The 288,358-nt window shown below is 47.0% G+C and overlaps 3 protein-coding genes across 7 annotated transcripts in view; 1 reads left to right on the forward strand and 2 right to left on the reverse strand.

Moving 5' to 3' along the window:
* The window catches only part of LOC125945647 (uncharacterized), a 26,349-nt gene extending 11,027 nt beyond the window's left edge, over window positions 1–15,322 (reverse strand). Inside the window, exon 1 of the mRNA XM_049667854.1 lies at window positions 14,002–15,322. Coding sequence (XP_049523811.1) covers window positions 14,103–15,095 — 993 coding nt within the window. The 5' untranslated portion in view covers window positions 15,096–15,322 and the 3' untranslated portion in view covers window positions 14,002–14,102. The remainder of the gene's footprint in view (window positions 1–14,001) is intronic.
* A 21,854-nt stretch (window positions 15,323–37,176) lies between these two features.
* Window positions 37,177–163,953, reverse strand: LOC125945648 (uncharacterized). Of its 3 annotated transcripts, none has more exons than XR_007467128.1 (10): window positions 163,911–163,953; window positions 130,583–130,670; window positions 125,149–125,328; window positions 122,604–122,731; window positions 107,715–107,866; window positions 94,558–94,584; window positions 89,248–89,274; window positions 78,246–78,267; window positions 57,280–57,390; window positions 37,177–37,452 (listed from the first exon to the last, which is right to left on the reverse strand). XR_007467128.1 is itself a non-coding variant. In XM_049667855.1 (10 exons), the coding sequence occupies exons 2-10, from the start codon at window positions 130,638–130,640 to the stop codon at window positions 37,244–37,246; spliced, it is 966 nt and encodes a 321-aa protein (XP_049523812.1). In that variant the 5' UTR covers window positions 130,641–130,670; window positions 163,911–163,953; the 3' UTR covers window positions 37,177–37,243. The 3 variants fall into 3 exon arrangements, 1 of the variants encoding a protein (XP_049523812.1); XM_049667855.1 differs by having other exon boundaries at window positions 78,194–78,267; XR_007467129.1 differs by lacking the exon at window positions 122,604–122,731 and having other exon boundaries at window positions 78,194–78,267.
* A 67,272-nt stretch (window positions 163,954–231,225) lies between these two features.
* LOC119453412 (uncharacterized) lies at window positions 231,226–243,007 on the forward strand. Of its 3 annotated transcripts, XR_005192292.2 has the most exons (5): window positions 231,227–231,923; window positions 233,254–233,431; window positions 236,619–236,704; window positions 240,054–240,130; window positions 241,449–243,007. XR_005192292.2 is itself a non-coding variant. In XM_049667856.1 (4 exons), the coding sequence occupies exons 1-4, from the start codon at window positions 233,409–233,411 to the stop codon at window positions 241,668–241,670; spliced, it is 447 nt and encodes a 148-aa protein (XP_049523813.1). In that variant the 5' UTR covers window positions 232,888–233,408; the 3' UTR covers window positions 241,671–243,007. The 3 variants fall into 3 exon arrangements, 1 of the variants encoding a protein (XP_049523813.1); XR_007467130.1 differs by lacking the exon at window positions 240,054–240,130 and having other exon boundaries at window positions 231,226–231,923; XM_049667856.1 differs by lacking the exon at window positions 231,227–231,923 and having other exon boundaries at window positions 232,888–233,431; window positions 240,054–240,169.
* The last annotated feature ends 45,351 nt before the right edge of the window (window positions 243,008–288,358 follow it).

The following is a 288,358-nucleotide window of genomic DNA, read 5'->3' on the forward strand; positions in this document are numbered from 1 at the left end:
GACTTTGTTTGGAATTTCTACTAATAACTCTTTTGATATGTGAGCCATAGATGTGAATTTATTCGGCATTACATCACATGATCGACACCACTGCAGCCGGATATCTTTCATCGGTTTGTTTCTTCTGGCAAAAGTTTGACACGAAAGAGAGTAGCGTGCCAAACTTCATCGTCCAGTGCTCGGGATCTAAGCCAACAACTGAGGTTTACTTCGTATCGTTCAGAGTCGGCCGAAGACGTCTATTGAGAAACTTCATACTCAATGTTGAAATTCAGTACGAAAAATGGTTTTTCTGGTAGATTGCCTGTAGTCAAAACACTTCAATAAAATCTTAACATTACTAGCGACTCTGCGCTGGTAAGTTTTCCCCTTTGATATTCAAGGAAGGCTGGCTATGTCATGGAGCTGCTCCCGCCATGAAGCACCTTTTCCGGGCACTAGACTTTACTTTCACACTCTGCCTTGCCACATAATTATAAAAATAGCCTCAAATGTCGAACAAGGTGTACAGTGACCAGCAACGCCGTAGGTTGCTGAGTGAAAGATTGCTGGCAAGAAAAATAAAGTACAGCATTTTTCTTGCGTTAGCGTGAAGAAGTACAACTGCTACAATTTGTGTTTTACTTTGGTCAAAGGGTTGCTCAAATAGTAACATACACTTTCTATATGCGTAGGGAGAAGCATTTTTCACTATCTGAAAAGCATCAGGCCAACTTGGCAGAAAGCCGCGATAATGTTATCTTCAGAATCCATGACTGCTTTGCCTGCATGAATTAGGTTCTATTTCCATTCCGCAACTTTTCCAATATCGATTTCCAGCAGTTGAGAATCCCCGCGGTATCTTAAAGACGAGAGCAATAATAATTGGCAACGCCTTACCACCTGTTCACATTCACTATAATGTCGGACACAGGCATGAATCGATTCGTCTGCAGCCCCAGCAGGTGTTCTGCACAGCCGCCACCTTTCGAGGAGCGGTTGCATTGCTAGCGACATCTTCTTCCCAAGAAAAACTGCCGCAGATCTTTCGTGACAAGTAAAATGCAATTAAATGATCTCTGTTCGCTAGATGGCACTGCAGGCAATAATAAATTTTGCATGTGACTTTTTTTCATATCTTAATAAAATAGAAACACTCTTTGGTATACAGTATAAAAGCACAGAATTATTGTGTAGCCAGATAATATATGGCTACAGGAACATTGTAGTATAATTCCACAATAACATATTGTGACAGAGCGACGAAGAAGACGTTTGGACATGACTTGAAGAAGACGACGCTCTGGACTTCGCGAGCTATGATCTTGTCAGCCGCTGCCATACTTGTAAATACAGTGTAAATATATTTCTTGCTTATTTTCCCCGTAACATTTTTGGTGGAGGTGCGGGGTATCGATCCCCGTACCTCTCGTGGTGGAGTTCAGCAGGGCAATCCAGAAAATAGTACTCACCACCGTTTCCTTTGTCAAATGCCGTAAGCAGGCAATCACCAAAGCTTGAAGGACCTTGCATTTTCCACGCAGTAGCAATGCTTCCCTATTTACGTGTGTCACGTCAGTCGCTGCAAAATGCAGTCCTAATATTGAATGACGTCATTTTAAACGTTACTAATTCAGAATAGCGCACACGTGACACTAGTTCTAATGCAACGTGCATGCAATATTTTTAACACCACGGCATGCATGTATCTTGCTATAGTGGATTCCACTGGTATTGAATTAATATGGAAGTCCAACAACAATAATTGATATGAGCTGATGGCTTCACTGTGTCTCTTTCTAACGTAATGTGAAGTTATTACCAGCTGCATATCTTTGTACTCGTATGTTATAGCTGAGAAACTTGACAGGAACCTTTAAATACGAGCAACTTATGCATAAAAGCTGCGGTTTTGTACAGGGCAGTTTTCACACCCATCCATGTCCCGAAGTTATGTTTTCTTCTGCTAGAAGTACACAAGGGGCGCCATAACGTAAAATGATTCCAAACGGTTTTGATTCCAGACTCCTGACATCACATTTACGTAACCACCGACGCAATCATCGGGCGTTCACCCGCAGCGTTGTCTGAACAACCCATTCAAACACTCTTTTCGTTTATAGGAGGTCACCTTTGTTCGCTTTCAAAACCAATAACATTGTCCGCACTCAGTGGTTTTTCTTTTTTTAATTGGCTGACAAGAGGCGAGGAGCACGCTCTAGTAAAGAGGGTTTCGATGGGGCCGAGCCACCACAGTGAAAATAGATAACCGCATAAAGAGGGTGGCGCCGGCTTCTCCGATTGGTCCGCTTCGCCTTACTTAGCTTGCGGTGGCTTGTCGAAAATCGCGGCGGTGTGCAACGAAAGGATAAGAATGCCGCTAAAACGCATCCTCAGCAAGGAAGAGTTGACAGAGTGATGCCGTATGCATGCCGAAAGGGCTAGTTAACGTTTTACTGCCACGTAAAAAGGTTTATCACGCGTGAATAAATACATGCTCACCGGCAGGTGCGAGTAGCGAGGGCCTGAGTGATCGGCGGGCAGCCATCTTCTACTCCTTTCGGAACGGGGCAGTCTGTGGGTATTCAGAAACATTTTCAGTTTTGTTCGGCATATTAATGCATTTTTTTCGCGTACACGTCACTTTGACGTGGTGAGTTTTCGCGGTTTTGTGACGTCGCGTGACAGACAGGTGAAGTGGGCGTAGCCGGAAAACATTGGACCAATAGCAGAGGGCTAATGGTGAAAAGGCGTCGAATCAGGAATGATTGTTTTTCTTTTGTGCGGTTTAATCATGCATAATCAGTGTGTACACGTTATATCAGATGGGGAGCTATCGCGGTTTTCGTGACGTCGCGTGACAGACAGGCGAAGTTGGGAGTGGCCCGAAAATGTTTTGACCAATCGTGGAGGCTGACTGCAGAAATTGGAATCAAAACAGTTTGGAATCATTTTAGGTTATAGCGCCCCAGCTTTTCTAATACTGAGTGCAAGTGCGAGTCATTTAAATGGGCGCCCGATCTTCATCAGATCATACACCCATTGCCACACGTGTTTGAAATGTTGGTTCCATAATCATTATCATCAGATCGGACGCTCATTTTCGGAATGGTTGTGGGTAGGAGACGAGGTGAACGACGTTGGCTGTTGTGGCCGCTTCAGGATAGGTGCCGTTCTGTATCAGCGGACTTCTGTGTCCTTTCCTCTCGCGAATACATATACATGGACGACACTTCACTGTAATTACCCACCACCACGCCTTATGCTGGTTATCATCACTGAAAATTTGTCTGGACGCCTTGGCCGCTGTATACACCGTTTGCAAGAGTACACTTTTCACGTTGTGTAAAGTCTGGCAAAAAACATCAAGATGCCGATGCTCTCTCTCGCTGCTCCCTGCCACTTTCATCTTCGTCACCTGATGCTGACGCCGCATGATCGCTTGTGTTATCATCACTGGCTGCCACTGACCGGGTGTGTGTGTGTGTGTGTGAAAACTTATTTACAAAAGTCCTGAGGCTCGAATATTTCAAGCCGAGGCGGGCCGCAACCACGATGACACCGTTTGCACTGACCCGGTATCTTCCAATCATTGCACTCAGTTCGCTTCATGTCAACGCGACGATCCATACTGCAGCCGGATTATTCCACGCCTCTGCGGAGCTTCTCCTCCCCCTAATTCCAGATTACGTCAGTAACTAAGGCAGTTTAAACTCGAAAACACTGTGCTGAACCGTTATGTATATAATACCGATGGACACAAGTGGATTCCCGTTCTACCCCATTTACTGCGTTCGCAAGTCCTCGAAGCCTTTCACGACGACCCGTCTGCTGGCCCCTTGGGTTTTCAGAAAACTTACAGCCGTGTTAGGGGCCGTTTCTTCTGGCCTGGCCTGTCTACCTTCGTGGCGAAGTACTTCGCTTCGTGCACACTTTGTCAACGCCGGAAACGATCCACTTCACCCCCTTCTGGCCTTTTACAGCCGCTACCATGTCCCGAGGCATCTTTTGACGTCGTTGGGATAGACCTAGTCGGTCCTCTTCCCATAACGCGAGCAGGTCATCGATGGATCGTGACAGCTGTCGGCCGTCCTACACGATACGAAGAGACCGCTCCTCTAGACTCGGATTCTGCCTCTGAAGTTGCCGCCTTGTTTCTGCAAGCCATTGTGTTGCGTCATGGTGCATCTCGCGTCCTTCTCAGTAATCGCGGTAAGGCTTTTCTGTCTACAATGCTCAAAGTCGCATTGCGAGCTTCGGCCACGGTGCATAAGACAACATTTGCTTAGCATCCCCAATCAAATGAATTAACAGAGCGATTCCATCGCACACTGACGGACAAGTCCGTGGGCGTCCCCTGTTGTCCTTGTCAAGAAGAATGACGGCAGTTGGCGCTTTTGGGTCGATTACGGGCATCTCAATAAAATCACGCGCAAGAATGTCTACCCCTTGCCGCGTATTGATGTCGCTTTGGACTGCTTCCAGGAAGCCAAGTACTTTCATCCATAGACCATCGATCAGGCTATTCGCAAATCTCGGTAGATGAGATGGACCGTGAGAAACTGACCTTGTCACACCTGCTGGCCTCTACCAATTCAAGTTATGCCGTTCGGCCTTTTTAATGCCCCGGTATCATTCGAAAGAATGATGGACTCCTTACTTGGTGTCTATAAATGGTCCACATGTCTGTGATATTTAGACCATGTGATAGTCGTTTCACCAACTTTTTGCAAGTCACCTTTCGCATATGTCCGCCATTCTGGCGGTTTTCCAACGCGCCGGCCTGCAATTGAGCGCATCCAAGTGCCCCTTTGGACGTCGTCAAATTGCCGTTCTTGGCCGTCTTGTCAGTGCCACTGGTGTTCAACCCGACCCGGAGAAGGTTCGCGCTGTCCTGAACTTTCCTGTTCCGTCTTCTACCACAGACGTAAGAAACTTTGTGGGACTGTGCTTATATTTCCGTCGTTTCTACGAGAATTTCGCCGACACCACTAACCCGCTCAACGAAAGACGTTGTATTTACGTGGCGCCCTGCTCAAACCAAAGCCTTCTCCGCTTTCGTGCGCTTGCTAACGGCCCCCCATTGCTGGCTCATTATCATTTACCTGCCGGCACTGAACTTCATACGGATGCCCATCGACATGTAATTGAGACTGTACTCGTTCAATCGCATCGTAACGCAGAGAGCATAATTGCATACGCCAGCCGCTTCCTGTCACCCGCAGAGAGAAATGTTTCAATCACTGAACAGGAGTGCCCAACATTAGTTTGGGCAGTGGCTAAATTCCGCCCCTACTTGTACGCCGCACATTTTCCGTGGTTGCTCATCACCATGCCTTGTGCTGGCTCTCGTCACTTAAAGACCCCACTGGATGATTGGGTGTGTGGGTGCTACGGCAACAACAATAATAATTTGCCATCTTGAACATCCATTACACAAAAACAAGTTTCTAAAAAAAAAGAAAACTACAACTTTTTGTACTTTTGCAGGCATCTTTGTAAGAAAAAAAAAAGCATAAATTGTTGAACTGATGCACTGCATCTGTAATTTGAAGTCAGATTCAGTTCTAATATAATAAATTTATCTATTATCAAGAGTTTGGACGCTTGAAAACTTGTTATTGATTTTCTGGTTTTCTACGGACTGTATCGAAGAAGTTCTGTGTAACCACCGTGGTGTCCTGTCTACTCTTGTTTTGTGTTTCGCTTACACTATAGTAGTTCCTTTGGAATTAGAACAATTTTCCCAGCAAAAAGTTACGTTTTATAGCTTTTTTCCGTCAGTTTTGAATAGAAAATACAAACACGGCTGTAGGAAAGGACAAATTACTCTGCTCTTTAATGACCATTGATTTCAGAGTAAGTGTAGCCTAGATGGTGGCCTGCGAAATTGTGACTCTCGTTGGTTTTTGGGGCGAAGCTCCTTATAGCGGCACCCGTTCGTCCCCGTCGTCGTAGTAGTAGTGTGTAACCAGTCTGAGAAAAATGAGAAAAAAAATTCCGAAGTTGTGTCCGTAGCGCGGAATCGAACCAGGGAGCCCTCGCTTCCGAGCGCGCGGCGTTAGCCCACTACGCCACGAAGCGGACATGGACACACGCACCACGATGGCAATAAATACCCAACATTAACGAAAGGCCGCGTTTCTAGCGCGTTTCTAACGCGTTTGTGCTAGCGCGTTACGGCCCGTGTAAGAAGCTGGTGTAAGACGCTGTGGCCTCTCCGCCTTACCTTCAACGCGTTTCGAACGCGCTGCCCAAAGCGGTGGCAAGTCAAGTTCAAGTCGAGGAGCGTTTATGAATACGGGGGGTATACTCTCTCAGCAGTCATGTGATGGCGTCGGCAAACGCGGTGCACGTTCCGGCATGTGTAAATGGCTGCGTAAGACGCTGTGGCCACTCCCCCTTACTAGAGAGTACTGCACGTTTCTAACGCGTTTGTGCTAGCGTCCCCTTAAGCGGGAGATCCGATGATTCCCTCCGGAGCTTCGCCCACTCATCATCATTCACCCCGTGGATATGCTGTGATTTTTTACGTCGGTCGGACTTTTGTTTCAGCATATGCTTATCTGGACAATACCGCCCCACTAGGCTTGGCCGTACGGTGCATGCTAAGTTTGATGCACTCTTAAGTTTCCTTAAGAATAACAGTGGGTGATATAATGTTCTGTCAACATTGTACAATTCAGTGCCTCTGCTTTATGTCTTTGGTCATATTTGCTTCTCTACACCCTTTGTTCATCTGGGCAACATCGCTTGCTGATGATATATATTTATAGATTTTTATGTATATTTGCGGTTGTATGTGCCCTTTGTGTGTAAGTATGACAACTCCGTTCATTATAATATTCACTTAACAACAACAAAAGCACAATATCAGGATACTCGGAAATATCTCTATCTTTTTAATATAAATGGCTTATCTCCAATGTATTCTCTGTATTAGGTTATGACTACCCATTTTTATTCGCGGCACTGCTTTTTCGCAGAAGAGAGACGATCATAAAGAACGAAGTTTGCGAATGTAGCCAATTTTACATATTGATGCCACTTAGACAGCAAGATACAACCGTTTTTTTATAGATTTGTATATATTCCTCATTACCATTTTTATCACGCTCTTTATTTGTGAATAGGGTTGTTTTAGAAGTGTATCACACATAATACTATGCATTTACATATTCTTATTGCGAAAGTGCCTGATGATAAGAAAGCAATCAGGTCTTCTCGCAAACTGCCATTTAAGCGCTACCAGCGTGGTAGCTGTAAAAGCGAAAGCTGTTGTAAATACTTCACAAGAATAGATAGTATTGTTCTTGGCACTAGATCTAATAAAAAGTATATATATTTTTTAAATTGAGAACATTGACCGCCCCCATACTTCCCAACGCATTTTTTCAAAAACAAAACCTTTTTAATCTTGACATGTCTATAAGTGTGTGTGTCTTTTAATATGGTATGTGTCCAAGTGTGTTTTCCATATGGTTGGTTTCGTTCTGCCGGATTCATTCTGTCTTTGAGCTTGGTGGAATGTCTACCATTTACTAGCTCATGCTTCTATCGAAACCCTTACAAGTATGTGTGTAATTTATGCGCTTTACAGAAGTACAGTAATAGTGCGCGTACGGCTCTGACTAGCAGAAAACGTTTAAAAAACAGACGAATAGAGCAGGCTGCCTAACACCGTTATTTTAAAAAATCTTACGGAGTGTTGCAGGTTCCACAACAATAGTGGTATCAGATCCCTTATTGCGGACCAGGAAATCAGCAACTTGCTTTCTGTAAACAAAGAAAATGAGTTATAAGTATTTAGCCTGTGTTAGAAAGCGCACACAATGGCACACCGGCAGTAACTACAGGAGCATCAAGCGAAACAAGCCAGTTTTCTTACAAATCACACACATGGACATAAATTTTGCGCAACTAGCCATGGTAACATGCTGGCGTACAAGAGAAATGAGTTTCCTCAAAAAACACAAACAAAAAACAGAAACAGTGGCAGGAGTCATTGCATATGATTGCCAAAGTCAGCGATAGCTTTCTTTTCAGAGCTTCAACTCAACAGTCCCATATTATCTCTTAATAACAAAACCTAGTGATTGATTCTCAGAGGCACAAAATGGAAATATTGCTGCTAACCACAATACCCAATGATACCACCACACATTACATCTCGTAATCGCATCATCCCAGTTGTAACTCCGTAGCAACCATCACGTGGCCCCGCTCAACACGGAGATCTCTTGTGCGAATGGGATGCTCGCCACCCCCTCATCATCTTCTCCTGCAGTGCAAGGCGTCATCCACGCGTGCTTCAAATAATCAGGTACATCCTCTCCCAAACTCTTGCTAACCTACGCTTCCAATGCACGAATTCTTCTCCTGCTTCGTATTGTGTGTTTGGCCGATGTCCACGCAAATGTGGGCGAAGCAGATATTTAGGGCTAAATACCTCTCGTATCAACTCGGTACTTCCATTCTTGGTGATTGCCTATGTATGGGTGCATAGCAATATCACATACACAGTTGCAAATTTTCCTGTTCGGGCACATACCAAGTGACACACACCTTGCGATACAAAGAGAGATATAGACGGAAAGAAATAATTATTTTATAGCATAGATATTTGTATACATGCTACTTTGCAAGGAAAAAGGAGAAGGGAGACAAAGGCCTTAGAAGGAGCAGGGCAGAATAAAATAAATAAAAACAAGCCATCACTTGGTATATTCATTTCTCTTCCGAATCCTGCTTGTCCGAATACATCAGTTTTCTTGACTCCACAACGATGCAGTAAATCGTTATGCCACAAGCAGCGAACATAAAGGTCCTGATAAATATGGTACCACCTGTGCGTATCGCAAGGAACACATGTGTAGGTGTGCGCTTTTCACTTATTTCTAGCTAATTGGTCGCCATTGTTTAAAAATGAGTTTGTTAGAATTAAGGTTGACATATCAGAACTAGTACTCGGCCGCGACGCGAAACGAGGTCAGTTTTGTATGTTCCAACTGCGATGTTATATTTTATCATCTTTACTGTTCTTCAAAAAAAAACGTTTTCAAACTACGCTGCAAGGACGGACCTAATGGGTTTGCCCAGAGATAAGGTCGACAACTGCAGGATATGCTCGGCGCACTTCACGGACGTGGATTTCATGGACCGAGCGACAAGCAGGCCAGGAGAAGCTATTCTTCGCATTGGTCATTAGAGCAATTGCACTAAATGTTTTTTACATATGCGTACACGAAACACCATCTGCGTTTTGTTGCATTCTATGCACACTGTGTTGCACTGCTGTGCTCAAATTCTGGTTTTCTCAAACGAACACAATAAAGTGAGTCCAAGTACTGTTGTGTTGCAAGTGAAATAATTTTTTGTAATATATTTGGGAACATACTTGCTTGATCGTAATAATGAACGGGATTGCGCAGATGAAAACGCAGAAAGAACCCACTGCGCACAAGCACGATAGCACGGTGTAAGGCCTGGCACGGCCAGACAGGAGAGGAGCGCGCCCTTTGGTCCGGCGGTGCGTTTGATAACGCCCGCGACAAAGAAAAAAAAAAGATCGTGCCGCGGACAGCTAGAGAAATAAAACAAAAAACCCTGCGCGAAGCATGAGGGGAGGGGAGACATGCGAGGAGGGATAGGAAAGTCATGAGGGAAAGGAGAAGCGAGCGGAGCAACGTTATCATAAAAAACTAAGAAAAAAAGTGACATAGCAAAAGAAGGAGAGTAAAAAAAAATCACGCCGCTTTTCTTTTTTTTTTTTTTTGTCGCCGTAGTACCGTCATCCGTCCGCTAGGGCCTAACTGAAGTGTGCCTTGGCGCTAGCGTCGACTGAGCGTCTGCTACACGGGAACCAATGGGAAGTATAGGAAGATTCATACCCCTGGCGTGGGCGGCATTCAAAGCAGCCGCGGCCGACAAATCTATAACACGGCGTGCGCTACTCTGGCGCCATCTCGTAGCCATCGTCGCCGCACCCTCCTCTCCGCTTTCCACCTCGCGCCTTTCATCCGCCGCTGCGGTCGCGTTCGCTTTCATTACACTGTACTTTCATCTTTCGCTGTGCCCGACGCTCGCCACAATACGGGCGATTAAGAGCTGCGCTTTAATAGCCACACCCATGAGGCCTAATGAACCACTTCTGGTAAATCTAACTGCGAGCAACGATTGAGCGGTAAGAGGGAGCCGACACGTAGCTAGTTGTAGGGTGTGCGAACTCACCAGCGTCAATAATAGCCCTGAGACTGTCCCAAAACAAACGACCAAAAGAGCATACTAGCTCCTGTGCCCATTGTGGCCGGAATTATATTTCCCTAATGTGCACATCCAGTTTATCCTCCTCAGATAAATGTCCTGTGCAACGTTGTCATGTATGATTCAGTGCCAACACATTAGTTTTCTTATATTTGGAACCGCATCATCTTGTTTTTGAATGAGTTAATTGTGGTTCCCGCAGCTGCTTCGCTTTGAGTCCCAGAAGTCATGCCCAAATTTTATTTCGACGACAGGTATACTTCCAGATGTGAATTATATATATTATGCGAGATATACAGTGTTCTCTAAGCTAGATTACATAGAAGCTCTCAAATATCATCTTAATCATTCATGTTTCTCAACCAAGTATAAGATACAGTGGAATAGTAAATAATGAATATGTTTTAAGTTCTCCACTATAATAGAGAGCAGAAAATATACGCAAACCTAACGGTATATCACTGTACCTATGAACTGTACAGTGTATATTACCTTCTTATAAAAGGCATTGACCGAATTTAAGAATAGTCCATCACCCTTTATTTACGTACCTAGAGATTATGGCCTTATCAGAACTTCTGAAACAGAAAGAAATATGAGCAATGTTAATATCAGGAAAGATAGGTACCCGTTAGGTTTACATGGTGCAAATTGCTTCGGTTACTACTGTTGACCATTTCTCTTTCTCCTAGGTGGATCATATCATTTATATAGTTTTTAATATATTTGACAATTTTAATGCATGCCATTTTAGGCTATTTTAGATTTGTTGGGCGTATCTGTTCTTTCGTTGACTTTTCAACCCGATTTTTATTATATGGTGCTAGGCGGAATCGAACACGTGTCATAAGGGCTTAAAACACACAGCAGCGTGACGCTTTAGCACTAAGTGCATACAATCTGATCACACAATGTTCAGGGAGGGCATACTTACACAGAAACAACAATAACATTTGAGTAAGTTCCTAACCATGCAGATGCGCCTTGCGCTGAGCGATAACTTTTACTGCTGGTGCGTGAACTGTGGTTCCGGGAAAAATGATAAGTAAATACACGGGTTTATATAGAGATAATTTTTTGACGCGGGATGCTCAATACATATATTTCTAGTGAACAGAAGTTCATTCTTGCAGCATTAACTTACTTCCATTTTGTGCATGTCGCTCTAGAATTGAGTCTCGAAACTTGGATCAGACACAAGGGCCTCTGCACCAATCGTAATCGACTGTGTGAGCGTGTTTTCTCGCTTGAGCGGCGGGAATCTGTTTCTCTGGCGTACTAAGGCGTCCACCAGTTTACTGCCATATTTAGAAGTCGGCCTAAACTTTAATCCTGCCCAGTTTCCTATTGTACGTAGATAACCTAGTGAAATATCGACGAAATCATCTCCACTGTTCAATATTTTCAAGTACTGTGAAATGCGCTGTTGAGTAACATATATTTCCTAGGAAAGTAAGGTTGCGACAGAAAGCTGTTTACCTACGCAGTTATTAGCCTGACACGATCAGGCTTTAGTTACAGAGAAATGAACACTTTACCTACGCAGTTATTAGCCTGACACGATCAGGCTTTAATTACAGAGAAATGAACACATCTCATAAATGTAGTTATTTAAGGCCGCATTGTTGAAGCAAAAACAAAAAAAATTCATTGTTTCAATGTGGGGTCGTTCCACGCCTACTTTTTGATTCGTGGCACTCGAGCAACATTTATTTCCCTCACATAGTTGCTAGACATTACACGTATGTATGTTTTAGTTGCAGAGTACTGCTACTTTCCTGGCCTATGTTTAGGTGTAGGTAAGCCACTAAGGTAGTCCATAAAAAATACGCAGAAATGCGAATAATGTACAAGCATAACAACTTCCTCCATGGAAATTTGGACCAAAGTAATTAGTGTTTTCACCCATAAAAACGTTATGAACCTGAATGCCATCATTGCAATCTTTTGATTCGCACTAACACTTCCCCTCAACGCATGTTGGCGAACACAATTAACTGAATTTGATGCCAAAAATGGGTGGTTTATGCGCAGCATATGCGCTTCGGTTCCTCTTAACAGCGGAAGCTGTTATGGGCTCATTCTTATCTCGTTCAGCTCTTCGGTATCTTGTTCAGCAGACGAAATGCACGCGTAAACGTAGAGTTCCGTCCTTTTACAGCGTTAGCTCTTATGCGCTAATTCCAAAAGCTGTTTCGGTTGGTGATGGTGTCCGCCGCCGCTGCTACTGGTGTCCGACGCCGTCGTTGTTTGTTGCAGCTACCACCGGAAATGAGAAAAAAATACCCAGTTCCCGCCAGGATCACACCGGGCCCGCTGCGTGGGAGTCAGCTGCGCTGACACCTAGTCCCGCCGGCACTTTTTTAATTACATGGGACTGTGATGAGCAGGTTCTTTCGTGTTATATTTTCTGGCGGTTCTCTGAGGCGAAGCCTCCCAGAACCCAATCGAGGACAAAGCCCTTTGTCGGGAAACACACACACAAACTTTTAATGAAACTAGAAACGAAAATTAACCCATAAAAGCAAACACACAAAGATAACATGGAAACACGTATCTGTAAGGCTAATGTTATGAGGCAAGTTCGGGCAGGCTGCGGGTGTGCGTATGCACTACAGTCTCGACGCGGCGAAGCGGAGACGAGACGACGAGATAAGCGGTGTTGGTCTCACCAAAAGACGTTGTGTCGGAGCGTCGTACAGGCTGCCAGAGTGTGGCAGCTCTGGCTCGGAGGGAGAAGACAGGCGGCTCGGCAGCACGAGCCGACGGTGGTGGCGTTCTGGTCGGGCAGCTGATCGTGGCACTCGGGCTCGTAGCCCGACAGCTCACGTTCTGCCCACGGACGCAGACGCTCACCGGCCTCGGGCAGCAGCAGTTGATTATCGGGCAGGGTGGCGATGCCCTGGAAGGCAGGCGGCTTGGCAGCAGGGATTGACGGCGGCGGCGTTCTGGCCGGGCAGCTGGTCGTGGAGCTCGGGCCCGTAGCCCGACAGCTCACGTTCTGCCCACGGGCGCAGACGCTTGCCGGCCTCGGTCAGCGGTTGACGATCAGGAAGAGTAGCGGCGCCCAGGAATGGGTTGGCAGGAGGCCCCGGCCGGGTGAAGTCCTGGTGGCTCGGGTCCGGAACCCGACGGCCGTCTTCAACTCCCGATCCGGTGGCCGACCTTGTCCTGGTGCCGCTTCTGGAACTACTCCCCCCTACTGCCAGCGCGGCTCCTTTTTCTGCTGCTCTGGTCGATTCGTCGATTTCTCATTGGCTGCTCGAGGCTCCGTGTTCCTTTGTGATTGGATTGGCTTTCTTTCTTTTGATTTCTTTTCTTGCGCCGCGTGTTCACGCGCCGAACTGTCTTCGGCGTCGTCGTTTTCGGCGCGGCGCAGTAGAGCGCCGCGCGCTCTCCTTGTCGTCTGCTTCTTGTTTGAAATGCAACGCACCTTGTCGCACACCACAAATATAACCGTCGCGCATCACCGCACCGTGTCGCGCACCACAAAAGTCACCGCATTGTGTCGCGCACTACTCATCACAAGAGCCCCTTTTTAGGAAAAGTTTTTCCAGAGGAAAAACTGTGGCTAGTGCGCGGCACAATTCACCCATATGCATAAAACACAACACTCATTGGGCGTTCACTGTTCAGCCGGGAAAGTTCGCTGAGCATACACAGCATAAAATTATTATGCAAATGTTCTGCGCATAGCCAAAGCTATGTCCCTAACAATGTTCACGAGGTGCAGAAAGCATGACACTCACAAAAAAAAACTAGTCAATAGAGCACTTATAGTTGATAACTAAGTTGTCCAACAAATACGTTTCGGTCCAAGGTCTAATCCTGATATGGCAATCGGCTATTCGATCGGCATCTTAAGTTATTCCGTCCCATATGGGACGAACAGCGCGTCTCTTCTGCGTTTGACATGACAGCACCGGAGCCAATTTGCTACACCCCGTGAAATGCATACGTGAGGGCCCCTGAATAATCTGACTGAGGTGCTGAATTGATTCAAAAGTCACCATGCCTAGCCAATGTGCTGACCTTCTCGAGATTACGTTGTGACTCTCACCAGTGGGTTGTTTAGCGGAATCATCGTGCGACGTTGTCAGGGCCTTTCCCAATCTGCATTTACCCAGGCCTAGTATGCGCACGTCATCACTTAGTGCTGACTGGCAATGTGACTCGCACTGTAAGTCACAGATCTCTTCCTTTGATTTCGTGCTAGTCTCTTTAGCAAGTGCATCTGCACTCATCCTTGCATCTTGGCCTATTTGGCCTTCATGGAAGCCGAGAGGCAAGATCACCTCTTGAGGTGAGCTATCTGGATTCGTCTCATTGGTGAGTACATCGGTACTCACGTTCATTGCAATTGGACCTATCGGGTCTTCCGGGATGCAGACAATCAAGCTCACCTTCTCTCGAGGTGAGTTGTCTCGGTGGTCCTCAAACTTCGTGAGGCCACTTGTCACCACTGCAAGGGGCACACCGGAAGAGTGGGTGAGCGTCTCATTGCTCGCCTCATACTCTTCGAGGCCATTGGCAATGCGAACTTTTGCCCAGTCCGTCGGGCTTTGTAGAGGTATCTGTGCCTCTTTATCTGATGTGCTTTTACTAGCACAGGTTCGCATGCGTACCTCCTTGGTGATCTTGTTCTCTTCGAGGTCATTGTCCATGCGCACCGTTGCCCAGCCTGTCGGGCTTTCTGACGGAATTTGTGCCTTTTTATTCAATGTGCTTTTATTAGCACAGATGCGCACGGGTGCCTCGATTACATGAGAAGCTGCCTGCTGTCTGCTCCCTGAGCTATCCTCAGCGTCCCTGAGGTTCATGCCAGGACCTATGCTGGTCCGTGTTTTGCTCATTTCTCTGCTGCCCTCTTGTTTAGTGCCTTTTTCGAATGGAAGGCCGCGACGGCGATCCGGGCAATCGCTAGACAGATTTTTCGAACTGCTGAGTCTGGAGCCCGCGTCAAACGCTTGCTCAATAGAGCTTGCATACGACTCCAGCTCGCAAATCTCTCTCAGTGAGCGTGCCCTTTCAGCCTCCGCGACCCTCAGACGCAACTGTAAAACACGTGCCTCGCGCTCAATCTGTTCTCTTTTCGCTTCTCGCTCCGCAGCGCGTTATTCTCGCGCTCGAGCGGCACGCTTTTAGCTCTGCTCCCTCAAGCCCCATGCGTTCCGCTAAAGCCAATAGCTCTCGCGTGCTACCCATGTTTTTAAACCGAGAATTAGCAATAAAATCCAAACGAACGGCTTTCTCCTGTCGCGGACGCCAATTTGTGATGCAGAGTGACTGCAGACGGTTCTTCAATTGGGGGACAGCCCCATTAAAGGCAAAGCCCAATCGGGGACAAAAACCCAATTGGGGACAAAGCCATTTGTTGGGACACACAAACTTTTAATAAAACTAGAACGAAAAGAAAACCCTAAACCAAACACACAAAGATAACATGAAAACACGTAGCTGGAACGCTAAAGATATGAGGCAAGTTCGGGCAGGCTGCGGGTGTGCGTATGCACTACAGTCTCGACGCGGCGAAGCGGAGACGAGACGACGAGTTAAGCGGTGTTGGTCTCACCAAAAGACGTTGTGTCGGAACGTCATACAGGCTGCCAGAGCGTGGCAGCTCTGGCTCGGAGGGAGAAGACAGGCGGCTCGGCAGCACGAGCCGACGGTAGTGGCGTTCTGGTCGGGCAGCTGATCGTGGCACTCGGGCTCGTAGCCCGACAGCTCACGTTCTGCCCACGGACGCAGACGCTCACCGGCCTCGGGCAGCAGCAGTTTATTATCGGGCAGGGTGGCGATGCCCGGGAAGGCAGGCGGCTTGGCAGCAGGGGTTGACGGCGGCGGCGTTCTGGCCGGGCAGCTGGTCGTGGAGCTCGGGCCCGTAGCCCGACAGCTCACGTTCTGCCCACGGGCGCAGACGCTTGCCGGCCTCGGTCAGCGGTTGACGATCAGGAAGAGTAGCGGCGCCCAGGAATGGGTTGGCAGGAGGCCCCGGCCGGGTGAAGTCCTGGTGGCTCGGGTCCGGAACCCGACGGCCGTCTTCAACTCCCGATCCGGTGGCCGACCTTGTCCTGGTGCCGCTTCTGGAACTCCTCCCCCCTACTGCCAGCGCGGCTCCTTTTTCTGCTGCTCTGATCGATTCGTCGATTTCTCATTGGCTGCTCGAGGCTCCGTGTTCCTTTGTGATTGGATTGGCTTTCTTTCTTTTGATTTCTTTTCTTGCGCCGCGTGTTCACGCGCCGGACGGTCTTCGGCGTCGTCGTTTTCGGCGCGGCGCGGTAGAGCGCCGCGCGCTCTCCTTGTCGTCTGCTTCTTGTTTGAAATGCAACGCACCTTGTCGCACACCACAAATATCACCGTCGCGCATCACCGCACCGTGCCGCGCACCACAAAAGTCACCGCATTGTGTCGCGCACTACTCATCACAGGGACTATATTCTTCAGAAAAAAAGAAAAACCAAAGCACCACACAAATTTAAGGTAACGGAAAACACATTCCAAGGAAGGCAAGCATGTGCAAATGTCCAATAAGGGTTTCCAGTCCGCTGCTGCTTCTTGTGCTGCGTACACACTACGAACGTAGGCAGCAGATTCACGAAAAAAACTACCTAGCGCTTTGCGGTGGTTCAGCACGCCTGTCACATATTGCACTTCACCAACGGCTATGTAGGCTATGTACTGAAGTACTGAAGGAAACGAATTGTATGCTGTGTTATCTAAATTTTATTTAGTCTTCCTTGGAAAATGTCCCAGTAGAACATTGATTTCCTACAATCGACAAACAGTGATCATTCGCTTCAGCATGTGGACACAAACGGCAGTTTGGCGACCATGGTACGAAACAGACCCTTTTTTTCTAGCCAGGTTTTGACAGGAAGGGTTTCCGAATGTATCATAATCAAAAAAGCTTTGATCCCTGGAGGAATGATCATTTGACGGACACGCTTAAGTAATCTAAGTAATACCATTCCAAATAAGGCGCACGATAATGGGGAACAGGAAATATCATCATCATCAGCCTATAATTATGTCCACTGCTGCACGAAGGCCTCTCCCTGTGATCTTCAATTTCCCCTGTCTTGCGCTAGCTGATTCCAACTTGCGCCTGCAAATTTCCTAACTTCATCACCCCACCTAGTTTTCTGCTGTCCTCGACTGCGCTTCCCTTCTCTTGGTATCCATGCTGTAAATATAATGGTCCGCCGGTTATCCATCCTACGCATTACATGGCCTGCCCATATTCACTTTTTCCACTTAATGTCAACTAGAATCTCGGCTATCCCCGTTTGTTCTCTGATCCACACCGCTCTCTTCCTGTCTCTTAACGATAGGCCCAACATTATCGTTCCATCGCTTTTTGTGCGGCCCTTAACTTACTCTCGAGTTCTTTGTTAAGCTGCAAGTTTCTGCCTCACATGTCAGCACCGGTAGAATGCAATGATTGTACACTTTTCGTTTGGACGGCAGCGGTAACCTCGCAGTCAGGATTTGGCAATGCCTGCCGTATGCACTCCAACCCAATGAGATTTTTCTGTAAATTTATTTCTCGTGATCAGAGTACCCTGTGACTAAATTACCTACATAAACGCACTACTTTATCGACTCTAGAGGCTGACTGGCGATCCTGTATTCTTGTTCCCTTTCCACGCTATTGAGCCGCAAGAAGTCTTATACCTGCAGGGGCACCTGACAGGGGCACCTCACCGCAAGGAACTCGGTCACGCAAATGCCCTTTTTCGTGCAGGCTGCCCTTCTTTGGGCCACTGCGGCCTCAGCTTTCGCTGACGCTGCCGGGGTCTTCATCGAGGACGGCATCTACGAGCTGCCACAAGAACTTCAAGTTGGCGAAAGTGTCCACTGCGCAGTTTTCCTGCTACCGCCAACGACAGTCATCAACCCCTCTCTCGCCTGGCCACAAGGAACAATCAGCGCGGGAGCAACCCCGTATCTACAAATACCGCCCTCGCCGGATGCCAGTTTGGGGCACCTCACCGCAAGGAACTCGGTCACGCAAATGCCCTTTTTCGTGCAGGTTAGTTACCGGCCACACGCATCTTGCTGCTGTTCTAGCGATCGCTTTTTGTTTGCGGTGTCGTGCCCCCCCCCCGACATGCTTGACAGTTGGCGTAATGTACTTGGCGAGCTATTGTGTTCAATTGCTATTAACGCTCATGTTGTGTGCTTATTACTTATGTTGTCTGGAGACATTGAGGTAAACCCCGGTCCTGATCACGGTGATGCTAACCCTGCTCCCGCTCTCGAAACAATTTATAACGCTATTTCTCGCCTCGAAATGGCCCAGAGCTCAGTCCTGAGTGAACTCGCGTTAATCCGTGCTGCACAGTCAAATACAGATTCCTTAGTTGGACGCCTTGCCGCCCGCGTCGACAAGTTAGAGCAAACCGTTGAAGCCAATAAAGCTTGCCATCCTATCCAAGGCACTGAGGTTGATTCTGTTATTTAGAAGCTCTCGTCGGACGTGCAGGCGCTAACTGAAAAATGCGACGACTCGGAGAATAGACTTCGGCGTTGCAACTTGGTCTTTTTTGGTCTCCGTGACGTGGTTGGCGAGTCTTGGGAGCAGTCCGAGGTCCAGATTATTACATTCTGCCGCGACAAACTGGACGTATCACTCGATACTAATAACATTGAACGGGCCCATAGACTTGGTCGATTCCAAGGAAACAAGAACCGCCCTATTATCGTGAAGCTTATGCGGTTTAAAGACAAATCCCAGATTCTCTCCTGTGGCGGGAAGTTAAAAGGCACATCGTTTTCGATACGCGAGGATTATTCCGCACGTGTACGCCTGGCTAGGAAAAAACTTTATCTTTACGCGCAGGAAAGAAGGCTTCCTTTCAAGATTAGGTTCGATAAACTTATTATCGGCAATAAGCGTTTTGTTTACGATGCTCAGACTGACTCTGTTATCGAATTCAAATCCTAGCCACCAACGCGTGCCTCCACTCAGCCGTTTTCACCTCTCGCCCTTGACTTTCCCACTCCTGTCTTTGAAGCAACTTATCACCTTATGCAGGGTGTGCTTTCGAACGTCCGTAGTTATTTACCTAAAAAGGAAATTGTGGAAGCTCTTCTTCAGGATAGTGACACTGACTTTGCCATCTTTACCGAATCATGGCTAACTCCAGACATCGAGAGTGATGAACTATTGCAGGATGCCACCTCATTCATTACTTATAGATACGATAGGACTTCACGCAGGGGCGGTGGTGTATTGGTCTTTGTTCGATCTAATATCGCCTCGTGTTCCGTTGCGATTAACTGCAGCCTAGAGATTGTCTGCGTTAAACTGTCCCTCAAAACATGTACGAACATACTTATAGCATGTTATCGCCCTCCGGACTGTGATCACACCTTCACTAATGACCTGCACTCGGTTCTAGTTAATTTGACTTCCCGGTTCCCCAACGCCAATTACATCCTTTGTGGCGATTTCAACTTCCCTGATATTGACTGGAAGAACTTAACCGCATCCTCACGATTATCCAAAGACTTCCTTCAGTTAACCCTATTGTTCAACCTTACTCAGACAGTCCACTCGCCCACTCGGGGCTCTAACATACTCGATCTTGTTCTGGTCTCAAACCCTGACTTAGTTTCATCAGTGTCCCTTGTCATGGAACTAATGATCACAAAGCCATAACATTCCACCTATCTTTTCCCATTAAAAGAAAACAGCCAATAAAAAAATACATCAGGAGCTACAACAAGGCCAACTTTTCCGCAATTAACTTCGAACTAGAATCTTTCTATGAATCTTTTTGTCAATCTGCTTCTTCACGATCAGTTAACAGTAACTGGTTGCTCTTCAAACAGCAAATTGAAAATATAATTGACAAACACGTCCCTCTGATACGCATTCGAGGCGATGCTGGCAAACCCTGGTATTCCAACTCGCTAAAGAAATTATCGCGCAAGAAAAAAAGGTTGTATCGTGCGGCTCAGAAATCGTCCTCAGCATCTAAATGGAAGAAATACTCAGATTGCCTGCGCGAATATGCCGGTCTTTTGAGGCACTCTAAACGCAAATTTCATCATGAGGATCTTAAAAATATTATTACTGTTAACCCAAAAAAATTTTGGAGCATTTTAAAACCAAAGAATCAGTCCCATAACATTGCGCTTGTTTATCCAGATGGCTCTGATGTTCCACTTGACCAGCGCGCTAATGTCATGAATTCCTATTTCTCGTCTGTTTTTACCTCCGAACCTTTTCATGATGTGCCGGCGCTGCCTGGTGCAAATTTTGATGCAATGCCGCCGGTCGTCATCACAGTTGAAGGCATTTTGTGCCTCATTAACAAATTAAAAATTTCGAGTGCCCCGGGACCTGATAATATTCCGGCAAAGTTCCTTAAAAGTACCAAGGACGTGTCGAGTCGCATCTTGCAGATAGTTTTTGCGCAGTCCCTTTTAGAAGGTGAAATTCCGCACGACTGGAGGACTGCGAAAGTAACCCCGGTTTTCAAAAAAGGCAACCGCTCATACCCGTCAAATTATCGGCCCATATCGCTGACATGCGTTGCATGTAAACTAATGGAACACATCATATATTCCCACGTCGCCAGTCATCTCGATAATAATTCCTTCTTTTTCCGCAAGCAGCACGGCTTCCGCCCCGGGTTATCATGTGAAACACAATTATTCGAATTCACTACAGACCTGAACTTGAACTTGGATTCGTCTTTTCAGACCGATGTCATTTACATTGATTTTTCAAAGGCATTTGATCGCGTAGCTCATCGTCGTCTCATGGCCAAACTCAGTTTTCTTAATCTTGACCCGCTTACCTTGTCATGGATCAAAAGCTTTCTAACAGCACGATCTCAGTTCACAGTCATTGGCGGTAAGCTATCAACAGCCGCACAAGTAGTATCCGGCGTCCCTCAGGGATCAGTTCTTGGCCCGCTTCTCTTTCTTATCTTCATAAATGACTTGCCATCTGGAATAACGTCATCTATTCGCCTCTTTGCGGATGATTGCGTTGTATATCGTCGAATCTCAAACAGTAATGATGAATCATTATTACAACGCGACCTGAACCTAATAGAAACGTGGTGCTCGCGCTGGTTGATGGAGCCTAATACCTCGAAGTGCAAATGCATGGTTGTTTCACGCAAAAAAAAACTAATCTGATCTTTCAGTACTCCCTTAATTCTACAGCTCTATCACATGCTAGCTCGTACCGATACCTAGGCGTCCTCATTAACACTAAACTGACATGGTCAGAGCACATCTCGAGTGTTGTAACTGATACCTCAAGGTCACTGGGCTACTTGAAAAGAACACTACGTCTGTCCCCCCCCGGAAATTAGAAAAATAGCCTATGAAACCTTCGTTAGGAGCAAACTCGAGTATGCTTCTCCCATGTGGAGCCCCTACCAAGATTATTTAATTACCTCTCTCGAGTTGGTCCAAAATCGTGCTGCCCGATTTATTTCATCAAACTATAATACACACGCCAGCGTAACCCACATCAAATCATCTCTTGAACTACTCCCTTTAGCAGTAAGACGCAGAATCTCACGACTCAGTCTGTTCCATAAGCTATATCACAACTTTTCTCACCTGCATGGTACACTGTTACTGCCACCCGCTCGAACTTCTCGCCGCCTGTTCAACTCCAACAGCGTCCAACGCCTTCATGGTTCGACTGTTGCATTCAACAAATCATTTCTTCCCGCAGCCATTGAAGACTGGAATTGCCTTCCCGAAGCAGTTGCTCTTGAGAGAAATCCAGAAAAATTCAGGCAGTCCTTAACTACACTCTTTGTTTAATAACTTGAACTACGCATTCTTTGTTTTCTCGCACCATTTATGTTACAGACGTTGTCCAATAGAAGATATTGATTTCCATATTGCTTTGCACACTTTGACTTGTATTTGATTGTCCGGTTTTGTGTCACCCTCTTATTATAAAGTATCTATTCATTTGTTAGTGTGACTGGGAAACGACAACGACAAACTTGCCGGTTTCCAGTTGGGCCCAGGATCCGTTTAATAATGACACGGCAGACGGGAGCTTGCTACACGAAACACAGACTTTATACAGACACGCTAAACGATACAGACTATTTATATGCACATGTACGTGGGCTATAGTTCGGGAGTTGTCCTTCCATATAAACACGTGCCTAACACTCATGCGTCAACACTCGCCCGTATGCATCGTCGATGCGGTGCCCGTGACGGTGGTTGTGACGGTGGAGCGTCGTTGTGGCTACGTCGCTGCTGTCGCGCCGCACCTTGTCGCGACGCGGAAGCAAGAGGAAAACAGGAGGCCGGTAGAATAAAAGGCCACTGCTGTAGCTGGCCAGTAACGCCTGGCCTGTCACGCCTCGGCCGCTATAACGTCGGGCTCGGTCGGCGGACAGGTAGCTCAGGCGCCCCGGTGGCCAGCAGGAAGCACTGCACCAGGCCGCTGTCACAGCAGGCCGCTTGTACACAAGAGAGCAGAGCCACGGGCGGGATCCACGACCAGGTCCGCACGGTAGCAGGACGCCCGGTCGCCAGTCCTCGGGCTCGCTCAGCAGGCTGGTAGCTGGTAGCTCAGGCGTCCCGGTCCAAGCAGGAAGCACTGCACCAGGCCGCTATCACAGCAGGCCGCTGGCGCGCAGGAAAGCCCAGCCACGAGCTGGATCTCCGACCAGGTCCGCACGGTAGCTGGACACCCGGTCGCCGGTACCCGAGCCTAGAGCCACCGTTTTGCGAGCTTGCGTTCGAGGCTGCCGCTCGCTCTCACGCTCTGCGTGCTCTCACGCTTCTTCGTTCGTGGCACGTGTCGTCTTCTTCCATTATGATCATCACCAATGCCCTTCTTGGTGCTGCCATACAATCACCAACACTTCAAGTTGGCTTGTCACGCACTTTGTTTTGGCACCACCACACGCCACTATCCACATCATCACAGTTAGCTTATTCCTAATTACTTGCTCCATCCCATCCTTGTGTTTGATCGTTTATTTCTTGCCTTGTGTTTTTCACTGCTCATTACTGTACTTCATTATAAGTGAACAAAATGAAAAAAAAATTTTTTTTGTGTGTGCGCTCTGTATTTGCAACGTAGTTGGCTCTTTGTTAAATAACATTCGCTCCATTATTTGTCATTTTAATACTGTCCCCCCCTTATGTAATGCCCTGTTAAGGGTCCTTAAGGGTTAATAAATGATGATGATGATGATGAGATACATAAGTCAGTAGGAATACATTGCAAGCTTTAGCTCTGCTAAATATGGAAAACTGCCGCCGCTGCCAGGTGTTAACCTTAAGCTGTACATCTGCAACTTCTGCTGACCAGTGTGGATTACTATTGCGATATTGAAAAGTGGGTAATCCTAAGTACTTATAATCTTGCCTCCACTGCATACCGGTGAAGTGGGCTGACATTGTACACCGTAGACCGAACCAAAAACATGAACTCTGCTCAAAGTTCATTGTTACATCAGAAGCTGAACAAAACTGTTGCGCTACGACAAGGGCAGTCTCTACACTTTTCTTGTCAGCAGAGAACAAGGCTATGTCGTCTGCATAGGCAAGTACACGGACCTCACCGGATAACAATTTGAACCTGTGAAAGGTATGTTCCCTCAAAATTCGTGCGCTAAGCAGATAATTACAAGTAAAAAGCGAATAATAAAGGGTACAAGGAACAACCTTGCCTTACCGATGTCCTGAGGCAGACAGATTTGGATAGACAACCAGTAACTATTAGCCTTGTTGTGCCATGAGCATACGAGATGATGACGTCTTTAAAAAGAACATACCTAATGTTTACGTTCCCTAACACACACAAGAAGTTGTGATTAACATTATCAAATGTTTGCCATATCAACCTGAACTGTTGTGATCTGACCTGCACTTTTTGCTACACGCTCTAGCACAGACTGCGCAACACGGATATTTGTGTGGATTGATCTTTCTCCAATGGCACATGATTGATGGTCTCCCACCACTGATCGAATTACGTCTTGAAGGTGACTAGCTAATATATTCGTAAATGCTTCATACACCACGTTGCAAAGTGATATGGGGCGATATCCCTCAACTTTCTGCAGTTTGGTTGCATCACTGCTTTTTCAAATAAGTAATGTGTGCCCTTGACAGAGCGTGGCGGGTAGGTATCCAATCCTGCAAGCTTCTTCAGAAATGGAGCCAATATAGAGCAAAACCACTGAGAAAAATCTGCATTCAGGCTATCAAGCCCAAGAGTTTTGCCTTTAGCTAGCAAAGCAATGCTTGCTTCAACTTCCGTGATAATGTCTCAATCATCATTAAGACATTCTTCTTGACTGAGCTGTGGCAGCAAGGAAACAATTGTTTCAGTTACGGCTTCACTATTAATTACTTTATGACACTGAAAAATATTGTCACATTGGTCCGTGAGCGCTTTCATTATGTTATCGTGGCCATTAACAATCGCTCCGGCATACTCTATCTTGAGCCTTTGCTTCGACAGACCATGCCGGCGTTCATCATCAAGCGAACGACTACAAGGCTGTTGCTCCGAGTACCGACGAGTACGCACTCTGACTAGTGCACCTCTGTATCTCTCAGTGTCCATTGTCTGCATTTCTGACTTAATGTTGTAAATGTCTGCAACGTACTTGCTAGGATGGGGGCATTCAAGATCGTGTAGCTGGTCTAGCAACTTGCACAAGTCTTTGTATTTTCCTTTTTTTCTCAAAAGTCAATATGGGAGCTATGATATAGATAAGGTATAGATAAGCTTAGCTGGAAGCTAAGCTATGAGCTTTGCAGTGTTGCTACTAATATAAGTAGAGCCATCGATAAGTGCTTTTTTATTTTTTATGAATAATTTTGATTTCGTTCCACCTATGGGACAAGCCGGAAGTCGTTTCCTAACCGGAAGTTGCTGCGCAAGAAACAAGAGTATCCCTCGGTGCTCGGACCACTAATAAACACCTGTACTTAATGGTTTCCTTGGGCTTAGCATCTCAAAGGTCCTTTGCAGCGTGTCGCAACCAAAACTTTGCCTACTACTGTCTATCTGGCCCCAAGTAGCTGGAAGAATAGTAGGAACATATCACGGAACTAGCCAAACATGCTCAATTTAGCTGCCTATCAAGAATATTACCCAAATGTATTCGTCTTTTTTCTGCTGGTTTAACTGTGACTCAACGTGTGTCGTGCAAGTATTGCTCCCTGTTCACGCTCATTAAAGCGATTTGTGGCCCGCTGTAAAGTTTCACGCGTAGGTGGCCGCATATGTATACTTCCACTTGCACGGAAGTGCACGACGTCGATCTACCTTAAGTAGGCATAGCTTCAGCATTTAAATTCCTTCAAACTTCTGGTGATCAAGGCTTTTGTTCCCCTTCACGCACACCATCAGCTCTACCGCCGTGGTTTGTATTTCCCCCCAATATGCTACGAGGTGAAGTCAAAGCACGATCGAAAATATTGAATGGTGTGAATCAAACAAAAATATTCTCGGTTATAACGCAAATTTATTCAATTAAAATTTCCGTGGCGAAAGTAGTTATGCTTCTCAATCATATCCCCTTTTCTGTGTATTCTTTCGTGGATCACCTTAGTGTGCTACCAAGGCCTAAACATAGGCCAAAATAGCAGTTGTGCCAGATTCAGGCTGGTATTTTATAATGTGAGCGAAGCACACAGGCGAAAATAAAATTTTTTAAGGTAGTACGTTTCAACGACAGATTTATGAAAATAAATCCAGGCTTTCTTCCATGACCTTTATTGTGAAAAAAATCGCAAGGAGGCTATTATTTGACTCTTTTACCGGGGTTTTAAGGGTTAAATAACATAAAAGTATTTCGTGAAACTACTTTCTAATAGAACAAAGATTTTGAGACAACACTAAAACGCAAGTTCTGAAAGAGTGCGCGAGACGGTGGATTTTTGACAGACGTTGTTTCGCACCTGCTTTTCTACCTTCTCGTGAAATTGCAGATGGCCCTTAAGTGCACAAAAAGTTTTTTCCGCTCGAAATATATTGGGAAAATACTTTTCAACTAATGCGCAATATACGTGGAATATTGAGTAATTTTTGACAGGAATGGATATTGTACGAGCGCAACGACCCTGTACGAGCGCAATGACCCTGTGACATCTTCCCGTCAGTGGCATTCGAACGTAACAAAAAAATTGTTAAATATTAGAAAGGTGTGAACAATACGTACACCTTCGCCCTAGATCCATGACCAGCTCTTTAAAGAAAAGCAAGATATTTACTTAAACTACAGGTGGCTTGAGGCACAATATACTAAGATAAAGGGTGCCTTTTTTAGACGATACCGAATTTTTATACATCACCTGTGGCAGCTAGCATAATTCTAGTCATTGAGCTGGATAACTAAAAAAGGCGGGCATTAACTGCACATTACCTGCAGGAGAGAGCGAGTGAAACAACTAATTTAAGTGAAAATAAATTTCACTGAGGTATGGTGGTCAGGCGGTTCCTGGCCGCCACCTCCTCGGCTAATTGAATGGCCCGGAGTTGCACATCGAGGCATGTGCTCGTCTCGCAAACCAGAGGCGAGAGTTTGATTGCCACCCATACAAAAATGTGCCAAATTTTCTTTCGAAGACAACTAATTTACGTTGTTTACAAGAACCTTCTTGAGAAATTTGACGTCAAACCGAGACTTTTCACGTGTTTTGTAGCGAAGCTATATACCTCTACCAACCAACGGTTCTTGCGTGTGCCCAGCCAAAAACTTCTGCCCCCCCCCCCCCAAAAAAAAAGAAAAAGTTCAAAACAAGCATCAAAATCACATGGCAGATAATAAGGTCCCTGTTCTCAGCAATTGAAGGCACAAAACAGCATATCTTCGTTGCCACATCTTCGCCACACAGAAACCGGTGTCGCTGCACAACCTAGCGCTTGTTTTCCAAGGAAAAGAAAACACAGCAAAAGCGCCGCACGTCTGGCAAAGTGACCATTTGGCAATCACCCAATGTGTGAGCTATATATAATAAAAGGGTGCCGATAAGGTCGCCACGTTCAAGGGAGCGACGGCGAAATTCAAACGCAAGTTTCTCGACGTGGAATTTCCATTCTCCTGTGCCGTGTGTGATCGCCTTTGGTTCCGCGACGACTTGTCGCGCATCTCCGCCGTACAGAGCACCGCAAAGAAAAGCAGTCCCCTCGATGTTCTCGCTCGTGCATTCCCCGGACAAGCGGTGTGTGCTTTCGAGGTGTGTGGACCTTGGTCAAGAACGTTTCAAGCATCAAAATAGAAAACATAAGCGTATACCACAGTGACCACAAAGCAGTGGTGAATGTCGTTGTGCAATAAAATAAATTTCATACACTGCATTTTACCGCATAATCTTTTCTTTAATAATTTCTTTGGTGAATCTCAACAGCTTCACTAAAATCCACCTTCACAGCGTGGGTGGGACGTAAATTTTTTACACTGCACCGTTGGTCATTTTTCTTACCATCGCTTCGTTTTTTTTTTCTCGTAATTTTCGTATAATGAGGCGTATAATCCTTTCCAATTCAAAATGATAGTTTGCCGTGTGTCAAGGAAAGTCATTTCCAGCAGCTGGAGGAACCTGCCAATAGGTCGCAGGAAGGCCGCTAGTAAATTTCCACATAAGGAATTGCAGCAGATGAAATTAATTGGAATCTATGAACAGCGAAGCTTTGTGTGAGTGCATATAGAGTCGAAACCCGATTGCACGCACGTATGCATGGACTCACGTATACACACACAACACACACACACACACACACACACACACACACACACACACACGCGCGCGCGCACACACATTATACCAAGCCTTTCGTTAAACAGAGTCGCTGACTACTAGCGATTACGACGGACGTCTTGAACGCAGCATAGTTTCAAAGGCAGCGTGCGCGTACGAACGTAGCTTAATTCGAATTCATTCTATCCGTAAGGAAGGTTCATTTCCGCATTACCATGAAGCCGCGGATGCACGAAAGCCAGCTTTCTGGTTTTCCCCCGCATGACCGACGCCGCAGGTTGCGCGCAGGCTACCGCCATCCGTTAGTGCTGCAAGGAAGCTAGCGGCGCGTGCTCCTCTATGATTGGTTGTTTTATTTGGCGAGAAAATAGCCAAGCCACAGCCACGTTCATGAAACCCGGTGAGGTTCGCCAAGAAAAGGCTTTTAAAAGTGCAAGTTTAGCATTCGACAGCTATCTGAGTGATTCAGAATAACTAATTGATAGGACAAAGTGTGACACCAGCCAAGAGATCTTAATTTTATTATAATTGACATTTGAGAGCGGCAACAGCTCGTTCCTTACAGCTAAGCTTATAAGAGGCAGCAGTGCGTCTATTATACTATGTTTATTTCATGGCCGTTCTAGCTCTGCAGGACGCCGCAAAGTATTTCAGCGTGCAGAGAGTGGAGGGTCCCTGAGGACAGGTTGAAGTTCCTTCTTTTGATCCATGTACGCCAAGACTACTGAAAAGAGGGTCTCGTAGGATTTACCTCCACTTTTAAGATTGCTGCAATTCTATACTCTTCAGCACCTGGGTCCATTATGTGGTCCATAGTTTCCAAGTGCTCGGTACCACGCTGCATGCGGGATCAAAGTTCCGAATAATGTTCGTATGCTGGCAGAGGGCTCCAGAACGTTTTTCCTTAGGCCGATGTACGGTCATTCGCAATCAGAAAAAGGGATCTTGTAAGCAATCCCAAATATTTTGCAAGTAGGTAAACGGTATTTTCTGAGCGGAAAGCAGCGACCGTACGTTGAAAGAAGCTTGTGAGAGACGTCTGCCCCTCCTTCCAAAGAATGTATAACCTTCGCGCTTACGCCTTTCAGGTAGAGTCAGCAGACGCGATGGCGCCCTGGGGATTGGGCGCGGCGCTGCGTACGTGCTTTTCATGTTCCGATGACGGATAACAAGACGGATGAAACCCTTGGTTGGATGAAGGGCTAAACCCGGTATTGTTTATGATGAGCAGAACCTTTTAGATCTCTACATTGAAGTTATCTTAATGATTATTCGTGGCCATGTAATAGAGCTTCGAATAAAGCTATGCTCCAGTGTTTGTCGCCTTTCTGTAAACAGAGAATTGAATTTCTGCACTGTTTCGTTTTACAAATGCGTACGTTAACGGAAATCAGCTGGCCACTTTATGCTCCACGCTCAACTGTATAGAAGTTTCAGTAGAATGTAGAGGGGGAAAGGCTGTCTATTTTTGCAGTGTTTAGTCTGCGGAAGCATTCGTCAACTTAGCTGACAGACATCTTTGTTTTTGGTTTAAACTTGCCCAGCCCCTGCTCTTCAATGTGGTCCATTGTCAGTGTGGTGACTGTAAAGAACTTGGAACGCCAATCGTAATCCCGGTATTCTGCTTGAAAAATTTTCCTTTGCAAGAAAAATAGTTGCTTGATAGGCATAGCTTTAATAACTTACATATGCACTCGACCCTTAGTATAGTTCGGTTTTCAGTGATGTGCTTTGTTCGAGACCTTCGCGGGCCACAGCCATCGTCGCCAAGGGCACGGTACGGCGTTGACCAGTGAACAATCCAGAAGGACACAATTGGTATGTCAACGTCGGAGCTAACCTGCGCTACCAGCTTAACAAATTGGGGCCTGAAATGGTCACGAACATTGAAGTTCTGTCCAACATAGGTGCTAGAGGAAGCGGGCCTGGGATGGAAACAGGGAAAGTGAAGGCTCGCTGGCGCACGGGGTCTTGTTGCTATTTACAGGGTGCTCATTTTGAATGTGTTAGCATTCTTTAGGTACCTCACTAACATTACGGGGGATACCTATCTATCTATCTATGTTTGTGTATAACCGTGTTCCTACCCTGGATCTCTGTGCATTTCGTGGTTGGGTGGGTACACGGAGTAAGATAAGACAGGAGCGCCGACTCCGCTCGTCCGGAAGGGACACATTCTGCAACGCCGGCTCCTGCTTCACAGCGTGTTCGGCAGACGGCGCTACGACTTAAGAAAAACTCTGCAGCGGAGAGGAGCAAAGGCGCGGGGGCTCTCTCGCGGCGCCTGCTTGCCTGTCCGTTTTGTCGTCTGCTCCGCGCACGCCCTGACGCCTGTAGTACGCATAGCTCTTGCGGTTCACGGAGTGACGTTAGCAGGAGAAACAAGTCCTGTATCATGTTATTTAATTTATTTTATACAAGCCAAATGCAGGGCATTTGTCAGGTGGCCTACATGAAAATTTACAAGGCACAGGAACAGAAAATAAACAAAGATAGAGAGAAAAACTATAGCAAATGGTAAGGCGATATAACGGCAGTTCGGGTGGTCTCAAGCAATGAAAGACGACAGCGAAAAGAAGTTTTTACGCAAAAGCTGACGTTTATCACTCTTCTTTATCTGAGCACGCATCAAGTTCTAAGATGCTAGCTTCCCTTGCTTCTTTGCTTCTCGCGGTGTTTTTCGTGTCGCCCGGTTCTCTTTTGAGCAGAATCCCCACATTCTCATTAAACATAATAATTGGGAATTCCTGCCAGTGTTTCCTGCTCATTATTTCACAACAGAAGCTCTGACTATGTGTCTGCATAACTAGGGGAATCATCTCGAAGGCGAGGCTGAGAATTTACAGGGTAGCCAGCCGGCATTTACACTGGCTAACCTCCTTGTCTTTCTTTACCTTTCTCTCTCTCTACATTACGGCATGTGTCTGGGCAAGGAAAGGCACCTGCACTGTGTGTAGTTGAAGAGAAATTTAAATTGAGCTCCTCCCGTCCTTCCGCATTGGCGTCTTCTGGTTCCTCCTGGCATTCAGCATCATTGAGCTACGCCAGGCTTCCCTAAAAAATTGAAGGAACTGCTCCGCTTCGAAGTCGAGGCACTTTCTTTAGATCTAGTAGGACATCACCTTTGTCTTTGCTGAAGTAACTATGAAAAATAAGCTGCTTCTCGAAGTGTCGCGCACATATTTTGTCCATTGCTTTAAGCGCTCGCTTATTTGAGGCATTTTTGACGCCACTGGTGGAGTAGTTGAAGATCAGATGGCGAAGCGAAGAGCGAAAACTTCTCGCGTCCTTTGCCATACCCAGATTTACAGCCGGGAACAAAACACTGTCCTGTTGCTCAGTCTCTTCACGCACAAGTATCAAGATACCTTGTTCCGTCAGACATGAATAAACATACTGCAGACATGGTAAACAAATCGAGGAAGACGAAAATTTCCGACCTTCGCTTCCGTGCAGACATAGAGGAGTGAAAAACAAGTACGTCTGTGTTGTGTCTTTTTGTACAGCATCATTTATCGTCTGTTCCCTATAAAGACATCTAAAAATGTTTCGTATGCGTGCATAAAAGCGCTACCGCGTGTTTACTTGCGCTTTATTATTTGTGCGCATATATTTTTTGTGTTTGATTGCTGTCAAATTGAGACGGCCGACGGTCCACGTTTGCAGCAGACGACACGCTCAGCGGGTGCCGCGCTGCCCGTTCTGCGCCGCCGTCGCCGCCGTCGCCGCCGGTCTCCGCCGGTCTCCGCCACTCAGCGCATGCGCACATGGAAGCAAGCTGATGAGTGTTTTCCACGCGCCTCGACAGATGGCGCTACGAGATGTATAATTTGCGTTGCACGTTTTGTCCCGAGCGAATGCGTTGCGCGGCGGCGGAGTCGGCGCTCCTGTCTATCTTACTCCGTGGTGGGTAGCATATCGGGCTGCTCTGGTGAGGTAACAGGCTTTGAAACCAATCGTTGGACCAATTTGCGTCACTCACTATGTGGAAGTGAGTGCATACTTGCCGCGTTTTAACGAACCTCTTACTGACGCACCCCGGCGTCGCCAACGGAGGAACGCCTACCGCGCTTTGTATGTGCTCTGCTGGCATTGGCATTGCCGGGCGCCTAACCTCTGTATTGTTTGCAGTTTTGGAAGAAGGTCCCTATGACGTTATACTCAGCTTAGACTTTTCATCGTCCCACTCAGCTCTCTTTGAGTGTACGTTCAGTGTCGTTCAGTTTGAACTGCCCCAAGGCTTTTTAGTCCACAAGTGACAACACGACATTTATGCAGTACCGCAGACATTTGCCTGTCACCTGAAGCCATGACGTACGTCACTGTAGTTTCGTTTGCGTCAGTTCCGGACGTGCGTTGTGCTATGTCCCACTGCAGACAACTGCTTGAAAAAAATCTGGCTGTTCCCCATACTATGCTCACTATCACAGGCAATCGAACTTCGCTCCCTCTCCTTAATTTTAATTAAACGCATCAAATTGTTGCCAGAGGCATGTGTTTGGGCGACATATTACCTATTAACGATAACGACGTATTGGATTTTGACACCGAAATTCCGTTGCCCTCTACTACCAGAACCTCCGATTCACCTACTCTTGTCACAGACGATCTTAACAAGATGATTGCACCTGACCTTCTTCCTGCACAAGCTGCTCACCTCTGCCGTCTCTTGGAAACTTACCGCGAGATTTTTTACCTTGACGGCTACCCTTTAGCCCAGACATCGGTTGTCACCCATCGTATTTACACCAGAGACGCCAATCTGATACACAGCGGGCCGTATCGTGTTTCATATACTGAACCACAAGTGATACAACGAGAAGTCGATAAGATGTTGACTTCAGGCGTTATTGAGCCATCTTGGAGTCCGTGGGCGTGCCTGTTGTCCTAGTTAAGAAGAAGGACGGCAGTTGGCGCTATACTGTCGATTGCCGACACCTCAACAAAATCCAATGCAAGGATGTCTACCCCTTGCCGCGTATTGATGACGCTTTGGGCTACTTGCACAGAGTCAAGTCCTTTTCATCGATATACAATCTATCAGGCTATTGGCAAATCTCAGTAAATGACATGGACCATGAGAACACTGCCTTCATAACGCCTGACAGCCCCTACCAATTCAAGGTTATGCCGTTCGGAATTTGTAATGCCCCGGCAACCTTCGAAAAAATGATGGACTCCTTGCTTCGCAGCTATAAATGGTCCACAGGTCTGTGTTTTCTAGACAATGTGATAGTGTTTTCACGAACTTTCGTGAGTCATCTAACGGGTCTATCGGCCATTCGTGCTGTTTTCGGACGCGCCGGCCTGTAATTAAATTCATTCAACTGCCACTTTGGACGCCATCAAATTACTGCTCTTGGCAATCTCGTCTGTGCCGCTGGCGTTCAACCAGCATCACCTAGCTTACTGAAGGCCTCCCCCCGCCAGAGTGACGTCACAGAAGTGAGATCACCATGGTAGTTGGCTTCACTGCGCCGAGATGCTTGTATCAAGTTACATAGCTTTCCGTCACGCGCAAATAGCCCGTGAACTTAAATTTAATCCTCGAAATGCCTCTTAGGCTAGAGGTTGTAAGTAAAACCAATTTCTCTCATTTTCTTTCCTCTCTGATGAGTAAAATAAAAAGTACTTCCGCGGAGTCAAGGCTGACCACCTACGAACCACCATCCCATTTTTTTTTCCAGAACGCATGTATTGCTAGTATGACTTTGTGATCGGATGCAGGAAAGTATTCTGAACTTGTCTAATGCTGCAATCTATAATATGATGTTTTCACCTAACTCTAAAATATATAAAAACAAACGATCCACTTTTTCGTGTACACGAATATAGTGTCATTTTATTTCAAAATGAACGTTGTATGCAAATATGCACGAACAAATAATTTTTCATTCTAATATATGACACTGTGAGCTACCAACGAGCACAAATTTAAAATGAGCATTGTATAGTAATATGTATAAACAAATCATTACACATGTAAACTACAGTGCCATGTATTACCAAATACAAAGAACTTAGGCAAATGTTACAAAACAACATATCAGTATAAACATGGCCCGCAAACGCAGCCAAAAAGGCTAGGCATCCAGTGTCTTCAGCTTTCGCTTCTTTTCTTGTTTGCTGGCTGTAAGCTTGTCATTTTTCTGCTTACACAGATTGCTTAATAAAACATTAACTGCACTAAAATGTATTTCAGGACAAGCTGTGGTGAATGTCCATAATCTAACATGTCAAAGTTTTCGTTGCTCTCAATAAGGGACGATGTCAAGGTAACAAGAAGCTCTTTTTGCTTTGGACAATAGTAGAACTTGATGGCATTTTTTTTTTCAGTTACAAGCTGCTCAAGGATGGTGTCAATCGTCAACACTACATGTACAACCACAGGCTGGGAAAACATGAGGCCACCTCTCGTGGCAAAAGCAATAAGTGCGTAATCATTGTTGTCAAAACTCTGGTTTTCTATTAACAGTTTCCCTTTGGAAGATTTACATGCAAGCTTCTTTGTAGCTGCATATGCGCAGTAACCAGTCACATATGTAATGACGGGGACCATTGGCTGCTTCTTTGCAATATTTTGCTCTCTTACTGCAACATGAAAATGCTTCAAATCTTGTAGGTCGTTAACGAAACCACAAGGAGTGAGCACATCTAGCTGAGGGAGTTCGGGGAGCTCGAGCACTTTCTGCAATCTGAACTAGTGCTCAGATTCGCGTATCTGACGTATAGACACGTGGTACGGCGCTCCTGATAATGCCTAATATTTTTCAAATCGGTCTTCAAGGCAATCGATTTGGCATTTCCCCAGTAACACGTCTGAAAATCTCAGTTCTTCAATGCAGTAGCGCGTTACCTCCACAAGTGCATGCAAAGTGTGGCGGAATGCACTTTGTGTTTCGCGTGTCAGGTGACCTGCATCATGCTTTAGACTTTCCCAATAACCTAGTCAGTCAATTACACTGTTCATAACGTCGATCTGAGGGAAAGACAGACATCTGACAGGCTCTTGAAAGGTGCCGCGCAAGCGCTGTCTTTTGTGAGGTGTCTTGACGTTTACAATGTTCCACCATGTCAAGATTATGTGAATAAATACAGATGTGCCTTCGGCCTGTTGAACTTTAGCTAATTTGGAACTGGTCAGTGCTGCAATAGTACAAAAGTTCAAAATCTTCAGGACGAGCTTGACATTTTGGTGCTCCAAGTTGGAAGGATTTATAGCTGTTAATGATAATGTCGGGGCCAACTGCAAGAGTTCAGTGCTTTCCCCTTCATGTGCCTTCCTCAGAGTACCAAATGATGCTGTTAACACCTGCCCATTACTGGAAAGCTCAGTTATATCAGGAAAGAAACTTGCAGGTCCCTGGATTACATTAAGCCAGTTGTTACATATGCACTTCAAAATGTGAACGCTGTCCAAGACAAAGAACAAAGGTCTTGAAGGATCAGAGGGGTGTGCATAGAGAATTCTAAATTTTGGGGATCACAAAAAAGGACATGACGTTCCTGTTTATAGAAATATTATCAGTAATGACTGTGATCACACGATGCCCAGCATCTTCTAGCTCTTTGATGAGGCATCTGAGGAAGCTATGCAAGTCCTTTGCGTCAAGTTTTTCAACAGGTAAAATATGCACAGTGTTTTTGTTGGGCGACAGAAGGCTGTGAATGATGAAGGGGTATACTGTTCCTGCAGAAATGTTACTGTTTGTGGCTATACCTGTGACAAAACGATCTTTATACTCAAAGTAAGACTTAAATGGATTTCGTCTATCATGAGCGTCACAATCCGTTCATGGTCCTTCAGTGCTGCCATTTTATTTTGCATACGACAAGTACAATTCAACTTGTTGCTCCAATGAAGGGCTAATGCTGTATGCAGCACAAACACGCCTAATAGTGTTTGGATGAGGAAGCTTCAACTTTGATGTGCTTCGCATGAACTTGTAAGCGTGAGGCGATATTGTAAACAAAATACTTGCGAGCACAAGCAATTCGGCTGGATACCTCAAAATAAGCTAAACTTGCTGCCTCAGAAACTTTACCACTTCTGCCTGCCAGTCAGATGGAAACTGCAATGACGTCAATTCTTCGAATAGTGCCAGTATACGGCGCAAAAGCAGCTCAACTTTTCCCTCATCATTTTGTGAACATTTCACAATTTCCTCTAGGTGGTTAAGTATGCGTCTAAGTTGTCTGATGTCCGAGATTGAAACAGGGAACACGATGGTGCCTAACTTTTCGATCCGTGTCTCCTCAAAGTACACTTCAGAGAGGTCGGCACTCACTATCACCGCACAACACACTACCGGCGCATCTTGAGGCGCAAGGTTCAAGAAATGCACTTTGTTTGTCATTACCACTTTGCTCGAGAAGTCTCCCACCAAAAACTTGTTTCTGTGACACAAGAATTCTTCGAAAGAAGAAATGGCGTTTCCTTTTCTTTTTCTTGCAATTGTTTGTGAATGATTGTTGCACTGCATACTGCAATGCTTCGGTCTCATAACGAGCATGGTTTTCTATGGGGGCTTCGCGGTCAGAACTTTTGTCTTCAGAAAGGTATGTGGGGCTGCGAAGAAAAATGCTTGGCGTAGTCCCCGGCTTTAGACGCCTCAGCTTGAGTAGAACTTCAACCACCTTTGCGGTGTCCGTGTCCGTGTAGCTCGTTGATGTGACGAAGGCACTCGGGTGAAAGTGCTAGTCGCGGAGCTGAAATCCGGCGGAATTTTACATGTAAATTAATGACAACCAACTCAATTTATGTGTATGACACCAACTCAAAAGCCAACTGGTTGAGCGTTGCCAACGGACGGTATCAGTGTTGAATTTCATATTCTAGCAAGAAGACATTCATATACATAAGAGCGTTATAACACGTGGCTGCAATGCGAACGCTATCTTGGTAAGCGAGCTGCCGGATTGGTTTTAAAAGAAATACCAGTACACGCCAGAAAAGTGAATAATTCAGGTGACGTGGGCCATATTTTTGCATGAATACCACAAGTTAAGGACAGGTCACCTAGATTCAAGACCAAGCCCCTCGCTTCCATGCACTTACTTTAAGTGCATGCAGTGTTTTGTGCCTATTATAGCTGCCTCTGTAACTGCTGCAGATGCAAGACAACATTAGAGACCACAACAAGTTTCGTCATAAAAAGAGACACAAACATTCTAATGAACTAAGTCATGAATTTTCACTAAAATGTTCAGTACTTTTATTTTGACATATTTAGGTAAAAAAATATTCATCGTCAGCAATAATTGAACAAACGAAAAACTACTTCTGAGAGCTCGTACGGTCCAGGAATCCTTGATTTGCTTTCTCGTCTGCTCCCTGCTCCGAAGCATCGTGCTCATTGCATTTGTTAATGTTATTTGTAACATCCTTCATAGGCATTTGGCACAACTGTTGTAAGTCATTCAGACACTTGCTTTGTTCGTTATTTACACTGGAGGCAGATGTCCAGAGTAAGCAGATGCTGCGTCCTGGAAACAATTTGAAATATTGCCCTTAGCGAATGCTTTCACATAGTATTTATTATATATATATATATATGTGTGTGTGTGTGTGTGTGTGTGTGTGTGTGTGTGTGTGTGTGTGTGTGTGTGTGTGTGTGTGTGTGTGTGTGTGTGTGTGTGTGTGTGTGTGACAAAAACGACGCCAGACAGGCTAGGAGCACGTTGCAAAAGACATTTTACGGACATTTCGGCCGCGACATCGTCATCGGATTTAGCATTCGTCAGACTTCACCTTCGTCATTCTTACTACGATGAAGACTGGTGCCGCGGCCGAAATGTCAGTTCAGTGCCGTTGTCTTGCATACATGTATGCATGCCTTTGTCACCTAATCAGTAAACCATCATGCTTCGTGCTCGTGGAGACATGTTTGAAGGCCTCCTTCATTTCTGTACCCTTTATGAGTTGAGCGAATGCAATTGATCATTCATAAATGCGAGCAACCAATCCACGCACGCGACGCCACGAAAGAAAGGCAAAGGAAGCTTTGCTCTCAAACCTCATGTGCCACTCAACGCCCAACGCCGGTATCAACGGTATCGCCATTCTCTCGAGAGACGCCATCTTAAGGAGACGTGCCGACTGGAGGAGCCTTTTCAGCGCAGTAGGAGAAGCGTGCCAAAACAATAAGTTTTTAACAGCGAAGCTGTGTAAGCCAGCCGTAATTTGGAGTGCGTGCCAAGAAACTGTTGCGCCGTCGCCATGGCAACCCGGAGGAGGAGGGGGAGACCGATGCATGTGCACGCGGTCTCTTTCTCGCCAGCTCCCTGCCTTCCCGACCCCCGCCTCTGTTTCTCTCCGCGGCGCGCTGAGCCAGGAGAAAAAAAAAACACCGCATATCCACGAAGTGAATGATGATGAGTGGGAGAAGCACCGGGGGATCATTCGGGCAAAACGCTGGAAGCGTTCTCCGGAAGCCGGAAACTTCAGTGATTGTCACGAAGGGGCTACCACTAAAGTGCCGGCCGCGGAAGGCAACAAAGCGAAGGGTGAGCATGAGACTGGCGGGTAGTGCATTGCGGCCCCAGTTGTAGCTGTCTGCGACGAGGAGCAGGAAAAGCCTCCAGCTGCTCTTGTGGGCCATTCGAACAAGCGAAAAGTAGAACCGCTGATAATACATGGGGTAGGAGAGGGCGACCGAGTGCAAATTAGCGCGCTTCCTTGATAACCGGTTAGAGAGGTGATAGTGAAAGCCAAGGAATGTATGCGGGATACTCGGGATATATGTAGAACTCGGATATATGTACTTTTCGAAAGCTTTTGATCTCCTAAATCACGACCTACTAATACAAACACCCCAACACTATGGAATAAGAGGAAATAGCGTAAGATTATTGGAGTCCTACCTGAAACACCGAAAACAGATGGTTGTTCATAACCGTGTATTTTCCAGACTAGCACTCATCCGATAAAGTGTACCACAAGGAAGTATTTTAGGGCCTCTAGTGTTCCTTCTTTACATTATGACATATTTCTTGCCCCAGTTGCAGTAAATATCAAAGCATACGTCGATGACTTAACCATGTTAATTTCAGGTAAAACAGAACAAGAAGTATTTAATAAAGGCAAATATTTTTTGGAATACTTGCGGCAATGGACACTCAAAAACAGTTTTAGGATTACTACAAATAAAACTAAAGCATTTTGTTTAGACCGAAAAACAGAATACATCACTGTAACTTTGATCTTGTTTTAGGGAACAGTAAAATTGAGATCGTACCAGCTGTAAAAAGCCTAGGCGTGGTTTTTACTGAATCACTTAGTTAAGATGCGCATGTCGACAGCGTAAGGTTAAGAATAAACAGAATAAACGGTATTGTAAATCGCCATAGACACGTACTTCCTCAACAGGCAAAGATCTTGATATATAATGCATATATGCTACCAATTATTTCCTACTGTTTGACTATATGGGGCAAAATGATGAAACAAAATGAACAAAAAGTTCTTGTTGCTCAACAACGAGCAATACGTCTAATCGCGAATGTACCATGGTACACACATACTAACTCGTACTTCACTGCTTTTCATATCCTCAAAGTCATCGAGTTGTATCCCTACAAGTTACTGTTCATACAAAACCGCAGTTCGGGGTAATAATGACTGACTCTTGTCCTTATTCAAACTAAACTGTCCCATACCTGTTTACAATACCCGAAATTCTGTCCGATCGTGCCAACCTTTTTGTCGCACTACATATCGCCAACAGTCTCCATCACATGTCTTACCGAGGTACCTTAATATTCTCAATGCAAATATCAATTTTGTTGAACAAATTTCAAAGGGCATGCTGATTAACCACCTTTTGAAAATGTTCAATAATTATTTCTTTGACCTGTTCTAGCTGATGAGTGTTGTACATGTCATTTCTTTATTTATTTATACAAGTGGTTGAGTATTGGCCTACTGATACCAGTACGTTTCAGAGTGTCTATCTTAGATAGACACTTCATATATATATATATATATATATTATTTGGTGTGCTTGTGTTTTTTGACCGATGCAATTTTAAATAGTAGTCTTAAACAATCGTTGGTGTTGCTGTTTATCCATTTTGTGCGTAAAATGCATCTGTCTGCATGACGTTGACCTACGGGCGCAGGGCGTTTCTCAAGCTGCAAAAAGCAGCTTTTTGCTCAGCATCCGCTCTTTGTGTTCAAACTGCACCACAAAGAGAAATAAACTTGTATTGTATTGCATACAATGGAGGAGAGTCATCTAGTGGTGATAATGGGCGGAGTGATTGACGTACTGCAAGGACGAGGGGCTGGGATAGCGAAGCAAATAGCCAAAGGGGTCACCGACCTGTGGATTGTTTCGAAGGAAGTATAAATCACAGTGTGCATGGTGCCAGAGGTTGATAGGCAGGGTTATGCAATTGAAAGGGCAGTGCTCTCAGTAAACAGGGAACCTTGGGTGCTAGTTAGGGCAATGCATTTTACGGTCATTGACATCAACAGAGAATTGCACCGAGCAGGCCGCGAAGGCGTTTTTTTGCGTGACGGGATACATTCTGGCGATGGTGTAGCAACACCGGTTGGACATTGGTTCGCGGAGCGGGCTGTGGCGTTTTTAGGCGGACTCCAGGCAATCAGGAAGGCAGATTAAGTATTGAATGTAGCGACACACCAGTAAACGGCATAATTAGACCACAAGCATCTTATTAGATCACGAGAATAGAGGATGAAGAATTTGTTACATAAACATGCAAGCTCGTGGCAAGCAGGAAAAATGGCTGTAAATTCAAACGCTGCTGAATGACGGAACGATTAGCGTGTACGCCTTGACCGAAATGCATCTACGAGACTTGGAGTAGCCGCCTGTTATTGACAATTTTGTATGGCAAGTGTGCAAATGAATGACTGGATCAAGGAAATGTACACGTGCAAGCATCCTAATTAGGCGATGTATGCAGTGGCAAAGGCTAAAAGAGACATGTGAAGAGCATTTGTAGATTAGCGGCAAATGGGAAGGCGAAAATACGTAGCTTGGAGTAGCTTACTCATGGACAGGTAGTGTTAGCAGAGATAAAAATAGAGAATTGATTGGTTGTATTAGAAGCGATAGCAATGTGTTCAAGAAATCAGGACAGGTGGTATTACTAAGAGATGTGAATTCGCGCATGCATGACTTAGACGGATATACTAAATACAACTGTCCTCTAGTGCTAGATATGTGTGATAAACAGAGAGAGAAGCAGAAGAAAGGGGAAAGGCAGGGAGGTTAACCACAGGGGAAGATCCGGTTTGCTATCCTACGCTAGGGAGAAGGGAAGGGGGAGGTAAATTTACAGAAAAGTAGAGATAGAGGAAGAAAGGGAGCACACACACACAATCACAGTCGTTCACTGTAACCGCATACAATCACTACATAGCACAGTCGCACTTGTAGCACTGTGAACGTCATTTAAGCTAGAGCCGCTTGTCCAATCCTGTAGTCCTTAAAAATGCAACAGAGCCCTCGTCGCCCTCTGTTGTCATGGCTTGTGTCGGCATTCTGAAATGGTTTCCTCTCTTGAAGGTCTTTGGTCCAAGCGCATTATCGTGATTGCAAGCGATCGTCTCTGTAAATTGTCGAGAGGACAGTCACACAGAAGGTGTTGACGAGTCTCCTCGCTACCAGTCATCAAACGAGGCATTCTTCGCTCATCTGATTCGGAAAGCAAACGACTTCGTAAAGGCTACTCCTAGCCATATTCTACAGAGCAGGGTAGATTCTCGTCGGCAGAGACCAGCTGGGATACGAAGGCGAACAGTAAAGTCAAGGTGGTGCTGCCGGCTGCTTTGAAAACTTAGTTTGTTCCACATAGGAACGTGACACCCGGGTGAGCATTCGAATGTTTCTAGCGGCATCTGTCCTTCATAACCGTATGGACTCTTCTTTGTCGCTTTGAAGAGCCGACCGAGCAACGTTAACGGCGTGCTCGTTGTCTGTGACGCCAGAGTGACTTGGAAGCCACTGAAGTGTCACGTAGCGTCCTTGCTCATCCAAGGTATAGATTAGCTCTCTAATTAAGAATACCAGGTGTTCGTGTGGTCAGCTCCGCAGGGCTTACAGTAAAGACTGCAGTGCTGCCTTCGAGTCACTGAATGTGGACCATCGTCGAGGTTGTTCTTGGCTGACGGGACGAGACGACGTGCAGCGCGAAGAGCTGCAAGTTCCGCAGCCGTCGATACCGTTTGGTGACACGTCTTGAAACTGGTGCTTGTTGTTCTCGCAGGAAAAACCACGGCTCCAGAGGAACTCTCGACAGTTTCTGATCCATCTGTATAAATGGGAACGTGGTCGGCATACCACTCGTCAAGAGCAGTGTTACCAGGTCCGACGAGGCGGCGTAGCCAAAAGCTAGAGAAGTTGTAGCCCAAATGTAGCCAAACACAAAAAACTGCAAAAAAATTTCGTAGCCAAATATAGCCATTATTATTTGCAGTTTTATTTGTGTATACATTTTCACATTCGACTACGGCATTCCTTTTTTTGCACAACCCGGTGTAACAAAATGTCCGTGCCGCCATTACGGTCGGCCCTTGACATCAACATCAGCGACATCATGCTTGCACAGAACACTTTTTTGTTGGGCCCGGAAGCTCTTAAGTTCCAGCGCAGATGGCGAAATCAGTGCTTTTATTTTATGACAGATAGTACTAAGTTATTATTTTTAGTTATTTACAGTAATAATATTACCTACAAACTCGGCTTTTTAGCTGTCGTGAACGCAAAATAATGTTTACCATCATCGATGTCCCACGTCATCTCTGCCTACGGCGTAAAAGTTCAGCTGTCCAGCGATCTGCGACGTGCTCACGGCTTCTTTTTTATGACCTAAAACAAGTCCTTTGCGCTATGATATCTCGTGTTACTTGTCTCATCGTCCTAACTTGTTTTCACTTTCTAAATTAGCTTGGCCCGGGTTACCTGTTACATGATCTATACACTGTTCATTTACATCAAGCTGGCCGCCATCTTAGGTCTCTAGCAAGGCAAGAACATGCGTTAAAATAAAGTGTCAGCCAACAGGTGCCACTCGCTCTCTGAATCGGTATAAGCGAAGCTTTAAAAGATTACTGCGCAAAACGGCACACCAGTGTAAGAAGCGCGCAGTCCTTTGGGCGACGAGCACGTCCCAAACATAACTCGCTCGAAATGGTAAAAGCCGCGACAGCGCGCAAAGAGCAAAGGTAAATAACAAATTGATAACAGTGTTTATGCTGTGAAAACCGGTTACTGTCAAAAAGCAAATGATGTTGATGTGCTAATAAAGTTTCAGAATAGGTGCCCCCAACGTTTGGGGCCCCAAAGAGCTTTGCGGGTGTTAGCGTTGTATCATAAATATTAAAATAAAATATAGCATTTTATGATAAGAGTAATTTATATTTACGTGTTTAATTACAATTTAGAACTAATTCTATTAGCAGCAAGCAACTTGTTGCGGTTAAGTTTGAGTAACCAACTTTACGTACCTTCACGCAGCCAAGTCTATCCGTGTTAGGCCTACGAGCCATGAATTCAGAATCAGCGGTGTCTAATGAATCAATCCTCATTACACATGTTAGTTGAGCGAAAGCGATAACCGCCATCACTTCTCCTAGCTTACGAACTTCACGCGTTACCACGAATTGAGCCCAGTTCGGTGCTAGGTTAGAGCCGACGCTTCGATGGGCGCCGCCATGTTTGTTGACAAAAGCTTTTGGGGCATCTTTTGGGGCTCCTGCTAAATCGCTGAAATAGCGTGCCTGACGCAAAATCCAAGCACAGTTTCCGTCTTGCGCATGCGCAGTGGCTTCGACGCTATTTCTTTGGGGCGCCCAAAAGTTTGAGGCCCCTATTCTAAAACTCTCTAACAATTGCTGGGTTTTTACGTGCCAAAACCACGATATGGCATGACGCAGTGGGGGACTCCGGATTAATTTTGGCCACGCATCGAAATGCGGCCGTCGTGGCCGGGAATCAAACCCGCGTCCACCAGTCCAGCAGCGCGACACCTCACCTGCTAAGCTAACACGGTGGGTGAAGTTCATGTGACGTGGTGCACTGATGTCATCGTGGCAAACATGTTTCAGTATTATCAAAATGAGTATCTGCATCCGTGACATTACGGGCAAACCATCTGGAAGTAAAAGCACCAGAACCCGCCTTTGGCTCGTGGTCTTGCTCCCATTATTTTTTATACGTTATTGCCTACTTGGCCCACTTCCCCATGTTTGGATTCTCCTCTCTGAGGAAGATCCGTTCTTACCTCCAACCTATCGAAATGAATCTCGAATGTAAGCACGAACAAAAATTCATCTAGCAGGTGAGGGAAAATGGATGTAAAGCTTCGCGCGAGATACGTGGAGTAGGTCGAAAGCTGTGCCCGGCGCGGTACTTCATCCAGAATTAAGACATGGCCATGAACACACTGGGCCCCGATCGCCCGACGGCCCCAACCCTATTTTATTGATCTGCCTTCCTGAGCATACCCATGTTAGTACTGTGGCCATTTATTGCGCACTTCTTCATCATCTGTACATTATCATCATCATGCGTGTGCTCCTCATCTTCATCGCGCGTGCGGGCGCATCATCATCAGCGTGGACTGTGTCGAAGGCTGTTCAGGCTGGTTGTGGACGCCGCCCCTCTTCGCCGTGTCGTCTCTCGGGCTCAATAAAGGTCCGCCCTTACTGTGACGTCACAAAAACGTAATATATGGCCGCGATAACAACAGTAATAACAGGTAGGACGAGACGGTCGCCAAGGCGGGTAGTAAGGGGCGCTCAGTGCGCTGTGAGATAGTGCGGTCAGATGGGGCGATGACGGCTCAAGTGGTAATGAGGGGACATTGGCCGGAGGAGCGACACCAACCTGCGTGTATGTGGGTAGAGGCAACGTTGGACGTCCACTAGTTGGAGGCGCGGCAACAACCTGCGCGTATGTTGGTACGGTGCGAGGGGCCGTAGGTTCCACATTCGCAGAGCAAGTCATTGACGCAAGTTCCTCTCTGATGACGTCGCGCAATGCTGCACCAGAAGGCTGAGCAGGAATCATCAGCGGAGATGAGAAGCCAAGTGGCTGCAGTTCTTCGCGTATGATCGCCCGGATCATCATGCGCAAGTCGGGGTCTGCCAGCAGAACGGTGTTCGCTGAAGTCCGGCTGCAAGCGTACGGACTGGAGCTCGTCGAGGCGCTGGCACGTCAAGACGATGTCAGCGACGGTAGCCGGGTTCTTGACGGCGAGCGCGTTGAAGGCCACAGTCCCAATACCTTTAAGAACGTGGCGTATCCTGTCTGACTCAGCCGTGGCAACATTGACACGGCGACAGAGTGCAAGCACATCCTCGAAGTACGATGTGTAGGACTCGCCGGAGAGTTGTTTGCGAGCATCCAGAGTTTTCTTCCCGATGGCGGAGCGAACCACTGGCATGCCAAAAACTTGCCGAAGCGGCTGCTTGAAGTTCGTCCAATCGGTGAAAGCAATCTCATGGTTGAAAAACCAGGTCTTCGCCACACCGGTGAGGTAGAACGAGACATGGCGGAGCTTGTGGGGATCATCCCACCGATTAGCAGAGCTTACGCGCTCGTAATCATCCAGCCAGTCCTCAGCATCTTCACCGCGAAGACCACCGAACACATGGGGATCACGCTGGTGGCCGCTGATGATCACAGAAGGTGCGGCTTGTGTAGGCGGGATGGTTAGGGTAGAAGCGCCAGGGTGCTCGTCCTGCGACATGCTGACAGACAGTGGGCACAAGCGGCGACCCAAACGAAGCTCCAGGGAGTAGGCCAGGGGCGTAGATGACGGGGAACCATGAAGCACCTCCACCACTTGTGACGTCACAGTAAGGGCGGACCTTTATTGATCCCGATAGACGACACGGCGAAGAGGGGCGGCGTCCACAACCAGCCTGAACAGCCTTTGACACAGTCCACGCTGATGATGATGCGTCCGCACGCATGATGAAGATGAGGAGCACACGCACGATAATGTAGAGATGATGAAGAAGTGCAGAATAAACGCCCACAGTACAGTGTACTGCGAAAAACCCACAACTCCCAGGCTCATCCCCATGCCTGGGGATTGGGTGCATAACGGTCAATCGGGGTGTAAGTTTAAGTGCATCAAAGATTGTGCATCTCAGACAACGGCGCAGAGAGGGAAGGGAAGGGTAGGGGCGGTGATTTCGCGTACGCACAGATGCACAACCGCTCTGCCGGCTCAGCCAGCTAAAACAAAGCCTTCGATATTAGCGTCTACCCGATAAAAGCGACCTCTGGAGCGTGGATGAGGGCGCCATTTATAGCCCAAACAAAGCCAAGTCGCAGATTTTCAGTAGCCCAAATATAGCCACATAGCCAACTCGTCCATGTCGACGCCAAAAATTTTTTTCTGTAGCCCAATTTGGCTATATATAGCCAAACCTGGCAACACTGGCCAAGAGCTGCGTTACCTGTTTACGAGCTGGTGATGACAGCTCAGATTTTTTTCTGAGGCCTCGAATGGCGAGGTGCACTGCAGATTTAGCCAAAAACCACGGAGGAATCGTTGGCTTAGTTCCCAGGGCGAAGTCTTATAGACGATTTGCAGCAGCCAGTTTGTGCAACTAAAACCAGATGGCGCCACCGGAGCGCCGCGCGTGTTGGACATCTCTGGCCTTGGGCGCGCAAACGAAACAACCATTGCTCAGTCGCGAAAGCGTAGCCAGCGGCGTTTAACAAGCGCAGTTTGTCAAACGTCGAACAATATTCTGCTCCATCTGGAGATTAAGAGGGAAAACGTGTGCTGTGGTCGGATGCAAAAACTGTGATGGCGACATTAAGCTGTGGAACACGTCGGTGTGTGAAATACACGCGCCACAGCTGCATCAAGACTGCCCGCGTGCCCGAGGCCGTTTTCCATGCACCGATTTCCTCAAGGAGAGAAAAACAAGCTCACCCGACAATGCTGGATAGCGAACCTACAGAGAAAGAACTTCAATTAAGGCACATCGGCAAGAGTAAGTGGCAGATCATAGTACCGAATAAGCGAACGCGCTCGGCTTGCGGAATAGTGCATAAACTTCCCATCTTGCGCTTGCTGTACATTAAGGTCACGATGCGGTGTTTCCGTGGCAGAACACAAGCATTAGCGATATCGTATTGGAACAGTCACCTGCTATCAGTGATGTTTATCGTTAAGCGAAATTACACGCCACGTGCGTGATATATATGCGCCGGGATCGGTGCCAATTAAGGCGTACTAGTTGTCGCGGTGAGAACTCCTGCAGAAAAGATTGGAAAAGTGCTGTCTGAATCGCATTTTTAAATCGTTAAGCTTGACGAATTCCTGCCTGCGCGTCTGATTTTACATATGTTGGTCTCGCTGCTGTATCGGATGCACGGTGTGATCAGAACGTAGACCTGGCGTTGTTTGTGGCCAGCAACAGGTGCGCGAAAGCTAGCGCTGTGTTGACGCTGAAGCATAAAAATATTGTTTCAAACAACGCTAGAAGCGTTGGTTGCGTGTTTATTGTAAAGTGATATACAATAATGTCACAATTTCGCGATGTCAAGAGAAACCATGAAAATAAAAGTAAATAATTTAAAACTCACCAGTTTGACATTATTTGATTAGCTGCGTTTTAAAGTAGTGGTAACTACAAATCAGCTGTTTCATTCTGCCTTGTGTCTTTCAGGGTTCCCCCAAAGCGCATGCTGAATATATATATATATTATTTACTTTAATTTTCATAGCCTCTTTTGACATCGCGAAATTGTGGCATTATTTGACACTATGAAATTATGACATTATTTGTGATTATGGAAGAGACATTGGCAGCACATTGCGATTGTCTTTTTTTGTCACATTTGTGGCAGTTTGCAATAAGAACTGCATGCGTTACCCATGTGCGTGCTTTTTATTTATGTGGACTCCTTTATTCTTATGTTCAAATAAAAGCAAACCATTGTAAGTATTACATGAATCACCCTTTTCTTTCAGGTATGTTCTATTCACTTTGTTGATGAGCGTCCAACCAAGGACTATCCCTACCCAACACTGCAGCTTGGAACACAGCTTTATGCTACAGATGTCATCCTTGGATTGACACAAAGCTTTCCCAACATTGCCACTGTCAAAAAGGTTGATGCCCTCTGCGAACCCCCTGTAGTCCTGTGCAGGCTTCCCATCTTGATCGATTGCCTTGACCATGTAGTCGTTGACAACTGAAATAGGGGAGAAACATTTGTATGTACTGCGGGAATGAAAAACAATGTCAATGAAAGAAAGCAGATTTTTTATTTACTCCTCAAGACATCTGCAGATGTTTGAAAGAACTAAAATAACACGATAGATACAGTCTGATATTAAACTGATCGTTTGGATTTATAAATTATAGTTCTGGAGTTTCAATAATTAATACATATTTGATTACTAAGCTGGTGTTGCTCTCCTATGAAGAGTTTGAAAAGTTGAAACGGGAGCTCTCATTTATAAAACGCTTGAGTTACAGCTAGCCAAAGTTATGCCCCTGTCACATGGCCACTTTCGATCGCGATCGAGCCTCGATCCGGCTCGGACTTTCGATCGCAATCGAAAATGATCGCTACTACACAGTCCTAGGATCAGGATCGTGTTGTTTGGGCTCTAACGCTTTAAGTGTAACTAAGCCAAAGCAAATAATAAACGTGCCTAATAGGTAGTAAAGGTACGTACAAATCAATTTTCAGAAAAATTACTTTTTCATTCGGTATTTTAGGTAAACGACGTGCCACGTCCGCCGATTCTGATCGTCTGCAAATCTCAGAACTGCGTGCATGGCGTCGACGCAGCACACAGATTTTCAAAATTATACGTGCATAAAAAATAAAACGGCCTTTTTAGAGGGTTATTTCTTCGGATCTCTTTCTTTCTCGTTGTACCTCGTTTTCTGTCACACTGAGCTTGAAGCTGCTTACGTCGGTCTCCGATCGAAATCGGACACTTCGATTACGATTTGCGGATCACGACCGACGGAATTCGGATCGAGACTCAATTGCGATCGAACGTGCAGGTGTGACAGGGGTTTTACTATGAAACAACACCCGTTCGGGAGCATTCAGTTAGTACATCCAACAAACACAATCTGCAGCTCTGAAGTCAACTACGCGAAACTATTGCCTGCCCGCCGCACTGGTGAATTCTGCAGAGATCAGTGCACCAGTATCGAGGCAAACGCTTACCTGAACGTATGTGGGAAGCTAAAACACCAGCGAGCGAGATGTCAAAACACAAGCGGACACGGATTTTTCACTCGGCGCTCAAGCATACACATTCGAGGCCGTCAAGCAAAGCGCGAGAGGCTGGGCAACCACTTCAAACAGCTCAGATCGTAGCTTAAGTACACCGCACTAACCACAAAAAGAAAAAGAACTAGCGAACTGACGTGAACGCCGCACAAGAAGCCTCCATGAGCTCGAATCGCTCGGCGCGAACGAGCGACGCGCATGCACGATGATCGAGCGCCAGAGCGCTCCGGCGCGAGCACATACAACGTTAAAATGACAAACAATGGTTCACTTACATGATCGTTTAACCATGGGCCAGAGCTTTGTGTCGTCGATCCAGCCGCTGTCCATCGGTGGACCCGAAACAACGCCGCTTGCCGCACCGTCGCCCACGACTACAGCAGTACGGCTCCTTCGCTGGCCTTCAACCCAAGGCCAGTCATGCCGGCGCAATCACATGATCAAACATGGCCGCGCCCGTGCGCCGCTGCTGAAAACCGTCTATAGAAGGCGGGTGTAATAATCCGAGGTCGTAGTACAAAATGATGCCTGTTGCCTTGTAGTGTTGCAAGATGATGAGAACGGGCACGTTCAGAGTGCCTAATAAGATCTCTCAGCACTTCAACCGCAATTTGTGTTTGTATAGGTTGGTCTCGGGCAATTGCAATAGTCGCCACTGTTGATGTGCAATTAGGAAAACCAAGGCAAGCCCGAGCTTGAATAGCCTGTAGAGCACGAATATTTGTCCTGCAAGTGTTGGTGATTACGGGCAAACTGTATCTCAAAAAGCACAGAAAAAAAAACCTGTACAATTCCAATATTGCATGGACTGACATTCCCCAAGTCTGTCCAGCCAGAAACTTGAAAAGCTGGAAAATTGCTGCCAGGGGCTGTTTTAAGTAGGTAGCGTGCGGGCTCCATGAGAGATCCTGCCAATGATTATGCCCAGAAATCTGTGAGCCTTCTCATAAGGAATGACCTGAGCATGGTTTGAGAGTGAACCCCACCAGTTCCCATTTGTCTGGCGAGATTTCAAGACCTTGGTATCGGAGTATCTGTAATAGTATCAGCTTTTTCATGTCTTGCACGTATCTGGGGACGTGTCACACCTGAAGTCTATACACATGTATCGTCTGCGTACATTGACTTCTTCATCGCTGCTGGCAGGTGTTCAACGACACCAATGAGTGTGAGGTGTAACAGGGTGGGTCTTAGTTCTCTGCCTTGAAGAACGCTTACATAATTGTAGTGTCGTGTGGTTAAGCCATCTCCGGTACACACAAAGAACGATATCACAAATGGATAATTAGAAATCTATTGAAAAACTTGGCCCCAAAGCCAACCATCATAAGAGCATCGAAAATAGCCTCGTTAGATACGTTATCGTATGCCCCCTTGACATTTACGAACAAAGCTGCAGATAATGAGGAACTTTTGAGTTCGAGAGACAATTAACTTTTGATGCTGGACATACTGAGATCAACAACACTTTCTTTTGATGAGCGATCTCTATGAAAACCAGCCATGCAATTTGGGAGCAAGTTGTAGTGTTCGAGGTACCACTCCATACGGCCAAGAATAATTTTTTACATTATCTTTCCCACACCGCTGGCCAACGCTATTGGGCGGAATTAGCTGAGTTCAAGTGGAGACTTGCCGTGCTTCCGGACAGGGACCAATCGGCTAGTCTTCCTTTCTTCGGGAACCATGCCATCTTGCCAGGATACGTTGTAGAGATCTAACAGCTCTCTCCGGGCCCATTCACTCAGGCTGCACAAGGCACGGTATAATGTTCCGTCTGGTCCCGGGGATTAAGAACGCTTGCATAGAGCAAGAGCCCCCTCAAGTTCCTCCATTGTGAAAGGAACATTCATGCGGCAGTCACGCGAAGTAGGGACGTCATTGGAGACTGGAGAGCCTAGACCGGTTGCTCGGCCATCGATCCTTACACAAAAGTGATAGCAATTTCAACATCCAGCAGCCTCTGGAACAGCGCCAGCACTTTGAATGGGAAGCGTTGTTCGGGGAGGGAACGCAGAACACGTACGGTTCTCCAGATGTGGGAAAGTGGCTTCCGGGGGTGTAGTGACAGGCGAAACATTTTCCAACGTCAAGATGCTAGTCTACCTTTGCGACGCTGGGTTTTCTTTGTAGTCATCTGCCTGTCCCATTTTCATCGATGGATTTTGTACGCTGGTATCACAGCTTCGCACGGCGACGGAGTGCAGGAAGCCGCTCTAACTCTATATCCAACCCTATGCGCTTAGATGAAGCCGTTAAAGTGCGCGTGGCATCTCGCATTGCACATCTAATGGTTTCCTTTAATCCAGAGGACAAGCCCTCTCGACAAACATCTTACATGGTAGAGGCAGAAATAGTCAAATCAAGTCATTCAATTAGTGCTCCGTGGGAAGGACCTGGACAACACTTTGATAATAATTTACGGGGAATGTGATCAGTCCCGTGGTCTCGATATCCAAAAACCATGTAATACATCTTGCGAAAGAGCTGGATACCAAAGCTAGGTCAAGACAACTGCCATAATTCACGTCTTGTAGGAACGTTGGCCTGCTGTCATTCAGGAGTGAAATCCCATGGTTGCAGGCGAAGTTTGCTAGTCTTCGCCCTCTTGCATTTGTCCTTGTGCTTCACCATGCCATGTGGTGCGCATTAAAATCTCCGATTATGAACCATGGAGCAGGACACATCTTCAAAATGTTTGTTAATCTCTTGGAAGAAAATTTACTTGAAGGCGATATATAAACGCCTAGAAATGTAAGCATGAGTTTGCCTTTTTAACCGTTGGGCAAATATACTGATTGTCACTGATAATCATTCACTGATTCGTCGTGAAGTCACTGACAAGGTGAGTTCATGATGAATACAAACGATTACATTGCTTCATGCACCAGTTGTGGGAATAACAGCTTCATACCGATAATCTGACTCGTTTTGATTCGTTAGGCTCGCAATCACAATGTTTGGGAACATATTAGTATATACTGTTACGTGTAAGCACAGTAAGGAAACTATTTACAAGGTGTAGAGCAAGCACTGGTCAACATGGACGCCAACCAACATCGGCAAGATAAGCCAGAGGCCGCCTATAGGTACATCCCACTACATCGAAGTGTCAACATCATATTTTTCGAATTACACGTAGCATGACCCACTGTAGCAGAACCACCAACCCGGTGCCACTAAGAACCCACAGCAGAGGAAGGGTGGTAACGCTTGAGTCTGGAAACGTGGACGACGTCGCAGGACAACGGAACATAAGATGTAGTCGTATTGGCAGACACAATCTTTTACGTGACGTTAGTCACTTGTCGAAGAATGCGGTATGGGCCCGTGGGGTGAGTAAGGACCTCTGTGGCACGCAGTAGGCTACTACAGGGTCCCCCTTCTAGTGAAGAAGCCGTGAGAGCGGGAAGAGTGGCGCAGAACGGTTAGTGGCGGTGTGAAACGCACGCGGTGAGTAGGACTGGCCCCGTCGGTAAGGAATGTGCCAGCGGAAGTGGCAAATGTGGCAGAGTCTACATACGCACGCTTCAGACGGTCGACGGAGACCAGGTCTTTGCGGCCATTGATGAGCAATAGGAAATACGTGCACGCCTGAGTATCTTTAACGGGCCATCATACGGGAGCTGTAAGGGAAGATACACTGCGTCGTGGCGCACATAGACGTTCGCGCCGTCCTGAAGGTCAGGGTTGACGTCTTCCCGACGAGAATGTCATTGTGTGTGTGTGGGGGGGGGGGGGGGGGAGGACAGTACACACAGTGCTACGTAGATGGTAGGCGTAGTCGGAAACGTGAGCAGGTACGGTGAGTTATTCGTCGAAGAATTCGCCAGGGACTCGAAGTGTGGTGCCAAACGTAAGCTCGGCTGTGCTGGCGGCAGAGTTACTGCAAAGAGCGGTGCGGATGCCAGGCATACTGAAAGGAATGCGCTCGATCCATGATGAAGGAAAAGTTGAAGCCATAGGTGGAGCCTTCAGTTGGCGGTGAAAACGTTCGATGATCCCATTTGATATTGAGTGGTAGGAGGCAGTCTTAATGTTATTGACACCGAGGAGCTGAGATAGAATGGCGAATAACGTTGAGTCAAATTGACGACCACGGTCGGTCTTAATGGTGGAAGGGGCACCGTAGCAGCTACTCCAGAGAGTGATTAGTGCTCGAGCTGTCGACTCCACCGTTATATCTAGGAGGGGCATTGCTTCAGGCCATCTGGTGAACCTTTCCATGCAGGTTGACAGGCTGCGATGGTTCCCACGGGGTGGAAGGGGGCCGAGAATGTCCACGTCCACATCCGGGGACGGGAATGTGCCAAGAGGAGTCGGAGTGTGGCGTTGCACTTTAGACTGTTAGTAGTTAAGGCATGCGCGTGACCAGCGATGTATGTACATCGATACAAGGCCACAGATAACGAAGAGTGCGTGAATGATAGGATTTGCCAAGGAATCAAGGACATCAAAGACGGACCGTCGGTATGTGCGAGAAATTCAGGGACTAGAGAGTACAGTCGTCGTGTAACAAATGAGGGGTACGTCGCAGTCAGGGAGCAAGACATCTTCGAACACCAGAGAGGTGCCGCTCGCGCGAAGCAGCTGGAGTTCGGCGGCGATACTCGGAGCGGCATCCATGGTCGTGAATTCGATGACCGGTCGTCCGTGGTCCGTTGCATGAATGGCGACGCAAGAAAGAGCGTCAGTAACGGCGTTAGATTTTCAGCTGTTGTAACAATGTTTCTTGTGTACAAAGATGTGGGTGAGCTGTCTGAGTTCTCTGGGAGCGTAGGAGGTGCTGCTGGACGCTAGGGCGTACGTCAATGGTTTATGGTCAGTAAGGAAAAGAAACAAGCGTCCCCCGAGAAAATATCGAAAGAGCTTCACAGCCAAATAGTTAGCGAGCAGCTTTCGGCCGAAGGTGCGGCAGCCGCGCTCAGATGGCGCGAGCTTCTTGGATAAGAAGGCGATGGGCTGCCAAGCAACAGGAACTAACTGCTACAAAACTGAGGCGACAGCGGTATCCGATGCGTCAACCATGACGGATGTTGGGGCGTCGCTTTTGGGTTGGACGAGGAGGACCACGCCAGCAGTGGTTTCTTTGATACCTCTAAACGCGATATCAGCGGAGTCGTTTCAGGGCACGGAAGTATTTGGTGTCTTCGCTGCCAAGCACGAGCAACTAACTGCTACAACACTGCGGCGACAGCGGCATCCGATGAGCCAACCATGACGTATGTTGGGGGCGTCGCTTTCGGCTTGGACGAGGAGCACCACGCCAGCAGTGGTTTCTTTGATACCTCTAAACGCGAGATCAGCCGAGTCGTTTCAGGGCACGGAAGTATTCGGTGTCTCGAGACCCGAGAGAAAGTGGGGGAGTGGCTGCAGTATATTGGCGCAGCGAGGAATGAAGCGGCGGTAATAGTTGGCGAGGCCAAGACATTCGCGCAGTTGCCTGGTTGTGGACGGCTGAGTAAACTCAGGGATGGCGGTGATGCGGGTCGGGACTAGACGAATGCCGTGTGCGTTGACGTAATGACCGAGGAAATCTAGCTCCATAACACTGAAATTGCTCTGCGGACCGTTAACGGCCAAACAAAACTTGATGAGTGTTGCAAGCACTTGATGTAGGTGGAGCTTGTGAGCTTCGGAGGTGGAGCTAAAGACGAGGATGTCGTCAAGATAGACAAAGCAGCACTTCAAGTCACGTAATACCTGGTCAACGAAATGCTGAAAGCTCTGGGCCGCATTACGAAGACCGAAATGCATGCTCAGATACTCAAACAGGCCGAAGGGTGTTGTAGTTGCAGGTCTCGGGAATATTTGAGCATTCCACAAAAATCTGGTGATAGGCTTTCACCAGGTCAACCTTGCTGAAGATGGTGCACCAGTGCAGTGCCGATGTAAAATCCTGAATGTGGGGAATAGGGTACGGGTACGGGACAATAGCGCAGACAATAGCGCAGTCGAGGACGGCAGAAAACCAGGAGGGATGATGAAGTTAGGAAATTCGCAGGCTGCAAGTTGGAATACGCTAGCGCAATACAGGGGTAATTGTAGATCGCAGGAAGAGGCCTTCGTCCTGTAGTGTACATAAATATAGGCTGATGATGATGGTGATTACGTGATAATGACCTTGTTATGAGCCTGGTAATCGTCGCACGGGCGCCAGTCACCGGCCTTCTTGGGCACCATTAGAGTGGCGAGGCCGAACGACACGAGGAGGGATGAATGAAGCCAATGTCTAACCTGTGTTGAAACTTTTTTGGCGACAACGAGAAGATCCGGCGCGAGGCGATGAGCCCGAGAAAACACGGGAGGTTCATTCGTTACGATATGATGTGTCACGTTGTGAGCGACCAAGGAATGAAAGGAGGGTGGTCGGAAGACGTCCGGAAACTCGGCAAGAATGGCTTACCAAGGTTTGGGAATGGTCCTGGGCGCCCGGAGAAGCCGGAGTGGTGGAGCGTGACAGGAAATGCCTTCGATGGCCGAGCTCGTCGTGTATTCCAGTCCAGGATGTGGGCGTGACACACGTCGACGACCAGCTTTTAGTGCCAGAGGAAGAAGAATCCCATGATTGGCTTTCGCACGTTCTCGATGACAAAGATCCTGCGAAAGGCACGTCTGAGGCCGATGTCAAGAATGACCTACTTTTGGCCCATAGGTAAGGAGGGTCGATCCGTTCACCGCGTTGAGATGGCGTCGCTCCGCCAACGTAGGACGAAGGACGCGGATCTCGGCGCCAGTGTCGACGAGATAGCAGACTTAAGTGGCCGTCCCATCCCGACGACCAGAACTTTGGCAGCTTGAGAACGGAGACCCCAGGCTCGCGGAGTGGTGGGGCTGATAACGGTATTTGACCGGATGAATCCGAGACCCTGGCTTTCTGTATAGCAGGCAGACAGCGAAGACAGCGGGGCTAGAGCTCCAGGCGGTGGTTGGCCTACCGAGACGGAGGAGGCGAGTGTAGGGCAGGAGCTGAGAGCGATGTGTGGGCGAAGAAAAATCAGACAGACTTTGGTGCCCTGGTGCCCACAATTTATATTTAAACCGGGCCCGCTCAATCAGGCGTGACCGAAATCAACCGCCGCTAGTCTTCAGTCTTGTTGCCCTTTGTGGTCGGACCACTCTGGCACGTAGTAGCACGCTACCGAATCGAGTCCTTGGGCAGTGCCTGTCATCTTCGTGAAGAAAAAGGTGGTTCCTGGATATTCTGTCTTGGCTGTTGGCGTCTCAACTCTGTAACCAAAAAAGATGTGTACACGCTTCCTCGCATTGACAAAGTTATCGACTGCCTACATTTCGCATCTTATATTTCTTCGTTGGATTTGCGATCCGGTTATTCGCAAAGACAGGGTTATTGGAGATCACAGGGAGAGGCCTTTGTCCTGCAGTGGACATAAATATAGGCTGATGATGATGAATATGATGATGATGATGATATTGGCAAATTCTCATGGCTTCGGCTGATAAAGAAAATACGGCTTTCGTTACACCAGATGGCTTGTTTGAATTCAAATGCAAGCAAGGCAGATGATGATTATTGTTGAGGGATAAGTTAAGACCCAAAGGGTGCAACCCTTTTTAAGAGTGTATGTGCGCGTGAGGAAGACAACTACATGGGTAAACACCGCCGCATGCCAGTTTCAACTTTCGGCTAGCAATACCACTTCTCAGAGCCTGGCTCTCGCTTTTTTGGCCGAGAATAGGTCACAGACTGCAGTGTTCGGGACACAAATTTGATGAATACGGCCACCCCTCCACTTCCCCACTCTCTCTCTCATTGTACTACTAACGTGGAAGATAGCACAGCTTCTAATAGTTCATTGGATAAGTGCTTTCCATATGGATAGCAATAAGAAGATGCTGCAGGAAATACATTTTTTTGCGTATTGGAAAGGCTTTATTTTCATAAATCACAGACCGTTTTCGGTATACTGAACACAGATAGTGATTGGGTGTAGCGGTAAAAAAAGGCGATTTTTGCACAGTAGGGTCATTATCACATTACATTTAAACATGAAGTGCTATTCTAATGGGGCAACATGCACAAATTTATACTTACCGTCACTTTCTTTACCAAGTTCCACAACTAGGCATTGCAAATCAGCTTGCAGGACAATGAATTCGCCGGTAAGGTATAATTCTCGCTCATTTAAGTGTGTCACTTCGCTTGCTGAAAGCAAACAAAACCCCACAAAAATGGAGATATGACAACTATTTTAGAACAATGCGGCTCCAATGTTCTTATGCTAGCATGTAATATATCTCGCATATGTTTGCTTCATGGGTTGAAATGTTTAGTTTGCTACAATTACAGATTGTTATTCCGTCAGTTTGTTGTTCTCTATTCGTAGGACACGCATTCTTATTTGCCAATGTTACTCACAATTGTTTGCCGTTGCTAAATGACAGACAGAGAGGCAGACCGACAAGAAACTTTATTTTGTCCTAAGGGACTACTTTGTCGTAGTCGCGGGCCGCACCTGCACCAGGGGCGCAAGACCGTGATCTTCACCCCTTTCGCAGGCCCTTTGGACAGCGCGAAGCTGGACTTGAAGGTCGTCGCTCTTGACCGCTTCTTCCCAGTCTTCTTGCCTGTTGAAAGGCGAGTGGTGCAGTGCTGAACATTGCCACAGCACATGATTAAAGGTGGACCTTTCCTCGCCGCAGTCGGGGCAGCGGGGATGCACAGCCGCAGTGTAGTGGCTCAGCCTGGATCGAGACGGAAATGAGCCCGTCTGCAGAATTCTCAACACCGAGGCCTGGGGTCTGTCGATCTTCGGGTGAGGAGCCGGGAACTGCCTGCGTCCCAGCTAGTAGTGAGCCGTGATGTCGTGGAAAGTAAGCCGCGGGTCCGTGGTCCGGTCGTTCCCCTGCGAAACCGGTCCCCTCAGACCGGCGCGGTTGACAAGACCTCGCGCCTGGTCGTGGGCCAGCTCATTGGGGTTGATCGAGCCGGGAGAGACGTTCCGGCCCATGTGAGCCGGGAACCAAGTGATGACGTGACGGACCGTGCCTGGCTTGCGGGTCCTAAGCACCGCCGCAGCCTCGGCCGAGACCGAGCCGGCGAGAAACGGCATTGCCGCTGACCTGGAGTCCGTGAAGATCTGGGTGCGCCCAGGATCGCACACAGCCAGCGCCACTGCGACTTGCTCTGCGACGGGCGCCGTCGAATGTTGGATGGACGCTGCATTCAGGATTTTGCCCTGGGGATCAACCACCGTGGCCGCGTACGAGTTTGATCTGGGATACTGCGGCGCGTCGACAAAGGACGCGAGCTCTGGGTTCTGCAGGGCAGTCTTGATGAGTGCTCGGGCCCTGGCTGCTCGCCTGGCCTCGTTGTGTTGTGGGTAAACGTTCCTCGGGAATGTGGAGACTCGAAAGGCGTCCCTTTCTCCCTAATGGAGAGAGTCGGCGCACGACTCTGCGGCCATGGTGGTGAGGCCCACCATCTCGAGTATTCGGCGGCCGGACTTGGTGGCAGACAGGCGAAAAATCTGTGCCGTTTTCTGTGCTCCTACGATTTCGCTCAGGGTGTTGTGGACCCCGAGCTGCAGCAGCTTATCCGTGCTGGTCGTCACAGGGATACCGAGCACTCGTTTAATGCTCTTCCTGATGAGTGCGTCAATCTTGTTGTCCTCAGACCGCGACCAATTTAGTGCGGAAGCCACGTAGTTGATATGGCTCATGAGGAAGGCGTAGTAGATCCTCTGGAGGTTGGCTTCGCTGATGCCACTCCTCCGACTCGTCACTCGTGAAACGTGGCTGAGCATGTTCTCCGTGTTTGCCCTCAGGCGCGCCATCGTTTACACGTTGCTGCCCTTAGCGTTGATGACCAGTCCGAGCACCCTGAGATAATCAACCCTCGGGATGCGCTGACCCGTCTTCGTTGTGAGATGGATGGGTACTTGATCCAGTGGTGTGCCGAGCTTGCGGCCCTTTCTGTCAGGCCGATAAAGCAAGAGCTCCGACTTGGTCGGTGAGAGGACCAGTCCCGTGCCCTCGAGGAATTCTTCCGTTACGTCCAGGGCCTCTTGCAGAGCCTGCTCACCGCTGCATCCGGCCCACCGCCGCACCAGATGGTGATCTCGTTCGCGTAGAGAGCGTGATTGAGATTGACGCCCCCGATTCGGTCGAGTCGGTCTCTTATGGCGATGTTGAAGAGCAGTGGGGATAGCACCGCACCCTGAGGCGTGCCGCGGGCTCCCAGCGCGTATCCGTCCGACTTGATCTCCCCAATTTCATCGTGGCCTTACGATCCCTAAGGAAAGAGCTGACGTACGCGTGAAAGCGTTCGCCGAGGTTCAATCTCGACACAGAGTCGAGGACGTGCTTGTGTTTGACCTTGTCGAAAGCCTTCGCGATCCAGCGCCAAGATGCCTCGGACGTCTCTCGTGACGACGTCGACTATCTGCCTCTTGATCAGTAGCATAACCTCTTGAGTGGACAGCGAGGGTCTGAAACCGACCATGTTCGGCGGGAGGAGCTGATGATAATGTGTAGTGTTTAATGGCGCAAGTGCCAGCTATGGCCAAAGAGCGCCATGACATATGGTGATGAGTTCTGAATGTATTATGGATGGAGTGGCCATTGGGTAGCAAATGGTAGATAAAAGGTGGCAGTAAAGAGGCCTAAAACAAGTCGCTATATATTGTGTCAAATATAGGAGTGTTAAAATAATGACAAAGACTAATGATGTGAGCTATGAGCGGGAAAGTTCGCTACAAGACAGTGACATAATATATGCAATAGCACTATTGCCTCAGGAGGTCCTTGAAATCAAGGGCTGAGAGGCGCGTGCTCTAAAATAATTTTGAACTGCAGCTGCAGCCTGCAAGTCCAGGCTGTGCTACAGATACCCTGGCCAGATGATATGTATTGTGTTTACATCTGCTAAAGACTTTAAGAGGGCATTAAAATCAAAAGCGGCTCATGGCTAAGAAAGAATGCTGGGTGAAGAGGAATGTGATCACGATACGCGGGATAGAAGTACTTTTTACGCTGAGCTTCTATTTCAGGGCACTGGATAAGAACATGGAGAACTGTAAGTATGCCGCCACACCTATCACATATCGGTGGATCACTTCCTGTAAGGAGATACGAGTGTGTTCCATAGGTATGTCCTATCCTTAACCTGCAAAGAAGCACTTCCTTGCATCTTGTTGTTTTCTGAGGTATCCATTTCCCAATTCTTGGCTTGGTTACATGTAGCTTATTTGGCACTTGGTTATCCCACTGCCTTTGCCAATATTTTCGTAATTCATGGCGCAAGAAGATTTTTAGGTCAGTGGAAGGGATGGCTATGTTTGTGTTTGTATTTTCAAAAACTACTGAAGTGGCACTTTCGTCTGCAGCTACGTTGCCTTTAATGCCTCTATGACCAGGTACCCAGCATATTATGATTACTTGGTTGTCCTTGTAAGCTGAGCATAGCAAGCTGTACAGTTCGTTATAAATTGAATTCTTGTGTTTTCGTAGACTCATTAGAGCTCTAACGACGCTCAATGAGTCTGTGAACACAATTGCTTTTGTAATATTCATTTGTTTTATGTGTTTGACTGCTGAATAGAGCACTGCACGGGCTCGCGCTTACCCGAAAGCCCGGGGCCGGCCCGGCCCGCGGGCCGGGCCGGGCCGGGTAGAGCAACTTTTTCACGGGCTCGGGCCGGGCTCGGACACGGCGTGTGCTTTTTGACCCAGGCCCGGGCCGGGCTCGGGTTTTTCGACGCGGGCCCGGGCCGGGCCCGGGCTTTCTGCGAGTTATTCTCGGGCGTCTCAACTCTGAAAAACATGCATTTTTGGGTCTCGGGCCGCGCTCGGGCCGGGCTTGGGCTTAAGGTAAAGGGGTGGCGGGCCGGGCCGGGCGGGTAACGTAGATTATTTCCGGGCCCGGGCCGGGCCCGGGTCTCGCCATAAAAGTTTTGATCGGGTTCGGGCGTGCCGCCCAATGTAAAAACGGGCCCGGGCCGGGCCCGGGCTAGAAAAATCGGCCCGTGCAGTGCTCTACTGCTGAAAGGATTGCGTCTGCTTCCGCTGTAAAAATACTTGTATGCGCATTTAGTGCCCCGGACCCTGAAAAAGACGGTCCCAAAGCTGCGTAAGCAACTTTGGTATACATACTGATGCAGCATCAATAATAAACGCTGTAAAGTATGCTACTGCAGCGTCAATATCAAGTGAACGAACATCGTCCCAGGGCAAATGTGTTTCTTCACGAAACCACGTCCAGTCAGCTGAGTCGACTTTCCATCGAGGAACGTGTGTAGAGAACTCAGATTGTTTGGTAAGGTATAGTACGATGGGGAAGTGATCACTTCCATAAGGGTTATTATTCACATCCCACTTCAGATATGGCACAATTGTACTGGACACTAAGCTTAAGTCTATGGAAGAAAATGTTTTGTGTGTAGGGCTGTAGAATGTTGGTTCTTTTGTGTTAAGCAGGCAGGCACTTGAAGAGAGTAGGAAGTTTTCTATTAGTCGTCCTCTCGCATCACAGCGAGAGTCGCCCCACAGTGTACTATGTGCGTTTAGTTCACCAACGACTATGTAAGGGTGATGGAGATCATCAATAAAGGTTTTAAATGTTGTTCTAGAGAGTTTATAACTTGGGGGGATGCATATAGACGCGATAGTAACTAGTTTATTGAATAGCACTGCTTCGATAGCAACTGCTTCAAGAGGAGTTTGGAGTTGCAGTTTCCGACATGCAACGCCTCTGTCGGCAATTATAGCTACACCGCCTGACGATGTAGCAGCATCGTCCCGGTTTTTGCGGAAAATGGTGTATTGCTGAAGAAAGTTTGCTTGTGTAGGTTTAAGATGTGTCTCCTGAACACACAGCACCTTTGGATTGTATTTTTGTAAATAGTTCTTTAATGTCATCGAGGTTGCCCTATTGCAAAAACCAGCGTCTTCCAGTGCCTTCCAGTGTGAAACCAGCGCGTTTTTTGACACTGGGTGGCACTGGGGACGATGGCGCACGCTGGGAGTCACTGGGAGTCACTGCAACACTGGTGAGATCGCTGGAGAAGTGCTGGGTCACACTGGGCGAGACGCTGGTTTCACTGCTATGACGCTGGGGCGCACTGGTGTGCGCTGTGCACGCGCTGGAGTTCGCTGGCTCGCACTGGAGACTGCGCTGGTTTCGTTTGTGCCGCACTGCCGGAGCATAGGCGCTGTTGAATATTAAATGCTTGATATGTAGTGAAGAAGAGGGACGATGCAGTGGGGCATCTTTACCAGCGCTGTCTAGTGGGTCAGTCTCTCCAGCGCATCGCTCGGACTACGCCGCTCGCGCTCGCGGTTCCCTGAACTGATCGGACGGTCAGCCCTAACGCTTGCGTGCAATAAACGCCTTTACAAGTGGTGGAGAGTGCCACGCTCGAACGCATCCTGGAGCTTCAATCCCGTACCCTCTCTTCAACCATGTATCAGGACGCATCTCAGCCGACGACCCAGCAGACGCCTCCTACACCCTCCGTCGTGTGCTCTGGTCTACCTCGCCACAAGGATCCTCCTGTTTTCAGCGGCACAGACGACAACGATGTGGAGGACTGGCTGTCCGCGTACGAGCGAGTAAGCGTCGTCAATAAATGGGACGATGCCGCGAAACTAAGCAACGTGCTCTTTTACATCGCCGGCGTGGCCAGCCTCTGGTACAACAACCACGAGACGGAAATTCCTACATGGTCCGCGTTCAGGACCTCGTTAATAGCTGCGTTTGGTCGTCCTGCTGCGCGCAAGGTGCGGGCAGAATCCCGCTTGCGAGAACGAGCCCAACAGCCAGGAGAGTCCTTCACTAGCTATATCGAAGATATCCTGGACTTGTGTAAGCGCGTGGACGCGACGATGTCGGAATCAGAGAAAATCAGAAACGTTATGAAGGGAATCGAGGACGCCGCTTTCAACATGCTGCTCGCCAAGAACCCCCAATCCGTTACAGAGATTGTTATGTTATGCCAAAGTTACGAGGAGCTACGTAGGCAGCGCTCATTGACTCGTCGGTCTTCCTCACGCGACGAACACATCGCTGGTCTGGCTACCACCTTCGACCAGACCGCACTGCTTGCGGAAATGAAGGCATTCATTCGGGAGGAAGTAGCGCGCCAACTCTCCTTGGTACGCTTCGCTCAGCCGCCGAATGTGCCACAGCCCGCTTCGACTGTCGTGCCTCCGCTCCGCCGTGCCATCGAACAAGAAATCGCCGACGTATTGCCCATCCAACGCCACCATGTTCCTGCGCCTGTGCCACTGAGCTACACCGAGGTCGTGGCTCTACCCCAACAGTCTCTGGCACCAGCACCGCTCAGCTACGCTGAAGTCGTCGCGAGGCCCCACCCACTCTCTGCGCCTGTGCCCCTCACTTATGCCGACGTCATGGCTAGGTCGCCAGTGCAGCCCGCTATACAGTCATATCACCAGCCGCTCCATACAGGGCGTGCTCCGACGTGGGCGGGACCAGCCACAGCGAACCGGTGGCGTACATCTGACAACCGGCCTATATGCTTTGCCTGCGGCTACGCCGGTCACGTGGCTCGTTTCTGTAATCGTGTGCAGCCGCCCAGCGTCGCATCATCCATTCCAAACCGTTCGCCTCGTCCATCTTACGACCCACCACCGCCCGCCGCCGAACACCCGCCGTTCCACATCTCCATGCCGGCGCTCGTTATCGCCGATGCGGCCTCATACCGTCACTCGGGATGAGGGAAACTAACAGTCGCAGTCCAAGAGGCAAGGGCTGCGTCAACGTCGAAGTGCACAAGTCCTCATTGCAGCCCATTAAATGTGATAGACGTGTTTGTCGACGGTGTCCGCGCGTCTGCACTAGTGGACACAGGAGCAGCCGTATGTGTTATGGACGCTACACTTTGCCGCTTACTTCGTACAGTCACGACGCCCCTGTCCGGACTATCCCTTCCCACAGCCAGTGCTCAGCATATTCGACCCTTGGCGTCTTGCACTGCTCGTGTAGAAGTTCAGGACGTTGTCTACGCCATAGAATTTTTCATCCTTTCCTCCTGCTCTCACGATGTCATCCTCGGCTGGGATTTTCTCTCGCGCCACAATGCCGTTATCGATTGCGCACAGGCCGAAATAGAACTATCGCCGCTGCTAGATTTGACGCCCACTGACGCTCCGCCGCTTTCCAGGAAACTAATCGTTGTAGCCGACACTCCGGTTGTTCCCAACGCCTCAATGATCGTGCCCATGCGCTGCAGTGGCCTCTCGGACGCCATTGCATTACTTTCGCCGTCTGGCCGTTTCCTCGCACGGAAGGGCCTCTTGCTACCGTTTGCGACCGTGGACATCACCAAGGGCACTAGCGCAATTTTCGTTTGCAACCCGTGCCCATACCCTGTCATGCTGCTCCGAGGAGATTGTGTTGGTACCGTGGAAGCCATCGACGACGTGCAAGTTATCGACGTGCCCGACTACCCGAATTGCGCCACCTACCGTACGCTCAGTGCTGTTTCTACATCTGACGCATTGCCCAGAGACGTCTTTGGTTCTTCCATCGCTGGAACCCTTACAGCGGCCCAGCGTTCCCAGCTGCTGTCCCTCTTGGAAGAATTTTGTTCGTCTTTCGACGTGGCGCAAGCTTCCTTGGGTCGGACTTTAACTGTAACGCACCACATCGACACTGGCTCTCACCCACCATAGCGACAACGCCCGTATCGCGTTTCTGCCAGCGAACGTCGTGTGATTACCGAGCAAGTCGACGACATGCTTCGGCGCGAAGTAATTCGACCTTCGAAAAGTCCATGGGCTTCTCCTGTCGTACTTGTTACAAAGAAGGACGGCTCCGTAAGGTTTTGCGTCGATTATCGCAGGCTGAACAAGATCACTCGCAAGGACGTCTATCCCCTGCCACGCATAGACGACGCAATTGACTGCCTGCAAGGAGCCGAGTTCTTTTCATCTCTGGATTTGCGCTCCGGGTATTGGCAAGTGCCTATGGAAGCAGTCGATCGACCGAAAACAGCCTTTATCACGCCCGACGGCTTGTACGAGTTTAACGTCATGTCCTTTGGACTCTGTAATGCGCCCGCGACATTCGAGCGCATGATGGACACAGTTCTGCGAGGCTTAAAGTGGCACACATGTTTGTGCTATCTTAACGACATTGTAGTTTCCGCGCCCGACTTCCCCACGCACCTCGAACGCCACCGGCGTGTTTTGACGTGTTTATCGAACGCCGGCCTACAATTAAACATAAATAAGTACCGATTTGCTGCACGGAAACTCACGATACTTGGCTATGTCGTATCCAAGGACGGAATTCTTCCCGACCACGACAAACTTCGCGCTGTTGCCGAATTCCCCAAGCCAACGTCCATCAAAGAATTGCGCAGTTTTATCGGTCTATGCTCATACTTCAGACGCTTCATTCGGAATTGCGCCGCCATCATATCGCCCCTGACGAAGCTCCTAGAGAGCAACGGGCTCCTCACCTCGGGGTCATCAGAGTGCGACGAGGCGTTCACGAGTCTTCGTCGTTTGCTGACTTCCCCCCCCCCCAATTTTGCGCCACTACGACCCGACGGCCCCTACAGAGGTCCACACAGATGCCAGCGGTGTTGGCCTTGGCGCTGTCCTCGCGCAACGCAAGCAAGGGTTGCCTGAGTATGTCGTCGCTTATGCCAGCCGAACGCTTACGAAAGCCGAGAAAAATTACACCGTGACAGAAAAAGAATGTCTCGCGATCATCTGGGCTCTTACTAAGTTCCGGCCATATTTGTATGGCCGCCCATTTGACGTCATCACGGACCACCACGCACTATGTTGGCTGGCGTCATTGAAAGATCCGTCCGGTCGTCTTGCACGTTGGGCGCTTCGCCCGCAAGACTACGACATCCGCGTACTCTACCGCAGCGGACGACAGCACTCGGACGCCGTTGCCCTCTCGCGCTCTCCCTTGGCTGACAACAATATATCTCAGTTGACTGTGTCTTCCATCGACCTTCGCACCATCGCTTACGAGCAGCGCAAGGACCCCTGGATTGCGTCGCTTATAGGCTGGCTCTCTGTTCCATCGACCAGGTCTACAACCCGCGCGTTGCGCCGTCAAGCTCACCATTTCGCCATTCGCGACGACCTGCTTCACCGGCGCAATTACAGCTACGACGGCCGCCAGTGGTTGTTAGTAGTGCCTCGCAGCCTGCGTTCCGAAATATGCGCAGCTTTCCACGCCGATCCGCAGTGTGCCCACTCTGGTGTTTTCAAGACTTAGCAGCGCCTTCAACAGCGGTACTACTGGCGAGGGATGTACAGCTACGTTCAAAAGTTCGTACGCTCTTGTCCCGATTGCCAGCACCGGAAATCTTCACCTCGCCTCTCTCCAGCTGGGCTGCAACCTTTACCTTGCCCCACCCGGCCCTTTGGGCACGTCGGTATAGATTTGTACAGGCCCCTTCCCATGGCATCGGCTGGAAACCGCTGGGCCATTGTGGCGGTTGACCACCTTACGCGATACGATGAAACTGCGGCGCTTCCGGCAGCTACAGCGTGTGACGTTGCCTCCTTCCTGCTTCGTCGATTCATCCTACGTCATGGGCCACCCCAGGAGCTGCTCAGTGACCGCGGACGTGTCTTCCTCTCCGAAGTAGTTGAAGCTATTCTCAAAGCGTGCCACGTTGTTCATCGCACAACAACAGCGTACCATCCTCAAACCAATGGACTCACGGAACGGTTCAACCGTACGCTCGGCGACATGCTCTCATTGTACGTCTCCTCCGACCACACAAACTGGGACTCCATTCTGCCCTTCGTCACCTACGTGTACAATACCGCTACGCAGAGCACTACTGGTTTTTCGCCATATTTCTTATTGTATGACCGGCACCCATCGCACACCATCGACACAATGCTACCATACCGGCCCGACGCATCTGAATGTGCGCCCATTTCTGATACGGTGAGACATGCCGAAGAGTGCCGCGACCTCGCCCGGGCTTTTACCTCCAATGACCAAGAGCGCCAGAAGAACACTCGCGGTGACACCACCTCTGCACCCACCTTTCTTCCTGGAGCGCTTGTGTGGCTCTCAATTCCTTCCGCGGCACCTCGTCTGTCTTCCAAGTTAATGCCTAAGTATGAAGGTCCCTACCACATCGTCGAGCGTGTATCACCCGTCAACTATGTGATTGAGCCCGTTGAACCATCTTCCGACATGTGCCGTCGCGGACGCGACATTGTCAACGTCGAGCGCCTCAAGCCGTATTATGATCCCCTAATAGTGACGAACTGTTAGGTCGCCGGACGGCTCCCTTTTTCGTCCCCGGGGTAATTGTAGTGAAGAAGAGGGACGATGCAGTGGGGATCTTTACCAGAGCTGTCTAGTGGGTCAGTCTCTCCAGCGCATCGCTCGGACTACGCCGCTCGCGCTCGCGGTTCCCTGAACTGATCGGACGGTCAGCCCTAACGCTTGCGTGCAATAAACACCTTTACAGATACAATTTTATGGGCATCTCCTGTCCAAAAAACAGACTCCTGTCCTAAATATAGCGCTATAAGTTGGGATCATAAATGTCTATTTCATGTCGGCGGTGCTGCAGCTAGGAAGAAAGGTGCGTGATGCTAGCCCATGCATACGCGACACTTGAGATCACTTTCGCTTTGTACATTTCCCTTTTGACTGTGCGGATAGCTGTATTCGTGAACGAAATTACGCAAACGCAGATAACGCCTCGTTTTCTAGTAGTTTGTACGCAATGGATGACTGCGAGTTGTCGCAGTGTTGTACAGTCGACACAAAACCGAGCAGCCGTTCCGCCGCGTTCGAACGGACCTCAGAAAGCCTGCCGCTGATTGATATTATCGCACCGACAACAAAGCTACGATGATTCGTGCGCTTCCACTTTCCCCGCTGTACTAAAAATAATAGTTAAAAGGTTCTGAATCACAAACATTGGCGCATCCGCCTGGTACCCACACCGAGATCGTTCGCTTCAACCGAAGGTTAAGCCTACTGTACGTGCCCGCCGAGTTCGTCTACACTCTATCGGCCCGTCTGGGCTGAGGAATCAACAAGTCTAACGAGGATAAATCACTCTGTAGTTCACCTTTCTCATCGGTGTTTTCAAACAGACCGTTCTTTCGCGTGTACAGTGTCAGCATAACAAGCGATGAGCGCCGATATGACGTTATAAACATACCTATATGTGCTGTCGCCGAAGGCTGTCAGCCGCATTAACCGACCGTTTCTCTTACGGAGATATGTGCCTAAACATACGTGTTGATTGAAAAGCATTGTCGAGCTATGGAAATGTTGCATTACCTTTGCGCGAAGAATAAGAAACGGATGTCAAAATTGGCAGTATCGGCCCGTACATTCCGGGTCGGCGGTTCATTTAAGGCTTTTTTCGTTGTTAATATACCAATCGCAAAAGCAAATCAGTGTTGCAGCACTTCCAGGCATACTATGCAATACGGACAACAACGTTTCGTTTTGATAGAGGCGTACGTTTTAGTTGAAGGCGATATCGCATCTACCATGTCTGTGCGAGACGTCTGCGCAAAGCGACAAATGTGTCTGCGCGTTGACATGGCAAAATTTGAAGAGGCCATCACGGATCGGCGTAGCGTAGAAGAAGAAGCCGGTTCGAACGGCCCCGTCTGCGATGAGCTCTGCTGGAAGCAGCGCATCGGCCCTTGGCCGAGGATTCCACCCCCCGTCAACTACTGATTACGGTAATTATAAGGTCGTTCTCCCTCGTCTACCAACTGGCAATACCGTTCTCAACTCAGTTTTCCTGCATGCTCACCTGGCAGGGCGGCTATATCAGGCCCCGGACTTTCGCGATACACTCCTTTCAGTTCTGAATGCAGCTGATATCCTCGGTGCTGGACAGTACCAGGTGAGCCATTTGTGGCTAGTAACATGCGTTAATAGCATCGCGAAACAGAAACTTGTCGACAAAGGCTAGCTGCTGGTGAAGGGCCTCAAGTGCCTTGTCATAGACCCAGAATGCAAAAATATCAAGATTAAGCTTCGTTGGCTTCCCCCACACCTCGAACAGAGACGGATTGTTGAAGCGCTAGAACCTTATGGAACATTTCTGTCTATCACGAGCGAAATGTGGCGGTGTGACGGCATGGAGGGCTGGCAAATGACTAATCGCGACGTGGCGTTTACACTGAAGGACGGAGTCTCTGCCAGTAATCTGCCTCACCTATTGAGCATATACGGACACCAGTGCCTCATCTTGGTTCCTGGCCGACCACCACTTTGCCTACGGTGCAACAGAGTCGGGCATATCCGGCGACAATGTAGGACACCACGCTGCAATAAATGTCACCGCTACGGTCACATTGCATATGCATGCATCGGAACCTACGCTGACAAGCTTCGTGGAAACAGACCAGCTGAGGATGAGACCATCACCGATCATCTAATGGATGTGAGCGAGGTTGTGGATGCGACCGGTGAAACACCCGCTGAAGCTCATCGACAGGAAGAGACAAAGATTTCATCGGCTGACGATAGCCTTAGCCCGAAGCCTGCCGCTGTAGAGGATACTAAGTTGCCTGACGACGAACCAACTATGTCATGGGCAGAATTGCCACCAGTTCAAGACCGCCCGCCATCAGTGTAATCTGGATTGATGTGTGAGGCTACTAAGAAGCGTCCAGCACCAGCTGACAACCCATCGTCCGTGGGAAAGGAGGCCCGGGTTCCCAAAGTGTCAAAGTTGACAAAACCGCTCCGAGGAACGCCTACACCCACAGATGTCTCTTGTGTTGAAGTGCAGCAAAAGGTCGCCCGTGCATCACCTCCTCAAGACGGGAGTGATGCACCCCTAGAGCAGCGTGTGAACGCTGCACCAACATAGGTAATCATGGCGGGCGCTCTTCCCTTCCACTTTGGTACTTTAATTGTCCGTGGCTTACGCAGTAAGCGACGGCAAGTTCAACTCCTTCGCTTGCTACGCAATAGGAAATTAGATATTGCTGCTATCCAAGAAACAAAGATTGAATCCGATGAAAACACAGAAGTAGCTCTAACTCCATTTCTATCTGACTATAATGTTTGTGTAAGCCATGCAATAGGAGTTTCCTAGGTTGTATGTTAGTCGTTAGAAGACATTTACACTGTGATGTGCTGCATTTGTTTACAGATATGGTGTGATATTGATATCAGTGGTATTAGCGTTAGATTTGTGTGTGTTTATGCCCCGAACAAGCTACGTGAACGAGAGTGTTTCTTTTTATCTCTAGAACATCATTTGTCTACTGATCGTGCATTGGTCCTTTTTGGGGACTTCAATTGTGTATATAATGTGCAAGATCGTGCGTCATTGAGGCTGAGACGTGATCCAAATAGTGATGTGTTGCAACGCCTGATGTGTGATTATCAGCTTGTGGACATTGGGGAACATGAAAAAGCGGAGTGTCGCTACACGCATTTCCAAGGTATCTCGCATGCAAGGCTTGATCGAATTTACGTTTCGCTTAGCTCCCTATCACTTATTCATGGTTACACTGTGCACCTTGTGTTCTTCATTGACCATTGCCTAGTCTCAGCATCTTTTGGTAGCCGTCGATACCAAAGCCGGCGTATGTGCTCGGAGTTGTGGAAATTTAATAACCAACTCCTTTCGCACGATTGCTTCCTAAAGCGTGTTACTGAGCTTATAGCTCATCTGTCATGCCGCAAGGACTTGCCTCTTTTTGCTGTTTGGGAATCAATCAAAAAGGAAATTAAAATGATAGCTATCGAAGAATCATCAATATTGGCCTTTGAAGAAAAGAATAACTACAAAGAATTGTATAGACTTCTGAAGGAATTACATGAACATGAATGTCTACATCCGGGTGAATATATTGATGATATTCATAACACCAAGGCGCAGTTACAGGCTTTGTACACAGAAAATACAGAGGTGCACTAGTGCGTGCGCGAGCGCAGCGTTTTCTGGAAGAACAGCCATGCAGTAGGTCCCTAAGTGATGAGCGCCGACATGCGCTGTCTAAACAAATCCTAGAAATAGACTATGGTGGAATCGTTGTTAATGAGCCGACCCTCATAACTCAAGCGTTTTTTGAACATTACCAAAAATTATTTCGAAGCCATAAGCCATTGGATATATCTGTGTCTGCCACCAAATGTGTATCCCTGCTGCCTCAGTTAAATCAGGACGATTATGATTATACAAACGATGACATTGATATTATTGAGATAACTGCATACATAGATTCATTAGCCACAGGCAAGACGCCTGGCCCGGATGGCCTTACTGCCGAATTTTACCAGTGTTTTCGTTCCCTCTTGTCCCCATTATTACTTCAGGTGTACCGTGAAGCCTTGGAGGTAGGGTACCTACCTGCCACAATGTACGAAGGGCACACTGTACTCATAGCCAAAAGCAATGATGAAACTAAATTGCAAAAAGTGGACGGATACCGGCCTATTTCCTTATGCAATGTGGATTATAAAATTTTTGCAAAAGTATTAGCTAACCGTTCACAAGTCGTGATAAGATCTGTGGTAGGTGATCATCAAACCTGTGGCATCAGAGGTCGGTCCATTCAGACCAACATTCATGTTGCGAGATCTGTGCTTGAGTGTGTAGCCGAGGGGATTGGACAGGTAGCAATGGCACAGCTAGATCTGGCTAAGGCGTTCGACAGGGTGAATCTCTCGTTCCTGTTTAGTGTACGGGAGCATGTAAATATCGGATCCCAGCTCCTTAAAGGTGTCCAAATATGTTATGCTAATGGCTCAACGAGGTTGATAGTGAATGGTTCTCTCTCCGATCCGATTAGGCTTTTATCATCAGTAATACAAGGATGCCCTTTGTCACCGCTTCACTTTTGCCTGTATTTGGAGCCACTTTTTATGAGCATCCTGAAAGGGTTTAAGGGTTTAAACTGCCGTCGAGTGAGATTCGGGTTCTTCCATATGCAGACAACGTGGCCTTCGTTTGTACTGATAAAAAGTGTGTAAAGACTGCTCTCGCAATTACAGAAGAATTTTGTGCGGCTTCTGATGCTAGCATTAACTTTGAAAAAAGTTCAGGTTTTTGGTTTGGACTATGGGCGACAATGCCATCACATTACGCAGGCATTCAATGGAAAATGATCTGTGCTATTTAGGTGTACCTCTCTCACAGTATAGAAATAGCAACAATCATTGGTCGGGGGAAGTAGGGAAAATACAAAGTAAAGTGAATTCATGGCGAGGACGGAATTTGTCAATGTTCAGTCGTGCAGAAGTGTGCAACGTGTTTTTAGTTTCCCGTCTCATGTATGTGCTGCAAGTACTGCACTGCTCAAGACTTCGTATTCAGGCACTGCATCGCGTATTTGCAACATTTATTTGGAGCTCGAGTTGCGAATCGATGCGGCGCGATAATCTGTTCGTCCCTCTTGAACGAGGTGGTTTAGGATTAGTCCATCTCTTCGTCAGGCAAATTGTTTCTCGTCTGTTTTTCTTTCGAGACAGTGACCATCCTTTTTTGCGTGAAATGTTACAGCTCCGATTAGCTCATTATCTTCTTGATATAGTAGTGTCGTCAGATGCCAAAGATGTCACACAGGCTCCTTGGGGCTTTCTCAAGGAGGTTGTGGATTCATTCCTTTTCTTGAAAGTTAGATTCAGCCTGGAGTACATTTTCACTGCGAGTCGAAAAGCAATTTCTGCTGCACTGGTGTATTCGATTTTCCCAGATCCTTTGTATCGTGCACCTTATTTAAACCAGCCTTATCAGGAAGTACTTAGGCGGGTCCGTAAAATGTGTATACCTCCTGGAGCTAAAACATTTTTCTTTAAATTGCATACGGAAACACTTCCTGTTAAAACCTGGTTGAACGCGAGGGGCTGCTTCGTGCCATGGTCCACGAACTGTCGACTGTGTCCACGTGCTGAAACTATAGATCACTGTTTTATGACTGTACAGATGCTATATTTTTCTGAGACATTCTCCAACGGACGCTTAAAAAGGACATTGACATCACTCCATACGCAATTAGATTCCTACCGTTTAAGATTATTGGCGGTCCTCCCTATGACATGTTCGTAGTACGGGGTTTGTATAGCCTATGGAGAGCTAGAATGTGTGATCGCCATGCCGAAAGCCCGCGATCTACATGATCATTCTTTCAAGAAAGTGCAGCTTATATAAGAAGTGTGTACGCTGTGCAGGAACCTCCGCCTGGCTGGATGCACTTGTTGGACGCATGTGTGTGTTTGCCCGAGTTGTAAGTGTGTAGCTATGTCCGCACTGTAATATACCTTCCACTTTATTTTCCATGCATTAAAGAAAAAAAAAAGATCGGCGTAGCGTAGTGGTAAGATACTGGGATTGGGATCTGTAGGGCGGAGATTGGAATCCTGGCGGATTTTTAAACTTTTTTTTTCTTTTTTTATTGTATTACAACGTTCTCTGTTTCTTTCTGTATTCGAAAAAATATATAAGGTAGCCAGGCACCACGTATTTCTCGCTGTAGAGCTGCATTTCGCACCAGTACCCCGCGCCCAGCGCCTCCCAGTATGCCGCGCCTTGCCAGCGTCCCAGTATCCAGCGCGCGACACTGGGCAATAGGGCTGGATAAAATACACAAGGTGCATTAGGCTGGATAAAATACACAAGGTTGGATAAAATACACCAGGTTAATCCTTGCTGCCTGGAAAAATTGGAAGTAAGAGGAAGCGAGGAGAGGACAGGAAAGATTGAAAGTAATAGAGAAAGACGAAGATTAGAGAGAAGTGCAGGAAAAGGCAACTACCGATTTTCCCCGGGTGGGTCAGTCCGGGGGTGCCGTCTACGTGAAGCCGAGGCCAAAGGGGCGTGTTGCCTTCGCCGAGGGGCCGTAAAGGTCCAAACACCCGGCGTCGGCTCAACCCCCAGGATCCCCTTTTCCCCGGACACGGCTAAGCCACGCACGGTTAAGCGCGAGAGGGTCCAACCCTCATGTGCTCGGGTACGTGGTGTCGCAACACACCAAACGCCTGTTACGCAGACGCTGCTACGGGGGCGGCGGGAGGAGCTGTCGTTCCTCGACATACCTCATTATTCCGTTGTGGATGACATGCTCCGCCACCTTGCCCGCGCAGGACCTGAGCGAAATGGGTCGCAGACTGTCTATGGCCAGTGTCTTGCCTAGCTTCGGAATTAGGATCACTGTGGCTTTTTTTCAGGCATCCGGTACGGTGCCGGCCGCCCAGGCCTCGTTGATTTCCTTGGTGAGCAGTTCGATCGAGCCGTCGTCCAGATTTCGGAGGAGTCTGTTCGAAATTCCATCTGGCCCGGGAGCCGATCTTCCGTTGAGGCTTTGAAGGGCCGCTCTGATTTCCGAGACAGAGAAGGGGGCGTCGAGGTCCTCGTCCGCTTTGCCGCCGTAACTGCTTGAGGAGGTTCTACTTGCCTCCCGCGCGCATCTGTCCGTCGACCGACGCGCAGACTTCGTTCCATTGCTGCTGGCTGAGCTCCTGGCAGTGCGATTCGATCTCGCGGTTGAGGGCTGCGATCCTTTTCCGGAGGTTTCGATTCAGCTTCTGCGTCTTCCATCTGGCCGTGAGGGAATTCTTTGCTTCGACCAGGTGCGCCAATCGAACGTCCATGCGGTCGAGCTTGAGGTCCGTTTCGACGGTGGTGACTGCAGCCACGTCCTTCTTGAGCTTCACTACGAGGTCCGTGAAGGTCTCGTATTCTTCGTGTCGTCCTTCCTTCTCTTGCGGAAGGCGTCCCAGTCCATTATTTTGAAGGCCCTCTGTGGGGTCGCGCAGACCGGGAGGGAGAGTTGCACGATGTAGTGGTCACTGCCTAGGTTCTCTTGTAAGTTATGCCACTCTGCTCTCGGCGCTTTCTTGACGAAGGCCAGGTCCGGGGTGGTGTCTCTCGAGATCGAGTTTCCCATGCGCGTGGGGTAATGGGGGTCGGTGATCAGTTCTAGGGAGCTGTCAGTTACTGCCTGCATGAGTTTGCAGCCTTTGGGAATGCTTCTCACGTAGCCCCAGGCTTCGTGCGGCGCGTTGAAATCACCGGCCATAACGAGCGGCGTCTCTCTCGGCTTGGACGACGCCTTGGTCGTAAGGCGGTAGAAGGTCTGCCGGTTGTCCTTAGGAGAGCAGTACACATTGATAACGTAGACGCTGTTCTTGAGCCAGCTGTTGGGTATGATCTCGACGAGCGACGCTTCCAGCTTGGTGTGGCCAAGGCGCAGATCGCGCTCCTGGCAGGCACACTTCTTTGCAATGAGTGTCGCGATGCCGTGCCCGTTCTCCGCTAACGAGGAGATGGCTCGGTACCCCGGGAGGGTAATTGTTTCCATCCCCGTTTCCTGTAGCAAAATGACGTGGGGCCTCTCTTGCGGCTCCCGGGTCTTGATGAACTGCACCAGTTTAGGCTACTCCGGAAACTGGCGCAGTTCCACTGCCACACGATGAGCTTACTATCCGGTCTCGCCATGGTTGGGCTTGTTGGACCGGAGGTGAGCTGGGACGCCATCTTGCTCGTCAGCCCATGACTGCTGGTTGTCTTCTAGCATTTCACTGGACATCGCCACCGGCCTGGTGGCGTCGCCGTAGTGTACGTGACAGCGCTCGGCAAGCTCGTTCTCGAGCAGTTGTACTCTGAGTAGAAGGGTTTGGTTTCTCTGTACCAGCTAGGTAAAAGATTTCTGCATGCGGTCCAAGGACCTCTGCATGTCAGCCTCCGCCGTGCTCACGTACTCAGCCGTACCCTGGGAGGAGGTGGCTCTGCGCTTGGCCGTCCTTGCTGTGGCTCCTTCTTCCGCAGAAGGTTGCCTTGCCGCGGCCGCTTGGGCGGCGCTAGCGTTCCGGAATGCCTCGAAGTCGGCATTCATTCTCTGGATTTCGTCCTTGAGACTGGCGTTTTCATTCATCAACTGCGCGATCCTGGGATCGTGCGCCCGCTCGCTTGCCTGTGCGGCGGCATGCTTCGTCTGGCACGTCGGCTTCATATGGTTCACTTTGTCGGCCCAGGTGGGACCTCCTGGGATGCGCGCCTTAGACTTGGAGCGGCCCCTAGACTGAGAGCGCCTCGGCGAGAGGGAGCGCCCTCTGGAGCGGGAGCGCCCCCTCGACGAACTTCTCTTCCTTAGCGCTAACGTCAGTGCCTGGCTCACCTCGTGTGCCGCGTTGGCGCCCTTCTTGACGGCGGCAGTTTTCTTCCGCCGGCGTCTTCGGCGTCTCTGCCTAACGACATATGGCGTTTGGAAGCGGTGCTCGCACTTACGGTCAGCCGCTCGGTGAGGGCCCCCGCATATGCCGCATCTCGCCTCACACTGGTGGCCTTCGGTGAGGGACGCTGCTCCGCTTCCCCTGCACTTCTTCACACTCGGGGTCGGACATACATCGGCCCTGTGGCCCTGTTCCCAACAACAGTAGCACACATCCACTTGCCTTCTGGATAGAGCGCAGGGCAGCATGCCCGCGCCGCACATGACAAAGTTCGGCACCCTCAGTCCGTCGAATACGACGATAACCGTGCTGGTTGTCTCGATGCGACGCACCTTCAATGCGGTGGGGTTCCGTTGGTTCACAATCATTGAGTGGAGATGAGTGTCGTTGAACGCGGCGTCGACTCCCCTCACAACACCCTTGCACGTATTGCACTAGGTAAATTGTATTTTTCTACATGCGTTCTGCTAGCTTGCAGTTTGCACGAAAAAAGTTCAACTTTAATTTACGTTCTTGTTAGCTGCAAGTGTATATCGCCATTACCAGTGGTTCTAAACGCAGTATCCTAACAAAATACTGCTTTTATAAATTTATAGTTCTACCTTTTCGGCCGTGTTATGCCTCGGAGGTGATGAAAGTCATCTTATGCAAAACATGCTTACGGACGCTTAATGATTATAACCATGTCTGCTAGACTATACTTTCTTTGATGTTACCGACCAACAAGTCATTAGGCGGCTTTCTATAAACCTAGGCAACTTGCACGTTGGGGTATCTGGTTACAGGTCTCTGCCACAAGTGGGACTTCAACAGGCCAAAGACCGATGCATCGTCCACATCAGGTAACAGAGCTGGCTATGTGCCCCTGTGTATGTGTTTTCATCACCTAGCGCTCTTTGACATAGCTGCAGTGCAGTGCAAATTTCATCCATTGCGACTCCTCTGGACTGTATTTTTGATTCGGTGATGTCACGCAGTTCTGCGGCTGTCCACGACAACGCTTGTCACTTTGAGATGTGGCGTCGTTTGCATTATTTTACAAGCTGCATTCCTAGCCCTTCGCCGTCTCCACATACAAAAATATCCCCTTATGCACTCCGACCCACTATATCGCCATGTTAGCCTTTTAGCGTGCCCTACAATATTCAGCATGTGTTTGAACCGCATGACAGAAGCCTCATTCATGGGCAGATCTAATATTCTCCCAGACTATCTGCTAACAGCCAGCGTATACATCATTGTCCTTTCATGCTTATTAACTATCTTACAATTTTCATCAAATTTAACGCTGCCAATGAATGATTACTGTCCAGAATTATACTAGAATTACACCAAAGCTTCGAAGAATATGCGTTAGCTTACTCCGTCGCTCTATCAACGGCGGCTGTGGCGACCACATAGCTTAGCGGATCTGGACCACTTCAAAATTGAATACAGACGAATATAGTGCTAGCTATGGCATGTACTGGCATCGAGTATCGGCTAGTTTATCAAAAGCTATAAAGTAGGCGAACTCTTTGAATTGGGTAGCTATAAATAGAGCATTTATTGGAGCTTGAACACCAACTCTGAGGAAAAAAGAAGCAGAGCTTGTGGTATTGTGTTTCCCTGTTGTATCAACTATACCTCAATATTTTCTTTAAAATATTTAAAAAATATTTGTTGCTCATTTGTACGTACTAGTGTAATTAACTTGTCAGCAGGGGAAAGCTATGCTTAATAGATAACAATAACTTTTGTAGCCAGAAGGTTCGGACTAGAAAAAAGTATTTTTAAATTACACAGTATAATATGAAGATTGAATACCGCTTGGATAGAAATAAATTCTTACGGAGTTCTGCGGGGTCAACATTGATAACTGTCTTACTGCCGTTGGTGCTCACCTTGAATTCGGCATATTGTTTTCTGGAATAGAAAGCACATGCTGGTATTTGTATTTTTGTACTTTTTTTCTTATTTATCTGTTTCTTGTATTTATTTATTTATTTATTTATTTATTTATTTATTTATTTATTTATTTATTTATTTATTTATTTACAAATACTGCAGCCCATGGCTGGGCTATAGCAGGTGTCGAAGAGTACAAGGGGCGAAAAAACAGAAGGCACTGAAAGTAACAGTTACATCGCTTTGTAATGATATATACGTACAAGGCATGGCAAACAGAACCACCAAGGGAAAATCGTGTAAAGGAGCAAAATAGGCCAAATAGAATCAATTGTGCAGAGCTGATTAGCCTGTCCTCTATATGGGTCTTACCGAAATTGTTCAGTGTAACACGCGGCTGCCTGCACTTTTTTACCTTGGGTTTCTAACCTATAATCTTGTCGAGACTGGCTTTAATTGCAAAATATTGGGCTGTATACCTGGTCATAGGGCTGCTTCTGCCTCCGTCCTTATCCTGTTTATAAGGCATGCTTTGAATTTTCGGCGTTTCCCGACTATAGTTATACGTGGCCAAGTTCTCTTACTGACTTCCAACCAGATTGTTTTGACACTCCTAATGCTCTCTGCATCGCTGGTGCTGCGAATGACATGATTCCTCACTTCAATATTATTGTTACGGGTTACTTTGAGTGAAGAGAGGGTTTATTACGGCAAGACGTAACCGACGGTCTTTAGAGCCAGCCGATGTTGCACTATCGCCAGGTGAATCTCTTCCTCCTCCGCCGTCTAATACTCCGTGTCCTACAACATTTCGTTGAACATGCCAATATCACACCAAAATACGAAAATGCAAAATACCAACATACCAAAATCATAAAGATTCTCACGCTTGTAACAATAATGTTAAACCATGCATGCAATGTTTTGCACCCATCAAGAGAAAAACGAAAAATTGTCTTTCCTAGTGACTAAGCCTGAAATTCTGCAGTTGGAGCATCACGTTCGCAAACGTTGAAACGTTCCATGAAAGTGATGGTGCCGCATGTTTCAGCTTGAAGGACCGAACTCGTCAATAAACTAGTTGCGCGAAAAACTTATTTTTTTCTGTACCGTTACCTCAACCAATAAACAGAACCTTTGTAAATTTCTGGAACATTCTTTACCTGGTCACTTTTGAAGTGCTTTGTTTTTTATCGATGGCGTCACTGTTAACGACCCTAATTGAGTTTATGTTCTTTTAATACGTATTTTCACTCAGTTTTGTCTAGTGACCTTGGTTACAGTGGCTCAAATGGGGTAGTGTGTTGAACGCGCCGGCTCGCGCGTGCCCCTTTGGGAGAAAACTGCCAGGTGGCCCTGACACACGCTTCCACGTCGGCCACGACGGCGGCTAGCAGCCGCAGTGCAAGGGCGCTGCGTGGAAAGCGATCGTCCGCGCGCGCAGCCGAATATGCAATAACATAAAAGAAAGCTTCGTAATATATATTCTCGCTCGTGCATGGCGCAAATGGCGATAGAGTGGCTATGCTAGCCCTTTCGTAACTGAAAGACGCCTAGGTAATAATACGATTGAGCACGCGTCGATGGTAGCATGTAGCTTGGTTTAGACGATTTACTCCGGCGGACACCTTATCGAACCCAAAGCAAGAAAATTCCTAGTAGTAACTCGGAAGCAAACATTTCATTTTTTGACGCACTGTTTACGCAAACAACTAATATTTGAAGAGTGGTTCACAATCCGTTTAAAACAAACCATTCTCCGTCATCGATTATTTTTTGCTACGCGACGCACCTGAGCTGGTTTTTTTTTTCTCACGAGAAAAAAAATGTTTTAAATTGTTGACAAACAGTTCAAACAGAACGTTCTCCGTTCTCAGCCTTATGTTATTCTCTGCTAAGTGACGCGACTGAGCTTCAGGTGCTTCTTCTTTTCACGGGAAGACTCTCTCTTTGTTGAGTGCCTTCGTGTAGAAGGGAAAACGGATGACCAAAAATAATTTTGTAACTTGGTTGGTAAGGCTGGGGCCATGGGGTGCACAGTTCAATATGACGTCGTTTTGGCGCAGACAGTAGACAAGCTCTTCCAAGCTGTCACTGTGCAGCTCGTTGTAACTGAACCACATATCAAAAACAGTGGTTTCAAGGGCACTCTATACAAATGAGAACAGCCTCTCCGAAGGGTGAATGAGGCCCCCATTGACGCCGAACTTGGTGAACATCGCCACCTGTTCGATGGCTTTGCCGGTGGCAACAAGAAGCTCGTCGAAATAATTCTTGCACACAGACTACAGGGTATTTACCCTGTCATGCAGAAGACTAGCTAGCCGCCAGTCGTTCGCCTTTTCAAGGTATTCATGGTCGGGTAGCATTGCGGATTCAAAACGACAGACTGGTGGGCTGGTTGGTATGACATTATACACAGTAGCGCAGAAGCACACGGATGGTGAAACAAACAGACGGGACACAGCGCTAAGAACTGAGTGTTTGTCGCCTGATAGGCGCCTGTGTCAGTTGAACTTGATAGGTTGATTTGTTTGTGTGACTTCCTTGTACATTCCTTTTGTGTGGTGATATAGATATATCTGCTCTCGTCCAATAAACACTCAGTTGTTAGCGCTGTGTTCCGTCTGTTGCTTTCACCGTCCGTGTGCTTCTGTGCTATAGACTGTGTAAATAAAGCATTGTGGACTTCTTTATCATGTGAGAAGCTTCTTCAACCTTACTACTATCCAGCAGTGCGTCCAGTTCATGGTCTGCATCCTTAATGTTGAGGAAAAGTGTCACATCGCCCCCTTCACAGTTGCCACTGCTCGGAGCTTTGACCAAATCGTAGAAACTAAGACAGTTGACGGTGAGCAAAAATTGGGCAGCAGTACGATAGTAGCATCCAGACACAAAACAATGTTTTCGCACCATTAGTACACATATAGACTTGCTGCAGCACAAAAAGAAACGAACGTAACTTTCCCCCGGTCAGGGCGGGCGGCGTCACTGAAGCAGCATAGCCGGCGCGACTAGTATCGGGCGATGTGTCAACGACAGCGCGCGCGCCCTCGCGGTTCCCTATCGGCGGCTTCAATGTGCCCCGTAGGCGCTGCGTGCAGCTCGTCACACTTCCCCATTCTAGCCACTGTACCTTGGTCTCCTTCCACATTTGATGAACATTATTCCGACCTAACATATTAATAACGTATTCAATGCGGATGGGAGTTTTACGCTTTAACGCTAAAAGGAAACATGCGGGTCCTGACGGCAAACCTAATATTTTTCCCTAATCAGTTCCTAATCATGCAGGCGCGTCTTGCACTGAGCGGTAGCTTTAACCTGTAAGCGGGTGAAATGTGGTATCCGCGAAAGCGATAATCAAGTACACGTGTAAATGCCCTCCTCTTAAAAAGCATCGTCTTAATGCTAGAAACAAAAAAAATTTAAAGCGCACGTAGTAAACAAAAATAACAAAGCAACAAAGTCCCAGAATACGTTAGCGCTGGTAGAACTGCTTAAGTCGCACAACATGGACAACTTCAGGCCACGATCGGCGCGGATATGATTGCGTAATGCCGTCTGGCATGACCTCACAGTTAGGTGTGCCACAACATCGGATGATCTTGTAAGTTCCGAAGTAGGGTTGCAAATGTGCCAAAATATGCCGACGACTAAGTCGGCGTTGGCATATTGGGATCCAAACCCAAACACGGTTCCCGGGCTGGTACTTACGTAGTATCGTCGAAGATTCTAGTGCCAGCGGCCCGTCCTTTGCTGGTTCTTGATGCGCCGGCGGGCGAGCTGTCGAGGTTCTCTAGGTTCTCTTCGTCGGTGACGTATGGTAGCATGGCGTCGAGCGTCGTCGCCGTGTTACTTCCATAAACCAGCTTTAACGGCGCCAAGTGCATTGTTGCTTGCACCACCGGGTTGTAAGCGAAGGTTACATATGGAAAGACGCCCCCCCCCCCCCCCACGTTTTGTGTTCGACTGGCGAGGTACATTGCCAACATGTCGGCCAGGGTCTTGTTCAGCTTCTCCGCAAGACCATTCGTCTGCGGGTGGTGGGTAGTTGTCCTCTTCTGGCTTGTTTGGCTGTGTAGCAGAATCGGTTGGGTAAGCTGCACTGTACAAGCCGTTCATCAGCCAGTGAAGAACACTTCCGGGCAACCGTATCGTGGCAGGATATTATCGACGAGAAATTTTGCCACTTCGCCTGCACTGCCTTTCAGCAGGGATTTCGTTTCGGCGTAGCGGGTAAGGTAGTCGGTTGCCACGATCATCCACTTATTCCTGGATGTTGACGACGGGAAGTGCCCCGATAAGTCTATTCCTATTTGTTGGAATGGTGGACAAGAAGGCTCGATTGGCTGTAGCGATCCTGCTGGCCTCGTTGGTGGCGTCCTGCGTCGATGACAGTATCGGCATCTCCTGACGTAACGGGTGACGTCGGCACTCAGTCGCAGCCAATAGCATTTCTCCTTTATCCTTGTCAGCGTCAGTGCAAGACCTAGGTGCCCGGCTGTCTGATTATCATTGAGGGCATGCAGGACTTCTGGCCGCAATGCTGCAGGCACAATGCCAAGACAGCTTTCGCGGATAGGGGAGAAGTTGTTTAAGAGCACGTGGTTGTGTAGCGAAAACGACGACAGTCCACGCGTAAACACTCTCCGGAATAACTCGGTCTTGACTTCGGAGTACTCAGCAAGACTATTTAGTTCCTGTTCGGCGCTGTTCGGCGAAGTCGTTGGCGCTTATGGTCCCCAGGAAGGTGTCCTCGTTTTGGTCGTCTTGCGCCGGCGGGTCGATAGGGGTGCAAAACAGGCATTCGGCATGAAAGTGTTTTCTTCCAGACTTGTAGACCATAGTGACGTCAAATTCTTGCTCTCACGCTCAACCGTGCTAGGCACCCTGAACAGACCATTTCATTTACCCGCCAACACAATGCGTGATGGTCGCTCATGACTTTAAAGGACCTATCGCACATGTATGGTCGAAATTTAAAGTGAAAGCCTTAGATCTTTATGCTTTAAGATCGCGTTGTGAGGTACAGAAAAACAGAGTGCGCCGGCAAAGGGAAACAGCAGCCCCGGAGGAGGGTTCTGAGAAAGCGCGATGGAGCGCTGTCTGAAAGTTAAGAGAAAGCGCTACAGCTGCGTTGGAGAGGAGGGAAATGTCGGCGGCGGCGCCGGAGGTCGTTGAGGGAAAAGGCAACGGCAGCGCTGGGGAACGGGAGGAAAATGTCAGCAGTAGCGCAGTAGGGGCGTTGAGGACAAGCGCCGTGGCGACGCTGGGGAGGAGAGAAATGTCAGCGGGGACGCCCGTAGAACGTTGCGGAAACGGGGGCAGCACGGCTCAGAGCTTCATTCCATATCGCCGTGGGTGACGACGCACCAAGCCCTAGTCTTAGGTCGGGGAAGGCCGAGAAAGTACGACACGGTGAATAGGCTAGAGCAGATCGAAAAGCCAAGTTCAGCACCAGATCAGCAGAAAGTACGACAGAAAGTTCAACAGCAGATCAACAGAATTTCCAGCTAGGCTTTCGCCTTCACATTCGAAGAAAGTTATAAGCATACGCGGTAATTGTTTTTCGCAGCCAAATGAAGGCAACCCATGATTTTTCTTTTGTAGAATAATTGCCTTCCGCTTTCTGTAGCGAGCAGCTGGCATAATCAATCACCCTTTCAAGCCTGTCTTTTCTATGGACTAGAACAGCACCCATGCCTACGCTACTTGCGTCAGTGTGCATTTCCTTATGTGCATTTCGTCGAAGTGGGCAGGTAATGATGGTTACTGCAGGCGTTGTTTAAGCTCTTCAAATGCTTCGGTTTGCGGCGCTTGCCACTTGAACTCGACGTCTGATTTAGGGAGATGGGTGAACGTCTCGGCGATCCTAAGAAAGTTCATGACGAAGCGCCTGTAATAGGCCCACAGAACAAAGAGTATGAGCAATTCCTTTTTGTTGGTGAGCTGTGGGAAGTATAAGATGGTAGATGTCTTCTTTGTATCAGGCCAGACTCTAGATGTGCTGATAATATGGCCCAGGCGCAGAAGATCATCGTACGCAAAGCAGCACTGTTCCATCTTCAGAGTGAGCCCTGATGATTCGATGGCCTCTAGTACTGTTCCTAGCGGTCTAAGGTGATCGTCCAAATTCCCAGCGAAGACCATCTAAGTAGACGAGACAGGTCTGCCATTTCAACCCTGCTAACACCATGCCCTTCACACCTGAAACGTTGCCAGGACCAAGCACAGCACGAATGAGGTGACCTTGAACTCGTGGAGATCATCCGGTGTGATGAAGGCGGTCTTCCCATGTTTCCTCTCCTCAGCATCTATTTGCCAGTAGCCAGTCTTCAAATCCATCGACCACAAGTTCTTAGCCTTGTAGAGCCGGTCTAATGCGTACCGTATCCGTGGAAGGGGCATACGTCCTTCTTTGGCATCTTCTTCGGCTGACGATAACCAACGTGGAACCACAGAGTTCCATCTTTTTTCAGCGTAAGCTGTTATAGGCTCATTCCAATGGCCGTTTCTGGCCGCGATGATGCCGCCGCCGGCGTTTGGCGGCGTAAGCGATATCGCCGGAAATGCGAAAAAAGTACCCGCGCTCCGCCGGGATCGAGCCCAGGCCCGCTGCGTGGGAGTCGGATACTTTACCACTGAGCCACGCAAGCGCTTGCTATCAGGCAGAAGGAAAATTCCCTTTATACAGGCGCGCAGGCGCAGACGACCCGAGCCTCCGCCAGTATGGTGGCGCCATCTAGTTAACGTGCCTACAACCGCCGCGTGTGACGAGATGCGATTCAGACGAGGCGCGCAATCGACGCTATCCCGATGTTAGATGTGCGCCACGTATTTTGGGTACCTCTTCGGTACACGTTATGGCGTCTCCTCGCAAGGTACGAACCGCTGCTGAAGAAGCGAATCCTAGAGCTGCGTGCGCGGCCACAACCAGGCATCATCGAGCTCAGCAGACTGCTGTGCAGAGAGCTTTACAAGCCGCAGCTCGCCGTCGACGCCGCGCGGACAGTTCAGATCGTTCTCGTCAAAACCGAGGCGAATACACTTTGCCGCGAAGACCTTGTTGTGCGTGGTGCCGAAATTGGAGCTACTCTTGCGCCGCTCAACCAGCTTACGCTGTGACTGTGCTGCGTGTGCCGCGCAAGCCCGTGATCTTTTTCTTCACCAAGACTACAAGAGAAGCCCAAGGACTCTTCGAAGGCTGGATGATTTTGTCAGGTAACATTTCATCGACATGTTGCTTTATGGCTTCTTGTTCTCACGTTGGAGTTCGGTACTGGCTCTGACGGGGTGCCCGAGCGCTTTCTTTGGTTATTATGCGATGCTTATCAACTGGTGTTCGGCGAATCCTTGATGTCGAAAAGCAGCATTTCTATCACCGGAGAATATTTTTCACCTGTTGATGCTTACTCTTGAGGAGAGTTGGACTTAGGTCGAAGGCTGGTTCTTGAACTATCGTTGTCGATGTAGATGTGATAGAATCAGAGAAGAAAAACGCATTGCTGGTTCCTGCAATTTTCTCGATGTATGCGATCGGCGTTGCCTTGGAGAGGTGTATTTACTGCTGGCTGAAATTTTGTTAGCAGCCCTTTCAATTTTCATCCGTGCAGTAGAGCAATTCTTTTTACGATGCCAATTTCATGGCCGAGTAGTAGATGTTGGTCGCCCTGGACGACACCTTCTACGTCTGCGGGTGTTTCGGCACCGACGGAAATGATGATGCTCGAGTGAGGCAGGATGCTGACTTGATCTTCGAGCACACCCAAGGCATAGTAGCCCAGAAACCCCTCCAGCGGTCGCGTTGTCTTCGGATAGCCTTATCCACTTGAACTTCAGGTTGATTGTGGTGTGTTGGCTCAGAAAGGCAAGGCCGATCATTACTTCCTGAGAACACCGTTGAAGAATAACGGAGGTCGTAGGGTAGGTCTGGTTATGGACGGTAATTCTTGCCGTTCAGATTCTAGCCGCCATTATCCGGGGTGCTCCAGGGGGAATATTCTGTAAGAGTCTACCTAGTGGACTGTTGATTTCGGCTGTAGCTGATTGGCTGCTGCTTGACGTGCAGGAAGAAGACTGGCTGGCACATTCCTGCACGTCAAGCAGCACCCAGTCCGCGACAGCCGAAATGGAGAGTCCACTAGGTAGACTCTTACAGAATACCGCCCCAGCTGTCCGGATTTGAGGACCGTCCCAAGCTGCCTTCACTTTCTTCAACCTGGCAGCGAATGCTCCACTGAAGACGGAATAGTCCGCTCGATTGTCTATAGAGCTGTGATTTCTTGGCTATCGAGAAGCACATCGAGGTCGATGTTTCTTCGCTTTGCATTACAGTTAGATCGTGGCATCGGGTCACGGCTGTGTCGCATTATCCCGCTGTTGTTATGTCTCGTAGTCAGGTCTTCTTTAGACGACGTAGGCTTATAAGCTTTTTTGGATGGTGGCTTGTCATTGCTTCATCGTCGAGTTGGGCCTTGACGCGTTGTCGTCGGTGGCAAACGATATTCGGCAGTTAGACTAAGGGGAACTGCACGTCCCTCGATTGCTCTCTTTAGTTTTCTGGATATGGGCTAACTGACCAGCCAAGGGTTAGGCTAGTGAACGGTCGTCGCTGCAGACAAAGGTAGTGGCCAGGCGACTGTGAACGGGGAGATCGTCGCGGTCTCCACTCAGTTGATGCCGGGTAGTGGGCGATGTCCCGTGGTCGTTACCCCTGTCGTAGGCATGGCGCGTTCACGATGAATCCTCGTAGTGCCATCTGACGGTGTGGGCATCTGCGCAGACATGGCCCGCTTCTCCGAAGTCATAGCACAGCGGGCGGCTGTCAGGGGCGCGCCAAATGTCCGTTTTCCTCGGGCAGACGGGCGGGTGGGCTGGCGGTGTCTGGCAACGGAATTGCGGCGTCATGTGACTTTGACGCTAGCGCGTAGAGTGGACCTGACGGCCTGCGACGGTGGCATAAATCATTGTTTCCGGCTGGGACTGTGGCGGTTCAGGAACTCTCAGTGACTGCTGAATTTCTTCGTGGACGATGTCGGCAACTTATACCACTGTAGGTTGCGACGATGGGAACATCTTCCGTAGTTCTTCGCGCACGACGTGCCTGATGGTTCCCGCAGGTCATTAGAGGAGAGTGCGTCGACTTCTGCGCAGTGTGGCATCAAGCGGCGGTTGGATTGTCTAGTGTGCATTTCCAGCATCTTAATCGAAGACGTCTGTGTCAAACATTAGGCTATGGTCATCGGCGGGATGCGCGTCAGACCGTCGAAGCGCTCTTGCTTTACAACGATCAGAAGGAGACGCATCTTCGTTTATTCGGACACGTCGGGGTAACTTCCTCAGTGAATATCACGACGTTCTCGTTTGCTAGCTCCAGCCATGCTTTTACTAGAGTTTGAGCTCGCTCTTCACACAAGATGCTTGTAAAGCTCTGTAGGAAGCCTCTGAGATACAGGTCACATGTCGTTCGGGTGGATTCCCGGTATACACGACGTATACAATAAGTACACACGGCGTAACTTCTCTTCAGCGTTCTAATTGTTCGATGTGGAGATCCTTTCAAAAGTCTCAAGCCAGGTTTTTGGATCGTTCGACGAATATACAGGGAAGATAGGTAGCTCCCTTGGCTGCTGCAGGACGACGGGTGCAGTGGATGCCGCATCCGTCATCGTGGTGGCTGACTTGGCGTTAGTTTTCCTGGTCGTCTCGGGTAGAATTCCATGATCCAGGGCAGGTTTTTTAGTCTGCGGCTAACTCGATGGTCCGGGTGACGCTGGCGTTGTATTCGTGATTCGCGTTTGAATCACGGCTTTTCGGGGACGTCCGGCACATAAACGCATAAGCACCTCCACCAGATATCACGTTGTAGTAACGGCGACGAATGCACCAGCAAGTGACGTTCGAAGGAGTACGATAGCGACGAGCAAAGTCAGCGATCGCCGAAAATCTGATCTGCGGGTCAAGCGCACGGGCCTTTATACATGACTCGTCGAAGTTTATAACGTAATTGCTGGTATTCCTATGCCTTTCCGAAATTTCAACACTATTCGCTTCCCGCATGCGATCTGATTACATAAGGTTCAGCGAGATCATACATACATACAGATAGAAACAACGATAACGGTCGAGTACATTCTTAATTATGCAGGCGCGTGTTGCGCTGAGCGATAACTTACTTTAAATGTTAGTTGGTGAAAGTTGGTCCCCGTAACAAGGATAAACAAATAGGCGTTGCCAATATTAAGATAATTTTTTGACACCGGCTTTGCTCAACACTTATAGTGCTATTGATCAAACGCTTCCTCTTGAAGGATTCACATAATTTACCTTGAAGCATGTAGCTCTACAATTGAGTCCCGAAACTTAGATCAGACACAAGCGCCTCTGCCCGAACCATAATCGACTGTATTGCCACGTGGTGGTGACGTGCAAGCACGCAGAATTCAAATTGTTAAATATCAAACTCTTTATTGGGCGATCATGTGACCAGCGAGGAAAACAACTTACTTTACAACAACAGCGGCGATCAAATCGTCGATCGTCGACAAAAAAAGTAAAATATATACTCTGAATCGTGCCCACGCGTCACCCGTGCACTGCCTGTCGCGATCTCCCGATTAGCGAGGCAGTCGGGCCACACTTCGCTCGTCTGCAACGTGCAGAGCAAGAGAGATATTCCGCGCCAGCCAACATATGGCGAAATGAAAACACGTATAGCGCATCGCTCAAATTTCGCATGAGGGAGTATCTTCATCGTAATTGCCGGGGAACTTTTTTATGCGCAGCTTTCAAACTAGAGCCTTGACATTATTAGAAGTCTGCCTAAACTTTAATTCGGCCGAGGTTCCTCATGTACGTCGGTAACCTAGTGAAATTGGGAACGTATCATTGCCACAGTTTCATACTTTCAACTATTGTGAAATAAACTGATGAGCAACATATAAGTCTTAGGAAAGTAAGGCAATGACAAAAAGCTGATTGTAAAAGTTTACGTACCTACTTATTAGCCTCGTAGTTTCAAGCCTAAATCAAAGAAAAGAAAAGTTATTTGCACATTTATTTATTTCACAGGTTATTTCCACAGTGTTTCCAAATACTGGGATCATTACTTTCACACTTTTCTCCCAAATATTTGAAGCTGAAAATTTTTTGCCCTTGAGGGTGACTTGAATTTCACAAAATGGTGGAAAACCAGGTGCGAAAAAGAGGTGTGAGAGGCGCGCCGCGTCGCGTCGATACAGGAGCACATTGCGTTGCAGTTGCATAATATTGAACCAGGTGGCACGCCATGTAGCACTTGCACAAGTAGCGGTAGAAGGTAGATAAAAAAGGTTAGAGGAAGAAAATAATGTTAACGAGGCGCGTACAAAACGCCACAACGAAGAACAAGTACAGTGTAGCTTATTAAATCATGCTACCTAGGCTGGCTACTTGTGAACGCCCCATTTCAACGGGGATGCCAATAAATCACCATCACCATTATTAACATTGTATCAGGCCACTTGCCACGCGATGTCAGATGCGCGCCGCGTAGCGCCGACGTGTGCGCACTTTGCATTGCAGTTGCATAATATTACACCTTCTGGAACACCATGCAGCAGTTACATAGACAGTAGTGCAAGGTAGGCAGAGAAGGTTTGAGGAAGAAAAAGAAGATTAAGAAAGTGTATACAAAAATTCTGGAATGAAAAAAATCACCACCTCTTCCACTGCGTGAGGATGGTCGAACAGCGAAGCTGTGTTAGTTACACCAAGTGTTACGAGTGTTACATGTGCATGCGTTGCTCGTGATGCAATTGCGCCAACACAAGTAAGCACAGATCTACAACAGGACGATATATTGAAACGTTGCGAAGCGAGAAGAGGCAACGACTTCCAATGCTACTCAACGAGTGTCCACTTCTCTGGCCGAAACCAACCAAACCGCCGCCAGAGGCATCGGCTCTAATCACGGACAACGCGCACTTCCGGCGCGAACGCGGGGAAACGCGGACGGCGTCGGCAGCAGCTCTACGCGTTGCGCGTTATCCCAAAGGGCGTGCCGCACAGGAATACCTTCACTTATCGCCTCTCCACCTCGCGCCCAGCGCGGATATCATCCTCTCCTGGTCACGCAACCTGCGTAACGCCGGACAGATCGCAAGCGTCGACCAAGAACAGTTCCGATGTTGAAACATGTAATACATACCTGAATAAATCAAGCAAGCTGGGTGACTACTTGTCACCGACCCGTTTCAAAGGACATGCCAATAAATCATCATCACCATTAGCATCATATCGTGATTTTTGTCACAACTTGACATGCGCGCCGCGTAGCGTCGATACGTGCAATACGATACGTAGCGGTAGGTGACTGTCACCACCTCGATGCACAGGGGATGCAAATGAATTATTATGTTCATCAACAGCATTGTATCATGCCACGGGTCAAGGGATGTGACATGTGCGCCGTGTAGTCACGGCACCTGTGCTTACTGTTCGGTAGAAGTTATGGCACCTCCTCGCAAGGTATCCACCCTCTAGTACGTGTGGCCGAAAATTGAGCTGCTATGACGGGGCTCCTCCTGGTGACTGCGCTGTGTGTGCCTCACAGGCCCTCGACTTTTTACATGTATTTGTCGTATCATCATCATCGTCCCCACCAGCCTATAATTTATGTCCACTGCAGGGCGAAGGCCTCTCCCTGCGATCTCCAATTACCTCTGTCTTGCGCTAGCTGATTCCAAATTCTGCCTGCAAATTTCCTAACTTCATCATCCCACCTAGTATTCTGCCGTCCTCGACTGCGCTTCCCTTCTCTTGGTATCCATTTTGTAACTCCAACGGTCCACCGGTTATCTATCCAACGCATTACAAGGCCTGCCCAGCTCCGTTTTTTCCTCCTAATGTCAGCTAGAATATCGGCTATCCTCGTTTGCTCTCTGATACACACCATTCTCTTCCTGTATCATAACGTTAGGCCTGAAGTTTTTCGTTCCATCGTTATTTGTGCGGTCCTTAAGTTGTTCTCGGGGCTCTTTGTTAACCTCCGTTTCTGCACCATGTGTTAGCACCGATAGAGTACATTGACTGTACACTTTTCTTTTCAATGACAGTGGCAAGCTCTCAGTCAGGATTTGGCAATGCCTGCCGTATGCACTCCAACCCAATTTTATTCTTCTGTAAAATTCTTTCTCGTGATCAGGATTCCCTGTGAGTAATTGACCTAGATAAACGTACTCCTTTACAGACTCTAGAGGCTGACTGGCGATCCTGATTTCCTGTTCCCTTGCCAGGCTATTGACCATTATCTTTGTCTTCGTCATGTTAATCTTCAACCACACTCGTACACTTTCTCGGTTAAGGTCCTGAATAATTTGCTGTAAGTCAACCCCATTGTTGCTGAATGGGACAATGTCATCTGCAAACCGAAGGTTGCTCAGATATTCGCCGTCGATCATCACTCCTAAGTCTTCCCAGTCTAAGAGTTTGAACACTTCTTCTAATCATGCAGTGAATAGCATTGGAGAGATTGTGTCTCCTTGCCTGACCCCTTTCTTGTTAGGTATCTTTGTACTTTTCTTGTGGAGAACCAAGGTTGCTGTGCAATCCTCGTAGATATTTGCCACGATATTCACGTATGCCTCCTGTACTCCTTGATTACGCAATGCCTCTGTGACTGCTGGTATCTCTACTTAATCATATGCCTTTTCATAATCTGTCAAAGCCATAGCGAGAGGTTGATTGTACTCCGCAAATTTCTCGATTACTTGATTTATGACGTGGATATGATCTATTGTAGAATATCCCTTCCTGAAGTCAGCCTGTTCTCTTGGTTGACTGGAGTCAAGTGTTGCCCTGATTTTATTGGAAATTATCTTGGTTGGATGGATGGAAGGAAAACTTTAATGAACGTCCTGAGGTACGCGACTCAGCGCGCAGCGGGCCGCTCCCACGTTGGGACAGTCAGGCCATGCCCGACCGCCGCATCGTGGGCCCTCTGGACAGCCCATAGTTGCGCCCCGGCATCGGGGCTCTTGATAGCGGAGAGCCACTTGTCCTCATTTATTTGTTCCGTGCCTCGTAACGAGGGGCAACGCCAGAGCATATGGTCTAAGCTAGCGAAGTCATTGCAGTGCCTGCAAGAACTACTGGCATAAGTGTCGGGATAAAGCTTGTGTAATAAAGCCGGGCTGGGATACGAGCCTGTGAATATATTATACAATACTAAAATCAAGCTAATGCGTCTATAATTCTTCAATTCTTTAGCGTTTCCCTTCTTGTGGATTAGTATAATGTGGGCGTTCTTCCAGCTATCTGGGACATTTGAAGTCTTGAGGCATTGTATATAGAGAGCAGCAAGCTTTTCAAGCGTGATATCTCCTCTATATTTGATTAAATCAACTGTTATTCTATCTTCTCCAGCAGCTTTTCCCCTGGTCATGTCTTGCCCCCAGAGCAGCCAAGCTACTTTCATTCGAAGTAATGATGTACAGGAAGCAGCGGCTCCTTCTATAACTTGCGAGGAAGTTAAAAGGGCCTTGCAAGACATTTTTCTTATATTATATATAAACTCTATAACAAACACAGTAAAGAAATATCAATATCATTGCCCTAAGTACCCCAATGGCCCCAATAATAAATAGATGTACGTGTTGATTTCTTCGGGCGTGACATCTCAAAGGCCCTGTAGGCAAAGTAGCTGGAAGAATACTAGAGGCATATCACAGAACAAGCAATATGCTCAATTAAGCTGCCTGTCAACAATATTCACCAAATGTATTGGTCTTTCTGAATATTTTAACGGCTACTCAGCGTTTGTCGTGGAAGCAGTCCTCCCAATTCACGCTCACGAATGCGATTGTGACCCGCTCTACCACTTCACGCGTAGGCAGCTGCATATGTATACTTCCAGTAGCACGGAAGTGCACAGTGTCGATCTACCCTTGGTAGGCTAGCCCTCAGGATTTAAATTATTACGAACTTCTGGTGATCAAGGCTGCTATTCCTCTCTCCCCACATTTGCACCACCCTGGTTTGTATTTCCCGCCAGTATGTTATGAGGGGATGTCGAAGCGCGAGCGAAAGTATTGCAATGGGAGGACTCAAATCGAAACAGTTTAAAACGAAAGCTTTACTAACGTAGTTGAGTCGAGTTTCGCCGTCGCCAGAAATTTGACCTTTGTTTGACCGCAGCTGCGCCGTTGCCTTAGCAACACATCACGTGACTCGCCGCGCCGAGCTCCGCCGCCGCCGGCTTGGCGCATGCGCTCTCCGCAGCTGTGTTTCCGCCTTACCACGTGACTCGCCGCGCGCCTGGCTAAGAGGAGCGCCGCGGTCGCCTTCTCTGAGCGTTGCGCGGAAGCGGGAGGCTTTGAGCCGTCGTGGTCAGGCGGCGCCTGACCACCCCGCGGATATTGCCCTGCTAGTTGCTTCACTGGAGAGGGTCTGGAATGCCAAGTTCATCGTTACCTGGGTTAACGATGAATGTATACATAAGTATAATTATTACAATGAATCACAGGTTAACCAAGTGAAACCAGGACTGAACCAGTCTTAACCAAGCTTTAGCTTTGCATATCCAGGGTTAGCTGAGCTAAGCCACAGCCATTTCTTTTCGTCGGTGATAACGCATATTACTTCGAATAAAATTTCCGCAGCAAAGGCAGTTACGATTCTCATTTGTATTCCCTTTTCTGGAGATTATTTTATGGAACACCTTAGTGTCTAACCGACGCCTAAACATAGGCCATAATAGCCATTGTGCCAGATGCTGGCTTTAATTTTCGAATCTGTGCGCAGCACAGAAGCGAAAATACATTTTTGGAAGATAATACCTTTTAAAAGCAGTTTTGTGAAATTAATTCCAGGTTTCCTTCCGTGACGATTTTTGTAAGGAATTTCCCAAATACGATACAATTTCTGTACTTTTACCTCGATGTTAAGAGTTAAATAGCATAAACGTATTTTGCGAAAGTGTTTTCTAGTGAAAAAAACATGTTTAGTCAACGCTAGAACGTAAATTTTCAATGAATGCACGAGACGGTCTAATTATGGCTGATTTCGTTTTGCACCTGGTTTTCCACCATTTCGTGAAATCCAAATTGCCCTTATATGCCCAAAAAGTTCTTCTTTTTCGCTCGAAATATACTGGCAAAAGACGGCACAGTATACGCGGAATTTTTTGTCTTTTTTTAAGAAATGGACATTGATCGAGCTCCACGTTTAGGAAAGTTGGCGTGGAATTATGTGTGACGTCTTCCTGTCTGCGGCATACGAACGTAACAAAATATTGATAAAGATTAGAAGGGTGTGAACAATACGTACACTTTCGCTTTAGATCCATGACCAGCTCTATAAAGGAAAGCAAGATATATATTTAACCGACAAATTACTTGAGGCACAATATATTAAGATACAGAATGTCTTTTTTAGACTGTATAGATTTTTGAAAAATCACCTGTGGCTAGCCTAATTCTAGTCATTGAGCTGCATAACCAAAAAAGGCAGACAATAACTGCCTGATAAATTAAAATGCATTATCGACTAATACCCCAAAATTCATGAATTTTTATTTACTTTGCAGCATATATTGCTATTTACGAATTGCAGCCGGTGTGCTCGCAAGACCGTATCCACTTGAAAGCAACTCTGAGGATAACAGCAGTTTCTAGATCTTCATTCCTAAAATTTGCGACAAAATACACTGGCATTCCCGTTACTTTCATGATTCAATGCCAACAAACGGCCACTAGGTGGATCAATACTGCATTTCACGGCGCATATCTCAAAACCAGTGTGATCATTAGAAGTCGTTCAAATTGAATACGCCTTGAAAACTCGCCAGATACAGCTCGTAAAATCTAATTGCTCCCGTAAGGTAATTATTTAAATAGTAATTAGTTAACAATTCTTAATTTGATATTGCAATTAGATTTCTCGCTCGAATAATATCCGCTGTTTCACGTTCCAGCTCAAGGACTATAGTTACGCTATCTGCCACATGTTTCTTTTTATTATTTTTTAAAATTCTTCATGGTAAAAAAAAAAAAAAAAACACCCGTAGTAGAATATGGCACATCGGAACGGAAGTCAATATTTTCTGTAATTCCCGTGCCTGTTTTAGATTGCATTGTTATCTTTTCTTTTGTCACTATCATAATGACCTTGTCTTTTTGCTGTCGGTTATATCTAAAGCCGTTTATTATATTACGCAACGCTGTAATTGTCTAATGCTGTTACGTTTGTGAAGGTTCGGGCTCGCGTGCCGCGTACAAAGTAACTAAGTGAATAACGCATGTTGATGCAATTTTGGGAAGCACTGTAAATGTCACCGTTGCGCATAAATGCGCGTTCGGCAAGGATTACAAATAATTTGAGCTGCTGAACCAGGAAAGAAAGTTTATTACCCGATATAAGCAATCGTCTTTTGCAAACAAGACATAGAGCACTGCCGAGCCACCAAGCAGTATTTTTAACCAAACGGCGCTATGTACAGCTAGTTTCGTAACACATGAGAAAGGAGTAGGATTTGACTAGATCCGGGGGATGCATAAGTTGGTAAATGCCAGCGACCGGTAACCAAGAGAACCAAACGCTAATATGCTGGGTGAACGCCCCCGACGTCCTCAGTTGTTGCAGAATGAAGAGGAATGGCGAGAAAGATCCCCTCCTCAAGCAGGGTTGGTACGCACGGACGATGGTGCAACGTAATCTGCAGGTGCTAGAAACACGCTCCGCATCGCGCAGGCACCAGTGATCGTGGGTATTACAAGCAGGGCGAAATAAGGGTGAACTGGCATTCTTCTAGCGATCGCTGAAGGATAATGTCCCAAACCGCGCATGAACCTATGAGGAATGTCTCGAGAGTCCATAAATCCGCCCCATTGCAAAGGACCTAGCTGGCAAATGAACACAACCGAGCGGAATCACTGGAAGGACAGCAGTTTGATTTGCGTATAATTAGGGCAGCAAAAGATATCAAGGCCACATGGCCACACGCAGTCCTCTTCCACGAAGGCCATAGCATCGGCTCCTGTCAATAGCATGGAGCTGGGGACGTGTGCCACTGTGCCACTGCTGAACTGTTGCCGCCATGATTGCAGTAAACGCAGGGTTCTAATTCATGGGGTCAACAGAGGAGCCTAGAGGATAAGTACACTGGTCAATTTCTTTGCGCAAACCCTGTAGACGTCACTCGTGTCGTGGGATCGCCACCGTGTTAGTACTTCACTAGTTAGACCTTCAGTGTTAGCACGTGTATTATAATGATACGGAACAGCCGCCACAGTGTAGCTGCATTGAGGAGAAGGAAGACGAAGTGTTCCCGCTTGATATATCGTCGCCACCTTGGCTTCCGTGAGCTTCCCTGTAAATAAATTGTAAAAAGTCTTAGGTATCATCTACACGTAACATTATTTGGTGGCGGCGGACGTTCCCCGTACCCGTCATGGAGCTTGGCAGCGGTCGCAGTGGCGCCACTGCAACTTCGGCTACGCCAACGTCTCCGCCTGCAGCCCCGACCTACGTCACCGTTTCCCCACCTCGGGATACTGGTGTTTTCACCGGAGTCGGCAGTCCTGATGTTGCCGACTGGCTCCGCTTGTACGAACCATGTCAGCACTAGTCACAGGTGGGATCCGACTATTATGCTTGCAAACGTTCTTTTTTACCTCGACGGAGCTCCACGGGCATGGTTACAGACTGACGAGGAGGAGATCTCGAGCTGGGATCTCTTCAAAGAGAAGTTCCGCGACCTTATTGGCAATCCGCTCGGTCGCCAACTCAATGCCAAGAAGGCCCTTGCCACACATGTACAGACATTGACCGAGTCCTACGTGTCGTACATTCTCAACGTCTTGGCCCTATGTGCCAAGGCTGACCCGGACCTGTCGGAGGACGATAAGGTTAATCGCGTCCTCAAAAGCATTGCTGACGACGCCTTCAATTTACTGGTGTTTACAAACGTCACCAGCATCGATATGATCCTCAAGGAGTGCCGCCGTCTCGAGCACACTAAAAGCCGCGGCGTATCCCAGCAGATCACGCTACTTCCCAACACAGCTGCTACGTAATCCTGTGACGACCTCTTCTACCAGCTTTCGCGAAGTGACAACTTAACCCGCATTATTCGTCGCGACGTTGAAGCAGCACAACCGGCAGCTCCTTCATTTCCGTCACCTGATCATTCTCCGGTGATGATTTCCTTGATCCAGGCCGTCGTTCGTCAAGAGTTGTCAAACGTCGGCCTGCACTCCGTTCGTTCCGTGCGCTCAGAACCTCTTTCTCTACGCACGTTCCCACCCCACTCTTCTTCCTCCTCTTATGGACATCACAACCTGTCCGAATGGCGAACCGTGGACGAAAAGCCGATCTGTTTTAACGGCCGACGCATTGGACATATCGCTCGCCACTGCCGCAGCCGCTGGACTTCTCCGACGCGCTATTCTTATGATCACCAACCTCGTCCCTCTAGCGCATCCTTTTCCTTCGTTCCTTCTATGCCCGACCCGTCATCTAACCCTGCGACGCCTGCGACACGACCCCGCTACTCCCGTTCACCTTCTCCCTCCCGCCGTCCATCTCGTTCGCCCCCATCATGGCATGCTCCTTCTGGATTGATAGATGCTATGAGTGTCCCCTTTGAAACGGGGTGGTGGGTTGCGCCTCCAAGCTCTTGTTATTATTTTGCCTAATGGCCTACCTTTATTTTTGTGGAACACACAAATACAAAGAATTCCAGGCATCAACCTTTTTGAACCATTACTGGGAACTCTGTTTCTGTACGTCACCATTGTTTGTGGGCTCCCTACTTTTCTCCCACTAGACCTCCGACCACCGCTTACTAATCTGTACAGCTGTCATGTTTATCTTGCCCGTGCTATCCCTGAACCCAAAGACTTCAAGGAGGTCAGAGGAGCCTAGGCTTGCAGCTGGATAGATTTCTTCAAATTCCAATAAAACATGTTCTACCATTTCTCTAGCTTTACCGCAGCAAGCAGATGTGGCTTCGTCCTTGGTGCACTTCGCTTAATAACTGCGTGTTCTAAGGCATCCTGATCTCGCTTCGAAAAGTAAGTAGCTTCCCTTCGAGTGTTTATAAACTGTTTCTTTCCTGATTACCTTTTTTTCCTTTGAGGTAGTTAGTCATAGCAGGTTTCTTTTCCATTGCCGCCACCCATAACCTTGTCTCAGCCTCTCTCCTTTGCGTTTGACGTTCTTTGTTGCCGTGTTGCTCGCCATACCGGTCGTATATTTGCTGGTAAGCTTCTTAGTTCTTTTCCTCCACTGTGAGTCAATGTTTTGCCTGTACAAATACCTGAACACCCTTGCACCCCATCTACTTTCTTCCATTTTCCTCAGTCGTTCTTCAAAATCAATTTTACTCTGAGACTCCCTTGCTTCAAAATTTGTCCAGCCCATATCACCCTGCACAACTTCATTAGTAGTGTTCCCGTGGGCGCCCAACGCGATGCGCCCCACTGACCTTTGGTTGCCATCGAGTCCTCATTGTACCCCTGACTTCAAGCAAACAAGGCATTTCCAAATGTAAGCCCTGGAACCACGACACCTTTCCACATACCCCGGAGCATGCGACCTACTCTCAGCGCTCCGGAGCGGAAAACTAGACAGTGCAGCTTCTGTAGGTGCAGCTACATTACGACAATGGCACGAAATGCTGGCTTCACCTTACCCTCGAACAAGAATCTTTTGGACGTTCTCGTCGACAATGTTCCTGTGTGCGCATAAATTGACACGGGGGTCATGTGTCCATTATGCGTGCTGCTCTTCGCCATCGGCTAAAGAAAGTTCTGACGCCTGCCCCGAACCGAGATGTACGAGTCGCCGACGGAGGGACTGTCGCTATTGTTGGCATGTGCTATGCCCGACTCACCATTGCTGAGAGAGACACGGTCGTTCTCTGCACCGTCATGGAGCATTGCCCCCCCCCCCCCCCCCCCGAACCCAGTCTCGGTCTGGAATTCCTCGCCAGTCATTCTGCCCTCTTTGACTGTTCAGCCGGCTCACTTCGCCTTGACTTGCCTCTTCTTGGCGACCCTGTGGACCCGCCTCTAAGCCATTTCAACTGAATGGATCTTATTCGCCTTCCGCCTCAATCTGTGACACCCATCGACTTGTTTTCCTCACCAGCTGTACCTGACTGCTATTATGTGGTCGCACCAATTCCGGCTGTTATACTTACACATGGTGTTACCGTGCCGCACACTGTGCTGACAATTACTGGCAACCGCACCTGCCTTCCCCTTGTCAATTTCGCGCTAACCACGCAAGTTCTCCCACAGGGGACCTCATTGGCTATAATTAGCACTCTATAGGATGATGAGGTCGAGCCATCTCCAGTCGCACATTGTTACAGCTCAGCCCATACCGTAACGTCATCCTACGGCAGTGACGTCAACAATGAGAAGATGGTTTCCTCTGACCTTACATCCGCTCAAGTTGAAGCCCTCTGCCGTGTTCTTGAAGGCTATCGCGACATTTTTTACTTTGACAATCGACCCTTAGGTCAAACGTCCGTCGTGACCCATCGCATAAATACTGGCGATGCCAACCCTATTCACCGATGTCCATATCGTGTCTCTGCGTCGGAACGAGCTGTTATCCAACACGAAGTAAAAAAGATGCTTGAAAAGCACATTATCGAGCCTTCCTGGAGTCCCTGGGCTTCCCCCGTCGTTCTTGTGAAAAAGAAGAATGGAACGTAGCGCTTTGTGTAGATTATAGCCACCTGAACAAAATCCAAAAAAAGGACGTTTACCCTTTGCCACGTATTGATGACGCCCTAGACGGCCTGTACGGTGCCGCCTATTTTTCGTCTATCGACTTATGGTCCGGCTGCTTGCAGCTATCCCATGATGACATGGACTGACAGAAGACTGCATTTGTTACCGCTGACGGTCTTTATCAGTTCAAGGTGATGCCGTTCGGTCTCTGTAACGCACCCGCCACCTTCGAACGAATGATGGATGGACCCTTTGCTTCAGGGGTTCAAGTGGTCCACCTGTTTGGGCTATTTGGATGACGTCATCCTTTATTCGCCCACATTCGACACACATCTACACCGTCATTCAGCGATTCTTGACGTGTTCCGTCGGGCCGGTCTCCAGTTGAACTCCTCAAAAGGTATCTTCGCTCACCGCCAAATCACCGTCCTTGGACACCTCGTGGATGCCAGTCGCGTGCGACCTGATCCGAACAAAATTCGCACCGTAACGAACTTTACTGTTCCGAAGTCTACCAAGGACGTTCACAGTTTCGTAGGGCTGTGCTCTTATTTCCGACGCTCTGTAAAGGATTTTGCTACCATTACACGTCCCCTTACCGAGCTCTTGAAGAAAGACGTCCCGTTTTCTTGGGGTCCTGACCACGCCGCATCTTTTTCGCAGTTCACTACTCTCCTTACCACGCCTGGCCCACTTTGACCCGTCTGGCTCAACGGAAGCTCGAACTGATGCCAGTGGTCACGGCATAGGAGAAGTGTTAGTACAGCGCCAGCGCGGACGTGATCGCGTTATAGCCTATGCCAGCCGACTTATATCATCCGCCGAGCTCAAATATTCAATCATAGAGCGCGAGTGCCTCGCTCTTGTGGGGGCTGTTGCGAAGTTTCGTCCCATATTTGTACGGACGCTCATTCTGTGTCATCGCTGATCACCACGCTCTCTGCTGGCTATCCTCGCTCAAAGACCCCACGGGACAACTTGCTCGTTGGGCTTTGCGCCTGCAACAATATACGCTGGCGCAAGGGTGCAGATTGTTTGTGCCGCTACCCCGTCGACGAGCCGGCTGATGCGTACGCCATCGCTTCCGTTTTCGCTGTGTCTCAGTTGCTTCAAATCGGCAGCGAGCAACGCCACGATCCTTCGTTACGAGTCCTCATCGACCATCTGGAGTCAACGCCTCGTGACGCCTCTCTCCGGATGTTTCTCCTCAAGATGGGACATGATACCGCCGCAATTTCGATCTCCAGTGATCTGACCTTCTGCTCATTATTCCACTACACCTGCATTCGACTGCCCTCCGCCAACTTCACGAAGCTCCCTTGGCTGGGCACTCGGGCGTCTCGCGCACACACTACCGTGTACGCCGTCGCTTCGTTTGGCCGGGTCTCGCCCGCTCAATGCGGCGCTACGTTGCCGCTTGTTAGCTCTGTCAGCGGCAGGAAGAAGCCTTCCACACTTCCAGCTGGATGTCTCCAGCCAATCGATATCCCACGCGAAACCTTTTTCCGCGTTGGTCTAGTCCTTCTTAAACCGTTTCCTCTCTCGGGCTCCGGAAATAAATGGGTCACCGTCGCTACTGATTACGCTAAGCGGTACGCAATCACAAGAGCCCTCCCGAAAAGTTGTGCTACTGACGTCGTTGACTTTATTCTCTACGACATCATTTTAGTGCACGGAGGTCTGCACCAATTACTCACTGACCGTGGCCGTAGCTTTCTCTCGGCAGTCCTAGAACACACCCTCCGCTCCTGCTCGACAAAGCACAAGTTCAGCACGTCCGACCACTCACAGACCAACGGCCTCACAGAGCGCCTCAACCGGACCATCACCGACATGCTTTCGAAGTACGTTGCGGTCGACCACCACGACTGGGATATTCATTTACAATATGTGATGTTCGCGTGTAATTCATCGCGTCACGACACCGCCGGCTATTCACCATTCTATGTCCTATATCGCCGAGAATCCGCGTTGCCCTTGGGCATTTTGCTGCCCTCGCCCGCACGTTCAGCCACTGAATACGCCCGCGACGCGATCCCACACGCCGGCCACGCGCATTAGCTTGCCCGCACCCGTCTCGTGGACTCACAGGAGCATCACAGACGCCTTTATGATGGCCACCATCGCTAGGTGCACTTTTTCCGGGTTCTCTGGTGCTTCTCTGGTCACCGCTACGCTATGTGGGCCTTTACGAAAAGCTGCTGTCACGCTACACTGGCCTATTCCGTGTTGTGCAACAAGTGACCAATGTCACGTATGAAATATCCCTGCCGACCTCTCAGCGTCATCGTCGGCTGCAAGTAACATCATTCACATGGCGAAATTAAAGCCATACCACACACCTTTCACCGCGGATGTGAAGCTTAAGCACCGGGACGGTGCTTCTACTGCCGGGGGTGATGATACGGAACAGCCGCCACAGTGTGGCTGCGCTGAGGAGAAGGAAGACGACGTGTTCCCGCTAAATATAGTGTCACCATTTTGGCCTCCGTTAGCTTCCCCGTAAATAAATTGTAAAGAGCCTTCGGGAATCAGCTACACGTAACAATATACAATACAATGCCAAAAATTCAGGTGCATAAGTGCTCCTCGCAATACGCGTGCGATTCTCTGACCAGTTGAGCTACGACGACCCCGTATTCTCATTCACATTCACACGCCGTTTTTCTGTCTACGTATAGGTGACGCGTTCGGTAGCTATATGTTCTGCATCCTGTTGTGCCTGGCGGTCCTTCTGGACAAAGCATGCTTCACCGGCAAACATCCAGCTATGGCATGCTGTTGTGCCTGATGGCCCTTCTCGACAAGGGATGCACAACTGCGGGCGTGCAGCTATTGAATGCCATTCACGTTTCATCGGCTTTTCGGCGCCAAAGAGCTGACGACGCAACCTGTGTCCCGTGAAGATAATTGACATGCGAATGTATGTCGCGTGCTCGTCTGTTCAGTGACCCGGAGCTGACGGACGACACGAGTTCTAGGGTCCCAAACTGTAAAGGAGTGATAGACCAGGGGTAACATACTTATTGCTGCAAAGAGCTTACCCTGACGACTTCGTGGGACCAGTGTCGACCCCGGTTTCACAGGAAAATGCATCTTAATTGCATCGAGGGCGAGTCGAAGGTAGGACACCAGAGCCGGAGTGCGGCGGGTGGTGCATGGGTGTGCGCCATGGGTTTGATCTTGCAGACTGTGTGCCCTTCCCAATTGGCCAAGAGACAGACATTGAATTCTCTCGGCTAGAGACAGGGGGAAGTGAACTAAATAAAAAGCGGTGCTTGAGTTTTGAACAGGGTGCTCCGACATGTAAAGACGACATGTAGCAAGGTCCAAGAATCATGGAGTCATTCTTCTATACAATCATCACATAAATCTGTTCATAAAACCCTTTTCTCAAGTCTCCCAGCACCTGGCGCGGCACTAGTCATGTGCTGGCTGCTCGCACCACCGACTTCACAACAATCCACTGCCATAGCCATGAATAGTGTCATTAGTTCCACCCACCCAGAGTTAAGTGTAGTACACACGCACACACACACGCACACACACACACACACACACACATATATATATATATATATATATATATATATATATATATATGGTGGACGGCCGGCTGTCTGCTTCTCTCATGTATTACAATTTATATATATATATATATATATATATAAATTGAAAGTATTGCTGGTGCACGCAGAAACGCCAAAACATTTAATTTCGACGGACATTGTTACCGGCGTCCGGCCTTCATCAAGTGTGTGATTGCAAGCACACAGAGCTCAATTTGTACATTTTCTCTGTAAAAAAACACGGTACCAGGTTTATGACCACAAGCACGTGTACATTTCGTGACGTCATGCATACCAACACGTACATTGACTCATGTCAAACTCAATGGAAGTAGGAGAAAGAAAGCAACGTGACTACAAACTTGGGGCGCCCACGCAGTGGTGCTATAATGTGACTACATGACGAAAGCCCAGTCTTAAGGCGCTCCAGCTTTAAGCACCGTACTGCGGAGGCCTTGCGCACTTTAGCTAAGACCCCTGGCGATAGTAAACTGCTGTTAAATAAAGCGTTAATTCGCCCTGTTCTAAAATTTGCATCTCATGTTTCGTTTCCCTACAAACACTGTGAAATAATTTCGCTGAATATTGTCCAGCGAAAATGTATCCGTTTAATTTGGCAAAAAAACAGCCGCAATATCTCACCAACACAAAGCTGAACATTCTCTGACCATCGAGCCATTACTTTTAAGCATTGATGCTTTAAAACATTTATACGCAATTATTAACTTCACCTCTGCTTTTTTTATTGTAAATACATCACATGTTCGAATGCAAGTTGTAGCCGGTGCTCCCACGCCTTCAACGTAACACCTATATTTGCTTGTATTTACACATTCAAATGCAGTTTTTTTCCCGCGTACAATATAGCTATGGAATTCTCTATCCGGTAACATTCTTTCACTATCACGAAAAAATGTTATAGCTACCAGCGGTAATCACCTCGCTAACATGCAAAGCGCCTCTTTTGCTTTTTTTGTGGATGTGTGTTTGTTTAATGTATATTGTATAGTAATCTATAATGTTCCCACTCCTGCTATAGCCCTGTATTGGGCTTCAGTATATGTAAATAAAATAAAAAAAATAAAATTGCAAGTTGACAGACAAATTGCTAGAGCACTGCACGGGCCGGATTTATCGGCCCGAGCCCGGCCCGGGCCCGCGTTACAAGGCCCGAGCCCAGCCCGGGCCCGTAATACAAAGTCCGAGCCCGGCTCGGGCCCGGGCGTACATGATCGAGACCAGCCCGGGCCCGGCCCGGGCTCGTGGTTCCAAGCCCGGGCCCGACCCGGGCCCGGGCGTTCATTACTAAGCTTAGCTAGGGCCCGCGTGTGCATGACAAGGCCCGGCCTGTAAGAGCAAAAAAATCTTTTTTTTTACTTACAGATTGTACCGTATGTTTCACCCTCACGTTCCGAGGTTTAATCAGCTGCAGTATATAAGCAATAAAAGGCCGAAAGATTTGTTTCTCCCACGGGAACATCAGTAATCCGGCCCATTGCCTGTGCTGCTATTTTTCCGCTGGTGCGCATGCACTTACCTTGATTTGTACGATATGGTTCTATGATGTCATTTAGTATGCAAATATACAGGATGTTTCATTTTAGCTGAACCAAATTTTAAAAAAATTGCCTGTTGCAGATTGCACAATTATATAATAATCCTTGATCTAAACTACTCAATGAGGCGGTCATTACTTCCACGAGAAAACAAAACGACTAATTGCAGAATTAACATAATTACGGTAATTAACTTTTTCATTAATTATTTTATGGCACATCTTTCAATCTACGAATTATAGCCGCTGAGTTCGCAGGCGTATCCTCTTGGAACGAATTCTCAGGACTGAACCAGTTTCGAGATAATCATTTTCAAAGTGTCCGACGAAATCAATCAAATCAATTTATTCTCCAATTTACATGCTGGACGGTCATTTTGGACTAAAAGCTACATACGTAGCTTGACGTGACCCAAAACACCAGGCAAGGCAATAGTACGTCAGTGAACAGTGTGCGCACATGTACAATAATTCACATATATTTCCAGCTGTAATGGAATTCCTCACGGACGAAATAGCTTTGAACGGAAAAACAGAGAATATTTCCGTCACGGCGAATTAAGAGAATTGGGAAAACTTTTAACAGAATGCATTTTAACAACACTACAATAGCAATCATCATCATCATCAGCTTATATAAAATATACAATAGCAATACTAGCTATACAAAACAACGCTACACCAGCTATACAACATAGCATGAGACTGAATTTTACAAGATTAACATTTGCTAAGATAACGAAACAGGATGTACATTATATACTCAGAGCCATACACGAAGGCAGAATAATAATCACATCAGATACATTACAAGCTACCAACGTATGGGCTGAGTTCTTACTGAAATTATCGACATTTTTGTATTTGTTCAAAGTGAATGGTAGGTTATGTATTAGCGACTGATGCTTATAGAGTGTTCTGAAGTATGGAATTGACCATGTCTCAGGATTTCTTGTGTTCGCATTAATGCGATGACGCTTTAAGGAGGCTAATTGTTTTATGTAGTTCCAAGCTAATTCTGACATAGATGGCCTACTGGATGGTCAAAACGCCTAATTGAATATTTAACATAATTACGCTAATCAACTTTTTAATTAATTATTTTATGGCACAACTTTCAATCTTCGAATTATAGCCTCTGAGTTTGCAAGGCGTATCCACTTGGAACGAATTCTCAGGACTGAATCAGTTTCGAGATATTAATTTTCAAAATATCCGACGAAATGCGTGGGTGTTCTAGTTAACTTTTTGAGGAAAACGCTGTTTTATGCATTGAACAACAAAAGTAACTGGCCTGAGCGCTAAAATAATGCAATAGTATCGACACTGGTAATAGTGCAATGGCAAAAGCGGTAACATGGAAATGGTTTAAGGAGTGGTTCTTTGTATAATTTATTTTTCCTTACGCGGAAACAATGTTTGTTCTTGTGGGAAAAAATAGCGTAGCTTGCACTGCCGGCGCAATCCTAAAGAGACAGCGCAGCTGATGGGCACCTAGCTAGTCCTGGCTTTTGGGCTAGGCTAAGCACTACCAAGTCATCCCCAGCATTTCCCGTAATTTATTTATAATTGATTGATTATTGATTAGCTATTGATTGGCTTTCGATTGTCTATCGCAAGATATTGGCCACATATTTGGGCTAGGCTAAGCACTACCAAGCCACCCACAGAATTTTCCGGAATTTATTGGTTATTGATCGATTATCGACTAGCTATTGATTGGCTATCGTTTGCCTATCGATGACTAAGTTTAAGTAGTCCCCACCATTCTTAGCTAGAATTATCCAGGCTCAGCTTCGCTAGTTCACAGGTGTATGTGTCATTGCGCTTGGATCCTTTCTACACTGCTACCAGGATCGGCACCCTTTTTTGGGTTCAGCAGACACATTGCGCCCGGCTGAAACAGCTCGGCTGTTAAAATGAGAACATCAACTGTTTTAATATTTTCTTCGATAAGATATACAGTCATCCTATAAAATATACAATCAAGAGAGCGGTGTGAATCAGAGAACGGGGATAACCGATATTTTAGTTGACATTAAGCGGAAAAATGAAGCTGGGCAGGCCAAGTAATGCGTAGGATGGATAACCGATGGACCATTAGAGCTACGAATGTATACAAAGAGAAGGGAAGCGCAGTCGAGGACGGCAGAAAACTAGGTGGGGAGATGAAGTTAGAAAATTCGCAGGCGCAAATTTTAATCACCTATTGCAAGACAGGGTTAATGGGAGATCGCAGGGAGAGGCCTTCGTCCTGCAGTGGACATAAATATAGGCTGATGATGATGATGACAGTCATTTTGCAAGTGTCACTTCAGCTTGGCACAGAATGCATTGAACCATGCAATGCATAACGGTTGCGTGGGCTCGAAGGCCTACTTGGGTCCTTTAATAAGCGGGCCCGAGTCTGGCCCGGGCCCGTGGCTTCAAGCCCGAGTCCGGCCCCGACCCGCGGCCTCAAGCCCGAGCCCGCCAAAAAAAACGCTTCGGACGGCCCGGCCCGCGGGCCGGGCCGGGCCGGGCCCGTGCAGAGCTCTACGAATTGCTCTCGAGATATATGAACCATAGCTTGTAAGAGAACAGCGTACTTGAAAAAAAAATTCACGTCTAACTCACCGTGAAGGCACGTAGTAGTAGCATTCTAGCGTGCGTTCAACTCCATCAACTCCGTTCACCAAGAATGATGACTTCAGGCAGACACATTCATCATTTCTCTCTATATGTGTGGAAATTTTCGTCACGTATATATGTTCTGTACTCTTAAGTAACTGCATCAGAGAGACAGCAGCTCCATGTACCATTGAAATGTACTTAGTACAGAGCATGATGTTTTAAATCCGTGTAACAAAAACGAGCACTAAATATTTCTTTCTAAACTGAACAACTCTAGTACAACTGTGATTCACTTAGTATCATTTACTTTCTATAGGTGCATTTCTATAGGCACAAAAACGATTAACTTTTTAGCTGGTTTCTTATGTAAATATTGGCTGCATGTTTGCGTCAGAACGCTAGCGTGATGAAGAGAGGCAGCAGCGGCTAGCAAATTCCCCTTCGTACTGTCTTTCTCGCTGCAACACACACCCGATGCGCCAGAACACAGCCCACACGAAGCCATCAGATATCTCGGGTAGGCTAGCCTTCGAGCCCATCTTCCGAAGATAGGGTGCGCACGGTCGCGCTCAGTAGCGCATAATGTGGCTGGGGCCATAGTAGACACTGAGACAAGTGCTACTCTGCTCCCCTTCATTCCCCCCCCCACACACACACACACACACATGCACGCGCAAGTCGGGGCGTACCTTTCCGTTTTCCTCCCTTGCACATGCGAGAAGACCCCACCACACCAAGCCACCATCCTTCTCGGCTCAACCCCGAATTATTTCCCTCGCACCAAAGAACACGGCTTGCGGCCACAATCTCAAAGCCCTCGGACTTTATAAAGAATCTCACGGCAAACGGGACATCGAAAATTCGCATGCAGTGTGCACATAAATGCTATCACAAAGAAGATGTGGAGTGAAAGCTTAAGGAGAAAATAGACCCATATTATGGTGTCTTATAAAAGGGACTTAATGAAGCGCACGCGCAGTTTTATACATGCACCTGACGTTGTGTGCTGAATTACCTCTGAATACAACTAAATATAGGCTTTTAAGGTGCTTATATAGCGGCTGATGTTGTCTCGATATCTGCTGATGCCCAGCGTTTTTGAAGCATTATCTTCCCGTGTTTAAGACTCCGAGTTTATTGAAGCTTATTGAAGTTTTATGTAAAACTTACGACTGTTTGTTTTAGCGACGTTCTTCAGGCTTGGGAATGTCTGAAATGGTTCAACACCCACGTTTAAGTTGTAGGTGTTTTGACAGCGATCACGTAGGTACCTTGATAATTTTAGCGGCACTGCGAATGCCATTGACTTCGCATCAAAAAGCGTTATTTTACTTGAAAACTAAGCGAGTGTCTTTGCAAGGCACAAGCCATATGATAGCTGTCACGGAGCCTACAGAATTTTATTTGCCTGGCTCTTAAGTTCTGCTGAAGTTCATATAGATAAACTAAATGTTGCACTGTGATTTCATGGAATCTTGATCAAAGTGAAATTCTCATGAATTTTCACTACCTCTCAAGCACCTACAGTGTATTTCTGAGCGCTGTAATGAGCTACAAACAGCTTACACTGTGAAGCAAGTTATTGGCACTGTAAATTAATAGCATTGTAGAAAATCAAAGGACGTTGTTACTATGTGCACCACTGGATGACCACTGACCGAAACATAGCTCAGTGAGTCAGTCCAAGCTGAGTCTGAGCTGGGCTATTACATGTGTCTTCCAGTGACTGTCTTCTTTCAATTTGTGCGTTAATATTCGTTTGCACAATAAACGCTAGTGAAAAGGCGAGCTGTCCTGAAACACATGATGAGATAATACAGTTAGATGGCTACTACCGATTTAGAGAAGTTTAAAATTATGGGGGCTTTACGTGCCAAGAGCAGTTCTGATTATGAGGCACGCCGCAGTGGGGGACACCGGAAATTTGGACCACCTGGGGTTCTTTAACGTGCACCTAAATCTAAGTACACGGGTGTTTTCGCATTTCGCCCCCATCGAAATGCAGCCGCCGTGGCCGGGATTCGATCCCGCGACCTCGTGCTCAGCAGCCCAACACCATAGCCACTGAGGAGGAGGAGGAATAAACATTTTATTAAAATAGCAGACTGAGGTTCTTGCGGGTGAAGCCCCTACTCCAGGGCCCCACTGGCTCTAGCGGCTCGTTCGGCTTGGTCCAAGGTTGCCTGCTGGCTTCCCAGGTCCTGTCGGGCGAGTCGCGCCTCCCACGACCTTTCAAGTTCGTTGCGTGTAACGAGGGGTGAGTTTCCCTCTGCTGGTCTTTGTTTGCAATGCCAAGTGATATGTATGAGGGTTGGCGTGTCGCTGCACCAAGGACAGCAGTCATCGTATTGGGACGGATGTATTTTGCTGAGTGTGTGTATATTGGGATATGTATTCGTTTGTAGGCGTCTCCAGTCCTGGGATTGCCAGCGTGTGAGTTTAGGGTGGGGTGGCGCCATTGTCTGCCTTGCGCGTCTTTGGCTGTCGAGGATATCTCGCGGCAGCGTAGGTGTGAGGTATTCCTCCCGGGTCGATGTGTCCGCGGCTCGGAAAGTTAGTCCTCGAGCCAGGCGGTCCGCCCGTTCGTTTCCCTGTACACCTTCGTGAGCGGGGCACCATGTGATGATGTGATCTCGAAGGTTGTTTCCTAGAATGCCTAGGACGCTCCGAGGGAGGACGCCCCTGAGAAACAGTCGGCAAGCTTCTTGCGAATCCGTGAGAACGTGTGCAGATTGCCTCTTGCCCTCTGCCGCTCGTATGGCTAGTGCTATGGCCGCCGCTTCGGCCACGGCCATACTCTTGGTACGGATCGTAGCCGACGTGATTGCTTCGTTACCTCTAGTGACGACCGCAGCAAATGCTCTCAGCCTCGAGGGGTAGGGAGTTGCGTCTGTGTAGTGAGTGTTTGGGTCTTTGCGTAACCGTTTGAGTGCCACCGCTCTCGCTCGTCTGCGGCCGGCGTTAAACATGGGGTGCATGTTCCTGGGTATTGGGTGCACGTGTATGCGTTCCCTGTCTTGTCTGGTGCGTCTCCTTCCCGCAGAATTGGGGTGCCAAGGGGTAGTGAAGTCTCTGTAGTAAAGCTCTACCTTGGGTTGTCGAGTTGAGTCTCTCTCTCTGCGCGATCAAGACTGCCGCGGCGTGTTCATCGTACGTATTGTAAATACCCAGACTCTCCAGACGCTCTGTGCCAGTGCAGTCAGGGAGGCCCAGTGCAGCTTTGTAGGCAGTGCGTATGAGTACGGTGGCCTGCTCTGCTTCACATCTGCGTGAAAGCTGGTATGGCAGAGCGTACGTAATGCGGCTGATGACGAAGGCTTCTACCAGTCTCCTGGTGTCGTCCTCCCTCATGCCGTCCTTACTGCGGGCGATTCTTCTTATGAGTCTCGATACGCTCCTGGATGTGTGTTTGAGTTTGTTTAGCGTTGACGATACGCTGCCCGTCTCCTGAATTAGCATGCCTAGCACCCGGAGCTCCTGCACTTGTTTGACCTGGCTTCCGTTGATCTCCAGATTGAGGATGGGGGAGCGTGTCTGCTGGGTGTTTTTAGGTCTTATTTGTATAAATTCGGATTTTTCTGGTGCATATCTCATGCCTGCCCTTCTCGCGTGTTCGTCAATTGTGTTGATCGCTCTTTGTAGAGTGTCTTGTCTGTGCCCGTAGGACCCCTTAGTTGCCCCAAGGGTGACGTCGTCCGCGTAGATAGCTACTCCAAGTTCCGGGTCTTCCTCCAACGCTAGAGCCAATTTCCTCATCCCTATGTTGAAAAGTAGTGGGGAGAGTATAGAGCCTTGTGGAGTGCCCTTGTTGGCCATGTTAATCGTGTCGGATCGTAGGTGGCCCAGCCCTATGGTCGCCGTTCTGTCTTTGAGAAAACTGTGCACGTAACTGTAGATCCTCTCCCCACAGCCTACTTCTTGTAGGCTGGTGAGTATCGCGTCATGTGATATGTTGTCAAAGGCCTTCTGCAGGTCCAAGGCAAGCTGTATTCTGTTCATGCTTCTGGGTGGTGGGTTGAGAACCTCGTCCCGAAGTAGGAGGAAGACGTCCTGCGTGGAAACCCCATGTCGGAAACCGTACATCGAATTTGGTAGGAGTTCGTTGCCCTCTAAGTATCTCCCGAGCCGTGTTTGTATGACCTTTTCGAAAAGTTTGCCAAGGCAAGAGGTTATAACGAGCTTGGTCGGAGGTTCTGTAGCGATTTTGGTTTCCCCGGCTTAGGTATTAAAACAGTTTCAGCTTCTTTCCATTCAGGTGGTATGGACCCTCCTATCTTCCAAACCGTGTCGTTGAAGAGCTGCGTTAGTTTCTCTAAAGCTTCGGTGCCCAGGTTTCTGATTATGGCGTTTGTGATACGATCCGGTCCGGGCACCGTGTTCCTCTTAAAGGACAGCGCTGCAGCGTATAGTTCTGCAGACGATATCGGTTCGTCAAGGGTGGGATTAGCCGGTCCCGTATAACTTGGTGTGGTGGTTGGGGTCACCCTTTCTCCCACGTACGTGTTTTGGAGCTCGTTCAGTAGCTCCTCGTCTGAGCCTGCGTAATTGTTAGCTATGCGCCTGAGGGCGAGCGTCGTTTCTCTCCGCGTGGTTGCAGGGGTGAGCATACTGCGAAGGATTGCCCACGTTTTCTTCGTGCTTAGAGTGCCGCGGAGAGAGTCACAGAAATTCCTCCAGTTCGTAGTGCACAGCTCTTGCGAGTACGCATTGTCTGCCTCCGTGAGTTGTGCTACGCGCTCTCTAAGCTTTCGGTTGTGCCGCTGTTTCTTCCATCTTTTGGTGAGGCTTGTTCTTGCTTCCCAAAGATGGCTTAAATGGTTGTCGACGACTGGGTTTTTCTGTGTGGTTTGAAATTGTCTGGTGTCTTTTTCCGCCACGTTTCGTAAATACCCCGTCAAATCTCGTATCGTGTTGAAATTCGGGGCCTCAGTTTGGCATTCCCTAAATTTCTTCCAGTCTGTCAGACGTGCCGTGCCGATCGGATGTCTTATTTTCGCCGTTTGAATGGAGACACTGAGAATGTAATGGTCACTCCCCAATGTCTCGTCTAGGTTAGTCCAAGTGACTCCTCGTTCATCGCTTACGAAAGTGAGGTCAGGGGCCGTATCTCTTGACACGCTATTTCCCAGTCTGGTAGGCGAGTCAGGCTCCGTGACGAGGATCAGATCGTGAGTCTGAGTTGCCTTCAGTAGGCTGGTACCTTTGGCCGTGTCCCTTCTGTAACCCCACTCCGTGTGCCAGGCGTTGAAATCCCCTAGCAATACTACTCTATCGCCTCGTTTCGCGGTGTTCATGATGTGTAAGATACTTGGTGTGAAGTCCGCCTTGTGATCTCGTGGTGAGCTGTATACATTTGATACGATGTTCTTCGGGCGACCTCGCTTTACCGGCCATACCGTGGCTTTACCGGCCATACCGTGGCAATGCCCGGTATAGTTTCGACGCTCACCTCGAGATCCTTCCTAACCAATATTGCCGTCCCCGTGTGATCGGTGTTTTTGTGGAGTGTGTATCCTCTTATTGAGCGTTCCGGTTTGCCTGCTTCTTGCAAGCATATAAGATCTGGTGCAATTGCCGCTGCTTCCACGAATTGTGTCAGTGCAGCTTCTTTGTTGTGCAGGGAACGGCAGTTACACTGCCACAACTCGAGATTCTCTTGACTGCGTGTGTTTTGTTTAGCCATCATAGGAGCTCTCAAAATTTGTCTCCGTGTGAGTCGTTATCAAGACCTTGGGATCGCGGCCTCCGGGGCTTGGGTTTCCCCGTTTCCGTGTTTTTTTGACCCCTTTGATGGAGTCGTCGACATATTGCTTGAGATTTCCCATCTCCACAAAGAGAAGTTTGAGCTGGGTTTCTATATTGCGTAGCTGTCCCTCCCCGTGTTGCGCCGCGGGGGTAGCGTATTGTGTCGTGTCCGTGTGCATTTGTGTTGCTTGGTTTTGTGTGTTCTGGCTTTGGGTCGTAGTTGCTAGATGTTGTTTGAGTGCTGCGAGTTCGGCCTGTAGTTCAGCAAGACTGGATTTAAGTTGCTTATTTTCAGCGATTATTCTCTGATATTCCTCACTTTGTATTATTGGGGTGGTCTTGGGAGCCGCGACCCTTGCCCAGCTTACCTGCGTGTTCGTAGGTGGCGTCGACTTCTGTCCCGCCGGTTCCGTGGTGGGTCGAGTGGGCAGCTGCGATCCGCCTGCTTGATGTTTCGGGCTGTTGTTTGTCGGTGAAGGCCTGGACGTTGAGCTCGATCCGCGTCGGGGTGGAGGCGGTGTCTAGGAGCGTGCTCGCACTCTACTTCGATCGTTGGGTGACGGAGTCCTCTGTCGGCTTGGCGATCGCGACTTCACTTGGTTACAAAGTTCCGATTCCTCTTCCTCAGATGTAAATCATCGGATCGCCCTACCCTTTGGGCTGGGCGAGCGCTTTCTTGGTTGCCTGGCGGGTGTTCTCTGCTGTCTGAGTCGCTGTGTACAGCTGCGGTCACCTGTGACGTGTTCCCCCCCGCACGAGGCACACTTTGGCGCGCACATATGTCCGTCAAACGGGTCCCTCGTACCACATATGCGGCAGACGCGAGTGTCCGGTTGGGGGCACACATCTGTACGGTGTCCCTTGCTGTAGCAGGTCTTGCACACCTGCACCGCTGCTCTATACGGGTGGCAGGCTAGTTCTCCTCCGCAGTAATACACAAAGCGCGGGAGAGTCGAGCCACAGAAGGTGATCGCTGCACTCTTCGTTTCCCCCATCATGCGTGCATGTATTATTTCCACCCCTTGCGTTCTCACCCGCAAGTTGGCCATGAGCGTTTCAGTAGGTGTGCTGACTGGTATCCCGTGCACCACTCCCCTGAGGGCTTCTTCGCCAGTCGCCGCGTACACGTTTACGGCATGTTTGCGACCATTTAGTGTGAGCGTGGTTATGCGACGAATTCGCTCTGCCACTTCTTGTTCCGAGGTTGATATGATAACTATGTTCAATCCCGGCTTTATCCGTAACAGAAAGTGCTCACCTGTTACGGTGTGTTGGCAGGCGGATGAGACTGCCGCAGCCATCTCCGGGGTGGTGACTGTTCGTAGTGGTAAGCCCTTGTGGGGTCGAATCACTTTCTTGAAATCGTCTTTCGGAAACGGCGGGTATTTGATCCCCTTCCTTTTCCTTTGGGTTCGCAGTGGGTTTTCCTCTAGTTTTCGTTCTTCGGGTCTTCTTAGTCCCTGTTTCTTCTCTCTCGCTTGTTGTTTTCTTTTGCCGCAAAGTGAGGACGGTGTGCCAGTCGTCCTCGGTGGTCGTTCTTTCATTAGTTTCACAGTGAGTTGTCGTTGGCTTGATGCCGTCGGTCTTGCTCGTCGAAGGTCCGGTAAGGTCCATGTCCTCTTCCGTCGTAGCAGAGGAACGCCCGTCGGCGTTCTTTGTGTCGAGCGCAGACGCCTCGGCCATCGTCAGCGTCTGCGTTGCCGGCACTACCGGCGCAGCTGCCAGCGTCTCCTACCTATCGGTAGGCTTGGCGCGGCTGCCACGTAGTAGAGGGCTTCTTCTGACGTGGCGGTGTAAATAACGGCTCCCGGGTCACAAAACTGGTGTCCACGGATTCCGGGTGACTTCACGAGTCAAATGGAGTCGAACTTTCCTGGGTGTTTAGGGCCGAACACACCAAAAAACATGAAAATGCGAAGCGCGATGTGAGTGCTTCCGCACTCCTCTACGCCACCTCACCATAGCCACTGAGCAACCACGGCGCGTGATTTAGAGAAGTGATGTCAATATACAATCTGTTACACGACAGATGCCGTCAGAAGGCTTTTGATGTGGCTTTATAACACCGTTTACCAGAGGGATTAACGGCAGCACGCGCTAGGACTCACTGAAATTGGACACCGGCTCATTAGAGAAGCAGCAAACTGTGTATAGGACGCACAGGATAGCCGTCGTATCGGGCGTCATTTTGTGACAGAGGGATTAAAAGGTGGTATTGCAACATTTGCGGCACCGCTAATCTTTGTTGGTCAAGAATCGAGCTAGTTGGCGACATTCTTCGTCATATACCATCACCCCTCTAAGGCACATTTTTTTATTCACATAGCCTAAGGGCCCTTCTCGGCATTACATAGGGGAGGGAGAGTGTTACAATAAACATAGGGGGTTATAGTGAACAGGGGAACAGCCATTAACAGCAACATCAATGAAGCACAGTAAATGACACTCGCGTATACAAAAAGTGTAGCAGTTTCGCCCGAAAGGCGAAGCATCAATTGTGATACCAAATTAGTAGGGATATATTCCGAGTAAGGATAGTAGTTTTATCGGCTGCATAAGCATGAACACATTCGCTAACTAACTGAATTAACAAGCGGGGTTTCAGCGCGCACAAGCAAACATGAATAGATCACACTAGATGACCGCAGACAACCACTGTCAAAACGCTGGCAGCAAGTGCAGCCGCCGCAGCGAGCGCAGGTTCGCACGGTCTATCGCTTCAACGGAAACTGGGCGGCCGAATGCACAGCGCATACAAGCCGTGTGCAGATCGCTTTCAAGATACGGTGCGCGCGAAAGCCCGCACCGGCGCAAAATACAAGCGCTGTTTTTGGCAGAGTAGAAGCTGCCTCCCCCCTCCATCCCATGCTGCCTTCCTGTTTTCCTCTTTTCGCGTGGGAAATTTAGTGGCCAGTTCCCCCTGCGCCCGGTTGCAAGATACGCATTTGGTGCCGCAGCACAGCGTCGCCCCGCCTCCCTCCCTCCCATAGCCCCACGGCCTTTCGCGCGACGGAAGTCGCGTTTGCTCTCCGCCGTGCGTTCGCTCTCCGTGATAGCGCGCGTGCCCCGCGCGCTTTCACTCACACATACGGCGCGCGGCGACGATTTTAACGCCCGTGGAAATTTATACGGAACCTCAGGGTGACGGCGATAGCAACGGCGACTCCTGTGTCAATTGATTCCTGTGTCAATTGATTGTTGAAATGTAACTTCAAAAATGCGTGACATTACCGGATTAGTAATTTTGAGTAATTTAGGGCATATACCGTATGGGCCAGGTGAGGTGTTATTTTTACGTAGAGTAGCAGGCCAGGTGCTCCATTTTCCGGTCGACCTCTCTACTTTTCCAATCATTAAACTACTTCATCTTCTAGAGACGTTCAATGGCTAATACGATTCCTTCATGACTGATCATGATGTCATTATTAGTGACCTAAACGGAGTTAAATTTTAAATCTGCAGTAATGGGCTCCTACTCAGTGAAAACGGAACGAATGAATAGGTCTCACTCTTCTGCAGCCTCCGATGGGGACAAAATATCACCGTCCTCTGTTAAATGAATGAAATTTCCACAGGAAATCCTAGGTTAACCACTTTCCAAAATTTGTTAGTATTGTTGAAAGCATGAAAGCATGTAAATCTTCATAAAAATTTGTCTTTAGCTATTTTTATTTTTTCATTGCATAAACTTGCTTCATTTCTGCAATTTGTCCAATCGTCATCACAGTCTGAAAACCTTGCTTTTGAGTACAAGCAATTTTTCTTGTTGATGCACCGCTTTACGTGCGAGATGAACCACGCGCTGTGACTTGAAAACGTGATGGTGATTTTAGGAGTGTATTAATGCTTTAGATGTACGAGTTTCTCTTGAACCCCTCGCCAGTTTTCGTTAGTATTGTATTTATGGAAGTTGGAAAAAAATCTTCGAAAAACTACAACAAGTTGGATAGAAGGTGCTCTACGTCCACTCATTTGTGATCGTAGAATATTTGTTTAATCGAAGCTTTATATGCCTAGGCAAAATCGTATATGGCTAGTCGAAATTACCTATGTACAGAAAACTAGTATCATCAGCACTGGATCGAGCGTCGTCATCTTCTTCCGCAGCTGGCTCGTTGGCGCCCCTCGGGTTGCGCTAGTGCTCTTGCCACTGCTCCCACTTTCATCGTCGTCATCTTCGTCAACAGCCGGCTGCGTTCCCGCTCATCATTCCAACGTAGAATTGCACTTCCGTCGTCTTAATGGGGAGGCCGCGTTTACGGGAGTATAAGCCATTGCTTAAGGCGGTATGAGCCATTACTTGTCTTACCATAACAGACAAATTTTATTTTGAAGCAATTTAATCTTGAAGAATCGCCAAGCGGCAATGGTGGGCGATCGCTGCTAACCACGCCGCCGAGCAAACTCGAGACTTCGAACGCAAGCGACAACGACGGACTGCGGGAATACCGTCAGTGACGTCGTTCTCTACTTCGCAGCTGTGTGTAACCTCATCCACTCACAGTCCATTCACAACGTAATTCTTGACCTCGATTTACTACAACAGTGTGATGCCACTGTTGACTGCAGTACTGGCGAGCTTGTCCTCTCTGCTCTGGCCGACCAACCTGCTACCTGTTCACGCACTCTCGCGTCATTGAAGATGCTGTCTTATCGACACGTTCCTTATCCAGACTTCGAGTTGCTGCTTGCGGTGTCGACGGCGATACATTTGACGCAATTGTTGAGCCTGTGTCTTCGTTGGTTGTGAAGAAAAGTATGCTCGTACCTCGATATGGATGACCCTGTGGCCTGCGCAACAACTATACTGTGGGTGTCAAATTTAACCTCCCATTCTTATGTGCTACCCAGAGGTAGGCGACTTGCCTCTTTTGAAGAGGATCCCAGTATGAGCATAGGCGTTTTAATTGATGACACGTCGCACGAATCCCGAGAGCACGTGGCTGGCCCTGGTGGCCCTGAAGACTCGTTGCCTTTTTTAAACATGATCGACGTGTCACTGTCTTCAGAGAAGCGTCAAGCCCTGGTCAGCGTTCTTAACAAGCATGCATTATTATTTGATTTCGCGCATAACGCTAACAAAGTTCCCTTTCCAACTACACGGGCTCACCACATGATCGACACGGAGTCCGCGCATGCCATCAGGCCTTACCACGTGTCCGCGTCAGAGCGCAAGATCATCCCTCAACAGGTCGACGACATGCTAGCCAAATGGCTGCCCCGGTCATCCTCGTGAAAAAGAAAGACGGGCCCTGCAGGTTTTGTGTCGACTACTGGCGTCTCAATTCCGTGGCGAAAAAGGATGTGTATCCACTTCACCGGATCGATGACGTTATTGACTGCCTTCATTCCGCATCCTACGTTTCATCTGGGGACCTCCGATCGGGCTACTGACAGATACCCATGCATTCAGCTGACAAAGAGAAAGCCGCTTTTGTGACCCCAGATGGCTTGTTAGAATTCAATGTCATGCCGTTTGGTTTGTGCAATGCACCTGAAACATGTGAAAGGTTTATGGACACGGTACTGCACGGCCTCAAATGGGAGATTTGTTTGTGTTATTTAGATAACGTCATCAATAATGGCCGCACTTTTGCAGAGCACAACCACCGATTGGATGTTGTTTTGACGTGCCTTGAACAAGCTGCCCTTACCCTCAACTCCAAGAAATGTAACTTTAGCCAACGAGAGGCGCTAGTACTTGGACAGCTAGTGGACAAGCACGGGTGGAACCAGACCCAGAGAACGTCGCTGCAGTTAGCGGCTGTAAACAACCGCAGTCACAACGCGAGCTGAGGTCTTTGCTCGTACTTCCGACGTTTCCTGCCCAACTTGGCCGATACTGCCTGCCCTTTGACTTGATCACTGCGCAAGGATAATTCTTTCACCTGGACAGCAGATTGCGATTCCTCGTTTCGTCAACTGAAGTTAGTGCTCTCTGCAAGACCTTGAAGACTTCAATTTTGACACTTCTGCCACAACAACATTGCACACAGAAGCGAGTGGAATCGGCCTCGGCGCCGTCCTCGTCCAGCGTTTTGGTGACACCGAGCATGCCATTGACTATGCCAACAGTTCGTTGAGCAAGGCCGAACAGAATTACACCGTCACTGAGCAAGTGTGTCTCGCTGTCGTCTTTGCTGTCCAGAAGTTCCGCCCATATCTCTACTGGCGCGGCTTCACGATCGTTGGTTCACTACGTTCGTTGGTTGGTCTCCGTGACCCGTCTAGCTGCCTTACTCGATGGGCGCTACGTTTGCAGGAATTTGACTTTGCAGTCCATTACAAGAGTGTCTGACACTTTGCGGACGCCGACTGTCTTTCGAGGCTCCCTCTACCAACAAGTGCTTGTGACCCGGACAATTTCGATGAGTTTCTGGCCGCCATCGTCTACATTTTTCCCGATCTGGCCACCTTCCGGGAAGAGCAGTGTGACAACCGCAGCCTGGATGCCCTCTTCACCTCAGCTGCTCAGCCGACAGGAACTAATGGCTTTGTCTTCCATGATGGCCTGTTCTACAAGAAAAATTATGCGGCTGATGGTGCCCGCCTCCTCTTAGTGGTACATAACAATTTCAGAACCCATGTGATCCGTGGTATGCACGGCGACTCGACCGCTGGGCACCTGGGTTTCACCAGAACATACCACTGCATTCAGGGCCGACTGTACTGGACTAGTATGCGACGGGATATAGATAAGTATGTGGCCAGTTGTAACAAGTGCAAGCAATTCAAGTGCCCTAATACTTCTCCGGTCGAACTCCTTCACCCTGTGGCGCCACCATCACCTCCTTTCGAAAGGGTTGGAGTGGATCTTTTCGGCCCAGTCCAGCGCTCAACAAACGACAACCGTTGGATTATAGTCTGCATCCACCATCTGACGCGGTATGCTGAAACCGCAGCGATGCCAACGGCCACGGCTCTTGTTTCGAGCTTCCTCCTGTCCCCCGTTATACTGCGTCATGGACCCCTCGTGTTATTGTGAGGGATCGTGGTCGCCAGTTTGTGACCGACGTAGTCGAAGAGCTGTTGCATCTCTGTGCTTGCCAGTTTTGCTACGCGACCCCGTATCACCCGCAGACAAGTGGCCTCGTCGAGCGCACTAACATAATTTTGACCAATACACTTTCCATGTACGTCAATTCCAGGCACAAAAATTGGGAGGACATCTTGCCTTGTATCACATAGGCCTACAACACTGCAAAGCGTGAAACTACCGGCTATAGCCCTTTTTATCCTCTTTATGTCAGACCACCCCGCAGCTTCCTTGACACCATTCTACCTTTTACTCCTCATGCGGACTCTTCTATTGCCCAGACACTCTGCCGCCCTGAGGAACCACGCCGTATAGCTCAGCTCCGTACGTTGGCATCCCAGGACCGCACGAAGATCTGCTATGATTCAGAACATAGGAATGTGTCGTACGACAAAAGGGACGTTGTATGGAGGGAGTTCGCATGCGCGGCCTGTGCCAGAAGTTTCTGGCTCGTTACACAGGGCGTTTCGTCATCACCAGTCGCCTAAGTGATGTGACTTATTATATTGCTCGCTGGTTTCTAATGGCTACCGGTCTAAGAAGACACAGCTTGTTCACGTTGCCTGTCTGAAACGCTGCCATACCCGTGACTCCGAGTGGACGTAACAGTTACTCGCCCAGCGGGCTTCGTCTGTGGAGGGAGGAGTGTTTCGCTAAAGTTACGGCAAGTACCGAAGAAGACGAGAACGAAGTGCGCATGTCTTTGCAGCGGATCGGGGTCGGTGCGGCCCCTTTTCATCAATTCGTCTTTAAATAAACGCACTCTCTTATAACAATATGGACACTCAAGCGCATTTTTGACGTCGTCGTCGCCATGGTGTTCAGTATAAAGTCCAATGGCGATAACATCGTCGCCGCGCGCTGTATGCTGTATGTGCAAATGAAAGCGTGCGAGGGTTAGCCGACGATGGCGGCCCAATCTCGTGCGTGCGAAAGAGGAAAGCGGAGAGGAAGGTCTTCCGTCGCGCACAAGGCACAGCGAGGAGGGATGGGAGAGCGCGTTCTACTTCGGCGGCTGCTGCGTTTAGCACGGCCATCTTGATAGCGACCAGCGATGACTACAAAATCGGGGTGCGCCGAGAGCTCACGTCAATTGAGAGGCAGCACGAATGTCAATTCGCTCGCTGCTCCTACCACGCTTCCTCCCTCAAGCGTTTTTACAGCGAGTTCCCGCAGTCATCGAGTAAATGTGTACATGTTTGCTTGTTCGCGTGTGACATCAGGCTTGTTATTTAGTTAATGTGCCTATGTTTACAAATTTATACGGCCGATAAAACAACTGTCCTTACTTCGTGTAGCTGTCTACTAATTTGATCGCTTTCGATGCTTAATTTCGCCTTTCGGGCGAAAGTGCGACTTTTTTGCGTGTCCCTTACCCTACTGTTGCGTTGTGGCGCGTTCTTACAACGTCAGGCGCGTCGTGCCTTGTGATTCAATACCGATTTAAAGCTCTGGAGGGTCCAGAGCATTAAATTCTAGAGGGCCCTTCTCTGGAGGGTCCAGCATAGTAATTGACGAACACAGTCATCACTGAAATATGCAACGCATCTGTAGTCGTTATGCGCTGTGTTACCTGGCTGTTTTGTGAAAACATCATATACACGGATAATGACAATGCGTGGTATATTTACATATCGTACATAATACAACTGAAAGGAACATTACTGAGTAATTGATGTTTGTCATTCACAAGATTTATTAACTCTATGGAAATATTTCTTGTGCGAAAAGTTTTCCCCTTAAATTCAGAAATTATAGTACAGTAATGTGCACAGTGCCTGACATGTCTATCGCGTTCCATAGATTCATTTCTCCATGATGCTTCCTTTGCAATGCTGCCACAAATGCTTTCCATGAATTTTTGGTGTCTTTTTACTTCTCTTTCTTGTTCTTTTTTTTTAAATTGATTAATTATTATATCGTATTGAGCGTCGTGTCTCACATGTCCATTACATTTCTTATTTTCCATAGATATTTTTCATATTAGAGGTTGGATTATTTTGTTGCCTGAATGCACTGTACCACATTCTATAAAACCCACTCCTGCTTGAGGCGAGAGAACAAGCCAGCAATCTGCAATAAATAAATAAGTATAATATAATATTTCTTACCTCTAAAACCGTTTCACCAAGCCCGGTGAGTTCCCTGTTAGTTCCTTGCACATCTTTGCCGTTCTGATTGCCCTCTGATTGAGTATTACTAGCGTATGGATATATCAATCGAACATCGTTTCTAATGTCTGCATAAAAACCAGGGTTAGAACTAATGTAAGCTAAAATATATGGATATGTCTCAGAGCAAAAAAAGAAAGTAAACTTTACGCCTACGTCTATTCCTTCTATAGAGAAACAATATTTCGCGGCGTGCGCATGGCTACTCCAGCTCACAATGAGTTCGATGGGGTCACATTTCTTCGTTGATAAGTGAGTAATCTTTAGAGTGCCGCTCTCACGCACCCGTTGCTGCAGCGAGCGTCGGCGTAACCAAGTGAAAGAGCGTAGCCAAGGATGAAAGAGCGAACTCGGAGTGCATTCTGTGATGAAAGACTAGAGGAGGAAAGGGGAGGAGGAGCGTATGGGGAAAGCGTGAGAAGAAAAGTGTAGTGCGGCGACGACGGCTACGACATGGCGCCAGAGTAGCGCGCGTCGTCTGGGGCCTCTGTCTGCGGCGGCTGCTGTGAATCCCGCCCACACGTCACCCACCCGCTGGTCCTCGCGATCTCCAGATTAGCGAGGCTGCCGCGGCCCACTTCGCCCCGTTTGAAACGTGCCGCACGAGACAGATTGTTCGTGCCAGCCAATATACCGCGAAATGAAAGCACGTACAGAGCTGCACTCAAATTTCGCATTAGGGATTATTGTAATCATCGGTGAATTTTTAAATGCGAAGCTTTTTTTGCTGGCAGCTCTGTCTGTTATCCCGCGTCCGACATCCCCACAGCGCATGCGCGTTCCCTCCCCCTCTCTCTCCTCTCCTACGCTCCCCCCCTTTCTCTCCTCTAGGAATACTCTACGGAGCGGCGCCCACTTGCCACACCCCTACAGAGCATGCGCGTCCCCTCCCTCTCTCCTCTCCTACGCTCCCTCCTTTCTCTCCTCGAGGAATCCGGAGCGGCGCGCTCGACAGGTGGTGCGACAGCTGCATACTCCGCTGGGGGCGCTACGGTAGTTCCGCGGTATGAAAATGACGCAGCGCGCGCCTCATTCTCTCTCCTGTGCAGCGCCGCGAATAGCAATCGGGCCGCTGCCGCGAAACCATCTCCCGCTCAAGCTAACCATCTCCCCGCTGCTTCGCAACCACACATGGTTCCCTTTAGCGGGAGATGGAGTAATTTTTTTGGTCACAGAACGTAGCATTTCTGTTGCACGCTGACTCTGTATATGGTTGCTTGGGGATGTCACAGCAGCGGAGTTGTCGACAAGGAGATTTGTCTTCATTAGGGCTGCCTGCCGGAACCTTGGCTCCCCTGTCATCTCTTGTAGCACAAGAGTTATTCGCTTCCAGCTTCCAGTTAACATTCGCATTGTTCAGTTACCTATGCGCTTTATGTGCTCTTTGCGGTATAGACACCTAAGTGAAGTGATATCTGACGTAAAAACACAAATCATCGTTTCATACACATGGTTCTTAACAACTCCTTCCGCATTGTTAAACCCGTCGTCATGGTGGCGTAGGTGCTTTGGCACTGCGCTGCTACGCCCGAGGGCGCGGGACCAAATCCCGGCCACGGTGGCCACATTTCTTTCTGGGCAAAATGCAAAAGCGCCCGTGTACTGTGCATTGGGTGCGAATTTAGCAACCCACGGTGGTCAACGTTATTCTACAGTTCCCCACTACGGCGTGTATCAAACTCGTCTTAATTTTTGACGCCAAACACGAGTTTATTTTTAATTCTGCATAACAGGCTTGTTTACACGATATACATCCACAATATGCGTGCTTTAGTTTTGCGGCTTTTCCACGTAGCGAAACCGGTCATAAAACCGATAACATATCGATTAATCTTCAGACGTACTATAAGATAAAGAAAATATTCGAAAGAACTGGAACGCGGAAACCAAATATATTTGCAAGAACATGAAAACTTATGATCGCACAAGAAAGTGTCTATGTGTGTATCGTCTCAATGATCACTCTTAACCACATGCACAAAACAGGCCATACTGCTTCACTAGTCAAGAGCACGCAACTGTCTATATAAAAATTGTATGTTTATTAAAACCTATATTTATACTACGTCCCATAACGTTCTATTATTTCATTCCCTTTCATCTTTGAACACATTGCTTAAGTGTACGCTCATACGCAAGCTTAATAAAACGGTTATGAAAGCGTCTTAATTGGGTGTTCTGTAATTCGTGGTTTCGTTTCCGCCCAACAAAACTTTGACATTTCACTCGGTATATTTTCACGCGAGGTTTCACGCAAAATGAGCTGAAGAAATATCAGAAATAAACAACCTCGAAAAGGGTTTACAAAACAAATATGCTACTAGAGCCCACCGGTTCATATAACTATAAGGTAATGATAGAATGAAAAATTTTCGTATGGATTTGAAATTGCCGCCTCCAATTACGCTAAAGTAGCTGTATGAGTTGACGTGAAAGCTATACAGCCTTTGTAATTTTTATACAATCTAAACATTTTGTCACTTACCGCACTCTGTTACTCGCACACATTCACCGTTCCTTGCACGGGCATATCCAGCTACGCAACCGCACCTTATATTTCGCTGCCTTTTGCACGGCCATTTTTCGGGATCGGCATCATTACAGTATACTTGTGGAACGAAGGCAGCTCCATGGCATATAACTGCAGCTGTATTTTCCGGGCATGCTGATCAAGAAATAAATGCAATAAGCATAGATATTAAATGACGAGTAGAAAGAAATGACCAGTCCGTAAGAGACCGGCGCGGACTACAAATGCTAGTAGTAAGAGCTTTAGAAGCGCGTTGTCTAAATTGATTGTTTAAAGAGTTGGTGCCCAAAGGCTATCACCGTAATCCTTACTAAAGAAGTAGCAGTTTTGCTTCACAGACGAAACAATGATTGCGATAGTAAACAGGGAGGCAGCCATACGAAGTAAGAATAGTAGTTTCATCGGCTGTATAAACTCGTAAATAATCGCATAATAACTAAATTAACAAGCATGGTGTCACGCGCGCACAGGCAAACATCAAGACATCTCTCTCGACGACCGCGCACACTCGCTGTCAAAATGCTAGAGCGAGAAAGCGTGGCAGCAGCCGCGAGCCAATTGACCTTCGTGCTGCCTCTCGCTTCAACGCAAACTAAGAGTCGAGAACGTAGCCCACAGGATGATATGAGGCCTCGGGCCGCCTAGACTCTGTACTCATTGCCGATCGCTCTCAAGATGGAAACCGATCGACCCCGACAATAATTATCGCAGATCGCTTTCAAGATAAGGCCAGCGTGGCTGCTCTCAGCTGCGCCATACGCAACCGCCGCCGGAATAGAACGCCTCCGGTGCCTTGCGAGCGGTGCAAGACGGCATGCTTCCTCCCCGACTACCCCCCTTGCGTGCACGAGATCCAGCCACCATCCTAGGCTTGCCCTTGCACGCTTTCACTCGCACCTACAGCATACGGCGCACGGTCACGGTGTTATCGCACTAGAACTTTATACGCAATGTCATATCGATGCCGATGGCGACGCAAACACCGACGACGATGGCTGAAATGCGCCTGGAGTCTCCATATTGTTATGAGCCAGCTGTCCGGCGGACAATGCTGATGCTGAAGCGTAGAGCCGACAAGAGGAGGAAGTGACGCTGTGGTCCGTCATCTTTGTGGTTGCTGTCCCACTTTTAGTCTCCTTGTACATAGTGTAAATAAACCACCTTTTCTGTAAATTTCCCCGTAACATCTTGGTGGAGTTTCGGGGTACTTCACGAGCACATCACGGAACTTCGCAGCGGAAATCTCGTGGGCCCTTCTACCATGTCGACTGAGAGGTTCGTTGCTTCGGCTTCGGCTATCACAGCACCGATTGTCTTGACCCAACTCCGGGACCCTGGCACCTTCTCGGGCACCGACAACATGGACGTCGAAGACTGGCTAATCGAATATGAACGAGCCAGCAAGAACAACCAGTGGGACCCGAATATAATGCTGGCTAACATCAATTATTACCTCAACGGAACGGCCCGTGTTTGGTTCCGAATACACGAGGAGGAATTGATAAGTTGGAACACCTGCAAGCAAAAACTGCAGGAACTCTTTGGGAAGTCAGTTGGCAGCCAGCGAGCCGCCAAGAAGGAACTTTCGTGCCGGGACCAACCATCTACTGAACTGTACATTGTGTACATTCAAGATGTATTAGCACTCGGTCGGCGGGTTGATGACAAGATGCATTCTTAAAGGCATCCCCGACAACCCCTTTAATTTACTGGCATACAAAGACTGCTCGACGGTCGACGGCATTATAAGAGAGTGCCGACGCTTTGAAGAAGCAAAGAGCCGTCGTGTCTCAGATTAATTCGTTTGGCTCCCTAATACCGCCGCTAGCTCATCGTGCGAAGTAGTCCAGCCGCCTGGTGTCGAAAACTTGCTGCGTCTTGTCCGGCGCGAGATTGAGGCTGCGTATCCGTGGGTTCCTCCGGCACGTTCTTATGACGAGTCCCTCCCGGCAGTATCTCTTATTCCAGCTGTAGCACACGAAGAGCTGGCGAATGCAGGCATCCGTCCGATCTGTATTGTACTGTAAGTAGCCCTACAGTCGGCAATTTCTTTCGACCTCCACGCCCACAATTGACCCTACCTCGGATACCGCGACCCAAACCAGTGGCGCACACATGACGAAGAAGCAGTCTGCTTTAATTGCAATGGAGTAGGTCATATTTCCCACCATTGTCGCTATCGTCGCATTTCGTCTCCTCGTCGGGCGTACGCTTACCGCCCAGAAGACAGCCGGTACTCACCTTTTCATGCCCGCAATGACCTGCCGCACTTTGATGTTGCTGCTCCGACGCACGCTACGACTGCGGCTCGCTGTCCCCACAGAACTGGCGTTCTCCCTCACCGATTGCGCGTCGCTCACCGTCGCCATACCCTCGCCGTCCCTCTTCGGAAAACTGACCGGTGCAGCTCCCGGAGGTGGTGCTACATTGACCAACCAACCCGGAAATCCTCTATTGACCCTGACCACCCGACAAAACTTTTTTGGACATAGAAGTGGACGGCGTGCCTGTTTCGGCACTCGTAGACACGGGGGCGCAATTATCGGTTATGTGCGCTCGTCTTTCTCGTTGTCTCCGCAAGGTTCTGACGCCCGCGGCGTCACCTCGCGTTCGTGTAGCCGACGGTGGTACATCTTCGGTAAATTGATACTATGCCGTCTGGTAAGGAAATGTATTTCCTGCTGCTACAAGGACCTGCCAGCAGGCCGCAGGAAGGCCGCCAGTATATTTCGAAATAACAAATTGCAGCGGATCCAATTAGTTGGAATATAATACACAGAGAAGCTTTGTGTGAGTACAAAAGTGTCGGAACATGAGTACAGGCACGCAGGCACACAAACACACGCAAACAAACACACACGCACGCAAGCAGTCTTGCAAGTAGTCTAGCCCCGGTTGTATAACTTACTGCATCACCAATATGTCGCACAAAGAAGTCTAACGGCGATCGTATACCTTCATGAATTACCCAATGTGCAGCAGGTCTTCTTGTGTTGCAAGAGGTTAACACCTGCCGAACGTTTTTTGTTTAGACGACGGATAACATGGCAGATAAAAGGCTTAGTGCAACAATTCTAAACGAGCTCATTCACCTCGGTTTTCTATTTTTTTGCTGGGCCGACGATGATGAACAGACTCACCATGGTTTCGTAGCGCCCATTGTGTTGCGCTGATCACCAAAAGGACGCCCATTCTAGTCTGGGATCTAGCGGTGTAATGTTGAGGCGGAGAAATTCAAAACGTTCGTTAATGTGTTCAGTGTAAATGTTTTTTCGCTGAGTCATTGTCATTTTTGCTTAGTGATGCTCCTGAGTATTACTTCTACCAGGATCCTGTAGTGTTTCCTTCACTTAGTACCCACGTCCAAACCCATTTGAGTGGTTTTGAGTGTTGAACTTTTTCGCCGGGTCATTGTCATGACCTACATGACACGCATGTCATGACATTTTTGTCATGACCTATCACTTATGTTCGTCATACACCACTGTCATAATATGGCAATTTTGGTACATAACTTTACGAAACGACCCTGAGAGCACAAAGTCGTAGGCGGCTAGATTGATAGATACGGTCAAGGTAGCAAATGTTCGCCAAGAAATGCTTCACATTTAAAAATATTGGACATGGCAACGTCAAGTGTGTGTAAACATCAAAAAACCAAAAGCGATACATGGACCGGCATGAAGCAATGGTGAAGGAAACTGCAAACTTTTTAAGCAAACGAACTCGATACTAGCTCGAAATACAATATAAATAAAATAAGCACGGATATAGATACTCAGTTCTGTGGAAGCTTTCAGGGTAGAAAAAGGTCCATGAAATGGAATAATATTATCCATCCTGCCGTAGCAGGAAGCTACAAAAGAAACGCAATTAGGGTTTCTCAGAAAGACAGCAAAGCCACGGAGATTACATCATCATGTCACGTCCTAACTATACTCCATCTCGCAAGCTGTTGTCAGCACTGTGGAAACTACATGAATTCTTAGCCAATAGGAAGGCGGAATGCCCATCGAGATGTACTCAGCCGCGCCGCGTCGTCTGCTCAGCGTCTGTTTGCCATCCTGTTACATGCTCTATGGTTGGTAGATTGCCGCAAAACATATTTTGACACCGTAACCATAAGCTGCGTTCACACGCATGCGACAGCATGGCTTCGCTTTACTTGTACGCTTTCCCTGCAGTTACCTTGCGGCCTCCTTAGCAAGCAATAAAGACGAACGCCCTCATAAAGGTTCACCTGCGGCGCAGCGTCTGTTCGGCGTCCATGCTTGGTATTTGCTCGCTACCATCATCCAGTATCATGCTAGAGCGGGGTAATAAATTAATGATGCAGTGAACGATTAGGCGTTCATAGCGTTCCGCATCTTCAACGCATCACCAATGCTAGTGCTATGGTGCCATCTGCTAACTAGAAATCAAGCCAGTTTTACGGCTCGGTGCCATATCTGTAGTCCTATCAGCGTGAAAACAAACAGCCAAACTCATTAATTACGACTAAACATAGCTAATGATATGACCTCTGCTTGAGATGAGACTTAGCGATGAGGAAACTTGCCCCTTGTGTCTTGCTGACAAGGCGGAGAGCCAGTAAAAAGCGCGAATAAGGATCGAAGCGGGTGGTCAGTGCCGTATGGGGGCTGCCATGTTTTTATAAGTGATCACGGTTACCGGCGGTAACCGGCGGTACGGTTACGGCTACCGGCGGTAACAACCACAGTAATTCTCGGTATAAGACATGCATGCGCAAAGGTCCTAACATGTCACGTATAGCTGCACGGTTCTTTCTACCGAGAAAAATAAAACTCTCTAGTGTAGCCAAAAATCAGCCAGTTACTCCAGGAACTATATATCGCTGCGCAAGGATGTTGCCTATGTACGCCTCGTACCATCGGCAGTGCTGACAACAGCTTGTGAGATGGAGTATAGGTAGAATTTTTGAAGTCGCAACAGCGCGCAATACATGGCAGTGTCATTTAGCCTCCGAATGTTTGTTGCAGGTACTGTGGGTAAAAAAAAGAAGGCTAAGTTTCAAGTTTAAGGAGCTTGTTTTTGTATCTTTGTCATTGCAAAAAGAAATTCATTGTCTTGGGAGGTTCCATATTGACCCTTACCGTAGGACACATGTTGATAACAGTACTAATTCAATTATGCTTTAACCAAGGGTTCCACTTCAGTACTTTCTTTTTTGTGTGTTAAAACCAATTACTGTGCAACTGCATCCTGGTAAGATAAGTCTGCTTGTACGCCTGCTCTTGTAGTATCGTGTAGTCAATGGTCCATGCATTCTTCGTGAATCAAAAATTCAAAGAATAAACTCGTGAAGGTTTATAGTGCTATGGCTTCTAAGTTGGTTGCAATAATATTATTTCGCAAGAATAAAACTTACATCCCTTGAGAGGCGATGCCATAGAAGCAAGCAGTATACTCATGAAGGGTGCTTTCATTGCCTTTCTTTTTATCCCTCAAATTCAGGTCTGTAAGGACAGTTGAAACAACATCAGTGGATTCAACAAAATGACTCGGTAAGAGTTCTTCCAGCAAAACAATGTGTAGTTTTATTTCTTCGCTGCGTTACCAACCTCAGTAGAAGCTGCTCATGACAATCGCAACATTACAAATCCTGAAAAGTCTGCTTACTTGAAATTCGAAGTGGCTAGTTGTACTGTAAGCAATTATTGTCAAATATTCTTGCCTGTTAAAGAATTGGTGATATAATAGACGCCCTTTTTTGTGCTTAGCTGATGAAGAAAAATTTAACGCCTACGTTTGCAGCGAAATGAGTTTGCCGACAAAAACTTGCGGTGTTAATTGGCATCGTAAAAGCAACATGGCACGTCTCACTTCGGCGTCGTAGCCACTTTACCACTGCGGCTTGCTTTCCAGTTTGATATTACAGTTTTATATCTGCGCTCTTCGATGTCTGCTTCTACCGTGTGTTGGAACACCTTAAGAAAGCTCGATAGTTTCCGGTATCTACATGTCGACTGCCTATAATATTTTAAAATGCAGGAAAGCGGTGAAAGTGGAAATAATTCCTTTACAATACTATTCGCTATAACTTCGTATGCCCGTTAAACAATATTAGAATTATGTCCACTATCGTAAGCTGTAATGCCGTGGCAGAGGAGGAAAAGAAGGAAGAAAAGGCAGGGAGGTACACCAGGCGCACGTCTGGGTTGCTACCCTAGGCGAATAGAAGTGGGTCAGGAGATAAAATGAAAGAAAGGAGAGGAAGTGATCATGAGAAAGGTGCTAGCAAATATATCGTTGCATTACTCATATATGCGTCACCGAAAACCTGTTGACCCTGAACTACAAGCTCATGGTACATTAAGGCGACTTTAACGCATAGAAATGAATGCCTAGAATTTGAAACCAATGCTACAATACCAAACTGTTAGAATCCCGCTGCAGGCGCGTAGCCAGGGGGGGGGGGGGGGCTGATGGGGCTTCAGCCGCCCCCCGAAATTTTTTCGTGCAGGCATGCACCGCCGACCAAAACAACCATCCGGCGCCGGTAACCATTTTGGATTTTGTCTACAATGTCTTTTTCACGCTCGAAAAGACATTTCGGCACGAACATTGCCAACTAGGGCTAGATTTCGCGGCAACGCCTTTGCACCTAGAGTTAGATAACGCAAGGAGCCACATCCGAGCACAAACTTTCAAGGGCTTTTGGATAGCGAGCGGGCGCGTTGCGGCATCCCGCAGCGGTCGCGGAATCTACTGAGCGCATGGATTTCAATTTCATAACTTTATAGGTATAAAGTTCTTATAATCTTTTGACGCGAATGGTGCACCGACATTTCCAAAGGCGTGCTTTAAATTTTCAATTCTGGAACTTTATCGCTTTAAAGTTCTCATTAACTTGGGCCAACATGCGCGCTCTGGAGCCCTCGTGTCCAAGCCATTCCAGAAATGGAGGCACGCGCTCGCAATCTTCCACACAGACCAAAATACTAAATATCACCGTGACTGTCAACTGGCAGCTCATAATTTTCTCCAAACATTTTCAGCAAGCGCGCCCTATGTGATCGATCAGCTGGACCAGGGCAGGGAAAGTAAAATAAGAGAAAACAAAAGAAAGTTAACGGCCTATTATTGAGGCAGTTCTTTTTTGCAGGCGACAAGGTCTGGCTCTCCGTGGCCATAGGGACAGTGGTCCTATGGATTTAAACAACGTCCCCGCTGAAAATACTGGCATTTTCAGAGCGCTCCTTCGCATGCGAGCTGATTGTGGAGATACATATCTGAAGAACCAATTGGAAAGTTTCCCCAGTAATGCTTCGTATTTAAGCCCCGATGTACAAAACCAAATTATACAAATTTGTGGTGAAGTTATCAAAGAAAGCCTAGATACAAAAGTAAACGCTGCAGGCTGCTTCTCCATAATTGCTGACGAAACGACGGATATTGCTGGAATCGAACAGCTTACTGTTTGTGCAAGGTACCTAAACAAGGATGCCAACGACATCGAAGGAGTGTTTTTAGGTTTTAGCACCGTAATAGATGCCCTCTCTCATTCCGACTGCAGGTTCTATGTAATTGTGTACAAACTGCTGCAGATTATAGTCACCCTTCCACTGACCACTGCCAGCGGAGAGCGAATATTTTTTAACATGAGATTACTAAAGAACTACTTGCGCTCTACAATGTCTGAGGAACGCATGGATAGGCTGGCGCTTCTATACGCCCACAGAGACGTCGGCATGAAGGTGTCCGAAGTCATTGACCGCTTCGCTAAACCTCCCCGCCGAGTGAAGTTTATCATTTAGATAGCGAAGCAGAAAAAATCAATCAATCAAATAAAAAGCTCTATTCCATCAGGTCCATAATCTCGTAATTATGAAAACGTATGACTGCATTCATTAGCTTTTAAAACCGCAGAACGTTTTGCCGTTCATTTTAACAGTTAGCATCATGATCACAATAGGTGACCCGTAAAACGAGCAATCTCAGGGAACTGTGGGGCGCGCCGTCTGCTAGCAGCTTCCGGTTCGATGGATGGTGCGGCGGCATCGGCGGCATGCCCGGTACACGTGTTTTTCTACGAGGTTTCAACTGTCAATCGTGCGAAGCTTTCCGTCCGCTTTGTCGACCAACAATGTCGTACCATTCACGCAGTTGATTTCAAGGCTTCAGTTCACCCTGGGCGCGATGATGACGAGCTAGAAAGGCAAGAATACGCTTTTATTCATAAACGAACTCTGGTTCTCGTTTCAGCAGTCTTTTTTGTTTTTGCCAGGTTTAGCTCTGCGACATTTTCCGCTGCTTGGGTCGCTTACTGCTCTGCCTGCGGGTCAGTCAGAAATATGAAAAAGCTATCTTTATCCGATAATTTATGAAGCGTACAGAAGCATTACTTAGAAAATCGGGTGCTGAGGCGATGCCTATAGAAGCCTGCTAAATACTGCCCTGTGATCGTCGCTGCAACCGATATCGTCAGTAATGGCGCAGTTAGCATAATTAGAAAATGAAGTGCTGAAAATGTTTGAAAACTGCGCGCTGTCAATGGCATTTCTTGGTCGAAATTCGAGGTTCATTTCAAGTGGTACGTAGTTAGAAGTTTTCGCATTTTTGTGATCAAGATGGGGAAAGGGCCGTATCGCCGACATATTACGGCTGCGCAGTACCTCTAGCGGTGTTCAAGGAACTAAGGTGGGCTAGTTGTTTACGAGTATTATGTATGTATCTCGCTGTGTCCCGTTTAAGTTTGCGCCGTAAAACCATGTTTCATAATACCATGTTTCATAATGTGCATGCGAGTACTGAAATAGTTATTGTTGTTTTAGTCAATGTTAGAGCAAGAAATACCTTGGGGAATCATTCCATGTCGGCCCTTACACAGCTCATCGCCGCCTGATAAGTGGCACTGTACGTTCATTTTCTTTTTGTTCACTGATGGTTCAGTTTTGGAAGCGGCAGCCATGCTGATGCTTGTACACAGCTGACTAAGCAAGGGAAGCAAGGGATGCAGCAAGGCAGTAGTTACATGAGTTTACCTTTACTGCTTGGATTAGAGCAGCCAACGGATGAACAGCCGACCATGTTTTTGTTAGGCGCCTGTAACCGGGCAATTTTCTAATATGACAAAGCCGAACTGCACGCGTATCAATACGCTTCAACGGCGAAGCGGTGGCCTTTACGTTTTTTATATCAGCTGCGTGCACGGCTTTGCTGGTTTCGAACTGATATAGCTCTAAACTTCGTGTGAAACGCGGAAACATTGATACCAATTATTTCTGCCGCAATTTTTTGGACATACGAATATATTCTTTTACGAAAAAATACATATTTTACTTGACAGTAATTCGTGTGCAGCATCATTGTATATACAATGGCATTGGCAATGGCAATGCAGTTATTGTTCATGTATTTGATCCCTCGACAAATTCAATGAGGAGGCCATGCTGCAACGTGAGCCCCCCCCCGAACAAAATTTCTGGCTACGCCACTATCCCGCTGGTATCGATATAAATGTAAGAAGCCATCGAAACAAAACTGTATGGTACAGTTACAATCAAAAGTACTTTTGTTCCACCTACCTTCGACATTGTTACAATTAGGCAGCATTCAAAAAGTGCTCACAGAAATAACAAATTTACAGCAGTCATAAATGTCCTGTAAAAATCTAATATGATAAACCTAACCAAAACCAGAAAAGTTCTATTTTTAGTACAGATTTTTTTCTTTGTAAGGCTATAGAGACGTTTTTCTTGATTGAAATGATATGTGCGTGTAGTTTTACTATCCCCACTTGCAATTTGTTGGCAACTTCACCAACCATGCAAGTGCAGGCAAATATACAGGGTGTTTCAGCGAACACTTTCAAAATTTATTTAATGTTGCCTGTAGCATATAGCCCAATTCTAGTTAATGAGCTGGTCTACTCGAAGAGGCGGACATTACTTGCACAATAAATGAAATGCTTAATCAACTAAATAACAAATATTCACTCAATAAGTATGTTTTTAACTAATTACCTGATGGCCCATATTGCAATTTACAAATTGTAGCCGTGGAGTTTGTAAGGCAGATCAACTTAGAAATAATTCTCAGGATGACACCAGTTTCGAGATATTAATTCCCGAACTTTGCGGAGAAATTCATTGGCGTTCCAGTTAATTTTGTGTTTCAATGCATAAAGCGACGTTTTGTTAGAAACCTCCCTATTGAAAAATTTATACGAGAATTGTGCGAGAAATGTGCGAGATGTATGCATATAGCACAGATTTGACGAGAAGTGTGCGAAGTGCTACGCACATTCAACGAGATATCGTAGAAAATGTGCGAGATCTGTACGCATGAGCTGCGTAGATTTCACGAAGTGTACGAGATCTATGAGAGGTGCTACGCGAATGCATGTGCGAGATGTACGCATGTGCGAGATGTGTGCGATGTGCTGCGCCAACCTAACGAGAATATGTACGAGGTGTGCGAGATAGCGTGTGATGTGTACGCACTGTAGTCATATGAGCAACGAGATCTTTACCGATGACTACGTGCATGCACCTAAGTCGTAATGTATACAAAAGCTCGTGAACGACAGCAAGATTTTATGATGAGTCGTTTGTAGCACATGCAAGGACATAATCAATGTGCTGTATGACGACGTCTAACCATTGTGGCACATGTAGCAGCATAAACTTTAGAGTGAATAAGAGCTCCAGTGTTGAATTTCTGCAATTTCATATAATGGACACACACATCCCCATCAAAGCTCATGTCAGTCCTAATGATGCAATGATTTTCACTTGGGGACATATTCTCGGATAATCACTTACGGCAATACTATTGCCTTCGTGTGACGCATTGCTCAACCAGCCAATAAGCGCGCACTGACAGTGATATAGCCAAAAGCTGTTGTCCGAGAGTACGTCCCTTGTTCAGAGTGGATCACCCGAAGCTTTTAATGCAATATAGGGTTGAGTACCTTCAGAGTTTCAGAAAAAAATGCTATAGGTTTGTTTTTATGCAGAATAAAAGAAGCTGGCAATGCGATTATAGCTAATTGAAAACACATCCAACAAGGACGAGTTGGCAAATGATTTTTTTGCATGCAGTTTGATCAGTAACAGAAGATGCACGCGCTTTGTCACACCCTAATCATATTGCTTGCGTCGGAGCTGTCAGTCAGAGGTAGCATCGCAGACATTTCAAGAGAGAGAGAGAAAGAAAGGGAAAAAAAGACAAGGAGGTTAGCCAGTGAAAAATACCGGCTTGCTACCCTGTACTGGGGAAAGGGGTAAAGGGAATGAAAGGTGATAGAAGAAACAAAAAAATTAAGAAAAGTAAATAAAAAATAAAATAAAATAAAATAAATACATAAAATAAAATAATATTTGCGCAATAACGCGACCCTACGCGCTACAACGTTCAAAGCCGGTCGCACAATTCACAAGCCCTTAAGAACTTCAGCAGAGCCCTTAAGGACTTGAGTGCCGAAGCCCGTCTAGACCAGTGTCCTAAAACTTTTTGCTCTGTGAAGGGGCGATTGTCCAGCTTTTCAAGCGCAGTCGCGAGCGCTTTTTTTGCCACATTGTAGCGGGGACAGTCACAGAGGAGGTGCTTGGTTGTCTCCTCGCAGCCACAGTTGTTGCAAGCAGGGCTGTCGGCCATTCCAATGCGGAAGGAATAGGCGTTCGTGAATGCCACGCCGAGCCACAGGCGGCACAGAAGTGTTGCTTCCGCTCGTGGTAACCCTGGTGGAAGACAGAGTTGCAGACGTGGATCCAATCTGTGGAGGCGTGCGTTGCTGAAGTCACTTTTTCCAAACAGCTAAGTGTGCCCCCCCCCCCCCCCCCCACAAGACGAGTAATTCACGAAGACAGTTGGATTAGTTGGTGTTGATGCAGTTGCTGTGACTAGTGCGAACAACGGAAAAAAAGGTGGGACAGGAAAGAGCACTGTGTCCTATCCCACCTTATTTCCGTTAGTCTTGTTAGCGTTAGTAATTATGTGACAGCCCACAAAAGACTATCAAATCTGCTAGTCACTTTTTATTGCCCATATTTTAAGGGGTTGCTAGTGCCTGTTTATGCGAAACTGTAGCAAGCAGGCATAAACTGGTCATGCATGCCCACATGTAAAAAATAAGAAGAACCACAAACTCAGTGTATATAAATTGTTGAATAAATAGCGAAAATAGCAGCCAAAATCTATCGCACTTTCACAGAAAAAAATAAAAATAAAGAAATTACATAACCATCAATCACTAATGTTGTCATACGATCAGCACATTTTGCCTAATTGCTGCTTGAAAACTTATTTGCACTAAGTCTTTCACAACTTGTGCACTGTATGCTGAGAGAGCTTGACGTAGTGAAAAAACCTCATATATGCTCAACAGCGGCAAATACGAGTTTAGCGTGGCAACGGAGCATTATCTGTCTATATACTACACAAAACTGAATTTGAAACTAACGGAGCAATAACTAAGTAGTTCGTGCAGTGATGGTTCAGAGCAAGGCAACGCTTTGCGATGCGTTAAAAGCTGACCTCGAAACGACCAAAATGTCAATGTCCCTACATTAAAGCAGGGTCGTTAAATGACGAACATGCAGCATATCCTGACGTTCGCGCACGCCGGAAACAAATGAAAAAACACTTTTGCAAATCGCTGACACAATAACGACGCATATCAGACGCGCGCACGCACACACACACACGCACAGAACACAAGCAGTGTCCGAAAGCACTCGCGACAGACAGTGCGGACGTTCTCGCGCGTTGGCTAGAACGCAAATCGAGCCGGCGTGGCAGCAGCGTCCGATGCACAGACGACACTCTTCATGAACTATACCAGAAGGCATTGACTATACACATCCGCAAAACGACACACAAGCCAGAACAAAGTGCGTCGACGACGCCACTCGACACCAAATGCGTCGTCGATAACACCGCCTTAAAACACGAACACCTTGTAGAATTCACAAACATTCACAAACCAAACCACGATATGCTGCGATTTAACGGCCCTGACCGGTTGATGCGGCTGCTCCGCAGGCTGCTGTCCTCGATGTTTAAAGAAACGTTGTTGAAACACGCCGCATCACTCAATACCAGCCGCCACCATCCATGCAATCACGATTACCGTGGAGCACCGTGCCGAGGAGCCAGAGACCAACGTTGCCTAAGACGACAAAACGGTAGACGACGATGTAAACAATATGGCCGCCATGACGTTTATCCGGCTCTTGCAAAGCTTCCGGGGCCTCTATCATGACGAAATGACATCATTTTCCCGTGTTCGGCTGTCAAAATGTTACCAGTCTAGAAACGTTGGGCTGTCAGTATGTGAGCGCTGCATTAGAGTGACCTAGAATACGCTGCATGAATATTTTCCTTGCGGACGGTCGATGTGGTAGTTTAATCATATTTACGCTTTGCCGAGAAAAAATGTGCTCTTTTTTGTGCGCATCAGCGATTGGCTAAGCCCCTGGGCCTGTGTAACGCTGCCAGCTAGCTGTATCTTTCGTGCGGTGCGGCATTGTTGGTCATCGTAGTTCTGTCCATTCGCGCTCTTTGTTCCCGGCTCATTAGCAGCCTCTGGTACTCTCGCCGATCTCGCAGCAGTTCACAGTGCACGGAAGAATGTGTTGGAAATTGTACTATTACGTTGTTCCGCAATTTAACAGTGTTTACGCTGCAAGGTCCGTTCGTGCAGTCGATGCCGCCGGACCTGACACGAAGGAGCGTTTGCCGAGTATGTCTCGAAAGGTAAATCCGGCGCTTGGCGCATTTTTATAGTTCGTGTAGTGTGCCTTGTTAGGCGGAGCACAAGATGATTAGTACAGCGACAAAAATTATAAAAGTGCTTTCCTAATGTTCGTTATTAATGCCGTAGTACACATTTAGCGAAACGTTTTATGAAAATTACCCTCAAACAAGTATAGGATGTTGCGAAGAGCTTCATCTATTGTTTCTTTGCTTTCTGTTATGAAATACGCTAGCGCCGAGTATCGTTGAGTCTGAACGGACACAAAAATTGATGCCGCGAATGTCACTGCTTCTGTACGTAATTTCTCATCAAGAAATCGTATATATATTTCTAGAAGTACATTGACGTGTTGTCTTCACAGCTAACATCTGCGCGAGACGGCACCGGATTGCTCTGACTCATGAGCACATTTTAGCTTGTATGCAAATTTTTCTGCTTATACATTGTCAAGACAACCTGTGTTTCTTGTGTTGAGTGTTCTGTATGTCTTCGTGCATTTGACAGGTTAAATAACTGCCCGTGATGTCAGAATGAGATATTTGCACATTCATGTAGCTGGCTGAGGTCTTTTCACAATTTACCGCGGTGTTGTTAAATCACAAGTTTGCAGTTTCAGCAGTGATTGCAATAAACTGAACATTTCTTATTGTTTAGGAATGTCCCAATTTCGTGAGACGGAGGCATCTCTACACCACATGGCAGCCTGTGGCAAAATGCATTCTGAGCAGCCCGACAAAGAATCTGATCTGCTTGCTTTGACAAGGTGCGTACAGAACGGTCACTGCCACTTATGAGTTCTAGGTTCTGTTGGTATAATTCGTACCTGCCATCGGTCCTGAATCTTTTGGTGAGATTTATGAATTTGGACTCGTTCTACAATTTTACTATTGTTGCTTTGAGTTATGAGAATGAAATTCTATTGGGAATATGTTGTAAGAATCTAGAAAAATGGGGTGGTGTGAGATTGCGAAATTGCATGTAAAACAATAAATTGTGATAGCACTTGTGCTGCTTTATTAGCATTGCAAAATCCCTAACGAGTATACGAGAGGGGCACTTCCTTAATACCGGTGTCACACATACACTTCTGATCGCTACCAAACCCGATTCAGATCAACATTAGCTACTGCAATTGGCTTCCTCGTGCAGCTTGCGCAAAAGAGCCCATCACAAGCGAGAAATTTGATCCGGATTGGGCTTGATCGCGATGAAAAGTGCACTGTATGACACCCGTATTAGATGAGCTTATTGAGATAAGTTCGTAAAGCCGGCTAAATCGGCAAGAGCAAAAGCACTGAAAAAAGCACACTGGTCTAAAAACAATGTTGTCAGTTTCTGTTGTTCCAAGTTAATGGTTAATAATGTGTCTATTGAACAATGTAGGCGCTCAGAGAAAACTTTAGGAAAATACATGCTCACTTTCCAACACAGGATTTTGTCTAGGATTTCTGTAAAATGTAAAGTTCACAGGCTGGCAGATTTGGCATAACGTACAACACCTTTGCTTTAGATGCCATATTCATAACTTCCAGTTTCGACATATGATTCAAGTACTACTTGAACTGTGTACTTTCAAATATCGCCTACCTTCAGTTTAATCAATATACCTAAGTAGCCTCCTCTGAGTTAAGTATATTTAGGGGCTTGAGTAGATATGCATGACATGCTACTTACTGACTGTATAGTGACGTATTTTTTTAGGAACTGTGTTTTGAGGCGCACATATCTTGTTATGAGTTGCCCGACGAAAGCAGAAGGGCATTGCAAGTTATTACAAATATTACTGCACTTATTTCCTTACATACATGACTGCACAGATTCTGTGTTCCTAGATTTATTTCTCTAAGTAGTCAAAAATTATGTATTACACTTTTTTCTCTTTTTTTTTGGGGGGGGGGGCTGTTCATTGATTCCCATTCCTAAAGGGACGTTGAAAGAAAAAGCCACGAATAGTGGCTTGAAAGTGTTTGAATTTTCTATTCAATCTCTTATTAATTATTCTTCTAAAGCACTACCAGCTTGGAAACGTTTCTACTCACTTTTATAATCTAGCTGCCAAATAAGAAACCATAGTGTGAAAGAGTATTTATTTCTTTTTTTTACTTGTTTTATTGTATGTTCTTTATTTGGCTCACGATGTTATTCCTACCACCTTATGCAGTACTCCAGCTGGAGCCTATGAGGTATGTTTATAAATGAATAAGTAAATTCCTGAAGCTTGCAACAAACCATGAAGCATAACATTTAAATGTAGTCAGTTCATAATACACCCCTAGAGCAGCATAGCATCAAGCTTGAAGCTGATCTCTCATGTTCCATAAATTGCAGGTTTGATAATGTGGTATCACAAACTGCTGGTTACGCATGTCAGTCAGCCTGGTGCAATGGTTGCAGGTGAGAGTGTAACCGAAAGCTGGGTATGGGCTTTGCCCTTCCGCATATGACATGGGAGAGAGCTTGAACTCTGCTATTGCTTCTCTTAGAGTGGGGGTCATCTCTCTCACCTTCTCCTTATTATTCTGTCAACTTGCTAATATGCACTTCTACAAGCTTAGTTATGATGTTGATCGCCGAACTTGGATGATGTGCGTTCAATAGTTAGTGGGACCCTCAAAACAATGCTGTACTTTGTGTGCATTTCAAATGGTCAATTTGAAATATGCGATATGCGAAAGACGCGTTGCATCAGAGAGCATGTTTCCTTTTCTTTATCTATTGTAGCATTATCTGGTCTCTTATGTTCCTTTCCATGCTATTCACAGTTCAGACTTTCTAAGGAGATACGGGACGGGCAGATAGTGGCATTCAGAGCTCACACATTCCAAGGCACAAGGGACACACAGAGTAGAGCAGTGCACGGGCCCGGGCCGGGCCGGGCCGTCCGAAGTGTTTGTTGGCGGGCTCGGGCCGGACCCGGGCTTAAAGCCGTGGGCCCGGGCCGGGCTCGGGCTTGAGGCCGCGGGGCCGGGCCGGGCTCGGGCTTGAGGCCGCAGGCCCGGGCCGGACTCGGGCTTGAAGCCACGGGCCCGGGCCAGACTCGGGCCCGCTCATTGAAGGGCCTAAGTAGGCCTTCGAACACACACGACCGTTATGCATTGCATGGTTCAATGCATTCTGTGCCAAGCTGAAGTGACATGTGCAAGATGACTGTCATCATCATCATCAGCCTATATTTATGTCCACTGCCGGACGAAGGCCTCTCCCTGCAATCCCCAATGAACTCTGTCTTGCGCTAGTTGATTCCAATTTGCGCCTGCAAATTTCCTAATCTCATCACCCCACCTAGTTTTCTGCCGTCCTGGACTGCGCTTCCCTTCTCTTGGTATCCATTCTGTAGCTCTAACGGTCCATTGGTTATCCATCCTACGCATTACATGGCCTGCCCAGCTCCATTTTTTTCTGGTAATGTCAACTAGAATATCGGTTATCCCCGTTTGTTCTCAGATCCACACCGCTTTCTTGACTGTATATCTTATCAGAGACTACATCTTATCAAAGAAAATAGTAAAACAGATGAAGTTCTCATTTTTAACAGCGGAGCTGTTTCAGCCGGGCCTAATGTTCCCGCTGAAACCAAAAATGTGGGCCGATCCTGGCAGCAGTGCAGAAAGGGTCCAAGCGCAATAGCACATACACCTGTGAATTAGCGAAGCTGAGCCTGGTTAAGTCTAGCTAAGAATGATGGGGACTAATGGCCTATCGATGGGAAATTGATAGCCAATCAACAGCTAGTCAATAATCGATCAATAATCAATAAATTCCGAAAAATGCTGGGGATGACTGTAGCCTAGCCCAAATACGTGGCCAATAACTTACAATAGATAATTGACAGCCAATCAATAGCTAATCGATAATGGATCAATAATCAGTAAATTTGGATAACTTGGTAGTATTGAGCCTATCCCAAATACGTGGCCAATATCTTGCAATAGACAATCGATAGCCAATCAATAGCTAATCGATAATCAATAAATAATAAATAAATTCAGGGAAATGCTGGGGATGACTTGGTAGTGCTTATCCTAGCCCAAAAGCCAGGACTAGCTAGGTGCCCATCATCTCCGCTGTCTCTTTAGCATTGCGCCGCCAGTGCAAGCTACGCTAATTTTCTTCTTTTCCGCAAAAACGAACATTGTTCCCGCGTAAGGAAAAATAAATTATACAAAGAACCACTCCTGAAACCATTTCCATGTTACCACTTTTGCGATAGCACTACTACCAGTTTCGATACTATGGCATTATTTTCGCGCTAAGGCCAGTTACTTTTGTGCTTCAATGCATAAAACAGCGTTTTCCTCAAAACGTTTACTGGAACGCCCATGCATTTCGTCGGACACTTTGAAAATTAATATATCAAAACTGGTTGAGTCCTGAGAATTCGTTCCAAGTGGATACGCCTTGCGAACTCAGCTACTATAATTCGAAGATTGAAAGATGTGCCGTAAAGTAATTAATTAAAAAGGTAATTAGCGTAATTAAGTTAAATATTCAATTAGGCGTTTTGACCATCCATTAGGCCATCCTTGTCAGAATTAGCTTGGAACTACATAAAACAATTATCATCCTTAGAGCGTCCTGAAATCCTGGGATATTGTCCTGAGATATTGAAATCATGAGATATTGTCCATTCCATACTTCATAACACTATATAAGCATCAGTTGTTAATACATTACCTACCATTCACTTTGAACAGATACAAAAATGGCGGTAATTTCAGTAAGAAAGAACTCAGCTGACACTTTGGTCGCTTGTAGCGTATCTGATGTGCTTATTATTCTGTCTTTGTGCATGGTTTTGAGTATATAATGTAAATACTGTTTCGTTTTCTTAGCAAATGTTGATCTTGTACAATTCAGTCTCATGCTATGTTGTATAGGTGGTGTTGCGTTGTTTTGTATAGCTAGTATTGTTATTGTTGTGTTGTTTAAAATGCATTCTGTTAACTCGCCGTGGCGCAAATATTCTTTGTCTTTCTGTTCATAGCTATTTAGTCTATGAGGAATTCCAGCGATAGCTAGAAATATATGTGAATTATTGTGCATGTGTGGACACTGTTTGCTGTACTATTGCCTTGCCTGGTCTTTTGGGTCACGCCAAGCTACATCTCATCATCATCATCAGCCTATTCATGTCCACTGCAGGACGAAGGCCTCTCCCTGTGATCTCCATTTACCCTTGTCTTGCGCTTGTTTATTCCCACTTGCACCTGCAAATTTCCTAAGCATCATCCCATCTGGTTTTCTGAGGACCTCGACTGCACTTTCCTTCTCTAGGTATCCATTCTGTAACCCTAATGGTCCACTGGTTATCCATCCTACGCATTACATGACCTGCCCAGCTACATATGTACATATGTCAAGCTACATATGTAGCTTTTAGTCCAAAATGACCGTCCAGCATGTAAACTGGACAATAAATTGATTTGATTTGATTGATTTCATCGGACACCTTGAAAATTATTATCTCGAAACTGGTTTAGTCCTGAAAATTCGTTCCAAGTGGATACGCCTTGCGAACTCGGCGGCTATAATTCGTAGATTGAAAGATGTGCCATAAAATAATTAATTCAAACGTTAATTAGCGTAATAGTGTTATTTGTTCAATTAGGCGTTTTGTTTTCTCGTTTAAGTTTTGGCCGCCTTATCCAGTAGTTTAGATCAAGGATTATAATTGCGCTATCTGCCACAGGCAATCTTTAAAAATTTGGTTCATCTAAAATGAAACGCCCTATATATTGGCATGCGAAATGACATCATAAAACCATATCGTACAAATCAAGGTAAGTGCATGCGCACCACCAGAAAAATAGTAGCACAGGCAATGGGCCGAATTACTGATGTTCCCGTGGGAGAAACAGATTTAGGCCTTTTATTGCTATGTACTGCTGCTTATTAAACCTCTAGAAGGTGAGGCTGACAGATACGGTACAATCTGTAAGTAAAATAAAAAAAAATTTCTTACAGGCCGGGCCTGGTCATGCACACGCGGGCCCTAGCTAAGCTTAGTAATGAACGCCCGGGACAGGGCCGGGCCCGGGCTCAGTAACACGGGCCAGGCTTGGAACCACGGGCCCGGGCTGGGCCCGGGCTGGTCTCGGTCATGTACTCCCGGGCCGGGGCCGGGCTCGGGCTGGGCTGGGGCTTCGTAAAGCGGGCCCGGGCCGGGCTCGGGACGAAAAATCAGGCCCGTGCAGTGCTCTAACACAGAGTGTGAAAGAGGACAGTGCTTTTTCACTGTCTGCCTGTCGCTTATTCTTTTGGCATGTGTGTGCTATGAACACCATCAAAATGTACTGTTACCAATTTGCCCAAGCTTCAGCTCTTGAACTTGGTGTTTTTGTCTACAAAATGCCCATGTGGCAGTAGTGTTGCTGATATTTGCGTGTATGAAAAGGGGATGCTTACTTGATTGCAGAACAATTTGATTGGTTCTACACATGGTACTGAACTTACCAATGTTATTTTAAAGGTGGGATTAGGTAGGGAGCTATTGTGGTACTTTTTAAGGTGCCCTTGTGCAGATGCTTAAAGCTTGTCTTCGGTTGACAAAAATTGGGCTCAAGCCGTAGGAGGATAGTTGTCAAAGTGTAATGAAAGCCTCCTGGTAGACATGCCGAGTTATGCTGCTGAGGACACTTATTGGTTAGCCCTATTGGGTAATGCTGCTAGGCTTATGGGTGCTTTAACATTGCAGTGCCTGCAGAATGCATGTCGTGCTATAGTATCATAATTGGCCCACCAAGTGACCACCTTTGCTTACACTATGTGGCTGTCTGGCCTAGTTTACTTAACCTGACTGCCACCTATACACAAGGAGGAGGAGAGAGGCAAAAAAGGGATCTTCAATTAGTTTTCCTGCATAGATGGCTCATGCATCATATTTTTCTTATAGTGCAGGATTTGTTACTCAAAGTGAAGCTTGCTATATGGAGAATATCTACATTTTTTCATATGTATACCGATCAAGGATTGCTGTGTTCACGGTGTCACTTTTTATATTATACTCATGTGACACTAAGCCCACTTGTATTAATGCAGATATGGCTGGGCCTGCAGAGAAAGTGTAAGCAGACTGTGCTGTGTTGCTGATCAGTGCTGATCTCCACACCTGAGTTGGCCCCACAACATCCAGGCACCAGCGTGCTTTGCTTCATCATTGACAAGGTAATATGATATGGAAAGCTTGCACCTGGATATCAGTTTTGAGCTTGAGTTTTGAGAAATATGTTAAGATAGAAGACACAAGGGTTGGCCTTGGCGATAGATACACGTGTGTGTTTTTTTAAAGTGCTCTTTTTGAAATATTCTTCGTGGACCTATTTTCAGCAAATGCTTACACTCCTAAATAGCAAACTGCCAAGGAGCTGGTTTATGTCTTAAACTAGCACTCTTTCACCAATAAAAAGTCTTATTTAGCACAAAATTCATAGGAAAGGCAAGGAGGTGACCGGACAGAACACTACTAACACCATCCAATTTTACTGCTTGCACAGCAATATAAAGCGAGAGGTGAAAGGACGAGGTTTGTGTTCGTTGGTTCTATGGGTTTTGGAGCCCTACACAGCTTCTTTGCTAGGCAGACAAGCTTGTGGGATGTGCTTCTGCAATTTGTACAGCACACTGACAGTGCAGGTGTGGGCCTCATCTTCGGAAGGAAGTGCACTGACGGCACCATACACGGCGCAGATGACTCTCATAGAGTCAGGCAAGGCACCAGTGTTGATGTTTGTTCCTTTGCCCAAAACAGCATGTTTAGGTTCAGTGTAGTTGTAAGAAGACAAGTTAAACATAACTTCCATGGGGGTTTGAGTGGCCGCATTTTTCTTAGAGTACTAAATTTCTTGCAACTGCCTGCCCTGGTGTTTCCTTAGCGTCGGCATGAACATGGCATGGAGTTCCACATCTGGTAACTCGTGAACAATAACCCTGTAGTTGACACTGCGAAGAATACATCGGCTTCCAAGCCCTTCATTTTCTGTTGGCATACTTTTACTTGTACTGTTAGCAATTTCTTCTCCACTTGCTGAATTATCTTGAGGCCCCACACTGACACTACTGATGTCTTCAATTGAAGACTTTTCAGGATAAGACTCCTGGCTTTGCAAGTGTGGTTTAAGAAAAAGTGACACTTACAGGTGGCTATTCAAGACGTGAGTGAAATGAACCGGCAAGTCTTGGGGACATCTTGTGTGTAGTCCTGCTGGAGTTAACCGTTTTACGAAAAATTTTATCGTCACTAACACGATGATAAGCACTTGGTCATTCACCACAACTTCATAGTCATGTTACCTGGCTAAATGAATTTTCGTCGAACCCTTGACAATACCTTCTACAGAACTTATGTACAAAACATTGTTACCAAGACTTACTGGTTCTACTCACTCGCGTCCAGAATAGAAATTTGTATGTGCCACCTTTCCTGCAAAGAACCTTATCCTGAAAAGTCTACACTTGAAAGCATCGGTAGTGTCAGTGTGGGGCCTCGAGAAAATTCGGCCAGCTGGGAAAAAATTACTGGCAGCAAGAGTTCAAGAGTGCTGACAGAAAATCAAGAGCTTGGAAACTCGAGCATTCTTCACAGGGTGTGAACTAGAGCAGAGAATTATTCGGGTCTTCTGGGACATACAGCTGAATGTCAACTTCACAGCGAGACTAACGGACCACCTGTGCGGGCAGTCACAAGAAAGCTTGATGTATTATAACCAGAACAGCCTGTTCAAACCAGGAAGTTATCTTGAGCTTGTCTTCCTACAAGCCCACTAAACCTGAAACTGCCATTCTGCGCAAAAGACTGAACTTCAACAGTGGCACTTCACCCAACACTGACGAAAGTAAGCTGCATCGTGTAACGGTGCCAGCAGTAAGCTCTTTCGGAAGCAGGAGAAGGGCCCACGAGCTTACCTTCCATGGTGTAATCCAGGAACCTGTCTCGGCTCCAGAAAGAGAGCTTTTTTGGTTTGGCTTGGGTCAATGACCATAAAATTATCATTACCAAACAGAATGCGTTAACAGTTGCAGACTCAGGGTAATGTGTTTACCTGCTTGATTTTGTGGACAAAAACTGATGAAAGGGTGCCCAATGTGACTAGTTATCCTGTCCAGGAGTCCGTGATTTCAAGAAGTTTGACAATCATTTCATTGGCTAACAATCGCAAAGCCTACTTGTGCTTTCATTTGAAACAAAACCATTCACTTTAAGGAAAGGTGCCAATTTCTTTAGGTGTGGTGAGCACCTGCACTGCATATATAATTTTGGTTAAAAAGAAAGTAAGGCAGAATGGGCCATATAAAATTAATGGCAATAATTTTGGCATAAGTAGATTTTTGCTCAAACCATCTGAAAGTTTCTTGGTTTAGAAAGTATTAAATTTTGTTAAACGTAGCTGCTGTCTGATGATTCTATATAAGCATTTGGCCTTATGCAATACTATTTGCTTTAAATAAAATTTTTGGGTTTTATTTGTCAAAACCACAATATAATTGCTGAACGACATATTGTAGGGCAAAGGCACAAATACACAGATGATACACGAAACATGTCACAGGTGCTGCTAATAACTTTATTCTAAACACAACGGGATACTGTATATATACTCTTCCCAACGCGCAGGCGCACCAACCACTTCGGGCAGACAACAGAGGGCGATTATCCGTGCTAACACATTGATTTTGAAGATCTAAAGAAAGCAAGTTCCGCGTCGTACAAAACAACAGAGGTCTGACTTAGACAAGCGCGACTTTTTTATGTAAAACGCTTTGAGTAGTTCACATGCGATTTTATCTTTACTTCTGCCTGGGATCTTCACATCATAAGATCTCGCACGACAACGGCAGCATTTTTTTCGCTGACAGATGCGCATTCCAGTCTGTCGTTATGTTTTTAGCATGCTCCCTCATTCAAAGATTGATGCAGCGGCCAGTTTGTCCTACATAGGACTTTCCACAAGGCAGTGGGATTTCATAAACCACACCGGGACCACATTGCCTGTAAGGTGTTACATGCTGTACTTCGCAGTTTACCTTAGATCTGCCCATTATGCGGGGACAAGTTGGGGCCAGCCATATGTACAGAGAACACTACAGGCACTCCATGCCTGTTCGCCACTTTCTTTAAATTGTGGCTCAACTTATGCACATACGGTACAACTTGCGGTCTTTGGCCACTCGGCTCGCCAGCTCTGGCCTCATTCACCAGTGTGCCCGCTTTTGTAGTGTTCTCTCTTCCCAATATGCTGACCCAACTGTATCCCGACATAATGGGCAGATCTACGGTAGGCTGCCAAGTGCAACACGTCACACCTTACTGGCAATGTGCTACCAGAGGGGTTTATGAAATCCCACTGTCTTGTGAAATGTCGTATGTAGGACAAGTGGCCGCTGCATCAGTGATCGAATGATGGAGCATGCTAACAACACGACGAAAGACTTGAAGGCGCATCTTTCAGCAGACTGTAAAGCCTGTCCTTGTCGTGCGAGATTTCATGATGGGAAGATCCTGGGCAGAACTAAAAATAAAACCGCACGTGAGCTGTTGGAAGCGTTTTACATAAAAAAGTAGTGCTTGTGAAAGTTGACCTATGTTGTTTTCATGATGTGGAACTTGCTTTCTTTAGATCTTCAAAATTATCGTGTTAGCCCTGATAATCGCCCTCTGTGCTCTGCCCGAAGTGGCTGGTGCGCCTGCGCGCTTTAAGGAGTACATATACTGTATCTCGCTGTGCTTCAAATAAAGTTGCTAGTTGCGCCTGTGACGTGTGTCTGTGTATCTTCTGTGTATTTGTGCCTTTGCGCTCTAATAAGTCGTTCAGCAAACAGCAACTTGCCCAACACCAAATCCTTCTGCACAATATGATTATGGGGGACACTGTAGTGGGGAATTCTGGATTAGCTTTGAACACCGGGGGTATGTGCCCAGTGCACCTTATGGGAGTGTTGTTGCACTTTGCTGCCATCAAAATGTGGCCGTTGTGCATGGGATTTTATCCTGCGCCATTCGGCTTAGCAGTACAATGCCAAAGACACTACGCCACCACGATTTTTACTTTTGGTGGCAGAATAGCAGTTTCCAAGTAATTTAATTAGCTCAACCTGTTGATGCTTCTCTCTAAAAGTAGATTTTATGCATGTTACTTATGTTGCTTCAGTACTAGTAATTATTATTACTCAAATAATAACTTTTTTACTGTAATAACACTTATTTCAGTGATCTGCTGATGTGACAGGTTATTCTACCACACTATGATGCACGTTTCCTTAGGAGTCATAAGCATTGCAGGAAACCACTTATGTTTAGTAAATTTTGTTCAGTATCACATGTTCTGAATGCTGAAGCATTCTTACCTGTGTGAATGTCAGCCAAACTGCTTTTGCCTATGTGTTATCTTATTGCGTGTGTGAAAAGAAAACTGTTGGCTTTTGTTTTTTTCAGGTGCGCGCCAAGCTCTCACTCAAGCAACACATTCCAGTAGTCTTCTGTCAACAGACTGGGTGTATTGAAGTACCATTACAAGGTCCAATAAACAACGCTTGCGAGATGTATGACGTGGTTTTGCTTGAAATCGGAGGACTTAACTAATAATGTAAGCTTGAATAGGTGTGCTGAAGAGCCTCTGTAAAGTGTACTTGTTTATTAACAAGTACAAACCATTACCTCACCTGACATTTTTTTCACCTCAACATAACTCTACTGTAGATTTCTGAACAAACCATTACAGCAACACAACATTGCGGTAAGGTAAGCACAAGTGTTCGTGCATGAACACTTGTATTTACAAGAATTGTATTTGCATTATACTAAATATGAATATAAGGTGGCTATCTTTTTCAGGGTGCATACTTTCGCAGGTCGTACAAGCTCGTCATCTTGTATGCACTCAGCTCGTCGAAACAAACTCGTTCATAATGTACGAGAATCTCGTTCAGTGACAAGAACGCGATCGCGTACACATGTGTACGAGAAATGTACGTGATTATTGCTGCGTAGACTGTACGGGGTTCTCGTAGACTCAACGAGTTCTCGCAGACTGAACGAGTTTCTCGCACAGTCTACGGAGCAATAATCACGTACAACTATTTCTCGTACATTCTCGTTCACATTTTTTCAATAGGGCTATCTGGAACGCCAATGCATTTCTCTGCAAAGTTCGGGAAATACTATCTTGAAACTGGTGTCATCCCAAGAATTCGTTCCAAGTGGATCCGCCTTGCGAACTCCACGGCTACAATTTGTAAATTGCAATGTGGGCCATCAGATAATTAGTTAAAAACTTAATTAGTCGATTTCTGCTTATTGTTCGTTTATGCATTTCAATTTCGTTTGCAAGTAATGTCCGCCTCTTCGAGTAGACCAGCTCATGAACTATAATTGTGCTATCTGGCACAGGCAACCTTTAAGAATTTTTGAAAGTGTTCGCTGAAACACCCTGTATATTGTAAGTGCGGGACAATTGGTCTCACTTTATGAATCAGGTACAGCTACAATCAGGGTGAGCCATGTCGCTCAGAACATGGCTATATTAAATCGTAGGGTGGATACTTTGATATGTCGTGTATTGCTGGGTGTCACGACACCTGATGTTTTGCCAAAGGTCCTATGCCATACGTTCCATGTAGCCTACATATCTTCACATATACAATCTTTTAGAGCTTTATCCCAGCAATTCACTGTTATGTGATACCTGAAGCTGCAGTCATGAAGGGAGTAAAATTACTCTCCTAACGTAATAAAATATTCAACTTTTTTATCGCTAGTTTCCAGTAAATCGATGTCCGTAGACCAAAAATACCCAAGATAGTGCAATACCGGGCCGACCAGCGGCGGAGGTGAGGCGGGCTCAAAGCACCCCGCCAACTTACAAATAGGAGGAGTTGCAGACAGTGCGGATCAGGACGAATTTTATCAACGTTACTTTTCCTACCGCACGCAAGAGTCGACCCAATCAATGGGTTATAATGAACACGAACATATGGTGTCTGTACTTTTTATAGACAACAGCATAGCTGGGGATGAATAACAGAAATGGCGGTTTGAGTGTCTACTAGCGCGTCGACAAAAACATCTTGCACACAAACCGTGAGCTAAATTTGCAGGGCGAGCATTGCCATAATAGCAATCTGATGAAAAGCAGTTTTTGATTCAGAGTCTAGTTTTCCGTGTGGTTTTTCAGAGAAAAAGGGCAGCACACAGGGGCGATGAGGACCGGCAGACGTGGGAAGGAGAACGACACCGGGGCGAGCTGGAAGCTGGAGGCATGCCTTGGGAAGAAGCGTGGTGAGGGTGTGTAGGGCCCGGGCACACAGGTATGAAATCTTAGATTAGAGTCTCTGTCAAATGTAGCGTACCATCGTCTTTCATCTTATTGGCACCGGTGGTAGGAGCGCGAAATATGACCGCGAATGCCAAAGTAGAAGGAAACAAGGCGTGAAGAGTGCCGTGCAGTGACCGACTGACTCAGGCACGTCACACCCAATGTCGTTTGCCTGCGTTCTGGTCCTGTTGCGTTTGAAACAACCACTCACCAAACATTAGCACAATAATCGATGGCATTCGAACGGCCACCAAAATAGCGTATTTGTATTAGAGGTATCTACAAAAGCGGACTGAGGTAGACATGCGTTCTATGCAACTATGTAATATGATTCCCCATGTTCCCTTATAACATAGCCGAAGGTAGTTTTCGCCTTGCTGAAGGCAACACTAATACAAGGTTTTGTCAATGACTGCATAATATTAACGACCACTATTGTGCCAGAGTGCTGCGATGACTACGTTGTCTAACTATCGCATCACAGTACAGCGCCAATAAAAGTGTTTTTCAACTGAGCGACTAACCAATTGCCTCTTCATCGTCTCGTCCTACCTGTTCACATGAGTGCATTACATGCTGCTCTATAACAAAAATAAATTATGAGGTTTCACGGGCCAAAACCACAATCCTATTATGAAGCACACCTTAGTGGAGGACTCCGGAAATTTGGACCACCTGGGGTTATTTAACGTGCACCTAAAACTAAGTACACGGCAGTAAAGTACAAAGGTTCCTGTCGTACCACTCCTCTACTTGGGCGTCCGAGACGCACCGCCAGAGCCGGTTTACGCAAGTAGAGGATGTACTGCCGCTAACGATAGCGGCGACGGGTTCGCTGGGTTGAAGTAGACACAGAGATGACGAGAAAAAAAACTACTAAATTATTTACAAGGAATTACAAATGCAAGTACACATACAAGACGGAACTGGTACGCATAGGGCGACCCTATATCGGCAGAGCCGATGGTGCATAGCACCGTAGTTTTTCCAGAACGCTTGGACGGGGCAACGGGGCCACGTTTTCTACCCTTCGGTGCCCCGCCCCCAGCATTTACCACCCAATCGCCACCGAGTGGCTATGAGTGGTCCGCCGACGCACCAATCACGAATCCTGTGCTAGGATCGTCTTGTTCGCCGGCGCTTTCAGTATTGCGCTTCTTCCAAGCGCCCTTTTCTCTACCACCTTTTACGGTATCTTTCTCCCTATCCCTCAAAACATACAAACAAAAACAACGTTCCAACAAACGGGGGGGGGGGGGGGGGTGACAGATGCATAGCATGCGTGCTCCCTGGCAAAGCCACAGCGCCCAGCACAATGGGTTCAATAAAATCCTAATAAGCAGGCAGTACCTGCAAGCCGCAGTGATTGACCCCTTCCCCGCTCGCACTTCTTAGAAAAAATTGTCGCAGTTTCACCTGAAAGGCGAAGCATCAATTGCGATAGCAAATTTGAAGAGAGCTATACGGAGTAATTATAGCAGCTTTCTCAGCTGTATAAACTTGGACATGCAGCAGCACCGGCAACGCGCAGAACTGTTGTCGACGCCGCCGGCGTTTTGCCCGCGTTCGCTCAAAATGCGTGCGGCGTTGGTGACTGTTGCCGGAGCCTCTGATATAAACAGGCACTTGGTGCCGCAGCTAAACGTCGCCTCCCTTCCCTGCCCCTCCCCCCCTCCCCCACAGCCTTTCGCGTGTCGGAAGAAGGTACGTTTACTCTACATATATGGTGATTGTAGAGGAGGAAAGAGACGCCTACTTCTGCAGCCCTTAAGAGAGCATAGCGCAGAACGCGCGCTTTTTCTCCGCCGTGCGTTCACTCCCCGTGAAAGCGCGCGTCCCTCGCGCCCTTTCACTCGCACATACAGCGTTCGGCGGCGCGCGGCGACGATTTCATCTCCATTGACGTCATACGGAACCTCACGGCGACGGCGACGGCAACGGCGACGGCGACGCCGACGGCAGAAATCTGCTTTTGAGTGTCCATATAATTGCTATCGCAATAAAACCGATAGCGTAGTAGCTGCGGGCATACGTCAATGAAACCTGTCAACCGACACTTTGGGCTCAGGTACCCCTATTCAGTAAATGCTTGCTCAGGGAAGCTTTGCACGATGGTCAATTGGCAACCTTCTCCGAAACGGGTTGTCAAAGGCGGTTACCATGCAAAATGTGCACGTGTTGAATAATGCGTACTGCGTTCACGCTCTCTGTGCCCATTACGCGCACATCAGGAGCCAGCGACAGTCACGAACATCGAAGCTTTTGCTGTCAGGTCGCCTGCACGCGATGTACGTGACGAATCACCGATATTCTCTCTTCTTTAGGTCGCTTTGTATACTCTTGGGTGCTAGTGGCTTCGTCACGCACCTTCTACGTTTGCTCAGTGCCAGCCGGCTCTACTCGCCTCACCATGTGTCAGGTATAATTGGCATGTCATGAGCTGCGCCTCTGCCTAATCTCGGCACCGTCGACGCGACGGGCGCCCACCACTGCCACTTAATCCTCCCATTGTTTTTCGCTGGTCAAGCAACGATCATTGACAAAATGCTGGCCTTTTCGTTCCGCGAGACCAGGTTGAAGAAAAACAACCATCTTAATCCCTCCGAGCAGCAATTAAAGAACTAACTAGCGCTTCTATAGCCGCAGGCTTATAACGGCTGCTTTCGCATTTCGCCCCCATCGAAATGCGGTCGCCGTGGCCCCGCTTTATAATAACAAGTGGATCATCATTCCCACGGAATATGTCATTAAAAGTACTTAAAATCTTGCTCTTAGTCGCTTTACTTTAGACCGTAGTCGCTTGCTTGAAGAAGTGAGATTGGGGCGCTATAACGTGAAATGATTCCAAACTCTTTTTATTCCAAACTCCTGACGTCAAATTTACGTAACCACCGACGCAAGCATCGGGCGGTGACCCGCAGCGTTCTCTGAACAACTCAATCAAACACTCTTCTCGTTTATAGGAGGTCACCTGTGTTCGCTTTCAAAACCAATAACATTGTCTACAAGCAGCGGTTTTTCTTATTTAATTGGCTGACAAGAGGCGAGGCGCACGCTCTAGTGGAGAGAGTTTCGATGGGGCCGAGCCGGCACAGTGAAAATAGATAACCGCATGAAAAGGGTGGTGCCGGCTTGTCCGATTGGTCCGCTTCGCCTTACTTAGCTTGCGGTGGCTTGTCGAAAATCGCGGCGGCGTGCAACGGAAGGATAAAAATGCCGCTAAAACGAATCCTCGGCAAGGAAGAGTTGGCAGAGCGAGGTCGTATGCCTTTCGAAAGGGCTCGATAACGTTTTACTGCCACGCAAAAAGGTATATCATGAGCAAATAAATACATGCTCACCGGCAGGTGCGAGTAGCGAGGGCCTGAGCGATCGGCGGGCAGCCATCTTCTATTCCTTTCGGAACGGGGCAGTCTGCGGCTATTCAGAAAAATTTTCAGTTTTGTTCGGCATATTAATGCATTTTTTTCGCGTACACGTCACTTTGACGTGGTGAGTTTTCGCGGTTTTGTGACGTCGCGTGGCAGACAGGCGAAGTGGGCGTAGCCAGAAAACATTGGACCTATAGCAGAGGGCTAATGGTGAAAAGGCGTCGAATCAGGAATGATTATTTTTCTTTTGTGCGGTTTAATCATACATAATCAGTGTGTACACGTTATATCAGATGGGGAGCTATCGCGATTTTCGTGACGTCCCGTGACAGACTGGCGAAGTTGGGAGTGGCCCGAAAATGTTTTGACCAATCGTAAGAGGCTGATTGCAGAAATTGGAATCAAAACAGTTTGGAATCATTTTACGTTATAGCGCCTCTGAGCTTGCGTTGTCAACGTTATAAAATATTAAGAAAATATTAGGAGCCCACCAGAATATCAAAGTGAATCAAGAAGTGCTAGAGCGATTGCGCGAGATAGTACGAAATCACGATCGATAGATTCGGAACATTCTCAAAAATGTTAATTCTATCTTCTGCCCGGAATTCTTACACCGGTGAGAATATAGAACAAAGGTCGGAAGATAGCAGTGCATTGTGCAAGGAGCTATAAAAGACGATGGTGTAACGTTGATAGGTTGTAAGGTGGAAGTTATCAAAAAAGGGCTACCATGGCAATCTTACATTTGAGTTTGCAATAAATATATGACTGCCATTCAGAATCAGAATCAGAACTTTATTATTAAAGGTTGGGACATATTAGAAGTATTTAGTATACAGAAGGAGGTCCCATAGTCAAAGACTGTATCGACCTGCATCTATTGGGTAGCGTATGTAATGCGGAAAAGAAATAAGTGATTGTATATAAACCACCAGAGTGAGATAAACGATACTAGAAGCAATATGGGAGGTAAGAGTACGTTATATGTGATGGGATTAAAAAATATATATCTTAACCCGTGGGATGGAGTGCGCTGACTCCGAAAACGAGTAACTGGATGTATACGAGGAGTTTTTTTTTCTAAATGAGCCAGGTCCACTTTAAGTGGAATTGAGAAAAACATCGTTCTTTTCTACTGATAAAATGGTGGCGCCTGCTGAATTATTTTTTTTCATGGTACACATACGAGCAAAAGACCTCCTTGGAGCACTGAAATAAAAATGTGACGTCCTTACCTTACCAGACATGAACCTTTAAAGTTGGGTACTGGCACAAATAGATTCATCACACAGGAGTTGGCTCATTTTGAAAAAAAAAAACTTTTATTGATGCAGTTCTTTGCAACACAGAAAGACAAAAAATCATTATGTGATTAATTTTTAGAAATATACTGCACAAAAGTATTATCGACTGTGATTTTCTAGCTTCAATTCTTTGTTGCACTCCAAGAGAGGCCTTGCACTAGATGACAGGACTTCACTTGCGCATTATATGGAGCTTGAGCATTGTACATGTGTCACACATTCCTGATACTTTTTAGCTTGGATGGCAGGTAAAGCTTCTTCGTCTTCTGTCAGCAGTAATGCGACTCTCTAGCGCGAAGCCGCTTTATAAATGAAACTAAGGCTGCACGCTCGTGGCCATACTTTCTTAATTTGTGGTCGCCGCCTCGACTTTCAGGCTTCATTTCACCTTTTTCATGCTTGTGCTTTAGCAATCTTGCGACGGCTCTGTGGCTAACTCCTAGCACAGCACAAAACATATCGCGACACACTAGAATCACTTTTTCGTCATCGAGGCGTACCTTGTATGTCGCTGAGTGCCCACGGGGGGAGCGTGTATCCGCTGTTCTCCGGCGCTTCACGGGTTCCGAAGAGCAAAACAATAAAATAAAATCACCACGCTGTTCTTTCGGAAGTCCCAGGAATTTGTTCTTGAAACTTCTTGCGGAAGTTGTCGAAATCAGAGCGCACTTCCACGTTTTCTTCTTGTGCTCGTACTTGGGCAGTGGTACGTTTCGCGCTCCGCGCACGTTACGTAGCGTAGGACCACTCCTTCTGGGAACGCACCGGTCACCAATCTCTTCGTTACCGTCTTCTTTCATTTCAAACGAGCAAACTTGCAATAAGAAACACCAAAACAAAGTCACACGTTCAGGCAGGAAGCAGAGTAGTGGCGGCGATTTTGGCTGTTTGATCACTGGGTGTGCAGGGACCTCCCTGATTGGTTGAGTGGATTTGGCTCACTTTGATTGAAACATGTCTCGCATTTGGCTCATTTTTGATTCGGAATAGCTCCTTTGAGTACGTGTTTCTGTGTGCATTTGGACCATTTGGTTTTGAACAGTGTAGTAAATGGAAGCCAATTGCAAGTAGTTTTCGTTGCAGCCAAATTTAGCCTAGTTTCAGTTTCGGGATTTGGCCCATTTAAAAAAAACTCATACGTACACTATGGTTCCCCTGATAATGTTGCATTTGATGACTCCGAAATTACACGTGACCTATCTGAGTAATGCGAGGCAGCACTATGTTTGTCAACATTTTCAGCGACGCTGTTTATGCGGACTCTGTGCCGTCGTTGTCGGTCTTCGCTAAAAATGGGACACATGACCTAGTGGGAGAGGAGTGGAAAAGAAGATCTCAACAGCAGAAAGGGGTTGGAGCGACCCCTTTCGTCCGGTGAGAATGCTGTGAGAGGGCGCAGATGAAAAGGAGAACGGAGAGGGGGTCGACGTAAATCTCACAATCCAATACTCACGTTGGAGGGGGAGAGCGTGAGGCGCGCCAACCAATGGTGGTGCAGGAAAAAAGTAGGTCAACAGAGGAGTGGGCTGGGAGAGGAGTTCGCGTTAGCATTGGTTGTTAATACGGAGCTTTGGATTAGTGTTTTCGCGCATTCCATAACAGCTACAACTATGGGAACACCCCGAATAGTGCATACTCCTGAGGAAGAAGCTCCCTACCGCGAGCGCCAGCGAGAGTTGGCTCGTGAACGGGCTCGTCGTCGTAGGGCCGACCCAGAGCTGCGCGCCAGAGATGCCGAGTTTAAACGGCAGCGCAGGAGGGCCGATCCCAAAGTGCTTGCTTGAGACGCGGAAACACATTGCCGGCGTCGGAATGAAGAACCCAGGCTCCGCGAACAACACAGCTTCGCTGTTCGACCATTTTCACGGAGTGGAAGGAGCGCTAATTTTTTGTTACATCCCATGGTTTAGCGCTGGCATCGTATAAGGACAAACCAACAAACACAACGAAATGTATTAGTAGCTTTTCTCAATAACTTTTAGCAGAGCGGTACTGATGTTTGCTTTAGATATTGAAGATATTTTGCGCCTGAAGCATCTGGGGATAGGCGTTGAAGTCAGCGAAGCCACACTACTTTGATAAGGACGACAAGGAACTATCTAGCTAGCTTGTGTAATCAGCCCACTATACAATCTCCATTGTCGCAGTCTTGTAAATTGTTGCTGCAACTGCCGTTTTTCAACTCGTATCCCCCCAAAAAATATCATCTTTTTTTCAAGTAAATTAGTTGCAGCAATGAAAGTGACGATAAAAACACGGAAAGAGGGTATATATGATCTACAAGAAAAGCTGCAACGGTGCTAGCATATACGGTAGTGTGTACATGTGTGACACAGCGTTTTCATTATTACCTCGAGTATTCGATGATAATTGCATATACAAAACACTGCATTATAAGAGATACTTGCCCTTATGTAATAAACTGTGGCAGTTCAGTTGAAATTTGTTTAGTGTATATGTTCTTTAGGTCACTCTTTGTCCTGTAACATCTAAAGATGATTTCCTACAGCGATAGACGAACGTATTAATCAGGGTGAGAGGTGTGCGCATCAACTCTTCAACATGTGAGTGAGGACAATCTACCATAAAGAATTTAAATTTACAATAAATACAAGGCGATATACAAATAAAATACATCATGTATGTCATATATTTTTAAACCCTTTCATCATGAGAAGCTAGAATTGAAGGAATAGTAAGCACGCAAGACCATGAAGATTAGCAATATGAAAGCGATGCTCAGGAATATTGTATACCCCAAGTAGTGTATCACTAACGGTGAGGTAAAGGAGTACACCTGCGTAATTGGCTCATAACGTGATCCTTTTTTTTCATATTTACTTAAGTACAGCGTCCGGAGCTTAACGGAGAACGTAGGTTTGTTTAAATAAGATACTCTCTTGTGTAGTGCGTTAGGAGCCATTGTGTAATACTGTATTGGAAACGCGGATGGTAAATGTATTTTAGTTGCAAACATCTTTGTTTTACCGCCCTATTACTATTTTTGAGCAGAGATATTACGTCCGATATTGAAAGCAGTATTGCTGCATTGTATTTGATGCCAAACTGGTACTGACTCCAATCGTTGTGTTAATCTACGAAAAATATTATAAATGGTTAAAATGTATGCTTAGAATTTGTAAAGTATATCATAGTAAAGTAGAATAGAAAGCCAATGTAGCCACGCTACCTAAGTTATTTAGAAGTGGTCTCTATATAAAGATAATGAATCGCTTTTGAAGAAACTCGGTTTTGAAGCTCCAAGCAAACCCTGTTTTATTGCGATAGCAATTATATGGACACTCAAAAGCAGATTTCTGCCGTCGCCGTCGCCGTCGCCGTGAGGTTCCGTATGACGTCAATGGAGATTAAATCGTCGCCGCGCGCCCAACGCTGTATGTGCGAGTGAAAGGGCGCGAGGGGCGCGCGCTTTCACGGGGAGTGAACGCACGGCGGAGAACAAACGCGCGTTCTGCGCCGTGCTCCCTTAAGGGCTGCAGCAGTAGGCGTCTCTTTCCTCCTCTACAATCACCATATATGTAGAGTAAACGTACCTTCTTCCGACGCGCGAGAGGCCGTGGGGGAGGGGGGGGAGGGGGAGGGAAGGGAGGCGACGTTTAGCTGCGGCACCAAGTGCCTATTTATATCAGAGTCTCCGGCAACAGTCACCAACGCCGCACGCATTTTGAGCGAACGCGGGCAAAACGCCGACGGCGTCGACAACAGTTCTGCGTGTTGCCGGTGCTGCTGCATGTCCAAGTTTATACAGTTGATAAAACTACTATCCTTACTCCGTATAGCTCTCTACTAATTTGCTATCGCAATTGATGCTTCGCCTTTCAGGTGAAACTGCTACAACTTTTCTCTTAGGCTTTCACCTGCCCCAATGTCATTATTGCAACAAAGCGTTAGGAACAATTTGTTATAAATGGAATTCTGTGAAGCGAAGCAATGGTATAGTTAGCGATGTTACATTTGATCATAGGTTGCTGTGGTCACAGGTAATATTAATAATTTCATCGCGATAAGAATTACGTAGACCATCCAAACTACTTTTCGCCGTCGGCGCCGTCATGGGGTTGCGCATATATTTAGACATATTTATGCGCGCTATATTGCTACAATATTCAATCACTAAAGTTTCTCAAGCTAGGGCTTTCATTCTTGCCTAAATTATTCGTCAGAATTATGAGAATGGCAGTCCACAAACAAACTTTATGAAACATAACATTCACAGTGCATGCCTTTTATTTTATATCTTCTCAGAGTAATAAACATTTAAAGCGCAAGACAATATCAGTGCTCAAACTTGAAAGTGATACAAAATTACTGGCTAGATCCTTTACAAGCAGTGTAGTATCGCCTTAGCGATCTCATTAAACACCCTACACAATGTGTTAAAGCTGTCAAGTGCGAAGCATTTCTTGGCGAACATTTGCGACTTCGACAGCATCTATCTGTCTATCTAGCCCCCGAGCTCTTGGAGCTCTCATGGCCGTTTCGTTACCTTGGTATTTACCAAAATTGGCATAGTACGAGAAGAGTGTATGACGAACATAAAAGATAGGTTATGACATGAATATCCTGATATGTGTGTCATGTAGGTCAAAAAACAGCTGCCTACATCTTGGTGCGCTCATGGTCGTTTCGTTAACTTGGTAGGTACCAAAATTGGCATAGTATGACAACAGTGTATGTCGAACATAGATGATAGGTCGTGACATACATGTCATGATATGCGTGTCATGTAGATCATGAAACAGCCACCTAACATGACAATGACTCTGACAAAAAAAGATTAACAATCAAAAACCACTGAAAAGGGTTCTGACGTGGGTACTAAGAGAAGGAAACACTAAAGGATGATGGAGAAGTCATAGTCATTAGCATGACTCAGCAAACATGACGATGACTGGGCAATAAACAATTACACTCAAAAACCAGTGAAATTACTTCTGACGTGGGTACTAAGTGAAGGAAACACTAAAGGTTAATGGTAAGAGCCATAGCCATGAGCATGACTCTGCAAAAATGACAATGACTCGGCAAAAAAAATTAGCACACAAAAACCACTGAAATGGGTTCGGGCGTGGGTACTAAGTGAAGGAAGTGAAGGAAGTGAAGTGGTAGAAGCCATAGTCATGAGCATGACTCAGCAAAAAGAACAATCACTCAGCCAAAAATATTAACACTCAAAAGTAACAGAAATGGGTTCTGTCGTGGGTACTAAGTGAAGGAAACACTAAATTATAATGATAGAAGTCATAGTCATGAGCATGACTCACCAAAAATGACAATGACTCACAGAAAAAAGATTAACACTCAAAAGCGACTGAAATGGGTTCTGACGTGGGTACGAAGCGAAGGAAACACTAAGTTATAATGGTAGAAGTCATAGTCATGAGTATGACTCACCAGAAATGACAATGTATGGATGAATGTAGAACTTTAATGAAATCCTGAGGTACCCGACCATGACAATCCTGAGGTCAAAATGACAATGACTCAGAGAAAAAGTATTAACGTTCAAAAGCCACTGAAATGGGTTCTGACGTGGGTACGAAGCGACGGGAACACTAAATTATAATGGTAGAAGTCATAGTCATGACCATGACTCACCAAAAATGACGACGACTCAGAGAAAAAAGAATAACACTCAAAAGCCACTGAAATGGGTTCTGACGTGGGTACGAAGTCAAAGATACACTAAAAGATGATGGTGGAAGTCAGTCAAGAGCATTCCTCAGCAAAAATGACGATGACTCAGCAAAAAAAAAACATTAACACTCCAAAACCGCTGAAAATGATACGGACATGGGTACTAATTGAAGGAAACACTAAATGATGGTGCTAGAAGCCATAGCCATGAGCATGACTCAGCAAAAATGACAATGACTCAGCAACAACATTAACACTGAAAAACCACTGAAATGGGTTTGGACGTGGATACTACATGAAGGAACCACTATAGGATGGTGGTAGAAGCCATAGTCATGACCATGACAGAAAATGAAAATGACAATAAGTCCGTTAAAAATATTAACACTCAAAAACCAATGCAATTGCTTCAGAGATGGTACTAAGTGAAAGAAAAAGCCAAAGGTTGATGGTCGAAGTCATAGTCATACGCATGACTTAGGCTTTTGCCTTAAGGTCTCTTCGGCGTAGTTAAAAGGACTCCTGAGGACTCGTAACATGAATATCATGACATGCGTGTCATGTAGGCCATGGAGCAGCCGCCTTCGTCTTGATGCTATCATGGTCGTTTCGTAAATTTGGTAGGCTCCCCGTACATTGCTGCGCCGAACATCGATTCCTACAGGGCGTGGCATCTGCTGGCTTTTAAGGGTCAAATAATTCGGCACATCGGCGTATGTCGCGTCTGCGTTAGTCAGATCCGGGTGTTTTGGAATACCATCCGTGAGTTCAAACGTAACGGTAACCCTTGCTGTCCCCTTCGGTGCATCGCCTTTTGGGTGAAACTGCCAATTTGGTTCTAATGTAATCAGCCGTTCCTAAATATGTCTTGTCTTTAACTATGGTGTAACAATAGCGCTTCTATCTACCTCTTCTGTGTAAACTCTAATCACATAATTGCAATTTCTTTTGGACTTTTCATTTATAGCAATGTACTCAGTCACGTCCTAGGCCACGAGTTCATAGATATATTATCTGTGACTGCAAAAAGAAACATGCTTTGTGCAATAAGACGCAGTCTTCTGTAGTGATTATAAACCGCCGAAAGTCTGTACCTAAATAATTTTTTCTAAAATTTTGCTTATGTTTAATCCTCAAAAATAGTTTTTTTAATTTAAAGTTCGAGTTATTAATTTTATTCGTGGGGCTTTTTGACATCAGCACGTAAATACAAAAAAGAGCAAGAAATGCTGGCAACTGTCGGCCCGCACGACATCCGCGCGAAGGCTGGTAGCACTTTGAAGCTAGCATATGACTGTTTTATAACCTGGCATATGCTCTTCGTCTACAAGTTCAAATGTGAAGTAGTCTTTACCTTCCGAGTACGTGCGACTTCTTTGGGCGCAAATGCAATAAAAGGCATTTACTTTGGTGTATTGGTGTAGAAGATTTCTGCGGTGTATATTTATAGGCAATATGGAGGAGGGGGAGAGCAATATGACACATGCATTTTCCATCATAAGGGTGTTCACAGAGCGAGAAAAGAATAAAAACACTACGGCAATTTCTTCGCTAATTAAGTTGAAGCCATGCCAACTGTTTATGATGTTTAAAACAGAGACAGATGACTCACCTCACAGTGGTTAACCTTTCAAAATACCAAGGTATGGACTACGAAATGTCTCGATGTGCCAGTATTATTTCCTTTGGGTACTTACGAACGAAATTTTAAAGACGTTATATTATATTATATTTAAAGAAATCATAAATAAGTAAAATCAATAAGGATCAAAAAAATAACAGGCCACTGGTGCGATATGAGCCCACGTTTGCGCGTTGCGCGTGTAAGAGCCTTATACGCGTAATGCTCTTACAAATTGAGCTACCGCGGTGCCGTTTTCCCATCCACTTTCTGGGGTATTTATGTTTATGTACTATAATTAACTCTCGGAGTGTTAGCCAGCGCCACCAGTTATGGCCTTCGCGGCGGCTGTGACATCCTTTCTGCCACAGGCTTCACGTCAACGTGAACGTTTTGGCTGGAGGCAACTGGTCAATAAACTTACACATGCTACCTTAATGTATCAAAGCTGCCAGATTCGAGGCCCTCGCTATGTAATCAAGGAGAAGAAAGAAAACCGAGGTTATATAGTCATATCATAAGAAGCCAATAAACATTCGAACCGAAGAGAGCACAGCGGAATTTACTTCTAGTTCTTAACTGAATTCAAGAAATTATAAATACATGAAAATGAACATGGATGAAAAAACAAGTGGCTGGAGTTGGGATACGAACCCACGTCTTCGCATTACGTTTGCGATGCTGTTACCCATTGAGCTATCCCGGTGCGGTTTTCCCATCCGCTTTCTAGTGTATTTATGCTGATGCACTAGAATTAAATTTGGGAGTGTTAGCCAGAGTCACCACTCATGGCCTTTTCGGCGGATGTTGCACATTATGAGTGCCGCAGCCGTCACCTTATATATATTGTAGCGAAGAGAGACGCTAGTGGGTCCAGCTCTAGTGGGGCCAGACGGTAGTGGGTCCAGCGCATTTCCTCGGCAAAGGCGCTCGTGCTTGAAAGCCGTGTCTCCGTTTGACTGTCACTGCTGCGCTTCCCCGAACTCTAATAAAGCCCTTTACAATTGGTGGAGGTTCTGCGCCCTGGAAACCTGCAACCTGCAATTTCGATCCCGCACCGTACCGTCGACCATGCCTGAAGAAGCCTCCCAGCAAGTGCCTCCCCCTGCACCGGCACCGTGCTCTGGTGTGCCTCGCCACAGGGACCCTGCTTTCTTCACCGGCGTGGATGACACCGACGCTGAGGATTGGCTTACGACCTACGAGCGGGTAAGCGCCCACAATAAATAGGATGAAGCAGCTAAGCTCAGCAACGTGCTCCTCTACCTCGCGGGTGTGGCCAGCTTATGGTACAACAACCATGAAACAGATTTTCCGACGTGATCAGACTTCAAGACGTCTTTTGTCGATGTTTTTGGTCGCCCTGCTGTTCGTAAGCTGCGCGCCGAACAGCGTTTGCTGGAACGATCTCAGCAAGTAGGTGAATCCTTCACAAGTTACATCGAAGGCATCCTGGACTTATGCAGGAAAGTCAACACGAGCACGTCGGAGTCTGATCAGATCAGGAGTGTTATGAAAGGCATAGAAGACGATGCCTTCAAGATGCTGCTTGCCAAGAATCCTGGCACGGTGGCGGAGATAATTAAATTGTGCGAAAGTTATGAGGAGCTACGCAGGCAGCGGTCATTGACCCGCCGCCCTCCATCGCGCGACGAACACCTCGCTGGCTTGACCGCCATTTCTGATCCGTCAGCGTTCATGGCGGAAATGAAGGCTTTCGTGCGCGAGGAAATTACACGCCAGCTCCCCTTGATGACCCTTGCACAAACGCCACCGGTACAAGAGCCAACGTCATTTTGAGCCCCCGCTGCGTCGCGCCATCGCGCACGAACTCAATGAGATTTTGCCTGAGTGTCATCAACATGTTCCTGCCGCCGCACCTCTCCGCTACGCTGAAGTCGTCGCCAGGCCCCCACATATCCCTCCGGCTGCACCACTCAGCTACGCGAAAGTCGACGCCAGGCCCCTCCCCTTCCGTCAAGGTGGGCCTCTCACTTACGCTGACGTCTTGACTATGCCCCGACCACAGCCCGCCATGCAACCGCATATCACCAGTCGCCCCGCACAACGCGTGCTCCTACGTGGACGGCGTCCACCACAGCGAATCGGTGGCGTACATCTGACAACCGGCCTATCTGTTTTGCGTGCAGCTACGCAGGTCACGTCGCACGCTACTGTAATCGCGTGCAGTCACCTGGCGCTACACCACATGCGCCAGAACTGGTTTTGGTAAGTAAAACCCCAGAAAGAAGAAGATATGAGCCAAGTCATATGGTCGGTTTTCCCCGCCCATGTTACGACGACCCTTCGGCATCGTCACCGACCTTTCGCCCAACGCCCAATATCCGCCGCTCACCTTCTCCACGCCGACGCTCGCTATCACCGATGCGGCCCCGTTCCGCAGCTCGGGAGGAGGAAAACTAATCGTCGCAGCCCTCGAGGCAAGGGCTGCGACGCCAGTGAAACGCGAAAGCCATCAGGGTAGCCCGGCGAATGTGATAGACGTGTTTGTTGATGGTGTTCATACATCTGCACTCGTGGACACCGGAGCCGCCGTGTCAGTTATGGACGCTAAACTTTGTCGCTTGATTCTGAAAGTCACGATGCCCCTTGCTGGTCTGCCCCTCCACGCAGCCGGCGCACAGCGTATTCCCCCTTTAGCGGCGTGCACAGCTCGTGTTGTCATTGAGGACGTTGTGTACGCCATTGAATTTATTGTACTTTCGTCGGGCTCCTATGACGTTATCCTCGGCTGGGATTTCCTCTGCCGCCACAATGCCTTCATGCATTGCGCACGGGCCGAAGTAGAACTGTCGCCGCTCTCAGATTTGACGCTCGCCGACAATGCTTCTCTTCCAAACAAACACGACACCACCGTTCCTCCCAACTCGTCAGTGCGTGTCTCTATGTACTGGAGCAGCTACTCCGATGCCGTGGCATTACTTTCTCCGTCTGGCGGCTTTTCCACTCGAAAAGGTGTACTGCTACCTTTTGCGACGGTGAACATCACACAGGGCTCGAGTGCTGTATTTATTTGTAACCCATTCCCGACCCTGTGCTGCTACTCCGAGGAGAATGTCTGGGCAGTGTCGAAGCTATCGAAGACGTACAAATTACGGACGTTCCCGAAGAGACATACTGTGCCCGTTACAGTTCGCTCGGCTCGATTTCTACGGCTGACCCATTGCCCATAGATGTGTTCGATTTTTCTATTGCCTTACACCGGGCCAGCGATCACAGCTTCGGTGCATCCTAGAAGGATCTCGTACTTCTTTTGACGTCGGGCAACCTTCCCTGGGCCGGACGTCCACTATTACGCACTACATCGATACTGGCTCCCAATCGCCATTGCGACAATAACCATATCGTGTATCGGCTACAGAACGTCGCGTGATTAATGAACAAGTGGCCGATATGCTCCGCCGCGAATTGATCCGACCTTCCCACATTCCATGGGCATCTCCCGTCGTCCTTGTTACCAAGAAAGACGGTCTGTACGGTTCTGTGTGGTCTATCGGCGGCTAAACAAGATCACTGGTAAGGATGTTTACCCGCTTCCGCAAATCGACGACGCTATTGACAGCCTACAAGGGGCAGAATTTTTCCATCTCTCGATCTGCGCTCCGTGTATTGGCAAGTACCTATGGCAGATGCCGACCGACCGAAGACAGCCTTTGTCACGCCCGATGGCTTATACGAATTTAACGTCATGCCGTTTGGAATTTGTAATGCACCAGCAACTTTTGATCGCATGATGGATACCGTTCTACGCGGCTTGAAATAGGCACACGTGCTTGTGCTACCTTGATGACGTCGTTGTTTTTGCTCGGGACTTCTCCACGCACCTTCAATGCCTCCGGCCTGTTTTGACATGTTTGAGAAACGCTGGCTTACAACTAAATTTAAAGAAGTGCCGATTTTCAGCGCGGCAGCTGACGATACTGGGTTACGTCGTTTTCAAGCATGGAATTCTCCCAGATCCAGCCAAGCTTCGTGCCGATGTCGAATTCCCTAAACCTACGTCCATCAAAGAACTGCGAAGTTTTGTGGGTTTGTGTTCCTACTTCCGACGCTTCATTCGAAATTTTGCCGCCATCATATCCCCTCTCACAAAGCTCCTTGGAAGCAACGGACCCCTTCATTCCTGGTCGTCAGAGTGCGAGGAAGCGCTGACACATCTCCGTCGTTTGCTGACGCCTGCCCCAATTTTGCGCCACTACGACCCGACGGCCTCTACAGAGCTACACACTGATGCCAGCGGTGTTGGTCTCGGCGCTGTCCTTGCGCAACGCAAACGTGGCTTTCCTGAATATGTCGTGTCCTATGCCAGTCGCACCCTTACGAAAGCCGAGACCAATTACTCTGTCACGGAAAAAGAATGTCTGGCGATCATCTGGGCTCTTACTAAGTTCCGGCCTTATTTGTATGGCTGCCATTTGATGTCGTCATGGACCACCATGCACTATGTTGGCTGTCATCGTTGAAGGATCCTTCAGGTCGTCTTGCCCGCTGGGCACTTCGCCTGCAGGACTACGATATCCGCGTGCTGTACCGCAACGAGCAACAACATTCTGAGGCCGACGCCTTATCATGATCTCCCTTGCCTGACGACAATGCCTGCTCGCTGTTTCTTCAATCGACCTTGACACAATCACTTCCGAGCAGCGCAAAGACCCGTGGATTGCCTCGATTGTAGACTTGCTTGCTGACCCATCACCACAGTCAACCACTCGCACGTTGCGTCGTCAGGCTCGCCATTTCGCGCTTCGCGACAACCTGCTTCACCGACGCAGTTACACCGCAGACGGCCGCCAGTGGTTGTTGGTAGTTCCTCGCAGTCTGCGCTCCGAAATCTGCGCATCCTTTCACGCCGATCCACAGTGCGCACACACGTGAGTTTTCAAAACCTACCATCGCCTCTGACAACGCTACTACTGGCGAGGAATGTACAACTACGTTGAAAAGTTCGTTCGCTCATGCCCCGACTGCGAGCGCCGGAAATCTTCACCCCAGCTCTCGCCAGCTGGTCTGCAGCCTCTACCCGGCCCTACCCGGCCGCTCGGGCGCGTTGGAATTGATGTGTATGGGCCACTTCCCTTGACGTCGGCTGGTAACCACTGGGCCATTGTAGCAGTAGATCACCTCACACGATACGCCAAACCCGCTGCTGTCCCAGCAGCTACAGCGCGCGATGTTGCCTCATTTCTGCTTCGCCGATTCATCCAGCGGCATGGTCCACCCCAGGAATTGCTCAGTGATCACGGACGTGTCTTCCTGTCGGAAGTTATTGAAGCCATTCTTATTGCCACGTTATTCATCGTACAACTACCGCATACCACCCCCAAGCCGATGGCCTCACAGAGCACTTCAACCGCACGCTCGGCGACAGGCTGTCAATGTACGTCGCCTCAAACCACACGAACTGGGACGCCATTCTGCCGCTCGTCAACTACGCGTACAACACCCTACTCTGAGCACCACTGGCTTTTAGCCCTTTTTCTTGCTGTACGGTCGGCATCCGTCGCATATCATCGACACAATTTTACCTTACCGGCCGGATGCATCCGAGTTGTGATCTAAAGCTTGTGCAAGTAGCCTGTTTACTCTAGAAATATAAGCAGGTCAGGTATTGGTACTAGTAGAGACGTTCCTTAACTATAGCAGGGTGAAAAGGTATGTGTAATTTTTATAAATTGTGCAACAGTTTTTGTCAGTGTGTTTTATTAGAATTACATGTCAGTGAAATGTGCATGACTGTGAGCGGTTCTTGGCAATTCTCGCATGTTGGTGGGTCTTCTTTTGTAAGTAAAAAGTTGTGTGTGAGCGGTTTGTGGGGAATCCGCTGTAGGCATAAAACTACGTTAAGGAACCATTCCTGTTGATTACATGACTTCTACTCGCCAAGTAAGGGTTTAGTAAGATGTAGCTTGTTTGCGGAATGGTCCCCTGAATTTCAAATTGCATACCTAATGTTACTAAAGTTTTTTACAAGCTCATTCATAACTTCAAATCTATAGCAACACGCACCGTGCGCTTTAGCGAATTATGATTTTCCCCACTGTAGAATTATCCTGTAGTGAACACTATGCAGAACACGCACTAGTGTATTTCACCACACATTATCGGAATAAGCTTCGAGAATTTTAGACCATAGGCATGAAGTTCCTATCAAAATGGAATGGTTTCGGTAATACTGACTTCATTTCTTAAATTCTATAATGAGCCTTAGGTGCCATTAGAGCAATGGTAATTACAGCAGAATTTTTCAATACTATTTGTGCTGTGATAATTGCGCGAGTGAAATTTACGCTACCCTTAAGATGCTTGATCAATTAAAAGTAATTTTATTTCGAATAACGTACGTTTAAATATTTCAGACAGCCGTAACACAAACTTGCACTGTATATGTAGATTTAGGCTGGTATTATAACTACCTACAAGTGCTGACAGCATTATTAGCTACGATGATACTGTGCATAACGACTGCTTCCGAAAAGAATGAAAGTACTATGCGCATTACTAAAGAAGAACAATGGCAAATGACCTTTCAATGTTCCCGGGTACAATACGTATGCCGCGCAGTTGTCCACTCATAGATAATTCCCAATTAAAAGTGTGTCCAGATGTCAAAGCGCACCGGTCATCAGTGTGAAATGTATGATTCGTCGGGGACCGAGTAGTATATAACTACTGTCAAGTGCTGGCAGCATTAATGGCTACGACGATACTGCGCATAATGACTGTTTCCAAAAAGAATGGGAAGCGTTATGTGCATTACTAATGAAGAATAATGGCAAATGAACTTTTATTGTTCTCGGGTGCAATAGGTATGCAGCGCAGTTGTCGACTCATAGATAATTCCTAATTAAAATTGTGGCCAGATGTCATAGCGCAGAGGTCACCAATGTGAAAAATATTATACGTCGATGACCGGGTAGAATATGGCAAGCGTTAGGAGGATGACGTGCAGTTATAGTTTAACAATGTTCAGATTCAGATTCAAGTTAATTGCTTCATTAGTGGTACATATATGCAATAGAAGTTAAACAGAAAGAGGTCCCACAGTTAGAAACTGCAGCGGGACCTCTGGTTCTTAGTTACCTAATATTATATAAATAAGAAGGCGTACCTAGTATTATATAAATAAAAAGGCGTAAGTTGCAGCTATAAACAAAGAACGGATGACACAATTTCTACAGTGTTAAAGCAATAAAACCTATGGCAACACATCACAACATAAAAAATGTACATAATAATCAACATAAAGAATACATTAAAGAGATGAGGTTTTAAAAAATTAATATAAGCTCTCAGTGAACGTTGGTATGACGATAATGTAGGTGAGGATTTCACGTGAGCAGGTAAGTTATTCCACATTTTCACACTAGCAAAACCAACAGTTACTTGGCCATAGTTGCTGAGTAATTTTGGAAGAAAAAGGTTATATTGTAAAGAGAACCTGGTAGAGTTAGGATTAGAAAGACTTTTCCTGCCAATGATGTAATGTAATTGTGGGTTTTTAAGTAGGCGGTAAATAACGATGCTGTGGTTGTACCAGATAATTTTATTTATTGTGAGGAGATTTAACTCAGTGAAGATGGGGGTAACATGATCGTTATAAGTAGCGCAAGCGATGATACGGACAGCGTTATTTTGGATGTGCTGCAAGTGAGCTATATGAGAGCGATGTGTGAGACCCCAATAACTGATACAGTAATTTCAATGGCTATAAATAAAGGCATAATACAATGTCAGGAGACTGCGCTTTTGAAAGTAGTGGCTGGCTTTTAAAAGCACCCTGATATCATAAGCGGCTTTCTTTTTTATGAAGCTGACATGCAGATTAAACTTAAGAAAGGAGTCTAATTGAACATCTAAAAATGAGCACTCATGTAGCGATCCACATCGCCTGTGGCCACGGCGCAGGAAGGTAGAAGAGCACGACGAAGAAGAGAAACCTGCTTAAGAATGCCACAATAAACAGATAGAGTCACTATACCTGCGTAGAAACTTTACATTGGCGCTGTCGAGGTCTGGAACCTGCAAATGAAGATCAAGTTCGACATCACGCGCCGTGAGGGGCGACCCGTCATCGTGGGCTTCCAACCGGCTGGTGAGAGATACGTCGGGCTGCCGGAGGCCATCACCCCGAGTCTTCTGGAGACGATTTCAAATGTAACCGGAGCCTCTGTAGATGACCTCCTCACTAAAGGTAGTTGACTGTCAGCATGAATCTTGATGATTTGGATGCTTGTTTAGGAAGAGCCCAACCGGCACGTGTAATGCAGACGCCAGCTAATTTCACGGATTCTAAGACAGAATGCATCATTCACGCAATTACAAGCAATGCAGATGATGCAGATGGCACAGGAGCAGCAGCTGTTGAAACTTGTTATTTCAGCTGCTAATGTGAGAGGGAAGCGCGAGGGCCTTTTTGTCAAACCAGACTTGTTTGATGGCACTTCATCAGGCGTAGCTTTTTGGTTAGATTTCTACATAGGGCGGCGCATTCACTCAGGAGTACACTCACTCACACTCACGCACTCATTTCATAGGCGTGAGTGCGAGTGCGAGGGAATGCCAGTGAGTGTGAGTGCAGGTGAGTGCGAGTGCGAATGAGAGAGAGAGAAACGAGAAGGGAAAGGTAGGGAGGTTAACCAAGGACGTGCCCGGTTGGCTACCCTACACTTGGGGAGAGGGAAAGGGGAAGAATATACAAGGAGCGAGAATACGAAAAAAACACACATAAAGAGTCAGTTATTCACACAGTCAGTCGCAGAGGAAGGTCCACTGTCACAAGCGCTCATATAGTCCAGTCTCCTTCAAGAACTGAAGAAGAGCTTTTGTGGCCTTTCGCATGCAGGAATGCGTAGGCCATGGTCCCAGAATCTTTTCCTCTGACAGGACTCTGCTATCTAACATGCTGAGTTGAGTTTGAAGAACCCGTCGTTGAGCGTCAAAAGCTGGGCAATGACACAGAAGGTGCTCTAGCGTCTCATCGCAGCCGCACAAATTGCATGCCGCACTGTTAGCCATTCCTATTAGGAATGAATAGGAATTTGTAAATGCAACGCCCAACCACACGCGACACAGTAAAGTTGCTTCACCACGGAAGAGTCCAGGTGGCAAGCGAAGTCGCAATTTAGGGTCGAGAGAATGCAAGCGTGAGTTGCTGAAACCTGGTGAATTCCATCTTTGAAGTGTGATGTGGCGAGCAAGTGATTGAAGTTGCCGCGCAGCGTCCATTCTTGAGAGTGGTATAGGCACTCGCTGATGTTTTTGATGAGACGAGCGAGCAGCTTCATCGGCGCTGTAGTTGCCAACAGTTCCGCAGTGGCTCGGCAACCACTGAAATACGATGTCGTGTCCTTTCTAAATCGCATGGTGATGAGCTTGTCTTATTTAGTACACTAGCTGTTCGTGTAACCCGGGACGTAGGGCAAACTGCAGAGTTTGTAGGGCTGCTTTCGAATCGCAGAAAATGGCCCAGCGATTTGGTGGTTGCTGGAGCACGTAATGGATTGCACCTTGAAGAGCCGCAAGTTCTGCTGCTGTCGACGTGGTGTTGTGAGAGTACTTAAATTGCAAAGAAACGGCGTCCGATGGAACAACCACTGCTCCGGTTGAACTGTTGCAATTAGTGGAACCATCCGTGTAAATATGAATTCGGTCAAGATAATACTCGTGTAGGCAAAGCAGGGACAACTGCTTCAGGGCTAAGGGTGACAGGTCTGATTTCTTAGCAATCCCAGGAACTGAGAGGCACACGCGAATTTGCCGGAGACACCACAATGCCGATGTTGGGCGTTTTGCAGGCTTGAAGCCAGAAGGTATTGACTCGTGTTGTCTCGTCACAATACTACAGTACGTAGCCTGTGGTCGTCGCGCTGGCAAACTGGCTAAATTGTGGGATGGTAGTCGTGAAAGGTGTCGAATGTGCGCTCTTAGCGTCTCTGCGACGATATGGGTGGTGATCGGATGCTCCTGTGCAATGATAATCGTCGCAGCTGTCGAAGAACATCTCGGGAGGCCAAGACAAGTCCGAAGTGCTTGGGCTTGTACGCTCTGTAGTGTCAGGAGATTAGTCTTGCATGTGTTCGACAAGACTGGAAGACTGCAGCGAAGAAATCCGAGAAATACTGCCGTGTAGAGCTGTAACATAGAGCGCACGGATGGTCCCCACGATTTTCCAGCTATGAACTTAAACATATTCTCAATACAAATGAGTTTTTTCTTCACGTTGGAGACATGGGGACTCCAGGTGAGGTCTCCATCCACAATAACGCCTAAGAACCTGTGAGTTTTCTTATATGCAATTGAGTGGCCCTCAATGCGCACCGGGTAGAAATACATCGGTTTTCGTGTAAATGCCACTAGTGCACATTTTTCCGTAGATATTGTCAGACCTTGTCGGCGAAGGTATGCCACTGTCAGGGTTGCTGCTTTCTGTATTCTAGCGCGCAGTTGTGGCCGTGTCACGCCGGACGCCCAGATGCAAATATCATCTGCGTCGAGCGAGACATTGGCGGTCTGTGGTAGCGTTTCGGTAAGCCCCACTAGAACGAGGTTGAAAAGAGTCGGACTCAACACTCCGCCTTGTGGGACACCACGACTGGAAATATATCTATTTGTCGGGCCATCTTCTGTAAGAACAAACACTGATCTCCTTGAGAGATAGCTCCTAATCCATCTAAAAACGTGGCCTCCAAGTTCTGCAGCCTCAGGAGCTTGGAGAATGACTTCGTGGGTTACGTTGTCGTAGGCACCTTTTACGTCTAAGAAGAGTGCCACAGAGAGACGCTTCATAGCTTTTTGTTACTGCACGGAGGTCACAAGATCACTGACGTTGTCTATTGAAGAAAGTCCACGTCGAAAACCAGCCATAGCATCAGGGTAGATGTTATAGTATTCAAGGTACCACTCCAGACGTGTCAGCAACATCCTCTCCATGACCTTACCGATGCAACTCGCAAGTGCAATCGGTCGGTACGATGTAAGGTCCAGCGGAGACTTTCCAGGCTTCAGTAGAGGCACCAATCGGCTGCACTTCCACTCGAGTGCGAGTGAGTGCCAGTAAGTGTGAGTGGAAGTGAGTGCGAGTGAGAGTGAGTGCCAGTGAGTGTGAGTGCAGGTGAGTGTGAGTGCAGGTGAGTGTGAGTGCAGGTGAGTGCGAGTGCGAGTGAGCAGTGGCGTAGCCAGTAATTTTGTTCGGGGGAGGGAGGGGCTCAGGTTGCAGTGCGGCCTCACAGAATTTGTCGAGGGATCAAATGCATAAATAATAACTGCATTGCCAATGCCATTGTATATTAGATGCTGCAAACGAATTATTGAACGCTATGCACTGTCAAGTAAAATATGTACTTTTTCATAAAAGAATATATTCGTATGTCCCAAAAGTTGTGGCAAAAATAACTGATGTCAATGCTACCGCGTTTTTTTGTCTATTTAGTAAGTAGAGAAAACATCACACGAACTTCAGAACTATATCAGTTCGAAACCAGCAAAGCAGTGCATGCAGCTGATATGAAAAACGCAAAGGCAATGAAATGAATAAGTTGAGGACAAATATTTTGACGAATTTTTGTCATTCAAGGACGTTGTTTACATTTTTGTACATATGCAACGGTCACGAAAAAACCTCACTGACGCTGTCCCTCGTTGCAGTCGATTGCGCAGGAGCAGCTGTAACTGGTCGTGTATTGCAATTTCACCGAGATTATCCTCGCAACAGTGAGTACAAATAAAAAGTAGGAGTTCTGCAAAATATACATCAGAAAAGCGAAGATAGAATGGAACACACAAATGCGAAGATACAACTTGATAAAGTGCAAAGAAGCGTCTCTGGAAACAAAGTTCACTGATTGTATACACAAAACCTCGCAACAAGATATCTGAAATACGTGTAAGTCTCCAATAAATCTACGTATTTAAGCAAACGTCAGTGTATATAATGCGCCAAGCAAGACAAATAAACATGTTGCGCAGTCACAGACAGTAAACTTCGCGCACAGAAAGACAGATGATGTAGGCAGGAACAAAACTATGATCGCAGAAATCGTGATATGTACTCGGGCCTTGCGGCGGTCGCGACAGCGCCATGTTGGTAGAATGATAGAGGAATAATGGAGAAATCAGTACGAAAATGTGTAAGTTAACTACCTGCACAGCGGCAACAACTATTCTGCACCCAAAATTAAACAAGGGTATTGCTTCGGTTCAAAAAAGAAATAAAAGCAGGTAGCTCAAAAGGAAAGAAAAGAATAAACGAAAGCCACAGATGATGCGGCAAGTTGAACTACCCAATATCCGAGTGTGTTTTTGGCAAACGCCAGCGTGGGCCGGGCTTTCAATGAGCAAGGTCGGTCAAAATTGGTTATTGATGTCCTCGTAATTTTCGTATTCGCATGTTAATTTTGATCATGATGCTAACTGCTAGAATAAACGGCTAAAATTTCTGCGATTTTAAAAGCTAATGAAAAGTCATACGTTTTCATAATTACGAGCTTATGAACCTGGAGGAACAGAGCTTTTTACTTGCATTGATTTTTGCTGCTTGGCTATCTAAAGGACAAACTTCTCTCGGCGGGGAAGTTGAGCGAAGTGGTTAATGACTTCAGACACGTTGATACCGACGTCTCTGCGGGTGTATAGAAGCGCCAGCCTAGCCATGCGTTTTACAGACCACGGCCGGACTGGAGAGACGCGCGCGCTTTCCTTCTTACGGCCTTCTGATTGCGGCTGTTTCCCCCTCACGCCACGCACCCGTGGAGGCGCTGCGACCCTACTGCTGCCGCCGGCGCCGTCGGCGCGAACTGAAGGCGAGCGTGCGCTCGCTCCCCTCTCGGCCGTGCATGCTCGCAATATTTGGAAGTGCCATGCACTGATAAAAACTTTCTGACCCTTATTCCTATACAACCACCGCGCAGTTTTGTCTTGCCTAGTAATGGGTCTGAGTCGGCAAATAAATTTCCGCGCAACGTGCAGTGTTTGCACAGAACGAAACGCCAGTCTTGGATTTGCGTCATAGCTCTGAAGCCGAAGTGCTGGTATTTTGTTTGAGCACCACTGGCATTAAAAACAATTAAGGGATGGTGCTGCACATTCGGTGAAAACAAGTATTTATTTACGATGAAACTAAAAACAAACTGAGCATTTCCTTCACTAATACCGCATTATTTGAAGACGGTCATGTCGAACACATCACTTCTTGCTGAAAAACTCCCACCAGGGACACAAATTCAAAGCCTAAAGTGTTTCCTGGATGGCTTGTGCGCATAAGTTATTGACTTCTCGTTCTTGTCGGTTATCATCTGGGTGTAGTTGATCAGAAGTATTCTGACAAACTTCTCGGAAATCAAGCCGGCAGACCTTATCGCGTGGCTGTTGTCGACGCCTTCCGGACAACGTAGCAGCGGCGAGTTTTCAAGCTGTGGCTGAATGAGGATTCGTAGTACTTCCAGCACATTTGTGCGTCGAAGGTGCAGGATAGCTTTCTCAAAAAAGCACACAATTTTGTCCAACAGTGCCACAAACTCCGCTTTTGGATAGTGCATCCTGCTAAAATCTTGGCTTTGTAGAAGCGTGTACAGAGGATCACTTCTCTCGTGCGTTTCAAGGAGAATTGAACAAGCGTCACACTCAAAGTCACTTATTAGCTTGGCGATGTATCCAGCGACATAAACCAAACCAGAGTACGTGACAGAGGGTGATGGGGTGTCTGGATATTTCGCAAGGTCATTCAACTCCTCAGTCAGAGACTGTGGTAGCGCTGCAGCCAGCTCTTCGGCATCACCACAAGGTATTGTGAGCTTCTTGCCAATTGAGGTCTCAGACTTGATAATGTGATCAAGCGCAGTCGTCACTGCCCTTGCGTCTAGCATGTCATTTCCTCCGCACATGAATCTTATTCTTCCAAAGATGGCCTCAATGGGGCCACTGTTCAGCTTCCGCGTAAGGACGCAGTTGACACAATTCCGCAGAAGAAAACGTGCAGTTTCGACTGTAGACTTCGTCGTAAAGCGCAAGGTTTCAAATGTCTCACAAGTGAAACCACCCTTTCCTCGTGCTTTCGAGTTTTCCTGGATGCCTTCTATGTAGCTGGTGAACTCGTTTGCAAGCCACAGCAGCCGAGGATCGTCTGTATTTGATATCGGGCTCTTTTGGCCGCTGCCGGCATACGTGGTATCAGGGATATCGAACCATCGTTTGATTGCCTTCATAAAGTGAATGGTTGAAGTTGCTTTGCTGAACACGTAGAGGGTAGAGTCACCGCCTGTGTTTTCTTGGAGGCGCTCAATAGCTGCAATTACTTGTGGAGAGAATGTTTGCATTGCCCGAAGGACATTCATCTTCTCCAGGTTTGTAGGGTAGACATGTTTCTTGGTTAGGTTTCTTGCCAGTTTGACTGTCATGTCCTTCTGGTGCTCGTACAGCTTTTGGACAAATATGCCAGAGATGTCCCCTACGCCGTCTGTCAGTTCTCGTTCAAAAAATTGACTCCGAAGGTTTTTAATACGTGGCATGGGTCGAAGCTTAGGAAGATCACCCGATTGGCATCATGTGGATGCTCCACTACAGTCGATAGGCAGCCATTTCCCATCAGCTTAAACATTGTAGTATTGGCGGAATAATTGTCCGTCACAATGCGCACAACAAAAATCCGCACGACTCAACAGCGTTGATCACTTCCTTAGTCCATGCAAACAGGTCTCTCCCGCTAAGTTGCTTAGTGAAATAGTACGAGCAGGGAATTCTGTAGAAGCTAGCGATGCCGTGAAGCACAAAACACAGGACCCTGTTTACAAGGGTTTCCTTCGAGCCACCTGGTGTGTCACTGCTAGGCTTGTCTCTCAAGCCAAAGACTGCGTCCGATTTCCTATCGTATATGCACTTCGGCTTGATGCTAGCCTCGTCAATGATTAGCGTTGCCATATGCTGCTTAGAGCTGAGTAAGGAAGCTTCAAAAACCAGTCTTTCTCTCATCGCAGGACTCATCCCTGCCGTTGTCGGGCTTGCTCCCATGTACCGCTGCAGCGTGCACTTTGCTGGCAGTGTCAGCAGTTGGGATGTCCCAGCGTGATCGTACCCCTTAGGCGAAAGAAAGCGCCACACGACACACTCTCTGATTATCTCCTCTGGGTAGCACGGTCGCTTCTGCCCATAACTGTCTAGTTGATGAAGGAGAAAGATGGCCTTCTTTTCACCCTTTGCAGAATCAGCAACAACTTCTTTGACAGAAGCATGCCTCTTATTCTCGCGATAGAAAGCGTTTGCTTTCCTTGCAGCGTCCAGCTGCTGTTGGAGTTTGCTGCACTTCGAACGGTGGTACGCAGCTGGTTTACGAAGCCTGCCGATAAGCGAAACATACGCACTTACTCGCTGGGCGTCTTTATTTGCCGTTTGAGTGCAGACACTATGTGCAGATTCAAGAAGGTCGACCGCACCTTCTGGCTCCACTTATCGCTTACTTGGTTTTGGAGCAGGGACAGAACATCTAGATGCGGGCTCCTTACGAGGCTTCTTGGCACTCGGCACGAGGTAACTTGGGCACTCGTCGAACGCTGTTGGCACAACACCAGGTAGACGTTTCCTCATTCGGCACCCAGGCACGTAGTTAGTGGAGAGAAAATGCCGGCTACAAACGACAGTTGACGCCGACTTGTCGTTGACAACCAAATTTTCCCTTGAAATGTTTTTCAGCCACTTAGCGACCAGTTCTGCATCACTCGGGAATTGATGAAAGGAAACGCCTTTAGTCCTACTTGACTGCGACTTACAGTGCGGTACGCAACAGTACACCATGGTCTCGCTGGCCGGTCCACAGCAACCGATTCACTGCTTCGCATTGCAAGGCATATCCCTTAGAATGCAAAAGCTACGAGTCAAAGGTGCTCAAATCACGACGTATCTGGCTAGCAGCATCCACTCTGTCGAACGATGCAGCACATGACATAAAAAGAGAATGTCAGGACGGCAGTAGCAAGAAGCTCCCAGAACTACAACTACAGCAGGGTCGCTGCGCCCTCACACGGCGAGCCGTGACGTTACCCGCGGAGACGCGCTCCCATTGTGCCCGAAGCGATAGCGAAGGCCGTAAGAAGGAAATCGCGCGCCTCGCGCGCCTCTCCAGTCCGGCCGTGTACAGACATTGTAGAGCACAAGTAGTTTTTTAGTAAACACTTGTTAAAAATATTCTCTCTGCTCTGGCAGTGGTCACTGGAAGTGTGACTAGAATCTGCAGCAGTTTCTACACATTTATGTAGAACCTGCAGTCGCAATGAGAGAGAGCATCTATTCCTGCGCTAAAACCTAAAACATTTCCTCGATGTCTTTGGCATTCTTGTTTAGGTACCTTGCACAAACAGTAGGCTGTTCGATTCCAGCGATGTCCTTCGTTTCATCAGGAAGGATGGAGAAATAGCCAGCTTTTGCAACTAGGCTTTCTTTGACAATTTTACCACAAATTCCTATAATTTGGTTTTGAGCATCTGGGCTTAAATACGAGGCATTACTGGGACAACATGCCAAATGGTTCTTCAGAAATGTATCTCCACAATCAGCTCGAATGGGAAGAAGCGCTCTGAAAATACCTTTATATGCAGCGGAGGCTATGCTTAAATCCATAGGGCCACGGTTCCTGTGGCCACGGAGAGCCAGACCTTGTCGTCCGCAAAAATAATTTCCTCAATAATAGGCCGTTAACTTTCTTCAGTTTTCTCATATTTTACTTTGCCTGCCCTAGTCCAGCTGGTCGATCACATTGTGTGAGTGCAGGTCAGTGCGAGTGAGTGCCCGTGAGTGTGAGTGGAGGTGAGTGCGAGTACGAGTGAGTGCAAGTGAGTGCGAGTGAGAGGGAGTACCAGTGAGTGCGAGTGAGTGCCGGTGAGTGTGAGTGGAGGTGAGTGTGAGAGAGTGCCAGTGAGTGTGAGTGCAGGTGAGTGTGAGACGGTGGAGGTGAGTGCCAGTGAGTGTGAGTGAGTGCCAGTGAGCGTGAGTAGAGGTGAGTACCAGTGAGTGTGAGTGGAGGTGAGAGCCAGTGAGTGGAGGTGAGTGCCAGTGAGTGAGTTGAGGGGAGAGCCAATGACTGTGAGTGGAAGTGAGCGTGAAAGTGGTGAGTTCCTGTGAGTGTGAGTGGAGATGAGTGTGAATGTCACTGAGTGCTGTGTGAGTGGAGCTGAGTGTGAACATGGCTGAGTGCTGTGAGTGCGAACGTGGTGAGTGCTTCTGGGTGTATAGAGGTGAGTGTGAACGTGAGTGTGAGTGCAGGTGAGTGCGAACATGAGTGAGTGCTTGTGAGTGGAAGTGAGTGTGAACGTGGTGAGTGTTTGAACGATAAGCAGGGGTGATATCGGTTCACCTTGCTTGCGGAAAAATTGAGGCACGTCGTGTGTACAAGCTCACTCGCGGTGATGACTTATCGCTTCTAGCAGATTGTGCACGCCAAGATAGAATCCACTCACTAAGGTCGTAATAATCTAAGGTTCAGTCATGAGTGAGATAATGTATAATGAAAGGAGCGGATATATTATATTGCGATAACAATTATATGGACACTGCAAGCGAATTTCTGCCGTGGTCGTGGACGTGGTTGTGAGGTTCCGTATAAATCCAAACACGGTGAAATCGTCGCCGCGCGTCGGCGGTACGCTGCGTGCGCGAGTGGAAGCTTGCGAGGGTCTGCCGACACTTGCTGCTGAATCTCGCGCGCGGGAGAGAAAAGGCGGGGCGGAAGCGTGCTGCTTCTTTCACGCGTCAGGCACGTAGGGGGGGGGGGGGGGGGCGGTCGTTTTGCCCGCCGCCGCGTGGGTCTCGTATCTCGAAAGCGATCTGCGACGTCGAAAAAGTGCGCGCCCGCGCGGACCTCCTCTTCAAATCGATTTGCGACGTGAACAATGTTCAACTAGAGCCGGTAACTTTTTATGGCTGTGTTTTCGACGTTTAGTTCGCTTTGAAGCGAGAGGCGGCACGAAGGTCAATTCGCTCGCGGCTATAGCTGCGCCTCTACTCCAGCGTTCCGACAGCGAGTTTCCGCGGTCTTTGAGCGAGATGTGTACCTGTGTGCGCGTGGTACAATGCTTGTCTATTGAGTCAGTAGGCGAATGTTTAGAAGTCTATACGGCCCATTAAACTACTATCCTTGCTTCGTATAGCTCTCTTCTAATTTGCTGTCGCAATCGAAGCTTCGCCTTTCGGGCAAAACTGCGACATTTTCTTTAATACGCCAGGGAATATGAATGGGCTGGAGCGCTGATGGCAGACATATCCAAATCATGACCGGCAATTTTTGCCATGACTTCAACAGAGTGAAGACACTTAATACCGTGTGATTTGCTACACTTTCGCTGGTCATCCGCCTTCAGAGGGTGGAATGGCTCCTCATTTTCTTCCTACTTTCCTCTTAAACGTACACGTACAGGCTCCTTATATAAACAGGCAGAGCGGAAGAGGACTAGCCAATTTAGCACAGAGTAACAGACACGCACGCTCGCATACATGGAGAAAAAGGAAAGATGCAATGATAGATTCCGCTTTGTTTTCCCTTTTGTATTTGTTTCGGCGTTAAGTGGTTTACTAAGTATACGGACCGTCAATCTCTCCCTCTATTTCCCCCTCCCTTGGCTCAATCCGACCGAAGGGGACCTTAGCGAGCATGGGTGGCAAGCATGCACACCTCTAATGTCAATGACAGAGAGATGGACAGAGAGAGGTTGGGGCAGAAGTCAATGTTTATGTCACCATGAATTAATTGAAACGAAAACTGTATTCGTGCTAGTTTTGCTCTACTTTGCATTGTTAATAAACCAGCGCTCTTTAGTAATTCTGTCAGTGAATCCGTTACCTTTTATTTATTAAAACAGAACCTTACTGCCTTCCTCTGCACCCCTTCCGTTCTTGCAATGAGTTCTTTTGAGTACGGAAACCACACAATATTGGCGTGCTCCAGCACTGTTCGAACAAGCATTTTGTAGGCCAGCAAATTTTATCTGGGGACACAAGACGGAGGTGTCTTCCCAGAAAAAAGAGTCGCTTTAGTGCTCAGCATGTACATGCATTGATTTCCACTTGGGGTTATTAAATGAGAAGCATTTCTTGGCGAACATTTGCTTCTTTGACCGTATCTATCTATCTCGCCGCCTACGACTTTGTGCTCTCAGGGTCGTTTCGTTAAGTTGTTATGTACCAAAATTGCCATATTAGGACAGTGGTGTATGACGAACATAAGTGATAGGTCATGACATGAATATCGTGACATGCGTGTCATGTAGGTCATGACAATAACCCAGCGAGAAAGTTTGACAGTCAAAAACCACTCAAATGGGTTCGGACGTGGGTACTAAGTGAAGTAAACACTGCAGGAAGCTGGCAGAAGTAATAGTCATGAGAATGACTCGGCAAAAATGACAATAACTCAGCGAAAAAATATTAGCACTCAAAAACCACTGGAATAGGTTCGGACGTGGGCACTGCCACTAGTGAAGGGAACCCTAAAGGACGATGGTAGAAATTATAGTCATGAGAATGACTCAGCAAAAATGACAATGACAGCGAAAAAAAAGGTTATCACTTAAAAAACTACTGAAATGGTTTCCGACGCGGGTACTAAGTAAAGAAAACACTAAAGGAGGCTGATAAAAGTAATATTCATGAGCATGACTCAGAAAAAATGAGAATGACTTAGCGAAAGAGTAGTACCACTCAAAAGTCACTGGAATGGGTTCGGACGTGGGAAACACTACAGGAGGCTTGTAGAAGTCATAGTCATGAGTATGAGAAAGGCTTTCGCCTTAAGGTCTCTTAGGAGTAGCTAAAGAGACTCCTTAGGACTCATCACATGCATGTCATGACATGCGTGCCATGTAGGTCATGAAAGAGCCGCCTACGTCTTCGTGCTATCATGGTCATTTCGTTAACTTGGTAGGCTATCCGCCCTATGCTTCGCAGGGCGTGGGATGTGCCAGCTTTTTTTTTTTTGTTAACATGGCTTTCCCATCGGGGAGCGTATGTTAAAGTGACTCGTAAATATTCACGCTGAAAAGCACAAGTGAGAGGTGTGTCATTAATAATGTAAGTAAACTCAGATATCCGTTTCTTTCTTACTGTAAGCGTTACAGATTTTTGGGTATTTAGAGTCATCTGCCACTCCTGACACCAAGAAAAGGCAGAATTTTGTATATGGTGATTATCCTTGCGATTAATTTCGCGGTACAAAATACAATTGTCAGCGAATAGACGGATGTAATAGGGAAGGCAAATCTTTTATGTATAATAAAAATAAAACTGGGTCCAAAACACTGCCTTGGCGCACTCCCGGTGCAACAGGTGCTAAATTGGAAGCTTCATTATGAATATACACGAATTCTGAGCGGTATAGATCGGCACAGTGACTCATGAGTGCACTCAATCACACTCGCATTCATTTCAAAGGGGTGAGTGCGTATGAGTGCCAGTGAGTGTGAGTGGAGGTGAGTGCGAGTGAGTGCCAGTGAATGTGAGTGGAAGTGAGTGCAAGTGCGAGTGAGTGTGAGTGTAGGTGAGTGCGAGTGAGTGCCAGTGAGTGTAAGTGCAGGCAGAGGACAACAGCAGGACCCTCTGAAGGCGGGAACCTCGCTGAGAGATGTTAAGCCGCCCTCCTCAGCGAGGCACCCGAGGACCAGGAGTGTGCCGTCCAGCGGGCCAGGGCTATTGCCGAGGATCTCGGAAGATTTTTCTCCGGTGATGGACCCCTGGCAGCCTAGCCACGGGCAGCAACAGCCATTACCGTTGGACTTAAAAAGTTTATTCCTATCCTATCCAGGTGAGTGCGAATGTGAGTGAGTGCCAGTGAGTGCCAGTGAGTGTTAGTGGAGGTGAGTGCGAGTGCGGGTGAGTGCCAGTGAGTGTGAGTGCAGGTGAGTGCGAGTGTGAGTGAGTGCCAGTGAGTGCCAGTGAGTGTGAGCGAGTGCGAGTGCGAGTGAGTGCCTGTGAGTGTGAGTGGAGATGAGTGCGAGTGCGAGTGAGTGTCAGTGAGTGTGAGTGGAGGTGAGTGCGAGTGCGAGTAAGCGGCAGTGAGTGTGAGTGGAGGTGAGTGCGCGGCCTGGAAAAAATTATGGTGAGTGAGTGTGAGTGAGTATTCTCCCACACTGCCGACCTATGGATTTCTACGAATATGCCTGTAACAAAAACCAATGGACAACAGTTGAAGACCGCATACATATCAGACCTTTTCTCAGACCGCATACATAATATCAAACGCTCAAACGTCTGGTTAGGACAAGGTAAAGGTTGTAGACATGCTGGCGAGAGGTTCGGCGAAGATTTCCGGCGCTGACAATCGAGGCAGGAGCGAACAAATTTCTGCACGTACCGGCACAATCCCCGCCAAAAGTACCGTTGTCGAATTCGGTGGTAAGTTTTGTATACACTAGAGTGTGCACACTGCGGATCAGAGTGGAACGATTCGCATATTTTAGAACGGAGACTACGGGGTACTACCAGTAACCACTGGCGGCCGTCGGCGCTGTAATTGCGTCGGTGAAGTAGCTCGTCGCGAATGGCGAGATGGTGGGCTTGAAGACGCAATGCGCGAGTGGGTGGTATTGCCGACGGATCAGTGAGCAAGTCTATCAGCGACACAATCCATTGGTCCTTGCGCTGTTCTGTAGCGATGTTGTGAAGGTCGATAGAAGAAACGGCCAGTTGACTTCCTGAGTAGCGGGCGTTGTCATTGGGTGAAGGGGAGCGCGAGAGGGCGTCGGCGTCGGCATGATGGCGTCCGTTGCGGTAGAGCACGCGGATGTCGTATTCCTGCAGGCGAAGTGTTCAACGGGCGAGACGGCCTGAGGGATCCTTGAATGACGACAGCCAGCATAGGGCATGGTGGTCAGTAACGACATCGAATGGGCGGCCATACAAATAAGGGCGAAACTTTGTAAGGGCCCAGGTGATCGCCAGGCATTCTTTTTCGGAGACAGTGTAGTTGGCCTCGGCTTTATTAAGCGTACGACTTGCATACGCCACGACATATTCAGGGAACCCTGGCTTGCGCTGCGCAAGGACAGCGCCAAGGCCAACACCGCTGGCGTCCGTGTGCACCTCTGTAGGGGCCGTAGGGTCATAGTGGCGTAGTATAGGCGGAGACGTCAACAAACGACGGAGCTTTGGGAACGCGTCCTCGCCCACTGACGACCACGAGTCGAGGGACCCATTACTGCCAAGGAGCTTCGTCAGTGGCGATATAATAGTGGCGAAGTTTCGAACGAAACATCGAAAGTAGGAACACAGACCTACAAAACTGCGCAGTTCTTTGACGGACGTAGGTCTGGGGAACTCGGCTACAGCCCGAAGCTTGGCTGGATCTGGGAGAATGCCATCCTTGGACATGACGTAGCCCAGTATTGTCAGCTGCCGTGCTGCAAATCGGCACTTCTTTAGGTTCAAATGTAGGCCGGCGTTGCTCAAACGCGTCAAAACATGCCGGAGGCGTTGAAGATGCGTGGAGAAGTCCAGAGCGAAAACGACGACGTCGTCGAGGTAGCACAAGCACGTGTGCCATTTCAGGTTGCGCAAGACGGTATCCATCATGCGCTCGAAGGTCGCGGGCGCATTACACAGTCCGAACGGCAAAACGTTCAATTCGTAGAAGCCGTCGGGCGGGACGATGGCTGTCTTCGGTCCAGCGTCCTCAGCGATGGGGACTTGCCAGTACCCTGAGGGCAAATCGAGCGATGAAAAGAATTCAGCCCCTTGGAGGCTGTCAATCGCGTCGTCTATTCGTGGCAGCGAATAGACGTCCTTGCGGGTTATCTTGTTGAGCCGTCGGTAGTCCACACAGAACCGTACGGAACCGTCCTTCTTCACAACAAGAACGACCGTAGACGCCCAGAGACTGTTTTATGGTCGAGTAACATCCCGTCGAAGCATGTCGTCGAGTTGCTCGTTAATTAGACGACGCTCTGCAGGAGATATGTGATATGGACGTTGCCGCAGTGGCGGTTGGGAGCCAGTGTCGATGCCATGCGTGACAGTGGACGTGCGGCCCAGGGAAGTCTGCGCGACATCGAAAGATGGGCGAAATTCTTCCAACAGGCACAGAAGCTGCGAACGCTGGACCGGCGTAAGGTTTTCATCTATGGAGGAGCCAAATACATCTTCGGGCGATGAATCCGACTTCGAAACAGCACTGAGCGTACAGGAGCTGGGCCATTGCGTGTCATCGGGTGCGTCGACAACTTGTGCGTCTTCGAGGGGTTCCACTCTGCCGAGACATTCCCCTCGCAGCAATGTGACAGTATATGGGGATAGATTGCTAACAAAAATAGTGCTGTCACCGTGAGTGATTTGCACTGTCGCAAAGGCCACCAAAAATCCTTTCTTAGTGCGAACGCGGTCAGATGGGGAAAGGAGTGCAATTGTGTCGCAGAGGACCGTCGCCGTACACTGACACAGCCGCTGACGCGTTCGGAGGCACTTGGGTATCGTCTGTGACGAGTATCGTGTTCGAAAGCGATGGTCTATCTGCCGGCGACATCTCTGAGAACGGCGAGAGTTCTATTTCGGCTGGTGTGCATTGAATGACGGCGTTGTGGCGGGAGAGAAAATCCCATCCCAGGACGATGTCGTGCGAGCATGCAGGAATGATGATGAATTCGACGGCATACATGGCGTCCCGAATGACGACGCGAGCTGTGCATACTGCTGTTGGGGAAATATTTTGGGCGCTAGCCGTACGAAGGGATAGCCCCGAAAGTTGCGTCATCACTTTTCGTAGAAAACGGCTAAGTTTGGCGTCCATAACTGATACGGCGGCTCCAGTGTCTATAAGGGTATATGCGCGAACACCGTCTACAAACACGTCTATTATGTTCGACGGTCTATGCTGAGGGCTTTCACAGTTCGAACGCGTCGCAGCCCTTGTCTCGTGCGCTGCGCCGACTAGTTTTCCCGATCTGGTGCGACCTGACGTGGCCGCATCGGCGACAATGAGCGACGTCGTGGAGACGGCGAACGGCGGGTAGAAGGACCTGGGCGTAACGTCGGTGACACAGGCGGTGGTGGTTCGTAATTAGGGCGGCTGGATTGGCTCATGACGGGTGATGCGACTCGAGGCGACTGCACGCGATTGCAAAAACGTGCAACATGGCCGGCGTAACCACACGCAAAGCATATGGGACGGTTGTCGGAAGTGCGCCAACGGTTTGCCGGAGAGGGTGCCACCCATGGCTCAGGACGCGATGGATGTAGCGGCTGCTGATATGGCTGCATGGTGGGCTGCAGGCGGGGCCGAGTGACATCGGCGTATGTAGGCGGCACAACCGCTTCGAACGACTGAGGTCCAGCGACGGCTTCGGCGTAACTAAACGGAGCAGCCGCAGAGATTGGTTGGGCTGGCCTGGCGACAACTTGAGCGTAGCTAAGTGGCGCCGGTGCCGGAGGGCGCTGGTGATATTCGGGCATGACTTGGGTGATTTCCTGTTCAATCACTCGGCGAAGGGTAGGCGGCAGTGTGGTTGATGGCAGTTCCACATGCTGCGGGTGAGCAAAGGGCAGCAGAGAGAGTTGGCATGCAATTTCTACGCGCGCAAATGCCTTCATTTCTTCCAGCAAGGTGGTGTGGTCAGAAACGGTTGACAAGCCAGCGAGATCTTCGTCCCCTCCTGGTGGCCGACGGGTCAATGACCACTGCCGGCGTAGCTCCTCATAACTCTGACACAGGGTTATTAGCTCTTGGACCGTGAGAGGATTTTTGTGCTATATATTGTGCTTCGCAACAATATATATATATATATATATATATATATATATATATATATATATATATATATATATATTCCCGGGCGAAGGCCGGACCCCGGCCGAAACGTTGGAAATAAAGTTGGTTTTTGTGTACGTGCGTCCTCTACCTACAAGTTCCTATGTATATATGTATATATATATGTATATATATATAGATATATATATACATATATATATATATATATGTACGCATTTCGGTGGATAAAGTGTCGTTGGACCAATTCAATCAATGTACCTAACCGTAACATTATCTTTGTCTTCTGCAAGATTAACATGCCGAGGACAAATCGAAGCTTAAATAGTCTGACAAGGGAACAATAATTCGACATCGCCAATCAGCTTCCAGAGTCTGTAACGGAGTACGTTTATCTAGATCAATTACTCCCAGGGGACCCTGGTCATGAGAAAGAAATTTACAGAAGAATAAAATTGGGTTGGAATGTATACGATAGGCATTAGAATATCCTGACGGGGAGCTTACCACTGGCGTTGAAAAGAAAAGTGTACAATCATTGCATTCTACCGGTCGTAACATAGGGGGCAGAAACTTGGAGGTTAACAAAGAAGCTCGAGAACAAGTTAAGGGCCGCACAAAGAGCGACGGAACGAAAAATGTTACGACTAACATTAAGAGATAGTAAGAGAGCGGTGTGGATCAGAGAGAAAACGGGGATAGCCGATATACTAGTTGACATTAAGCGGAAGAAAATGGAGCTGGGCAGGCCATGTAATACGTAGGATTGATAACCGGTGGACCATTAGGGTTATAGAATGGATACTAGGAGAAGGGAAGCGCAGTCGAGGACAGCAGAAAATTAGGTGGGGTGATGAAGTTAGGAAATTTGCAGGCGCAAGTTGGAATCAGCTAGCGCAAGACAGGGGTAATTGGAGATCACAGGGAGAGGCCTTCGTCCTGCAGTGGACATAAATATAGGCTGATGATGATGATGACCTAACCATCTATCATTATCAGCAATGGGTTAGAGGCAGGTAAGACTGAGGCTACAAGCACTCAACCCAGTGAAGTGAACAGTGCCTACTATTATAGAAATCACCCATACAGAACACAGGTCAGCATATGTTTCAATAAAGAAGAAGCTCAAAACAAGCATCCTAACCATCAATAAAGCATTGCACTGCCCCCTCAGCGGTTTCAGTGGTCCTTTTGCACTAGCTTCGTGGGACATTCACTTTTGCAGTGCAGGATGGCGAGTCACTTTTTCAAGCAAAGATTGTATAACCTCACAAGTGCCGGCGGTGGTGGTGGCGGTGTCACGCTGAAAAGTGGGCCGATCCTGGTGATAGTGCAGAAAGGAACCAAGCTCAATGGCACATATCTCCGTAGGCTCGGGAACCTGTAACGCTACCTTGAACTACCCTTGTCACACGTGAGATCTCAAGAGACAAAATCACCTGCCCTACCCCTGTCGAGAAAATGGCGGTAATCAAAGCTTGTCGTGTTATCCTAGCTTACCGGTTCTAGCGTGAGGGCTTCCAAAGCCTAGGCCAAACGCTGGCGAAAAGCCGCCGACCCTGGCTTTTGGGCAAACTAAGCGGAACGCCAGCGACAGCGTTGTGTTGCCAGAAGCTTCGCTTACCCCCATGTACTCAACAGGGGAAGGGCTCTGAATTTTTTACAACGCGCCGCTCAATAGCAGCCGTTGGCGCCGTTCGCAGGTGCATACCTTGGCTGCGCGCCACAAGGTGCTTTCTCGGGCTGAAATGCACGCGACGACGTGTGTGTTTTCACACAAGAGAGAAAGCATTTGGCTAACACGCAGTAATACAAAGCTTGGTTCTGTGATTCCCTGGAAAACCGCCAGATGGTGCTACCCTTCGCGTATCGCGGGTGGTGAAGCCCATCACTTGCACGCATCGTCATTTCATCAGCGCAATTTTTTCTGTATTATTTATGCGTAAGTATGCTGTCATCATGCAATCGTGATTGGGACGCCTTGCCATGCCATCGTCACCATACATTCGTTGTCCTGATGCATTCGTCGCCGCATTCGCAGTCGTTCTTCTTGTGATGAAGGAGTACTGGTTTTTATTTTTCAATATCAACATTATAACCTGGTAATCTAATGCTAGTCATGCCGTCGTTGCCACACCTTCATCGTCGTACAGGTATCGTCACACAATCCTCGTCATTTAAGAGCTTTGTAATCCCAACCTTGTCATGCCATCATCGTTACATTCTAGTCGTCATACTCTCGTCGTCATCCCATTGTCGCCATACTCGTCCTCACATTGTCGAAGGGCAGGCATCATTTCATCAGTGTCACTCCTTCGTCATTTCATTGCAGTCATTCTGTGGTAATTTAACCGTGATTGAGACACCATTGGCATGCCGTCTTCGTCATACAGTCATGGTCGTGCATTCGTTTTCATATCATCATTACGAACCGTGTGGGTCGTACAATTGTCATCATAGAATCGTCGTTATAGAATCGTTGTCAAGCCCTCGTCGTCATACGTACATTCGCAGTCATCCCATTATCCTCATTCTAACGCCGTCCCGCGGTCGTCGTTATGCGGCCGTCATCAATCCAGAATTGTCCTCTGATTTTCTTCATCTCATCCTTGTGCCACTGGAAGTGTATATTAAGGAATCTGGAGAGCGCTCGAGCATCAGACCTCAGTACTTTAAGTGAGAAGACATTATAACATCCCTTACACTGAAACTTGGAGGTAGCCGTACCTTCAGACCCTTAAAGCGATTTAGCCAGCTCATTATGTGTACCAAAAACGCCTAGCCTGCTCCACAGCTAATGCATAAATATTCGTGTTAAACTCTCGTAACCCTCCTGTGAACGTTTTGTTTTTATTATCTCAACCGGAGTTCAACCAATTCAATATCAGATCACATCGAACCTGAGCACGAACCTAAACTCTTTTTCTTTCCTGTTTGCCAGCCTGTATTTAACAGTAATCTAAGCTAATGAGGACTATTGTTCACGCCGGTAGACGCAATGTATAGTATCTCTGTGCTGATTTTCATACCTAGTGGCCATAGCTGCGGAAGATGAGCGTTCAGGGTGGACATCAAAGTCTCTTGCGTTACACAGACGAGTTGTTTTCAGGCTGAAACACTTTCTGCGGAATGTCTACGTCACATATGTGGCTACTGTGTCTACTTCAGTTATGTTTACATCTTTGTGCTTTCTGCATGCAACTTATTATTCTTTTGGACCTGAGTGCAGGTAATAAGCTGTGGCGGCTAGTTGCAGGAATCTGCCACTCAGCTTGTTCGGTGGTAAATAGGTTCAGACTTTCGACGCCTACCATGAAAATATTGCCTGAATATTTCCAACATGAAAGTGCGAACATCGAAAAGGATTCATGCATCTTTAGCAATATATCTCACAACAATACGATTCTTCACAAGTGACGGGCTATTTATGGTCGGAAATTGAAGCAGTGAGACATGTCTACCCTGCCTTAGTCGGGTTGCGTGCTACTAAAACGTATTACAACTCTACCATTCCTGACACTTGGAACTTGCAATGCTTTTGAGTATGCTTCTGCTTGTTTGATTTTTCAACATTTTTATATCGGGCTTTACTCGAAGACTGTCCCCAATTCCCTAAGCTTAGTAGGTGCAAGCATCGCTTATTTCCCCCTTTTTTATCTTTAGCGCTGTCGTTAATTCGGGGATCCTTACTCGGCTTTTATTCACAGCCACTTTCGTCTGAAATCAAACGGAGTCCGACGCGTTCAGCCTTATTTGTGCAAGCTGTTAGTTGAAAGAGCAGGTGTTATCTGATGCCAGGACGAAGCGCCTATCCGTAGCAAAGAGACTAGTATTGCGTTCGTGCTATAAGGAAGGCTGCGGGTACATTGCCAAGGCTGTTTTATTTTCATCAATTTGTTAGACACAGTGCTAAAGTGTTTCTTTTTCCTCTTCTTCCTGCTTTGCTTTCTTGTTACGTCGCTCTTCGTCACGATCGTATTGCTGGCACGGACCATCAGTTTCCGTCATATCGTACATGTCTGCAGTGCAAAGCAAGTCGAGGGCCTTAAAGCACTCAGTATCATTGTTGACATATTGTCCTGATAATCCCCATAGTAGGCACTTTCCCTTTCCTGGAAGCAGCAGCAAATGATAGTCAAACATTATAAGAAACTGGAATCACCGCGCAGAGAGACAATCAGAGCTACTAAAGGGACTTTTCACATGCTTATATGCGTGATCTCAACAAACATCAATTGAGGCCGCGCACATATTCGGAACCCTGTTGTCTTCAAGATGTGCACTTGATGAAAACTGATTGCATTGCCGATAACCTTCAAGGCATTTAAAAATAAACTTATGCAGCCCAGCCAAATAACAATACTTCATACTATTATCTCTGACACGCGCATATAGCGTAAAATGACAATACCTTAAAAATAACTGTTTCTTTTTATTTAACTATTACCCTATCGCTGTGCAAAAACAATAATGAAGGTCAAATCATACAGTCCATGTAGCCATATTACGAAAAACAATTATTGTTTGGGATACTTTGCTACAACGATATTCTGAATATACATAAGAAAAGCCGCTGCCGGTTACAAAGAATTCAAGTCCTTGCGCCGACCATTTTGCCAGAGAGCACTGTTCCACATCGAAAATCATTCGCCGAAGTAATTTCACTGTTTCGATATGAAGCATAACTCCCGTATTCTGAAAGGCATCTTTACATGAAGCCTATACTTCACTTCACCTAAATGACGCCTGGCGGGAACGTGCCCAAGAAGCTCATTGCGTTTCCTTCGGTGCGTTCAAGACACACGTTGATGAGCTTTACGTGTTGAAACTTTGAAACATTTTATAGAATGTAGGTTTATGTATTTATTTATGAATGTAGGTTTATTTATTTTATAGAATGTAGAATGTATTTTATGGCCCCGTTTTGTCGATTACAGAATAAGCTTTTACTTTTATGTTACCACTGTAACATTTTATACATTATCTCTTTTTCTGCGCAGGTTTTGTTCCAAAGTATGGATAGCACATATTACAATAGGTTTCTAACGGTATCTGAAATCCTGCTGTAGCTATTAAAATATATCAAAAACATCAATACTAGTCTGACTTTACAAAAACAGGCACTTTTTTACAAGGTAGGCTCATCATTAAAAACATCTCCAGAATTTTCTTCAAAAGAAATGTTTCGTTCTTAGCGACGGCCTTCTCACATTGTGTGGATCACTTCCTGCACACGTAGTTCATTACTTTTTTCGCGCTATAATTCATTCTCATGGAGTTTGATATTACTGATTCATTCTGTCAGAACACTTGCGATGTGTACTAATGACTGTTCATTCACAGCTTCGCAGCTAAGAGTGGTTTATCTTCGTGTTTCAGAAAACTCAACGAAAGTCTGTAGAATACGTGAACTTTACTGAGGATGACTAACTGTCTTAAATCAAAGTTGCGAATTGCAGTGTCACAATCTGGCGGGTAGTCAGCGACATGACGTAAAAAAATTCTGTTGCAGCTCTACTTTATATAGTATACCAAGCACACAATTACAAACAGGTACAAGTCACCTTTAGGAAAATTTATATTCTGTTTGTCATATAAATTAGGTGATCGTGTAAGAAATATTGTTATTTTTCTTCACTTATCGCGCAACGTAAAGTTTGCGTCTCAGCGTGCGTGTTAGCTCCGGTACGTGTTTGGATAACTATACCTAGATATCATTAGAGGTACACACAACTAAAAAGGGAATTCTTCAATAGCATGAACTACGTGCGCAATGCGGTTCGGTTCGATATAATAAAAGCGTCTTTAAAGTGCAAAATTGTTCCACCTGGTGTTTCACACATGCTCCGACATTATGAGAAGAAGTAGTCTGTGCTGCAACCAGATACAGCCTGTTATATGTCCTTATATTGCTGCTGTAAGTCTGTTGATTGGTCAGTGAGAAATATTGTGCAGGGGGGGGGGGGTAAATTTCCACATCAAACAAATCCCAGACGCAGAAACAGGCACCAGCTCTGCTTTTGGACATTTTCAGCATGTGTACAACTACGACATGGATTCATCGTGCGTTGCACTCTGTAGGCGCATAGGCATAGAAGACCAGTTTATTTCATTGGACCGTTGTACCCCGTACAATCTCTGGCACTACTTGGTGCAATTAGGGATATATTGCTCAGCCCACGAGATGGCATGCGGGAGCTCTATGTGAACTGTGAAAATCTGGGGTTGTATTAACAGAGCCTTTCCTACACAACTCATTTTGTTATTTGCGTGTCGCCTTTCATAATGTTATGCCCAGCATAAGGGTTGGCTGGAAGTGGCGTTACGAACAATTCTAGCGTAAGCGCATTTTGCTAATACTGATCCTGATGCCGTGCGAGATTTTCAAGTCTGGTGCCGGAAAAGTTAAGCCAGGCGTCATTGCTGATAACGGGCCCATATGCTGATGCTGACCAAGTGCATTACAAGCATGTCGAGGGTGTACCATTCCAAAATGTCTGAAAGAAATCAAAGCGCAGCACTTCGTTCATGGAGCGAATGAAAAAGGCCCGTACTTACAAGGAGCTCTTAGATGAGAATGGTTACTAAGAAGAAATTTCCGCGAATTGTGAGGCTGGACGTAAGAGTAGAAAAGGCGTTTGGCCAACGACCACGAACACTTGCAAAAAAAAAAACTTTCTGAATTCGACACCAGGTGTTCAGTGGTCTCGTACGCAATCTTCCACAAAAGTACGGTGGAGTTTTTTACTGGTCTCGTTATTCGAAATCGTGCTCGCGCGACGCATCAAAGAGGACGAATAGGGACATGGGCTCACGACCGGCAGAATGCTGACGTTAGGTTTGTAACAATCAGTTAGCCATGTTAGGACGACTTAGCGCTCTGGGGTTCACGAGAAACTGCGGTTTTCTGACACGCATCGCTTCCATACCTGGTTTCTCTGGTTGACGGAGGTGCTGCTCAAGCAGTCGCCGGAATTCAAGTGATGGAATCAGGCTACAACGACGCACTTGGAATATTGAAGCAGCACTACGGCAACCGCCAGTTGATCAATCAGAAGCTCTTGGAAAACCTACGAAAGCGCGGATCGGTGACATCTTCAAACAACGTTACAGCCTTGTGGAAGTTGTTCGACGACATTCAACTCAACCGAAGAGGAATCGCCAACCATGGGATGAGAGCTTCATCTTATGCTTCGATGCTATGTGAAATATCCCTGAACGCTATACCTCAAGATAGGGGAGTAGACTATTACAAGCGCGTGAGCATCGAGTCCACTACGCCATTGGTAGGCACATGCAATAGTGAGGACTCACCTTAAATGGAGTTAGAGTACTTGCTCAAATTTCTGCATGTATATGTCGAATGTAGAGAGAAGTGCGCTCAGACTAGAACACAAAGGCTGAACGAAACATGTCCTAAACACAGCCAGAGCTTGATCGTGTCGTCGACTACTGCTCCAAGGATGCTTCACAACGAGGCAGAAGTCTTTAGACGAGCGATGCTTCTTCTGTTATGCCGAGGACCACAGGACCGAACGATGCACCAGTGACGTTAGCCTAGAAGACAAGCACAGTGTGCTCAGGAATGATGGTCGATGTTTCAAGTGCACGACGAAGGGACAGCTTGTGCGTGACTGCCGTCGCAGGATCCAGTGTACCGCATGCAAGCGTCGTCATGCTTTCACAATGTACAAGACTGCAGTTAAGGAGAGCTCTCCGCCTTCAGCACCAGAAAAGACACCGGATGTGGCCATGCACGTTGCAACAAACAACGCAACGCCTCAAATGGCTGACGAGATTCTCCTCCAGACGTTCGGTGCATGGCTGACGACTTCGATTGACTGTTGTTACGTCCGTGCTGCTTTAGAAAATATCATTCAGAGAACTTTTCTGCGAGAAGACGTGTGCAAGAAGCTTAAGCTACCTTCGATTAGGGAGATAGATTTGTTCATCATCACGTTTGGACGAGCTCGATCCCAACACACTCGACGTGCAACGGTCATTAGTGTTACGCTTCAGAGCCAACATGACAACGCGTTGGTACAAGTGGAAGCCGTTGTCGTGTTGTTTATTCACAATGACATAATATAAGACCCGAAAACGAACACGTTTCTTCAAACCACCGTAGCAGAGGGCAAACCATTGGCAGCTACGGGTGTTTTCCCAAGCGTCACCTGCTAGCCCCGGTGAGCCTCCTGATCAGATGCGACCAACTATAGAAAATGATGCCCTATTCAAGTGAGATTACACTCCAGAGACTCTTGCGTCGAAGTGGGCCACCGCTCTGCATAGCGCCAACCTCAAGACAGAAGAGGGAAAGTTCAGCTGGCCCGGGAGGCGGCGACGAGGCAAGGCCTCGAAGTCCCCTTATGGGAGACCTGAGCCCGGGTAGTTAAACTTCGCCGGGTTTAAAATAAAGTAGTTTCCACCCATCCGTCCGATGTAACCCTGAGAACAAAGCCTTACTTGCAACATATACAAAAATCGGCTGGACTCTTCAATGACCATCGTCTTCCGAGACACAAGTTAGCCATCACACAAGCAGGCATATCTATGTTCTGCAAAGGGACACCCGTGAGAATAAAAAACTGGTCTTACCGTTACAGCGAGTTTGAGAGCTTGGTGCCATTTAGTGTGTGTACAAGTCTTCCTCATGAACCATTACGCCTCAAGTAACGTAGCCAAAACAAGAAGAGGGTTGCGAGAGCTCACCTGAGGTGTTACACGACGAAAGAAAAACAATTAAACCATCTTCCCGTAGGAGAACCCTGAGTAGTATGCGAAGCAGCCATGGGGTCGACTGAAGTTCCCATTAGTTTTCAGATCGGCCTGTCGCCGCTGCCGTTTCGTGGCAGCGGCTGGAGCCCTCTTCTCCGCGGCGCTGTCCACGGCGCTGACCCTGTCGTTGACGCTGGCGCTGTCCGTGGCACTCATCGCGGTGTTGCGGGAGGAGAATGAGAGGACAAAGTGAATGATGATAAGTGGGCGAAGCACCTGGGGATCATTCGGGCAAAACGCCGGAAGCGTTCCCCGTAAGCCGGAAGGTGGCTTCCGGAACCGGAAGCGGAAGTGGAAGCGGAACCAGAAGTGGACGCCGTATGGCGGAGGGAGGGAGGGAGTGACATAGCTTCGAGCATAAGATGCTTCTCATCTAAAACCAGCAGGTGATGTTTCTGATGGCCCAGAGTAGGACGCCTGAACCTATACGATATTAGAGTCACCAAATATAGTTGCTGGAGGAGGGTCCTTAGAATCATGGCTTGGGTTAAGACGTTCCTTCACAATTGCCAAGCACCTTCTAATACTAAAAGAAAGTCTTCTTCTGGCTCACGGGATCTCGGAAAGCAAAGATACGTGGCTCAGGACTTAAAAAGCACAAAGCTTTGCAAATGAGATTGCTCTGTCCAGATTGCTGGACAGAGCTCTCGACAAAATGTCGACTATACGAGACTTTCAACCGTTCATGGATGCTAAGGGAATTATCAGGATCTAGACTAGCCTTGACAACGTAGCAGCTTGGTAAAACGTCAAGTGTCCTGTATTCCTACCCACAGACCATCGTTGTACGCACCTCATCGTAGACAGTGCACATCGACACCTCCTTCACAGCGGTGTCGGTGTTACCCTCGCCAAGTTGCGTGAGAAGTTTTAGGTAGTGCTGGATCGCCATTGCGCTAAAAAGGTGCTTGGCCAGCATGGTGTCTGTACGAGGCTTCGTCTTTAAGCTGTTTCAAGCCCTACAGCACCGCTTCGGATCAAGAGTCTCAAGGTCACATCCATTTCAAATCGTGGGCGTCGACTTCGCTGGTCCAGCGTTTTTGAAGGGAAACAGCTCTGTGAAAACACTTAATGTGGTATTTACTTGTGCTGTAGTGCGAGCTGTTTACTTGGAACTTTCCAGTGACATCATTGTGAATTCTTTTTTATTAGCATTTGGTTGTTTTATTTCGCGCCATGGTTTGCCAAGTAAAATTTTTTCGGACAGTTGTTTAATGTTTCAGGCAGCCAGTCGCCAACATAGGCCGACATATGGACTTCTACGCGATGTTCAGGTACAGGACTTTTGTGCATATAGTAAAATAACATGGAAGTTTATTGCTGAGCGCACTTCGTGGTAGTGAGGTTTTGGGGAAAGACGGATGCGAACATTTAAGAACTGCCCAAGGAAAACACTAGGAAAAGGATGCTTCAGCTTCGGACAGATCGACACTTTACTAACAGAGCTCGAGGCAGTATTGAATTCTAAACCACTCACATACATTTCTGATGATGCTGCCGAAGTCGAAGTGCTGACTCCTTTGCACTTTATGGCGGGTAGACGTCCTATTGCCAACAATAGGATGTAGACAACAAAAACTGAATGAATTTTGGCAGCGTTGGTATACATAATACATCTTGACACTAAGAAAAGCACAAAGCAGGTCACAGAAGCTCGACAACAGTTTAAAGAGTGATGACCTTGTCATTATTATAGATGACAAAGTACCCATTACGTTTTCAAAACAGCCTAACGTTTTAATGTGAACTGTGGGTGGATCAGAGCATGCAAACTCCTACTAGGAGACGATACGCGCTCACGAGACCGGCTCAACTTCTTTCTGCGCTGGAACTGTGCAAGTGACATTGTTGGCCACGGAGGATGTTGTAAATCGTGCTCGCGTGGCGCGTCGAAGAGTACGAAGAGGGATGTGGGCTCGCTACCGGTAGAAAGGCACTCGTCTAGTTATACCAAATCTTCTGTGTTTTTGCTTTTGCTTTCTTTTACTTTGCGTTTCTCATTTTCAAAAAGAACTCTATTTAGCTACCTACGGCCGCCCGATTCTAGGCCTATTGCCCTTATTGGGTGCGTGCCATGATAAAGGATCATCATCATCATCATCATCATGTGAGAAGGTGTTCGGATGGAGTCCACGCGGGTTTTGGTAAAGTAGCTGGCAGTTTTTCTATTGATGTTTGCTTCCTTGACTAATTGATTTTGACGCTTCTTTTCAATACCTGTTAAACTATTAGAGTATTTTCGTGCTCATCGGCAATGTCTCTCTCATCGCCATGCCAGGAGGCATACTACTGGTCGACTTCCATTCCTCCCCCTGATTTGCTTGTGGAGCTTTTCTTATGCAGTGGGATCAGCAGCGTACCTGTGGCTTTAGTCCAGAGTGATGGCGGAATGCTTTGCATGAAGAATCCCAAGGCGATTCAAGCCGAACTGTGGATTGCCTCGGGCAATTTTCAACATATCAGAATTTGGCCGAGGGGACATCCCTTGCTATTTGACAGGCCAGGCTTGTGTACAAAATTTACTGAAGTGCAATGTTTTTGCGACACATGCGGTGAGCAGCTTCATTCCTCATTATCTCGTGTGTACCAAAGTCCGTGGTGTTGACCTAAGTCTATGTTCCGTAGAAAGTTTCGAAATATTTTCATCGGCAGGCATGATTTCTGTATATTGTTGCAGCCATGTCGTTGGTAATAAGCGCGTGCCCGCAAAAACCGTCATTGCTACGTTTGCTGGCTTGAATCGTCCATCAGAAATCAAGGCGTGGCCACTCATATACCGAGTTAAACCTCTATTACCCCGTGTCCTTCGGGGCTTAAAATGCTGGCGGTTTGGACACTCCATAAAAGGTTGCACGTCAAACACATAGTTCCGCGTTTGTGGAGAAGATCATAGCTCAAATGAATGTTCTTCCCGTTATGAGTCCTGCTGCCCTTGCAGTGGTACTCATCCTGCAGATGAGCCTAACTGTCTTGCAAGGTCAATAGAACTACAAATCCTTGAAATAATTGATACACGCCGATCCTCTCGTCACGAGGCCATTGCAGAAATTTAGAGCAGGACTAGAGAATTTGCTTGTATAACGGCCGTCAAACATGATGTATGGATAACTCAATGTCTCAGGCTGTTGCAGCTTCTGTCGAAAAGGCATCGGAAAAAGCAATGGAACGCATTATGGTGAACCTCTCCGACTCCCTTGTTCAGGCAATGTCCAAACATTTCGCTCAGTGGTTTCAAATTGCTAATAAAGCCAACAATGAGCGTGAGGTGCCTATTCTACCGCAGAGTCAACCTAGTGAAGTGTCGACCGCGCTATCATTTACTAACAACGATGTTGCAAAGCCATCAACTTCTGTGAAAGTTGACCACACCTGCCTTTCAGACACAGATGCGATGGAAAATGAAGATGTAGAAATGGACTCCCGATCGCGTAAACGCACAAGATCATCGGTAGACAAAAATATCTAGCTCTCTCACCAACTCAAGTGCTTAAAAAGTAGGTGAGAGAGACTCCTACTAAGAAAGGCTTCTTAAAAGAGCGGTCTCTGCTGCTCTGCTTTCTTCATCATAGGAAGCTTAACAGTAATTCAGTGGAACTGTCGTTCCATACTTTTCGCTGCTGCAGATGTAATATATCTTGCTTCTAAATATTCTAAAGATATTATTTTACAGAAAACTTGGCTTGCTGCTGATCAAAACATTAATCTAAAAAAATGCCGATGCTTTAGATTAGATCGCCTTTCGCGAGGTGGTGGTGTAGCTTTCATTGTGTCAGCAAAGATCTGTCGTAAAGCTACGATAGCACATCAGATAATGTGACAAGAATGTGAGATGTTAGTATTAGATAGAACGCTTGCTGGTTGCACGCCACTTTCCCTAGTTAACACGTACTCCCCTGCTGGGGTGCAAGACACCCTTCTCTCGACACCACTCTTGCTTACAGTCAGAAGAACGTCATAGTAGTAGGCGACTTAAATTCTCACCATGTATAGTGGGGTTATCGAACGGATACTTGTGGCAAACAGTTGTGGGATTGGACTTTATCACATCATTTCGAAAGTTTAAATTCGGAAGTGCATACTTTCATTCGCGGTCAGTCACGTTCTGCCCTAGATCTTACGTTTGTCAGCTCGAGCATTTCTATCACCTCCTGGAGCACAGTTGACTTGGGTACTAACTGTGATCATCTACCTATTATTTTTGAATTGGTTACTCCGACAACGTGGTCAGATAATCATGTGTGCACTCTTGTAAATTATTCAAAATTAAAAATGCGTTAAAATCAGCTTTAAAAGCTCAGAAAGGCACGGATATTAAGGCAATGAGCCTTTGTTCAATACTAAAACAAACAAAGAAAGATCTCAATTTGTCGTCCCATCTACTAAGGGTGGTTCATATTGTCCGTGGTGGAATTCTGACTGTGAGAGAGAGAGTTCACACGTCGAAAAGCTGCCTGGAAGAACTTTTATATAACCAATGCCCTGTAAAATGGGCTGATTATACGTATGTAGCTGCTACATTTAAGCGAACAGTCTCAAAAGCTAAGGGCAATTATGATTCAAAGCAACACACATATCTTCCTAAGTCTAGTAATAAAAAACGCTCTGTTTAAATTTCCTCGATCCCGTAAAGGTATACCAGTGCCAGTGAATATCTCCTCAGTCGTTCTATCAGCAAAAGAGTTATCAGAGTCACTTGAGAAAATTGCTAAAGGTCTAGAGCAATGATTTACACATAACTTGCCGACAGGACTACAGAAAGCTCCCTCGGGAGACGATTTTGTGGAAGTCACATTGACCGATCTTGAGAACATTATTAGATTATTACCGGCGTCAGCCCCAGGTTCAGATGGAATTGCAACACGAATTCTAAAAGTTATGTTTGATTATGCACCTCAACACCTACTAAATATACAAAATTTTTCTTTAAAACCTTCCTGGATTCACAGAGAATGGAAGGTAGCTAAAATTATTTCATTGTTAAAGATAAAAGCAGCTGGACTTCACCTAGACAACCTAAGGCCAATTTATCTTACTTCCAATGTCGTAAAATTAATGGAAAAGATTGTCCAAGGGCGTACAACAACTTCTATGAAGGACGATACAATTCTCTGTCCTTGCTGCAACCTGCTCAGTCCTTGCAGACAACAATGTCATCTGCAGCCTTCGCTTTGCAGATGGCAGTGTCCTATTCTGCAATAACGGGGAAGAATTACAGCAAATGATTGAGCACCTTACTTGAGAAAGTGTAAGAGTGGGGTTAAAGATTATATACCGAAGACAAACGTAATGTTCAATAGCCTGGCAAGGGAACAAGAATTCAGGACCGCCAGTCAGCCTCTAGAGTCTGTAAAGGAGTACGTCTATCTAGGTCAATTACTCACAGGGGACCCTGATCACGAGAAAAAAATTTACTGAAGAATAAAATTCAATTGGATTGCATACAGCAGGCATTTCCAAATCCTGACTAGGAGCTTACCACGGTAGTTGAAAAGAAAAGTGTACAATCATTGCATTCGACCGGCGCAGAAACATGGAGGTTAACAAAGAAGTTCGAGAACAAGTGCGTTCTAACGGAAATGCTAGGCCTACCGTTAAGAGACAGGAAGAGAGCGGTGTTGATCAGAGAACAAACGGGGATAGCCAATATTCTAGTTGACATTAAGCAGAAGCAATGAAGCTGGATAGGCCATGTATTGCGTAGGATGGATAACCGGTGGATCTTTAGAGTTACAGAATGGATACCAAGACAAGAGAACCGCAGTCGAGGACGGCAGAGAACTAGGTGGGGTGATGAAGTTGGGAAATTTGCAGGTGCAAGTTGGAATCAGCTAGCGCAAGGCAGGGGTAATTGGAGATCACAAGTAGAGACGTTTGTCCTGACGTTTGTCATCATTATCAGCCTGAAATAGGCTGATGATGATGATGATGATACCGCCTCTAAATTTTTGTTACACGCGTCTGGTCTCGCTGTGTCCCCTCTATGTTCTTTTTGCAATAAATCTGAATCCATTGAGCACTTTTTCCCCTCCTGCCGCCAATTTTTCAAAGGAAGAAAACTCTTAAAACTTTAATTTCTAAAACTTGGCCTATTATTAACCTCGCCAACCATTATCTCCTTTGAGGTGACATCACTGGGACAAAGCCACAGGAATGCTTTTCTTGATGTTCACAATTTCATTGCAGATAGAAAAGTAGCACCTTGCAGAATTTCTAAAATTATGAATAATTCATATTGTTTCACTTCATTAACAATTACTTTATCTCAAGATCCTTAATAGTATTTTTCTAACGGCTGCTATGCTGACTTGTATTTGTTAAATTTCTCGTAAACATTGTTGAAACGGCGTGCTTCTTGGCGAATCCCCCGTAGTGGGTATGAGCCAAAGTTTGGAAGACAAGACGAGACAAAAATGCTGCTGCTAGGCTTGTAATCTTGAGTTCGCCATGTTAGGACAGCTTAGCGCTCGGCGTCAGCAACCCCGGCAGAAGTGTTTTTTCCCACTGCCGGCACTACTGCAAATACTCTTGCGCAAAAGCCAAGTGCATATGAACGCCGCCGAGCAAATCCTGTGTTCATTACAGACTTTTAGAGCTTTCAAGAGCCACGAAGAAATATTTGCACACCTAATCTTTTCTAAACTCCCAAAATATTGTAGTAGCTGCCAGGCTTGCACAGCCTACAATCAGCTCATTATTCAGCGCTGTCAAGGACGATGTAGAAGTGCTATGAGAATATCATCTTTATGAATTCATCTTAATGAATTCATAATGTGTTCGGAGCAGTTCTGTTGCTGTGTCAGACCCGCTCTTCACAGTGTTTTCCGTCGTCGAAAACGACGGTTTATCCGAGCCCACATTTTGGCCGCTGGTGATCTGCCTCGTGGTTGCAAGCCTCCCTCCTCCACTAGCTCATCGCAGAAATGACAAGTGGGGGTCAAAAATGTGGCCTCGCTAATTTACTATCTCAGAATAGCAACCACTCCCTACACATCCCTCTTAAATAAAAAGAAATTTCCCACCATAAAGCACAATGATGTTCCATGTGGAAAAGACGTAGGCTAAAGTAAGTAGTGATAGATGGATCACGTCATCCACTGCACAATCAGATGGCACTCGTTTCGCTAGATAATGCATTTTATGGATGATTTGTGGTCTGTCAAAAATCACCTACCACTGCACTCATACGATGTGCAAAACTCTTACCATTACTTGTTTGGTCATATGAAAGAAGTAGACAATTTTCAGAAGCCTTCAACACAACGTAAATGTGAGGAAACTCTTTTGGTGCATTTTCTGATGGTTCAACTGAAAATAAAATGCAGTGAAATATTTCTTAGAGCCAATGAGTGCCCTAAATTTATACAGAAGAAAACCATCTGCATAAAATCTTGTGTAGTTACGGTGCATATATAAATTGGTTTGTGTGGTCTGACCGACATAATACTCTACTTCCACAAAACCTCTAAAACAACGCAACAATCACAGCATAGTAAGTGTGTAGGCTTCATTCAGGTACCTACGGTAAATATTCTGCACAGGTTTTAGTGCCTTATGCGAAGAATGGGCGCCAAGGATTGCTTTGTTCTGAACCATTGTCTCCTGAATGACACATGCATAACAAAAGAACTTTCACCTAAATACAATGCTTAGGATTTACAAGGTGCAGTTATCACTGAGGTGTAAATACCTGTCTCACTTCAACATAGGGAGATACATATTCTTGACGACTCTCTGACGAGCGCTTTTGCTGCTGTTGTCAATGTTATTTATTGTGGCAGGCATCACATATTTTCAATGTGGACAATAATATAATCTTTCTGCTCCCAAGCAGCATGGCATGAATAATACAGCGGGTGCCGTAATTTAATTACTGTGAGTTGGGCAAGTTTGTTTGCATTCATTGTAGCTAATCTCTTTTATGATTCTGCTCGTATCATTGTCTTCTTCGATCATTAGTACAATGAAATAATAGAATTTCCTGCCACATGCGCAATACCGTTTAACTATTCTTGAAACTTCGTACTTAAGTGTCATTTGTTGCTGTGGGCTTGTCATAATGTGGTATATTTCCCAATTAACACGAGGATCGGCGAGCTTAGATAAATACCCGTAAATACTCTCAATACATGTTCCCACCACGAGATGATTTAAATGGGACAAAGTTCACAGTTTCCAAACCGGCGTATCTTTGCAAAAAATAATGATATTTTGGCCCGAGTAACACTTGCATGACACTATAATATAGTCAAGGATAAATGTCATGTGTATTGAAGGAAATATTGCAGGAGCAAACAATATGTAACTTAGACGCCCTATGTCACCCTAGAATTTCACTGTCTATCACGCAGCAAACCGGATCTTCCTATTTGGTTAACCTCCCTGCCTTTCCCCTTTCTTCTCTCTCTCTCTATCACTGCATATCTCGAATTCCTCGCAGTACGCATAAAAATTGTTTATCACAAGCTTTCTAACACCAAACGTGGTCACCTTAATGATATTACCTGTTCAGCACATTCGGGTCACAGGTCATTTTGCATTGCTAAGAGCACCTTGCAAGTTTTATTTTCTGAAGCGCTTCAGCAGTAATGCTGAAGCGCCATCAAATTGCCGATGTGATGACCTAGAGCAGTAGTTTACAGTTGGGAAAGAAACAAAATGTTTTCTGGCTAAATCGAGCTAGCAGTGAGGGTAGCGGGTTGCAGGGCAGTCATGAAATTGTGTGCCAAACACTCACGCAATATAAATGAAGAGTGCACAACGGTATTATATAGGTGTAGAATTGATCAGCCCTTAATCGATAAACTTGGTCCCACACGGCGCAGACAGTCTTTCCGACGATTCCGGGCCTCAACGTAGAAAACCTCATTGACAGTTTGACCTTCAGGTACAATTTATTCGTGCACAATCCCAAAACAATATCAACATCACTTGTATTGTTGCTTTGTCCTTCCAAAAATATTGTGTCACTTGTTCTATTTTGTTGATCCAAAAGCATCTAATGGCCCATTGAGCAAAAACTCGGCGTCTGCAACACCGAAACGGCACCTAAACTCCCATTGGCTGCGACGCCACGTCATGAGCGCACCTCGATGGAGCAGAGCGGGTGAATCCGAACATCTACTGCCGCGACAGCGCTCCAGGTCTTGCGTGAGGGGAGCCGGCATCACCGCAATGCCACGTCACCAGCGTGCTTCCACGGACCCGATACGGCGATGCGACGCCGTGGGACGAGACGGGCAGTCGGTGGACAGGCAGTGGCGTGACGCGCGCAAGAGGGTGCCACTGTCTCGCTCTCGGAAGCCGGTGCGCAGTCCGTATCTCTCTCTCTCACCCTCACTGGGCTTAGCTGCTGTGCACGCTCTCCGGCCTTGGTGGCCTGCAGCTTCCTCGCTCTCTCGGCGCGCAGGACATTGGTGGCATGCGGCTTTCTTGATTTCTAAGCAATATCGTGCAAATGATTCCGGTCAAGAGCCAACTTGCTCATGTAGACACAAAAAAATTACCCGCACAAAATTAACCGCAAAAATCGAAAACATACCCCGCAGCACAACTCCAAAAGGCTACTCGCAGCGCAAAACTCGAAGGACCTCTGAACGGCGTTTAGTTGGACATTAATTCTTTGGTATTCTCAACTTATAAGAAGTGCTCAGTTGGTGCGGTTGAAATTTTTTTTTTTTTGGCCTCGGTTGCGCTTGGGCTTCCAGCTCGATATCGTATTCGTAAATATAAGCTTCGTCGCTGGTTACGACCATCTGCAAAACTTCATAGTTGCAACCTCAAGTTTTCCTATGATTTCAACATTCTCTTAGTCGAAAATATTGCTCTGGAGTCAAGAGTTTTCGCACCGTCACGGCGCAAACCTTTTGCATTTCCAAAATTTCCGTTAGACACGGGGTGAACAGACGATCTTTTGGAACCATGTTTGTCTGATATCTTTCTAACAGTCATTCGGCGGTCATAGAGAGCAATAGAACCCGCACGATAGGGTGTTTTCACCTACTCAAGACAAGGGGGGGGGGGGGGCAGGGGTGTCTTGATCTTGCGTCTTCCTGGAGTCCTCTTTTATGGGTTAGGCTCGCTGCGAGATAGTGAAGCAGGTTTCGTTCGCTTCAAACACTGTTGCGAGCTCTGCCGCTTAAGTGCGGCATTCTCAATTTACGCACTGTTATATTTGGCGGAAGTTGTTCAGTTCATGAAAATTCTATTGACCGAATATCCCATTACAAGCATATAACTGAATTGAGCGCTACTATATTATTGCCTAGGAAGTTCTTGAGTATGTATTTTACAGTTAGTTCATTACGCGATGCAGCACTTTTAGTTTCGAGAGTTAACCTAATCAAACAAGTTTCATATGTATTCTTTGTTGGTCAAGACAACTGCAAACGTGATGCCATTGGATTCAGTGACCAACAAAGCACGAATTTTTTGAAGTTTAATAGCGGAGCTGTTGTAGGTCGAGGCTGCGCCATCCGTCCGTCCACCGGTGTCACGCCGGTCACGTGACCAGGAGTGGATGAGAGCCGCGATGGAGGAGAATAGGTCACGTGACCTGAAGAGGATGAGAGGCGCGCTGGGGGAGGAGGCGAAGAATGAGAGGCCGAGCTGGGCGCGAGGAGTAGAGGTGGTGGCTATAAGAGATGGTGTTTCTGTGTGGCGCGCCCCTTCGGATAACGCGCCAAGCGCAGAGCTGCTGCCGACGCCGTCCCCGATTCGCCGCGTTCCCCCCGAACGCGCGCGGTGTCCGTGAGTGCAGCCGCTGCCTCTGGCGGCAGCTCGGCATGATTCGACGAGAGAACTCGCCACTCGTCGAGTAACGTCGGAAGTCGCCGGCTCTTCTCGCCTCGCAACGTTTCAATATACTATAAGCTCATGTTGTAGATCTGTCTTTACTTGTGTTTACGCAGTTGCACCACGTGCAACACATGCACATGTAACACTCGTAAAACTCGGTGCAACTAACACAGCTTCGCTGTTCGACCATCTTCGCGGAGGTGAAGGGAGGTAATTTTTTTCGAAGGCGTGCATAGAATCAAAATTTCTCATAACAACACTGCGTGTAACAATTGTAGCCGCACACATGTTTCAAATGTATTTTTACTTGTTATCCATGAAGCAAGAAAATTAATAAAAAATAATGATTTCTTACTGTATATTATAGACTTGAGATCGACTCTCGTCACCCCATTCGCCTCCTTTACTTGGAAGTCAACCTTCTCATCACTGGAAAAAAATCAAGGGTTTTAAAGAGAAACGAAACCTGCATGCAGTTCATTGACACTGTTGAAGAAACGCTTCATTCATGGCAATGCATTATTTGCAGATTTGCAAATAAGGAAGTCTAAGATTTCATAATGCAACGTCGCATTTTATTCATTTTTATTTATTGATATATTATTTTGGTAATAATTTATTTATTTCAAATACCTGAAATCGCCAAACCTTTAAAGAGGAGAGTGGGGTTAGTATCAATAAAGCGTTTCAAAATTCTGAAATGCGAGGCGTCATTATAGAGTTTTTAAAAAACAACAAGATAAAGAAAGCACTCATAAACAAAACAAACGGTAAAAATCACCTGAGAATAAACATGAATAGCGCCTAGTAAAAATGCAGTAAAATAATGAAAAATTTAAAAACGTGTGGGAGTATGCAAGATGCGCAGATCCATTGTATGCGCAGCAAGCGTGCACTGCAACAACAGATATATATGATTCATAATGAACGAAAGAAATTCATGCGTCATTACCATCTAGAAAAAAACTCAATAAACATTTGCGGAAAAGTACGCCGTTGGTGCCAAGTGGTAGAAGGTTCTAAGTGATTTCAGTCGTCTTGACGTAATAACAGAAGGTCTTGTTGCAACATGCGCAATTGTTCGATACTGCCGTCGATGTTCTGGCACAAAAAAAGGACACTGCACACATAAACTGCAATCCTTCAATGCTTTCATAGCGTTGCCGACACAAAAGAAGCCAAATCCGCTGCAGTGTCGCAACGGACGACACTGCCCACATGCGTGAGCCCACGATCCACCATACTGAGCGGCTGCTGTGCAGTCTGAGCCTGTCATGCGCTCCACCCATTCAACGTACGGGAATGGTGAGACTGCATTCCTCGCGTCTCCCTCATTGAAACATTCTAATTGCTTTTTTTATGTTGGGTACAATTGCCAGTCGCATACAATGGTGGGCTGCCGTGGGTATTGGTGGCGGCAATGATCTATGTAGCCTTTCTGGGATGTCAAATCTTGACACTTGAAATTGTTTTTCGGGACCGGAGTTTGTATGAACGGTAACCGATGGATGCTTAGGACTATCCGTTCCTTTGGTACCTGACTCTATAGACTGATTTGATAAACATTCGTTTACCTGACGCGATTATTACAGCTCCCGCCAATTATCCGCTGAAATCAGCCAGTCTGTGTGAGTGAGTTGATTCGTCAGAGCGCAAACTATTCGCGCGCCGTGCTCTGCACCACACACAGACGACGGCAGAACAGCCATGTTTGTCGTCACTGTACCACCCAACGCCGAAGCTAGCTTTACCATACGCTAAGGCATAGCTCGCCCAGCCAATACCACAGTCTCCTATAAGAGAACCATGACATCCGCTTCCGTATTGAGAATGACGTTAACCACAGGGTGTATAGCACGCTGACCTCTACCTTTGCAACTTTCAACGGGAATAAAATTGTTTTCTAGGGACGCGTGTCCAATCAGGCTATATGATGGGGCAAATTTTTTAACTTTCTCCGCTTTGTCTCCCTGGTCGGGGTGGCATTCAGCAATGAGGTGCTTCGGGCTTCTACGCCGGAAACAATGATTGGCGCGGGCCTGTCACCTGCCCTTGGTTGGCAGCCTAAGCTCCTTCTTGCGCAAGTCGTGAAACTCTGACTCGGTATTCTGGGGTTATGGGCGGTTTTACGCGCCGAAACCACGATCTCATAATGTGGCATAAAAGCACTTTCGCCTTCGCAGAGCTTCAGGCACTTGAGAAGCGTGTGTCTTCTTCAGTCGAGGGGCGGCGCTATGGCCCACTTGGTCAAGTGGAAGAATAGCTTCGAGGCGAGGAGCGTTTGTGATTACGGGGGTAACAGTTCCAGATGCTGCGCTAAGGAAAACACCTCACGTGTGAAAACACCTCATATTACGTGAGATAGCTGTGCAAGCACGTGGCGAATGCCTTCCCTCTTTTCACGCGCAAGCGTACGTGCCCCGTCAGTGAAATCGCCGAGACTATGTGTCGCCGCGAGGGAAGCCAGTGTCGGAGAAGGAAGGCGCCTGGAGGTGGAGAACAGAATCGCGCGCCGGGGAAAACGCGGAGGTGCGCGCAGAGCGTGCGGCAAAGCAACGCCACAGTCTAGGTGGCGTTGAGCGAATCGGGCAAGGCGAAAGCAGGCGAAGCGTTGCGGAGGAGGAGGGTAGGTGGAGGCGCGCTCGATTGACCTCCTCTGGCACTTGGTACGGGTTCTGTGCGCGCTAGTAACGTACCAGATTCGTCTGGTGATCGAGAGGCCGAGCGCCGAGCGAGAAGGCTGGAGCAGCGAAGCAAACGGCGGCAGGCCGAGCGCCAGTCGACCTACCCTGATGTCATCGCCAAGCGCCTGGCACGAGCTGAACAAGTCCGGCAAAACACGCGGGATTCGCGTGCGCAGGAGACTCCTCAACAGGGTTGCCAGTTCCGCTTATACAATAAACGAATTTGGGCTTCTTTTTTCACCGAGTCACTTCTAGATTTTTACAGTCTCTTGACGCGTTTTAGGGGGCTTGTTCGCGTTTTCCCCGTAAATATTGTTATTTAAGTGCCCGTCATGCACGTTTGTCGTTAAAATACGCGATCGTAGCAGTAGTCACAAAGTATGAAACTATCCCTATTCATTCATCAATGTTTTGACGCCTTGCCAACAATCGCGGTCGTCGTATAGTATGTTGCCAGTGTTCCTTGTGCAAAATGGTTTCGAAGTGGTCGAAGTATGGCAAAATATATTGCAAAGAGTGGAAAAAGGAAACGCAGCTCTAGGAATGGTCACGCCCAGTGAACGGAGACGATAAAAAAGCAGCATGCAAGTATTGCAAGTGTAAGATTCTTGTACTGGTAAACGTACAATGAACAGGGTGCAGACTACCCTGGGGACTACTTTAAAAAGTAGATGAGTGATTTCGTTCATTCTTGTTCATATTTTCCTTCTGCAAAATAATTAAAGCTATTTCTTTACCTTGCTGTTGCATTTGTGCGATTTTTTCATGCTATAATTAAACTATTTTAAAGAATGAGAAAATTCGTTCAACTTCCCCTTTTTTGAACTTCTTTTGGTATGATTTTAGCTAGTTTGCTAGGCGGCATCTGGCAACTCTGCTCCCGATTAACGTGCAAGGCAGCTTGCGACAATGCGGGTGGATCAGGCAAGGCGGCATAGCTTGGGAAATCCTGAACAGCGTGAAGCCCATTTGGAAAACCATCGCAGCTGTCTTGCGCGAAGCCCGGAAGCGCGAGACCGAGCAGTATGCCCGGGTGCACGCGGGCGCCATCAGTATCTTTAAGAGGGATTTCATCGATAAACCGTTTGGGTACGTGCGCCCTGTGTGTGATTGTCTTTGGCATATGCGAGACATCACAGTCAATGTCAATCTCATCGGCATAGCACCCATACCCTTGCGCTAACCCGCGTTGGCGTAGTGAAATGTCACTGTAATATTTTACAGTACATTTCGTGGTTAGCAAAAAAACTTGAGGAACCTCTTCACTCTGTGAAGGTGGATGACAAGCAAAGCTGTAGCACATCCCATAGGGTTAGACAAGGGTACATGCATTTATTTTCATTATTTGGTAATGGTGACGATAGCTTTTTGATTACTGTGATATACATTGATTGGTTCACTTCGAGACTTAGACAAGATCATGACCAAAGTTAAATCTTTACACGGTGGTTGTTGAGTAGTTAGGTGACTTGGATTGGCGTGGAACTTCGAACTCACAAGCTGAGTGTACCGCTTCTTGTCTGGTTTGGGAGTGTCCACATTGAAGTCTCCATCGATGATCACAGGGGTAGTCTCACCATGACTAACCCATGCAAATTGCGTGTTCACATACTACTAGACATCACACTTCGGTATGCCTGGATACACAGTGGTTATACCAATTCCCTCTTTCGATTGTACGCACCGAAATTCCCACAGTCGGTGGCATTATCCTCTTGCGAGTCAAGGGAGTATGCTTGTACATACATTTTGTCCTTTGCATATTATTTATTTATTTATTTATTTATTTATTTATTTGTTTGTTTGTTTATTTGTTTATGTACCTCAGTATACCCCTGTTCCGGGGTTTTACATAGGGAATGGTCAAGCATACATAAAAAGAAGTCAACAACAGCAAATAAACGCTAGCTAGAAGTATGCAAAATAACTATAAATAACAAATACAATCAAGTAGTATGGAAAGGACTCCTGCTCGCGAGTCCATGTGCTGTTCAAAAACGCTTGCATAGTACCTGCCAAGAGGAGACAATGCAGCTTGGTTTATTTATTTCATATATTAACATCTATTATCTTTATTATTATTAGCGGCGGAGTGCTTGAAGCCTGCTCCACCTCTGCCTACGTTTGGTATCGCACCTCTGCCTACGTCAGGTATTGCACCATCTCCGGGATCGGCTCTCAGTTATGCCCACGCACACGAAAAATGCACTGAGGGGGGGGGTACAGGTATGCAGCTTCGCTGTAACACCACCTGTGGTACTCCGCGGAGACTAGTTTGAGCTCCTCGATGACGGCTGATTTCCGCATGCTCAGGTGTGAAAAATTGTTGACAGATACGTCACCCATTCCGCAACCACCGGGAATACAATTTGCCCCCACTGTTTCTTTGGAACCTCGTAAAATTCGAGGGAACTATCGCCTGGCTCGATCTGTACTGCTACTTCACCGTTCTATTAAATTTTCTTGAATGCTCCCGCACATAGCTTTGTATATTGCCTCAGGCTCATCTGACCGCTCCCATGTGTCGTCTCGCCAATATCAGTTCGTGCTCGCGTGGCACTGTCGTAGTGACGCGGGCGATTTCAAACTGCATTTTCGAGGCACGATAATCTTCAGTAGCTATTTGGAGTTAATTGTATTTGTCCACTTGGGACATTCTTTCCTTGCCTCCTTTGGCCCCTTGCTTTCCTCCACGTCAACATCGGGGAGGGGGGTGTCCGAGAACGAGCAGTCATCGTCGCGGCTACTTTTCGCCCTCTTGTCTGCCATGCCGGTCCCAGCTTTATCTGGGTTGAAGTGCCCAAACCTAGTTCTCATCTAGCGCGGCCTGCTGAATTTACACTGTGCGCACCTGTATCGAGAACAGGGAATCCACTCGAAGATTCGTCATCTTTGTATGATCAGGTGGCGGCGTCCGAAAGGGCCCCAGACACTTCAGGGCCGCTTTCCAGCTTCTTTGACGAACCAGAAAAGCCAGACCGGTGCGCTGATTCCGTGTATGCGCGTTTTCTGCGTAAGTGTAAATGTCTAAGCGCACTGACTGCCGTCGAGGGGTTGCGTGAAGCCACGAAGGAAGCAGAGCAGGAAGGCGACTGTAGGTGGAGAAGACAATAGTGCGCAGGGGAAAGTAAGAAGGAGCGCGATGAGCGTGCTGCAAGAACACGCAACCTACAGGAAAGTCAAGGTGGCCTTGAGCGAAGCGGGGAAGGAGAAAAGAGGCAAACCTTCGCAGAGGAGGAGGGTAGGTGGAGGCGCGCTGGGTTGACCTCCTCTGGCAGTGGCTACGGGTTCTGTGCGCTCAACGGCCGTACGGGTTTCGTCTCGTCATCGCGCCGCGTGCTGTATGTGCGAGTGAAAGCGTGCGACGATGAGCCGACTATGGCGGCTCAATCTCGCGCGCGCGAGGGAAGAAAGCATGGAGGAAGCGCGCCGTCATCCCACCGGAGGGGGATTACTTCGGCAGCTGCTGCTTATCTATTCCCTATCGCTATTTGGAAAGCGATCTGTGATGCGCACAGTCTAGGCGTCAAGACGCACCTAGGGCCAAAACTTCATGTGCGCAATAGCACCCATACGTTTGCGCGTCACAAGCGTTCACGATGTCAAACGCTACTGTAACGTTTTTCTTCTCGGAGCCATTTCACCACTCTTGCTACTCGCGGGGGCTTCTCGTGTTTTGCCACGCAGAGCTCTACCACTCTACGCGCAACTGCGCTTTGCGCTCCTGGAGTGCAGCTTATTGTGCCTTCTCCGTCGTTTGGGGCGTCATAGTCATTACTCCTCTGTGCGGCTCTAGAAGCAATGCCTTGTGGTGGATAGACGAAGTCTGTGTGAATGTGGCAGTATATATCCACACAGATTGGTTCCGACCGCTGCTGATCACTGCAGGTGGCAGATGTTCTTCGCCACCAGAGATAACGGGGCGGTTCGTTGGTAAAATGAATATTGTTGCAAGATCGTACACAACCATCAACACATGAGAGCCAAATGCGCAGTTCTTTTGTACAGGCCTGCTTGCTTCGGCGACACTTCACCTGGGTTCTGCAGCCACCACCTGTGAAATACTCTATCATCGATATTCAATCTCCACGCTAGACTTTCCGTGCACTCGCCTCTGCGTCCCCTCTTCCTCTCTCGGTCTATCTAACCGTGAATACGGCGAATTAGTTTGGCGGCGGCTCCCATTAGTGAACCCGTGTGAGCCGGGCGCCTCAAGGACGTTGGCCTTTCGAGGTACATTCCAGCATCTCTTATTTTAAATTCAGTGTCCAGAATGCGCAGGTATGCGGCAGACTTTTCATTATAAATAAGCAATCATACCTATAACATGCAGTTTCAAGGCATGTCAACAAGAGATTTACTCGATGTCATTAGCCTTTCTACTGCACAGTTGACACTGCCAATTTATTCTGTATTATTAAGGCGAAAGCGTTAGACGGTTCATGGGACGAAAAATCTGATGTCCGACATTAAGCTGTCATAGGATTATGGCACCAAATTCCTACCGTAAAAATTCAGAGGGAGTCGAACCCTCGATGTTTGGTGGTAGTGGTAGTGGAACGTACTATCTGTGTTGGTAATTGAGGGGAATTTATTTAGGACCCACGATCTTTGGTTTGAGTCGAACCTTCGACCTTTGGTGGGAGTGGAAACCACAATCTTTGATGATAATTTTTTGGTATCACTACGTCACCGTTATGCGTGTCGCCCTTTTAGGGGCGAAGCACCTTAGGGCCGAGACTTGTCCCTCCCTCGTCGTCCATAGCTCTGGTTTGCATGGAGTCCGCTAGGGGCGCTGCGGTGCAGAAGGGCTATATAAGCTCTCGTTCCCTACGCGCGCTCGCTTTCTCGCTTCAGCCATGGATGATAACATTCGCTTATGATAACGGCGCGCCCGATATGGATGAAAAGGCGAGAGTGGCGGCTCAACTGCAAGTGGAGTCGAGGGCTCGCAAAGCTGCTGCAGCACGGCAACGCAGACAAAAAACTTGTCGCAGTTTCACCTGAAAGGTGAAGCATCAATTGCGATAGCAAATTTGAAGAGAGCTATGCGGAGTAATGATAGCAGCTTTATCAGCTGTATAAACTTGGACATGCAGCAGCACCGGCAACACGCAGAACTGTTGTCGACGCCGTCGGCGTTTGGCCCGCGTTCGCTCAAAATGCGTGCGGCGTTGGTGACTGTTGCCGGAGCCTCTGATATAAATAGGCACTTGGTGCCGCAGCTAAACGTCGCCTCCCTTCCCTCCCCCTCCCTCCACGGCCTTTCGTGCGTCGAAAGAAGGCACGTTTGCTCTACATATATGGTGATTGTAGAGGAGGAAAGAGACGCCTACTTCTGCAGCCCTTAAGGGAGCACAGAGCAGAACGCGCGTTTGTTCTCCGCCGTGCGTTCACTCCCCGTGAAAGCGCGCGTCCCTCGCGCCCTTTCACTCGCACATACAGCGTTCGGCGCGCGGCGACGATTTCATCTCCATTGACGTCATACGGAACCTCACGGCGACGGCGACGGCGACGCCGACGGCAGAAATCTGCTTTTGAGTGTCCATATAATTGCTATCGCAATAAAAGCGGACCCGGAGTCTAGAGCGCGGGAAGCTGCAGCAAAACGGCAACGCCGGCAAGCAGACACGGAGCTGAGGGCTCCCGAAGCTGCAGCAGCATGGCAACGGCAACGCCGCAGCAGCAGTACGGCAACGCCGGCATGCGGACCCGGAGCCGAATGCTCGCAAAGCTGCAGCAGTACGGTAACGTAGGCAAGCGCACCCGGAGCTGAGGATTCGCGAAGCTCGCGCTGGAACCGAGCGCCACCAAGCTCAGGTAAAGAACGCTTCCGGCGTTTTGCCGCCGCTTCCCGCGCTCTCGCCGCCTCTGGGTCCACTTGCCGACGTCGCCGTGCTGCTGCACTGATCACAAGGCAGTCTCAATGAAGGGAAAACGAAGTCCGCACCTCAATACCGTATACGACCAATAAAACAACATTGTATATACTGTACACATGTGTTGTCACTCATTTGCATGTTCGAGTGGTCAATGTACGGGGAATTCAAGGTTACCCGAATGATCCCCCGGTGCTTCGCCCACTCATCATCATTCCCTTCGTGGATATGCAGCGCGTTTTTTAAGCAAAACTTTATAGGCTCACAAGTATCGGCGGTGGTGGTGGTGTCACGCTGTAAAGTGGGCCGATCCTGGCGATGTGCAAAATGTGTCCAAGTTCAATGGCACATACCCCTGCCGTGGGCGCCGATACTGATGGTAGTGCAGAAAGGGTCCAAGCTCAATGGCACATACCAGGGACCAGAAAGAAAGAAAGAAACAGACGAAGCAAGGAAGACAGCAAGAATTGAGAAAAAAATTTGGTTGATCCCTCTTATATAGGAATCGGTATAGAACACGAAAGTGAAACGTGTCTTCACAGAAGTAGTGTAATGTTTATTGCACATTGATATATAATGTCTATTGGTGTTTTGTGGCTAAAGCGCCCTTAGGCGTTGATGCACCCACGCTGACGCCTGGTGGCACGTCTCCTCCATCACGACTACCAACGTCGATGACCATGAGCAACCGTCGTGCATATGGAAGCTGCACTACGCTGCACACGCTAGCACAACGCGAAAGACGAAGCACGTAACTGACACACTAATACAACGCGCAAGACAAAGCACGTAACTGAATCGTCACCGAGTCAAATCAGCGCGTACAGCGCGTCGTAATTGCAGCCTCCGCGATCAACTTCAGAAACATTTTCAGAGCTAATTGCGGAGGCCACGCTCCGCTGTGCTGAGTACGGTGAACGCCACCTAGGTGGCGTTGGTAGTGCTTCTTGATGCCAGCGTCCCTTCGAATGCTGGCATCGAGGCGTCGTAGTACTGAGACCACCGAAGCGTTCACTGTCGGTGCGCGTTAAGGCCGGAATACATGGAGCGAATAACCGGCGTCCGAGCGAAGAACTTCGTCGGGCGGCGAACGTCCGACGGCCGGCGTCAAGAAATTTGCCGTCCGCAGCCGATCTGCCTGTCCAAACATTTTCGTCGGGCGAACGCCGCCGCCGGAAGCGTCTAGCGCGCAGCGGTGGACGACAGCCAATCAGGAGGCACTAGTTCCGGTCGCAATGCATGCTGGTGTTTCGCGCGCGCGCGCCTTTTCGCGTCGTCTGCAATCGCGTTGGTGTTGCCGTGTCTGCATGTCTCTGCACCGATTGAGTAGTTCCTAGTATGATCTCTCAGGAATCGCGTTGTATTTGTACATCCCATATCCGCTGATCTGCGAGGAAACAGACAAGCAGTGCAAGCTCTCTACAACAACCTTCAACAGAAATCTTCTGATCTCAGAGGCCACATGCTGTCGTCATGCCTATCTCCCGACTTCCCCGATAGATGGCGTTGGCATCGGATATTTCTTTCGCTAGGCTTAGACGCGTTCGAAACGAGAAGCGATCTCGAAAACTACTCAAGGTTATCCATAATACTCTGTCGTCGAAGCGGCCTGAGACTAAGCGAAAGCCGTTTACGCAGTCATTTGCTTCCAACTAAGTGAATTCTACAAGGACAACGCCAAATTCAGTTCGAAGCGGGCGGCCGGGACCGCCGCCAACACGGCGGCCAACGCGCGGCGGCGTTCGCCGCATGTATTGCAACACAGCAAACATCCTGCGTCGTGTCGCCGCGTCGTTACTTGACGCGTGAAGTTCGTCGAGAAAGTTCGCTCCATGTATCCCGGGCTTTAGTGTCATAATGCAGTACTTCTCTTTTCTGCTCATAGGCGGCGGCACCGCCCCGAGCAAGAGCGCGGGTACACGGAGGAGTGTTAGATATATAAGGCGCGTCTGTGTAGCTCTCTGCGAATGCGTTTGTGGCGCAATGGGTTAAACGCTCGGCGATCTATCGTCGCGGACCGAGAGGTCGTGGGTTCGATTCCCAAATTTTGCATGTTTGTGGAACTTTTTCTTCTGGTTTCTTTCTTTGTATTATGTTCTATGACGTATTTCCGTGACGGAAATACGTCAGTGAAGTCTTGGTGGACCCCGGAATAAAACACTTTCGTGTTAAAAAAGAAGGCAATCCTGTGCGGCGCACACCCGCATTGAATATGCTACACGATTGATCACGGATCACGTGACACGCGGATCACGTGACACGTGCGCGACATGGAAGGAAAACGGGTTGGCGCACGCTCCTCCGGGCTTCCCTTGCCTCAGATCAATTTCAGCGAACAGATGGGAAGGCCACGCGTGGTGCGTTCTGCAAAGTACCAAGCTGCGCTTTATGAACGCCGGTGGGAACTCTCTCGGGAAAGGGCTCGTCATCGACGTGCCAATTCAAGCGCGTGGGTTCCATAGCCGAGGCTTGCTGTCAGCGAAGAGTCGACGATCCAGTGGGGAGCGCTTCCGAAGCCGGGGTCCGCCGTCAGTAACGATCAGAGAATCCCGAGGCAACGGCTTCCGAAAGTTCCCTGACGAAGGTCAGATAAACACACGACAAGCTTCGCTTACCCCCATTTTCTCGACAGGGGAGGGCTGGTGATTTTTAAAGACGATAGTCTTTCTTGGGCTACCGAAACGCCAAAAACTTTGTCTGTCTGCATGTGTGTGTGTCACTCGCTTCAACCGCCCGGCCAAAACCAACCAAGCTACTAGTACTGGTGGCACGGGGTCATACACGGCAGCATTATACAGCTCAAAGGGAACCTCAGGTCTATTTGAGGCAAAATATACGTACATAACCGTAATCCGCAGCGTTCTCTTAATTAAGAATACACATTGCATTGGTTTTTACGTTAATGGAAAATCAACGCGCCAGAAATGGTGTCGAACGCGTTAGCAATAGTGTCGAAGAGACGCTACGCGTTAAAAACAAGCCGAGTAAAGCCGCGGCTCTGTAGCTGGCTTTAAGCCAACAGTAATAAAAGGTCCCAACAGATTGCGCGAGAGCAGGGCGAACGCAGGAAAATTGAATTTAATTCCGAAAAACCACCATTGCATCAATCATGGGAAGAGTCAGAGGGGAGCAGAAGAGTGTGAGGGGTAGGAGGGAAGGAGAATAGAGTGGGTTTACGTATCAGGGGCCGCAGAGGACTATCGTCTTTCAACGTCATTTGCAGCGAAGCAAGCAGATATGCGGCCAATTTTTGGCATTCTTTTTATCGAATTGCCTGTGTTGTTACGTGTCGTGCACGGTGCGTTCCCAGCGTCTTTCGTGGGCCGTTCCCGGAGATATGCAGTTTAAAAATTTGTGACAATCGCAAAGATTCTGCATTAATAAGTCCTATGCACCTCCTGCACTCCTCACACAAGGAGTGACTTTAGAAAGGGCCGTACGCCGTGACTTCGCCTTCAGCTCGTAAAGGAGCGATGCAGAGCGCTCCGGGGAAATATAAGGACATCGAGGGAGCAGCATGGAATGAGACCAGCGCTAACACGGTCTCTTCTCGCCTTCGCACTCCCATGCAAGGCCTAAATAAATTGAGAACTGAAGCGATGAATGCACTATAAAAATGTTGGAAGGTAATTCAAGCTCTAGTTGACGTCGATCAAACGCTGACATCCCGCTGAGGCTATCACAAGAATTTCTAGGGTTGGTGCCCCCCCCCCCCCCATCACGTTTCTCCAGCAACTCACTCAGGAAGCCATCGATTTTCTTTAATCGACGTAAACTACACGTTCCATTGCCTTCCAACTGTTTATGTTTCCATGCAGTGGACCGGGGAAGTAATTTGAAAAAAATTTGGTTGATCCCTCTTATATAGGAATCGGTATAGAACACGAAAGTGAAACGTGTCTTCACAGAAGTAGTGTAATGTTTATTGCACATTGATATATAATGTCTATTGGTGTTTTGTGGCTAAAGCGCCCTTAGGCGTTGATGCACCCACGCTGACGCCTGGTGGCACGTCTCCTCCATCACGACTACCAACGTCGATGACCATGAGCAACCGTCGTGCATATGGAAGCTGCACTACGCTGCACACGCTAGCACAACGCGAAAGACGAAGCACGTAACTGACACACTAATACAACGCGCAAGACAAAGCACGTAACTGAATCGTCACCGAGTCAAATCAGCGCGTACAGCGCGTCGTAATTGCAGCCTCCGCGATCAACTTCAGAAACATTTTCAGAGCTAATTGCGGAGGCCACGCTCCGCTGTGCTGAGTACGGTGAACGCCACCTAGGTGGCGTTGGTAGTGCTTCTTGATGCCAGCGTCCCTTCGAATGCTGGCATCGAGGCGTCGTAGTACTGAGACCACCGAAGCGTTCACTGTCGGTGCGCGTTAAGGCCGGAATACATGGAGCGAATAACCGGCGTCCGAGCGAAGAACTTCGTCGGGCGGCGAACGTCCGACGGCCGGCGTCAAGAAATTTGCCGTCCGCAGCCGATCTGCCTGTCCAAACATTTTCGTCGGGCGAACGCCGCCGCCGGAAGCGTCTAGCGCGCAGCGGTGGACGACAGCCAATCAGGAGGCACTAGTTCCGGTCGCAATGCATGCTGGTGTTTCGCGCGCGCGCGCCTTTTCGCGTCGTCTGCAATCGCGTTGGTGTTGCCGTGTCTGCATGTCTCTGCACCGATTGAGTAGTTCCTAGTATGATCTCTCAGGAATCGCGTTGTATTTGTACATCCCATATCCGCTGATCTGCGAGGAAACAGACAAGCAGTGCAAGCTCTCTACAACAACCTTCAACAGAAATCTTCTGATCTCAGAGGCCACATGCTGTCGTCATGCCTATCTCCCGACTTCCCCGATAGATGGCGTTGGCATCGGATATTTCTTTCGCTAGGCTTAGACGCGTTCGAAACGAGAAGCGATCTCGAAAACTACTCAAGGTTATCCATAATACTCTGTCGTCGAAGCGGCCTGAGACTAAGCGAAAGCCGTTTACGCAGTCATTTGCTTCCAACTAAGTGAATTCTACAAGGACAACGCCAAATTCAGTTCGAAGCGGGCGGCCGGGACCGCCGCCAACACGGCGGCCAACGCGCGGCGGCGTTCGCCGCATGTATTGCAACACAGCAAACATCCTGCGTCGTGTCGCCGCGTCGTTACTTGACGCGTGAAGTTCGTCGAGAAAGTTCGCTCCATGTATCCCGGGCTTTAGTGTCATAATGCAGTACTTCTCTTTTCTGCTCATAGGCGGCGGCACCGCCCCGAGCAAGAGCGCGGGTACACGGAGGAGTGTTAGATATATAAGGCGCGTCTGTGTAGCTCTCTGCGAATGCGTTTGTGGCGCAATGGGTTAAACGCTCGGCGATCTATCGTCGCGGACCGAGAGGTCGTGGGTTCGATTCCCAAATTTTGCATGTTTGTGGAACTTTTTCTTCTGGTTTCTTTCTTTGTATTATGTTCTATGACGTATTTCCGTGACGGAAATACGTCAGTGAAGTCTTGGTGGACCCCGGAATAAAACACTTTCGTGTTAAAAAATTGCACATTACGTACTCTCTTATCATTCTGTCCCTTGCGATTCTGAAAGATGCAAAACATGGCATTATAATTATTTGTTTGTATAACCACACTATCAATAAGGAGGCAGGAAACAAGCCATGCTCTCCTATTGACATTCGGAGAGAAATGTTCAGAAATCCGGATGAAAATGCAGAAAGCGTCTGCCAATGGGCTTTGGGAGACATGCAAAGTGTCAGAAAAATTTATTAGTGACATATGCGTAGATGTTATGAAACGCGCCAACATCTTACCTGAGATAGCGTACATTGTAGGCTCATTCAAAGAGAGAAAAAGAGGCCCATTTTTGCCTGTATTACCCGATTGAAAACTAGAATAAAAACGACTTAAGAAGCGTCAACACGTTAAAAGTCACTTCCTATGGCACTTACGCGGATTTTATCCCTGCAGTTTAATGCGTATAGACATCAATCTTAAATAAAATTCTGAATATGTTCACTCTTTAAGGTTTTCCCAAGATTATCTAATGGGGAGTGTTTATGTGTCCGATGGGGGTGTTTTCCTATTCAGCCCTCGACCAGCGATCGGGGCTACTAAACAGGGTCCCCTGCTAACTCATCAGATGAGACACCATCCACACCATCGCCTTCTACAAATAACTTGACATTGGGATGTCATGCCAGAGCAAAGTGACATATTTGAGCCATTTGGGCATGAGTACACTTCAACTGGATGCAGCTCTCTTTCAGAGATTGCCGAAACTATATCCTGGCCAATCTGTTCGATTTTGTTGCGAGAGAAATTGCATGGACATCTAAGGAAATTTCTCGCCATCTGCGTCGACGTCGCCGTGATGCTCGGCATATATCCAAGTATACATATATTTCAATAATAAGTAAATATAAACAAAATTGTTCAATGGCCGGATTCGAACAAAGGATGTCTAGCACGGGAGCCCGGTGCTGTAATTATGTGGCAATTAACGCACTCATTTCTTTCTGTATTGTACGGAAATAATGTCAGTAATGTGTAGAGACCATTATTTAAAGCACATTTAGAGGCACAAGTGAAAAAGAAATGCAGACTGCATTACACAGTTCAACGAAAGTTCAAAATGGACCCGTAGAGCCAACCTTGGATTGCTGTCTTAGTGAACGTTAGCTTTGGAAGCGTTCTTCGCCATGTCATATTATTTAGTAGCGGACACACACACAAACATACACATAAGTTTTAACAGCGGAGCTGTTTAAGCCAGCCCCAAGTCCATGATGCGTAAACAAAAGATGTGGTTCGACCATGGCCGTCATGCAGAAAGGGTCCAAGCGCAATGGCACATACCGCTGTGAATTAGTGAAACTAAGTCTGGCTAAGTCTAGCTAAGCCTGGTAAGGACTACTTACGGTTAGTCAATCATCGATAGTCAATCGATTTCTAATGAATACCTAAGCAATATTCGATCAATAATCAATGAGTTCCGTAAAATGCTGGGGATGACTTGGTAGTGCTTATCCTAGCCCAAATACGTGGCCAGTACAATGCGATAGCCAATCAATAGCTATTCGATAATCAACAAATAATCAATAAATTCCGGAAAAGCATAACCCGTATTGCCAAGACCAGATAGGCGCCAATCAGCTCCGATAATTCTTTAGCATTGCGCCACCCCTGCACGCTACGCAATTTTTGTCGTATTTACATCGCTACATGTTCATTGTTTTGACAACAGTTTTTGTTAAATTTCCACACCTTCTATTGCTTCGTTTTCTTCTTTATGATTTTATTCTGACACCTCTTCGCCGCTTTTTATTCTGATATTGCCGTTCTTCTCAGTACAGACGCACCCTGTTGTATCTTAAAACGTTTATCTATATCATTCGTAGAACTGTTTGTAACGCTACCATGATGCGTTGGAACGCAGTCTCATAACTTCTTTTTACTTAATCCTCAGCGATAAGATGCGCACGCTCAGTTTTTCATAACTAGGTTGTTGCTAGGTGACGCACCCTATTTTTTTCTAAGCGACGCGCCAGACGAGCAGAGTATGCCGTACTTTCATTCAGCGTTAAAACGCCTTCAAGTGAATTTTTTTATGCAGAGCACAGTTGTACAAATTCGGTCAGTATAGAAGGGTTACATCAGCCAATTCGGTGGTACTTTCACTCGGCACACATAGTCTGTGTATATGTGCCTAACTCACATTCATTGATCACGCCTGCGAAAGGCATGTGTCACTAACAGAACGTAGCCGTCGTGCCCGATTGCCAGCGCTAAAGCCTGCCGTAGGTTACACAGAAAACGAAATGCTATACAACTTTATTAACAATAAAACTAGCCTTAAATTTAGCAACTACATGACTTTTCACAGTGCAATGTCAACTCGTGGTAAACACGGACATACCGCAGTATCGCCTTCTAGTAGAGCGGTCACCTGTCAATCTTTTGTTTTCCGTAATCTATCTCAGAAAGGAATAAACTTCCATTACACGTTACGTGTTTACTGTCAGTAAAATTTTTTGTAGCGGCTATATCGTCATTAATTTGGCGCATGACACAACATGTCAATTTATAGTACGCTCTTTTCATATCATTGCGCCTCATTCATCTCGGAGCTAGTTTGCGTTTTAATTGAGCGTGACAGGATTCTGCATCTTCATGTCTTGCTTTTTTTGCAGTTTACAAGTGCCTTAGATGAAAGCAAGATGAATGCTAGACCAATGCAAGCCCAATGTCCTCATTTTTGTTGTCTCCATTCTTTGTACTAGTTGTATTCCTTTGTTTTTTTTTTGTGTGTGTGTGTGCACCAAGTGCATATTGCCTCGAGATAGCTGTATATTTTCTTTCGATCGTGTGCGCTATGTTTAGTTATGTGTGTAGGGCATAAGATCTTGTATTCACATTGAGGTTTTATGGACATTGTGACGTTCTGTATTTCATGTTCATGTTTTGTACATAATTTTACTGTTGTTGCGGCCCACCCCTGTCTTGGCTGCTAAATGGGTTGCTAAACGAATAAATATGAATAAATGAATAAATATATTCGCTGAGATAGCGTGCCACCAAACAGCAGCCTGGCAGCCCCAGAAAACCACTGAATGTAGGCAAAGAAATGTTTGCATTAAAGCATATTGGGGATAATAACCATTTTTCACTTTATTACCAGCATCTCTTGCGGTAATCCAAATATTGCACTAATCTCTATCGTCCACCGCTTGGCGGTTTCCTTACTAATGCACTGTTTACTAAGACTGAATGGTAAGGTTCTTACATTTATAGAGTTATCAGTCGAACCCGTGACCACTCTATGAATAATATGCTTTATGCGCGAAATACTGTAACAGGGGACTAACAAGGTAATATAAAATGTGTGAATAAAACGAAAATGTTCTTCAGAATCGTCTAGGCCACGAGTAAGGTAATTTTGATTTTACTTACATCACTTTTATTGTAGCGGGGGCATTGCTGAAAAGAAAAAAAAAGAAGTAGCGTTCTTGCATGGGTTTTCTTTGACTATGCTAAAACTAGCACAAAGAACGAAGGACACAAGTAATTTTAAAGGAGCTCTATGCCCAATTAGGTCTATTTCAGGATGCGATTATATATATATATATATATATATATATATATATATATATTTATATGTATATATATGTGTGTGTGTGTGTGTGTGTGTGTGTATCCCGGGTAACTGCAATGAGCATGTACATTTTACGGATAATGCAAGAAATTTCAAAATGTCATATGCTATTCAAAATGGTGAGTTCTTAATAGTGAGTATAACAGATGGGACTCACTCTCGCGCATATCTGCGTCCCTTACCATACATAATTGCCATTTTACGCAGCTTTCAGTTTTGCTATTGATCTCCTTCCTCCATGCAGTTGTAGCCAGTTCCTCTAAATATAGCGGTGCCGCAGCACCACGGTACGCCAGGGCTGACAATGGTTCTGGGTATGGGAGCAACATGGGATTACCCGTGATCTGTTATGGCGAAAGCTGATGGTAGCGTCCGGCTGCGGAGTTGGAGCATCGTGAGAAACAACCCAGCACCTCCACTAAGTACAATGAGGGTGTTCATCCGCTGTAAATTCTCAACGCAGATTCGCAGCATATTTCCTAAAAGGTAGTAAAGGCCACGGAGGACTGAGTGTGCCCCACGAAAGATCATGTATGTGTGTTTTGCTCTTTCACCAGCCAAGTGTGAGTGGTCTTCAGTACAGTGCTTACTAATTTAATGCTTTGTTACCGGAGTTTCTTATAAAAGTTGGCACCGTCTTGCGGTACAGTTTCTAATGGTTGCATAATTGGGGGACTACATTCACACACGCGCGGCTCTGATTATGCCTTCTTCACACTTATGCCATTTCAATTTGCATATTGGAAATCCCCCGATTTTACTCCAGAACCGTGCATCATTGTTTCAAGCTGTAATTAGATGCCAAACGTCAGTGAAGCCACAATGAAAAAGAGAAAGTGTCTGAGAGCCATGAACTTTCATACTGCAATGAAAGTGCACCCTTGGTAGAACAGCTGATGTACATCATGGCAAAAAAAATTGGAAGCAGATAATGAAGCTGTGATTGTGTGTTTAAGTTGTTGCCACCTCTTAGCGTCAGCCTGCGGGGGTTGAAGAAATTTTCGAAATGCTGCCGCCCCCTTCACCTGTTGCCCCCGATTGAAATACACGTACGGGTTTACCTATATAGTCAGCCAGTACAGTAGGGAATATTGTACGTCCACGTCGCGCACTAATCAAGGATCTATTATCGAGTCAGAATAGTCAACGTAATCTGTAGGCATAGCCTGAAAGAGCAAGGGGAGAGCACTGGCCACTCTGCTATTAAAGGACGTTAAACAAACAACCTGCCGCCGTGGCATGTTATTCATTATTGCAATAGCACTTATATGGACACTCCAAGCGCATTTCTGCCGTCGTCGTCGCCATCGCCGTCCAAGGTATAAAGTCCGTGTAAAGTCCGTTGCGTCTTTAAATGGAACCTTGCGTATAAAGTTGCGTATAATGTCCTTGGTATTTATACGTACGGGGGCGAGGAAACACGACGTCTTCTGTCGCGCGAAAGGCCGTGGGGGCAGGGAGAGAGAGTGTCGTTGTGCTGCGGCAACAACTGCGTATCTTGCGACTGGGCGCAAAGGGAACTGGCGACCGAATCTCGAACGCGAAAAGAGAGAGAGTGTGCGCGGGAGGGAGGGAATTTGGCTTCTACTTTGCCAGCAACTGCGTACTTGTGCGAGGGATGTTCCGAAAGTAAGTTTCATCATTTCTTGAAGGAAAACATGATGTACTAGGTGAAGCAAACAATTGCCTTAAGAATCCACGCCCGTTAAAGGTCCAACGACGGAAGTAGTGTCAGCGGAGGTGGAATGACGCATGCGCAGGGCGCCGAAGAAGATAAAGTAGTAGCAGAATGGCGTGCCCGAGGCTTTTCCAGTACAAATCACGATCGCAGTCAGACGTGTACTGACAACGTGCTCGCCAATGGAAGTGTGTGCTAATATCCTGTATGAATGAGCACGTGGGACTAGTGTGTCCGTCATCCATGAACGCCTACAAGTCGGCTATGGTGAAGCGGTCATGTTTCGTGAAATGGTTGGTCTCTGGTGCTGCATGTTCAGTGGAGGAAGGCAGGGTGTGGAGGATGGAAGTCGAAGTGGGCGTCTCTCCACATACACGAATGAAAACAGCATTACTAGAGTACAGGACAAGCCATTTTATCAGGACGTCACTTCCAATACAATGCTGAGGTGGAGCAGGCTATGCGACTATTCCTTGCATTGCAGGGTACCGAGTTTTACCAGACTGGTTTCTTTAAACTGATTTCACGCTACGACAAATGTCTCAGTGTTGGTGGCGAGTATGTGGAAAAAATTTGGTTGATCCCTCTTATATAGGAATCGGTATAGAACACGAAAGTGAAACGTGTCTTCACAGAAGTAGTGTAATGTTTATTGCACATTGATATATAATGTCTATTGGTGTTTTGTGGCTAAAGCGCCCTTAGGCGTTGATGCACCCACGCTGACGCCTGGTGGCACGTCTCCTCCATCACGACTACCAACGTCGATGACCATGAGCAACCGTCGTGCATATGGAAGCTGCACTACGCTGCACACGCTAGCACAACGCGAAAGACGAAGCACGTAACTGACACACTAATACAACGCGCAAGACAAAGCACGTAACTGAATCGTCACCGAGTCAAATCAGCGCGTACAGCGCGTCGTAATTGCAGCCTCCGCGATCAACTTCAGAAACATTTTCAGAGCTAATTGCGGAGGCCACGCTCCGCTGTGCTGAGTACGGTGAACGCCACCTAGGTGGCGTTGGTAGTGCTTCTTGATGCCAGCGTCCCTTCGAATGCTGGCATCGAGGCGTCGTAGTACTGAGACCACCGAAGCGTTCACTGTCGGTGCGCGTTAAGGCCGGAATACATGGAGCGAATAACCGGCGTCCGAGCGAAGAACTTCGTCGGGCGGCGAACGTCCGACGGCCGGCGTCAAGAAATTTGCCGTCCGCAGCCGATCTGCCTGTCCAAACATTTTCGTCGGGCGAACGCCGCCGCCGGAAGCGTCTAGCGCGCAGCGGTGGACGACAGCCAATCAGGAGGCACTAGTTCCGGTCGCAATGCATGCTGGTGTTTCGCGCGCGCGCGCCTTTTCGCGTCGTCTGCAATCGCGTTGGTGTTGCCGTGTCTGCATGTCTCTGCACCGATTGAGTAGTTCCTAGTATGATCTCTCAGGAATCGCGTTGTATTTGTACATCCCATATCCGCTGATCTGCGAGGAAACAGACAAGCAGTGCAAGCTCTCTACAACAACCTTCAACAGAAATCTTCTGATCTCAGAGGCCACATGCTGTCGTCATGCCTATCTCCCGACTTCCCCGATAGATGGCGTTGGCATCGGATATTTCTTTCGCTAGGCTTAGACGCGTTCGAAACGAGAAGCGATCTCGAAAACTACTCAAGGTTATCCATAATACTCTGTCGTCGAAGCGGCCTGAGACTAAGCGAAAGCCGTTTACGCAGTCATTTGCTTCCAACTAAGTGAATTCTACAAGGACAACGCCAAATTCAGTTCGAAGCGGGCGGCCGGGACCGCCGCCAACACGGCGGCCAACGCGCGGCGGCGTTCGCCGCATGTATTGCAACACAGCAAACATCCTGCGTCGTGTCGCCGCGTCGTTACTTGACGCGTGAAGTTCGTCGAGAAAGTTCGCTCCATGTATCCCGGGCTTTAGTGTCATAATGCAGTACTTCTCTTTTCTGCTCATAGGCGGCGGCACCGCCCCGAGCAAGAGCGCGGGTACACGGAGGAGTGTTAGATATATAAGGCGCGTCTGTGTAGCTCTCTGCGAATGCGTTTGTGGCGCAATGGGTTAAACGCTCGGCGATCTATCGTCGCGGACCGAGAGGTCGTGGGTTCGATTCCCAAATTTTGCATGTTTGTGGAACTTTTTCTTCTGGTTTCTTTCTTTGTATTATGTTCTATGACGTATTTCCGTGACGGAAATACGTCAGTGAAGTCTTGGTGGACCCCGGAATAAAACACTTTCGTGTTAAAATAGTGCGAGGCGTATAGTTCATGATGCCATGGTGTTATTTTTGGCACAAAATATTCCATGTGAAAATAAACGACCAACCTTACTTTCGGAACGTCCCTCGTACTTTGCGCGGCTGCGGGTGGTCGCGCGCACCGTATCTTGAAAGCGATCTCCATACGACTCTTATTTTGGATGCGCTATGCTTTCGTCAGTCAGTTTCCGTTGAAGCAATAGACCGCACGAACCTTCGCTCACTGCTGCTGCCACGCCTGCTCACGCTTGCGTTTTGACAGCGGTTGTCTGCGGTCCTCGAGTTGATCTATTCATGTTTGCTTGCGCGCGCTGACACCATGTTTGTTAATTCAGTTAGTAAGCGAATGTGTCCAAATTCACACAGCCGATAAAACTACACTCTTAAAAAAAAGAGAGTCAAAAGAGAGTCACGACTACCTCGACTCTCTTTTTTCAGACGTTGACTACCTTTTCTTCCAAAGGTAGTCACGAGACGAAGTCGGGACTCGCGCATGAAATGGAGGACTCCCATGAAGGGAGTCAGTGATAAGCACCTTATACAATCAACCAATGTGGATTCATTGGATCACTCAATGAAATAGTTGGTTGACTATACCAAAGAAAGCAACACAATGCAGGTTAACTATAGGCGCAAAAAGTAAAACGCATTTCATGCAGTGCTTCATTACTGAATTATCAACATAGCAAGAAATGCAAATTGTTTTTTTTTAATATTCAGTAAGAAATCACAGAAGCAGCATGGCAAAACGCCAACTTCATAGTGAAAACACTGGATGGTATTTATATACAACGCGGTTTACATACATATCTGTTTTGTATTTAAAGATTCCTCAAGGGAAGCAATAAGGGGCGGAAGTACATAAATATTGATATAACATGCATAGAATAAAAAAAGAAATGAAAATATAACATGAATATACACTAAATGTCAATGAAAAACAAACTATGAAGTCCACCAAGTTGCACGCGGAACTCATCATTCACTGAAGCTGATGGAGCTTACCGAGTAGAGGTGCATAGCTATTTGTGTCGCCTCCTAGTAAACACGATTAATTCGGGTCGTGTACCAGTGAGCAAAAATAATAATTAGCAATTGAAGGTTGTTTCTCTAATTATCGTTGCAACACATCTTTATTTATGTTTACCACAATGTTGTAAATAAAACAAAATAATATATAAAAAACCAGTCATGGGTCTTAAGACCCACTCTAGCCTGCTAAAGCATAGCCTCTGAGAACTGTTTCAAACGCCGCGGTGACGGCGTAAGTAAAATGGGCTTGCAGTACAGAAAAAAAGCACAACCTTCGAGACTCACAATTACTTTCACGGTCGTTTGCGGTTTTGATGCTCGTAGTACAGTGGTTGGCTTTTGGCTTTCGCATTTACTTCGACTTTGGATACGCAACTGTGAAAAGCGCGGCAGCGGTAGCAGCGGTTACTCCTCAGAATCTGAAACCACGCCGGCGGTTCTTTATTCCATGATGGCGGCAAGCCTGCGACCGTCGAAACGCGAGTGAGATTTTTCTCTTGCGTCCGTTGCGCCTGTGATACCCGACAACTGTAGCAGCATGTCATCTGATCCGACTTCAACTGAAGGCTCGCCGACTGATGCGGAAGCAGTTTACCTCGTTTCGCACGGGCCACCAAAGAAAATTGTGAAGTTCACAGGCGCCCGGAAGCTCGCCGACCTTCACGAAAGTGTGCGGATGGGTGGGTTCGCGCACCTGATGACATGCAATGATCTCCTAATACAGGTGAGCATGAATGTTCTGCGTGTTATGGAGTGTAAAGATGATTTGGTCACTGTTTGGTTCGTATGGGCAAAATAGCAACAGTACGCGTAGCGGAAATGTCGAGCACGAGTAGTAACTGTTGAGTTGTTTCACGTTTACCTGACAGTCCGAGTGTTACGAAATTGCCCTGTGTCACTTCACTGTGCTGCCAATTACAAATATTTTCGGCTCGTCGCTGACATTGACACGTGAAGCGCATACTTGCCCTTAGGAACACATCGTTGCGCAACTTCAGTTTTTGCCTAGGGGAGAACTGGAAAGGAAACTAAACGTTTTCGGGGACTTCCGTCTTCTGCAAACTTTTGCGGTTGGTTTACTACTGATTTGAGCTCAGGTGTGCAATCGCTACCCTATTAGATAGGGAAAGGTGAAGTACTAACAGCTTCAAACAATGTAATGGTGCTTTAGTTTGTGTAACCGGTCGTAGTATGCCATAATCTGCAAATTTCTGTAGCATTTAACCAATAAACAGACAAGACGAGGAAAACAGGAGTGTTGTCTGCCTTGTTATTTGTTTGCTGCAGTAATCATGCAGTAATAAAGTTAAATTCAACCAACACAGGTAAAACATTCATTGACATTTTCACCAACAGGACTATGAAAACGTTGTGCAATCAACTATATGGTTCTATCTTTGGGAAATCATCTGTTCCTATATACTGATTGTTGCTGGCATTGCTAAATAAGCTCAAACTTGTTTGCTCAATGTGTCCTGCACTTAGCTCACATATGGGCCGCAGGATTAGTGTTGTGCTGTGCTTTATGGCTTTAAATAACAAACCTATTTGGGACACTACAGCAACAATAGAAAAAGGCTAAAAATTAATCAATGCCTGTTCAGTGTCCACTGGTTCAAACCTATTGATAAACCACCGGTGTATGCTTTCAGGTCAAAGATCGGTTCCCTTGCTATGTCAACATGAATGAAAGCACAGCAGTGCATGATGGGGCGTTGATTAACTTATTCGTCTCCCAAAGCCACTCTGAAGCATCAGAGGCACCAAAACAGCTGTATGCTTATCCGTATGTCTTATCCAATCTGTACTCGTTAGTTAACTCTGTATGTCTAAAGTCTGTCATATGCTGGAAGGATAAAATAACGGTATTTGAGCAATACTTTAAAGGGGTCCTGAAACACTTTTCTAAGTAATCATAGCATATCATCACTATTAAATTACGTCACCTCAAAAATTTCCTCCCACAAAAGTTTTCGAATCCTTAAAGGACAAGTGAAGTTAGACATAATTATCGCACCGATAAGTGGTTTTTTGTCTCCTTTCATTTCCACTAGCATGCTGGAAGCTGCACAGAGGAGTTGGCAAGGGGGCACAAGGAAGCAATGCCCCGTTGCTGTCCGTAGGGTGAACGCAAGGCGGCTCGTGGCGGCCGCAATTTCTACGCTGCGCTTTTCATCTCTGAAGCCATGCGCAGCAGCGTGCAGTCGTCATGTTCAGCAAAGCAGTGCAAAGGTGAAATGGCTGTTTTGTCTTTTTGAGGTCAAATACATATATATATTTTTTGTTTATTTAACTCAAATGAGCAATAATGGTATTAATGAGAATGTTCTTGCGATCACGAAATCAGCCAATAGCTGTTGTGGGTCTAGCTGCTTGCAATGACACTGCATAACAACTATGCTTAAGTGAGAGCAAACAATTTTTAACTGCTTTTGCACGAGATTGTGAATTCTCTGCTGCATGTCGTGTAATATTTTGTTCACACTCCCACAGGAGCCTCGTTAACAGAGTGGCAATGCCTTCTTACTATGCACAAAGTGTTTCAGGGCCGAATTAAAGCTTTGTTACTAATGAAAAGGCATTGATAGGTTTAGATAGAAAGACAATGAGGTTAGCCAGTGTAGACTGGCTGCACTTGGGCTCGAAAAGTGCAATGTGCTCAATGCCTTCTGGGCTGAGAATGCTCTCGACCAGTGTCTAGAGCGTTCGGGTATTTTGAAAATTGTGGGTACAGCTGTTAAGGGGGGGGGAGTTTCGACGTTGTTAGGCCCAAACCGTAAATTTCTGATTTTGCGTTGTACTGATAGCACATGTTTATAGCTTTCAAAAAATATAAAACACTTGGCTATATGCGACTTCTAAACCACTTATTTAATTCATTATATTTTTAGCGTCGACTGTAACGTGGGCATGACCTGTCGTCGAGACTTAAGATGATATGAAGTTTCCATCGTATAAAAACGTCTTGAATTAGACAGTACTTTTGGTTTTGGTTTGTGACTTTTTTTTGTAATGCATTTTACAGCCCTTAGGGAGCTCTTTGTAGCTCTCATGCGTTCCTCTTGCTTTTGTTTATGTTGATGTGTGCTTTTCGGAGGGCACGTCACATCTGTGAAGGACCTATTTCATGCCTTTTAGTGTTGCTGATGAGGAAAACACATACATTGATACAAAATTGAGTTTTATTGCAACCGCTGCAGTGAAAGCGTACTAAAGCATCTGGAGGTCACTCCTGTACATTTTTGTTTTTCCATGTGGATGCTATCAACAGACTCATGACGGGTAAAAAAGCAATTTCAAGCTAAAGCTGAAGCATAACAGCAATGAAAGGACTGCAGAAAGAGAGGGAAAGACTACTGGTAAAGTTTAGTATGAAGATGACTAATCGTGGGATGTATTGATTAAGCAAGCAATTTGACACATCTATTCGCACATTTCTCAGAATGCGATGTTTCGACTTAGTCCCTTTTTCTAAAAAAACAGCTGGGCGTACGTGAACTAAATTTTGTGTACATGTCAGCTAGTGCCTCGTACAACTTTGCAACTGGAGGGAATATCTGCATGCTCATGGAAATTTAGAAAACAAATAAAATGCATGTCATATAGTGGCAATTAGTGACATGCTGTACCATAGCCTCCTCGATAACTCTGTGCCTGTCAAACGGCGCTCGATCGGCCGTCGCTCTCCCCTCTCCCTATTGGTCGTTTCCACCGAGAGATGCCGCCACCGACGTTGACTAGCTCATGGCTCCTGCCGTGTGCCCGCGTCTCCGTCTCTCCGTTACCTCCGCTGGGATCGCAAGTCGGGTGCATTGTTTTTGTCGGTTTTTCTCGTGCAGTATGGTCAAACCTCGCAACGTTGGTGCGGTCCACGCATTTTAAACCTTCTTGGGTGATCGTGGACCTGAGCTTAACGCTGAGCGACCGGGATTGCTAGATGCTTTTGACGTGCGATCACGTTATTAAAAAAAGAAAAAAAAAAGAAAAAGAAAAAAACCTTCGAAGAGGCCACGCTCTTTCACACACATCATGTGCGGGTAAAGCACCGTGAACTTATTCACGTGGATACATATGTGACTTCGAGCAACGCATATATAGTGACAGAAGCGCCCTCGGGATTTTGTATGTCTGAACTGTTTGCATCTCGGGATTTTGTATGTCTGAGCTGCATGCATCGTTCAACAAAGCGTTTGCAATAAAATATTTGCTCGCATATTGCTTATTCAAGGCATGCGGCGCTTTTTCTATAGGTCCTCAAATATTTGTTTCTATTTTTCCTGGTCGCCAAGGCACACGGACGTGGTAGAAAGTGCAAAGGTTTCTGGGTATAAATATTCACGTCGGCCACAACGCTCATCTGCTGCAAAAGAACTTGGGGAAAACTTGTCTGAAAGTCGTATAAATAGTATGCTACTAACGTGCGCCGAGGCCCGAAGGACGGCTCACTATAAGAGCGAAGGAAGAAGGACGGCTCACTATAGAGCAACGTCGCAAGCAGTTTTTGACAAGATATAGCTGTAAGAACGCTTGCGACTTGCGTATTCTCTGCACTTTACTACGATAACTAAGAGCGTATTAACCGCAATAAACAAACTTTTTTTTTCTTCTTTTTTTTTCTACGTGCGACGCGAAATCCACTTTGACGCTGCAGTTGCTGCAAGTGCGCTCGCACTTTCACAGACTGTATTCGAGACACTACCATGGTGCTCTACAGCGTTATAAACAAGGCTCTGGTCACCCAGTGGATCGTTGTTCCACCATCGCACCAATTAAAACAGTCGGCGTCGCGCCCGCCGCGCAGACGGGAGGCGTGGTGGCACTCTACGTCGGTGGCGCCCTCAGCGAAATGAGCGGCGGCAGTTTGCAACTCTGCCGACGGCGCCTCCCTATTGTTCTCTCGGCGTCTTGACAGGCACAGAGTTTATCGAGGAGGCTATGGCTGTACACTCACGATAATTGATCAACAACTAGCTTAATCAGCCGCCCTAGTAATTTCTTATAGAAGATGCTTCTTCAAATTGGTATTCATGGCTAATTTTCTCTTGTGTGCATTTCTTAGTAGTAAACTCTTTTGAAGTAATAATTAAATTCTTTTATATTCTGTTTTGGTGAAAGTACTGTTAGAGTGTGAACTCTGGTCATCATCATCAGTTTATCTTGGCTATTGCAGGTCCAAAGGATATACTGTTACCCCTCTCCTGTGTCAAACCCATCCGATAAATTTTATAACCTCTGTCTCGTCATGCACCTAATGCTTTCATAGTGCAGTTAACCGAACAAATTCTCCCATCTGATGAATCACAGTTCACCTGCTGGATATGATTTCATGGAAATGGTTGCACTACAGTGCTGTTGCATATTGTTTTTTTTTGTATATTGTTTTATGTAGAAGGTTTATGCACACTTTTGTAAACATCAGGTACCCGAATAAGCTGTACAACATTGCTGCAAGGTGCCTTGGTGAACCAGTACCCAGCCCTGAGGAACAGATTGGACTCTGGCTATGTAAGAGCATTTCCTTGTAAATTTCCTTCATTTTGATTTCTTTGGCACATTTAAAGGTTAAAATATGCTGTCAAAGTCTTTCTTAGCACTTCGTAATGTTTATGGCCATTGTTTCTCGCAACTGTTCTCGTCTGTGTGCTTGTCATTGAGTAGACATGCTGTGATCTATAAGCTTTGCAGCTTGACTAAATTTGAAGATGCCAACAGCAGCTCTGCATCTGAGGTGCAATACGGCCACCTTCTGTAAAATTAATTGCATGCTCAGCTAAATATACAATTGGTTGAACAATATATTTTGTACCTGTAGTCATTTATGCATAAAAATTTTGACCACACTAATACAGAAAGAAATTACTCAACTGCTGTGTTGAAAGGTGTGCTAAGATAGCTCGACTGGTACATTTTAGAACATGAAGGAAACAGTGCAAAAAACAAGTTAAGATTAGGGCAACTCTGTTTTTACTGTGTACTGTTTTCAATTTCTTACACAATCTGAAAACCGGAAGCCACTGAACTGGTATTTATGTAAAGTCAGTTGCTTTCACTTCATTCTAGTTCTCCTGGCACATGCGCCTGAAAAACAAGTACAAAATCTTAAAGCTTAAATCTCCTAATTTATCTAAATTGCACTGTTGTTCCCACGTGCTGCAACATAACTGTCAACTGCATCAGAGCTGCTCTTGCAAAATCGTGTGTACTAGGTATCCTGCAACTGATAATTGCTGTACCAATGTTAGCTTCAGCTAATGGTAAACACATCATAATAAATAAGACGAATAATGCAAAACAACAGTATCTGAAAAAGCATACCACCATGTTTGACAAGTAGTCAGAAAGTGTTGCTATGTATCATTGCTGTTAATTGGTGTTCTTTTTCGCATTAGAACGCCTTTAGATTAATAACAGTGCACCTACTTCTGTAACAATTTTTATTTATTGTCGTGAAATAATGCATCTAAAATAATAAATTTCACAATCAGTTATTTCTGTAACTATGATAACTAGCCTGATCTCACCTAAATGTTCATGCTACAGGTTGGATTTTTTTTCGGCTGAGTTTGCTTTGTATATACAGAAAGTTTGTTTAAATTTGGAGGACACACACAGTCATGACTGAAAGGAATAAAGTGATGTTGGTCACAAGCTATTTTTCAGCATTAATTAAGGAAGCCACAATGCTATTTGAATATAAAACTTATTCCCAGTGAATAGCTTCTGTTGACTGCCAAGGAACCGTGGCGTGCAGTACAGCAGCAGTATGGTAGCAATGTAAGATCTGCTCACAATTGATTGTTTACATGGCCTTGAATTGAAACGTGCTACTGTGTCACGAGAAAGCACAGCAGAAAGGAAACAGATGATACCATTTTTTTATTGTAGCTCGTTCATGCATTTGACTTCGACATGTATAATGAACTAGCCCCAAATTCAAGTGGAAACAGCGCTAAGGATACAAAGTGAAAGCACATTGAGGAAATTACACGTTGCACTGAGTATTTTTTCTATGCGTCCTCACATAATCCAAGTGTGTCCACCTGAATAGGAGTAACAAACTAGCAGATATGTTCACATTAGCTAGGCCCATCCTTAAGCTTTCTAAGTTAGCATTACATAATTCTAAGGAAACTATAACTTAAATCAGTGCCTGTATAGTATGTTTTTCAAATACGTAGTTATTGCTAGTTTTTCTTAAACAAACAAAAAAGAACAATGTAATATAATGAGCAAGGTTTTCATGTTTGGTCCAACCATTGAAAGGCCAAGTGAACCACAGCGGAAATTAAATGTGGTTTTATTGAACTGTAGAAGTCATAAAAAAATATAAAAAAGATAACTTGCCACTGGTGGGAGCAAAACCCACATCTTGCAAATATAGCATGCAATAGTCTACTTATTGAGCTGTGGTAGTAGCTGTCCTCTCATTCACATTCTTGGGGATTTGTGTATGTGTACTAAATGTGGCCCAGCACCAAACTCATAATCATGGCAGATGATGTGGCACATACTTTTACCTGCAACCATCACAAAGGGGATGACCCCTAGGAGCAGGCAGCAGGCCTATAAGCCTTTGCATTCATAACAGCATTGATGCCTTCAGGTAGCATACAGTGCCATCTGCCTGCTCTTAAATGTCATGTACCACATGACGCCTACGGTTCAACGAACATGCTGCAGCGTCAGCCATGGCCTTGAGTGGTGCTAACAGTTCCAGGGCCATATCTAATAAACATAACAAATGCGGAATGAGGTGAATGGGAGAATAACCTCCATCGTGCTTAACTGATACAGGCTCACATGTGTAATGCATATGACGTGGGTTTGCCCCCACTGGTGGCAAGTTGTTTTTTGCCTACTTTCTTTTCCAATGTTTAGTTATTTTACATTTCAATAAAGTGACATTTAATTTACCCTGTACTTTCCGTGGCCTAATTATCTGTTGGCTGCATACAGTCTTGATTAACAAAAATCTGGCCCATTTGTTCCACCTATTCATGTTTGACCCACTTGCAGTACACTTCCATAAGCATCACCCATTAAATAGCCGAAAACATCTTGCGAATATCCTTTTTTGTAGATAGCTATATGCAGTTAGCTGCTTATAGCTGTATATACCTACACAGGGGACCCTGATCATGAGAAGAAATTTACAGAAGAAAAAATTGGGTTGGAGTGCATATGGCAGGCATTGTCAAATGCTGACTGGGAGCTTACCACTGCCGTTGAAAAGTGTACAATCATTGCATTCTACCAGTGCTAACATATGGGCCAGAAACTTGGAGGTTAACAAAGCTCGAGAACAAGTTAAGGACCACACAAAGAGCGATGGAACGAAAAATGTTAGGCCTAACGTATCAGAGGGCAAACGGGGATAGCCGATATTTTAGTTGACATTAAGAGGAAGAAATGGAGCTGGGCAGGTCATGTAATGCGTAGGATGGATAACCGGTGGACCATTAGAGTTACAGAATGCATACCAAGAGAAAGGAAGCGCAGTCGAGGGTGGCAGAAAACTAGGTGGGGTGATAAAATTTGGAAATATGCAGGCGAAGGTTGGAATCAGCTAGCGCAAGACAGGGGTAATTGGAGATCGGAGGGAGAGGCCTTCGTCCTGCATTGGGGGGACATTTATATAGACTGATGATGATGATATGCAGTTACTATTTATTCACTACCCATTTAGCATTGAATTGCGCCACCGAAATTCCCTAAGTGGACTGCTGTATGATTGTATGAATATTATAAGCTGTTGCTGCTGGCAGTTTTATACTTGCTAGTTTACATAATAATTACAAGCAGCGAAATTGGTCAGCAGCTGCAGCCCTTTCACTGCTGTAATTTTTCTCTTCAGATGCAAAAGGCGTGAGCGCCATCATGGTTCTACCATTTCTTGTCAATGAGCGAGGGGACGACATATTCACAAAAATGGTTAGAACTTTGAGCTGCTTACACGACCAAGTACACAGTGTCAGTATGAGGCAATGGTCAATATGTACAGGGCCCGGAATATTTCGCTGCGCCTGTTCAAAGAAAGGTTTTGCACCCACCGCTACACCGTTCTTGCTCAAGTTTTGCGAAATGATTGCATTTTGGGGGCTGCTTCGTTTAGTATGACATTTACTACAGTTAATTGCCTGGTATTAAGAAAAAAGTGCAAATTTGCCTTCGCTTGTGGGGATGCAAGCTGCTGCAGTGATGGCGCTACCATAAACATGTGTCGCCGCCTGCCGGCAGCTGCAGAATGCAGGCGATCAGGGACGTTTGCAGTGTGTTCATGAGCGGGCAACACACGGTAAACCCAGTGGTAAACATCCTTGACCGGCTGCTTTTTGCAGCTGCCGGCAGGCGGCGACACAGGTTTATGCCAGCGCTGTCGCCGCAGCAGCTCGCATCCCCGTAAGTGAAGAAAAATTTGCACATTTTTCTTAAAAACCAGGCAGTTAACTTTGGTAAGCGTAACGAAGCCGACGCCAAAACTTTTGGCTAAACGAAGCCGACCCCAAAATGGGATTGTTCTGCAAAATGTGAACAAGAACAGTGTAGCGGTGAGCGCAAAACCTTCTTTTGAACATGCACAGCGTAATATTCAAGACCCTGTATAACTGTGGGGAAATTTCAGAGCTAGAAAACCACCAAGATAAACAATTGGAGTATAGCCTTAAGTTAAAATGAGATAATTTTGTTAAACTTGATTATTAAGGCTTAAGAAGTGTCAAGCAATTAATCAGTGTGTGCAGGCGCTTTATGTGTGGCATTCTATTTACTCAAATTATTAGTGGTACTTTTTGTTGGGCTTTGAAAGCAATGAAAGTAACCAGAGAAACCATTTATGCTCTCTACCTAATGGACATTATCAAAGCAATTAAATATGTCAAAGTGGCAGATCAGATCACATGACAGAGCAAATCTTGTGCAACCATCCATGGCTGCACATATGATCTTGCAAAACCAAGTTATGAAAATTGAACTGCAGCTTATGGTAATCTTTTTTTTGTAGCGTAATAAAATGGGTACTTACTGCTTTTGAAGTAAAAGCTTAGAACTGTTCTAATTTTCTGGTAATATAACAAACCATTTTTGCCTACTTCAAACAGAAATTAGCAATTTTGGTCTTTTTCTCTGCATAATTTTTCATTTCGGCAACACTAACCTAAAATAAAAGTCAGTTCTTTAAAACTTTGTCGCAGAGCAACCCGTATTGTTTTTGTGCACCAACAATTTATGTATTTATATGTTTGCTTTGCAGACGCCAGGACAGGAGTTTGCCCACCCCACATTGCTGTACACTGGTGACAACCGCATCTCTTCCAAGGCCCTGTGTGTGAAGTGTGGATATGTATGTGTAGATGTATTGGACTTCACTTCCGGTGTAACGGGGTTAATTTTATTTTCCATGTACTGGGGCTTTCAACATCGAATACATCAGCTCTGCGGAGCAGACACTCTCATAGCTGCAACACATGATTGAAATGAAAACGAAAATGACAAAACTAGGCGCCAAGTCCCAACAGCTTTAATAGCATGGTTAACTGCTACAACTAACAAAATCACAGCCAGTACTGAGCAGGCTGAGAAATCTGACTAAGCTGCTAAAGTCGTCTTGAAATGTACCTTCCTGTATGCACTTAGCCTTTTTTGTTTCTTTTTTTTTAACGCTCCGGCTATTTTGGTGTTCGTAGCCTTGGATTATGCAGCTGAGTAGTACTGCCAATAGCTAGTCAAACCTCGAAAACTTTATTGTGTTTAAATGTTATTCATAGTTTTTGTATTATGGGGCATAAAGCAAACACTCACCAATGATATTTTAAAAAATAATGAAATTACAAGAAATTGTATTTCGGAGCCAGTATGGGTCCTTTGTTCCCAAATGACAGCAGAGGCAATGGTTTGGTTCTGTACAGGTGAGATGGCGGAGAGCGCATGCATAGATGACAGGCAGATTATCGTGTGTCCTTCCTATCGCTTAGCATGTCATCTGAATATGCAGTGATTTTAGTAGTAATTGCGTCGGTAATATCGCAGTGGAAATTATGGATGCCTAGTGCTAGTGTATAGAAGGCCCTGTTTTCTCTTGGTGTTCGGATAATGCGTCGGAAATAAGGTTGCTTTTAAAGAGATAGTGCTTATCCTGCTTTGGGTGCTTCTTAACATTGCCAGATTGACAGTGAATTACATTTTTTGCATGTGAATATGTACATGGAGCCAAGTTAGTTCAATCTTCCAAAGGGGTCCTTCATGTACACCAGTTCATCACATAGCTTGCTGGAAGGGACATGTGCCACCCAACCATTGCAGTCATTCAACACTCTGGCAAAAGTCTTGCTCATGCCACATGCATACAGGATGGTAGCACGCTTGCTTTTCTTGCTCACCACTTAGCGGATGGGCGCTGAGGCACGATGTTCTTGCTCACTTGGCAGTTTTAGCGGCTGGCCATTACATTGCGTGTCATTTAGCATCAAGATCAACTCTGCTTTTTGCCTTGTATGACTTGAGCAAAGACTGAAAAGCGAGGTTACTAGTGATGAGGCGGCCAACCTTTGTGGCCCTTGTGGTGTACAGAAAGAACATCTAGGTATTTTGACATGTGTGGGTTTGCGATGAACCCTGGTGGCAAGGCCATTGGTGATTCGTTCCTTGAGAACATCAATGGATGCAGTGTACCTCTTCTCTCAAGCTCTTCGTGTGCTGTAAACTGATGCTTTCCTTACAAAGTTTAGTGCTTTTTGTGATTGCTATATGTACTCTCGCTAAAGGTCACTGTGATGTGCGCATATTTTATTGAATAAAATTTGTACATGTTTTAACTGCTGTGTTGTTCTTTCAGATCTGAACCGAGGCAGATCAAAATTTGACGCAAACATGGAGGCAGTGCTAATGGAAACATTTAGAGGTGAGACAGCAGTCTTTTTTTGACAAATTGGATGATAGGATGGCCAAGAAGTAGCACTTTTGAAACATAATGTGATGTACTTACTATGCAAGCTGCACATGGATTTTTAAGTGGCATTATTCGTCATGCCCTGTTTTACATTTATCTGGTCTTTAGTCATATTTATTTTCTTCTACTGGCATCGATGTTGTATCATTGCTTTGATATGGTGAAATTTTAAATTTGTCGTTAATTATCAATATTGAAATTTAATTATTCTGCCCATGTATGCCTCCATGGCATATTGAAATAAACAAGCCCTTTGTCATGGCAAAGAAATAACATCCTTGTTCAAGAAATAAATTTTTTTCTCAAATACCTGAAATGCTATATTACATAACATTGGACATATTAGCGCTGTTCAGTTTGCCTTGTACACCACATCCCCCCCACAAAAAAAACATGCTGGATGTTGCAACTGACGCATAGTATTTCTCAAGGTTGGCCATTGATTCCAATTTAGCAAATCAGATTGCTGTCTTCTGTTTTTGCAGGGTATGATGCTGATGCATTTGAGGTTATCACATATGATAGTGAAATTTTGGCTCTTGGTGTTTAAGTCATTGTGATGCTATGTGCTAACTGTTTTTTTCGTTGTCGCCTTAAAAAAGACAAGTCCACTTGTTGAAACGTTGGCTCCTGCTTTCATCTTGTTCTCATTTTGCTCAGTGTTCTTTTAGTTGTTTATAGTTTTGCAGTTTATTATAACATCTAATGGTGGCTGAGAGCTGCTGAATAGCTACGCATTTGTTGCTTACACAAATTAAAATCTATATGTAGCGAGCTTCCATATTAGCTTAGAGATAGTCATTTGACTCCCCAGGCAGAGGTCACAGCAGCTGCTGTGAAGGGTCTGGTTGAGTACCAGGAGCTAGTTTCACCAATTCTTACCATGGTAGTCATGTACACCACCATTGTCAGTCAATTGACTACCCTAGGAAGGGTCATGGTTGCCATTGCAAAGGGGTTCCATTGACTACCAAGAGGTACTTGCGTGGACCACTGAGGTAGTCGCATCAATTCTTGCCATGGTAGTCATGTACAACACCATTGTTTGTCAGTTGTCAAATGACTACCCTATGAAGGGTCATTGTGGCCATTGCAAAGGGGTTCCTCTGACTACCAAGAGGTACTTGCATCGACCACTAAGGTAGTCTCATCAACTCTTGCCATGGTAGTCATGTAGACCACCATTGTTTGTCAGTTGTCAAATGACTACCCTAGGAAGGGTCATTGTTGCCATTGCAAAGGGGTTCGGCTGACTACCAAGAGGTACTCGCGTGGACCACTGAGGTAGTCGCATCAACTCCTGCTTTGGGAGTAATACATACTCCTCAGTGCTCCTTGAGGGAGAGAGTCACCGGTACTGCAAGAGAGTCGCCGGTACTGTAATTCCAAGAGAGTCTATGTTACCACCCAAAAAGTGGTCATATGTGTGACGAGCAGATACACCTCAAAAAGAGTCGGTTGAGACTACCTTTTTTTTAAGAGTGTACTATCCTAGCTCTCTACTAATTTGCTATCGTAACTGATGCTTCACCATTCGAGCGAAACTGCAACTTTTTTTTAGTTCGCAATACAATTCTGTCATTGCATTATTGAATGAAGGCCTTCAAAATTGAGTGATAACGACGGACGAACAAGAGACGCGTCACTATAAATCAACATTTCTGCAGAAAGGCAATAAGAAATTAATGCCCAATAGCGACCAATGTGCTTCTGCAGGAATAATGATGGTATCTGTACAGCTTAAGTATTTCCAAATCGCGCTTAAAAGTCAAGCAAGAAAAACAATTACATACTGTCTGCAAGCAATGTTGAGTGTACGCTGAGGCTCTTAATCTACCGAGTGTTTCTGTTAATGTTAGCGTGAATAAAAACCTGGTACAATATACTATTTACGGCATTACTATAGTTCGCTCGGGAACAATTGACAGCGTGAAATAAGGTATCAGGAGATTTCTCTTTAAGTAACTTCAATGAACGAGCTGCTCGGTAGTGTCAGACATTCCATTGGTGGTAGGAAAACAGGTGACTGAAATGTGCTTAGGGCCTACTGAAGGCACAACTGCATCATCAGAAAAAAAAAAACATACTTCCGTGATACGGCGGCCTTTCCATCAACACCACGGAAAAGCTCGTACCTGCGCAAATTTCTCTCGTTCGGTAGTTACATCTTTTAGGTACATCTTTTAAAAATTCGAACAAGGATTGGTAGTTAAAGAGAGGTTTTATACCTAAGATCATTCGAGGGTGAAGTGGAATTTGCATTCGTTGTGGTAATGGAAAGTGCTTTTTTCCTATTAGCGTTTAATTCAGTGCGTTGCAGCAGGACGTGAAGTACGGTAAGTGGCTCACCATATTCATCACACGTGGGTGGATCACCACCGGACAAGAGGTAAGCGTGTGTACTGTATGTGTGTCCTATCCTAAGTCTGCAAAGTGTTACTTCTCTGCGGCGGTTCTTTGATACTGGCAGCCAGTTGCCAAGATACGGTTTGATAACGTGTAGTTTATTTTCTGTTTCTCTATCCCACAACCGCTGCCAGTAAGCCCTGAGCTTTTTCTTTAGGGCGGGCTTGAGGTCCATTACAGGGACAGTCGTGGAAGAGTTGACAACGTTCGCCTGGACTGATGTGGCTAGCTGGTCAGCCAATACGTTTCCTTCAATCTCTCGGTGCCCCGGCACCCAGCATACCACGATATGTTGCTTGGACGCATACGTGGCACATAGTGCTGAGTAAAGGGATGTAATTACAGGATTTTTATATTTTTTCACAGTTTTCAAAGCGTTTACGACGCTCAAAGAGTCTGTGTATATAACTGCCCTTGGGATATTAAATTCTTTAATGTGTTTAACGGCGGCCAATATCGCGTGGGCCTCTGCTGTGAAAATACTTGTGTTAGGGTGCAGAACACCGGCATCCGAAAATGATGGACCGACCGCTGCATAAGACACGCCGGAATTACATTTCGATGCATCTGCAAAAAATTCAGGAGAGGAGTATTTGTGCTGCAGTTCGAGGAAGTACATTCGGATATGCGCGACAGGTGCGCGCTTTGTAATAGCTACGAAATATGTGTCACAGTGTATAAGTTGGCACTGCCACGGCGGGGGCCGTATAGCAGGGGGCATGAGGTGGTATTCAAACAGTGGAACCCTTGTTTCTTCAGCTATGTCTCTAACACACAGTGAGAAAGGCTGTGCCACTCTGGGCCGGTTGCAAAATAGTTGAGAACTGGACAAATCATTTATGGTTGAATACGCGGGCTGCTCACTGTTTGCGTTCACTCTCAGAAAATACATGAAAGACAAATATGTTCTCTGCAGATGAAGTGACCACTCATCCGATTCAACGTAAAGGCTTTCCACTGGGCTTGTTTTAAAGGCGCCTGTGGACAGGCGAATGCCTAAGTGGTGGACAGGGTCCAGCATCTTCAGAGCAGTTGGAGTAGCCGACTGGTAAACTATGGCTCCGTAGCCTTGCTTTTTCTGCGTCCAGAGCGCTGACTGTTTCCGTCTGGTCCAACGTATCTTCTATCGTGAAGTGGTTCTCAAGAAGGGGAAGGCTGGCGCTCTATTCTGCGTCCCTTGCAGGAGCACGTCTCAACACCACGACGTTTAGATGCCTCTCGTTCCCTCCTACTTTCCTTACCCCTACCCAAGCCCATGAAAAGCAAGATAACAAAGGTCGGTGTATGGCGGTGGCTAGAAAAGCATGATTTAGATCACACTATAGCAACCATTTTTGTGCACTGCGCGTCGTCAGTGGTCGTTGATATATATATATATATATATATATATATATGTGTGTGTGTGTGTGTGTGTGTGTTGTTACGCGCTATGCCGAGCATGGAAGAATGCGCCAGAAAGACGGTGAAGACGACGATCTGGGGGCAGCGCTCGTGTTCTTGTTCCGCCATCTTGTCTGCAGCCATATATGTCTGTATATATCTTGTAGATATAATGTTCCTATCCCTTTTTGTTAGTCTCCTCCGCGTGGTATTTAGGAAGGAGGTGTTGGGTACATACACGGTACACCGGCGCTCCGCAGCGGCCGATGTTTGGCTTTATCCACGATGGCGGAAGAGCTGTCTGTGCCCACCGAGGCGGCTGCAACGACAACGGCCTTCCAGGCTCAGGTAAAAGACCCAAGCACCTTTTGCGGGACTGAGAACGTCGACATCGAGGACTGGCTACCCCTGTACGAGCGTGCAAGTAAGCATAATCACTGGGATGAGACGATTATGTTGGCAAACATATTATTTTACCTCAAAGGGATCGAGAACGTGTGGTTTGAGAATAATAAAGACAAAATTGGGAGCTGGGATGCATGCAAGGAAAAGATGCGTTCCCTGTTCGGCAACTCCGCAGGTAGAAAGGCAGCAGCAAAGAAGGAGCTGGCATCTCGTGCGCAGACAGCGACAGAGTCATACCTGACCTATATACAGGACGTGCTTGCTCTTTGCCGCAAAGCCGACAACGGCATGACGGAGTCTGAGAAAGTAGGCCACGTGTTAAACGGCATAGCAGATGATGCCTTCAACCTGCTAATCTGCAAAGACTGGCAAATACCGCGACACTATCGATGACATCTTCCAAGAGTGGAAGCGCTTGGAGGCCGCCAAAAGTCGACGCATTGACCATAATTTCGCTCCACTTCCGAACAGGGCTGCAACGTGGTTCTGCGAAGACGTATCTGAACCGTCGGCGCGCTCACCGTGGAACACGTGAAGAAGATCATCCGACGTGAACTTGACGCTGCGTCTCCTCCTTCTACGTGCGGCCATACCTGTGACCATAGCTCCCAGATGGCGCCACTAGTCCAAGCTGTCGTTCATCAGGAGCTCTCCAATGCTGGCCTGGACTCTGTGTGCGCCGCAGCTCCTTCCCAGCCGATCGACCGCCGTCCCTCACTTTCGCACGCCCAAGGTCAAAGGCCGCCATTCCGTACTCGCAACCCAGCCGAGTCGAGGACTGGTGATGACCGTACCATTTGCTTTAACTGCCGTCGTGTTGGACACGTGGCGTGCCATTGTAACAGCTGGTGGTATTGGTATCAGCCTCCCTATGGAAACAACCGTCGCCCCGACATGGACCATGGCCGATTTCAGCCCTACTACGAGCATCCCCAAACCAACGCTGTAGACGCTCCCTCCATGCCGTATCGTTGTTCGCCATCCCCACGTGGTCACCAGTCCCGTTCACCGTTGTAGCGTCCACTAATCATCTCCCTCGACCCAATTCCGCCGTCCTACGTCGCCGATTGAATGACTCCCTCGGGAAAACTAGACGATGCAGCTCCCAGAGGTGATGCTGCATCGACGACCCGCCTGCCAAATCCTCTGACCACACTGCCGACCAGACGGAACCTGATAGACGTTAAACTAGATGACGCACATGTTGTCGTTCTAGTGGATACTGGGGCTAAGACATCAGTGATGAATTCGGAGCTTCGTTGCCACTTTAAAAAGGTCGTAACGCCACCCACAGTACCGCTCATTCGTGTAGCCGATAGCGGAACGTTTCCCGTGCTAAGGATGTCCTCCGCGCGAATAAGTGCTGCTGACCGATCCACAAGCGTACTACTTACCGTGCTCGAGAATTGCTCCCATGACCTCATTCTCGGTATGGATTTTCTGTCTGCCCATTCTGCCCTTATTGACTGTGGAACCGGCTTGCTTCAGCTAGACCTACCATGCTACCATGACGCTCCTACTACACGCCAACCGCGCTTGTGCTCAGTGGATTACGTTCGTCTACCTCCTCAAGCCGTTATGTATGTGAACTTGCGGTCTTGTTCTCCCATTCCCGATGGTGGTTACATCTTGACCCCGATCGTTGACGTCTTATTCGCCAAAAACGTCGCTCTTCTCACACCCATATTAGAGTTACGGATAATCGCATGTCTCTACCCATATTGAACTTTAGCTGGTGCACGCAACTCATCCCAGGCGGCATGACTCTAGGCCACATTGCTTCCATCGATGAGTGTGCCGTTTCTGCATTCGTCACCGACGCTTCTTTGTCCTCTGCCCCTTCGTCTACCTCACACAATCTCGTCAACGGTGATATTGACAAGATGTGCTTCTCACCTCCTTCCTGCACAGACAGGCGATATGCGGCGCATATTGAAGTCCTACCGCAACATCTTTGACTTCAATGACCGTCCTTTTGGACAGACATCTGTGGTGACCCATAAGATCAATATTGGGGACGCCAGCCCAATCAGACGACGTCCTTATCGCGTGTACCATGCCGAGCGAGAAGTGATACAGCGTGAAGTCGACAAGATGCTCACCAAGGACGTCATTGAACCTTCATGCAGTCTACGGGCGTCACCGGTCGTCCTAGTCAAGAAGATGGCAGCTGGCGCTTCTGCGTCGACTACCGTTACTTAAACAAGGTAATGCGCAAGGACGTCTACCCTTTGCCGCGCATCGATCACGCTCTCGACTGTCTACACGGCTCTTCCTACTTCTCTTCTATCGACCTGAGGTCAGGCTCAGGTCGATACGAGTTTACCAATGTAAGGTAATGCCGTTTGGACTGTGTAATGGCCCAGCCACATTTGAAAGAATGATGGACTCCCTCCTCCATGGATACAAATGGTCAACTTGCCTCTGTTACCTAAACGATGTCATCGTGTTCTCACCGACATTTGACAGCCACCTTAGCCGATTCTCGGCAGTTCTTGAAGTTTTCAGGCGAGCACGCCTTTAGCTCAACTCTGCCAAATGCCGTTTTGGCCGCCGCAAAATCCCTGTGCTTGGCAGCCTTGTGAGTGCTGAAGGCGTGCAACCTGACCCAGAAACAATTCGTGTTGTCAAAGAATTCCCCATGCCACGTTCCACTAAAGACGTACGGAACTTTGTCGGCTTGTGCTCTCATTTTGGACGTTTCGTCAAGAACTTCGCCGACCTTGCCTATCCACTCACGCAGCTCTTGAAGAAGGAAACGTTATACTCCTGGGGTCCTGAACAGGCCACTGCGTTTCATACGCTCACGACGTTACTTACGTCACTACCCATCTTGGCCCATTTTGACCCGTCAACCCCCACTGAACTTCGCACTGACGCCAGTGGACATGGCATCGGCGCTGTTCTCACCCAGCAGCAACAAGGACGCGACCGCGTCATCGACTATGCCAGTCGCCTTATTTCCTTTTCAGAGTGCAAATTTTCGATCACTGAGCGCGAGTGCCTCGCACTAGTTTGGGCGTTTCGACCATACTTGTTTGGCCGCACCCTTTTGGTCACCACCGACCCACGATGCGCTTTGCTGGTTGTCTTCCCTCAAAGATCCGACTGGACGACTTGGTCGCTGGGCACTGAAACTGCAAGAGTACAGCTTTGACATCACTTATAAGTCTGGCAGACTGCACCAGGATGCGGACTGCCTATCCCGTCATACAGTGGACCCTCCCGACTTGTCAGCGCACGATTCGGACGTCTGTGTCTTCGCGATATCCGATTTATCCGACATACGTAGCGAACAGCTCAGCGACTCCAATTTGAGGTCAATTATCCGCCGCCTACGCTCTCATCACTGTGCCCCGTCCCTACAATTATTCGTGCTTCGTGACGGCATCTTATACAGATTAGAACAAATAAATACACTGAATGTTGATTAGAATATTGGCTATCCCCGTTTGTTCTCTGATCTACACCGCTCTCTTCCTCTCTCTTAATCTTAGGCTTAACATTTTTTCTTCCACCGCTCTTTGTAAGGTCCTTAACTTGTTCTCGAGCTTCCCTGTTAACCTCCAAGTTTCTGCCCCATATATTAGCACCGGTGGACTGCAATGATTGTACACTTTTCTTTTCAACGACAGTGGTAAGCTCCTAGTCAGGATTTCGCAATGGTTGCTGTATGCACCCCAACCCAATTTTATTTTTCTGTAAGTTTCCTTCTCATGATGAGGGTCCCCTCTCAGTAAATGACCTAGATAAATACACACCTTTACAGACTGTAGAGGGTGTCTGGCAATCCTGAATTCTTGTTCCCTTGACAGGCGTTTGAACATTATCATATTAATCCTGTGATAATATATAGTTATCATATATAAATATGCACATATAATTAATATTATTTATATTAGCATGTTATTCTTCAACCCCATGCTTACACTTTCTCGGTTAAAGTCCTCAATCATTTGTTGCAAATAGTCACCATCGTTGCTGAACATGACAATGTCATCTGGAAACCGAAGGTTGTTGAGATAATCGCCGTTGATCCTCACTGCTAAGCCTTCCCAGTCTAAGACCGTGAAGACTTCTTCTACGCATGCAGTGAATAGCATTAGTGAGATTGTGTCTCCTTGCCTGACCCCTTTCTTGATAGGTAATTTTCTGCTTGTCTTGTAGCTGTGGAATCTTCGTAGATATTCACCAAGATATTCAAGTATTTCTCCTGTACGCCTTGATTACGCAATGCCTCTCTGACAACACGGTGAGTCGAGTAGTAGCAATGCTTCCGTACGTCCTGAGCGATGTCGGTGTTAAAGCGGGCTACATTACGGCAGTCATCGAGGCGATGGATGGCAATAACTTTATTGAGTCGTCCTGCAGTTTTAGCGACCCGGGATCAGGTCTCCCACGACGGGACGTCAAGTTCTTGTCAAAGCGTCGCCTCGCAGCCCTGCTGGACAGCCCAGAGTTGGTCGCCGAGGCGAGACAAAAAATTGTTCTGCGAAGGGCGTAAGGAACGAAACATCCGGAACGAAACTAGGTGAGGGACTGTAGACGAGGAAAAATGAAGAAAATCCGGTGGTGTGTGGCACAGCCGTATTGCAAGCAAATGTCACAAACAGCACGATTGCATCCCAGTTGGTGTGGTCGGGGCTGATGTACATTGCAATCATATCCGATACACTAGGATGAAAACGCTCTGTCAAGCCGTTGGTCGGCGGTTGGTAGCTCGAAGTCGGTAACTCGAAGTCGGTTGGTAACTCGAAGAAGAGACGAGAGCAAGGCTTTGTCGCGGTCGCTGAGGAGAAGGCCCAGAGCTCCGTGACGGAAGAGGATGTTGCGTAGAAAGAAATCGGCGACCGTAGCGGCACTCCCAGTTTGTATACAGGCTGTCTCGGCGTAGCGTGTCAGATGGTCTGTGGTCGTAACAATCCAGCCATTGCTATTGGAGGGCTTAGAAAGAGGACCGTACAAGTCTATTCCGACGACCTCGAAAGGCGAATCGGGACAAGGAAGAGGTTGCAAAAGACCAGAAGGAGGAGTCGTAGGTCATTTGCGGCATTCAAAAATGATGATATATGGGGTTTAATGGCGCAAGGGCCAATAATGGCCGAAGAGCGCCAGGCCAGTGTTAATGAGTTTAAATTGAACCAATGGATTAGGAGTGGTGGATATGACGTGGCTGTAAAGGGGCCTAAAAATAGTCGCTGTAAAGTGCATAAAATCTACAGGTAATAAGATTATGGGAATGACTAATGGCGTGTGCTATGAGCATTAAATATGCATTGCAACTAAATGTTACTATTTGCAAAATATGTCTGATGCGAAAATTGGCATGAAGCACTATTGCCTCAACAGAGCCCTTGAACATAAAGGTCTGGAGGCATTTGCTATACTAAACACTATCGCAACAGCATCCTCTGGCGGGAGGATGTGCTACGAATATCCAGGGCTAATTACATGTAGTACCACGTCATTCAAGAAACCTAGGACTGCTTTGGTATTAAAAAGCGGTTCTTTGCCAAGAAACATACAGGGATGGAGAGGGATATGGTAGCGGTATGCAAGAGGAAAATGTTTCCTTCTCTCTGTTTCGGCTTCCCGGCACTCCAGGAGGACACGGAGGACGGTCAGCCTCTCACCACATCGACCACATGTTGGAGGCTCGTTACCAGTCAACAGAAAATTGTGAGTTCTATATGTGTGTCCTATTCTGAGACGGCAGAATAGGACATCAGTTCGTCGTGTTTTAGTTGTACAGGGCCAGAAACCTAACTGTGGCTTAATCAAGTGGAGCTTATTATTTGCTTCGGTGTCCCACAAGCATTGCTAGTGGCTTCGCAGTTTGTTTCGTAGCAAAGGCTTCAGATCTGTAGCAGGAATAGCAGCAGGAAGACCAATACTTTGGGATATCATTGATTTGGCGATTTCGTCGGCAAGCACATTACCCTCGATTCCTCTATGGCCGGGAACGCAGCATATTATTACATGTCTATGAGATAGGTAAATGTTACACAAGAGTGAGTAAAGCTCAATAAAAACAGGATTCTTATGCTTTTGTAAAGATGTTAGCGCTTTTACAAGACTCAACGAGTCTGGGAATATTATTGCCTTTTGTAGTTTCAATTTGTCTATATAGTTCACTGCAGAAAGTACTGCGTAGGCTTCCGCTGTGAAGATACTTGTTAGGGGGTTCAATACGTCAGATTTAGAAAAAGAGGGGCCAACAGCCGCGTAAGATACGCCAGCATGGGACTTGGATGCGTCGGTGTAGAATTCCGAGCACGAATACTTCGATTGAAGTTCGCGGAAATGCATTGCAATTTCGAGCTCGGGAGCGTGCTTTGTGACCTCTACAAAGGATAGATCACATTCTATCAGCTGCCACTCCCAGGACGGTGACAGCTCACCTGGAGGCATTAGGCGATGTTCTAGAAGAGGGACATCCATCTCTTCGCTAAGTTCTCTCACACGCAGTGAGAAAGGCCGTCTCACAGAGGGTCGGTTATTGAAAAGTGTAGTACACGTCAAATCATTAACGGTTTGAGAACACGGATGTTCATGATAAGTGTGGACTTTGAGAAAATAAGTGAAGCTGATGTATGTTCTCTGCAGAAGGAGTGACCATTCATTCGATTCTACATATAGACTTTCAATGAGGCTTGTTCTGAAAGCGCCGGTGGCCAGGCGGATACCTAAATGGTGAACGGGATCTAGCATCTTTAGCGCGCTTGGGGCAGCAGAGTGATATATTACAGCACCGTAATCCAGTCGCGATCTAATGAGGCTCTTGTAAAGATTCATTAGACATTTCCTGTCGCTGCCCCACGTTGTGTGCGATAGAATCTTCATTAGGTTCATTGTTTTTAGGCATTTTGCTTTAAGATATTTTATGTGGGGAATGAAAGTTAGCTTACAGTCAAGTATGATGCCTAAAAGCTTGTGTTATTTGTTCACAGGTATTTGCTGTCCATACAGTTCTACACAGGGATCTGGAATCAGGCCTCTCTTTCTTCTGAAAAGAACACAAGAACTTTTCTGGGGGTTAACTTTAAAGCCGTTTTCGTCTGCCCACTTGGACACCTTGTTCAAGCCCTGCTGTACCTGTCTCTCGCACACTGCGAGGTTACAGGATTGAAGCCTATTTGTATGTCGTCTACGTAGACGGAATAGGAAATTGCCGGTGGTAATGAGGCACGGAGTGTGTTCACCTTAACTATAAAGAGTGTGCAGCTGAGCACGCCTCCCTGGGGTACAGCAGTCTCCTGTATAAATGGACGTGACAATACGTTACCGATTTTGACGCGGAAGGTACGATTAGAAAAATAGCTTTCTATTAGGTTTAGAATATTGCCATGGATGCCCATTCGCGACAAGTCTCTCAAGATACCGTAACGCCATGTTGTGTCGTACGCCTTCTCCATATCGAGGAATACTGATAAGAAAAACTGTTTATGTACAAATGCGTCCCGGATATTTCCTTCAATGCGCACAAGATGGTCAGTTGTGGATGGCCCTTCTCTAAAGCCACACTGATAGGGATCAAGCATTTTGTTCAGTTCAAGGAAATGTATGAGACGTCGATTAACCATATTTTCAAATAGCTTACATAGGCAACTTGTGAGAGCTATCAGACGGTAACTTGCCGCTGAGGAAGGCTCTTAACCCTGCTTCAATACAGGGATCACAATCGCTTCTTTCAATGCGGATGGGAGATATCCGGCTGTCCAAATAGTGTTGAGAAGTGCGAGTAGTGTCAGTTGTGTATCACTGTGTACGTTCTTAATCATGTCATACATGACTCTGTCAGGTCCAGGTGCAGAGCTCTTACATTCGATCAAGGCAGCTCTCAACTCGGCAATACTGAAAGGACGATTATACGGTTCGTTCTGTCGGCATGTGCGTACGAATGGCTTGCATTCTTCTATCTGTTTGTATTTGAGAGATTATTTTGAATAATGGATTGAGCTTGACACACGCTGAAAGTGCTCCCCAAGAGTGTCTGCCTGGTCCTGCAAGGTATTCCCTTGGTCATTCACCAGAGGCAAGGGATGCATTTGTTGCCCCTTTAGCTTTCTTAAGCCGTTCCACACTTTTGCCTCCTGTGTTTAAGAATTTATAGCTGACAGAAACCTCATCCAGCTTTCTCTCTTTGCCTGGCGTCGTGTCCGCCTGCCCTGCGATTTAATGTGTTCAAATTGAATGATATTTTCTGTATTTGGCGATCTACGCAATATGCCTCATGCCTTGTGCCTTTTTCGCGCCTGTCTACAATCTTCATTCCACCAGGGAACACGTCTTTTAAGTGAACCACCATTCGTTTGTGGGATAGACTTTTCAGCAGCATCAATAAAAAAAGCGGTAAAATATGCCACAGCATCATTCATACTAAAATTGTTTATAAAATCTTGTGGTAAATAAGTTAATTCTTTAAAATGCTCCCAGTCAGCCGATGCTAATTTCCATCGAGGGATATTGGGAGGGTTATCGTGCTGCGTTATTAAGTTTAAAGTTACAGGGAAGTGGTCACTTCCATAAGAATTTTTGATGACATTCCATTCAAGGTCAGGCAGAAGGGAAGCGGATCCAAGTGCAAGATCTGTTGATGAATACGAATTGTGTTGGGCGTTGTAATACGTCGGCTCCTTCTTATTAAAGAGACAGGCACCAGAGGTCAGAAGAAAATTTTCGATGAGTCGACCTCTCGCGTCGCATCGGGATTCTCCCCACAAGGTGTTTTGAGCACTAAAATCACCCACGAGTAGGTAGGGTTCCGGCAGTTGATCTATGAGGATATAAAAATCTGTTTTGATGAGGTGATAGCTTGGGGGTATATATATAGAACAAACAGTTACCAGCTTATTGAAAAGAACTACCCTAACTGACACTGCCTCAAGGGGTGTTTGTAAGGCTACATGAAAACAAGCTACAGACTTGTCTGCAGCGATTGCTACACCGCCACACGAGGCGTTATCCTCGTCACGGTCTTTTCGGAAGATGGTGTACTGGCGAAGAAAGTTTGTGTGTGAATGTTTCAGATGTGCCTCTTGAACACACAGCAATTTTGGATTATGTTTATGTAGGAGTCCCTTAACATCATCGAGGTTGTGGAGAAGACCCCTGACATTCCAATATAGTATTTGTGTATCCATAGTGAGAGTGTGTTGTGCTGTGTGTTTAAGAGGGGAAATCTGTGTGAGCCCACAAGGCCCTTTCCGGGCCCCGTGATGCGGGGCATGTCTTTTTTGGCGCGCTCCTGAGAGCTGCGCCGATCATTCGGCGTCTGAGACGCCGGTGGGCTTTGTGATGTATCCATCACCACCGCCGAGGCGCTGGATGCCCGCTCGCGGCGCACGCTCACGGGTGTTTCGGGCTTCTCTGCACGAGCAGAGGCCCTAGGTGTCGTAGAGCCCGCAGGCACGGAGGACTGCTGGCTCTTCTTGCTGGATGGTGGAACAGCACTAGATACCGCAGTGGGGGCGGGTGGCGCTACCGCCGGTCCACTTTGCGTGGTTCGAACGGCCGCTGAGAGCCGTTGTGGCACTGCCCCCTGCCCTGCCACTTCGGAGAAAGAAGGCCCCACAAATGAGAGGCGCTTTCGTGCTTCTTTGCAGGAAATGTTTTCTTTTACTTTAAGTGTTATAACTTCTTTTTCTTTTTTCCATGAGGGACAGGAGCGTGAATATGCCAAGTGTTCACCCTCACAGTTTGCACAGTGGGGTGGGTCGTTACAGTTGTCCGCAGGGTGGTCATGTGATGCGCACTTTGCACAGGTGGTACGGCCCCGGCAGCTCTGAGAGCCGTGACCGAATCTTTGGAACTTAAAGCAGCGTCGAGGGTTCGGAATGTAAGGTCTGACATTTATTTTCATGTAACCTGTTTCAATTTGTTCGGGGAGCGTGCTAGTACAAAAAGTAAGTATAAGGTGTCTTGTAAGAATTTCCTTGTCGTCTCGCCGGATCTTGATTCGCTGCACAATCGTCACGTGTTGCTCTTTCGAGCCCTCGAGGAGCTATGCCTCAGTCAATTCCAGTAGGTCTTGATCTGATACTACCCCTCGTGTACTATTAATAGAACGATGAGGGCTTACCGAAATTTGGGTGTCACCAAACGAGACAAGTTTTGGCAGATTTTCGTGCTGAGCTTTGTCACGGATTTCGAGGAGAATGTTACCACTGGCCATTTTCGTTACTTTGTAACCAGGACCAAGAAAGTCAGTCAGGCATTTAGCAACTACAAAAGGTGATACTGTTCTTACGATTTTACCGGGGGATTCACTGTGAATCACGTGGAAACGTGGGAAAATTTCGGTGGTCTTAGCGAAAAAGTTAAAAGATTCATCGGTGCGCCCTTATTTTATGAGAGGGCGATCAGGCAGTTTAGGGTATGAGGAAGCCATACAAATTAGCGTGATTTCGGCAGCGCTGCCAGCCGCTCACCGCGGAGCCCAACAAGGGGACGTGACAGGGTTGTTATAAACAAGACCAGCCAATGCCAGCTGTTCACAGCCACTATAACCAAATATGATATAACCAAGGTTGGCTATCTCACACAAGGTTAACCCTAGCTGCCTGGAGGATCAGAAAATCAGAAGTGAGAAGGAGACAGGAAAGATTGAAAGTGAGAGAAAAAGACGAAGATTGAAGAGGAGGATAGGAAATGCCAACTACCGATTTCCCCCGGGTGGGTCAGTCCGAGGGTGCCGTCTACGTGAAGCCGAGGCCAAAGGGGTGTGTTGCCTCTGCTGAGGGGCCTTAAAGGTCCAAACACTCAGCGTCGGCTCAACCCCCAGGATCCCCTCTTCCCCGGACACGGCTAAGCCGCGCACGGTAAGACGCGGGAGGGTCCAACCCTCGTGTGCTCGGGTACGTGGTGGCGCAACTCACCAAACGCCTGCTTGCGCAGACGCCCCTGCGGGGCGGCATTGACAAAGAACGCATGACGCGACGTACCTGGCTAAGGCAGAAGAGTGGCCAGGCCAAGAGCACCGACTTCGTATTCTGCCGTATGTTTGTGGTGTCCGATATGACCTGCTGTCGGATCATCATGAAAGGCTTCAAGCACCTCACGTTGAAGAGAACGGGGTATGATGCGCACCGATTTATTGTCATTGACGTGATAAATATAGCGATGCAAAGCCCCATCGTTAGCGGAGTCGGGCGTTCGGGGGTGAACCAGAACCTTTCTTTCTTTATTTGTTTCCATTGCTAAAAATACAATGGCAGGGGCTAAGATAAAAGCTGCAGTAAGGCAGCTTGAGGTGCCCTTAGCCCCCTTGCATGGGGTCGAGAATAGCTCGGAAGTATGGGTCGGCACGTTGTTGGAAAACAAGGACAGATTGGTGATTAGTTTCAGCCAGTCGATCGTTGAGACGGACAAGGGTGAAGAAGTGGGCTCGGGCTGTACATGATTACAAATAAGCGGTGCTGGGTCATTATTTCTCCGCAAAGGGCAACTAGATAGAGCATCTGTGTCTTGGTGACTCTTTCCAGGCCTCTGGGTAACATCTAAATCGTATTCCCGTAAGCGGATCACCCAGCGACCAAGACGACCCGATAGGTTATTTAGCGACCATAGCCAGCACAGTGCATTATGGTCAGTGACCACTGTATTGTGACGGCCGTGGGGGTATGGCCGAAACTTTTTCACTGCCCAAATAACAGCAAGGTACTCTTGTTCGGTGATGGTGTAATTTTTCTCGGCAGTGGTCAGCATCCGACAGGCGTAAGCAACGACTCGTTCACGCACATTGGTGTCTCGTTGCAGAACAGAACCGAGACTATGACTGCTGGCGTCAGTGTGTATGATAGTAGCTGCACTTTGGTCAAAGTGGCACATTGAGGGCCGAGGTCAGGACCTGCTTGAGCGTCAAAAACGCACTTTCACATTCGGCAGAGCAAACGAAGGGCGCGTTATTTGAGAGGAGTTGATGGAGCGCAAAAGCCAGCGCAACGCAGTTGCGTATGAAGCACCGGCAGTACGAAGCCAGTCCGGGAAAACTGCGCAGGTCTTTTGGCGCAGAGGACGAGGAAACTAAAGTACGGCGGAAAATTTCACAGGGTCCGGTCGAATGCCTGCTTTGCTGACTAAGTGACCAGAACTTTGATAGTCTTGCCGGCGAAAGTATTTTTTTTTTCGTGTTGAGCTGTAGGCCAGCGTTTGCGAGGCACTTTAGCACTTGTTCAAGGCAATGCAGGTGGTCTGGGAACGTGGCTAAAACACTACGATGTCGTAGAGATATACTGTGGAGTGGCGTGGGAGCGCTCAAGGCATAGTTAAACTCGCTCACCACCTTGCAAGGGAGGGCTGACACTACGTAGAGATACTTTGCACAATATGCCCTCATGCGCTTTAAAAAATATATCAATTTCACGGAACCAGATCGCGGTGTTTCCGTGGTCAAATTGGCTACAGGACAGTAAGGAACGTGACGAGGTTCTTTGCCCCGGACGTCAGTGCCTTGATCATGGCCAGAAGCTCCATGACATTGTGCTCGACCAAATTCATGATCGGGTACGCATGTTTAAAGAAACATTGCTAGCGACGCTGTAACAACGCGCGAAATGGCATGTGAAAGCGAGCGAGGGCGAGGGACGCGCGCTTTCACGCGGAGCGAACGCAGGGTGGAGAGCAAACGAGACTTCCTTCAAAGTGCAATGGGAGCGGTGGGCGAGCAGGGCATCGAGGCACCCTAGCATAGAGTTTCTCAATCAAACACCTTTTGAAACTCTATGCACCCTAGACTGTGCGTGTGCGTGCCCGCTATCCCTCTGCGGCGCATGCGCGCAGCCCTGCCGGCCTGTGCCGCCGACTCTCTGCGGGCTCTCGCCCGCCTCTCCCATAACAGTGTTGACAACGGCGTTTACCCATTCGTTGTGTGCGGTCACACAAACAACGCTCACAACTGTTGTCGATGGTGGCGGCGTTTTACCCGCGTTAGCAACGAACACGCGCGGCGTTGGTGACTTGTTTGTGAACAACGTATCAACCTTTGCCGTACAGCCTATGGCGGTGTACCGTAGCGACCATAAGGCCAAGGTCCCTGTGGTCAATAAATAAATGGAAACCATGAAATCATCCATATTTCTTATTCTTTAGTAGTTGAAATAACCAATTACACCATCACATCTTAATAGTCATAATTGGGAATACATAATTCCCACCATAGTACAGCTTCGCCGGCCTTCTATCTCCACCCCAGCGGAAGTGCTGAAAGTTTTTTCCTTCGCTTTTCTGGTTATATTGTTGTGATGCACCTTCTGTCGGGGATATATGTGGTCCCTAAGGCCACTTCGTCAAACAAGGAGGCAAATGTAAATGAGAAATCACTGAACCCACATAGATAACGGTCGGCTAACTGAGCGTGTCTTTTATCTACTCAATGCCAGTGGGTGATGCTCCCGACGGCATGTCATCATATGAACTGGCATATACTAACATATGAACTAACATAACTTGCGCGCTAATACAAAAATGTTCAAATAAGCAGTGTTCATGCGGAGTTCCTGCAGAGTTGCGGTGTGTATGCATGCATCTACGCAACACAGATAGCAGTCGTTATGATAATGTAGCTGCCAGCACGCTGTTCCTTCTGCAAGCAGGAGTCACCTTGCATATTGCATAGCGCAAAAATGTCGCAGCCGCGGATACATAGAACCCAAACCCAGGAGTCCAAGCGCAACGCTCAGTTTACTAATCACAGTCGTTGCTTCGACCTTAGGGCAAAATGACCAACATTACGGCGACGCTTCTAGAGCGACAAGAAGCGCTCAAAAGCGTTAGAGCCCGTTTTTATGATTTCCTGAAAGAACTAGATCACCCACAAATTTTATATTTAAAAAAAAGTAGGATACGGTATAGCTCATATACATTCAAATGTGTGGGTTAATTAGGAGCTGAAAATTGCTAAACTCTCGTTTTTGGTCTGCTTACAAGCGTTATACGAAACGCCTAAAAAGTTTCCCCGCTTCTATAAATGCGCAGATATGGCACAAATGTCTAATTTGAAAGAAATGGCGGCCGGTTTATGGGTGGCGCCTATCGATAAATTTCAAAGAGTAGCTGAAATATGCGGTTTGAAAGTAACAATTGAATACACCTTTTTCTTCTGATATTCAAGCGGTTTACTAGGCGTGTACTTTGTTGTCCCGGACTACCCGGTGAACTATGTGAAGCAAGTGGCTTAAACATTCTTGAATTTGGAAGCAGGGTGTGAGTCACTAGTTTAGGTTAATGCCAGTCTTGGCAAAAATACTTTTCCCACCCATATACGCACCTACTACATTGCAGCTGCGTAGGGATACATTGCCTTTTCAGATTTTGGCCTGAGAGGTTGGGGGAGAAATATTATGTTGCGAGATTGTACTTACGAGACTTTCACATATTTGTAGCACTCCAACGTCCTCTCACATCCATTGTTATGTTTTGCATGGAACGTAGACTTGACACATTCGCATTTTGTGTCCATATAATCATCTTGGTAAATCATCTGCAGATAAACATCCTGTTCACTTTGAAGAAACTTTGGAAAGGGAAATAGAAATTGAAATGAAATGTAGTTTCGCATCATAAATTTACATACAGTCAAAGGTATTTGAAAGCGCGTGTACCGCAATTACTTAGATAATTGTGGTATTTATTATCTGAGTCGTAGTGGCGAAAATAATATACGCACGATGTATTTACGATCACTAAACGGGCACACTTGGTGGTATTCAAAAAGGCCATCAGCCATGTTTTGGTGAAAGAGTGCCGCCTCCTGCAATCGCCGAAGCTAAGCAGCGCTGATCTGAGCTGGTACATGAGAGGGAGACCACTTCAGGAACGCCGACTGATGATAGCTCCTCCTGCCATGGAATCGCTCAAATGTTCACCTTGTGCGATACAGTTACGGCAACGGCGGCGGCGAAGGATGTCCCATTCCCCCACACTAACAATAGAGTGTACTAGATTGGGGGAATGGGTCCAGCGGACGCCTTGGCAAGCGCCGAGGGTGAAGCAAGAAACGCGGGAAATGTGGCGGCGCTGCCGTCGCCTTCTTTTGAATCGCCGGCCAATAAACGTTGGCTCTGGCTGTTTCGGCAGTGCTCATTGGCTGATGCGAGCTCGCGGGCTGAGTAGCTGTCGTCTGCTCGACGCACCGTCGTTGTTGCGTCGTTTGCGTTCTTTCCGCCGCTCCTTTCCATTTTATTAACAATAGATCAATGGGGAATATTCTCAGTGTTACCGCCACCGAGTATCCACCTGTCGAAGCTCTATGCAGCGGCGGTAGGGTCTTCGACGCGACAAGCGTCCGGCCGGCTAGCGGGGCCGCTCATTCGGAAGAAAGTGATGGTGGCGCCACCTGGATTTTCAATAAGAAATGCCTCAGCGCAGAGCCCTCGTTGGACCCACTCCCCCAATCTAGTACACTCTACTAACATCAATTCCTCATCACCGAAAAAAACATCAAAAGCTAAAGGAAGTTGAGGGGACTCAGACGGGCCGTACGACGGATCGCCGTAGGACGGACCGCCTCGTTGCCTTCTCCCCCTTTCGAAAGACACCGTGTTTCCTATTGTCCCACGTGCCGACCGAACGGTTTTTGGCACTCGTCGGAGTGTTGAATATGAAGAAAGCCCTTGCAATGCTTGGCATCAGTATGTGCAGTTCTCGGGCGCAACAATACAGATGTGATAAATAGCTAAGATTTATCGGTCTTGGCGACCCACGGACAAAGCGCAGACGGCAGCACCGCTTGAACTCATCGCGCAAGCGTTGTGTTCACGATGGCCATCGCAAGCACTCGCGCATAGCCTTGCGCACAGACCTCAGATGATTACCAAGTTTCGCCCACATCCGAATTTGTTGCTTTCGCGAAGGACAGTATCTCTACCTCCCCATGACACAGGCGTTCAATGCCAACTCTTCACACTGGCCTTGTGAATAAGATCACAGGCTCCACAAAAGCCGAGACTGCATAAACAGTCTATTTGCTAAAAGTACGTCTTTCTAAAAGCCATCAGCCTACATGCGTAAATTGTGCGCGTGTTGTCTGTCTTCTTCGCGCTGTCCGTGTTGTTTCTTTTCTTTTTTTCTGCTGAATTCGGAGGCTTTCGAGCGCATCTAATGGTGGAACAGCTTTGCAAGAGGAAATGACGGAAAACGCTGCTACATCGGCTGCAGTGCACCGCAACAAGCGGATGGCAATCACTGCAGTACTTTTCAAAGGTACGATGATTACTTGAAAGAGAAAGTGGGCAATGTAGGGGTGCGAGCATTATGCGAGTTCAATGATTACGCACGTAAACGCGATATATCTTTGCACGTGAAGAGCACCTACTGGAAATTAGGTGTTTCAAAACTACCCTGGGCGTTGGAACACGTGATATTCGGTTTGTTGCGCGTGGCTTGGAATGCTACAGGTCACGCGTCCATCCGCACTTTCCGACTCATTATTTTCCCGACTGCAGAGTTGTGGAAATAAAGGTTCGCCCATTGCTCGCTTCTAATCCTATCGTTCAACAAGCATCGCTTAAGGCAAACACAGTACACTGCCAAACACATCGGCACCTCACCGCGTGGGGAAAGCAAGTTTCCAGATATCGTCGTACTAGCCAGCGAACAAGGATACAGTAAACAATTAGGAGGAGGCGAGGGCAAGTATTGTATGCACTTCAAAAACGCTTTCACAGTCACCTGTGAGCAAAGTCAGCACCCACGAAATTTGAGGGATCTTACTTTATCTGCTGTTTCAAGTACTTCTTCGTAAAAGTGGCGAATGCTAGTAATTACAAGACACTGTATGGCCCAATTATTGTGCGACACTCGTTGTGAATTAGCTTCTACATGATAAATATTGTCACTTTGCACGGGCTCGGCCAGCAGAAAAATTTGCAAAGTTTACTCCTCCCCTGTAGATTCCCTAATAAACGTTAGACAACTTTCTCTTACAGAATTCGATAGAAGGGCTTGCTACTTGATTATCGAAAATTGCAAAGTTCCAGCTTGAATAGTTTTGTCGCTTCTTTGGTAATGTGGGACCAAGTATTGTCATAAATCGCCAATTTGAAGTAATTATAACTCATGAAATACTAATCAGACCAAGAAAAAACTTCGAATAGATGATAGGTACACAAAAACATGGAAAACCTCAAAATATTCTTCGTCTGCGTTGAAAAGGAAATAACGATATCAATTCATAAACATCTATTGTTTTGACCATATTCAGTGGAGCGTATTAAATTCCCATTTGCTTTAGACGCAATATCTCTCCATAGAAACATTGTATAAAGTTTCATTTAAAGGCCCAGCAAACTTCATTTTGTTATGTTGAACCGTTTTGCTGAAAACGCAGTACAACGGAGCAAAAACGCATTTTTATGCTACTACTATTTTCATTGCCGTTAGGTAATTATTCACGCTAAGTGTTGACTAGGTGTCATTGGAAAGTGCAGAAGGTATGCTTTCTAATACAAAATGGTTTAAATCTGTTCAATACGCGTAGAAAGCAAAGTGCGTCCGCGAACAATTTCTAAAATTAGGAGTGCGCGCCGCCGCATTTAAAGAAATAAATAAATCTAATACCATATAATACTTCTTACCTTTAAAACTGTTTCACCAAGCTCGGTGAGTTTACTTCCAGTTCCTTTCACGTCTGAGTCTTCCGGATTCCCTTCTGATTCAGCTTTTGTTGCGGGTGGATATACCTTTCGAACATCATTTCTAATGTCTGCATAGAAACCAGGGTTATGAGCAATGTAAGCTAAAATATATAGAAATGTGTGAAAGCAAGAAATTGAAAGTAAACTTTACGCATACGTATTTTAGAGCAGAAGAAAAACAATATATTACGGCATGCGCATGGCTGCTCAAACTCTCCGATGTGTTCGATGGGGTCACATTTCTTCGTTAATAAGTACCATTAACGTAGGATATCAGAACGTAGCATTTATTTTGCAGGCTGACTCTGTATACGTTTGTTGGTGATGTGTCAGCGCTGGCCTTGTCAACAGGGATACTTGTCTTTATTAGGGCTGCATGTCGAAACGTTGTCTCCTGAGCAACGTCTTGTTGTACTAGCGTTATTCACTTACAGCTTCCAATAAACCTCTGCCTTGCTTAGTTATCAATGTACGTCACAAGCTCTCTGAGGTATAGACACTTGAGTGAAGTGATCTACTATATGAAAACAGCAAATCATCGTTTCGTACCCATGGTTCCTAATCACTGCTTGCATATTGCTTAACCAGCCATGGTGGCGTAGATAGTTTGGCGAGGCACCGCTACACCCGAGGGCGCGAGACCGAATCTCGGACATGGCGGCCGCATTTCGTTGGGGGCGAAAAGAAAAGGCGCCATTTTACTGTGCATTAGGTGCGAGTTAAACAACCTAAGTTGGAGAAAATTATTCAGGAGTCCAATACTATAGCGTGTCTCATACTCCTGTCGTAGTTTTGCAGCGTAAAACACGAGAATTTTTATTTCTGTACAACAGACTCATTTAGTCGTTATACATGCCTAATAGGTGTGCTTTAGTTTTGCGGCTTGTCCACGTGGAGACACTGGTCATAAAACCTATAAAAACATCAAGTATTCTTAAGACTTACTCTCACATGCCGAAAAGATTTCGAAAAATTTTATAAAGTCTTCCTTCCAAAAACATGAAATAACCATGATCGCACGAGAAAGTTCCCATGTGTGCATCGTCTCAGCGATCACTCTCTGTACCCCGTGCACAAGACGTGCATTCCTGTTTCTGTAGTCAAAATGCAACTATAAATATAAAAATGTATATTTATTAAAAATACAAAATTTAGTTTACTTCCCATATTGTCCTATGATTTAGTTGGCTTTCATCTTTGAACACATTTTGCTCAAGCGCACGCACATACACACAGCTTTACGAAACCTTTATGAAAGCGTCCTAATTGGGTGCTCTGTAATGCATGGTTTGACTTCCACCCAATGAAATTTTTGACATTCCAGTATAATTTCATCCAAGGTTTCATACAGCATGCTCAGGGACAATATTAAAAAGAAAACAACGTCCAAAAGGGCCTACAACCCTAAAATTCTACTAGAGCCCACTGCTGCATACTATGAGGAAGTATTGATCAATTCACATAAATTGGCATGGATTTGAAATCGGCAGCCTCAAATTACGCTGAAGTGGTAGCATTAGTGGGTGTGAAAGTTATATAGGATTTGTAGTTTTGCAAACTATCTAAAGATTTAGTCACTTACCGCACTGTGATATAGGCACACATCTTCTATCCTTTGCACGGGCGAACCCAGCATTGCACCCACACCTTACATTATGCTTCCTTGAGCATTGCCACTCGTCGTGATTGGTATCAGTACAATAAACTTGTGGAACGTAGTCACCTCCATTGCAGAACACTCCAGCTGAATTTTCCGGGCATGCTGAGCAAGAAATAAATCGAGAAAAATATTGTCGCAGTTTCACTCGAAAGGCGAAGCATCAATTGCGATACCAAATTAGTAGAGAGCTATACGGAGTCAGGATAGTAGTTTTGGCAGCTGTATAAACTTGGACATGCAGCAGCACCAGCAACGCATAGAACTGTTGTCGACGCCGTCTTTTGCCCGCGTTCGCAACAAGCGCGCGCGGCGTTAGTGACTGTTGCCATTGCCTCTGGGGTCGGCTCGGACGTTTTCGACGAGATCAGAATGGGACACTCGTCGAGCAGCGACGGAAATCTTACCCACCTTCTCGCCTCGCAACGTTTTTATATAAATACGCATTTGGTGCCGCAGCTAAACGTCACCTTCCTCCCTCCCTCCCGTCTCCCCACAGCCATTCGCGCGACGGAAGAGGTCGCGTTTGCTTTCTATATATGTTGATTGTAAAGGAGGAAAGATACGCTTAATTCTGCAGCCCTTCAGGGAGCACGGCGCAGAAGGGAACGCCGCTTGCCTCCGGAGGGTACGGACGCGCTCCACATAGGCTCCGTTATTTTTCACTCTTCGTGGCGGATAATCGACTGCGAATGGCCTGAATTCTACCAGAATCGGTCTGTGAAGGTGCCCGGCACCGGTCTGCTCCGTGTTTGGATCATTTCCGTCCAGATTTTCCTATTTTCCTATTCACGACTCCGGCAGTGGTGCACACTGGCTCCGTAAAATCAGACAGACTTCGACAAAACCACTTCACCTTATTCGTCTCATTGCAGCAAAAGCAGCTGGAGCTCGTACTGGCGTGGCTCGACGGCTGGTACGTGCAGTCTTGCAGCCACAAATTTTATATCAGCCACAATTTCAACGGCTAATTTTGGCACAGTTGGCACAGTTAGAGACTATTAATCGCGATATGCTATGCACACAATCACAGCACTACCCCGCATCACTTCGATACCAACCTTACAGGCACATGCCCAGCTCCACACAATTGCAGAGATAATTTTGCAACGTGAAAAAGCACGTGAAATAAAAAAGCAACTTGTTCCACCTGTCGCTGCGTTGCATGCTGATTTTCAACGTGGCTCTCGGATTGACAATCAGCCCTATCCAATCCCTCCCTGGGAATTCACCAGCATCGCAACTAATAAGCCAACGAAGTTACGACGCAGCGATACAACAGGTATTATTGACGACCACAATATCATCGATGCATCATGCGCTAACACCTGCAAAGTCTATGCGGATGCTGCTATTCTTCCAGACGGCGGGAGGACATCATTCCTCAGTACTACGGATAATTTGGTCAGCGGCCACCAGCGCTATTTATCTACGGAAGCCAGCGCTCTAGTAATGCAACTTCAAGCGATCCACAACGCTAGGCAAGATGCAACATCTTAGCTGCCTACCATCAAACAACTAAATATCTTCACTGATTCTTTAGCGGCTATTCAGGAACTGAAGAAGGTTGACAAGGCGATGGAACGAGACAATACACACTATGAATAGAAAAACAGCTACTTGTGTCAAAGTACACTGGATTCAAGGCCATGCAGCGAAGCCTCACAACATTGCTGCTGATCAGCAGGCACATTGCCCTCCTAATCCAGATCTTCCGTCTATTCCCCACCCACCTCCACGCCTTAACTCGCTCCGAGCCCGTAAAAATTTTCTCCGGCAGGACATACGCACTCGTATCCCCCCGTGTGTCTGCTCCCTCCCCCTTCACCTTACTAGGGCAGAGGAAGATGGGCTTAGGAGGCTTCGGGCCGGAGTGGCCCTTACGCAGGCTGTGATCTCAAGGTGGAACTGATCGCAATGACCACTGGGTGCTACGTATCCATACTGCTCCATCCCTGTGATGGAAGCAGATGCATACCACCTAATATAGATATGTACTCGTTTACAATCGGAACGCTCGCGTCTCCTACTCCAAGCCGGCCTCTGCTACCCTGTGACAACCAGCTATGACCGCTGGATACACGATAACAGATTCCACAAAACACTGCTTCAATTCATACACAACACAGGCCTAACAGCACACATATAATACACATATGCACGTAAAGATTTATTCCTTAACGGCAAGTCGTTATCGCAATAAAAAATGCACCAAATAACTAAACAAAAAAGTTCTGCTTGAATTGCCGACTAGCGCTCGGCATAAACAGCTCCGCTGTTGAAATGGTAACCCCGTATTTATGCAACAATCAGTTTCAGTTCACTACTTTTTACACGAAACTCCTGCCCAGTTTCATCATCATCACTGCAACGTGCCAGATCCTAACGAGGTATAATTTCTGAACCCGCAATAGTATGCCATTCATGGCAGTGTAATTTAGCATCCGAATGTTTGGTGAGGTACTTGCGCGTAAAAAAGCTAAATTTGTAGCCTAGGCAGCTTGTTATCACATGTTGGTAATTGCAAAGAGAAATTTATTGTGATGAGAAGTTTCATATCGACGCTTGCCTGTGACGATCATGCTGATAACCAGTGTACTGCAATCATTTATTCTTTTAATAAGGGCTCTACTTCTGTCATTTCTTTCTTGTATGTTAAGACCAATTAGTGCTCAACTGCACTCTGGTATGATAATCTAATTGTACACCTGCTTTAGTAGTATGATGTAGTCAGTGGCTGAATGCATTGTTCGTGAAGCGATAATTCAAAAATGAAATTTATGAAGGTTATAGTATTACAATGTAGGCTGCAAATAATTTATTTCGTTAGAATAAAACTTACATCCCATGAGAGGCGATACCGTGGAAGCAAGCAGCATAATTATCAGGGGCTCATTCATTGCACTCCTTTTTATCCTTCCAATTGAGATCTGCAAGGACAGTTGAAACAGTATCCATGGATACGAAAAATGGCGCAGTAAGGTTCCTTCCAGCCAAACAATGTGTAGTTTTATGTCTTCACTGTGGAAGAAACCTCAATCTAAGCTGCTCGTCCCGATCGAAACATTACAAATCATGAAAATTTGCTTACTTGAAGTGCGAAACGACTAGTTGCACTGTAAAAAAATTTCGCACCATTTTTCTCTGTAAGGTATTGGTGATCAATACAATAGACAGAAAGCTTTAGTATGCTTAGTCTCCGAAAAAAAAACAGAGCGCCTGGGTTTGCACCAATATCAGTTTGCTGAGAGAAACATGCAGTGGCAGCTGGCATCGTAAAAGCAACATGGCATTTCTCACTACGGCATCGTAGCCACTTTACAACGGCGGCTTGTTTCCCGGTTGGATATTACACTTTGATATCGGCGCTTTTCGATGTCTCATATTAAAGCGTGGAGACACAACTGACGAAAGCTCCATAGTTTGCGGCATGAGCATGTCGACTGCCGATATATTTTTAAATTCAGGTAAGCGATGAAAGAGGAAATTGTTTGTAAGATTATGCGTCCTAACTTCATATGACCATTAAAGAGTACCAGAATTATGTCCCCTATCGTAAGCTGTAATGCCGCGGAGGAGGAGGAAAAAAAGGAAGAATGGGCAGGGAGGTCAGCCAGGCACCTGTCTGGGTTGCTACTCTAGGTGAGGGAAAGAGGGTTAGGAGATGAAACGAAAGAAATGAGTGGGGGTGAGAACGGTGCTAGCAAATGTACTGCTGCATTATATGAGTTGCCGAAACGCTGCTTGCTATGAACTAGAATCTCGTGGTACATTAAGACACCTTTCATCCTCAAAATGTGTACCTCGAATCGGAAATCAGTGCTCCAATACCAAACTGCCAGAATCCCGCTGTAAGAATACCATATACATTGTGGACCAGAAATTATCGGCATAAACGTAAACAGCCACAGAAATAAACTCGATGGTACATTTATCATCAAAAGTAATGTTTTTCCGCTTGGCTTCGAGATAGGTACATTTTTGCGGCAACCAAAAAGTGCTCATGGAAACAAGAAATTGACAGGAGTTTTAAATTCCGTGTAAAGATCTTACTTGGTAAAACAAAGCGAAACCGGAAAAGCAATGAAAGAAATAGACAATATTTTATTCAAAAGAACGGTTTCTTTCTTCGTATGGCTAGAGACAGATTTTTCTTGGGTGATATTATATGAGCTCGTCGTTCTACTATGCTTAATCACCATTCCTTTGCAGCTTCACCAGCTGCGCAAGTGAAGGTAGACAGATATTGTATGTGCGAGACAACTGGTCTTATTTTCTGAATAAGATACAGCTTCAAATAGGGCGAGTTATGCCGCTCAGAGCATGGGTATATGAAATCGTAGAGTGGATACTTTGATATGTCGCCTATTGCTGGTTGTCTTGAAGACTGATATTTTGCTAATGGGCCAATGTCATATCTTTTACGCGGTGGGCTTATCTGCACATGTACGATCTGTTAGAGCCGTACCCAGTCCTTGACGCTCTCGTGCTACATGCAAGCTGCAATTATCAGGGGAGTAAAATTAATTACTCTCCTAACGAAATAAAATATTAAGATTTTTTCCGTAAAATGAAAGAGAAACAACACACAGATGATTTGGTGAAAATCCAGAAAAACAACCTAAATGAAAACATATAAGAACTGATAAGCATTGTTACGTGTAATTGCCATGCTTTTCCTAATTTTTTCTTCACATACCTATTGCTGTACAGCCGTTACCTTCCTAATGACTGTACATTCGTTGAAACAGGCAAGCGTTGATGAAGCTAGCGCTGTTATTAGGGATATAGAAGTTATGATTCGGTGGCCCTTTGTCTTGCCTACGCTCTTTATCTCTTTTTTGGGCATAAAATTCGCATTACAACACTCCATTGCAATATTACAACGTAGACAGGCATCAAGAAAGCGTACGCATCTATGGAAAAGTGCATCGAGAACTGTATTTCGGTGCAAATCATATTGATAACTTATTTGCACCCTACATAACTGACAACGACAAATTTTTGCGCATAGAAAATACCTAATTCAAACTTGTTTCGTGGCGCATTTGTATTTGTACTCATGCCGGTGATGTCACAGATAAGCTTAGGCGGTCCACTAGGTAGTCAACACTATATCGACACGAAAAATAAACCATGTTTTCTTTCAGACGCTTCCGCAATAACAACGTATGCATCCTAATAATTAGGCCGTGATTATGCTACTTCATACATGTAAAAAGAAAACTTATGAAACCTAATTAGGCGAAAAAAATCTTAACTGTTAGTTACAGAGCACGCCGTATAGTATACAGATACGAAAGTTTGTACTCACCTAACACTCCATAATTTGTACTAAAATTCCAGTGCACTTGTGTTTCTTTTTTTCTCAATTTGTTGTGATATGAAGGTGGCCGCTGGGGCGTGCAATTGAACTCGCGATAATTTTTTCAGCAGCAGAACTCCTCAACCACTATCCTTCTGCAATAGGTGACCGGGGAGATGAGAGACTGAGTAAAATTACACATGTGGTTTTATTTACGATGAGGCAAAAGTTCGCAAAATTACAAAACCAAACAACGCCAGACTTAGTGTTCTCTACTTTATATTCTCCTTGATACCATTGGCATCTGTGATGAACAATTTGTGCGAAGCCACTTCAGTCAGGACAAATGCCAGAACGTCGCAGCTGTTGAAAGGTGACTTGGAGGCAGCAACTGCGGATATACGTTAACTTCGGGAGATCTTCTGGTGAAGATCTCCCGAAAATCTTCTCCCGCGCCGCATAACCAGAACTTCGGGAGAAAAAGTAGCCGAAACATTCCGAAAATGAGCCAAAAGAATCGCCTAGAGGCTTGCATCAACAAATGACCCAAGTAGAAAACAAGCCGTAGCCACCAGACGATTGTCATCACCGACGTCGCCGTCTTGCTGGTGTCATCACCCGCAGACAAGCACGTCACGTGTGCACAAAATAGCTCGCCTTGTGGAAGCACATTATTCTAGGTGGTAACGATTTCAAAAGCCGCAAACAATGCTGATTGGCCAGATACCTGCAAAATGCTCCGTATAGCATCGACTGCTATGCAGAGTGCGCGGGATCTGCGCAATTTCTCCTCCTATCCAACCACAAGAGCGACAATCTGTCCTCAATAGCCATATTAACCCTTTGATAATGAGATAGTAGTGTCAAGTTTCACATACTATGGTATAAAAAAGAGGGGAGTGAATTGAAGGTCTTCGTCCACTATCTTACATACTTGTAAGCCTGAGTTGCTTAGTGAAAAAGAGTACGCATTCTGAATATGCATTTCTTGAAAACTTTCCGAAGCTATTTTGTTTTGGAGCGCAGCGCCTGCTAAGATGTTATTTTGTGGTAATGTTTGAGACAATGTAGTCCATCTCATTTTACTATCAATAATGTTGCATTCTATAACTATTTAAAACCTTTCCAGCTTGTAGGGACAGTTGACGATTGTTTTGAATCAAACCTACTATGCTTAGGATGTTTATTTGTGCCCAACTAGCTCAAGCAATGATAATCAACTAATCCCGTTTGATATTCCTTATTTTTTTGAAATTCCTCTACGGAGCATGTTCGTTCACACAGAACCTTATACGCGGGTGTACTATGAAACCTAAATAAATATCATGAGCCTCTATATCGGACTTAAGTTTGAAGTCACTGCGTTGACTATTTCTCAGCAAGGCAAATGACGGATGCTAAAGGTATAAATGGCGATGGTCTTATTTTTCTCGAATGAGAGTGCATTGCTGGTTGTTTCTTTACGATTGACGTACGGATGCTTTATTTGTACTGCTAGGCAAAAGATTATTCAGTATGAAATTTCGTGCGAACACGTTCACGCATTCTTAAAAACCAGATGGCGTATTGGTGTTTCTTCAGTGAAATACACAGGAATCTAAACGATGATTGAAGACTGGCGAGGAAGTATTTCGAAGAAACCTGCCAACGAAATGTCTGACAAAGGGAAAAGAAAGCTTGAATAGAAAGAAAGCTTTTATTGCATAAGTTTAGAATATGTCAAGAGTGGAGATTGGAATGCTCAGTGCTTTATAATGAGATGTATTTATAGCTGATATTGCAGTCCTGACAGCCCAATGAAGGGAGCAGCGCATCTCCTGCCGATTCGGTCAATCTGTTATAGCATACAGTCGAGCGGTTAAAATAGATGCAAAATCACTTACACTCATTTCATTCCGTGGTCCTTTGTAATGGGAAGCATCAATGAGCCAAAAGTGCCCTGTATATCCGCGATGGGTTTTTGATTCCACCCAATAGCGTATTCTAGTTGACAACCATCTTTGCCCTTGTTCCGGAGGGTAGCAGACGGCCGCTATGAATCCAATCCAACTGCCCATATCTCAACTTTTTTTTTGATGGGAAATAGTATTTCGATTACAAGCTCTAGCCTAATTATCGCTAAACAGCCACATCTGACTAATATGTATTTAGTAAATTTGTATATGGTCTTGCAATTTTTTTCTCACTTTCCTCTTTATGGGAAAAATCATGCCCCCTGAAAATTTCAGTGTGCAGGCTTGCCTTATATGTTTACATATAAGTCGCCAACATTATTTTAACTTAGTAATTAGATTGGTTTCGTGTCTCTGCGACACAATTACATGTACCTAACCTGCTTCTTTTGTTTTCTGAGCACTGCAAAACCACAGTGCAAACTATATAAACTGCTCAATCAGGAGCTGCGTGATTAAACTATAGTAGATTAGCGCAAGTTGAAAAAAAAACAAATAGCCAAATGGACAAGGACGAACGCTTCCTCGTCCATGTCTTCCCGGTCCCAAGCGACCATCCTTGTCCACTTTGTTCTTTGTGACCGTTATGAATGTGTGCTAATCTACTGTAGCTATTATGCAAGACTAACTACACGAGCAGTCAGCCCTCCTGAAGCATGTGAATAAAGCTCACCAACCTTGTTACCTAAAGAAATGTTGCAACAAAGTCACTCACCAACGGCACGCTCAGAAATTTGCAATACGCCTCCTGTTTTTGTCGCAGTGCCGTGTTTTTAATGTGGTCGAGATAGCTGTACTGCAATTCAGTCAGGAAATTTATATGCACCATCAGACACCTTGTGGAAACAACTACTAACCACCGGGGTCATTGCTCTGCATGTTGCTAATGCAGGCGAAACTCATTAAAAATAATTCAAACAAGTAGCGGTCATTCCTCTATCACATTTACGTCAAGCATTTCTTCCCATCTTTAGGCAAATGAGTCACCATACGCATTTGTAGGTCTCGCAAAACCATGTGACCAATGTAATTGTAAGAATCCCACGCAGAATAAGAATAAAATAGGCTCATGTAGCCATTCAACCTTATTCTTTATCCTCTTCCTCTCTTACCCCCACCCTCCACACCTAGCAAATGCAGATTCTATCTCATCTTTGTAGCGCGCGTTTCTCGGCATTATAAACCATAGTGGTTGTGGAAGTGGCAGAGGACAACGTGAACGCAATAATGCACACTGCACCAGCCTATCGGAGCCATCAACATAAAGAAGGTCCTAAAGGAAAGCGACGTAGATTTACTGTCAGGTTTACCACAACGTATCATGCAGGAGCAAACGGATGAAAACAAGGGCTTTTTAGCCCTTGTTTTCATCCCTCTTGGGGTTGTATACAAAACATTGCTACAGATGGTGACTCGACGGTGCCATTGGGGCTTACATACAAGACGGACTTTACATTTTCCTGCTGGCTGGCTGTTTTGCTAACCGAGGAAGATTCTCTGTGATTTAACTCGAGCTTCGCAATCCTTTTGTTACTAGCACGCAGTTTCCAACTTCTATTCTTGATATCCGTGTGATCCGTTTTTTGGCGAAGTTTCTTTTTATCCTCTAATGGCACTACACTCTCGTCAGGTCTTCGCACTTCTCAGGTGGAGAAGTCTTTAAACTCCTAGAAACCTATCGGCAGGTAATTCTGCTAGGTTTCCAGTATAAGCAAAGAGGCGGTGTGCACCACAATGATGTATAGGGCCAGTTATCATAATCTGCCGCTGCCGAAAGTCGGCAGTTACATCGACCTTGGGAGTGTGCGCCGTTTTCTATGTAGTGTTTGATGTCAAGAATAGCTCGCTCAGCTAGCCCATTAGCTGCTGCATGATACGGTGCGGTAAACCTGACCGTAAATCTACGTCGCTTTCCTTTAGGACCTTCTTCATGTCGATGGCTCCGATAGGCTGGTGCAGTGTATAAAATTACTGCGTTCACGTTGTCCTCTACCACCTCCGCAACCGCTACGGTTTACAATGCCAAGAAATAAATCTGCGCTAGGTCATAGTTATATTTAACAGAAATGGAGGACACGTCAAGTGCGATGTGTCTCGATGTTTATCGTTAGTAGCTTAAGTGGAGCGTCACAAATAGTTCTTGAACGCTCGTTTTTTGATTATGTTAAGAGGTTCGCCCGGCGTCCTTGGCGATGTAAACCAGGCATCTTGTCTCCGTTTCGTTAAAGTAAGGCCCATGTAAAATTGATATTTAGCCAAAGTTTCAAGTGGGTGGATGGGTGGATTACCGTTGACAGTCTGGAATGTTAAATGCCTGTATATCAAATACAGCTTTTACAAAAATTATCTTTAACAAGTGTTCGAAGTAGAGCATTGCACGGGCCGATGTCTCCAGCCCGGGCCCAGCCCGGGCCCATTTTTACGCCCGAGCCCTACCAAAAGCTTTATGGAGAGACCCGGGCCCGGCCCGGGCCGGAAAATAATCTACGTTACCCGCCCGGCCCGGCCCGCCACCTCTTTACCTTAGGCCCGAGCCCGGCCCGAGCCCGGCTCGAAACCGGTCCGAATCCAGCCCGACACCGAAAAAGATCACCGAGCGGCATTAAAAAAATAAAATAAAGAATAGAATCAAAGGAATGTTTTCTTAAGGAATAAATACATGTCATATGCAATTATGAACAAGATTTCAGTGGTCTGAACGCAAATACCAGCGCGCGAAGTGGTACGAATGACCCTGCCGAGCAGTATCGCCAGCAATTTCCAACGGCTCGACCTTGATGCCTCCCAATCCACTTCTATCGCAGCGCCGCCGCAGTATTTTTTCTTTCACATCGGGCGCCTCACTGCAAAGCATGCGCCGCCCCAGCCGCTCGTCCCACTCAACCGTATTCTAGTACACTATAGCCGAAGCGGAGCCACGACCGGTTTTGAAGGCAGCGCATGGATGGAGTAAATGGAGAAAGAAAGCTTCTCGTTCCTCCGTGGTGCAGCGTAATGCGCTGCTGCTAGGCGGCCGGTTAAGAATATGTGTGCAATCATGGATGGACGCAGTGCCATAGTTCAGCCACGTGACGAATTATCTCACCAGTCATCGTTTTACCAATTCGCCTTTGAAGAATCAGCAAGTTGCGAACGCGCTTGCACTGCGCTGAAAGCATTAATTACGTTGATTTACGTAAGGAATACAATGGCATCCTCTGGTTTGAGGCGACTTCGGTCTTTCTGCACTTTTAAATTCTGTTGAAACAGCCCACAATACGACGGAAGAAGAAAAGGGAAGCACACAGGAGTAGCACTGCTAGCTTCCAGCTGCACCGGGGCAAGAGGTTTTTTCAGAGTTGAGACGCGCGAGGATAACTCGCGGCACGTTACATGCACACCACCAGAAAGTCCGAGCCCGGCCTGGGCCCGCGTCAAAAAGCACATGTCGTGCCAGAGCCCGTGAAAAAGTTGCCCTACCCGGCGGGACGAGCCTCGGCTTTCGGGTAAGCCCCACCCTGTGCAGTGCTCTAGTTCGAAGTGACCCGCTGCAGTTATAAGCTGCATTATCCATACGTCCCGTAAGAACTCTTCCTTACAGAACCTGCATATTTACAGACATGGTAGTTATTTTAATGCGACGTGTCCCAAGTTTTAACTTTACTGAATGTATTAGGAGAGTTAAAAGTAATTCTGGAATCCTCGTTTATTTCGGGTATTTCAGTGCGTTATACGAAATCCACAGAGTGCTCTCGGTGAATAAACTGAGAACCTTGTTTCGGTTTGGCGAAAGTAAGCGTGTTGCTGTATTGGTGTTTTGGAATAAATTATGTATGCAAGCGCTCCAAAGTATTATGCGCGTTTTACGAGCACAGAATTTACTCGTTTTCCCTGGCTGAAAAACGAATGCCGTCGGTAATAAATCTACGTAGAATGGAGCGGGAGGAAGTCTATGGCGCTGTGTATGTACCAAATTCCCAAATTATTGTGGAATAAATATACTATTTGCAATACAATTTTGGTAACTGTTCGAAATTATCATACGACCGTTCTCAGCTATTCGTCTCAATAACCCGAGGTAACTTGTTTTACAGCAGGTCTATTTTCCCTGGTATGAAAACAGGTTCTTATGAAGATGTGGCAAAGCTTCTTCTTCTGGCGCGTTGCCGATTCAGACATAAACGAGTAGTAGGGGATGGCTGAGTGAAGTGAAATGGAGGATGTGAAACGACGCAGTTGATCAAGTGAAGGGACGTACAAATAAAGTCCCCGTGTTCTTATTTATTTATTTCAACATACTGAAGCTCCAAGGGCTATCGGAGGAGTGGGGAAGTACAATACATTGAAAAGCATAACAAAAGAGCACTGAACATCAATGATTAGTAATATAAAATAAATATTCATAGCTTTCTTTACAGAATGAATTTTGTTGAAGCTATATATTCTCAGTGGGCTCCATACGACAGTGCCATACTCCAGTATTGGACGAACCAGTGTTTTGTAAGTGAGGAGTCTTGTGCTAAGTGGGGCTGAACGTAATGTGCATTGCAAGTAGCCTAACCTTCTAAGCACACGGTTGCACATGAGCTCTATGTCATGCGACCAAGATAAATCCTGAGTGAATAGAAGACCTAGATATTTATACTGTGAAACATCTCGTAGAGGGCAGCCAATAAACGAATACGTAAATGGAGAAGGGGAGGAACGTTTGGTAAATGACATAGATACAGTTTTCCGGAAATTCATTTGCATCTGCCAAGTCTCACACTATGATCGAAATGATGCAATTGAATCATTAAAGATAATGAGATCATGATGAGTTTTAACCGTATGGTACAAAACAAAATCATCTGCGTACATGCGGATTTTAACAGCAATAATGCTTGGCAGATCATTTATGAAAATTAAAAACAGAAGCGGACCTAATATTTAACCTTGAGGCACGCCAGACGTTACACTGCAAGTGAAGGATTAAGAAGACCTAAAGAGGACGCACTGTGACCGATTGGATAACAAGGAAATCCAGGTAACTAATGCTTGGTTGTTAAGAATAACAGTGAGCTTTTTCAACAGTTTGGAATGTGACACAGTGTTGAAAAGTTTTGAGAAATCTATAAATATTGCATCAAATTGATCACCTGCATCGAGGGCCTGAATCATATCATGAGTGAGTTCACTGAGCTGCGTTGTGGTGCTCAATCCGCGTCAAACATTGTGTTAAGCATCCGATAAAACGTTATTGGACACTGGAATTTCAATGATATCGTCACGAGCTGCGATTCTGTGGTCGGTGCTTGGACGATGACGACGACAAGACGGCATGGCTTTCTGGTGTGCACGTGCTCTCCTTAACCATTGCTGCAGCGTTGTGCACCTTACCTTGTAAATATTGTTACGCGAACGAAGGATTGAGTACTGGAGACTATTTACAAAATATATTTACACAGAATAGCTGCAGCGCTGGCCAGTTCAGCCGACAGCTCGAGAGCCAAACGCAATTCGTCTTCTTCGTCTGGGCGCCCGCGCGCATCGTCCATAAGAAACACGCAATATGCATGTATCATTATCCCCGGCGGCAGAAGCACCGTCCCGGTGCATCTAAATGTCAGAGGGTACAGGAGGGTAATATGGTTTTAGGCGTGCGACATGCACAACGTCAGTGGAAGTCGGGGCAGATGGGGCACTGGTACTGACTGGGGCGATTTCATACGTAACTGGAGTCACGGCACGCAGCACTCGATATGGGCCTGTGTACCGAGACAGGAGTTTTTCAGACAGGCCAACGTGACGAGTCGGTGACCACAGGAGTACCAGAGATCCAGGCGAAAAGTGAACGTCTCTGTGATGTCGATCGTACAAACGCCGCTGGTTCGCTTGGGAGGTCAGGAAGCGAGCGCGGGCAATTTCGCGAGCTTGGGCAGCCCTGGTGATGGCGTCAAGTGCATATTCGCTGGTCTCTGCTGCGGCGGTTGGAAGGGATGTGTCCAGTGGCAATGTGGGTTCTCGGCCAAACAACAGAAAGAACGGGGAATAGCCGGCAGTGTCGTGGCGCGAAGAGTTATATGCAAATGTGACATACGGTAGGACAAGGTCCCAATCAGTATGGTCAGACGAGACATACTTTGCAAGCATGTCTGTCAGGGTTCGATTGAGACGCTCCGTGAGGCCATTGGTCTGTGGATGGTAAGACGTAGTCAGCTTGTGCCTGGTTGAGCAGGACTGCAGTATGTCGGCGATGACTTTTGAAAGGAATGTCCGACCACGGTCAGTGAGCAGTTGGTGTGGAGCTCCATGCTGCAGAATCACGTCGCGTAAAAGAAAATCGGCGACATCTGTGGCACAGCTTGTTGGAAGCGCTCTGGTGATGGCGTAGCGCGTGGCGTAATCTGTCGCCACAGCGACCCACTTGTTGCCAGACGTTGATAGAGGGAAAGGGCCAAGTAAGTCCAAGCCAACGCGAAAGAACGGCTCCAAAGGAATGTCGAGCGGTTGAAGGCACCCGGCAGGGAGCGTCGATGGTGTTTTCCGCCGCTGGCATTTATCACACGCCGCAACGTATTTCCGTACGGAGCGGGCGAGGCCTGGCCAAAAGAAGCGTCGGCGAATCCGGTCGTAGGTGCGGGAGACGCCGAGGTGACCTGCCGTTGGAAAGTCATGAAGTTCTTGGAGAACAGCTGACCGGAGGTGCCGAGGAATGACGAGGAGTAGGGCAGGACCGTCGGGGCGGACGTTGTGGCGGTATAATACACCATCCCGGAGAACAAACAAATGAAGGGACGAATCAGAAGGCGAATATTCCAAACGATCAATGATGGCGCGCAAGGAGGCATCACGGCGTTGCTCGTCGGCGACTTGTGGCAGCCGAGAAACCGAGAAAACGCAAGCGTCGGCATCGGTGTCAGGGTCGGCGGGTGGTTCGTCCACTGGATAGCGTGATAAGCAGTCGGCGTCTTGATGTAGGCGGCCCGACTTGTAGACTACCGCATAGGAAAATTCTTGTAGCCGCAGAGCCCAGCGACCAAGCCGGCCGGTAGGATCCTTGAGTGAGGAAAGCCAGCAGAGCGCGTGGTGGTCCGTGATTACAGAGAAATGCGTGCCATACAAGTACGGGCGGAATTTAGAAACCGCCCAGACGAGGGCCAGGCATTCACGCTCTGTAATCGAATAGTTGCGCTCCGCTGCTGTGAGGAGGCGGCTAGCGTAGGCGATAACACGATCGCGTCCCTGTTGGCGTTGGGCTAAGACGGCTCCGATACCGTGACCACTGGCATCGGTACGGACCTCTGTAGGGCAGGACGGGTCAAAGTGGGCCAGAATAGGCGGCGTGGTGAGAATGTTGGTCAGGTGGGAAAACGCGGCAGTTTGAGCGGGACCCCAGGTAAACGGCACGTCCTTCTTCAGAAGATCCGTAAGTGGTCGGGCAATCGCTGCGAAGTCTTTAATGAACCGTCGGAAGTAGGAGCAGAGTCCTACAAAACTTCGGACGTCTTTGACAGACTGAGGTACAGGAAAAGACGTGACAGCACGAATTTTCTCCGGGTCTGGTTGAATACCGGAAGCGTCGACGAGGTGGCCCAGCACTGTAATCTGCCGACGACCAAAGTGACACTTCGAGGAATTTAGTTGGAGCCCAGCCTCGCGAAAGACTTGAAGAACAGCTGATAAGCGCTCGAGGTGTGTCTCAAACGTAGGTGAAAATACGAGAACGTCGTCGAGGTAGCAAAGGCATGTTGTCCATTTGAACCCTTGAAGCAAAGAGTCCATCATACGCTCGAATGTGGCTGGGGCGTTGCACAGACCGAATGGCATAACTTTGAATTGATAAAGACCATCAGGGGTGACAAATGCGGTCTTCTCTCGGTCCCTTTCATCCACAGAAATTTGCCAATAACCAGACCGAAGGTCTATTGATGAGAAGTAGTTGGCACCGTGGAGACAATCGAGGGCGTCGTCAATGCGAGGCAAGGGATAGACGTCTTTTTTAGTAATTCGGTTTAGATGACGATAATCTACGCAGAAGCGCCACGTGCCATCTTTCTTTTTAACAAGCACAACGGGCGACGCCCAAGGGCTCGACGAGGGTTCAACAATGCCTTTGGCAAGCATCTTGTGCACTTCATCTTGAATAACCTTACGCTCTGAAAGAGAAACGCGATATGGCCGGCGATGAATAGGACTGGCATCACCAGTATTTATGTGGTGCTTAACATTTGAAGTCTGGCCCAACTGTCGATTGTTGAGGTCGAAGATGTCGTGGTACGAAACCAAAAGGCGACACAGAGCTGCTGCTTGTTCAGGCAATAGGTCCGCAGCAATCATGGGACTAAAGGTTTCGTCACGGCAAATAGCATCCTGTGGACATGGTGAAGACTCGGAGCAGCCGTCGACGGAAAACGCCGTGACGTGGTCATCTCCTATAGCGCGCAGCGTTGCAACCGATATGCCTTGGGGTAGAACTTGCTTTGTTAGTCCAAAATTGACGACGGGAAGGCATGTCCGGTTATCGGCGACGGTTACGACGGAGTGGGGCACAGTGATATCGCGCATCAAAAGGACATCAGGAACAGGAGTAGCGACGTAATCACCATCGGGCAGAGGGAAAGATGATAGCAATTCGACGAAAGTCAAGGTTTTAGGCGGCAGGCGGACGAAGGCGGTCGGACTAAAGTTGTTCGGCAGTTCAGCACGAATATGCGCGAGTAGAGGAAGTTCGAGGCAAAGGGTACCGGTAGAACAGTCGATCAAAGCTGAATGCGCCGTAAGGAAGTCTAGTCCGAAGATTAGGTCATGGGGACAATTGGTCAGCACTGTAAAAAGAACGGGAATGTGGCGGTCGGCGATACTGATCCGGGAAGTACACATTCCAGTGACGGCAACAGCGCTGCCATCGGCGACGCGTACGGCTCGTGTAGTAGCAGGCGTGAGAACCTTTTTCAATCGACGACGGAGGTTATTACTCATGATGGACACCTGGGCTCCAGTATCTATTAACGCCGTCAAAGGGACACCGTCGACGTGGACATCAAGTAAGTTCTGGTTCGTTGGGAGCGTCAATGGGGGATTTTGACACGACGAAGATAATGCAGCGCTACCCCCAGGAGCTGCATGGTCTAGTTTTCCGTCCGGGAAGACCCATAATTGGTCGGCGACGAATAGCGGCGTGGCTGGGGCGACGGGGACCGACGGCGCAGAGGTGACGGTGAGCGAGCGGGACGACTGTCATCGATGGATACGTCAGAGGTAGAAGGCATACGGCGAGGCGAGTAGCGGCGAGGGTCGGCATAAGGGCGCGGAGACGGGGAGAAGTAGCTCGAATACGGCGAGATCCAGGAGGTGCGGCAGTGGCGAGCGACGTGGCCAATGCGGTGACAACGGAAGCAAATGGGCTTGTCATCCGGAGTTCTCCACTCTGTAGGGTTGCGGTATCTGGGAGGGGAATACAGATTGGTGCTAGGCGCAGCTGTCGGCACCAGTCGGGCGTCAGGTCGCGAGACGGAGCAGGCAGCAGGAAAACCGAGGTTGGCAAATTCTTGCCGCACAACTTCCTGAATGAGGGAGATCGCCGGGGCTGGTTGGTCAAAGGTGGGGTCAACTGGGCGTGGATGGAACGGGGCAGGACTTACAGCCTCGAGCTCGCGGCGAACAATACGTGTGACGGTCTCATTGGACGGGGGTGAAGCGGTAATGGCGACGCAGGAGGACGTCGCAGCCGTGTTAGGGAGCCGGGAGAACTGCGGAATGACGCGGCGGCTTTTGGCGAGCTCAAAGCGGCGGCATTCCTTGATAATGACGTCGATGGTGGACACATTGTTGAATATCAACAAGTTGAACGCATCGTCCGCGATCCCTTTGAGAACGTGGCCTACCTTGTCAACTTCGACCATGTTCGCGTCGACTTTTCGGCAAAGAGCGAGCACGTCCTGTATGTACGAGACATACGATTCAGTAGAAGACTGCACTCGAGTAGCAAGCTCTTTCTTTGCAGCCAGCTGCCGACCGGTCGGATTTCCAAAAAGGTCGCGGAGCTTCTCCTTGAAAGCATCCCAGCTAGAGATCTCCTCCTCGTGTGTCCGGAACCAGACACGAGGTGTTCCGTCCAAGTAGAAGAGGACGTTCGCGAGCATTATGGTAGGGTCCCAGTGGTTGTTGCGGCAAACAAGCTCATACATGCCGAGCCAGTCATCAACGTCGACATTATCTTGACCGGAGAATATGCCAGGATCGCGGGGAGTGGCAACCGTGACGTACGTTGTGGTTGGAGTCGGAGTAGTAGGAGCAGACGAGGTCTCGTCAGCGGGAGCCATGGTGGAAAGCTGGACGGTGCGGCCGCTGCGGAGCTCCGTGGCGAGGACGGGGAACGGCACGCTCCACCAAAATGTTACGCGAACGAAGGATTGAGTACTGGAGACTATTTACAAAATATATTTACACAGGATAGCTGCAGCGCTGGCCAGTTCAGCCGACAGCTCGAGAGCCAAACGCAATTCGTCTTCTTCGTCTGGGCGCCCGCGCGCATCGTCCATAAGAAACACGCAATATGCATGTATCAATATATTCATTGTTTATACAACCTCCACGTAACGTCATTGGTGGACGTGCGGGGTAAGCTCACTACTACACCGGGAACTGGATCTTCGCTGCGGACAGCGCATTGCTGCCACCACAATGACCGAGCAAGCGACCCCGTGTGAGCAAGAACCGTCACCGGTCATTCTCTTGCACCCTCGTGATCCCAGCACATTCAACGGCACAAGAGGCGCGGACGTCGATGAATGGCTGGCAATGTATGAGCGCGTCAGCCGCACTAAAAAGTGGGACCAGACGATAATGCTGGCGAATGTCATCTATTTGCGGCGCACTGCGCGGCTGTGGTTCTTGACGCATGAGGCAGATCTGACAAGTAGGGACATCTGCAAGCAGAAATTACGCTATCTATTTGGGAGACCTATCAGACGACAACTAGGGGCCAAGCAGGAACTCGCAATTCATGCTCAGACGTCAAGAGAGCCGCACACCTCGTATATTCAGGAGGTGTTGTCTCTGTGCCACAAGGTCGACAAGGACATGCCTGAAGCGGACAAAGTGGGACACGTGCTGAAAGGCCTAGCCGATGACGCATTCAATCTGCTACTGTGTAAGAACTGCTCTACAGTGGAGTCGGTCATCGCTGAATATCGTCGTTTTGAGCAGGCAAAAAGTCAACGTATCACTCGCCGCTTCGACCGACTTCCCAATTTGGCTGCCACGTCCTCATGCATGCGAAGGCTTAGCCACGCTTCGGCAAGCCCAAGCTCCAGAAACGTCACCAGGAACGTCCATCTCGAACTCGATGCCATGGCACCTGTTACCCCTCATGACGGTATGCAAAGCAACAACCTGGCTACAATTTCGCGAATTCAGGCCGTGGTTCGCCAAAATTTTGCGAATATGGGCATTTTACCCACCTTTGATAACGGTCATGCTGCTACCAACCCGGTCTTCCCTGTCATCGCTGCTGCGAGACTGAACACGACCTTCAGGCCACGTTATCAAAATCCAGCCGATTGGCGCACACCTGATGACCGGCCCATCTGCTTCTCATGCTCTAGGATTGGACACATCGCGCGCCATTGCCGCAGCCGCTGGCCCACGTCCTTTCGACCAAACCCTTACAATCGCCTGGACCATGCACCATATGGTCCGTCGTTCCGTCCTGAGGCCTCAAGGGCTGAACGTCCTCCTAGGGAAAACCGAATCAGCCGCTCACCATTGCCCCAGCGCCGTCAGTTCCGCTCTACCAACCTCGCCGCTCTCGGTCTCCCTTTGACCTCCTCTCGGAAAACTAGCCACTGCAGCCCTAGGAGGTGACGCTGCATTTACGACCCGGCCTGAAAATCTTCTGATTGTCTCTCATACCAGATGCTACCTTCTTGAAGTTCTGGTTGATGGTGTGACAGTTACAGCTCTTGTTGATAGCGGCGCACAAATTTCTGTAATGAGCTCGAGCCTCCGGCGCCGCCTCCAGAAAATTCTGACGCCCGCGGCTTCACCTACCATCCGAGTAGCCGAGAGTGAGAGAGACAGAGAATAAACTTTAACCAAAAGAGCACGCGAGCGTAGGTAGCTCTACCGCTCTGCTGTGGGTGGTCCCGTCCGTCCAGGAGTCCAGCGGCCTTAGCTGCCCTTCTCGCTCGGTTGACTAGGCTGAGCTGGTCCGTAGAGTCGGAGCTGTACAGCGCTGCCTCCCATTGCCGTGTGGTGAGGTGTGTTATGGGTGTGAACTGTGGTGTGCTTGCGCAAGCCCATAACATGTGGTAAATCGTTGCACATTCACCACAGTGTGGACATTTATGGAATACAGCGCAGGGTGTATGGCGTGGTAAAGACCCAAATGTGGATATGTGTTTGTTTGGAGTTTTCGCCATATTACGGCTTGCTCTTGCGTCAGGACATTATGCGGTGGGGGTAGTGTTCTTCGTGAAAGGCGATAGTGTTGTAGGATGTGCGTGTAGGTTAATGGTATGCGCTCTGGTTGGAACTGCTCGGTGCGGTCATCTCGCATCTCCCGGTGTGCATGCGCTCGGGCGTAGGCGTGTGCCTGCTGATTGCCACGTAAGGACTCATGCCCCGAAGTCCACACGATTTGTATGTATGATTGGCAGCTGGTGTGCTCCATTCAGAATGCGATGTGCGGCCTTGGAAATTTTGGCCGTGGAATGATTTCTGCACGCCGTCTGAGAGTCCGTCCGAACTATGGCGCAATCCCAGTGCGGTCTTGTCGTGATGGCTGACGCTATCGCTAGTCCCTCTGCCTCCGCAGCGCTCACTCTGGAAACCAACGAGGCATTTATTTCGGTCCCGTGATTGTCGACTACGCAGGTGACGAATGCGGTGCTTCTTGCGGTGCTGGCCGCGTCTACGTACAAGAGATTGGGGTGGCCGACGGGAGTACACCTGTCGTGCTTGGAATGTGCACTGCACGCATCACCATTTCTGGTTGCCACACATCTGTTCTTTTTGTTGTTTTAGAACAGTGCCCCCATCACCTCATCCTCGGAATCCACTTTCTGTCCACACACGCTGCTCTTATCGACTGTTTCGCGGGCCTTCTCCGGCTAGAACTTCCTTCGTGCTCCGACAACGTCGATGCCGGCCTACCCCGCCTACGCTCCGTCGAGTTTCTTCGACTGCCTCCGCAAGCCGCAATATACGTCGAGCTTTCCGCCTTTGCGCCTCTACCCGACGGCGACTACTTTGCCTGCTCTATTCCTGAGGTCGCCATGACACGCAACGTCGCGCTCCCCTATACGGTGGTGGCAGTTACAAACAACGGCACCTCTTTTCCCATTCTCAACTTTGGCTTCTCGACGCAATTTCTTCCTCGCGGCTTATCACTCGCTCATCTGACCCCATTGGCCGGCCACACGGTTTCTGCCTTGATCACAGAACCTCCACCGGATTTTCACTGCCGTCATCGCAGTCGTGTTTGTCCTGTGACCACTTCGCCCGCATGATATCAGTGGACCTCGCTCCGGCACAGTCCGCTGCCCTTCGCCGCGTGCTGGTTTCCTACCAGGATATCTTTGACTTTGGCGTCCTCTGTGCCAGACTTCCGTCGTCACCCATCGCATTCATACCGGCGATGCGAGTCCTATTCACCGACGGCCTTACTGTGTCAGCTCCGGAGCGTGCTGTCATCCAACAGGAAGTGGAGAAAATGCTGGACAAAGGCATAATTGAACCATCATGCAGTCCTTGGGCCTCGCCCGTCGTGCTTGTGAAAAACAAGGACAATAGCTGGAGAGTCTGCGTAGACTACCGCCACCTCAACCAGATTAAAAAGAAGGATGTGTATCCTTTCCCCCGTATTGATGACGCACTGAACTGCTTGCACTGCGCCGGATATTTCTCTTCTATCGTCCTGCGCTAAGGATACTGGCAAATCGTTGTGGATGACCAAGACCGCGAGAAGACCGCCTCGGTGACTCCTGATGGCCTCTATCAATTTAAAGTGATGACTTTTGGCCTGTGTACTGCTCCTGCTACTTTCGAGAGCATGATGGACTCTCTTCTTCGAGGCATCAATTGGTCCATATGCCTTTGCTAGCTGGACGATGTTATCGTTTTTTCGCTTACGTTTGAAAACCTTCTCACTCGCCTGTCTACCGTCCTTGATGTTTTTCACCGTGCTCGTCTTCAGCTTAACTTGCCGAAATGTCGCTTTGGGCACCGTCAAATCTGCGTACTCGGCCATCTTGTTGACGCTGCAGGCGTGCAGCCAGGCCCTGACAAAGTCCTCACGGTTAGTCAGCTCCCTACTCCACGGTCGACCAAGGACGTCTGCAGTTTTGTTCGCCTGTGCTCGTACTTCCGTCGTTTTGTCCAGAACTTCGCGGAAATGGCCCGCCCTCTCACTGGCCTACTCAAGAAGGACGTCGTTTTCACTTGCGGTTGTGAACAAGCGGACGCCTTTTCATCGCTCGTTGCCATTCTAACAAACCCACCTGTTCTAGCCCATT

Source organism: Dermacentor silvarum, chromosome 5 (genome assembly GCF_013339745.2).
Source record: "Dermacentor silvarum isolate Dsil-2018 chromosome 5, BIME_Dsil_1.4, whole genome shotgun sequence".
Lineage (NCBI taxonomy): Eukaryota > Metazoa > Arthropoda > Arachnida > Ixodida > Ixodidae > Dermacentor > Dermacentor silvarum.

Bases quoted from the DNA above. Each gene is read 5' to 3' on its own strand.
- LOC119453412 (XM_049667856.1), top strand. From the start codon at position 233,409: ATGTTCAGCAAAGCAGTGCAAAG. The intron at 233,432-236,618 runs GTGAAATGGCTG...TGTAAACATCAG, and splicing joins TTCAGCAAAGCAGTGCAAAG to GTACCCGAATAAGCTGTACA. The intron at 236,705-240,053 runs GTAAGAGCATTT...TTTTCTCTTCAG, and splicing joins ACAGATTGGACTCTGGCTAT to ATGCAAAAGGCGTGAGCGCC.
- LOC125945648 (XM_049667855.1), bottom strand. From the start codon at position 130,640: ATGAAAGCACCCTTCATGAGTATACTGCTTGCTTCTATGGCATCGCCT. The intron at 94,585-107,714 runs GTGAGTTAGACG...TTTCCTTTATAG, and splicing joins TACTACTACGTGCCTTCACG to AGCTGGTCATGGATCTAAAG. The intron at 37,453-57,279 runs GTAAGTATAAAT...AATTGTTTCCAG, and splicing joins ACTTGGTAAAGAAAGTGACG to GACGCAGCATCTGCTTACTC.